At 40.9% G+C, this 288,358-nt stretch overlaps 6 protein-coding genes across 7 annotated transcripts; 3 read left to right on the top strand and 3 right to left on the bottom strand.

Moving 5' to 3' along the window:
- The first annotated feature begins 58,037 nt into the window (after positions 1-58,037).
- Positions 58,038-77,660, top strand: PRLR (prolactin receptor). Of its 2 annotated transcripts, XM_054397268.1 has the most exons (13): positions 58,038-58,107; positions 59,084-59,216; positions 61,260-61,429; positions 62,142-62,308; positions 63,568-63,570; positions 64,950-65,091; positions 67,156-67,288; positions 69,672-69,841; positions 72,582-72,751; positions 73,708-73,852; positions 74,898-74,997; positions 75,946-76,015; positions 76,641-77,660. In XM_054397268.1, the coding sequence occupies exons 1-13, from the start codon at positions 58,038-58,040 to the stop codon at positions 77,658-77,660; spliced, it is 2,493 nt and encodes an 830-aa protein (XP_054253243.1). The 2 variants fall into 2 exon arrangements, with proteins under 2 accessions (XP_054253243.1, XP_054253244.1); XM_054397269.1 differs by lacking the exon at positions 63,568-63,570.
- Positions 77,661-88,408: 10,748 nt separating this feature from the next.
- Positions 88,409-101,096, top strand: AGXT2 (alanine--glyoxylate aminotransferase 2). The gene is made up of 13 exons (XM_054397817.1): positions 88,409-88,459; positions 88,923-89,107; positions 89,296-89,419; positions 90,151-90,245; positions 91,379-91,472; positions 93,113-93,206; positions 94,218-94,318; positions 95,350-95,442; positions 96,267-96,399; positions 97,092-97,180; positions 98,642-98,791; positions 99,146-99,244; positions 100,911-101,096. The coding sequence occupies exons 1-13, from the start codon at positions 88,424-88,426 to the stop codon at positions 101,025-101,027; spliced, it is 1,410 nt and encodes a 469-aa protein (XP_054253792.1). The 5' UTR covers positions 88,409-88,423; the 3' UTR covers positions 101,028-101,096.
- Positions 101,097-102,909: 1,813 nt separating this feature from the next.
- Positions 102,910-117,983, bottom strand: DNAJC21 (DnaJ heat shock protein family (Hsp40) member C21). Its single transcript, XM_054397862.1, has 12 exons — positions 117,887-117,983; positions 117,424-117,517; positions 116,264-116,384; positions 115,233-115,355; positions 111,161-111,465; positions 108,844-108,995; positions 108,403-108,490; positions 108,003-108,161; positions 107,304-107,343; positions 105,609-105,799; positions 104,557-104,629; positions 102,910-103,273 (listed from the first exon to the last, which is right to left on the bottom strand). Exons 1-12 carry the CDS (start codon positions 117,981-117,983, stop codon positions 103,109-103,111), a joined length of 1,608 nt encoding a protein of 535 aa, XP_054253837.1. The 3' UTR covers positions 102,910-103,108.
- A 2,692-nt stretch (positions 117,984-120,675) lies between these two features.
- On the bottom strand, positions 120,676-125,286 carry BRIX1 (biogenesis of ribosomes BRX1). The gene is made up of 10 exons (XM_054397764.1): positions 125,137-125,286; positions 124,113-124,224; positions 123,711-123,754; positions 123,066-123,136; positions 122,646-122,695; positions 122,469-122,542; positions 122,306-122,356; positions 121,940-122,041; positions 121,287-121,415; positions 120,676-120,997 (listed from the first exon to the last, which is right to left on the bottom strand). The coding sequence occupies exons 1-10, from the start codon at positions 125,284-125,286 to the stop codon at positions 120,728-120,730; spliced, it is 1,053 nt and encodes a 350-aa protein (XP_054253739.1). The 3' UTR covers positions 120,676-120,727.
- Positions 125,287-125,413: 127 nt separating this feature from the next.
- RAD1 (RAD1 checkpoint DNA exonuclease) lies at positions 125,414-134,789 on the top strand. The gene is made up of 5 exons (XM_054397765.1): positions 125,414-125,608; positions 129,146-129,254; positions 132,830-133,088; positions 133,427-133,525; positions 134,580-134,789. The coding sequence occupies exons 1-5, from the start codon at positions 125,414-125,416 to the stop codon at positions 134,761-134,763; spliced, it is 846 nt and encodes a 281-aa protein (XP_054253740.1). The 3' UTR covers positions 134,764-134,789.
- Positions 134,790-143,377: 8,588 nt separating this feature from the next.
- Positions 143,378-210,276, bottom strand: RAI14 (retinoic acid induced 14). The gene is given in 18 exon segments (XM_054398230.1): positions 143,378-143,961; positions 144,216-144,281; positions 145,821-145,970; positions 146,744-148,258; positions 148,752-148,870; positions 149,215-149,275; positions 149,945-150,031; positions 150,697-150,783; positions 151,746-151,774; positions 152,454-152,632; positions 154,941-155,047; positions 156,431-156,501; positions 157,032-157,089; positions 159,857-159,921; positions 161,622-161,710; positions 178,353-178,483; positions 210,023-210,115; positions 210,118-210,276. Coding segments are annotated over 18 exon segments (3,144 nt in total). The 3' UTR covers positions 143,378-143,883.
- Positions 210,277-288,358: the final 78,082 nt, after the last annotated feature.

Raw genomic sequence — 288,358 nt, 5'->3', positions numbered from 1 at the left:
GATCTCGTTTACAAATTATTTGTTGAGTTCTCAAGTCATCTACTAATGTTGTGCAATGGAGAACCTCCATCACGTAGCTGTGTGGAAGTGGTGTAAGAAAGCAGAACACATAATTATAATGTCTGTTCATTCTCAGATATTATGAAATTACTCAAAAATATTGTGTGTGTATATATATTTGTGTGTGTGTGTGTGTGTGTGTGTGTGTGTGTATATATATATACACATACATATATATATATATAATCTATGTAAAAGAGAATCACAGAATCACAGAAACATTCAGGTTGGAAAAGATCCTCAGGATCACCAAGTCCAACCAAGAACTCTGCAAGGTTCACCCCTAAACCATATCCCCAAGCACCACATCCAAACAACCTTTAAAACACATCCAGGGTTGGTGACTCAACCACCACCCTGGGCAGCTCATTCAAATACCTGACCACTCTTTCTGTGATTTTTTTTTTCCTAATGTCCAGTTGCAGCTTGAGGCCATTTCCTCTTGTTCTATCACTGATTACCTGTGAGAAGAGACCAGCACCAGCCCCTCTACAGTGTCCTTTCAGGTAGTTGTAGACAGCAAAGAAGCCTCCCCTCAGCCTCCTCTTTTCCAAACAAAACATCCACAGTTCCTTCAGTCACTCTTCATAAGATTTATTCTCCAGGCCCTTCACCAGCTTTGTTGCCCTCCTCTGCACTCACTCCAGCACCTCCACACCTCTCCTGTATTGAGGTGCCCAAAACTGAACACAATAGGTGTGGTCTCACCAGAGCTGAGTACAAAGGGACAATCACCTCCCTACTCCTGCTGGACACAACATTTCTGATACAAGCCAGGATGCCATTGGCTTTCTTGGCTACCTGTCCACATTGCTTGCTCATATTCAGTTGCTTGTCAGTTAGAACCCTCATGTCCCTTTCTGCCAGACAGCTTTCCAGCCACACTTCCCCAAGCCTGTAGTGTTGCTTGGGGTTGTTGTGACCCAAGTGCAGGACCTGGATTGGGCCTCGCTGAAGCTCATCCTATTAATGCTGGCCCATTGATCCAATCTACCCAAGTCCCTCTGTAGAGCCTCCCTACAAGAAGATTGGGAGAAAAAGATGAAGGCATCTCTGCACTGGTCAGAGTAATTTAGAAAATATGCAGAACTTTAGAACAGTTCTAAGACAGATACAGAAATAAAAGGAGAGTAGAATGAAATGCTGAAGTAGTTTCAACTAGGCTAATCTGATACCTGTCTATAGAGAAGCAAGTAAATCTCTTTGAACTTCAGTAAAGTATATCATTTGTTGACACATGGGAAACTATGGGATTGAAAAGTTGGATTTAGAAAGGCTTTGTAGGGTTATACCTCCGCAGATAGCAACACTTGCAATGGAAGTTCTTTTGTAGAGGAGTTAGCTTTGAAATGCCTCAGGGTGAGTGTTGTGTCTGGATCATTAACACTGGTTGTGATCACTTGGACAGAAAATCTAGGAATATGGTGATGAAATTTTGCTGGTTATGCAAAGTGTGCTCTCAATACAGAAGTGCTATACTGGAAGAAGTAGGTGACCTTGAGAACTACAGTAATATAAACAGGATGAAGTTCAGTAGTAGAAAATGCAAATCCAGTGGAATGGAAAGCAGGGACTGAGAGTGAACTAATTGCAAAAATTTCAGAGGCTTATTATCTGGAAGTACAGGCAAAGTACTTGGGCAAGTACAATTCTGGGGCCTTTGGCCTGCCTTAGCTGAATTCTATCTAGCATAATGAAAGGAATATTAATAATGATATCCAAAGTTATAGTGAACACATAAAAATAATTTATGAGCTTCCTCTCATTCATGATTATTAAAGAAACATGAATTATAATGCAAAGAAAGGCTCTATTCTTACTTTCTAGCAGTCTTTCTTACAAGAAGATAGATCAAATATAATGTGTTTATCCTAGCAAAAAGTAGAAGAAAAAAAAACCACAGAATCATAGAATGATTTGGGTTGGAAGAAATGCCCCTATCACAGGGGGCAACCATGAGAGAGAAAATTTTATCTCTACATAAAATGTTGTACAATGGAGCAAGAATGCCAAAAGGGATCTGTAACACTAAGGACAGAGAGGAAAGAAAATGCAAAACTCTTTGAACTATATGAGCCACAAGAACAAGTAGATGGAGAGTAAACTTTAGTGAGAAAATGGAAGACAATTTTTTTCCATTAAAGCAATTAAAGGCTGGATCAGCTCCCAATAAGAACAGTCAGAGCCAAAGAAGTAGCTACTTTGAAAATGTACCTTGATTAGTTCATTAACAGGCTTATGCAATGTGGTTATTCATTACAACAGATGGCTCAGCTGAATCAGGTGGCTCCTTCCAGCCTCTGCTCCCAGTTGTTGTCTCTGTGAGGGTGGACCTGTAGAGAAATCTGGATGACAGATCACTGATATATTACAGATCTACCTTAATTCAGAAATGATTTTTTGAAGACTGAACCACGACACTACTGTCAGCTCTTTGGAATTATCAGTTCAGCTCTTATTTTGATTGCCAGCAGCAGGTATTTTCATTGCACATCTAGGCAGCTGTCAGAGCTCGTTCATGTATGCAAGGATATATTTTCTCATTCCTGAGCTTTTGATGTATAAGAGAAGACTATGAAAGGCTTAATTATACCTTTCTGAAGTTGCTGCTTGTGGTGGGAAAGAAGTGCTTCATGCCAGCTGTGGAGGCCACAGTCCTTTCAAGCACTGCAGTTAAAATGGTTGGACAGCACCAGCAGGACAGGTCTGGCAGGTATTCCCACAGCCATCCTGCCTATGTTTCCTGACACGTGCAAGTGAAGCGAGTTCCTTGAGAAAACACAGGAGGAAAGGGAAAAGACAAAAGGTTATAATCCCACCTTTCAGATGCCTCATCAGAATCACTGTTGCCTGTGTGAGTGATAACTGAGTTTATAAAGCCTTGTTGACTTCTTGCTTAGTTTAATACTGATTACCACACTGGTAACCTTGAAAATGCACTTTTCTTTCTTTGCCCTATTGCTTCTCTTCCATGTATATAACCCTGCTAAAGGTTTTGGGAGCTTTGCTTAGGGAACATGCACATTTAACTGCCAAAGTAAATAAAGAACTATGAAGGAGAACTATTGTGTTTCTGTAGCCCAGCTCTGTACAATGGACATAAGCTTTTCACTTTGTTCTCTATTTTTCTTACCCTATTTTTTTAATGAGGCATCCTGTACCATTCCTGACTCTGTCCAAGAGTGTGGAAATCTGCAATGTGCATTCAAGTAGGAGTAGTAATTACATAAACACTTCTGGTGTTTATGTGCTTCCCACAGACCACTTGGAGCCTTTGTGTAATAATTTTCTTCAGTAAAGAAAACCATATAAGCATTAATTATCAAAATGTAGAGAGATCCTGTAGTTTGGTGTGTTGGGCAGCTTGCCTGGATTTTGCAGAGTGCGGTTTGACATTTCTTGGCATTGGCAAGTTCAGAAAGGGTTGGGCTGGTGAGTGCATTGTGTCTGGATTGGATGGAGTTAACTTTCTCCACAGCAGCCCTCATAGTTCTGTGTTCTGTATTTGTACTAGAAAGGTGTTGATAACACACCAGTGTTTTGGCTACTGCTGAGCAGTCCTCACACAGCATTAAGGCTGCCTCTCTAACATCTCCCTTCCAAAGGCCAGTAGGCCTGGCGTGGGCAAGAGGTTGGTAGAGACAGCCAGAATGACTGAAAAAAGCTGGCCAAATGGCTATTCCATTCCTTATAACATCTGCTCAGCAATAAAACCTAAGACAAAGGAGGAGAGATGGGAGCAGTAATTGCTAAGACATTTGTATTGTGGAGCAGCCCCAACACATACTGAGGACCTACTTCCCAGGAGTGACCACGGAAAAGAATTAATTGCTTTGTTTTCCTTTGCTTCAATGTGCAGCTTGTGCTTTTGTGTTTACTGCTCTACCAATGCTAGTGACTTATTGTGGTGGGTTGGAAATTACTCCTCAGCATAAAATTGACAGACCAGCTCAGTGGAAGCGAATGAAGTTGTACTTACAAACAAAACTACAATCTAGAAATGAAATACAATTAATTTGTACAAAATATCGAATATTTATACATGTGTACAATTTATAAACAGCACAAGAACCCCCATGGGCAAACCAGGGGGCTACCCTGGCAACAGCTTCCCCCTCCCTGCTCCCTTCCCCCCTGTACACAGTAAAGGAGAGAGAAAAGCAGAGAGCTGTTTGTTAATACTCAGTCACAGCACAGCGATATAGCCAAGGTCAGCAAAGCCAGCAGAAGCCAGAGCTAGTATCTACTACAGCCAGGAAGTCAAAAAGAGAGAAAGTTAGTATACACAATGAGCTTTTATGTTTGTTATTTGTCCAATGGTATTACTTAGACCTTATCATTATTTTCCTTTTCACATCCAATAGTGATTTATTTACATTCTACTACTTTCTGTTCATGATCTGTGGAAAATTTTCTAGACACAGCCATACTTATTTAACTAGAAAGCCTGATGAGAACATATATATTTATGCATACTTACTATCCTGACAGTTTTTTGTCAAAGTCATCAGTTTGTACCTCAGCTGGCACATGGAGAAGTGGGAGCATGCATCCAGGAGCACATAGAATGAGGAAAATGAGACCTCTCCACTTCATTGATCCACTCAGCCATACCAAAACACCCCAACTGCAGTCTTAAGCACATGATATGCTGCACAGGAAGAAACGAGGTAGAGACAAAAGTTTGTGATGGGGATAAAGGTATCATACTTTGTGCAAGGGCTCAGCAACACAGTGCCCAAATAAGCCTAGGTAAGCCAGGTAAACCAGGTTCAGCCTTAAACCCAGATGGCCAGACAAGTCCACCAAGATGAGGCAGGCTGAGGATCAAGCCAGGAGCTCAAGTTCAAGGCTCAGGGTCAGTCTGCAGATCAGCGGGGTGCCTGGCCCAGCACAGGCATGGCTGAGACACTGCTGCATTACAGGTCAGGTGAGGTCCAGGTATGAGGCCCTCAGCTTAAAAGGCACTGCAGAGTGAAATGATAGAGAGTTCCTACAGAGGCTTCTCAGAATAGTTTCCTGGAAGAGCTATCTTCAAAGCCAGACACTTACACCATTACTAAAGCCGGCCCTGAGGCCAAGCAACCAAAGTCCCAGCCATGGGGAAAGTAGAAAGGTTCTGTTGAGAGCTCTGGCAGCTTTAGAAAACCATGCATTAGCTCAGACCTAGCACTGCAGTGAAATAGTAAGTGTTTTGATTGGAATGGGAAGTGTGCAAAACTTTTTATCTTCCAGTGCCCACAATATCTGATTTTTATATTCTCCATAGTGTAGTTAGAGAATCAAATAACTCTAAATACCATTTGCTTTCTTCAGAAACCAGAAGACAGTGTATTTGTAGAAGGGTAGACATCTTCTTACAGTTGGATTTACCCAGTGTTTAGGGGCTATAGCATCATTTGTGGTATCTCCTTTCACAGACACTAAGTGGAAAACTCCTATAGATGAGCTATGCTGTGCATTCACAGTAGGAAATCTTGTACTCTGCTTTGTATCAGCTATGAATGGGAAAGCTAGACTATAGGATTCTGGATCTTCCCTTTCATCTATTTGGTCATAAACAAACACACCAGAATTTATAGCAGTTCATATGGGACTGTGCTTATAATTCAGAGTCATAAAAGCTTTTAAAAAATCACATGCATAAAACAAGAAAATACATAGCTTAAAAGAATTACCATTCTGTCCTTCACTTAGCATATACAAGACAATGCCATGGTTAATGAATGATGAATAAGTCATTGCAACATTTAAAGAAAAACCTTGTCTAAAAGCACCTTACATTTAAAGTGCTCTGGCCTTACAAGAAGTTTCTACTTGTCATCATGATACAGTGGAATTATTCTCTTAAGTAAACTGAAATAATATACTTGGTTCTTTGAAATGTCTTTGGATGATCAGAGCTCTCTGCTGATTTTTACATTAAGATTTTCTTATATTTATTCTGCTTTAACATATTAAAATCATATTTGGTCCTCATTAAAAGAGAATGAAGTATTAAAGTCCCACCATCATCACATAGTAAATAATATGTGGCTGTCCATCAGTGGTCTTGACCTAGTCTTGCAGAATATTACGGATGTCGTTCTTCCTTCAAGCTGTCTACTGTATCGTGTTCCATAAAATTGTTCCAGTATTCTGCAATTCAGTCAAGGCTAAATTACGATGGAAGAATAAATACATTGTACCTGAGTCATTCTTAGAAGTCTGGATATGTAGGTGATTCATAATTTTTCACTACAGCTAGAAATCACCTGGTATTTCTATTATATGAGAATGAAATAAACATACATTTTTAAGGAAGAAATATGCTGGAGGTTTTATAATTTTTAAATTACTATTATTTATAAAATACATCTCTCTCTTTTAGTTATATGTAAACAGAAATCATGTATAAATGTGTGGTTCAAAGGAATTCCCTTTTCTGTATACTTTGCTGTGCAAACTTGGATCTCGTTGCTTTAGCTGCTCAGTTCTGCATTACGATTATGTCGCCTGCTAAAGGTAGAAGAGTGGCTGCCTTAACTTGATGAGATAGTTTAAATGAAATGTACTCGGTTATGCTTCTAGAAATGAGGTATTTAGCTCTTCAAATTCACTGTCCTGTCTGTGAGTTTTCAATATATGGGCAAAGGCAGCTTTAGGTATTCTGAGTTTTGTAAGACTCCAGCTTCTGCAAAAATTAAAATTACAAGACCTCTTGAGTGTGGCGGAGATGTGTGCCCTAATTTCCATAGGAATACCTCTAATGAGAGGTACACTAACCTGTAAGGTTTTTCTGCCCTTTCTGCAGTCTCCTCTCAGTTTCTATTCCTGGTCATGTAAATATCAATCTAAGAGTTTTGATACTGTCTTTCATTGTCTGATTCAACTCACTACAGTGATGCAGTAACTTCTTCTCACTTCAGAATACAAAGTCTTCGATTTTGCTTTTATCAGTTAGGATAGAAAACTTCAGGGAAAAAAAACTTTCATAATTTTTATAAACTCTTTCAGATAAAGCTAATGCCTGTGGGGATGTGAAACACCATGATCAAGATCAGATGTGTTCTTTCCAAAAAGACTAAAAAAAAAAAAAAGAGAGAGAGAGACAGACTCTGTATACCAATTGCAGATACATGCTGATTGCCTATCTTTTAAATTCAGAATCAGACTTAGCATGAGTTTGTCAGCAGCAACCCTCTCCGTATCTGCAACTGTTCCTCTTTTCTGTGTATAAGCATGAGGTGTCTCAGTTTCCATTTTTATTGTATCAGAGAGTGATACATAGAGCACTGCTAAACAGTGATCTAAGAAGAATATTATGACTTTAAGAATACTTCACATGCCTAGCCCATGAAGTGCATTTATTAGAAGGGCCACCAGGATGATCAGAGGGCTGGAGCACCTCTCCTGTGAGGACAGACTGAAAGAGTTAGGGCTGTTCAGTCTGGAGAAAAGAAGGCTCTGAGGTGACCTTATTGTGGCCTTCCAGTATCTGAAGGGGGCCTACAAGAAAGCTGGGGAGGGACTTTTTAGGATGTCAGGTACCGATAGGACTAGGGGGAATGGAATAAAGCTGGAAGTGGGGAGATTCAGACTGGACATGAGGAAGAAGTTCTTCACCATGAGAGTGGTGAGAGCCTGGAATGGGTTGTCCAGGGAGGTGGTTGGGGCCCCATCCCTGGAGGTGTTTGCAGCCAGGCTGGATGAGGCTCTGGCCAGCCTGATGTGGTGTGAGGTGTCCCTGCCCATGGCAGGGGGGTTGGAACTAGATGATCCTTGTGGTCCCTTCCAACCCTGACTGATTCTATGATTCTGTGACTGACTTTTAAGAATTTATCACCAGTGTGCATTCATCAAGCTTTACAGGAACTGCAAGAATAATTGTTTTCTAAAGTTAACTTATTTCAACTAACCATTTGAGGATCAAACTTACTTTATAACAATGGACTTCCAGTATTCTGACAGAATGGCATTGTTGTATAATTAAATCTGGGAATAAAATAAGAAAAAAGGAGGACTAAATAAAACCAACCAACCAAGAACAACAATAGAACAACTTTTTTCATTAAGAAATTGGGAGGATGTAGTTGTCAAGCAGTGTTCTCACTGGAACAGTCTCAGGTCCTGAGGAGGTGTCTGAAAGCAGTCAAGGCCTTCTCTGGCTGTAGACAAATGATGGGGTTTAGAAAAAGCAAGTGTGTAAATGGATATTTTAGGATGGGGCAGACCAGGAGATAATGCATTGCTGTAAACAAACTGTCCAGTCACCGCTCATCAAAACTATTGATTCCAGAGGATGGAGATGCTGTCTCAGTTCCTAAGAGGAAAAGCTGAAGCCATGGAAACACTTATTTATCTTGTCCTTGAAATCAGTCTCCTCTAGTACTTGAATACACTGTTTTTGTTAACCTCATAACACTGTCTTTGTTTTGTTAACACTGTTTTGGTTTCCTTAACCCAGGCTGCTGTTTAACAGTTTTGGTATATTTGCTTAATTTTTATTTTATTTGATTCATTTTGGAGGAATGCCTTAAGAATTACACTTACTATTTGCTATCCCAGTAGCTCAGAAATTGAATTTGTTGATTAAATCCTTCTCTATCACAATGTCTTTAGTAATCACTACTGCATATCTTTTCAAAATGTTGTGCCTAATTGTGTATTCCTTGTATTTTGAACCAAATATGTTGTTTTCAAACACACCAGACCAAATCTCTCTCTGCTGCCTGACCTGCCCATATTGATGCTGGCAGGTAATGGTTATTGAGACAAATGCTTCATCATTTGGGACCTAAGCTGCTTAGAGATGCTTAGGCAGCTCCAGAGTTCTGTTCAAACATGTTGGGAGTCTTTAGGCATATCACAGTTTAACTAATTGTATCAAGGTGAGAGCTGAAATCCCCCCCACCGACAATAACCAGGCTAGCTCAATCTGGAAGCAAAGGAAAGCTGTATTTACAAGCAAATCTACAATCTATGATGAAATGCAATGAATATATACAAATATACACTATTCACAACATTTACAGATACATACAATCAACAGAGAAGCATAACCAAGCTCCCTTTGCTTCCCCCAAAGGGGCCTTTCCCAAGGGGCTTCTCTCCCAGGGACCTTCTCCCCCCAGACCCCCTGGCAGAAAGCAGAGAGTTAAGAAGCAGAGAGGCTGTTAACTTAGCTCGCCAAGGTCAGTGTGTTATCTTCAGCCAGAAGAGAAGAAGCAGCAGCAACCAGACAGCCCAGCACATTGCTAACTGCAGACTCTGACTGCCCCAACTTTGTTTTAAGTAGTGGTTCTTAAACATTTCTATCTATCCAATGGAAGTGTTTAGAACAATCAGTATTTTGCTTTCTTACATCCAATAGTGACTTATTTACATTCTTTAGCTTTCTCTGCCCGAACTTTGAGAAGAAAAATTTAAAAAGAGTCTCTAACCATCACACTAATGATCACAGAGCTACTCACTCACTTCCCCCTTTAGTGGGAGGAGGGAGAGAACTGAAAAACCAAGAAAACTCATGAGTGGACAAAAAGACAGTTTAATAGGTAAAGTATAAGGTGTCCTAGAAATCTTGTGTTACTGCTAGCAAGATCAACCTAGTACTTGTCTTGCTTGTACTAGATGTGCTTCATAATCTCAGTGTGTAAGCTTGCTGCATATAGTACCCTACTTACTGCCTTAAATGTCCCCATTTGATTTTTGTTGTGTGAGCTTGCTGTCAACATGTTGATACATGTGAAACAGGAAAAGGACAACATGCAGTCTGTCTGAATACAAGATCAGGCAGTTTTCATATGTCTGTCATTCTGAGAGTATCTCTCAGCAATGCAAAAACTGTGCTGTCCATTTTACAGAGAACATACCAGAACTGTAGAATGGCAACAACACTAACTGTCACACCAGCATCTGCATATAGACTATATCATTCTTCAGGTGCTGGAATATTAGTAATGGAATACTAATTTCAGGTTGTGGAAGTCCATCCTGGAACTCTTTTAGGAATTCAGAATTAGATATTCTGCCTTTTCAAGGCTGTTCCTAGATGTCCATGCTGATCCACAAGTGGGTAGGTATCATTTGGCCAAAAAACACTCTTTAAAAGATTTGGCACTACCTTACTGTTAGCAAAATATGTTCCTGTAACTGTTGCCGTAGCAAACATGCTGAAGACCACCCTCTAGGTGTTCACAGCTTTAGTCACTGATATCCTGATATCACTTCTGCTTTCCATACAGGCAAGATGACCAGCTGGGCCAGAGGTTTAGCTGAGAAATATGTACGCATATCTGGTTTCTGGAAAAATCCTTACGACATTGCATCATACTAACTTTACCCTCTTCAAGACTCTACTTAGAAATATCCAGTGGGATAAGGCTCTAGAAAGATGGGGGTGGGCAAGAGAGCTGGTTAAGACTGAAACATTACCTCCTCCAAGGAAAAAGTATTCCCTGGAAAAAAAAAATCAAGTAAGGGAGGCAGAAGACCTGCATGGATAAGTAAGGAGCTCTTAGAAGAAGTCAAAAAGAAAAAGGAGGTTTACAATATGTGGAAAAAAGTTCTGATCAATTGGGAGGATTATAGAGATATAGGCAGAGAATGTAGAGTTGCATCAAGGAAGTCCAAGACTTTCTTGGAACTGAGTCTTGCTAGGGGGAATGAAAGAGAACAAGAAGAGTTTTTTCAAATGCATCAATGATAAATGGAAGAGCAGGCAAAAGGTGGGCCCACTGCTGAATGAGATGGGAGATACAGTAACTGATGGTACAGAGATGGCAGAGTTGCTGAATGCCTTCTTTGCCTCAGTCTTCACTCCTAAGACCAGCCCTCAGGAACCTCAGTCTCTAGAAGCAAGGGAGCAGAACTGGAGAGATGTGGACATTCCACTGGGCAGTCAGGAGTGGGTTAGAGATCTCTTACACCAACTAAAGACAAACAAATCCATGGGCCCTGATGGGGTGCATCCATGAGTGCTGAGAGAGCTGCTGATACTGTTGCTGAGCCTCTCTCCATCATCTTTGAAAAGTCCTGGAGAACAGGAGAGGTGCCTGATGACTGGGAGAAAGCAAATGTCACTCCGTTTTCAAAGAAGGCAAGAAGGAGGACCCAGGCAACTACAGACCAGTCAGCCTCACCTCCATCCCTGGAAAGATGATGGAGCAGCTCATCCTGAAGGTCATCTCTAACCACATGGAAGACAAGAAGGTTATCAGGAGTAGCCAACATGGATTTACCAAGGGAAGATCCTGCCTGACTAATCTGATAGCCTTCTATGACACCATGACCAAATGGGTAGATGAGGGAAGAGCAGTGGATGTCATATATCTTGACCTTAGTAAAGCTTTTGATACTGTCTCCCATAACATCCTCATAGAAAAGCTCAGGAGATGTGCATAGATCAGGTCAGAGAGGTGGATTGAAAACTGGGCCCACAACAGCGTTCAGAGGTCATCATCAGTGGCACAGAGTCAACTTAGAGGCTTGTGGCCAGTGGTGCTCCCCAAGGATCAGTACTGGGTCCAGTTTTGTTCAGTATCTTTATCAACAACCTGGATGAGGGCATTGAGAGTACCCTCAGCAAGTTCTCTCTGATACAACACTTGCAGGGGGGAGGGTTGGCTGACACCCTGTCAGGTTGTGCAGCCATCCAACGTGACCTGGACAGGCTGGAGAGCTGGGTGCAGGCAAACCTCATGAAGTTTAATAAGGACAAGTGCAGGGTCCTGCATCTGGGGAGGAATAACAACAGGCACCAGTACAAGTTAGGGGCTGCCCTGCTGGAAAGCAGCTCAACTAGTTCTAGTGAACAGCAAGTTCTCCATGGAACAACAATGTGTCCTTGTGGCAAGGAGAGCCAATGGTATCCTAGGGTGCATCAAGAAAGGTGTGTCCAGGAGGTCTAGGAATGTTTTTCTCCCCCTCTACTCTGCTCTGGTGAGACCCCACCTGGAATCCTATGTCCAGTTTTGAGCTCCCCAGTTCAAGAGAGACACAGAACTGCTGGAGAGAAATCAATGGAGAGCCACGAGGATGACTGGGGCACTTGAGTATCTCCCCTACAAAGAGAGACTGAGGACCTGGGGCTGTTTAGTCTTGAGAAGAGAAGACTCAGAGGGGATCTCATCAATGTGTATAAATATCTTAGGGGTGGGTGTCAAGTGGAGGGGGCCAGGCTCTTTTCTGTGCTGCACAATAAAAAGACAAGAAACAACAGGTACAAGCTTGAACATAGAAGATTTCACCTCAATGTGAAGAGAAACTTCTTTACAGTGAGGGTGGCAGAGCATTAGAACAGGCTGCCCAGGGAGGTTGTGTAGTCTCCTTCTCTGGACACGTTCAAAACCCACCTGGATGCATTCCTGTACAGACTACCCTAAGTGATCCTGCTTTGGCAGGGGGATTGGACCCAACAATCTCTGGAGGTCCTTCCAACTTCTGATATGCTGTGATACACTTATAACTTACAAGCTACTTTAAACAATTCATGTTCAGCTTTATGATATGCTTAGTGAAACACTGTGATTCACATATTTCAGGACGTTAGAGTCTGTGATGTTAACATAACCCCAGGGTCTGTGATGTTAACTTGTTCCCCTGCAGAGATACACAGTCAAGACATGAATGTCCTTACCTAAATTCTTACTGCTTGTGTGTCTGCTGCTTATGTGTCTTACTGCTTTGGTGTCATAATGTATGTTCCCCTATTGTGATGACAGCTTCTTATCACATATCTTCTGGGTGCACTATAAGGTGTTGAAGGCCTGCTAGTATTGTCCATAAAATCAAATTAATACAAGGCTGGGTAAAATTATTGGACTTGCAGTCCAGGAAAGGACAGTGAACAGCAATAATCCTTGCAGTTTGTGTCTCTGAGTCCACATCTAAGCTGTTGCCAAGACTGAGACTACTTTGGTTACAAAGTCTGAAGACTGTGAGGAAAAGATCTTAAGTTTCTCAGCACCATGACTGTTCTTGCTTTATCTTTTACCTAGTCTAAATCTAGTCTCTTCACCCCTTGCAAAGTCTTCTTTAATGTTAATATTCATCCCCATATTTTTGTAACTACAGACAACAAAGAGGTTGAGCCAGACAACCAGAACAAATTTTTCTGCCCTTATATCAGAAATTTTAGTGGACATATTTGATGTAGGTGTCAAGGTGTTGGCATGAGGGGACTGCAGAGATGGCCTCTATGTGTCCTTTGTGGGACACAGCTGCTTCCATCTGACTCTACTCTTGAGTCCACTGACTCCACTCCATCTGACTCAACCTGAATCCACTAAGGAACCAGTACAGGACGCAACTGAGCCCACCAGTAAAGCTGCTGGCACCTCTATGAAAGCATATTTAATAAAGGTAAAATGTTGACCAGCAATGTAAAGTGTGAATTGAAAGAAAGAAAGAGAAAGAAAGAAAGAAAGAAAGAAAGAAAGAAAGAAAGAAAGAAAGAAAGAAAGAAAGAAAGAAAGAAAGAAAGAAAGAAAGAAAGAAAGAAAGAAAGAAAGAAAGAGAGAAAGAAAGAAAGAGAGAGAGAAAGAGAGAAAGAAAGAAAGAAGGAAAGAAAGAAAGAAAGAAAGAAAGAAAGAAAGAAAGAAAGAAAGAAAGAAAGAAAGAAAGAAAGAGAAAGAGAGAAAGAGAAAGAAAGAAAGAGAGAAAGAAAGAAAGAAGGAAATAAAGAAAGAAAGAAAGAAAGAAAGAAAGAAAGAAAGAAAGAAAGAAAGAAAGAAAGAGAGAAAGAAAGAAAGAGAGAGAGAAAGAGAGAAAGAAAGAAAGAAGGAAAGAAAGAAAGAAAGAAAGAAAGAAAGAAAGAAAGAAAGAAAGAAAGAAAGAAAGAAAGAAAGAGAAAGAGAGAAAGAGAAAGAGAGAAAGAGAGAAAGAAAGAAAGAAGGAAAGAAAGAAAGAAAGAAAGAAAGAAAGAAAGAAAGAAAGAAAGAAAGAAAGAGAGAAAGAAAGAAAGAGAGAGAGAAAGAGAGAAAGAAAGAAAGAAGGAAAGAAAGAAAGAAAGAAAGAAAGAAAGAAAGAAAGAAAGAAAGAAAGAAAGAAAGAAAGAAAGAAAGAAAGAAAGAAAGAAAGAAAGAAAGAAAGAAAGAAAGAAAGAAAGAAAGAAAGAAGGAAAGAAAGAAAGAAGGAAAGAAAGAAAGAAGGAAAGAAAGAAAGAAAGAAAGAAAGAAAGAAAGAAAGAAAGAAAGAAAGAAAGAAAGAAAGAAAGAAAGAAAGAAAGAAAGAAAGAAAGAAAGAAAGAAAGAAAGAAAGAAAGAAAGAAAGAAAGAAAGAAAGAAAGAAGGAAAGAAAGAAAGAAGGAAAGAAAGAAAGAAGGAAGGAAAGAAAGAAAGAAAAAAAGAAAGAAAGAAAGAAAGAAAGAAAGAAAGAAAGAAAGAAAGAAAGAAAGAAAGAAAGAAAGAAAGAAAGAAGGAAAGAAAGAAAGAAAGAAAGAAAGAAAGAAAGAAAGAAAGAAAGAAAGAAAGAAAGAAAGAAAGAAAGAAAGAAAGAAAGAAAGAAAGAAAGAAAGAAAGAAAGAAAGAAAGAAAGAAAGAAAGAAAGAAAGAAAGAAAGAAAGAAAGAAAGAAAGAAAGAAAGAAAGAAAGAAAGAAAGAAAGAAAGAAAGAAAGAAAGAAAGAAAGAAAGAAAGAAAGAAAGAAAGAAAGAAGTGAGAAACAACAGTGTGAGCACCAGGTTTGGAGAAGAAGGGAGGAGGTGCTGCAGGCATCAGAGCAGGTATTCCCTTGCAGCTTGTGGAAGTTACCACAGTGAGGCAGATATTCACACTGTAGCCAGGATGGTATTTCCTGAATGAACTGCAGCCTGTAGAGTAGCCCACAAAAGAGCAAGCTCTTCTCACAGGAACTGTGTCCCGTGGAGGATCCACACACAAGCAAATTATTTTCCTGAAGGACTACAGCCTGTGGGGATGACCCACACTGGAGCAATTTTGGAGGGACTGCAGCCCAAGGGAAGAACACGTGCTGAAGCCGAGGAGTAATATAGGGAAAAAGTGTGAGAAGGAAGTAACAGCAGAAGACGAACTACTGTGTACTGACCATAATCTCCAACTCCCCAATTCACTCTAGACCAGTTTCTTGGTGGGGATTGAAGGAGTCAGGAATGAAGAAGTTGAGCCTAAGAAAAAGGATTGTGTGGAAAAGATGGTGTTTTAATTTTGTCTTTGCTTCTTCTCAGTGGATTTGACACCCATGCTTAGATAAAAATGTATGAGCTCATAAAATGCTCTGCCCAAGGCACACTGTAATGGGGCACACAAGACATTTTGCTGTACTGGAATGGGATTTTACCTCCAATAACTTCTGCCAGTATGACCTTCCCTCTTCTTTTTCCATAAGATTTCCTTTTTTACCACCCCAACTTTTCCTGCATGTTGTGTTGCTTTTATATCAAGGGCAAACGAACAGCTTCCATAAAAGCAGTCACTCTATTGAGACCAGAGAATGACATCCATATTTCTATTTTTCCAGACCTTATGTTCTGTAACCCAGTTCTGTGGTCCTGTACCGTCCTCTTCTGCTACTTCTATCATGTACAACTGGTGCTGCCCTATCTTCAATAGGACACTGCAGGACTGCCTTTAATTTGTCTCACAAAGCAGGGCTAACTTTGTACTCTTCAGAGATATACTTGCAGGAATCCCACAGGATAAGACTCTGGAGGGTAAAGGAGCCCAGGAAAGTTGGTCAGTTTTTAAATGCTACTTCCTCCAAGCCCAAGATAGGTGTGTTCCCTTGAGTAAAAAAATCAGGTAGATGTGCCAGGAGACCTGCATGGATGAGCAAGGAGCTTCTGAAGGAAATCTCATGGAAGAAAGAAGTTTACTGTTCATGGAAGAATGGACTTGTCACTTGGGAGAACTATAGGGCATGTAGGAAGGCAACGAGGAAGGCCAAAGCCCTCTTAGAACTAAAATTAGCAAAGGAAGTAAAAGAGCACGGGCTTCTTCAAATATAACAGTAGGGAAAGGAAGAATAGGGAAAGTGTGGGCTCACTGCTGAGTGAGGAGGCAGCCCTGATAACTGAGGATGCAGAGAAGGTAGGGCTGCTGAATGCCTGCTTTGCTTCAGTCTTTACTCCTAAGACCAGCTCCTGGATGAAGGAGAGAAAGTCTGGAGGAGGAAAGACTTTTCACTAATCAGTGAAGTCTGGGTTAGGGATCAGTTACATAAATTTAATATTCACAAGTCCGTGGGCCCTGATGAGATGCACCCAAGAGTGTTAAGAGAGCTGGGTGGTGGTGTTGCTCTACTACTCTCCATCACTTTTACAAAATCCTGGCAGACAGAAAAGGTGCCTGAGGTCTGGAGGAAAGCCAATGCCACTCCAGTCTTCAAAAAGGGCAAGAAAGAGGTTCCAGGGAACTACAGACCAGTAAGCCTCACCTCCATCCCTGGAAAAGTGATAGAGCAGCTCATTCTGGAGGCCATCTATAGGCACTTGGAAGAAACAAAGATGATCAGGAGCAGTCAGCATGGATTTACCAAGGGGAAATCATGATTGACTAATCTGATAGCCTTCAATGATGCCATCACTGAATGGGCAGATGCAGGGAAACCAGTGGATGTAGTCTACCTTGACCTTAGTAAGGCTTTTGACACTGTCTCCCATAATATCCTTGTGAGTAAGTGTGGGATAGAAGAACAGACAGTGAGAGGGATTAGGAACTGGTTACACAATAGAGTGCAAAGAGTGGTGGTCAATGGTGCCAAGTCCAGCTGGAGAGCTGTAACTAGTGGAGTCCCCCAGGGATCAGTGCTGGGTCCAGTCCTGTTCAACATCTTTATCAAAGACATTGATGAGGGGACAGACAGACAGACAGTGTCTGCTCAGCAAGTTTGCTGACGATAGCAAACTGGGAGGCTAGGCTGATACAGCTGAAGGCCATGTGGCCATTCAGTGAGACCCGGCCAGATTGGAGAGCTGGGCACAGAGGTTCAACAAGGATAACTGCATCTGGAAAGCAATAATAAACTGCACCAGTACAGGTTAGGAGGTGATCTGCTGGAGAGAGCCCGGTGGAGAAGGACCTGGGACTGCTGGTGGACAACAAGTTATCCATGGGTCAGCAACGTGCCCTTGTGGCCAAGAAGGCCAATGGGATCTTGGGGTGTATTGAGTGCATCCAGCAGGTCTAGGGAGGTTCTCCTCCCCCTCTACTCTGCCCTGGTGAAGCCCCACCCAGAATATTGCATCCAGTTCTGGGTCCCCCAGTTCAAGAGGGACAGGGATCTACTTGAGAGAGTCCAACGGAGGGCTACAAGGACTGGAGCATGTGCCTTATGAGGAAAGGCTGATAGCCCTGGGGTTTTTTAATCTGGAGCAGAGAAGACTGAGAGGGGATCTAATAAATGGGTATAAATATGTGAGGGCTGGGTGTCAAGAAGGAAGGGACAGCCACTTCTCACTTGCACCCTGTGACAGGACAAGGGACAATGGATGTAAACTACAACACAAGAAGTTCCACCTCAACATGAAGAGGAACTTCTTTACTGTAAGGGTCACAGAACACTGGAACAGGCTTCCCAGAGAGGTTGCAGAGTCCGCTTCTCTGGAGACTTTCAAGACCTGTCTGGATGCGTTCCTGTACAAACTGCACTAGATTATATGGTCCTGCTCTGGCAGGGGAGTTGGACCCAGTGATCTCTAGAGGTCCCTCCCAACCCCTAACATCCTGTGATCCTGTGATGCACTCATGCAAAGCCAGGACTCCCTTTGCTGGGCAATATGATAATAGTGTTTGAGTGAAGAGATTACGTCTGCAGCCTGGAATGCCTTACAAGAAAAGATGGCATGATATGACAAGGTCCCTGGCCTCCATCTAAAATAATCCTTTGGAAAAAGCATGGGGCAAGGCTGCCAGTCCTTGTTGATCTAATCATCCTCCTCTATTTGGCCAGAGCATCTCTAACAGACTTGCATGTGTATACTTGCTAGCACACGTGGTTTTCCATAGTGGCTCAAAGCACATTCAGCAAGCATTGCAATGGTGATTTCACTGTAAGAGCATGACTAGGCATGGCATCGAGCCTCTGTCCTGATTCAGGACTGTGCTTCATCCTTTGTCACATTCTTAGTGACTCCTTACAGAGCCACGGTCTGCTTCACTGTCTTGGGATCTTTGCCCTCTTTATTAGGTAATAATGTTACAGACTCACTGAAGGCTAAATTTTGACAGAGATCCTTCCAGAGGGAAAGGAGTTTCTTTATGGTCCAAGTAACAGGCTGGGTGGAAGCCAGTAAACTGAATAGCATCGATATTCCTTGCCAGAGGGAGGGAAGGGTATCCCAGCTGGATGGATTTATGTAGTTGGTGTAGCAGCTCCAGCCACACGGTCCACTCGCAGGAGAGGGCTGGCGGCGGAGTCGAGGCTGCCGTCCGGCTCAGCGCCGAGTCCATGGCAGAGCGAAGAGGAGCCGAACCGAACGGAGTCACACTAAGAGGCGCCGCAGCGAAGCTTCGCCAGGCGCCGACAGACACTGGCCCGACCCGGAGACGAGCCCGCGGCGCCCCGGGCCGGCCCGCTCAGGGCTGAGCTCCCAGAGAGCGGTCGGTCAGTCTGCCTGTGCTGGGAAAGCGGCGGAGGGACCCCCTCTTTACAACGGGAGTTCACTTCCCCGTGTGCAGGAAGGTGGTGGGTGGGAGGGAACTGAGGGATGGAGGTCTCCAGGAGGTAGGCGTGACCTTCGGTGGCTTTAAGCCCAAAAAGAGTTAAAAATCAAACAAACAGTGTTATTTGTGGTCACTCCCTGCAACGCCCACTTATAAAATGCTGATACTTTTCAAGACAGGCTGGTTGACATGAGGAACTCGGAAGTTGTTAAAAAGCAGCAAAATTTGTTTCTATAGGAAATGTCATGCCAGAAATTTCTTTGATTTAGCCTTTCAGACATGTGACTGAGAAGTGAAAAAAATTGTTCAGTGGGATTGTTTGGTCTGGAGAGGTTGAGAGGAGACCTTGTTGCTCTCTGAGCTACCTGAGGGGAGGTTGTTTTGAGGTGGGTGTTGGTCTCTTCTCCCAGGTGACTAGCAGTGCAACAGGAGGAAATGGCCTCAGGTTGCACCAACAGAGGTTTAGATTGGATATTAGGGAAAGTGTCTTTACTGAAAGAGTAGTCAGGCATTGGAATAGGCTGCCCAGGCAGGTGATAGAATTTAAAGGCCATGATGGTGTTGGGTTGACAGTTGGACTTGTTCCTAGCGGTCTTTTCTAACTCAATGATTCTGTTGATTCTGTAATTGTATCTCACTGTTTCTGAATTGTAAACCTGGATAGGGAAGTTTTTGTTGTAACAGTGGTGTGTCATGGTAAAAGGATACCAAAAGCTGTGTGAGTAAAATTTTGCCAGTACCCTCTGAGGAGAAATCTACAGTGTCTCCTGATGGCCCTTTTTATTTTTCTTCATCACATTGTGGTGATGAATTAATGCACAGTTACAGACTCTCTAATTATCTCAAAAGTGAGGACTTCTAGCAATTCTGGCTCCCTACTCCTCTTCCAGTAGTCGTTGGTGTCATATTTGTGGTAGTCATAGTTTCTTTACTTTTGTCTTGCATTTGTTTCCAGTCCATTTGTAGCATGTAGACAGTGATGTCCATGTAGTAGGTGGCATTTTTGAAAACTCATTCCTACCTGCAAAAATGTCTTAAATAAAATAAGGACTGTCTGGACTCATGTTGCCTCTACCTCCAGCCAGCCCTGAATGTTCTTTGCACCATGTTCTCCATTATGCAGGAGGGTACTTTGGGAAGTAAACACTGGGCACTCAAGGGAGTTCAGTGTTTGGTGTTCTCAGGGAGTGTCTTGACCATGCAGAAACTTGCTTCTCTTCTGAATGTGATGGCCAGAAACCTTCTGGTACTTCAGATGTAGAAAAAGGCTGGGCATCCTCCATTGCTTACAGAATTTATCCATTTGCTGGCAGTACAAAATGTTCCCTTTTTACATAATTATGAAACTCTCTTGTGTTTATACATAAGCAAAGAATTACATCCTTTTTGACAATGAGCAGCAGGCCTATCCACTCTATAGACTGTTTTACTGCTCCTCTTTTCTTCTTTTTTTCTTAAATCAAAACCTTATCCAGTCCTTCTGTAAGCTTCCATTTTAGCCTGACAGGCCTAGGCCATTAATCTTTCCTCTGTGGTCTGGAAACCATCCCCAGACTCATTCCCAGATGTTTTGTTCACTTTCTTATCCAAAACGTGCACCCTGTTGGTGAATCTAAGATTTTAACCCAATCATGGGTACTTTTCTGAAGAGTGCCATTATAAGCTGCATGTTTTCCAGGCCACTTGCAAACTCACCACATAAATAACTTCAATAAATCATGAAGTTCACCAATCTGAGTTTTACAAATTTGTCTGCTGAATTTCTCTATTACCATCACTACAATCACATAAACATATACTGATTTTGTTTTCATATTAGTTTTTTTATCTGCAGGAAGCAGCAGAGTTAATTAGATTGTATTGGAAATCCAAGACTATTTTTAATGAAGGGATATGTTTTTGCTGAGGACACCCATGGGTGAAGGTCATGGCCTCCACTTTGAAAACCTTTCAAGCTTTCATTCAAACAGTAGCTGTTTTGCTATGTGAAACATGGGGTCTACAAGATTCTACATGCCATGATGTGGGCCACAAGTATTTACTTCTTAGAAATCTGAAGTTAAAAGTCTAGGTTGTTTGTCCATGGTCTAGAAGCATGTTCTTGTGGCACCTGGACCTTGGGAAGTGCTGATATCATGTGCTAAAAAAAAGGAAGGCTCTTTCAGTTTTAAATACTTAACTCTTATTTGTGCTGCAAATTACTTTGATTTACTTCCATGGACCTTCAGAACAATGAAAGCTATTTTAGAGTGCTTTCAGACATCTTTGTCTCCATCACAATTCTGCTTCTTGGTTAATGGCTTTTAGAAAGCAATACATTCTAAGTAATGTGTAAATGATACATGACATGCTATTCCATCCTTTGGTTGCTGTAGCAACATCACACTAAACTATGCTTTAGTCAATAGTCCAGGCCAGTAACCGTCTTGTTTCTAAAGCATGGTTTACACATTATGATGACAATTAGAAACAAATGCTCAAACATATAATTGACTATATAAGCAGTTCCAGTGGAAGAATGTACATGAGAGAGCATGACATTGATTTTTGTTTAGAATCAAATCTGTATGTTAAGCTTCATACGTAAATCTTTCAAATCTCCCTGACTTCCTCTTTATCCATGCAAGTACATGTACCACTTTTTATATGTATGGAATAAGGGAAAAACATGCTTCAAAGGCAGATAAAACCCGAGAACTAGAAGTTTTTTGTGATGACCTGTGTACCTCTGTCCTGTCCCTGTGATACTCAGTCATATGCTTTTGCTCTGTTTGCCATGATCTTTTTGTGTCTGCATATAATGTGATGACAAAGATTTTAGGAAAATCAAGTGGAGAAATTGTATCTGAAAAACATCCTCCCCATGAGAAATAACATGAGTTATTAAGGAGGAAATTGTGAGGAAATTGAAAATAAAACTTGAATGCTTAAGCAAGTTCTAGGTAAGGGGTAATGTCTTTTAAATTTTAGTATGAGTTTAATTTAAACACTTCTTATGTTTTAACACTATATGTAAAAAAAAAAAAAAAGGCAAACAGTTGTGCCATACAAAACATATAATTAAAAATAAAATAATGTAGAAAATATTTTACTATGCCTAAACAAGCTCCTTAAACAAACAAAAAAGTACAAGCAGGCCAAGAACAGCTCAGAGTAAGCATGACAAATCTTGTTCCTGAGAAGTCTACTTGCAAAGTGGGTAGTCTGCAGCCCATCACTAGTGGCACTGATATGTTTACAGGGCCACAGGGCTACAGTTGAAGACCTTAAGAGAAGAATGGAATTGAATTTAAGATACAATTTGATCTACAGTTTTGCTTTCAGCTTTGTATTTTTCTACAGTCCTTCTTAGCCAATAAGGCATTAGAGTAACCACAACAACCTGTTAGCTATTTCTCATTTTTGCCTTGTTGATTTGCTTTATCATGTGATGAACAAAGGTGTTTGCTTTTCTCTAAAGGAACTCAAATTGGTGAGAGCAGACAGACAAATGTTTTATGACTGAGCAGAGCCTTGGTGCTTTTGTGGAGTCACAGCAGCAAAAGAAAATACTTTGTTCATACCTCATGCCAGTAGCATTTATTGTAAATGCACTTTACCATAGTAGTGAATGCAAATCTGCAGACTTAGTTTCCTGGATGTATAAATCATTAACAGAACAGTATGTGTGGTTAGCAGTCAGCTTATGTTTTAAGCAGTGCTTACTTTTGTCTACTGCATGTGGTTACAGCAAAGCATATTACTAGTAAAGGTTCAGATTCAGCAGTACCTCATCTCTAGCAGCAATAATGACACCTGGAATTTTCTATTATATACATAATATAATAAAAATACTCCTTTTTCTTATAGACAAATCCAGCTACTGGAAAACAGCTCCTGCATGAAACCTGCTTTCCATGCTTCACCCTCTTATGGAGTCAGTCCACTCAGCCCTTTATTTCCTTAAAAGAGAATTTAAGCAGCTTTTTCTGACCTCTCTAACTGTGAGTCTGCTCTTTCCCTCTTTTGTGCTATCATCTGTCAATGTTCTGTGCCTGTTCTAACAAATGTATTCCGGTCAATGTAAACTTTGCTTTTCCTCTTTCCTTGCACAGTATAAAAAACATTTTGTACAATCATAGAATGGTTTGGGTTAAAGATCATCTAGTTCCAGCCCCTCTGCCATGGGCTGGGATACCTTCCACTAGATCAGGTTGCTCAAAGACCCATCCAGCCACGTCCTGAACACTTCCAGGGAGAAGCCATTTGAAGGACAAGTTACTACTTTTATATGGCTGGGCCAGGCAGTGCAGGTTTGAATTTATAATCTGAGTTTTATGATAATCAGATTTACTTCTTTCACAGAGGTTTTTATGGAAGAATAAGCCTCCCTGTTCTTGGATTCTGAGAGTACTTCTATTTACACTAATTTCTTCTAGAACTTCTAAATTTCTTCTTAATTTGTGATTTTCTGCTTGATTCTTCTGAGCTTGTAAGGCATTGGCCATAGAATGCATCTTAATATGATATTTGAACCATGTTATGTAAAAATGCTGTGTTATACTAATTATTTTTATTGGTAACTTGTTTATTAATATTTTGTAGTGCAAAAGTAGTTTGTATTAGTTCATTTTAATCCTCAAAAATCCTCTGACTATACACCATCTTAGAGATAGACTGAAACAAAGGTAGTAAAGCAAATATTTCTTAAATAAAGGTTACACCTTTTCTTGATCTTTCTTGTTTTTAAGCAGAAAGAACATACAATATTTGCCTTACAAGATCTGATGGTAAAATAAACTTCCAAGTTTTATTTTCAGCTGTATTCAATATATTTTACTGACAATGCCTCCATAGAAAATGGAAATAACCATAATTTACATACAGTTTATGAAGTGTGAAAGACATTATGAGTATAGTGTGAAATTTAGCAGGGGAAATTATAAGTTGTTCTGACAGGGCTGGTTTTTGTTGTTTGTTTTAATTGGAATCACATCAGTGGAGTCAAAGAGAAGAGGGAAGTGATTATTTTTATCTTCAAATAATTTTATTAAGTAAAGGCCAATACTACTACTGAAGTGCTTCTGCAATATCATATTAGAATCTTTCTGAGCTCATTTCCAGATCGTTCCAACATAAAGAGTTTATTAATTTAAAGGTTTTATTTAAAATAAGGGTGTTACATTTCCTGTGATCTAGAATATGTTCTGAGTCAGAGTGGAACGTTTTTAGTTTTTCTCAGGTGTTCACGAGCTACTTCTATTATATATGGATGAAACATGAGAAAAAAGGCTTTGCAGTCTGTTATAAGTAAAAGATTCCATCATCAGCACAACTTAAAAGTCTTATACCACCCTCTATAAGCACAGCCAAACAAACAAACCACCAACAATGGGGGATGGGGGGGAGGAAGCATATGAGAATCTCAAAACATTCTTGTATTTTCTGTTGCTGAGTAAGGGCAAGATTGTGCTCTTATCATACCCCTCCCTGAGGAAGTAGCTTCAGCCTTTTGCTACAGTAAAGAGAATAGTGTATGTACTCTTCACGGTCAGAGGTCAGTATCTTGAGCCTTAGGGACTAAGAAAAATGAGCTGATAATTATTGATTGACATAATTGCATTCACTTCCACGGACTTAAACATAAACATCTATTGTCTAGTGATCTTGTTTAACAGGCAAACAATCTTTCTCGATGGGCTGCATTCTCCTAAGGCAAGTCAGTTTAATGAAATGCTCATGCTACCAAGTACACTGTCTCTTACTCTACAGCTATAGGTTTAAATGAGCACTGACAGAATGGTGGCATTGAAAGGAATAGACTAAACCTGGGAACATGCAGCTTTTATGAAAATGCAAATAAAAAAATTAATTCCCACCTATACTAATCATTCTCGACTGAACCAATAGGCAGCTGCATCAACCTAAGCTCTTACTATCTGTGCCAGTTTCCAGAAGTATTTTTTCCATAAGTATGAAATGTCCTTGAGCCATTTCTTTTGCACACAAAGTTTGAGTAGGTGTTGTCTTAGCAGTGATGTGGCATTTTTTGTGCCCACTTATTCTTGTGTATTGGAATGCTCATTCCAAACTAGCTATGGAAGGCTGGACATGAGCAAAGTGCACTTGTAGCCCAGAAGGCAAATCTCTTCCTGGGCTGCATCAAAACTTGTGTAGCCAGCAGATCCAGAGAGGTGATTCTGACACTTTGCTCTGGTGAGACCTCATCTGGAGTGCTGTGTATAGGTCTGGAGCCCTCAATATAAGAAGGACATGGACCTGATGGAGCAGCTCCAGAGGAGGGCCATGAGAATGATCAAGGGGTTGGAGCACCTCTGCTATGAGGACAGATTGAAGGAGCTGAGGTTTTTCAGCCTGGAGACGAGGAAGCTCCAGGAGGACCTAATAGCAGCCTTCTAGGACCTGAAGGGGGCCTACAAAAAGGATGGGAAGAGTCTGTTTACAAACGCCTGAAGTGACAGGACAAAGGGCAATGTCTTCAAACTAGAGAAGAGTAGACTTAAGTTAGATGTTAGGAACAGGTTCTTTACTATGAGGAACAGGTTGCCCAGGGAGGTGGTTGAGGCCCCTTCCCTGGAGATATTCAAGGTGAGGCTCAACAAGGCCCTGGGCAGCCTGGTCTAGTTGGGGGTGTCCCTGCTGACTGCAGGGAGGTCGGACTAGATGACCTTTGGAGGTCCCTTCCGGCCCAAACCATTCTATGATTCTATGTTATACTTGTCAAAATGTAAAGGTCTTTTCTGAGCCTATAATGAAATCCCTAATTTCAAGATTGTTTAATTATCAACTATTTCTGCTGAGAGTACAAGAGCCCACAGGCTAATTCACATTCTATATTGAAATCCTGGTATTGTTGACTTCTATCTCCCTACTGAAATCAAAGTTTATTTACATCAAAGCAGGCTTCTAACTACATTCGTATACACAACATATGTGTGATGGTTTGAAACTGTCTCTTTAATTTTTCTTCTCAAATTTCAAGCAGAGAAAGTGAAAGAGTGTAAATAAGTCACTATTGGGTATAAGAAAGCAAAAATACGACTGACACAATATGAAGAGAGGGAAGATCCAAATGCACAATGTAACAAGGATAATAATTTTTATAATACAACTTAGTGATTATCTCACACATATCTGTTTTTAATATTTTGACTTTTTTTCAGATTTGTTCACTACCATGCTTGACAGTTCTATGGGAACTGATACGATTTCTTCTGTTTCATATAATTCATCCCAGAAAAATTAAATAGCTTTTTTAATGTAGAACGGGTGCATTTTTCTTTACCTTTGATTGTTGGTACTTACAATGTGACTGAAAACTGCCTTTTTTGTTTTACGCTGCTTTCTTTTCCTTCTAAGAGGCAGAAAAGTCCACAGACATCTTAGAATGAATATATGCAGTTACCGCATTCAAAGAGCAGCCAAAAATTCAGATAAGTGCTCCAAGAAAGTAGAAGTTTTGCATTACAACCAGAGAGAACATTAGAACTATAAACAGAAAGGAAAATATGGGTCTGCATTTCCCTGATGGCAGTCTTCCAGTAGCTGCAGGGAAGTTACAGAGATAAGGGGAGGCTCTTGCTGCAGTGCATGGTAGGAGAACAAAAGACAATAGGCATATACTGAAAGAAGAGAGGTTCTGCCTGAATATGGGGTAGTATTTGTTTACCCTGGGAACAGTTAAGCAGTGGAAAATGTTGCTCCAGACAGGTTGTGCAGTAGCCATCCCTGGAGATTTTCAGGCTGGGAATGGATAAGCCTAAAGCAGCTTGGCCTCGTCTCATAGGTGACTGCTTTGAGTAGAGGATGGGTTTACAGATTCCCCCAAGTTCCCTTCAAACCTAGATTGTAGTTTGATTCTGTGATTCTTTGCTGTTCTACTTCACATTAGTAAGCCACATGAAATTTAAGTGACCCTGCTGGGTCTTTCTGGTGCTTGTCATTTTTGGTTTTAATTAACTTCTCACAGCCTGCTTCCATACATACATATTGTCTCTTTCTGTGCATAGGGTTTCCTGAATCTAATAGTTCCTTTCCATGTGTCCCACATAGTTACCTGTGCTTTTCTAACTCTTCACTAGCAGTGTCCCCAGTAAGAAGCAAAGCCTGTAGTTTTTAGTCTTGGCAATAAGGTTTACCTGCCACATTATCTTGGTGCAATTAACGTATGCAAGAAGAACATGTGGACACTGTGCTTCCTAGCCATAACACTTGAAGGGTTGTTTACTACATAGCAGGTAGCTGCAGCTGCAGCATTTCATGGGGTTATAAACATGTTGTATTTGCTTTTCCACATTCCTAATTTAAATAGCTGTTCTATGCCTAGAGGTAAGGTCAACTAACTTTTTAAACTTTCTGACTCATGTTCAGACAAATAGCATTGATTTGTTCTTAGAGATTGTTTTTAGAACATTTTTTTAAATGGAAAGTTAAACAAATATATACTTTTGCATGTCTGATTCAACACAGATAGTTGGCTAATTTCAGTCTCCAAGCTCTCCTAAGCAAACTATTTCATATGCAGCTTGTGAAATATCAATTAAATTGCTGAGTAATTGATTTCTATTTAAAAATAATTGCAAAAGACAATTTGCTTTGTCCCTTTTCCCTTACAACTGTCTTCTCTTCCTCTGCCTCCCCTACCTGCATGTGTGTGTGTAGACACACACACACCCCCCAGAACACAGGAGCTTTCCTCTGTCTTCTATCATTCTCCTGACTACTACTATTCTTTCTCTGCAGGGCTTTACTCTTGATGCCTTTTCATTCTTCCTCCACATATTAGTCTACATCTCGTCTGAACTGACAATTCTATCTGTCTTCTCTGTGGTGATTACCCAGGAATCTACATCTCCAAACACTTTATTTTGCCTTTTGTCCAAACAAAAACTTTGGCCTGTTTCTCTGACATTTCTTAGTGAATTTGTCTCCAGCAGAGCAAGCTAGACAGGGCTTGAAGACAGTTCCTGATCAATCACCCAAATCCTTTATTTCTCACATTCTTCCTTAACTACTGTAAAAGTCCAGTCACCCAGACAGTTAAGTAGCAAATCATTTTTCACATCTAAATTCAGATCCATACTGTCTTGAACATTCCTTTGCATTGCTATTCTAAAATATACAGCCGCCACTGTGCAATAAACAGAAAATTTGGCCAAGGAGCAAACAAACCTCATTCTTTCCCAATCAAGTACCCTAAACACTAACCTGTGGTCATTCTGTCCTGGTTATGTTTTTGCTATTCCTATAACTCCTGCATTCACATCCAGAATGGAAACAAGAAGGGTAGAGAATGGTTTTAGCCCATAATACTCTATGCTATAAGAAATAAGAGATTTGTGATTGATTTTCCCTAGGATGAGATTATAATTTAACTTGTGCCTCCTGGTTTCTAGGCAAATGACCAAATAGGTGTATTTTTATTCAAGTGACGTAATATTTTTCTAAAACCTTGTGCCCTGTTTGCTCAGGTGGCAACCCATAAAAAAACGAACTACATGTTCACAGTGAACAGAAACACTGTTACAGACTTGACAGAAAAATAAAAGTGCTCTAAAATTACAAAATAATCAAAGGAGATTTTAATATGTGAAACTGTTCTTGGTTTATTAAGGCAGTGAGGTTATCTAAACTCGCATTCTCTCAGCTCCATTCCTTCCAATATTGTATTACCCTGTATTAAGGAAGATATTATTTCATTTATAAACTATATGGCAAATAATAATAAAATATTAACAACTTTTTATTAATATGAAAATTGCTAAAAACTTATTAAATTGGTTCAATGTATGGTTAGAATATTTACAATGGGAATGTAGAGTATTTAGGCACCTGTAACAATCCTAACAATTCTATGCCAACCGGTAGGAACATCAGAAAGAGAGAACCCCTGGGAGCGAACTGGTGCTCAACCACAGCGGGGGGAGACTCAGCAAGAACTGTTAAGCCAAAGAGGCAATGAATTAATTACTCACAGCTGGTTTCACCCAAGTGGGAAGTGCTGCTGCTGTGTATTGGCTGTTGAGGCTTTGGGGCACTCTTGGACGGTGCTGGCACAGAAGGTTGCCAGCAAGAAGGCCACATGGTCCCGGGGCTGGTTTGGTTTCAGCGGACAGTGGGTGGGTTTTGACGCGTTCTTCATGACAGACACTTGCTTTGTCCTGGGTAAACTGAGGCACAGCAAAATTCTGGTTGCAAGGGGAAGCAGGCTTGGCTCCAGCTCTTAAGCTCATGGCTTCTCTAGCTTGCTGTGTTGGAGGCTCATGGCTTTATCCCAGGCTCTGGACTGGGCAGTCAAGGCAGGGCAACTTCAAGCAAGATAGGTCCAAGCAGCTTTCAGCAAGACAACTCAAGCAAGACTTAAACAAGGCTTAAGCAAGGCAAGACTTCTAGAAATCAGCCTGTATATATATCTTGCCCAAGATTCAATTGGTCCAATAGGGCAGCTGAAGCCAGCACATAGCTACCCAATGAAAAGGGGTTCTGCCAGGCTGTGGCCATAAAAGGCAGAAACATAGACCTGGTCAGGGAGGAGCAGTGGCCAGTACAAGTGCTCTTACCCCAGAAGCACACTTGTTTACCAGACATGGATGGTCCTGTCCCCTTTGTTCCTTTTCCCACATTACCTTGACTTTCTGCAGGAAGGAGGGGGGAGAGGGGGACCATGTCCAGACATATCAGGGCTGTCTGGGTTTCATGCTGTGTTTGTTTAGCCCTACCATGACACACTGTTGCCCAGTATAAATCATATTTAAAAGAGTCCCAAAAATAGAGAGAGCATTTTTCTGAAAATTGCCAAATGAAAATGGAAAAGAAAGACCTTAATTAGCATTTCTTCTCATCTCCTGGCTTGAGAAGAAGGATGGTACATAAATCACTACAAAAATCAGGATGAGTATTCTCTTCCTCTGTGCTGCCATAGCCATAGCTGACACAGAGCCCATCTCCTCAGTTTACAGTGTCCTTAGTGCATCTGGTTTGCATGACAATGTTTTGCTAGTGACAAGGCTACAGGTTTGGCTTCTGTGAGAAGATGCCAGAAGATTCTTCTATGTCCAATAGAATCAATACAAGTCCCTATGCAGCACTGGCCAAGGCTGAGCCTATCAGCAATGGGAGCAGCACCTCTGGGATAACATATTTAAGAAGGGAAAAATAAACACTGCATAGTGCAATTGCAGTTGGTAGGAGAGGGTGAGAATATGTGATACAAACAACTCTGCAGATACCAAGGTCAGTGAAGAACGAGGGAGGTAGTTACTCCAGTTGCCAAAGCAAGAGATTCCCTTGCAACCCATGAATGTTAATGGTAGAGCAGATATCCACCTGCAGCCCATGGAGGTTAACAGTGGAGCAGATACCCACCTGCAGGTCATGGACGAGCTCATGCTGATAGATGCACCCAAAGGAATCTGAGAGCCAGTGGGAATCCCATGCTGGAGCAGGCTCCTGGAAGAACCTGTGAACCCATGGAGAGAGATGAGCCTATGCTGGAGGAGGTTTGCTGGTAAGACTTATGACCCCATGGGGGACTCACCGTTCAACAGTCTGTTCCTGAAGGAATACACGCTATGGAAGAAACCCACCCTGGAGCAATTCATGAACTGTGACCCACGGGAAAGACTCCTATTGGAGGAGTTTGTGGAGAACTATCTCTCCTGGGAGAGGGGCTCTACCCTAGAGCAGAGCAAGAGTGTGAGGAGGAGGAAGGTGTGGCAGAGACAGCATATGATGAGCTCACCCGAACCCCTATTTGCCATCCTCTGCAGGGGAGAAGGCAGAGAAATCAGGAGTGAAAGTAAGACCAGGAAGAAGGGAGAAGTGGGGGGGGGAATGTTTTAAAATTTAGTTCTTATTTCTCATTACCCTACTCTAACGTGATTAGTAATAAATTAAATTTCCCCAGGTCTAGTCTATTTTGCCTGTGACAATAACAGGTGAGTGATCTGTCCCTGTCCTTTTCTTGACCCACAGCTCTTTTGTTATATTTCCTGTCCAGTTGAGGAGGAGAGTAATAGAGCAGTTCTGGTGGGCACCTGGCTTCTAGTCAAGTGCAACCTGCCCTAGTCAGTTACTCCATAATCTGCTACTACTTTTGTCATATAAGGAAGAGACTTTGGTGGGTTTTAATGTCAATCATAGCTGTATAAATAAAGCTGCTCTGAGCTTTTTGTAAAGTGAGAATCATTAAAATGTTCTGGGATGTAATTTCAGTGCAATCACTGAAAATGTCACTCAAATAGAAATGCCAGGCATATAGTTCTTGTTAGGGGTTACTAACCTGCATGCTAATTGAGGGAGAGAACAAAAATATCAAGAGATGACAAAGCTTTTATTTTCCATGCAGTTAGCCAAACACAACAGATGAACTTTCTGAAGAATGACAATTTGTTCCCAGTTTGAGAATTTATATGACTTATTCAATGGTTTGGCTGTAAAGTCAAAAATCAAGTGGTTTGCAAAGGAACTCAGTCATTGGCTGCTGTGTTTGTTATGAACACAGTTCCTCTAAAAAAAGAATTAGATTTTGACTAATGGAAAAATATCATATAAAAGAAAATAGGAAAAGATTCAGGATTAGAACCAGAATTTCCTGAACCTCAGTGCCAATTCTTATACATATTCACCAGTGGAAAATGAGCATAGCAAAGCTCCAACGTGAGGTTCTTCTCAGAGCTGGCCTCACAATCTCTCCCTTTCTCAATGAATGGAATTAGTTATGTATTTTAACTTCGTTTTTCTAGTGCTGTCCTGAAGGACTACGCAGTCTTAAGCTTAAAGCACCTGGAGTGCTGTGTCCTGTTTAGGGCTCCTTAGTAGTAAAAAAGTACATTGGCCTACCAAAGTGAATCCAGCAATAGTCCACTAAGACAATTAAGGGACTCTCTGATGAGGAGAGGCTGAGAAAGCTGTCCCTCTTCAGCAGAAGAGAAGGCTCAAAGGAGTCTCATTAATGATTGTCCATTTTGCAGGTGGCCAAGAGATGTCCAAGACACCAGACACTAAGCTATTGGCAGGGATGGGAGCTGAACATTGGTTCTAATTCTCCCTCTTCATCAGCAGAACATACATCTGTTTTCTGATAGTTACTTTGACTACCCCACCTCTCATATGATACCTGGAAGACTATGATTTTCTGCTTTGAATATTTTTTTACATCTTATCTACAGATTTGTGCTCCATAACACATGCTTTCACTGAGGAAAGTAAAAATAGTATCTATCAGGTCTTACACAGCAGCAGCAAGTCTCTGAACTGATAGCCTGGTTTTAAGCTCTTGAACCAGTGGAGGTTTCTACCAAATTCACTTGCAGACAGCCTGCAGAAATGCCTCTGCATTTTAACAACTTGTCTTTGTATTTCTGCAATGTTTTGCAGAAAAAGAAAATTATATTACTGGTAGTAGCAGTGCTTCCTGCTCATTGTTTACCTATTCAGTTGATGTATGTAGCCTATAATCTAGAGTGACTGTGCTAATATGGTAACAAAACCATCAACTCTTTCCTATCATTTTAAGTTTATAGTAATGAACTGATTACATATAATATTTAATTCACTGAGTGAGAAAAATTCATCAATTCAGTGAAATACAATTTACTTCATATCCGAGCATATACTAGTGAATTTAATTTCTTAGCAAAACTAACCTCAAGGAACTGATACTAAGCCTTCCAGCTTCTTGCAGGAAAATGCTTGCTTTCTAAAGAATATGAGAAAAAATGGTGTCAAATTAGGAATCACTCAATAAAATTTGTGAATAATTCATATCCATTTAGTGTTGCAAGACTCAATATTATGTATTTTATATGTAGCAATAATTTTTTAGGCACTGTATTGAAAAAAAAACAACAACTCAGGTGTTATGGTACAGATTCACAGATTGCACTGGGCTGGAAGGGACTCTCAAAGGTCATCTTGACCAACCTCACTGCAGTGAGCAGGGACACCTCCAACTAGGTCAGGCTGCCCAGGGCCACACCTAGTTTGATCTTGAACATCTCCAGGAACAGGGTCTCAAACCACATCCCTGGGCAACCTATTCCAGTATTTTACCACTGTCATTGTGAAGAACTTCTTCCTTATGTCCAACCTAAATCTACCCTGCTCCAGTTTTTAAAACCATTGTCCCTTGTCTTATCACTGTAAGTCCTTCTAAACAGTTGTTCCCCAGCCTTGCTCTGAGTTCCCTTCAGATATTGAAATGTAGCTATAAGGTCTCCATGGAGTCTTCTCTTCTCCAGGCTGAACAACCCCAGTTCTTTCAGCATGTCTTCATAGGAAAGGTGTTCCAGCTCTCTGATCATTTTCGTGGTCCTCCTCTGGACCTGTGCCAGTGGGTCCAAGCCTCTCTTGTGTCAGGAGCCCCATTGTTGGACACAGTACTCCAAGTGAAGTCTTACCAGAGCAGAGTGGCAGAATCACATCTCTCAGCCTGCTGGCCACACTTCTTTTGATGCTGCCCAGGATGCAATTAGGATACTTAGGTTTAATGATAAACCTAAATAAACCAGCATGTAATTCTCATTAAATTAATCACAGAGAAGACTGAGAAATCTCAGAAAGTAAGCGTAGATCAGTAGGACTCTTGAAGGAATAAAGACATTCATGCAGACAGCATAACAGAGGACTAAGGTCATGCACTTGATTGCTGAAACTGTGAAGTATGAACATACTGTTCCTAGAAATTATGTTTGGTACTAACACCACAAAAAAGATGTCTGGCCTATGAATTTCTCATCAGAGTGAGTGAATTTTAACAGGTGAAATTATCAGGTGTTGAGAATGGAAATAAAACGTAGTACTAATGATAAGAAAATCCATCAGATGCAAAAACAGGATAGTAAATTATTTCTGAAACACTAGTACTCTTAACAGCCTTTTCATTACCATGTAAAGGATCTTAAGATTGCTTTTCTCTTGCACCTGCTATTTGTAGTTGCCCCATGAATACATCATTGGCATATAAGAGAGCTTTAATATTATACTCCAAGAAAATATTCATGTATACCTAGTCTCACAAATGTATCTGCTCAGAATGTGAATGTCCTGTAAAAGGAATCACAGCATTTGTATATGTTTTTGAATGTTGTGAGTTAACTGGATGAAAGGTATGGTCTTCTGCACCACTGGAGGAAGAATGTACCTGAAATCCCTATTAAAAAAACCTGTCCCCTTGATTTGGTTTTTGTATCAAAACCAAAATGACCAGTGCGAAGTGACTAAATGTCACTGTATATATTTCACCTTCCAGCAACTGGAGCATTGCCTGTATGGGCATGTCTGTATAGGATAACAACTTTCTGACTGCACTTACAGCTTCTTTTGAAGGGCAGTAACATATTCATGGAAGAGGTTAGTGGTTGTATGTTCAGATCTATACACCTGTGACTTTCAGTCTCTGTGATTCTGGATGCCTGTCCTGAGTAGCCCACACTGTTGTCTGGAACAGAGAAGTGAGGTTTGCATTGGCACGCTGCTGTATTAGCTGTGGCCATCTGAATCACTTCAGGAAAATTGCTGAGGTGACTTTTCAACATAGGGTGCCCTTAGTGTATGTTATTCAACAGTATTTAACTGTAAGGAAGGATTGATTTGTATTATTGAACAGATAGTTATTTTTGTACCAGTAGGCAGACTTCATAGAGGGTAGCTATGTAAACGAAAAGTAAGATAGCAGATGTTTAAATGTTGGTAGTGCTCTGAAAGTAAAGTAAAAACCAGTTTGATGAAGTCTGAGATTGGGGGTGGGGGGGGCGGGGCAGGCAGAAAAATGGTATTTATAACTCAATAGGTTTCTAAGACTCACTTGGTCTACTTATTTCTCAAATGTATATTTGCATCTGAAGATTTCCAAAATACCTATCCATAGTGTCTGCAACTAATTTGCCCTCTTAAAGTTCTATTGCTGTTTGTGCTACCTTGAAAGATCACCTCAAGACAACCCTCAAAACCTGTCCTACATCCAGATAGCAATTTTGCAGGCTGAGTCCCCTACAATGTCTGAGCTGTGCCTGGAACAAAATTCCAGGGAGCAGTAAGGAAAGGTGATCCTTTACCTTCTTTACCCACTTTGTTGGCTGGTTTTCAGTTTCTGTGTGCTACCTTGGTGTGTGTGATAGTGACAGCCACTCAAGACTATTTGATTGGCAGCCATATCATCAGATGTGTAACCATTCTTTTCTTCTTCATTCTGAAAGATGAACAAATTACAAGTGGAAGAAGACCTTAAGGGAGACAAATATCTGACTCAAAGTTCCTACCATGCTCAGTTAACCAAGCTGTCTGAATTACATTTGAAAGTCTGGTGCTAGTATCTATTAAACAGTGTCTTCAGCATAGTGTCAATGAGGCAATTCAAGGATTAAATTTAAAAAGTAAAACCTGGTTGTGTTACTCTTCAATGTTTTTTCCATTTAAATTACATAAACTACACTGCTACCTAGGACGTGCAGCCAATAAGACCACAAAAGGCATCACTGAAAAGGCAACTTGAAAAAAGATGCAGGTAACAATAATGACTGGTGTCGTCCAAGTTTCAACAAAAATTACTTTTATATCAAGTGAAAAGGTCAGGCTTTATGTAAGCAAGGATTTAAAAGCCTATGTTGTTATTACCTAAAGTGAAACCCACAGTTACAGCATTTTTTCCTCCTACTATTTCATAAATGTCAGCCTGATGTTTTTTATTTCAGGGATTGTGAAAGAAATCGTGGATTAAATGCAAAATTAATGTTCTTGCCATTGGGAATATAATAGGCTAACTGGGTACCTGCAAAGAATTACTAGTTATAGTGGATTGTAATGGAGTATCAACCAAAATGGATTAATATTAATTGTAGAGCCTGATAGTTGATTTCTAGTGATCTAAATTACCATGCTTAAAACTATTTCAGGTGTAATTTTGGTAGTTATATTAGTTTGCTGCAATTCATCATGAAGTCCACCATATGGAGGGCAAGCATTAAAGTTCTTGATGCTTATGCCTTTTCTTTCGTTCCTTGTAAACACCAAATAATTCTAAAGGAAATGTCATTGACATTTCAGATTTATTGCTTTCACATTTGTTTTGACATTTTTGTGAGATAGCCTTTCATAGAATCACAAAATGGTTTGGGTTGAAAGGGACCCTAAAGATCTAGTTCCAACCACCCTGTCACAGGCAAGGCCACTTCCTACTAGTCCAGGTTGCTGAAAGCCTCATCCAACCTGACTTTAAACACTTCCAGGGTTGTAGTCTCCACTATGTCTCTGAGGTACCTGTGGCAGTGCCTCACCACCCTCATGGTGAAGAATTTCTTCCTAATGTCTAATCTAAATCTAGCTTCTTCCAGTTGGAAGCCATTACCCCTCATCCTATCACTATGTTACCCCCTCCAGCTATGCTGTAGGCCCCCTTCAAGAACTGGGAGTCTGCAATAAGGTGTCCCCAGTGTCTTCTTTTCCCCAGACTGAACAACCCTAACTCTCTCAGCCTATCTTCATAGGAGAGGTGCTCCAGCCCTCTGCTCAGCAGTTCCATGTCCTTCTTGTGTTGAGGGCACCAGAATGGGACAAAGTACTCCATTTGGGGTCTCACAAGAAAATTGCAGAATCACAGAATCAAGCAAGTTGGAAGAGACCTCCAAGATCATCGAGTCCAACTGATCACCCAAGCCTAACTAATCAACTAGACCATGACACTAAGTGCCTTATCCAGTCTTTCCTTAAACACCTCCAGGAACATCGACCCCACCCATGGGACCCTCTGGGCAGCCCATTCCAATGGGCAATCACTCTTTCTGTGAAGAACTTCTTTCTGAGGTCAAGCCTAAACTTCACTCTACATGGCTTGAGACTGTGTCCTCTTGTTCTGTTACTGGTTACAGCAAACCCCCACCTGGCTACAACCACCCTTTTGTAGGTGTAGATGACAATGAGGTCTCCCCTGAGCCTCCTCTTCTCCAGGCTAATCAACCCCAGCTCCCTCAGCCACTCCTCATAGGGCTTGTGTTCTAGGCCCCTCACCAGCTTTGTTGCCCTTCTCTGGACATGCTCAAGCATCTCAGCATCTTTCTTAAACAGAGGGGTCCAGAACGGGACACAGGACTCAAGGTGTGGCCTAACCAGTGCTGAGTTCAGGGGCAGAATGACTTCCCTGCTCCTGCTGGCCACACTATGCCTGATCCAGGCCAGGATGCCATTGGCCTTCTTGGCCACCTGGGCACACTGCTGGCTCATGTTCAGCCTCCTGTCAACCAGTATCCCCAGGTCTCTTTCTGCCTGGTGGCTCTCCAGCCACTCTGTCCCCAGCCTGTAGTGCTGCATGGGATTGATATGGCCAAAGTTCAGCATCCAGCATTTAGAAGAGTAGAGGTGGAGAATCCCCTGCCTTAATCTGCTGGGCGCACTTCTTGTAATGCAACCCAGGATGTGGTTGGATGTCTGGGTGCAAGTGTGCATTGCCTACTCATGTTGAGCGTTTAATCAACCAGTACTCTCAAGTCCTTCACCTCAGCACTGCTCTCTGTCCATTCTCGGCCAAGTCTCTATTTGTGTTTGGAATTGCCCCAGCCCAGGTGCAGGACCCTGCACTTGGTTTTGTTGAACTTCATGAGGTTCATATGGGCCCACTTTTCAAGCTTGCCCATGTCCCTCTGAATGGCATCCCTTCCCTCCAGTGCATCAACTGTACCGCTCAGCTTGGTGGTGTTGGCAAACTGACTGAGAGTGCACTTGATCCCACAGTCCATGTCACCAACAAGGATGTTAAACAACAACAGTCGCAGTGCCAACCCCTGAGGAACTCCACTTACCACTTGTCTCCACTTAGACATCAACCTATTGACCATAACTCTTTGAATGGGTCAGTTGAATTGTGCAAATAAAGAAAGGTTACAGGAATAGTGTCACTGCCAGGGCTTTGTCTGCTTAGGCCATTGGAATGACTTTGAGAAAGATGGTCTCCTGGTGGCTGATGGGATTGAGCTCTATAAGAAGGGGAAGAGCATTTTTGGCTGAAGGCTTGCCAAATTAGTGAAGAGTGCTTTAAACTAAAGTTTCCAGGGAAAAGGCTCCTCAATCAACCCCATCACTGCCATTTTGAGGCCAGTGCCATCAGCAGATGCCTAAAACCTGGAGAAAGATTGCAGGCCATCAGGAGAGCACCTGAAGTGCAGGACAAAGGAATTCCAGCAAGATAGTCAGTTTCAACATGGGCTCAATTTAAACATCCCTGTGCTAATTCATGGAGTATGGGGAACAAATAGGAGGAGCTAAAGACATGTGCATGCCTCTAAGGCTGTGATGTTATTGACATCACTGCAACCTGGTGGGACAGCTTCTGTGACTGGAGTGTTGAGCTAGAGGGTTTGAAGCTCTTTAGGAACAACCATCATGGGGGACAAGAAGGGAGTGTCACCCGTCCTATCAGTCACCAGCTGGAATCTGTGCAACTCCACCTGGAAATGAGAGCTTGTGAGTCAGACTTAGGCAAGGCAGGGACAGGCAGTATTATAGTGGGGTCTGCTACAGGTCACCTGAGCAGGAAGAGAGAGAAGGAAGCCCTCTCTAGGCAGGTAGGGACTTTTTACAAAGGCATGTAGTGATAGGGCAAGGGGTAATATCTTCCAGCTGGAAGAAGCTAGATTTACATTAGACGTTAGGAAGAAATTCTTCACCATGAGGGTGATGAGACACTGCCACAGATAGCCCAGGGACATTGTAGTGACTCAGCCATGGAAATGATCAAAGCCAGTTCATCTTTGTCTACCTGCAGTTATTGAAACCTTTGAATTCTGGTCAGAGTTTTCTTTTAGGTGAAAATCAGGTGGTTTTGCTTGCAAGCTGTTCTGAACTGACCAACATTTCACTGTCGTACTTTCCCCTTTGAGCCCTAAACTGAATGGCAGTAGTCATCTGAAGCATCTTAATGCAGAGGACTCCAGCACTGATTCTCCTGTCCCAAGGTGAAGCTATTAATTAGTATCATAAAGCTTACAAAACTTGGTAAGTGTCATATACACCACAGGTCCAATCTGAGACTGATTGAAAAGAAGGAAAAATTTCACAGCCACTGAATCTATACAAGAAACACTGTGTAAAGAATGTTTACTGAGAAAACCAAGTGTAGCTGCATGCATTAATACCTGCATAACCAAAGGTTCTTCATTTCACCAAGTAACAGGAACACACTGGAAAAAATGTATTAAAATAGATTTTGCTCTAATACAGAATATTTTTTTTATTCCTTTAAATCTTTTCTTCTCCAAATTCCGTTTAGTAGCTATTTCTTTATAATTTAACCAAGAAGTATTCAAACTCTACAAACAAGTAGATTGAACTGCAATATTCATGTTAAATATAATTCTACATATTTGGTATTATAGCAGAGCTAAGGGAGGGGTATACTTATGTCTTTAGTTTGTTAAAACTAAACTTTATCCATAGCCCAAACCCTATTATTTCATATTTAGTTCATATTTATTTGTGAAATTGTTTGTTTGCCTTTGCTGCACAGCAAAGATTTCTCTATTTTCAAAATTACTTTCTTCATGTGCTTCTTGATGAGTCTTACTTACTTGGTCAGCAATGCAAATATTACCTGTTAGAAGCACATTCATCAATAGGGGACACGATAATGTCCTTGCAGTTTCTAAGGAATGGAGCAAGTTAGTTAATGAATGAATACATTAATATATTTACCCTTAACCCCCAGAGATGGCAGTGTAAACTCTTTATTCTGTAAACTAGTACATAAAAGTCTCACGGTCTGTAACCTCAGTGTCATTTCCTTGTGCTGCAAAACAAATGAAAAATCCAAAACACAATTCACCATGACTGAGAATCTCCAAGGAAAAGCAGCCTGGAACAAAGCCTAGGGGTAGATCTGTATTCAGTTTATACATTCACAGTGAAGAAAATAGAAGGGAAATTTGTACTTACTATCAAAGGGTGAATTCAGTTCCTTCAGAATGCCTATTGCAGCTTTTAGGAGCTTCAGTATTTTTCCACTGCAAACTGTAATTAAATAAAGATACATTTGCTGGAAGATAAGCCTTTATATGGAACTTAACAGGGCCATGATACAGCAGTATTGATACTATTACTGGTCTGGCATGTAGAAGTACAGAGTAGTTTGAGTATTTGATTTTCTGTATTGGGACACTCCTTATAAGTCATTTGTGTGGGTTTTACTTACATTAGGAATTAGTGCCATCTATGGAAACACCTGTGAACTAAAAGAATTAATCTGTTTATAAAATGTGTTAAACACTACTCAACTCAGGAAGGTACCCAAGGAGATCTACAAAATGCCACCCATTAGAACTGGGCATGATAAAGACACTTCTCTGCATATCCACATACTTCTGTATTAAAGGGAGTATAATGTTTTAGGTTAGAAGTGCCAAAAAAGATTGTTTCTTTTAAGACGAGGAAAGTGAAGGTTGAACTTTAAATGTTGTTTTATTCACATTGCTGTCAGCAATTTTTCTCAACTAATTTCAAGAAAATATTTCTCCCTCAGTTTTAGATTACCAGGATAACATTGTTTCATTCCTCTAGCTAACCACTTGATCTGTACATGTCGTTAGTGGTAGCATTTAGCATCTAACCAGCTACAAAGTTCTTTTCTCAACAACAACCTTGAATCCCAGGGAGTACATTTGAGAAATGTTCATGTTCACAAATAATAGGATATTGAGAGTTTATATCAGTTTGATTGGAGCAGTAACTTTTGGTGATTGTGTTCTTTTACAGAATAACTCTACAGTCACTTAAGCAATTCAAGTATAAACATACAATACATACTTAGAAAAAAAAGGACAAAGCAGCAGCTGCTTTTACTAACTCATACTGCAGACCTCCTGAAAAAGAAAATTCTGAAACAGAAAACAATTATTTGTTCAATGTTTTTTTTCTGCTCTTATTGATATTGCCACTCATACTGAGCATATCTTATTACCTGACTGTGACATGCCTTGTACAAGAATATTTATTCCCCTGCAGCCAGGTTATGTTTGTTACAGTCTTAAAACAATGATAAAGCTTTGAAGAGAGACTCTAGACACACAGACTCAGACAAAATGGGCTGTCTCAGTGAAAGGGAATAGACAAACTGTGCTAGGTCTCATGGGTTTAGCCAGCTGGATCTGTGGATGAGTATTCAATACCATGCTGACATCATGCCTGCTTTAAGATGGAAGTGCTGGCTGGAGCGAAGTATCATGGGGCTTGGAGTTCAGATTGTAACATGAGAGGCTTCCTGTCTCTGGCTCCTGCTTCTGGTTTCCAGTTTTGGGGGTTTGGACTTCTCCACTGGGCAGGCTGCACTCTAAGGGGGTGTGTGGGGTCATTTTATCACTCGCTTCTGCTTCTCTTTCTAATTTTGCTGTGCTTTTCTGTGAACTAGACTATGGTAATTGTACATTGTATCATCTCATTAAACTCTCTGTCTCAACCCAGGGCTTTTTTCATTACTTTCCTTCTGGATTTTTTTTTTTTTTTTTTTTTGGGGGGGTGGGGCGGGAAGGGGGTGCAGGGGATTGGGAGGGGTTGCTTGTGAGAGCAGGCTGTGTTAAACTGGTACATAGGGTCTCAGCTTTCTTTAGCATTATCCTACTCATCCTTGCAGGCACTAGGATCCAAAAGGTGCTTTATCTGACTCGTTATCTTTCCCTTTTCTGTCTCATTTCTCATTGTCTCTTTCCTGCAGAATCACTCCATCAACCTTTCACCCTTTTCTCTATCACTGTGTTCCCTTTACTAACTTCTTAGTCTGTTCCCTTTCTTCCTGTTAAGTTTTTGTCATTTTAGTGTCTCTGCAAAAAAATGCCTCATCTCTAAATCTTCCCCAAGAGATGTGAAGATAGTAAGACATTTTGTGCTACTGCTTTGCTCATTTGAATGTCATGTATAATTAAATATTATCAGAAATTTTTCATTACAACATGGTTTTACTGAATTTAAAAAAAATATAATAAAGCCACAATTATTTGCTTAGATTTCAGAAAATATTCTACTGGAAAATTTCAAACCACAGAATCATAAAATCACAGAATCACAGAATGTTGGAAGGGGCCTCAAAAGATCACCTAGTCCAACCCTGTGGCAGAGCAGGATCACCTAGAGTAGGTCACACAGGAACATATCCAGGCAGGTTTTTAATGTCTCCAGAGAAGGAGACTCCACAATTTCTCTGAGCAGCCAGTTCCATTGTTCTGTCCCCCTCACAGTGAAAAGGTTTTTACTTATGTTTACGTGGAACCTCCTATGCCAAACCTTGCATCAATTGCCTCTTCTCCTATCATTGGACATCACTGAAAAGAGTCTGGCTCTGTCCTCCCAACACTCACCCTCACACATTTAGAAACATTAATGAGTTCGCCCCTAAGTCTCCTCTTCTGAAAGCTAAAGAGACCCAGCCCCCTCAGTGTTTTATCCTAAGGGAGATGTTCAACTCCATCACCTGCACTGGTGTGATGGTTTTACAACTGTTTTTTTTAAATTTTTCTTCACAAAGTTCAAGTAGAGAGAGCGAAAGAATGTAAATAAGTCACTATTGGGTGTAAGAAGGCAAAATAATGATTATTCTAAACACTTCCATTGGAGAGGTAGAAATGTTTAAGAATCTCCACTCAAAACAAGGTTGTTGAGTTGGGGCAGTCTGAGTCTGGGACTCGGCTTGCTTGCTGGGCTTCTGTCTGGCTGCTTCTTCTTTTCTAGCCAAAGATAACACACTGACCATGACAAACTGCATCTAACAGCCTCTCTGCTTCTTGACTCTCTGCCTTCTGCCAGGGGAGTCTGGGGGGATTCCTTCTAGTTGGGGAGAGGCCCCTTGGGGAAAGGCCCCTTGGGGGAAGCAAAGGGGGCTTGGTTGTGCTTTTCTGTTGATTGTACATATTCGTAAATGTTATGAATAGTGTATATTTGTGCATATTCATTGCATTTCATCATAGATTGTAGATTTGCTTGTAAATACAGCTTTCGTTTGCTTCCAGACTGAGCTAGGCTGTTTGTTGTCAGTGTGGGGGGATTTCAGCTCTCACACTGTTACAATTTATTATTTTGGCACTGCAACGCGAGGCAATTGCTTGTGTGATTTATTTTTGCTCAGATTAGGAAGCAAAATGAAGCTAGTTTGGATTGTTCAGCATTTAATTTATTCTTGTCTGACCATGGTGGTCTATAAATGGGCCATTTCTGCCATGAGAGATAAGATCATGAGATATGTGGCATATAAACTATTTCTTTGGGGTAAGAACAAGTTACTGAAAGTTATTGAGTTTTGTTCTGGTTTTATCAGACTAGGGAGTTATGGTAACTCAACTACAAATCTGCCAGCAGAAGCCTTTGAGTTTGCTATTCCTCTTGCAGAAGGTTATGTGAACCAATGGAACCCTAAACTGATTTTTATGCTAAGCTTGAATCTGGTGTTTGTTGTAATAATCATATGGCTACTGGTAGCACTGTATCAAGAAAGACATGGGGCTACTTGCTCTAGCAGCTTGCACAGGCGTAAAAAGAAACATAGAAAAGCTCAGAGAAATTTGGAATAAGGTTCTAATTCTGATTACAGTGTCCAGGAGATCACAGTTAAGTGCAGGGAAGAGAAGGCTTGTGAGAAAGCTGCTGATAGCCTTGGCTCAGAACAGTAGCAGCAGCTGCAGGATCTCTGCCAGCAGCTCCAGGAACTTTGCCAGGATCTCAGATAAAAGCCATGGCTACTCAGGCAGGTGCCATTTACAAGGCACAGTCTCTTCCTCCCTCTGCTGCCGAGATGGAAGCAGCAGCGGCTGCGGGGTCCCAAAGAGTACCTGCTGTCTCTGCACAGAATCACTGTGCTCCTGCTGACTCAGCTACGAATGTGAAAGCTAAATGAGTGAATTTGGTTTCTACTGTCACCAGAAACCACAAAGGAGCCACAGGAGGAGATGCAGGTGCTGCAGGAAAGGGTGCAGAAGGTGCAGAAAGAGGTCAGGATCCTTCTGTTCAGGGTCTCTCTGTTAAGAAAGATCCTTCTGATGAGGAAAAGAAGGTTAGCCTTAAAAGTCTGGCAGTCTTCTTGAGACCACGCATGGATGATGGAGATGTAGGACAGGATATGGGCCCTGGTAAATTAGCAACTGCTGGAAGTGCCTCTGAACTCCAGGAAATTGCATGGAGGATTGCAAGAGTATGGGGACAGTGAGCTCAAGATGGTGATGATGATGATGATGATGATGATGACGATGATGACATAAAGTCAGCTAATGCACCCAGACAGGAAATTAGACATGTGAGGAAGGATTACATCAGAGGAGACACTGAGCCAATTCTGTCTTAGCTTGGCAGGCGTTTTGATATGGGAGCCCCAGCCTTGGTGGTAGGCGACAAGTCGGCCTCCCGGTTGGGTATGCTCTCGAAAGATACAGGCATAGACAGGCACCTAGGCAAGTGCATTTGTAAAGTTTCTCTGTAAGTACACCTCCTACTGGCAGTCCTTATGAGGTACCCCAGCAGAGATGATTTACCATGGAACCCTAAGCCTTGGAACATGATAGATGAGGGAATCATGCGTCTGAGAGAGTTTGCTGTGAGAGAAGTAATGTATGGAGATCATAAGACTCTGAATCCTGATGAAATTCCTGTGGGAACAGGCTTTGCCAAAAAGCTTATTAAGCTTGCTCCTCCTAATTATGCTACCATTCTGGCAAGCAGGACTGTGGCAAGAAATTATGATGGAGTGCCCCCTACTGTTGGCCATTTCACTGACCAAATGAGGCAATTGGAGGACAGTCTTGCACGTACTTCTTTGGTTTCAGCCATTGAAACTCTGTCTGGAAAGATGGAGAATTACATGAAAGAGCTGAAGGAGGAATTTAAAACCTCCATATCCAACTTGATGAAAGGGGGATGATGCTGATTCCTGTTCCTCCAGATGAATACAAGTTTCAGCTGTCAGGAACAGACGTCCTCCAAGAAGGCCATTCCAGAATAGGTCAAACCAAAACAGACAGCAGAGGCAATCACGTGGCAGTATCTGGATAACTCTGCGTGACCAGTTTGGTGAGAACATGAACAGATGGGATGGTCAACCAACTTCTGATCTTTTCAAGAGGTTATGGGAGCTGCAGAGGGGCAGATCCCGAGGTAGCAATACCAGGAGGGTAGCTGTCACTTCCTCAGTTTCCCAGAACAACTCTGATAGCTCCAACAGTGATCCTAATTCTGGTGCTGGACATTGTGCCGGCTGTACATGTGGAGGTAATCCCCACCATTAGGGGTGCCCTGCCTTCCGCCAGGGGGAGGTAAGGGATAATGGAGATAACAGAATCTATTGGGATGTGTACATCCAGTGGCCTGGCACTTCAAAATTTCAGAAGTACAGGGCCTTGGTTGACACAGGAGCTCAGTGCACTATAATACCATCGAATTATCAAGGGGGAGAATCTATAACTATTCAGGGAGTCACTGGTGGATCTCAAGAGTTGGTTAAGATAGAGGTTGACATAAGTTTAACTGGGAAACAGTGGAAGAAACACACTATTGTAACAGGTCCTAATGTACCTTGTATTTTGGGAATTGATTTTCTGAGACAAGGGTGTTTCAAAGACCTAAGGGTTCAAACGGGCTTTTGGAATAGTAACTGTAGAATTGATGAAGGAAAATTGAAGTTGTCTGTTAGACCTGAGCTTTCAGATGAATCTGCAGTTGTGGGACAACATGAGATAGAGGATGTAAAGCTGCTGGTTGCTTCTCAAACTGTGCATCACAGACAATACAGAACCAACCGTGACTCTTTGGTGCCCATTCAAAACTTGATTCTTCAGTTGGAGAGTCAGAAGGTCATCAGCAAAACTCATTCACCTTTCAACAGTCCAATCTGGCCTGTGAGAAAGCAGAATGGAGAGTGGCGTCTGACAGTTGATTTCCGTGCCTTGAATGAAGTAACTCCACCCATGAGTGCAGCTGTACTACCCATGATGGAACTCCAATATGAGCTGGAATCCAAGTAGGCCAAATGGTATGCTACCATAGACATTGCCAATGCTTTCTTCTCTATTCCCATAGCAGAGGAATGCAGGCCTCAGTTTGCCTTCACCTGGAAAGGCATTCAATACACATTTAATCATTTGCCCCAGGGGTGGATTCACAGTTCAACCGTCTGCCATGCAGTGATCCGTGATGCTTTGGAGAAAGGTGGAGCTCCAGAACACATTCAGTTCATCGATGACATCATCGTCTGGGGTGAAACTGCTGAAGAAGTCTTCGAGAAAGGTAACAAAATCATTGACATTCTCTTGCAAGCCAGTTTGGCTATCAAGTGAGACAAGGTGAAAGGACCTTCCAGAGAAATCCAGTTTCTGGGAGTGCGGTTCAAGATGGTCGCCGTCACATTCCAATGGATGTGATAAACAGAGTCTCCACCATGGCAAATCCCATCAATAAGAAATAAACTCTATGGCATAGTGGGATTTTGGAGACTGCACATTCCTGGATACAGTCAGATTGTGAAACCTCTCTATGATGTGACTTGAAAGAGTTTCCAGTGTGGTCTTGACCAACAAGCAGCCTTTGACTAGATAAAGCAAGTAGTAGTCCAAGCAATGGGTCTGGGACCTGTCCAAACTGGTCCAGACATTAAGAACATTCTGTACACGGCCGCGAGTGACAATGGTCCAACCTGGTGCTTATGGCAAAGAGCTCCAGGGGAGACACGAGGACGTCCTCTTGGTTTCTGGGGTCATGGCTATAGAGGTTCAGAAGCAAACTACACTCCAATAGAGAAAGAGATTTAACTGCTTATGAAGGAGTAAAAACTGCTTCTGAAGTGATTGGAACTGAGTCACAGCTTCGTCTAGCTCCTAGATTGCCAGTTCTGAATTGGATGTTCAAAGGTAAAGATTCTTCACCACATCATGCAAGAGATGCTACCTGGTCTAAGTGGATGACTCTGATAACACAGAGAGCTCGAATGGGAAATCTCGAAAGGCCTGGTTTGGTGGTGATCACAAACTGGCCAGAAGGCACAAGCTGGAGGCAAAACCTCCAGAGGAGGGAGTGACTTGTGCTGAGGAAGCTCCTCCTTACAGTGATCTGTCTGATGATGAAAAGAGTTATGCTTTGTTCACAGACGGTTCCTGTGGTCCTGTTGGAAACAAGCGAAGATGGAAGTACGCAGTATGGAGCCCAACACACAGAGTTGCAGAGGCAAGAGATGGAGAAGAAGAATCCAGTCAATTTGCAGAGGTAAAAGCTGTCCAGTTAGCTCTTGACGTTGCTGAACATGAGAGATGGCCAAAGCTTTATCTCTACACCAACTCATGAATGGTAGCCAATGCCTTGTGGGGTTGGCTGAAAGACTGGAAAAGGAATGGCTGGCAGAGGAAAGGAAAGCCAATCTGGGCTGCAGATCTGTGGCAAGACATTGCTGCTCGCATTGAGAGAATCCCAGTGAAAGTGAGGCACATTGATGCTCACATTCCTAAGAGCAAAGCTACTGAGGAACAACAACACAACCATCAGGCAGATCTAGCTGCAAGAGTTTCCCAAGTGGACACAAACTCTGATCTTGATCCTGACTGGAAACACCGAGGTGAGCTGTTCTTAGCTTGGCGGTCCCATGACTCGTCAGGACATCAAGGCAGAGATGCAACCTTCTGATGGGCTTGTGACAGATCCATTGATGTTTCTATTGATGCTATCATGCAAGTCATCCATGACTGTGACATTTGTGCTGCTATTAAGCAGGCAAAGAGAATCAAGTCCTTATGGTTTGGTGACCGATGGTCCAAGTATGGTGAAGCCTGGCAGATTGACTACATCACTCTACCTCGTTCTCGATCTGGTAAGCAGTATGTGCTGACTATGGTAGAGGCGAGCACTGGATGGCTGGAAACTTATCCAGTTCCTCATGCAACTGCACGTAACACCATTCTTGGTCTGGAGAGACAAATCCTGTGGAGACGCGGAACTCCAGAGAGGATTGAGTCGGACAATGGAACTCATTTCAAGAACAATCTTGTAAAGAATTGGGCCAAAGAGCACGGCATCGAGTGGATATTCCACATTCCCTACTATGCACCAGCTGCAGGGAAGATCGAACGCTACGACGGTTTGCTGAAAACCACTCTCAAAGCCATGGGGGTGGATCATTGAAAAACTGGGAGAAACATTTAGCACAAGCAACCTGGTTGGTGAATAGTAGAGGTTCAGTGAATTGAGCTGGACCTGCCCAATCAGATTAGTTGCAAAAGAAAGAAGGTGATAGAGTTCCTGTTATCAGAGAAAAGAATCTGTTAGGCAAAACTGTTTGGGTATTTTCTCCTGTCCGAGGGGTGGTTTCTGCTGAAGGTCCTGGGCACACCTATTGGGTGATGCAAGAGAATGGTGAAATTCAGTGTACTCCACAAAGGAATCTAACTTTGGCTGAGAGAGGTTAAATTTAAAGTGTTGTGCAGATACGACATCGCACCCAAGAGGAGAATCTATAAGATCTACAGTGCACGAACCCTAAGAACCCTGAGAGCCCTGAGTCACCTGAGAGTTCCCGTTCCTTTCTTCGCTCCATCTGCAAGGAAACAGCTGCTGTTTGCTGTTTTTTCCTGTGATTCGAACCTTTTGAGTCATCTACATCTGTGATAGCTGGAATGGACTATGATCTTCATTCACTCATTGTTGTAGATATTGTCTTAGATTAGATGGATAGTAGTAGCAGCAAATGGAATTATTTAGAAGGGGTGGATTGTGATGGTTTTACAACTTTTTTTTTTTTCTGCACAAAGATCAAATAGAGAGAGCAAAAGAATGTAAATAAGTCACTATTGGGTGTAAGAAGGCAAAATAATGATTATTCTAAACACTTCCATTGGAGAGGTAGAAATGTTTAAGAATCTCCACTCAAAACAAGGTTGTTGAGTTGGGGCAGTCTGAGTCTGGGACTCGGCTTGCTTGCTGGGCTTCTGTCTGGCTGCTTCTTCTTTTCTAGCCAAAGATAACACACTGACCTTGACAAACTGCATCTAACAGCCTCTCTGCTTCTTGACTCTCTGCCTTCTGCCAGGGGAGTCTGGGGGGATTCCTTCTAGTTGGGGAGAGGCCCCTTGGGGAAAGGCCCCTTGGGGGAAGCAAAGGGGGCTTGGTTGTGCTTTTCTGTTGATTGTACATATTTGTAAATGTTGTGAATAGTGTATATTTGTACATATTCATTGCAATTCATCATAGATTGTAGATTTGCTTGTAAATACAGCTTTCATTTGCTTCCAGATTGAGTTAACCTGGTTATTGGGGGGATTTCAGCTCTCACACTGTTACAACTGGACACAAAGTAGACAACAGAAAAAGTAGAGGAAAGTTTATTTTAATTCAGTAATCATACCCATATATTTCTCTTAGAACTAGGATTATTTTAAAATGTTAAATAATTGGATAAATTTTAAAACGTACCTGTGAAGTGTTCTAGGTATACAAGATGGTTTGTCTTTTGGGAGAATTCTTTTATTTGGCTGATCTTGAGTCAAGCAGTATTCGCAGCATGCATACAGTCAAGCAGATATCTGTCCTCTCTAAAACAGAGAGCACTTACTGAACTCCATCTTTACACTACATTTCACCTTATGCAATGGTTGGGTAACCTCACTGCAAGCATAATTTCTGCCATATTCAGTTGTATGCCATTTTATATATGCAGCTAAAAAAAGAAACGTTTTATCATCCTTGGTTAAATCCAATCCTCTGTAATGGCATAATGCCAAATAAATTCATCTTATTTTTATAGTTCTAATTATCTTTACTGAAATGGAACCATCCAAAAGAATACCTTGGAAACCAAATAATGCGGCTTTTCACCTGGTCTCCAGGTGACACATCACTAATAATGTTAGCTGTAAAAATAGTCTACTTTATTTCCAATTGTTTAAAGAGATAAGATCTTGTAAGAAGTAGTATAATGAAGCTAGTAATTTCAAAATTAGAATTTTAATGTATAAAGAGTGCTCCTTGCTCTGGCAGGTAAGTTGCCCACTGAAGCTCATCTAAATTACTTCTTCACAGCATGGTGTGTTCGTATGGGATGACAAAGAACAGTTAGTTAAACATATTGGCTTTTCTTGGTAAGACATTTAATTTCAGTCTGTTAGAGGCATCTGAGTCATGTAGCACCACAGATGCATATCCTCAGGTTTTGCCAGCAAAGCTAAGCTTCTTCTGGTAAGTGGGGCACATGGACACAACAAACTCACAGAAAGGCTACACACATTAACAAAGATGCAAGGCATACATCCACACATATATGTGTGTATATGCACAAAAAAAAAAAAAAAAAAAGAGGATTATTCTATAGCTGGTCTTAGATGTTCAATAAATGCAATATATTGCCCCAGATCCTCTGGTCTCCCCAGCTGTGAGGGATTTGCATGTGAGCATGGAGGTCTTCAATCCCATTCTTGACTGGCTAACCCATCTAAAAGGTCACTAGCATCCCAATGTGCTCACTCAGAACAGAGCACACCCAGACATAAGAGAGTTAGAAACAATTTTAATGAGAATGTAGGGTAGACTGGTGATCAGGCACAATTCTCAGTTAGATATGCCACTGGTTTACATTTAACTAAGCCTTTTATTCCCTTTTCCATCTTATTTCCCATGCTTGTCTCTCTCTAGTCCACTTTGATCCCTTCCTTTTCTTCCCAAACTCTTTCCCCCATAACAAGTGCTATACCTCCTTCAGTCTATGAGACATATGGGGCAGGGGATTTGTTTTGTTGGCTCCTTCTAGTGTGTTCTATGCAAGGGACAATGGTGTGATTGTGCTTTGGTAGTATTAGGTATAGCAACCTCCCTGCACCCCATTTTCACTGGTTAGTCTGCTAGAGCTCTGATCAGACAAAAGCTCTTTGTCTGATCCTATCACAGGCCTTTCTGAAGATTAGCCTTTAATTGCATAGCCTATCACAGTCTATTGGTAAATGTAAACTGCATGCTAAATTGATGCAAAATGTTGTGCTTTACTGAAAGAAAGAAAGAGTGTACAGTAACAAGCTATTTTAGCACAGTCGCTATTGCTTTCCCTGTTGAAGTATGCTGAGTTACAGTGACAGTATCTGAATCACATAATACAAAGAGTGAGGTTTTTTGTGGGTTTTTTGTTTGTGTTCACTTTTGAGTTTTGGTTTTTGGCTGTTTGGTTTGTTTTTTGTGGGTTTTTTTGCACTTTATGACTTAGGAAAAGTGGTATGTCCAGTAATACACTAACGTTGGAACTTTTTTCTCTTGCTGATTATCAAGTGATCTGACGTTCTTCAAAGAGAGGAACAAAAATCTTCCTCACACACATGAATCCTTTAGGTAGGAAACTGAACTTTGTATTTCACCATTATGCTGTATATAATATTTTTAATTATTACAGCAAGATCATGACTGCGTAGCTGGGCCTGGTATCTGGCAGAGTTCAACCTCCATCACATTTCAAGAGCAATTTTCAAGTTCTAATGTGAATGCTAATTTTTGAAACTCAAATTTTACTGTTGGCAGCTTATGTTTTTCTTGTCTGTAAAAGGCTGCTGTAAAAGTAATAATCCTGAAATTATGGCTAAACTACAGACCACCAGGGAAGAAAAAAGAATATTTAGGAGCTGTGAGACTGGGGGGGAAGATTGTTATTGTTAGATAAATAATGTTTTGTTGGAAAAACAGAGGCAGTGGATGTGGTATTCATGAAAGGAAAGAGAAAAATCTAGTAAGAAATGATCAGGTTTTAGCCTTTGTTACATATCTAAGTCTGAGCAAGGCACTTGATCATTCTCTATCTTGGTTCCCCATCAGTAAGTAGGGATAACAGTGTTTTCTTCTTGTTGTCTTGACTTTTCAGGCCAGTTTAGATGTTGAGAGTTTCAAAAAGAGCTCCACGATCAATCCTATAAAATCAACAGGAGTCAAGTGCATAAATACTTGGATGGAGAAATGTCTAAACTATTTGCAAGAATCTAGGGTTTCATGATTTTTCTTTTTCAAAAATGAGTGAAGTCTTTCAGACTGAGGAGTTCACCTCTGTGGGTGAGAGAAGTTATCTGTTCATCATATCTTGACTGCTAATTAAAGGAAGGTCTATAAAGAGTCATTAGAAAAAAAGGTTGTTTAAGAGAGAAAATATCTTATATAGGCTTTTCAGGTGAAATCTAAATGAACTTGTATGTGCTTCCAGTTAATGTAACACAGAAATATGAAGTACTTGTTCCTAAAACAATAATTCAATGTCTAGGTTCCCTTACATAGCCAACATCAGGAGCTAAGCATCCTTACAAAGCACTCTACAAAATCTATGTGCCAAAAGAAGTCACCTGGAATAGCCACAAGAAATTCAGATCACCTCCCCATCTCTTCTGGAGGCTAAACATTTCTATGAAGGCGGTACCAGGTACTTACGGGTTCAGAGTTTGTAGACTTCCAATTAGGACTCGTTCAGAAAGAGAAAGCAAGGACACACAGCACATCCACAGCTTTTAATCTGCATTATAATTCCAACTATCACTGTCATTCTGCAACACATCCAGTGACAGATGTGTCCAAGATTGGAATAGGGACAGGTATCAGGGTTGGCATTAGAGAACTCAGCATAGCAAGGCAGACGCATGGAACGTGCACAGTCTAGATGAATACATGGCTAGTAGGGTTCTGGATGGTCTAACAGACTGTCGCATTCTTGCTTTATTCTGCCCTTTATTTGTACTTGGTTTCATATGCCTGTAGTTCAGCCTTTCCAATGGTAAGAACTACAGTGTTTTGACACTCCTTAAACCGCCTCCCCCCAGGCCTGAAGTGGAACATTGTTTATCATCGTAATTAGTGAGAATATGAATACAGTTCTGTACAAATTGGTAAAGTACTTTTTGGCTTTAGATTTCTTAAGTAGCACAGGCACAGCTTGGGGTGGACTGCCAGTGCATGCTATACAGTTGTTCTCTGTCCTGCAAGCCTGAAAACACTGCAAACAAAAATTTTTTCCATCTGTGCAGAACCAAGTAAAGGCTTCTCTGTCAGTCTCAAGAAATCCATCAGCATAGCCAAGACATCAGACAAGGAAGTTTTTCTCTCAGCCTTGCGCTCCACAACACCTGATTTCAGTATTAGCATTTAACTTCAAGCTCCATCTAGTAGCATCGCAAGCACAGTTTTCAAACCTACAATTTCATAATATTACTAATTGCTAAATAGGGTTATTTTACAGGAATCTCTAGCACTTCTGTGCATTCTAAAACTGCAGTAATCATTTCCATTTCCACCAAGGCACACCATATTGTGGACTGCAATGTGCAGCTGTTGAATACCATGGCGACAGTTGTGCTTAAAGGGAAAAATTCAACTCTAGCATCATAATGTAATAATCTCATTGAAATTAGGTCAAAGCCTTCATAATGAAGCATATGATCTTTTAATTTTGGGTTATTCAATCCTTAATTTTGCATAATATTCTGGCAAACCAGTGTCCACTGTGTCCCTTATAGAAGAATGCATTTATTTCTAAAAGTAAGGCTTTCCCTTTTCTGAAAACATTTTCAAGAGAGACACTTTTTACATAGTTATTACAAAGTGGACATTATTCTTTCTATTAAAGCAAGTATTTAAAGAAACAAAACAAAACAAACAAACAAACAAACAAAAAAAAAAAAAAACAAAAAAACCAAGACATCTCTCCAGAAGCCTTATAAATGATACTTGAACCACAAACACCAAGTGCCAGGCAACCATGGAAACAGGCACTGGAATAAATGGAATATAGTTAATATGGCTGGAGCCTTCTGGCCACTGCTGTGCTGCTGCATACATTCTTTCAGAAGTACAATACAAATATCAGAATGAGGCTTTGCTTAAGATGCTTATAAGCATGATCTTCAAATAAACAGAGGTTCTGATAGCTGTCTTAACAGAAAATATTCTGAAAGCATTAAATCATTAATGTAAAATAGAACATTCAGTCATCTCATACTTCTGCACAGTTTTCTAACTTCAATAACTCAACTCAAACACTGTCCTGGAAAGCATACATTGATTCATGAAGTCCACTCCTCAGCTATCAGAAACAATGTCATATATATTACACAATTACACATATATATTACTGGGAAAAGTAAATGAGATTTTTGTGTTTGGAAGCCTATTCCAGAAACTCACTGCTGTGATGGTAACAATTTTCTTGAATATTTGGAGCTCATTATGGCCATTTATTCCTACATTTGCTAGAGATTACACAGTCTTATTTTCCCTCTTTTGATGTTAATCTACCATGTCTGTAGAAGACAAACACCCTTGCATTTAGTAAAAAGCCAGTTCTTTATCAGACAGCCTGTGCGCCCCTTCCTCATCAATGTAGCTGTGGTCTGAATCTCTGCCAAATAAGTTAACCTGAGGGGTTTTTCCCAAGGTGTAGGTGACCAGAATTGTACATAGATTTTGGTCTGTGCAACTAAAGGTCCCTATTTATCCCTGTATCTCTCCTGTTCTTTTTCATAGACAAATACTGCAAAAGAAAATTACCTGGGTTTAAATCAATTTCATCCTATTTCCATTAATTTGGTTCCTTAGTTCTTTGGTTTCCAAAATTAACAAATTTTCTTTGCAGAGTGCCCTAATACAGCCTTTTCTTTACAATGCCTCATTTACAGAATCATAGAGTCAGTCAGGGTTGGAAGGGACCACAAGGATCACATAGGTCCAACACCCTTGCCATGGGCAGGGACACCTCACACCACATCAGGCTGGCCAGAGCCTCATCCAGCCTGGCCTTAAACACCTCCAGGGATGGGGCCTCAACCACCTCCCTGGACAACCCATTCAAGGCTCTCACCACTCTCATGGGGAAGAACTTCTTCCTCACATCCAGCCTGAATCTCCCCACTTCCAGCTTTATTCCATTCCCCCTAGTCCTGTCACTACCTGATAGCCTAAAAAGTCCCTCCCCAGCTTTCTTGTAGGCCCCCTTCAGAAACTGGAAGGCCACAATAAGGTCACCTCAGAGCCTTCTCTTCTCCAGACTGAACAGCCCCAACTCTTTCAGTCTGTCCTCACAGGAGAGGTGCTCCAGCCCTCTGATCATCCTGGTGGCCCTTCTCTGGACACGTTCCAGCATGTCCATATCCCTCTTGTAATAGGGGCTCCAGAACTGGATGCAATACTCCAGGTGGGGTCTCACCAGAGCTGAGTAGAGGGGGAGAATCACCTCCCTTGACCTGCTGGCCACACTTCTCTTGATGCAACCCAGGATCTGGTTGGCTTTCTGGGCTGCAAGTGCACATTGACAGCTCGTGTTGAGCTTCTTGTCCACCAGCACCCCCAAGTCCCTCTCCTCAGGGCTGCTTTCCAGCCAGTCACTGCCCAGCCTGGATTTGTGCTTGGGATTTCCTCGACCCAGACGCAGGACCTTGCACTTGGTCTTGTTGAACCTCATGAGGTTGGCTTGTGCCCACCTCTCCATCCTGTCAAGGTCCCTCCCTTCCCTCCAGCATGTCTGCTGCACCACACAGCTTGGTGTCATCAGCAAAGCTGCTGAGGGTGCACTCAATGCCACTGTCCATGGCACCAACAAAGATGTTGAACAAGACTGGTCCCAGGACTGATCCCTGAGGGACTCCACTTGTCACTGGCCTCCACTGGGACATGGAGCCATTGACAGCCACTCTTTGGGTGAGGCCATCAAGCCAGTTCTTTATCCATCTCGTGGCCCACCCATCAAACCCATGTGTCACCAGTTTGGAGTCCAGGATGTGGTGTGGGACTGTGCTGGTTTGAGGCCAGAGAGATCCTCTCTTGCCCCAAGAGGGACAAAAGAATGACACTCACACAAACGGATTGGAGAGTGATGGAAAGTTTACATGGAAAAGCAATTGGTGAAACTATAAAAAACTATAAAGCATGGTGACAAGAACAACCCAAAGCATACAGAGTCCCTTACATAATACCCAGAGGCTTCCCAGCTCTTATCTTCTCCCCACCTGAGGGTATACCCAAACCCCCAGGGCTCTTTCTTCCCCCTCCCCATTTCTAGGCCAGTCTCAGCCTGGCCAGGTCCGAGACTGCCCCCCACACTCCTTTCTCCTCCTGGCATTAGGCCTAGACAGGCCTGAGAGGCCTTGAGATACTCCCCCACCATTACCCGATGAGAGAGCATCTCCCATGGGGGCAGAGAGGGAAGAAAGAGGCAGGGAATGACTTTGCAGATGGATTTACAGGGTGCAGGATTTATGGGTAGAAATACGCTGTTTCCTGTGTCCACCTCATTGGGTTGGAGACTGGAGACACGGAGGTGTAGCTGATGTGGCAGTAACAGCAGGCACCCAGCCTGAACTGCCACAGAGACAGTGTCAAGGGCGTTGCTCAGGTCCCAGTAAATGCTATCAGTTGCTGGCCCCTCATCTATTAATGTTGTGACCTGTTCATAGAAGGCCACCAGGTTTGTCAGGCACCATATTGAAAAATTTCATTCTTTTACTTACTGTAATCAGTTTCTCTAACCTGTTAATTCTTCACACAGAAAATGTATGTCTGTAAAAGTGAAAAAATTAACCATGGCACCCATTAAGTCTTATTTTGAAAATGTTGTATTTTGCAAATGTTCAAACTACTGTTAGGAATAATGAAATAAGTGGTATTATATACATACATGTAATAGTTACTTTTTATAGGTCACTATTTCACCTTTGCTTGAAACAAAAATGTGCTGCTTTCTCACCTGAGCTCAATGATCTCTGCCCCACATTATGTAACACGAAGTGTTCAGCCCATTTCTGAAGTTAAACACTAGTGTTTGTGCCTGCCATTTCTTTACAGTCATAAATTTTATTTACACAAAGCTGAAATTTACTTTTAAATGCTTTTCCCTCCACCGACTATATGCACAGATTGGTTTAAGTTACTTCAACAGCCTGTAGTTCAGTTACAGGTGTGAATCATGATGTTCAGAAGTAATATATAGAAATGCAGCCAGCTCTTCTCCACATTGTCCACAGTAAACATGTTTTAGACTCAGTTAAATTAGCTGATAGTTCATTTGCCTTTACACTTGAAAACATTTATATGCTGAGAAATGATAGTTTCTTGATACAGAAAATTAATTTGGTATTGAAAATTACATCATCTGATAAACCACAAAGAATTTTTCCTCAGCAAAGAGACAGCTTGTTCCCACGCTATACTACACTGAATGGGTTTCAAGCATAGAGACACCTGTCAGATGTGCTTGGTAGGAGTGGAAAGCTGAGGTAAGGAGTTTCCTATATTTAGATAGCAAACTGTTCTTATTTAACTTCAAGGTGTGGGGTTGGCTACTGATAATCTAGTAGCTGACTCCAGTCACCCTCTCCAAGCAAGAAGCATATTGGTGGGAGAAGCAGTTTTGCTTTAAGTCATTGTTGTCTTCGGGCTAAACCAACAGGTTTAGCAGCTACTGGGACGCTCTATCACCCAGAGGTGTAATCTGAATTCTGAGGACATCTAGTGGCCTTTGTCCACTACAGGAAAGCGGTCTTCACAGTGGGTGGCTTCTCACTTGCGTCTTTGTGTTTTAGCAAAGTTCTGCAACACGGCTTCTGGCCTTTACAGGTTGAAGAAAGAGCGAAAATTGCCTCCCATATTGCATTTTCACTTAATAAATTGTGAAGTTATGATACTTTTTCTTGGTTTCTTCTTTCTGGTCTTTGCATCTCCACTTTAGTGCACAATCAAATGAAGTAAAAGCAATTACTTAAACACACAGAAAGTGTAGCATTCTTCAGCTCAGGTGATCTCGAATTCAACATTGTCAGTCTCACATATTCTGAAGTCATGAGATTGGCTCAAAACTCATAAACTTTTAAATATATGTTGGATATTTTCTCTTTGCCTTATGTTTTCAGAACTTTCAGAGGTCAAATATGTTGAACTCTTCTTTGTATCAACAGGGATAAAAGTAATCTTTTTCACTTTGTTTTGGTTACTAAAAGGCTGATAGAATAGATAGATAGATAGATAGATAGATAGATAGATAGATAGATAGATAGATAGTAGATAGATAGATAGAAAGGCTTTTAGACTCAACAAGTCTAAAAGTTAGAGCTTTAAGAAAAGCACCCAATATCCCAAGATGCCAAATAAATGTGCAAGGTTTCTTAATAGTATGGAATTGTAATCCTAGCATTGCTAACCATTCAGAGACCTTCAGGAAGACCTACTTTCTACTCTGTGAGTCAGGTTTTCTCCTTCTGGAGTGGACCTGTAGGTGTTTCTTTATCTTTTTGAGAAATAACAAGAATTCATTAGCCACAATTCAAAAAGGACTTTGGTCAAGCCAAGTGATATGTACTATATGTTACGTATTGTTACTTACAATTTCCTTATGGTGTATTTTTCAGTGCTCTCTTGATCTGATATTTCCTTCTGAGAAGCAGACATCATGAAGCAGAAATTGCCATCATCAGTTGGAATTATTTTGCTACTTGTTCTGACCGCATTGGGACTCACTGGTAAGTACAAGATTTCCCAGAGCATATTTTATTCCTTAAAACACATTCTTTAGAAAAGTCTGAGGCTTTACCTAATCTATCCTGACCACCACTGCAGCCTGTACATATTTAAATTACTTTCTTCTAAAGTTTTGGAGATTCTGGAAACGGCTTAAGTCCTCTTTTTCTCTTTAAAGTACTAACAGAATGATTATATGGTGGTGATAATGAAAGGCACTCACTGTACTCATTCCACACTTGTCACATTGGGAATCAGCAACATATGAATAGTAACATTATTAGAGATAATGGCATGGAACTTCAGTGAAACAAAAGCAAGCTTAGGCTGAAAAGCCACACATTTTGCATGTCAAAATATATGTGGAAGTCAAAATGTTGGTAGAAATTAATAACAAGAAGTCTCAACAGAAAATATTCTTACATGCATTGGGATTGTTAAAGAATATCCAAATAATTAACAAATACATTCAGATCGTCAATAACAAAATATTCCATCCAGACCCTTGATTCCTTCTTATTATTACTTGTCTTACCTAGAGTTTACCACAAATGTGTGCAAATAGTCAAATTTTGGTTCTATTGCAAAGTTTAAGGTGAAATTTAATTTTAAGATGACTTGACAATAAAAATTTAGATATTTCAGGAAAAGACAAAAGGTCATATATTTGCCTCAAGCATCTTCATTTAATTTGGAGAGAACTGTACACTTTTTAAGTAAAAATGAAATTTTCATTTGAAAAAGAGAAGTAAAGTAATTTTAGTAGCTATTTCAGAAGTTTGAGGTAAAAGATATTTACTTTTCTGCAAGTTTTCATCCTTTTTCCAGGCAGATTTATTTACTGAATTCAGTGTATAGCTTCAAATAGTTTTACTGTCCTCAGAAAAGCATTCCTTGCTGAATTTATCATTAAACAATAACCACATAAAAACATTGTCCAACTCTAATATAACTAGCTGGATTTCTGCACTTCCCTAGGTCAGTCATACCCTGGAAAACCTAAGATAATAAGATGTCATTCTCTAGAAAAGGAAACCTTTTCATGTTGGTGGAAGCCTGGCTCAGAAGGAGGACTTCCTACCAATTACACCCTGTTCTACAGCAAGGACAGGTAACAAGCAGTGCATATGTATTCTGTAAGTGATCAAGTGATGATTATGACAGAATGAGAGAATTACAACATTAATTTATCAAAGTGTTTTTATGAATCCTTGTTAAACCTCAAATTTAGAGCTAGATGAGATGAATGGCTTTCAATACTTGGAACAGAACATGACCAGCCTTTCCGTACTGAAACTCAACTAAAATCCCACTGGTCTAACTAAAGACACGTCAAAAGAGCTGTAGTTTGTCAATCCTATCAGAAGGCACAAAGCTTTTAGCTGAATGTGTGTGAATGGTGTGCTTCTCTGAGAAAGGGAGCATCAAGGCACCACAGGGCTGTAGGGGCCTTCCTGGAGCAACAGGGCAAAGCCTTCATCCAGGGCCATTCCCACTACCCCAACCAGTAAGCAGGGCAGGTCGGGGACAACATAGCTCTGGGCATCAGCACCTCCTTTAACATCAGCCTGTGGGATGGGGCTAGTTAGGGGCAGGCCATGACTCGCAAGGGCAGCATTGTGGAGATCAGGAGACCAGCCGTGCTGCGGCAGGATGAAAACGGGAACCAGGCAGTACATGTGGAGGCCCCAGGAAAGCTGGAAGGGGCCTCCCTCCCTGCCCTCAGAACCCTGCCAACAAGCTTGTCTGGTACCAGGAACAGCGAAGCTCCATATGGAGTAAATCTACAAAAAGTCTTTGCTTCCCTTTCTGCATTTGTAGCCAACCTTATGATTTCCATAACAGAGTAAAAATCAGATGTGGGTATTACATCTCAAAATTCAGTGGTGTGGTAAATTCTGTGACTCACTCTTCTTGTTTAAAATGTGTGTATGTTTATCAGCTTTGCTTAACCTGTGCTTCTTCGTATAACTGCCCTTTCTTCCCGAAAACAAGGTGTCTGAGTAGGTCCAAGCAAGCAGGGAGGCTCAGAGATTAAATTTCTGTGAATATATCCAGTGAGGTTCAGAATAGATAAGGTAAAGCCTCAGACTTCCCTGCTTCAATTAATCTCCGAATCATTTGGTATTAACTGATCAAGAAAGATGCAGCTTTTAGTGAAGTTAATACACTCAACAATGATCTGAGAGCATTTATTTTATGAAAGGTCAGTTGTCTCAATCTTGATCAACATAGAAATTTTAATGAACATTTTGAGTCATACCTATCACAGCCCAGAAGAGTCCTGCTTAAGGACGGATAGGAGTGCTTATCTGTATCTGCTGAAGACCAGGCACTGCCAAGCACTTCAGATCAGGGCCATGGTTATAGCTCCTTGTCTCTAGGATACAGTCCCCCTAGTCCCATGTTTTCTTTGTGAAATGGGACCAAACTTCCTGGAAACTAAGAGATCTTGTTATTAGCAGTGCATAGAGCATAAAAGGGGGACTGAAGTGCATCCTTGAACCATGTTGGCTGGTGCTTTAGGTTTGTGCCATTCTTCACACCTGCAATCTCTTCTGAGTGGATCACTCCAGCTTTAACTGAGCACAAAACAATCCCTCTCCTAAAGAAACTGAAGAGTTTATAATGGTAATAGGTTAGACGTAATTAATTAGTTGGACATTTTTTGTTGAGACAGTTGTGATGATGGTCATGGTAAAAAACAGATAAATTAACATCTTGCTGAAAACAAAATGCTCCTCTGCCATAGGGCCTATCAGGTTACTTCCAAGGGGAAATATGTAAAGATCTTTAGTTACTTTCATTCTTTAGTCAGTGGAGTTAATTTGCCTTTTAACTTGCTTTTAAACATTTTTTTTTAATTGCCTGGTGCTACCTCTGGAAACGTCTCTTTTCATTCTTTTGTTGATGTATTTCCTATGTATAAGGAAGGGATAAAAGCATTCATCCTGAAGAGCTGCACTAAAAGTGGCAATGAAGCATTTATGGTAACAGCATTTGATACTCACTAAAATGATTTCCAGAGGTGGGATTATATACAGGTTTAAAATTAAACATTTTAAATTTCTTGCTGCACCTAGGCCGTTACTAGAGTATTATGTGCTTTGCTTCATTTCTTAAGATTTTAACTTTTAAAATCATTTTATTTCAGTGAAGAAAAAATCTATGAATGTCCAGACTACCAAACATCAGGCCCCAATTCCTGCTACTTCGATAAAAACCACACTAATCCCTGGACAATTTATAATATCACTGTAACGGCAATGAATGAGATTGGAAGTAACAGCTCAGAACCTCAGTATGTGGATATGACCTCCATAGGTAAAAAGGGAAGAATTAAATGGAAAGCAAACTAATTGGGCATGTGTTTTTTAATCTCAGAGCAAGTAGTGGTGAAAGATTTCTTTCCTTACGATGTGGGACTTGCTATGACTTTTTACTTACGGATTAATTACATACTTTATTGTCACTTCAGCTTTGGCTGAAAAAATGGTTCCAGTTTCTATTTATCTCCAGTATTTCAATTGGATTCAATAATACTTTTATAGGTTTCTAGCACTTCAGGTTATAAAGCTTTCAAATTAAATTAAAATACCTAAATTTTCCAAATGCAAACTTATTTCTGGCTACTGGCAGTGCAGAACTGGGAGAATAAAAATAATTGCTTAAACACTCTCTGGGCTTTTTGTAGTATTTCATATTTTTAACTCCATTCTCCTTTCTGCATACAGATAATCTATATTGCAATATATGGCATTTTAATTTTGCAAGAATAATAAAATTCTGAGTTGTATTTCCTTAGACTAACAAATCCAGAGTAAAGTCTGAGATTTGCTGATATCACAGCTAATCTATTTTCTGTCAGTAGCCAGTTAAACATTGTTAAGGAGAAAGAACAAACAATCTCTTGTACTATTCTGTTACAGAACTGCTGAATGATCTGAAATTAGTGTGATGAAATACAAAGCCATAAAAGAGGTGACTTATTTGAGAAAAAAATAAATTGTTAATGGCAAACTTTTCATTTATACAGTTCAACCAGATGCTCCTGTGAATCTCTCTCTAGAAACAAAAACATCTACTGGCATAATATACCTTTGGGCAAAATGGTCTCCACCTCCATTAGTTGATGTCAACTCTAATTCACATGTATATCACTATGAGCTACGAATAAAACCCGAGGAAAAGGAAGAATGGGAGGTAATGGGAAAATATATTTATTGTATAAATGCTCTTTTTGGTGATTTCTCTTGTCTGAATTTAACTGGTATTATAAAAATGTTAGTTTCTGTATTGATAGAAATTTAATTCAACAAAATGGTGTGCAGAGACAGTGAGAATTAAGGTAGTTGTATAATTGTCCTAATGTAATATACTAAAAAAATCTGTTTAGTCCACTGATATAATATTTAATTTTAATTTTTGTCAGTGTGTCTGTTCCCAAGTGACACTGTAAAAGATTGCTCAGTTCATACAGTTTAACTCTGATCAGTACCAAATAATTTTTTTGACTCATTAAGATGTAATGAACAGTCAAGGTCAGTATCAGAAATACAACAGATAAATCATGATACTGATCACTTTAAACTGTTACTTGACACTTACAGATTTATAAATATACTTTTGTAATTAATCCCAGAAATATGCTATATACAGATGTTACTATCTTCCTGGAAGAATAGGTTATAAGCACACCCCACGCACTCAGAACTCCAAACTCCCCTGTTTACACTCACTTAGGGAAGGGACATAGATGCTTTAACTTAGTGTGAACCTATGTCCCTTCTTACAGTCTGTGAGAAAGCACTCACAGAGTCACTTGCATACATCCAGGTGTGGATACCTGCCCACTGTAGCCCGCACTGTTCAGAGCACAACCACTCTGTTCTGCCTGGGCAAAGGTCATCATGCTAGAAGAGCAGCTTATGATAGCATCAAACTAAGTTTCAGCTGCTGCTGAAGTTTCCAGTCTCCTCCCACCACTATTACAAATGTTCATGGTTCTTTAATACCATGTTTCAAGATGATCCTTTCTATTTCAAAAGGCTCTCAGTTATTCCCTAATTACCATTTAATTGGGCTGAGAGTCATCATCATCACCCTTTTCAACATTGGGCAAATTTCTCTGTCAGAAAATTGGGGTGTGCTACTCACACATACTATAACCATTGACATTCCCATTTTACTAGGAGTGGGCCACAATAATCCCACAGCTGAGATACCACAATAAAATATTCTCAAAGTAATGGTCAGATGACCTCAGTGCTACCTAAACTGTTGATACCTTAATGAGGGATAAAGCTATGTCTTGAAAGACTTCTGAAGAGAGATTCAAAGCGCCAGAGGACAGCATTTAATAATTAAAACTAGCCACTAAGAAGCATCACACAGCTTATCTGTGAGTTGAACTACCTAGAGTGCTTCTTGTATTGTGGATCTGGCCGAGTCCTGACTTACAGGAAGTCTGCAATTATATATGGTTATGTGACACCCATTTATAACAAAGGCTGTAAGGAAAACCCCAGAAACTATAGACCTGTCAGTCTGACCTTGGTGCAGGGAAATGTCATGGAGTAGAGCACCTTGAGGGTCATCACATGGTACCTCCAGGACAAGCAGAGTATCAGACCCAGTCAGCATGGGTTTTCAGATGACCAAGCTGTGTGGATGTGTTCATCTGCTAGAGAGAAGGGAAGCTTTACATTGGGATCTGGACAGGTTAGATCGATGAGCCAAAGTTAATTGTATGAGGTGTTCGCCAGGGCTCAGTATTGGAGCCAATTCTGTTTAACATCTTTATTAATGACCTTGATGAGGGGATTGAGTGCTCCCACAGTAAGTTTGCAGGTGACACCAAGCCGTATGGGAGTGTCAGTCTGCTGGAGGTGAGGAAGGTTCTGCAGAGAGATCTGGACAGGCTGGATCAATGGGCTGAGGACAAATGGCCAAGTGCCAGGTCCTGCACTTCAGTCTTAAAAACCCCATGCAAAGTCACAGGTTTGGGGAAGAGTGGCTTGAAAGTTGCTTGGCAGAGAGTGAACTGAGGGTACTGGTTGACAGTTGACTGAATAGGAGCCAGCAGTGTGCCCTGGTGGCCAGAAGAGCCCATAGCACCCTGGCTTGTGTTGCAAATAGTGTGGCCAACAGGACCAGGGAAGTGATTGTTGCCATCTATTTGGTACTGCTAGTACCATCATCTCGAGTACTATGTTCAGTTTTTGGCCCCTCACTACAAGAAGGATATTGAGGTGATGGAGCATGTCCAGAAAAAAGCTTGGGGTTGTTCAGCACGGAGAAGAGGAGGTTGAGGGTGGAGGCTGAGGGCAGACCTTACCACTCTCTACAACTACCTGAAAGGAGGTTGCAGCAAGATGGGGGGCAGCCTCTTCTCTCAGGTAAAGAGTGATTGGAAAAGAGAAAATGTACTTAACTTGCACAAGGGAAAGTTTAGATATTAGGAAAAAATTCTTTACCAAAAGGGTTATTGGGCACTGAAACAGGCTGCCCAGGGACAAGGTGGAGTCACTAGATGTCTGGATGAAGTGCTTAGGGACACGATCTAACAGTTGTGCACAGGAAGATGTTAGGTTGGCTTCAAAGATCTGAAGGTCTTTTCTGAACCAGGTGATTCTATGATTCTCAAGTATCGGAATCTCAGTGTCACTGAAATGAGTTTTGCTGTTAAGTTGCTACCTTTGTTTCCTTGTAATTCACATCTTGTAAAACACCTGACTGAAACACCTTTCTTTCAGAAGTCAGATATACAAGCCTACTACTGCATAGTTTATTTGCTAAAATGGCTCAATTCTTTATTATTTTTCCAGTGCATTTTCTTTTCCAGACAATACCTGTTGGAGTGCAGACACAGTACAAAGTGACTAAGCTGAAAGCTGGGGTGAAGTATGCTGTTCAGGTCCGCTGCAAGTCAGACCTTGGAGAATGGAGCAAGTGGAGCTCTGAAAGATGCATTCAGATCCCAAATGGTGAGTTGATGATTACTGTTCTGATTAACAGTCTTTAAATTTCAGCCAGTTTATTGTTGTGAAAGGTGCCTAAATTGCAGCCCTGAAAACCTGATTGTCACACAGATACTTCCCAGTGCTGGAGGAACAACTTAGCACATCTTACTATACTTTGTGTGCAATTGCCTAGTTAATCTTGTTGATCTACTCAGGATCCTCCAGGGTTGGACTCAATGACCTTTGAAGGTCCCTTCCAACTCCTAACATCCCATGATCCTGTGAAAACGGTTATGACAAACAGGCTGGGATTTACTAGGAAGCCACTTCTGACACAGGCATGTCTAAATCATTCATTGTTCCTGGTCTTCTATTTAAAAATCACGTTGATTTCATCTGTAACTGTAGGTAATGTTAATGAGGAATCACTCATTATTAGTAACTGGGCTGAAGGCGCTGCCATGGCTAACAGAGCATAACACTTGCAGCATAATTATCTGCATTTTTTGTGGGCTAAGTAGGCACATTAAACAAGCATGTTGTCTGACACTTTAACCAGGTCATCTTGAATCTTCTTCTGTCACTAATTGTATTAGTCACTATTTGACAAGGAGATTGTTGTACTACTGATAATAGAAAAATACTCTTTAAATGTTCCATTTTCAGGTCTGCCCTAGGCAATTAGTATTTGGAAAATCAATGTCTCTAGCCTAAATAGTAGAAAATATATATTATTGATGTAGTAGGACAATATTTTGCCACAAATACATAACTGCAAAAGTTTCAATCACATCAGGGTTTTGACTAGCATCATCTAATCAAAAATTAAGCATTTTCCTCTGCCCTAATCCAAATGCTTCCTTGAGTCTATAGAAACACCATCAGGAATCCAAATAATTATAAATTGCTTGGCAGCAATCAAGCAAGTAGCCTAAATTCTAAGCATAACGTCACTTTGCAAGGCAACATGAGAGTTGTTCCTTTGTAGCTTTTAAGCTTATGTAGAAAGTAGATGGGTAGCAGAGTATATTTTAAATAATTTTATAGAACCATGTAGCACTACAAGTCAGGAGCTGACCTGTTAGAAGTCAACTCTATGTGAAAAGACATGGGAGACCTGGTGAACAACAGGATGACCATAAGCTAGCGATGTGGCCTCGTGCCCAAGAAGGCCAATAGTATCCTGGGATGCATCAAGAAGAGTGTGGCCAGCAGGTGGAGTGAGGTTCTTCTGCCCCTCTATTCTGCCCTGGTGAGGCCTCATCTGCAGTAGTGTGCCCAGATGTGGGCTCCCCAGTTCAAGAAGGTCAGGGAACTGCTTGAGAGGGTACAGCAAAGGGCTACAAAGATGATTAGGGGACTAGAAAATCTGTCTTATTCATAAAGACTAACAGAATTGGGGCGTTTTAGCATAGAGAAGAGAAGATTGAAGGACCATGTTATCAGTGCAGATACTTAGAGGGTGGGTGTCAAGAGGATGGAGCCAGTCTTTTTTCAGTAGTACCTTGTGACAGGACAAGAGGTAATTGGCACGGACTTGAATATAGGAAATTCCATCTAAATATGAGGAGGAACTTCTTGATGTTGAGAGTGGTACAGCACTGGAAGAGGCTGCCCAGATAGGTGGTGGAATCTCCTCTGGAGTGAATCAAAGACCACCTGGATGCCATCCTGTGCAGACTACTCTAGGAGGGGAGGGTACACTAGATGATCTCCAGAGGTCCCTTCCAACCCCTATCATTCTGTGATTCTGTAAACCTTCTATGAGAGCAACTGAGCATCCCTTATGAGATTTGGAGTCAGAGAAAAGCCACAGCCTGGGAATTAAAACTGTAGCACAGCTACAGTGGGAAAGGATTTTGAACCCAGGTCAATAGTAACAGTAAAAGTAACAGGCTGCTGCCCTAACCACTGAACCATGCTTCCTTTCCTATACTACTACGAAGGAAAACTTTCTCTTTCCTTGCAGGAAAAAAAGAACAAAACCAAACAAAACCAAACCACAAACTTCCTGTGCTCTGCTCAACATTCAGGTTTAACCTAATGAATTAAACTTAACTAATTAATTCATTTACTTTTCTCCTACAGGACAGTCACCTCCTGAAAAGCCTACAATAATAAAATGCCGTTCTCCAGAAAAGGAAACATTTACTTGTTGGTGGAAACCTGGTTTAGATGGCGGACATCCCACTAACTACACATTGCTTTACAGCAAAGAAGGGTAATAAACTCAGTATTCAGTGTTTTGCATTTAAGAGATGTAATTTTCTATAGCACAGGGTTTTGTCCAAGTGACATATTTTGAAATAGCTCTAGCAGCACCATATTTAAGGTTGAAATAGGTTATCTTTAGCATGTCAGATTTTTCAAATTTATGTTAATTCCTCCGCCCTGAAAGATGAACTGCCTTGAAAGTAATCACAGCACAGCAATTACATAATACTATGCAATATAAATTGACAGTCCTGTAGCCCTTTGATCATGCAGCCCCAGAAATAAAACCTTCTAAATTTACCAGATATTAAATTTTTCATCTTCTGATAATGCTTATTTTGCACAAGTATTTATAGGTCATGAATACCTCCTGGCTTCTGCAAGAATCTTATATTCTGAAAGTGTAAACATTAATCTTAAAGGTGTAGTCAATATTTTGTTTGGGTCCTCTGAAGTATGTTTGGGTCCTCTGAAGTATTTTTGGGCCACCTAGAATTTCTCAGCCTGACCTAACTGGATGCTAAACTCTGTACTTGTGAGCTGACAGCCAGGTCTTAGTGGAAAAAGACATATAGTGGTTCAAAGAGCAAGGGCAAAGAGTGAGATACACAACCACAACTTTCTGTTTTGTTATTGTGCATCTCAGAGGAGCATGGACACAAGTACTACATACTCAGTTTCCTCTCCTATCCCTTCTCACTTTGAAAAACTTGGGAATGTATTTGGGAGACAGGTGCAAAGTAGATTTTTTTGAGAAACAATTGATGAAAGGCCAAAATAAATTCTGAAAGCATATTAGTGCAATATGTGGAACTTATGTAAGTGTCCAAATAGAATCATAGAATCAGTCAGGGTTGGGAGGGACCACAAGGATCATCGAGTTCCAACCCCCCTGCCACGGGCAGGGACACCTCACACTACATCAGGCTGGCCAGAGCCTCATCCAGCCTGGCCTTAAACACCTCCAGGGATGGGGCCTCAACCACCTCCCTGGACAACCCATTCCAGGCTCTCACTACTCTCATGGGGAAGAACTTCTTCCTCATGTCCAGCCTGAATCTCCCCACTTCCAGCTTTATTCCATTCCCCCTAGCCCTGTCACTACCTGATAGCCTAAAAAGTCCCTCCCCAGCTTTCTTGTAGGTCCCCTTCAGAAACTGGAAGGCCACAATAAGGTCACCTTGGAACCTTCTCTTCTCCAGACTGAACAGCCCCAACTCTTTCAGTCTCTCCTCATAGCAGAGGTGCTCCAGCCCTCTGATCATCCTGGTGGCCCTTTTCTGGACACGTTCCAGCATGTCCATATCCCTCTTGTAATAGGGGCTCCAGAACTGGATGCAGTACTCCAGGTGGGATCTCAGCAGAGCTGAGTAGAGGGGGAGAATCACCTCCCTTGACCTGCCGGCCACACTTCTCTGGATGCAGCCCAGGATCTGGTTGGCTTTCTGGGCTGCAAGTGCACATTGACAGCTCATGTTGAGCTTCTCGTCCACCAGCACCCCCAAGTCCCTCTCCTCAGGGCTGCTCTCCAGCCAGTCACTGCCCATCCTGCATTTATGCTTGGGATTGCCTTGACCCAGATGCAGGACCCTGCACTTGGTCTTGTTGAACCTCATGAGGTTGGCTTGTGCCCACCTCTCCAGCCTGTCCAGGTCCCTCTGGAAAAATTACAAAAGCTTGTGTCGAGGGCTGATTCTCAATAGATCACAGCCAGGGAGCTGCTCTGCTACGTTCGAAACCCTGACCCAGAATCAGGTCGCCTACGAAAGATTTAGCACCGGGTGCCCCACGATCATGTGGTACGAAACGGAGGAGAGGCAGCACCACATCTGTCCACCCCTCCAGTCCCCAGCAACGAGCAGCTTTCCCCACCGGGCGCCGCCCCACGCGCTGTCGGCGCTGCGGTATCGCTGCGTCTAGGCGGGATTCTGACTTAGAGGCGTTCAGTCATAAGCCCGCAGATGGTAGCCTCGCGCCAGTGGCTCCTCAGCCAAGCGCACGCACCAGGGGTCTGAACCTGCGGTTCCTCTCGTACTGAGCAGGATTACTATTGCAACAACACATCATCAGTAGGGTAAAACTAACCTGTCTCACGACGGTCTAACAAACATTGAAAACACTCAGTTTTTAATAGATGGGTTAGAAAGCCTTAGCAATCACTTCCTCTACCTCTCTGGAAACTATAAGTGCTATGCAGTGGACAATGGCATTTGAAAAAAACTTCACTCTACTAGCTCACTGCTGCATCTATAACTGCCTAAATCCTTCAGGTTTTGCAGTCTGTTTTGTGGCGAAATGCTTAGCACAGTCTCTGGAATCCTGAAATGCCAGTAATCAAAGTCAGGTGTTTTGGTCTGTGTAACCCAATCACGGTGATTCTTTCATTTCAGAGAAGAACAAATTTATGAATGCCCAGATTACAGAACTGCAGGACCCAATTCATGCTACTTTGATAAAAAGCACACGTCTTTCTGGACCATATACAATATTACTGTGAAGGCAACTAATGAAATGGGAAGTAATATCTCTGATCCTCATTATGTGGATGTTACTTACATAGGTAAGAGACTAAAAGTCACAAATAATTCAAAATTATGGGGTTTGACAAAAGAATTTTAATTCCAGGTCTTCTCATAGATAGTATTATATCATGGTGGAAAATTTGTATGAAAAAAATAAGGTCTTATCTGATGTAAAAATAAATCAATATTCATCCCTTTACCATTTTATTCTCAAAGGAAGCCTGACAATGCTAAAAGCTTTAAAACTGCAAACAGATAACCAGTTATTTGTTTTCCAAATAGGAAACATCATCCTGCTAAAATATTTTTCCACTCTACTAGCAAGAGAAATCAGATTGATCTTTTAACTGCTTGTAACTACTAACTAATACTTCAATTTGATCACCTAAAAGTAGTTTCCAGACCCAAGAGAAGCTAAACTAATGGTTTATAACAGTGAATTGATAATCCCTTTTCTCAGACTTTTTCCTCTGTAGACAAAGTATTTAGTTGTTGTTGTTGTTTGGTTTGTTTTTTTTTCCAAAGAGAATGGAATATTCTCACCAATAATCATTTTGTTGTCAAGGATCTGGCTGCCAGAAGTCTGGAAACTAGAAAAGACCTGCTGAAGAGAAGAGTAGATTTTACTTCTGTGTCCTGACTTAATCATAGAATTATAGAATGGTTTGGGTTGGAAGGGGACCTTAAAGATCATCTAGTTTCCACTACCCACTCCCCCCCCCCCCGCCAGCCATGGACAGGGACATGTTCCACTAGACCAGGCTGCTCAAGGCCCTGTCCAACCCAGCTTTGAACACTTCCAAGGAGGGGGATCCACAGCCTCCCTGGGCAGCCTGTTCCAGTGTCTCACCACCCTCACTGTAAAGAATTTCTTCCTAATATCCAGTCTAAATCTGCCCTCTTCCAGTTTTAATCCATTCCCCCTTGTCCTATCATTACAAGCTCTTTATGAAGTCCCTCTCCAGCTTTCTTGTTCACCACCTTCAGGTACTGTAAGGCTGCTATTAGGTTACCTGGAGCCTTCTCCTCTCCAGTCTGAACAGACCCAGCTAGTGCATCCTGTCCCCAGAAGGGAGGTGCTTCAGACCTTTGATCGTCTTCACAGTACTCCTCTGGATCCTCTCCAGCAATTCAATGTCCTCATGTTGGGAGCCCTAGAACTGGATGCTCAGTAGTGTCCTCCAGGTGGGGTCTCACAAGACCAGAGTACAGGGAGGGAATCACTTCCCTTGTCCTGCTGGTCACACTTCTTTTGATGCAGCCCAGGACATGGTCACCCTTCTGTGCTGCAAATGCACATTGCTGGCCCATGTTGAGTTTTTCACCAGCTGACACACCCTTCTCCTCAAGACTGCTGTCAAGCCACTTCTCACCCAGCCTATATTTGTGCTTGGGATTGACCTGACCGAGGTGTACAACCTCACACTTGGCCTTGTTGAACTTCATGAGTTTGGCTTGGGCCTACTTCTCCAACCTGTCGCAAGTCCCTCTGGATGGCATTCTTTCCCTCCAGCATGTCAAGTGGAACACACAGCTTGGTGTCATCCACAGACTTGCTGAGGGTGCACTCAGTCCCACTGTCCATATCACCAAGAAAGAGGTTAAACAGTGCTGGTCCCAGTACTGACCACTGAGGGAGACCACTCATAACTGGTCTCCATTTGGATGTTGAGCTGTTGGTTTCAACTGAGTGCATCCACCCAGCTAATTCCACCCTTCAAATCCCTGTTTTTCTAATTTAATGACCAGCATGTCATGCAGGACAGCGTCAAATGCTGTACACAAGTGTATGTGGATGGTATCAGTTGCTCTTCCCTTACCCAGTGATGCTGTAACTTAATCATAAAAGCCCACCAAATTCACCAGGTATGATTTGCCCCTGGTGAAGCCATATTGGCTACCATCACTCACCTTTTCTTCATTTGCTCTATGCCTTAGCAAAACTTTCAGGAGGATCTACTCCATGATCTTGTCAGGCACAGAGGTGAGACTGACTGGCCTATAGTTTCTGGGGTCTTCCCTTTTTTCCCTTTTTTGAGGACGGGGGTTATGTTTCCCCAGTCAGGAGGACCTTCACCAGAATGCCATGACATTTTAACTATGATGAAGCTTTGCATCAGACAGTAGTGAAATACATCTATGACATGCAGGAACTACACCTCTGAACTAAGGAAGCTATATCAAGACTATCATAAACTTGCATTCTATTTTGGTTTATTTTTGAGTTGTAAACTGAGCTTTACTATTATTGGTTTATTTTTAAATGCCCTTAAGTATTCATGTATGGATTTTGCTGCTGTGTTTTCTGAATGTAAAGATGGCAGGGGCTAGGGGAAGGCAAGTTTAATCAGCTACATCTGTGTTTTTAGAATTCTTAAATATATATGCCAACTTTAATAAGATTATAATAAAACAACTTTCATCACAGAGCATTAAAGATGTTACCTTTGAAACATAGCTCTCAGTAACAGCAACCATAAATGGAATTGTAAGAAAAAATTATTTCTAATGATAAATTATTAAGACAAATGAGCTCAATATATTTGCTGTTCTTTGGGTTTGGTTGGGTTTTTTGGGTTGTTTTTGTTTTTTTTTTTTTAATTCATTAATCCAGGCTTACTTTATAATGAAAATCTTGATCCCTGTATTCCAGCGCCAATTCTGAATTGCTAGGCACAATGGAGGTGATGACTTACCATTCACACTATTGTTTACTTCTTCTGAAGATGTAAAGGAAAATAATTTAGATTCTTACTGTCATTTCCTTTATTTTAACAGTACAGCCAGATCCTCCTGTGAATGTAACTCTGGAATTAAAAAAAACAGTAAATAGAAAGCCATATTTGGTCTTGACATGGTCTCCACCACCACTAGCTGATGTCAGATCTGGATGGCTTACCCTTGAATATGAGCTGCGACTAAAACCTGAAGAAGGAGAGGAATGGGAGGTAAGGACGTTGCAAGATTTTCCTAGACTGTATCTTCTGACCAATTATATTTTGTCACCCAGGTCCCACACCTGAATATGATGAAGTAGGCACACTCAACAGCTCTTTTTTCTAAAGAGCTTGTGTGATCTATGATTTCCTATGGAATACACTATTGCTGTGTGATAACAGGTGATAAAGTACTTTTTAAAATTGTGGTCATTATATATTATTCCTATTTGCATTACAGATGAAATTGTTCATTCTTATTTAATTGGGTTCCTTTTGTGATAATTTATTCTTCACCACAAGTACTTCTTAAGTAGCAGAAAGCTCAGTGATATTACATAAAATCGTTTAAATTTGTACACATAGCCATTAAGTGATCATTTTCATGGCCATATCATCATCATCATCATCATCATCATTGTCCATAACCACGATCTGTAACTCAGATAACTGGGTGGCAAATTAAAGACTCCATCTATTGGTATTCAGCTGCATGCCTTTCTGGTCTGCTGCAATACTTCCCAGCCATTTTTGTATCTCCTCTGCCCCTCCTCCTACCACTGCACTTACCAACCGTCTGGCCAAGGTGCAACCAACTCTACATTCCTTCTTTTCTCTCTGCATTTTCTTCCCCAATCTGTTTTTCTTCCCTTTTTCTTCTCTGACTATTGCAGTTCCCACCATTACCACAGTTCCTCCCTATCTGCCATACACTCATGATGTGATTTTGTAGGAGCTTAGTTTGCACAGTATACTAGAGTCAGATCTCTTTCCCACTGAATTATATTAGAAAACTGAACTATAGAAATAAATGTTCCGTTATTCCATGTCTGCATAGCAATTACTAGGAAGCTATGCAGGTACTTTCTATATTCCCAATTTGGTTATCAAGACTTAAACCTACCTGTGACTTTCATAGAAAAATGTCTCCATTTATATTCATTTTATGATTTTGATTTAATGTCCAGGCTATTTTTGTTGGACAGCAAACACAATACAAAATGTTTAGTTTGAATCCTGGAAAGAAGTACATTGTACAGATTCACTGCAAACCAGACCACCATGGATCATGGAGTGAATGGAGCTCAGAAAAGTATATTCAGATCCCTACTGGTGAGTGACCAGGCGCTCCTTTGGTAATTGTTATTACATGGAAGTCCATGTAATGCTTTTATTTAGCTCCTTGTGGCACCTGTGACGATTGACACCCCATACATTCCCTAAGACAGGTAAGAATATCATTGCCAAGCTAACTGCATTCTCAGCGTTCCCACACCTGAGTAGCTTTCCGTTTCATTACTTTTTGGAGTTAAGAAGATGAAGCAGTTTATTTACTTATTTAAACCATGTCCTTCCTGTTACTGTCATTTTTGTTTTTCATGATGGTAGGTTTTAATTAAAAGAATGCCAGTAATGGCATTAAAACTGCTACACAGACAACAGTCAAATGGTAACAGCTCTTCATTACTCTTTACATGGAATGAATTTGAAATATATTCTTAAATGTAAAAAGTGTCATGCTACAATAGAAATCCTTAATAATAATAGAATCATAGAATTGTCAGGGTTGGAACAGACCTCAAGGATCATCCAGATCTAATCCCCCTGCCATGGGCAGGTACACATCCCACTAGATCAGGCTGTCCAGGGCGACGTCCAGCCTGGCCTTAAAAACATCCAGGGATGAGGCTTCCACCACCTCCCTGGGCAACTTGTTCCAGTGTCTCACCACCCTTACGGTGAAGAACTTCTTCCTAACGTCTAATCTAAATCTCCCCTCCTCTAGCTTGGATCAATTCCCCCTCACCAGCTTTCCTGTAGGCCCCCTTCAGATACTCGAAGGCCACAGTAAGGTCTCCTCAAAGGCTTCTCTTCTCCAAACTGAACAACCCCAACTCTCTCAGCCTCTCTTCATATATCTTTTTTCCAATAGTTTATGTCCTGCACAGTGCCATTAATATAAAATATATTTATTGTAAAATATTCCAATAATTACTGAGATTCATCTATGCTATTAAAGGCCTCTAGGTTCAATACCAAAGTGGGCAGTTTAGACCAATTTTCAAAATAAAAGTAATCTGAGACTTTTTTTTTTTTTTGCATGCTGACTACACATATGCTAGATGTGTGTCCTTAAATAATTCTGTTTGTTTCCTAGACTTCAGAGTAAAAGATATGGTTGTGTGGATCATCGTTGGTGTCTTAACGTCTCTTATATGTTTAATCATGAGCTGGACAATGGTTTTGAAAGGGTACAGGTAAGTCACCAATTTCACAATTGCATAGAGTTGAAAATCTCAGCAAACTTTTCAAACATAGATTCTAACATCTGATTCAATTTCCTATTGATTTTGTGTTCTCTTATAAACTTTAAGTTAGAGATACTTGACTTTAAATTCACAACTGATAAAGAGGTATTTCTGGGTTTTAGGGAAACCAGGCTAAATTCTCACTTTGTAAAGTCATGTCTCTATTAGATCTGACCACCTTGGTTAGCCATTTAAGTGTCCAAGCAAACATTATTTGGAGTATCTCTACTCCTATAGAAGACATGTTTTTTGGGTTTGCCCTAATTTCCTAAGGGAAACAAGGTTATATTATGAGATTGCCTTTCTGCTCACCTGTCTGTCAAATTCCCCAAATAATTTATTAGAACACTGGCTAATTTCAGTCAAACCTGAAAGTGAAAGGTGTTGCCAAGACTGTAACTTTTTTGTAAGTCGTGCAAAAAATACTGGCTGAGTAGAAGAAAGAGGTAGAAACTGTTGATGGAAAAGCCATCAGAAGTCATTCATCGTACAGTTTAGCAGTAGTCAGCTAATAATCGCATATGTAGATACAGGCTCATTAATCCTCCTGAACTGTGCCCCACCTAGCTGATTCTTGGCCAGTGATGAAGTTAGCGATACTAGTGAACTGGAGTATAAGGGGAAGAGGACAATAAATGGCCATTAGCAGTGTCACTTTCCCAGTTGAGTAACTTTTGTACTGTTCTCTTTCTTACATGTCCATCCAAGGGTAACTTACGAACTGCAACTGGATTTGTAAAATACTTGGCTTGAGAGTGAGACAGCAGAGGTCCAACAAGGACCTCTCATATGGGAGAAGCATTTAAAATGTGACTCACATCCTGAGGAAATGGTAAACACATAGAAAGATATTGGACCATACTTATAACTTCTGTGTTTATTCTGTTTTTTTTTCAGAATGATAGCCTTCATCCTACCACCAGTTCCTGGACCAAAGATAAAAGGCATAGACACACATCTGTTAGAGGTGAGTACCACAGAAGAATTCACCATTACTTGCTTTTCCAAATTAGGTACCAGAAAACACAAACACCATAATGATTTTTTAGCCAGATTCAATTAATTTAATCAATTAAAATAAGTGACAGTTTCAGGCTGATTGTGTGGAGGGTATGTGTGAGACAGTCTTGCCTTGCATTACTGGTAGGGTACTTTGGAGAAGACAGTCTGTGACCACAGCTGTTCCCTGAGACACCACAAGAGCTAATACTTGTGTGATCATCCCAGCAGTTCTTACGCACATTGCTCTCCACAGTTTCTTGGCATGCCAAGGAGACACAATTTGGCTTTTTATCAGTGTGCTCCATTTTTTTCTTGTTAAACCCATGAGACCCATAAATACTAAAAGCACCTTTGGCCTTCCATTTTGGAAACATAAATTCTGGGATTGTCTCCCCACTGAGGGAACTCAATAATTATTTCTTATTCTTCCTCTATTTTCTGCAGCAGTAGAAATCAAGCTAGTTTAAGTCTAGTGACATAACTATGAAAAGTATTTGTTTATTAAATGTGTAGATTGTTCACAATTATTCTAGTCATGTAAACCTTAAGGTTAACTGTCAAAAAATATATCTTATTTATTATGCCCTTAGAGAGGAAAATCCGAAGAATTATTGAGTGCTCTTGGTTGCCATGATTTCCCTCCAACATCAGACTGTGAGGAACTACTGATAGAGTATCTGAAGGTAGAGGACAGTGAGGATCAGCAACTTATGCCAAGCCATGACAATGGTCATCCCAATAAAAATGCAAAAATGTTACCCAAAGAAAGAGACAATGACTCAGGCCGAGGGAGCTGTGACAGTCCCTCTCTGCTTTCTGAGAAGTGCAGGGAATCTCATGCCCTTCCATCAATACTTCAAACAAAAGATGTAAGAAATGGTCAAGAAAATAAAGGAGGAAAAAGGACCTGGCAAACTCAATGTATAGCCTCAGAAAAGAAAATACTCCTTTTTGACAATGAGACTACAAAATCATCCACATGGCCTGCAGCTCTATTACCTAGTAATCAGCCTGCTGTATTTGCCTACCACAGTACTGTAGATGCACATAAGATAACACTGAGTACCACAAATGTGAACATTGCACCAATTTTGATGGGAAATGAAGAAAAGCATGGGTCACAATGTGCTATCACTGAAACTGTCCACAATGATGTGGAAAAGCAAAGAGAGAATTTACATTCCAAAACAGACCAAGCTACAGTGCAAATCAAACAAAACAGATCTGATGGCAAGTTACCTTTTTTGAATCCTGAACTAATGGATTATGTAGAAGTTCACAAAGTCAGACAGGATGAGGAGCCAGCACTATTACTGAAACATAAAGAAAACAGTGGAAAGACTGAAAAATACACTGTTCCAGGACCAAGCAAAGAATACACCAAAGTCTCAACAGTTATGGAGCATAATATTCTAGTATTAATGCCAGATTCACGCCTCCAGCACACATGTACATCTCAAGAACCTGCAATGGAAATATTTCAGAACCTCCAGCAAGGTGAAGCTGAGAAAAATATGAGCTACTGTCAGACAGTTCTAAGGGAGTGCAAAAGAGACAACAGTGGGTCAGACTACATGGACCCATCTTCCTTTATGCCCCCCTTTAAATAACCAGTAGTTACAGTACATACTTACTACCTATGTACCATAAAACAAAACCAGAGAGTAAATAGTTCCATTAAAAAACCTAGCCTCCTAAGTGTATTATACAATGAATAAAGTAAACTGTGGGTTGAGGTGACAATCATGGAAGCAAACCTTGAATCATTAACAAGTTTCTGACACAGGGAAATGAGGAAATGGATATTATCTGCCATGAAAAACACACTGTAAACTCATTACTCAGCTCTGTGGATCTTCTCTTAGTTGATTAATCCTGAGGGAATGCTGCAGATTCAACAAAGATGAAAATGGATATGGCTCAATCAGTACACTACAGTGATCTGAGCAGTTCCTAAATCAGATAAATTATTGCAAAACAGCATTCTGATCTACAATGTATTTTCTTCGAAGTGTATTATGAAAATAGATTGTTTCCTTTATATTTTTTCTCAATCCTTAAGAAAAAATCTGTTATATATATGACAAATAATATATAAAAGAGAATATATTCAACAAACTACAGTAAAATAAATTCTTCTAAATGTATTTTTGCTTTGATTCAATGTGACAGAACTTTGCATTCCACTGATATCTTAGTCCAGTCAAACCAAACATGAAAAAATAGGACAATATTTGATATACTGCCTTACTGTATAGGATATAGAATTCTACTTTAATACAGACCCATATGTTTAACAATGTATTTTTAAAGGCTATTTTTCTAACACCAAAAAAAAAAAAAAAGGGCAAAACAAAATATTTTTTAATTTCCCAATGCTATTTAGCTACTTAGGAACTTTTCTGTTTCCTTCTGCTTAGAGAGTGGTAACAAGTAAAGCTAACATTTCTATACAAATAATAAACTTTATACTAATTAAGAATATGAAGTAATTTTTAAACTATATTTCTAATATATTGCAGATGTATTACTATTTGAATTGTAAATTATTTATTTCACATGTTTTTTATCAACTGTAATTATAAAATTAAAATAGAATCTAGGTTTTCAGAGCAAAGCTTCTTTCCCACTGATGCCAGTCATGAATGGAATGGTGTTCAGCATCTTCAGGCATTGCACTTTTTGCTAAACCTGCAAGGAAAGTCTGAAGTTAGATTTCTCATAATTAATTTAATCCATCCCCCAAAGACAGATTACGAGGCATAATGCTAGAGCTCAGATGAAACAGTGGTGAAAAGGAGGAAAGGAGTCCATGTCCTTGGGCTGAACAGATGTTCCCAGAACCACAGTGGAAACAGTGAGGATTCCTCATATCCCATGTACTGAAAGGGCTCTGAACTTTCTGTGGTACTTCCTCGCTTGAAACAAAAGTTCAGTTTACTCAAGGACAAGGTGACCAAGTGATGACTGACTAAAACTAGGCCAAATATTTAGCCTGTATCACTAGCTTCAGGGGAAACTGGAAGCATAAGGTAAGGGAAAGTGTACTGTTCATGTGTGACAAGAGTCCATTTACTATAAGAGCTCTCTTCTGTTCTTGTCATTCCTGAACGGCTTAACATTTCTCCACTTTTTCCTGATTTTATGCAATGAGCAGCCTTTCTGCCACATCAGTTAATCTGCTGCAGAGCCAGCCAAAAGAGACTTTCAGATTTTGAAGGTATGGCAAATTATATTCTCACCATCTTACTTTCACGCCATGGAACTGCTCAAGTGCGGATCAGTAGAGCTGTCTATCCCTCCTGCTGGCAGGACTTTAGTCTTTAATTATCTGTGTGTCTGTAGACATGGTTAATATATACTGTAACATCTGCTTTAGGCATCAAATTTAGAGCGTGTGTCCTATATATATAGGCAATGTACTGCCCACTTCCAGAGGCTGATGGGAGCAGTCTGGATGCTCTGCTGAATGTGTAGGGAGGTATCTTAGATTCTTAATTTATCCACTTATTTAACACTTGAAGACATCAAGTGGCTACTCCAGAGAGCAACCAAATATTAAAAATTTTAGTTATAGTTAACAAGGCAATTTTACTGTAGTCTTTATAGTATATTTTATGGATTTACTAGAGATGTGAAACGTACTACAAAGAAATCATCCTCCTATCAGTCAAAACTGGAATGTTTTGCAGGGCAGCAGCTTGTCTGTGTGTATTCTCTTTCTGACAGTGCTTCATTTTCACGTCAGTTTTGTGACTGAATCTGACAGAGCTGATCCAGATTAGACACATAGCCTTTCTTTACACAGATAGCCATATCTGAGCCAAGCTGTTTTTTTCTACTCTAATGCTGTGCATAAAGACATACTGCTACACCCCTTTCGTGATGCATCTGGTGATGCGAAGGTGGTATAGAATTTTAGCAAGCCACAGCCTAAAGATTTCCCTTTATAGTGGATTTCTTATGGCAAAACATAGGTGACTGTATACAGAGAGATAAACCAAAGAAAGCATGGGATAAGGTGCCAGCAGCAGGCTGTTGCTTTCATATTGGTTACATTGGACCTGCGGCAAAAAGTCACAACTCCAAGAAGATTTGAAGTGTATGATTCATCCTGCCTACGTGCAGGTATTTCTGTATGTACCTCTAGTAATCCACACAGAAAGAGAACTGAGTGGAAGAGTTTCTATGGTTTGCCATAAATAGGTACCGATTATGCAAAAAACGTAGCTGTAGCCTAAGTTGCATTGTGAGATGTAGATTCTCTGCCACCTTTGCTGCTGAATGCCTCAATATGCCAAATCACCACGACTTTCTGTGAAAAGGGAAATTCAGACAGAGTGGAAAGGTGCATTTTGCTCATTGCTCTGAGACAGCTAGCTCTTTTAGGGATTTGCTAGCTAAATAAAATTTGAAGACAATTTTTGTAAATATATTTCCTTCTTTAATCTAAACAAATGTGAAAGTTGATTACTTTTCCCTTGAATTTTCTTTTATTATTCAAAACACCTTGTTACTCCCAAGGTGGGATCAACAACTTCTGAAAGTGGCCTTTAAAACCTGAAAGCACAGTAAGAAGAGAATAAACCACTGTTCTGTAAAATCAGAATAACCCTCAGTTAAGTGTGTGGGCCTTTGGATGTCCAAACACTTCATTATTTATGTTTGTAAAAGTATTTTTACTTGCAGTTCTTTAAGAAACATTTTCTATATTAGGAGACAGATGACATTTTGCCACAGCTGTATACAGCCTATTGCTGTAAAATTGTGTCATACCAGTGGGGAATAACAGACTCGTGACACAGAATTTACCCCAGAAACAGGGATTAGCCCTCCAGCTCTTGCACCATTAGTTAAATTTCTCATTTGGAATAATTAGTAGAAAAGCCTGAACAATGTTTCCAATGTCAAATTTATGCATGTGTCATTTAAAGTGTGAATTCCTTTTTGACAGCATAAAACCCCTAAAAGGAAGTGTAAAGGCTCTTCAGAAGTAATCAATTTTATAAAATTAATAATTTGAATATAAATATTTATAATTAATTACCTTTCCTTTGGACTCAGATTAATTTTATTAACAGTTTTTCTTCAGTACTGACATATATGACTCATTATTTTCAATTTTCTAATCAGGCATTTTTATTTAGCAAAACCATACCTGATGTACAATTTTAAGTGTAGTATTCCTGAGTTTTAAAGAAATATGATTTATTGAAGTGGGACATGTTCTCCCAAAACTCACTGTCACATGAAATACAGGCTCAAAGAATGGTCTTGATGATACTATGTAACTGTAAAGATTATTTTACAAAAATACAGTAAACTGACTCTATATAATACTAGTAAGATGATATATGTGTTTATGGAACAAACTGTAAAACAAATATATAATGATATTTAATTTATGTTAAAGCAGTGGATTCTGTGGTATATCTGTTTATATGTCTATGTTGAAATGGCTGAAAAATATACAATTGCTTTAAATGTCATTTAAGTATTTAGAGTGCAGTAACAGCAGGTGTTCAAAATGAATTATCAGAATTCTTTTGTGATCTCTGAGGCATTGTATATCTGGGGTTCACATCATAAAGCCTGTAAACATTTTCCATAATTTGTCATTAACTCAAAGCAATTTGAAGGTGTTGTGCAAAGAAACCAAAGTCATCAAAGCTAGCTGATAGATAACACACATCTTCTTACAAAGCCATAAAGCCAAATGAAATGACAAAGTGTTATAAGATCAGGCATCATACTGTCAAAGAATTGCTACCTCAGATTTTTTTTTCTCTCCCTTCAAAAAAAGGCAGACAAAGCATTTTACTTTGTGTGTGAAATTGTTCTATCAAGATTTTAGAAGTCTGACTTCTAATGTTCAAAATATTTTTGCTAATTAACAGCTTGTTGTGGAATCATCATTTGTGTTGCACTGGTAGGAGGAGGATGGGATATTTTAGATGTGTAGCAAAAGGAAATGTTTTTAACATGAAAGAATAACAGCGGCATTTCCATCTCGTTGTGAAAGCCATATGGCCCAGCTTGGCAGCCCAGCATGAGACCCTTTCATGGGCTGAAAAATTTTGTACCACTCTCTGTGCTCCCAGCTTACTAGGACTCAGTGAGCTGAGTTGTCAGAGATGCTCTGATTATGGCTTTCAGCAGTGGAACTAAGCTTTTATCAGTACTTGCTATTTAGAAATACTTGTTTTCAGCTGAATTCCTGAGAAGTAAATCTTCAAACTCTGTCCCTAAATGTGAGAAAATGGAGACTAGCCCTGCTCTCAACTATCTCAAACCCTCACCCTAAATTCAGACTCCAGTTCCTATAGAGGTGGACATATGGTCTGAATTGCATTAATTGGAACAATCTTGTGACCCTGCCTTGAAAAACATTTTGAAACACTAATTTCTTAATCTTTCCTGTGTATTTCAAGCAGGAGATTGAAGATAAACGGAATACAGAAATACATAATATATGGGGATAGAAAGGGAAGTTAACGGGGAGAAGGACATGGTTGCTGCATGTGGCAGAATGGAAGAGGAATACAGTCACTATAGGATGGTACACAGGGGGATAATTAGAGAAATCAGAGGGGGCAAACAAGCATTTTGACCACAGTTGAAAGAGAGGGAGGGAGAACAAAAAATGGAAGTAAATGTATCAAAAGAACTGACAGGAATGATAAATGAGATTTGGGGGGGGGGAAGAGAGAGAAAATACTTCTATAATAAAAGAGGGAATATGCACAACTATCTGAGATAGTCCACAAAAGTAGCAAAGCCTTATTAAATGCTAAAGAGTTGGCATACTACAGATCAGCTATTCTATAGGAGCAGAAAAGGTCCTACACATGAGAAGCGGTCATACATGCTGCAGCCTTTTCTTCCATGTACCTGACATTGGTCCTGGGCAAAGAGAATACTTGAAGAGCTACATCTCTGATCTGCTGTTGCATTCCTACATTCCTTAGGAATTTACCCAGAGAAACGAAGTGTACCACACTGTTTTTAAAAGCAACCTTCAATTTTTCAGATATATCTATAGATGGTGTATTTATCCGTTTACATTTTCTCACACATATGCCTATCATTCTTAAGCATTCTTTTATTTTTTCTTTTTCTAAAGATAAGACCTAGAAGTTCCAAGAGAGAAAAAAAAACAAAAACAAAAACAAAAACAAAAAAGGGGATATTACTCTTTGTATTTCTAGGCATTGCTTAGTTTGTACCTGTTAAAAGGTACAGTATTAATGCTTTCCTTAATCTGAAAGTTCCTGTCTTGGTGATGAATTTGAAAATTACTAAGTCAGGCTTAAAATATATCTCTCCCATTTAAGGTAATTTTTAAAGAAAGACTATTATATCTCTGAAAAGTAACTAAGAAAAATAGCTGTATTAGTTGTGTGGCCTCTTGCAGTGCTGATGAGTACAACACTCAAGTGCTGGTGTGTGCAACACAGATATAAGAAAATACTTTCTTATGTATCTTCCTCTTCTGTTTTTGAAAGGTTTAATGTTCTGTTCTACTTTGTGATGCTGCTTACCTTGGAGCTTGTCTTTTATTTAACTTTAATTTCAGACAGTGCTGCTTTGGGGTCTCTTTTAGTGAGCTACTGAGTATCTTCACCTCATTTTGACATCAGTAAAAGTGTAAAAGACTTCACTTTGTTTTCTACAAAGACTGCAATGGTCAGTTTTACAGACATGTAGCACTGAGTAGAATTTTTACAGGATGCTGGAAATCTTTGTAGGAGTCACTTGTAGAAAATATCTCTTCAATAGGGCAGAAAACTATATATGGCTAGGAAGAGTCAGATTTTTCTACATGTGAAATACATGCAGAAATATAATGATCTCAAATCATATATTTTTTAATAATCATAATGCTGTAGAACACTTTTGATTCTCATCTCTGTGTCCTTCATTCCAAAAGGAAGAGGAAACTACTGCTCAGCTTATATTCAGAAAGAACATCTGGGCTACTTTAGTGTTGTTTATTTTTCAGCTTTGAAAGTAATTTTTTTTATTCTGACTACAAATAGCATTCATCATCTGGAATAACACAACCATCAGTTCAATATATGCATTATATCACTCAGAGATACTCAGCATGATCTGGGCTTCTGAAATCTTTATATTGTGCTTCATATATTTTTTGTTAGTAATTTAGTAAAATATAGCAATACTGAGGGTGCTGTTCAGAAAAAGCACTGCCCAGGAAAAGCATGTCAGCAAGCATTAACTAATGGTAATTGTTCAAATTTCTGCCATGCTGTTAAGTGCACATAAAAGTTTCTGAACTTCCTTGCCTTTAGTTGTGCCAGGAGGTCTCTCAAAGAAACATATTTATAAATTAAATTGCATGTTCTGAATCATATGGAGAATAAACAGTATACTTTCTATCAGAGAAAGAGATGATCCAATGTTAAAGCAAAGTTATTTCCATTTGCATAAAACATTTCATTGCTAGCCTTGCAATAAAAGCGAGGCATTTTTTCATTACACTTTCAGGATTTGTATACAATCTGGAATCCAAGTTATAATCATGTCATTACTGTAGCAACAGAATGACTTGAAGCACAATTATTCTACGAACCAGATCAAAATGTTTTGTAAATGTCTAACATGTAAGAAATTATTGAAAGTAGATTTCATATGCAGCATTTACATTGGTTGGAGAATACTGGTATTAAAAATAGTTGCTCAGGAATTCTTCGCTGTTTCTAAGTGTATCTGAAGGAAAATGCTTTAAAATGTATTTTTAAAGTTCTTAATATTGAAAATGCTGGCTTTAATAAAATCTGTTAGTGACTTCACTTGTAAGATCAGTATTGTTCTGAAGTCTGTAGCTTTCTGATGGACTTTTCAAACTTTTGTCATTGTAAAATCTCTTTGCAATGGTGTTCGCATTTCAATTTAATAAAAGTTCTTAAATAAAATTCACGGATTCTAGCTTTCTTCATGAAATATAACAATTCCAGTATATCACACATAAAAAAAGAAAAAGTGAGGCATCCAGCACAGTCTGTAAGACAGGCTGCTACAGCTCTGCATGTTCTTCCCCATGATAGCTGTTTAACCCACTTTGCGTACACTGAGCAATTGAAGCGGTTAACACAAATGGCTCATACACCACGTCATGACTTTCATACTTACACTTCTTTACAGCTTTTTGTGTTGATGACAACTATTGCTAAAATTCAGGGATTTCAACTCAACAAAACTTTGAGGGTTGAGAACTTAGGAGTACTCAGATATGTAAGCACAACCTTGGTTAGCAGAAATTAAAAATCTCTGACCCATTGTAGCAAGATCAAGTAGATTTCCTGCAAAACTGGGGCTGCCCTTCAGAATACCCTTAGGAATGGTTAGGGTCCCCAAAATCATCATGCACTATCTTTTACTGGCAATTCTGTCTAATACCAGTGTATGCCAATTAATATACTAGGGACAGCCATCACAACTCTTGTTTCTTGTAGTGTTATGAGGAACTGGAAGGTAAGTGGAGGAAGGGAACAGAAAACTTTCTTTTTTCCTCATCCTTGTAGCAGGTTGTGCTGAAATGGGTCATTAATTATTCCTCCCACAGTGTCCTCTATGTGAAACCTTTTAAGTAAACGCCTAGGTTATAGTGACACTTTTAGGGTTGAATATACTGCATTTATCTTCTAAGGAGGAGCATTGATCAGGGACTTTACTGTACAAAGCTGGTGACTGTACAAACAATGCATGCCTTGCTAGGAACTATAGCTATGGAGAAGAGCAGAGAGAGAGATGCCTAGCTTGTGCTGGAAATTCCCACCAAAGTGGAATAAAAGACTGCAAGAAGACAGGAAGGACATCAAGACCTAAAGAAACAAAAATTTCTTGTCATCAGAAGCAATATCATCAAACTGTGAAGATGTAAAACCATTGCAACATATGTTTCTAATGAGTGAACTTTACCTATTAACATATCATTATAATACTACAGCACACATTCCCTTGTGCTATGAAGCCCCTTGCCTCACCCCTCTCATAGCACGCACTACTTATAGATATTGTTGCTTTAATTGAAGGTAAAGAAGCTGTAAACCAATCAAAAAGTAGAACAAAAATAAATATGCATTGGTAGGAGGAGTAATTAATCAGACCAGTAATTAATCAGGTCAAACTTTGTAATTAGGTGGGGTTTGCTTTGTGGAATACCAGCTAGCACCCAGCTTTGCACAGGTCTGAGATGAGTGAGAGCACCCCTGTTCTGTGTGCATATTGGCTGCTGTGCACTGGCCTAGTGACCTCACTTTTGGGATACCTTGGTGTCGCCAGTCTGCCTAGGCCAAGCACAGCTTGGCACGCTCAGCCCTGGGGCGCTCTGGGGCGCTGCTGTGAGAGTGGCCTGCGCCGGCACAAAGCACCGGTGCTCGGTACGGGTATGCCGCACGCCCTCGCGAAAAACTTCTTTGATTACTGCACATTCAGAAAGAGACTCGAGATGGGACAGAAGTTGATTACACCCGGACTAAGGTGCCGACCGTCGGACAACGGCAGCCGCTGCTCCACACCCTTGGAGCCGGCAGCCTCTGCCCGCTAGGCCGCGGACACAGCCTCTCTCCCGCGGGGGCGGGAGGCGGGGCAGGGCCCGGCGGCATCCCGCCGACGCTGTCCCGGTACTGGTGGACATGGAGCGGGTCAGCGGGCTGTCGCTCTGCGCGTGCAGCCGCCGGCTCGGCAGCGGTAAGGGACGGGCGCGGCAACGGGAGGCTGCTCTGCTCTGCCGCGGCCGCCCGAGTCCCTGAGGGACGGGGCAGCCGCGGTTGCCCGAGCGGGCGCTGCGGTGGTCCGTGGGAGGGTCTCTGTCTCCCCGCAGTGAGGGCTGTGCGCCCTGGGGATGCCTGGCGGTGAGTCTTTGTGTCCCCGGCATGACCGCTCGCGTGGGGTTTTTTGATCGCAGCGCCGTGTTGGTACGTGGCAGGTAAAGAAGCACTTCTCAGTGTAGCTATAGCTTCCTGTGAAAGGCAGACCTTCTGTAACCTATGGGGTTTAATTAATATTTTTGAGACCGGGCTCTTGTATGTAATCAGTTCATCAGTGTTGTCAGTGGTTACAGGGGAAGTGACAGTGTATGTACTTTATCTCAGGAAACTTTCTTAATTCATTTACATTTTAGAGTGTTTTTGAAATTGTTTTAAAAGACATTTAAAAATAAATGTGTTGTTCTCAGCAAATAATGTTAGGGATGTAGAAAAAAGAGTGTATTTAAGTGATAACTTTTTTGATACCTACTTAATTACATTCCCAGATAAAGAAAAGGTATGACAGTATGATATTAGAATTTTGGAAAGAGGTCAGAAGATGGCATTGCGAGTTGGCAGTCCCCTGAGCACACCTTGTCAGTCTCACCTAGGGCTTATGCCCACTACCCAGGAGCCCTCTTTCAGCTCAGCCTTGAGCCTTCAATCTCAACCTCAGCCATGCCATGAGTATAGTCTTGCCACTCATCCAGCCTCTGGCACTCTCTTGGATGGACCTTGGACCCATGTTATAGCCTTTTCTCCAGCCCTGTCTCTGGCCCCATTTGCTGCTGCTACTAACTGGACCCCATGGGTGAACTCTGAACTCAGCTCATCTCCTCCACTTACCTGAGATGCTGTGAAGGAGCTGTATATTACCCACTGGTTCATCCATCTGGCAAATAGTGTCTGCATTTTCAGAATTAACTGTGGAGGTCTGTTGAAACTGTACCCTGGTACCTGTCAGCATGGCCTGTGCTGCCATCACCCAGGGTCCTGGCTCACACCCTTGTAGAGAATCCTGCTCTTGCTGCTGCCAGATAAGAATTTGTGCTAGAAATGTATGTTGGTGTTTTTTAAGTGTTTTTCTGTCAAATAAAAGTCTGGGTGAAGCTGAAGAATTAGGAGCTAATAAAGTAGCTTTTGAAAAAAGTAATAATAGAATCATAGACTTGTTAGGGTTGGAAGGGACCTCAAGGATCATCTAGTTTCAACCCCCCTGCCCTGGGCAGGGACACCTCACACTAGATCCAGGTTGCTCAGAGCCACATCCAGCCTGGCCTTAAAAGCCTCAAGGGATGGGGCTTCTACCACCTCCCTGGGGAGCCTCTTTCAGTGTCTCACCACCCTCATGGTGAAGAATATTATCTATTTTGCCTTTACTAAGATGTTACTTATTTTTTTTCCCCTGAAGAAAGTCTCTCAGACAAATAAAAAAAGTACCCCAAAACCTCCTTTGACCATGGCTTGTGTGTTCTCTGAGCAAGTTTACTGAGAAACTCTTTCAGATGTGTACTTTGGTAAGTGTTTGATAATTCTCTTACTATTTTGTAGTTGCCTTTAGGCAGCAGAAATGGAAAAGCTCTGTCTCCACACAAGCAAAAATGCCTCCTTGCAATTTTGTACCTGAAAAATATGAAGTAAGTTACGCATACTGTGCTGGACGTAAGTAAGACTACATCACTAGATTTGAGTGATAGATTCATCTGCTATAGATTGTGCATTAAATATGGTTATAAAATTTTCTTATTTGGGCAATAAACAATTGTATTGCAACTGTAGGTGTATCTCTGTGACAGTTCTGTAATTTATGGCTAAATTGTTTATTTGAAAAAGTTTAGGGATGAGGTAAGTGTGGAACAGCAATCTTACAGTCGGGCTCAATGGTCTCAAGGGTCCATTTCAATCTACATGATCCTGTGATTTCAAAAGATGAGTCTTACAGGTTTGTAGAACGCTCTGTGTGTTCAGAACTTGTTAAGATGTTAGGTCTGTGAACAATTTCTGTAGGCAGCTTTGTAATCTGTGTGATCCGCTACAGCTCCATTAGTCTGGATCCTTAGAAAGCATAAATGGATACTGAGTTTTTTTTATCCCACCCAGTCTTACCCATATGAACGTATGCAGAAGATTCGTGAACAAAATATTTCTCCTTCACTGCGAATGTATTACAAGAAACCATTGCTGCTGCATCAGGGCCATATGCAGTGGTTGTTTGATTATGAAGGACGGAGATACCTTGATCTCTTTGCTGGAATTGTCACTGTCAGTGTTGGACACTGTCACCCGTAAGTGTGTTACTATTTGATTTATGATACGAAATACAGAAAGGGACACCTGCGTTGTTTTTGTTGTTTCGTAATCTGTGGCACTGTGAACTTAAAACCAGGATATATTCATTCACCAAATTGCCAGGTCAATGACCGCTACATTTCGAAGAATTGAATCCCTTTGTCTGTTCTTGTGCTACACGCAGGAAGGTAACTATGGCTACCAAGAAACAGCTTGATCGCCTGTGGCACACCAGTAATATCTTCATGCACCCGTCAGTCCATGAGTACGCTGAAAAGCTCACTGCTCTTCTTCCACATCCACTTAAGGTACTTTGCTTCTGACAGAAGCAGGTGCTGGTGAAGGAAGTGCCTCTTTGAAAGAAATATTTAATATAAAAATATGTTTTAAATGAGAGCCTTATGGGCTTATATGGAGACTACAGACTGTCAGATAAAGAGAGCCTTTACTTTAGACCCAGATGCAGGTACACATGATATCCCTAGCTCATGTTCTGTTTGTTCTCTCCCTCCAGTTGTCACTGTGAAAGGGCATTGCCAGCTTAAAAATTACTGAAGATTCTAAGATGATAACTAGTGTTATGTGTAGCCAGCCTTAATTTGATGACAATTCACAGTGAAAAGTATTTGGCAGTATTTAGTGTAGCAAGTATTACTGACACTTAAATAAATAAACTGCGTAAGTGCCATGTTCCATGGTTGTGTCTATATATGCCACTGCTAATATCTAGCATGTAGGGACACTACAGCTCTGCTTAACTGTGTGAAGGTTATTTCTGTTCAGTAAGTCATGCTCAGTTTGACCCAGACGCCTTTGAGTTACAGTTCCATCTTTGGAAAACCTGAAAACTCCAAACTCTTAAAGATTTTTCTGCACTCTTCCAAAGTAGATCAGATAGTTCTGTATTGCATGAACAACATTAAGTTTGTTGTAGAAAAGTCATCTTGTAGTGGTGATAGGTTACAGCTCATAATGACATTGCCTGATGCTGAACACAATGGTGGTGATCACTCTACTGATCCTAAGTGTTCTCCTGTAGGTGGTTTATCTAACCAACAGTGGATCAGAAGCCAATGATTTGGCTATGTTCATGGCAAGGCTATATACTCGTAACTTCGATATCATTGCTTTCAGGTAATGGATCTTTACAAACTCATTTGTGTGTGTGATCAATCTCAATATGCCTAAACCAATAAATAATAAAAAACACTTTAACCCCAGATCTGCTGAGGAGAACAGTAAACAATTGTTCTGTTTCACAAAGAAGGGTAAAACAAGAGTTGGAAGATTTGGTATAGTATATTGGGACTAGTTGCATACAAAACACAACCTGCGATTTTTGCTTTTGTTACTCAGAAAAGGGTCTAGTCTCAGTGTTCACAGTGTGTTTTGTATACAGGGCTAGAGCAGGCTCCAGCAATTGCTACCTTTTTCCTTCACTCCACCCCTGCAGAGCCTCACTTTGTTAGGGTGCAAAGGTACTTGTGGAATAGTGGTGCAGTGAACTGCAGCAGGGAACAGTTCTGGCTGAAAGCTGGTTGAAAGATTTACTTTTTTTTTTCTGAATATCATTTTGTTTGTTTTACCACTTTATTTTTCTGCCAGATCCCTGAACCACAGTTCACTGCATGGGTACACAAACAGCCCTTCTGGCTTAATGACAGAGGTGGTGCTGGGGTGAGTGCTCTAGAAGCACCAGTGTAAGCAGTTCTCTTTACTGTGTATGCCAAGTGACCTCAAATACTAGAATAAAAGGCCTTGTTATGAAGAGCTGTATTTTTCTGGTTTTGCTTCAGCAGAACATTGGGTACCCACCTTGCTTGTGTATCCTCATTAATGAACTTTTGATTTTTATATAACACTGGCAGGAATCCACTGCATAGTTTAATGATTGGCAGCATCTGTTGGAGAGAGCAGCAGTTCCCAAGATTCAAAGAAGAGAGATGTTTGCTCTGTAGGGCTCAGGTGCTACAGCAAAGCTTTGTGAGGCACTCTCTGAATTGTTAGTTCAAATCGTTGTTCTCTTCTTGCAAACATTTCCTCACAATTTTAATATTTGAAATTTCAGGAAACTAGTGCAGATGGGTATTCAGGGATCTTCTAAAACCAGAGCGAGAAATGGCAGTAGGAATTTTTTCATTTTGAGTGTAACAATTCACATTTTCCCCAATAATTTGTAGCTCAGAAGTATGCCTTCTCAGAACTAATATTGCTACAGTCTCTTCTTGGAAATGAATGATGTTCATGTGCTTTTTTTGTTTGCACAGAGGAGCATACCATGGAGGCAGCCCTTACACACTGGGAGTGACATCTGTTGGTCTTTATAAGCATGGAGTTGCCAATGGCTTTGGCTGTGCAACAGTGAGATTCTGTATTTTTTTTTTCAATAATCTGAGTAACCAAGAGTTTATTAGAATATTTCAGCAATTAGTACATTTGCTATCCTCAAAATGCTTTTGTGGTCACTAATTAAACTGCAGTGTAGCTCTTCTTGCTGGGCAGGCACAAGAGCCAGAGTCCCCTTTCTTACACCATATTGTTATTTATGCTAGTTTGGAGTCGATATCACTGTAACACAAGTGGTTCATCCATTCTTGGTTGCATGGAAGTCACTGTAGGGTGAAAATAATGTTCAGACCTCCTTTTCACAAATTTGTTTTGGCAAATCCAGGTAAAGCTACTGTTGGCTAGGCTAAGTAGATACTCATCTGTATTCTGAAACAAACTGCTATGATGTTTCTAATTTCAACAGGACCGGAGACTTAAGCTAAAGAGATCCACTGGAGATAAATGGCAGTCAGTTACCTCTCTTCCCTTGAGCACATGGCAGTTACTTTCTGTCTACCAGAAGATAGCATTGACTCCTCTGATCAGAGAAGACTGCTTTTAAAGTAGACTTCCAGCCTGTCTCAGTAAATGAGTTCCCAGAAGTCATGTAGTATTTTGTCAGCAGTTATCATTAGAAGGCTGGAGTTCCCGATTTCCAGCTCTGCCTGCCTTTCTGTATTTTGCAGATCTTTTTCATAGAATCGTTTCAGTTTGAAAAGACCTTTAATATCGAGTCCAACCATTATCTGACTACCAAGTCTGCTGCTAAACCGTGTCCTCTAGCATCACATCTCTGCATCTTTTAAACACCTTCAGGGATGGAGATTCAACCACCTCCCTGGAGAGCCTATTACAGTGTTTGATAACCTTACAGTGAAGAAGTGTCTTCTAATACCCAATCTAAACCTCCACTGGTGCAATTTGAGGCCATTTCCTCTTGTCCTATGACTATGGAGAACAGACCAACATAAGGCCTCTCCTCAGTGTTCTTTTCTCCAGACTAAACACTCCTCTGACCTGTGCTCCAAACCCTTCACCAGCTTTGTTGCCCATCTCTGGACCCGCTCTAGCACCTCAGTGTCTTGTAGTGAAATAACCTGAATTCAGGACTCAATGTGCAGCCTCAGCAGTACTGAGTAGAGGGAGAAAATCACTTTCCTGGTCCTGCTTGTCACACTATTCTGAATACAGACTGGGATGCTATTGGCGTTTTTGGCCATGTGAGCACACTGCTGGCTCATGTTCAGCTTGCTGTACAGCTTTCCAGCCATTCTACCCCAAGCCTGTAGAATTGCATGAGGTTGTGACCCATGTGTAGGATCCAACACGTGGCTTTACTGAATGTCATACAATTGGCTATGGCCCATCAATCCAGCCTGCCAGATTCTTCTGCAGAGCCTTCCTTGTCTCCATCAGATTAATGCTTCCAAATAGCTTAGTGTCATCTGCAAAGTTACTGAGCGTGCACTAAATTCCCTTGTCCAGATCATTGACAAAGTTAGAGAACTGGCCCCAAAACTGAGCCCCTAGGGAACATCACTTATGGCCAGCTGCCTTGGATTTAACTCCCTTCAGCACCACTCTTTGGGCCTGGCCATCCAGCCATTTTTTTTACATTGCATCCCATTGAAAGCTGCCGTCAAATCTGTAGCTATTTATTTTCTGCTTGACAGACAATGTTACCAGATGTTTTTCGTGGCCCATGGGGAGGCAGTCATTGCAGAGATTCTCCAGTACAAACTGTTCGAAAATGCAGATGTTCTGAAGGTTGGTCAATAATAAAAATTGTCAGGGTTTTATATGAGAGAATATTAGAAGTTCGTGGGAATAGGTTATATTTACCTCCTCAGTAAAGTTATACCTCTGCTTGGGCTTTGAAGGGAAGCAAAAAAATACTGCAAAGAACCTCAGGCACCTGATGCCCAACTGAGAAAAATTTTGAGCATGTGACACCTTATTATCTTATTTCTTCTTAAAATCCCAGCTTTTGTTTCCGGTGTGATGATCAGCTCTGGAAGCTGTGACACTGTTTAGCACATTTGGAAGAACAGAACTGTTGATTGGTGTTTCCTGCTGTTTCTGAAGTTTTTGTTTTGGCATAACAAGAAAAGTAAAGACGACTTGAAGCCAGCAGTTAGGCAAGAAGTCATACATGAGGCAAAATATTCCATAGGAGCACAATGTGAAAGCTCCTCTACTGCTCTGCTGTTAACAATTACAGTATTTTTCCCTGCTGTTTCAAGGGGCATTCTTTAGTATTTTAATTCACATGCATACATTAACAGAATGTGTTCTTTTTAGTTTTCCCCTCTCTAATGAATGGGAGTATTAGCTATACTGATTTCTCTATTCTTTATTTCAGTACCAACTGATAAGCAGCTCTGTTCTCCAGAATCCTCATACCTGCACTAACCTATCAGTGCCTTATGTCTTACACTAATGTTTGCTAACCCCCCCAGAAAGTGTCTGCTTATTCCTTCTGTTGATGCCTACATCACAAACACTCTTTCTAGCTTGTAGCTTACTGGCCTGTATAATGGTAGCACTGTATCATCTGGCAGCTTTGCCTTGCTGTTTTGGCACTCTACTTAGAGTATAAATGGTTTAAGAGAAAACGAGGGACTCTCTCCTTTGATACTGAAATACACAGTAAGGTGCTGAGGGATGATATTTACCATATAGCCAGATAATACCTATTAGACCTATAATTCCATGTTTTGAAACTAGCTTTGTGTCATTTTAAGTAAATTCACTTTAAACTATTTCCTCCGTAAACAGGTGTATGCCATGCGAACACCCAGTACATTGAACAGCTGAAAGATACTCTGAATACCTCAGTGCCAAAGACAATTGCTGGATTTATAGCTGAGCCAATTCAAGTAAGCAGTTTGTCATTTCTCAGTTGTGATAGCACAAGTAGCGTGAAGTACTCAAACCTGATATTCTTTAATGACATCCCATAGACTTCTGCCTTAAACACCTTAAGTATTTGAAAGAATGGATGCACTGTCTTAACATTTCTGGTTTTGTCATTGATGTCAGTAGAACTGGAATTTTCATGAAGTAAAATTAAATAAATAATCATGATTAAACACACACACTTCTGCATTTAAATAGCAAGTGTAATACACAGTACTACTTATTTTCTAGTTCCATCTTTCAAATTTCACACTGCTTTGCTTTTTACTATTTCTGTCAACTTCAACTCAAACCCCCTTCCACCTTTTTCTACCCATGTTGTCCACTGTATTTTTAGCAGGTGTCAGCAAGTGGTTGCCACAGGATTCATTTTCTTGGTGCTTCCCGCTAGTTTCAGAATTGCTGTATACATGGTGCTTAAATAGAAAAAACCTATCCTGGGAATAGGAAAGGCAAGAAGAAAAAAAAAAAGTTAAAATTGTACCACATAAAGCTGTTACCTGTTTTTGTTGTCTTCTAAGCCTTTACATACATAAGTCTAAGAATCCAGGTGTAGGGTGGAATTTCTGATCCAGATGAAAGCTGGCAAGATGAAGAGAAATGGAGGAAGCAATGTTTAAAACAAATATTAACAAAATCTCAAGGATGTGAATTCTCTGGTTAACTTTGTCATCAATTTCTGGGTTTCTCTGTGAGTCAGTTTTTAAGGTGCTTGTTTTGGCAATTTGATTGACTCTGTCTTACAATGATAGTTACAGGATGGCCTCACAAATGTTTATACCAGCACAACCAATGGAACAGCAGCCTGCCCTGTGGAATGGGAATGAGTGACCTAAGCAGGAACTTTTGGAAGCAGTTTTCACTGCTGAAGGCAGAAACTTGAAACAACGTTCTTCTCATTACTTGAGGGCTGCTTGTATTTTTATTTATTGTAGGATAGTCACACAGCAGAACTCCTGTGTCCTTGTCTTTTTTTTTTTTTCCTTGGCAGGGTGTTAATGGAACTGTTCAGTACCCAAGAAGTTTCTTAAAGGAAGCTTATCAGCTAATACGGGAAAGAGGAGGTGTTTGTATTTCAGATGAAGTGAGTTGGTTTTGGTGGTTGTTTTTTTTTTAACATATGAGATACACAGTTTGGAGTACCTCTGAAAGTCATCTTAAAAGAATGAAGGCAAATTAGAAGCCTGGAAATAATCTAAATGAAATGCTATTCACTTCATAGTGTAAGTTTAACATGGTACATATTTGGAAGCATAGCACCCTCTTAATTTTTGCTGCTTTTATTCTGCTATGTGGTATTCTGATTTTAGACACAGCTAATGTTAGTAGCAGTCTTCAGTTCTTACCTTTTGGGAGCAGTACCTTCACATAAATGTGCAGCCAATTTAATGCCAGGTGTGGTAGAAGTTTTTTCATAAGGCTTCCTCTATGAATGGTGTTGGCATACATAAGGATCTAGAAGGAAGGTGATTTCTGTACCTCTACAAATACATTTTATGAATAGAATTATGTAGCTAAAGCTATTTTGAAATAGCAACCACCACCACAGTGATGGTGGTAGCTACGTCAAACAATGTAGTAGTAGGAATGAGCAATTGTAGGATTGTTTTTGAAATGTGGTAAGCAACTGCATTTCCTCTCCAGTTTGCAATGGAAGCTGCAGCTGATTTGTACATCTTACCATGCCTATGGCATTGTGGTGTTACCTCTTTCAAATGTAAAAAAATAGTCCAATTACAGTAAATAGTATTTTGTGCAAACCATCTGAGTTAGGATCCTGATACAAGTAGACACCAGATGTAGCTGCAGTTTAATTGAAATCAGTAACAGCAGAAAGACAAGAAAAAGAAAGCATATTGTAAAAAGTGAGAAAGTGATGGGGCTTTCTCTGGACTTTTCTTTTGAAAGGTACAGACGGGATTTGGACGGACAGGCAGCCATTTCTGGGGATTTCAAACACATGGTGTCGTCCCTGACATTGTTACTATGGCGAAAGGAATTGGTAATGGCTTTCCTATGGCAGCTGTTGTTACAACCAAAGGTATAAGTGTTCTGTTCTGATAAGATTTAAAACAGAGCAATTGCAAAATATACTATACAATAATTACTTAGTGAAGAGATGCGTGTTCAAACAGCTGAGCTTTATTATTAAATGTCTCAGTCTGCTTTTTGACAAATGAATTGGATTGTCATTACTCTTTACACTTGTTTTACCATGTGCTGTCCTCTACCAGAGCAGAGCTTTATTTAAATGAGGTTAGTTGAATCCTTTGAATCAGGGATGACCTTATGAGTCATTCAGATTCTGGAAATCCTCACTGAATTTACTATTTTCAATGTATATCAATGTATATCAATGTACTGGGAGTATCTAAGTATACTGGCAGTATCAGTTAGCCAGCTGCTTGACTCATAAAAAAGACTGGCTTAATCTAGTGAAAAAAAATTTGTAGATGTCAGTTTAAGGGGACAGCTGACAGCATGTGTTACAAGGGCGACTTTCTCTTTGAAAGTCTGGGTTTCACAACTTCTAGACACTAGAGTTTTTGGAAATAGTTATCTTTTGCACAACCTACATGCAGGAAAAACACACTATGTTCCTATTGTGTTAACTCCAGCAGAACGGGGGTTGAAGTGCAGCACGTTTAACTTAGCAGTTAAGTTAAAGCAGGTAATTACTGTTACCAGACAAAGCAACTGTAAGAGTAACCAGTGTTGTTTTTTTTCTTTCAGAGATTTCAAGTTGCCTGGCTCAAAACCTTCACTTTAATACATTTGGAGGAAACGCTGTGGCCTGCGTAGTTGGAGCTGCAGTTCTTGATGTAGGGACAACATTATATAAATTTATCAATTTTTTTGTTGTTGCAAAAGATGAAAAATGCTTACATTTGTTCTTACTATAAAGTTATATTATGGGTAATTGTCTAAATAAATGTATAAAATGCATGAACACATGCATGTGTTATGAATACATGGCCAATGTGCTGTGTGTGTTTGAAAAACATCCTGATTAGCTTCCTTGCAAAAGTCAATCCCTCTAGCAAGAATAGGAGTATTCCAGTTAGGTTTTCAGAATCATCTTTCTTTGTCTCCCTTACATTCTTTACTATGTTAATGAAAATGTAGAAAATCACTTTCTGAAAGCTGACGCTTTCATGGAACTATGCAAATTCTCAGCTAAACTAAATGTCTTCTCTGTCACACATGCTTAACAGATTTAACTCCACAGCTTTTACCTTTTACCTAAAAAGCCTTCACTGCTAGACAGCTGGATGTATTTAAGGTCAGAATTCCTTTAGAAAAAAAGACAATAGAGAAATCTGCAACATATTTCACTTACTATCTACCAGAAAATCAGTCAGTGGGCACTAGGTTGCTGTTTAATTTGTCCTGTCTGCAGACCATTTATCCTTGACTCTCAGTTCATTACAGCAGACACTGTTTCTATTCAAGTTACTTTCCCTGAGTGATTTTTTTTATATTTTTAAAGCTATAAGATAGTTGATCATGTAAATAAAAATATTTTGAAAAGCAGTTTACAAATAGGAAAGCACAAATTCATGTCTTGGGACTTTTTTGTCTCAAGAGGTAACTTGGAGTCTGAATTTGAAATAAGTCCAAGGAGGCTGTCAAGAGTCAGGAAGAATAAAATGGAGTTGAAAAAAAGGAATTTAAAAAGAAGAAGCACACACTTCAACCACTGTAATTGTAATTTTTGTTGTTTGGGTTTGTTTTTTTTTATGTACATTTTCTTAATGCAGACAGGAAGTTCAGAAAATAGTTTGTGCTTGTCAGTGCTGATAGCTGGCTGTTTGTCAGAACTTTAAGGAGATTTGGATAAGGAACAAGAACAAAAACAAAAAAAAAAGGATTGTGACTATAAAAGAATGGTGATGTTTGATCTTGTACACTCAGATAGTCCCCTAAAAGGCTGCCTAGTACATATAGGTATGCTTTTGTCAAATTACATTCTTCTCATGACACTGTGAAAAAAGTTTCTTTTTCAAAAGTAATCTTTTGAAAATAATCATGCTGTCCAGGTATGATGACATGAATTCTGGGATTATGTTTATGGAATAATAAGTAGCATATGAAAAATGCCACAGCAACATCAGTTTCTGTTCTGATGCCACTAGAGGATTTTAACAGAAGAAAATTGTAAGGACTGCAGTAGTTAAGAAACATAGTCTGCAAGTAAGTGAGGTAAATGTGTGTCTTCAAACTAAATGGGGATTAACCAACTCTATCGGAAGCTTTTCCTGCAACACTGTCATTTTAACCAGGCTATTGAAGAAGATGGTCTACAAAAAAACAGTGAGGATGTGGGAACATACATGCTACTGGAGCTGTCTAAACTACGGGATAAATTTGAGATTGTTGGAGATGTCCGTGGCAAGGGACTTATGATTGGAGTAGAAATGGTGAGAGATAAGGTTAGTGATTTATTGTTGTTTTCATTTTACAGTGACATCGAAAGTGTTACCATGTTTTGTTTCAGTTCAACTACTAGAAAGATTTTTATATTAAAAAACTACTGAAATTAGAAAACTTTGCTCTGGCTAAAAATGAACTGGAACAATCCAGCATTTAAAATATTTCACAAGCTTTGAGTGAACAGTGACTCGTGTAACTTAATTGCATAAACTCATCTCAAAAAGCAGACAAATTATGCCCCTAATTTTTTTATAGAGGGGTGGGAGTGAGATCTTAAAGAGACTGGAATATGCATCTTATTCATGGAACTAATTTAGAATATCTAAGTGAATTTTAATTTTTATTTGCCTTAGGAAAGTCGCCACCCTCTTCCTGCTGAAGAAATGAGTCAGATCTGGGAGGACTGTAAAGACATGGGGGTTCTGATTGGCAGAGGAGGACTCTACAGTCAGGTACTGAACCTCTGCTTATACATAAATACTATTTTCTGTACTCATTATCTACATCTTATTTCCCCAAGCTAAATTAACTTCAGTTTAGTAAATAAACTAGGAAACATATGCCCTTATGAACTGTCTTAGCTTATATTGTACTGTCTTGCTTATATTGTAAATCAACCAAGAGCCGTTTGAGTCTTTTCAAGCATGCTGAACCAGCTCTAAGCTTGGAGTTTTCCTTTACAGGAGTAAATTCCCCTAGAAAGTAACGTACTGTCGTCTGTATAAAGTAGGAGAAAACAATATTCAGGCCTGCTAAATCTTTGCTGCTATTCTGGTTATCACCTGACCTGTTCATGCAGAACAAGTTTGTTTTTGCTAGTTCTGCCTGGAGAGCTGTTAACATTTCACCTGTATGGTAATTAAAAAAAAAATAATTGTTCATAGCAAGTTCAGCAACACAGCTCAAATAGGCATCAGCCCATACCAGTTGAAGAGGCACAATGCTGTACACAGGGCACTGTGCCACCAACTTCTTAGAGCGTAAGAGCTAAAAGCAGAGAATTGCCTCTGGACTGGTCAGGCAAGGCCAGTGAAGCCCTTTTACACAGAGGAAGCAACTCCTATTTTGAGACACGTGCAGGATGATGAACAGGATGTGGCATCTGTCACTTCATGAGTTCTTCTACAAGTCACTGACCAAAGCATAGCTAAGAATCTCAGGATGTAGTAAAATCTGATCCTATCTCACAAGAGTGCTGTTTATCAGTGCTACCTTCAGCTGGAGCTGTGGGTTGGAAAGACCATTGTTCCTCCTCTTGCTGCATAAAGTCCTGTGATACAACAGAAATCACAGTTTTAAGTTTCTCATGAGTTAAATACTCTTGAAAACACTGTTACAGATCATGCGTTCAGACTTCCGAAACCTGCATTCTTGACACATTAAACTGTGCATATATCCCTCCCAATCAACACAAATTCATACTATAGTACCCTAACTGAAAGTTACAATTTAGTGATTGTTTCATAATACATTCTCTTCAAAGTGTTAAAAAATGCCTGCAAGAGCAGATCAGCTGGCACAGTCCAATAGGCTACCACTCTTAGAAGATACTGCTTTTCCCTGTGTCAAACCTGCCAGGAAAGAAAATACATCTATGTCTCTCTTCTCTTTTAGCACAAACCCATCTAAGGTTTTATACAATCTCGGGGTAACAGCTACAGCCAGGACCCCACTCTAGTCAGGTCTCTTCTGGAGTCAGTTGCTTTGTTACAACAGTGGAGTGGAGATCTCACAGAATCACAGAATTAACCAGGTTAGAAAAGACCTTCACGATTATCAACTCCAACCTGTCACCCAACATCTAATTGACTAAACCATGGCACTAAGTGCCTCATCCAGTCTTTAAACACTTCCAGTGACGGTGACTCTACCACCTCCCTGGGCAGCCCATTCCAATGGCCAATTTGGATGTAGAAAAGTCAAAAATTGCCTTACTTCAGAGTGCATTAATAAGTAGCCTCAATCTTTGTTCTGCTGTTCTCCTATAATACTATTTTTCAAACTTTTGGTTAGATTTTTATTTCTTTGTGTGAAGAAGGTGAGTGCTGACCTAGATAGGCTGCTAGAAACTGTATTCTTTGCACATCATTTTAAAGATTCTTTCCTCTCTCTTCCCAGACATTTAGAATTAAACCTCCTATGTGCATTACTAAAAAGGATGCCGAATTTGCCGTGGAAGTATTTCATACTGCTCTACAGAGACACATGGAAAGAACAGCTGCAAAACAGACTTGATCTGTTGCTTTATATAAGGCACACATGGAACCCCTGATACTTAGCAGCCAGACTCAGCACTAATCTACACGGGAGAAGAGAATCAGTCTGAAGATTAAATGTTTGTTCAGTACAGTAAAAGCAGTCTAACAGATCCAGAGTTTGATAAATGTATTAGTTTATTAGAATATGCTCTAATCTGCTTTGTAAAGATACAGTTCTGTTCTACAGTGGTGGTGTGTAGTATCTGCACACCTATCCTAGCATTAAACACTGATATGATTGCCTGGCTATCAGATGAAGAGGAAGACATACATTCATCTTTCATATCAAAACCGGTAAATTTTAGAAAAAAGAAACAAGTTATATGGGGAAGTACATTCTTCAGACTTCATAGCATCCATGGAGCCCTTGGGAGTGGTAGCAGCAGTGCAGTGGTGTGCCTTCTGCTGCCATGGATCCGTTCCTTTGCGCCACACCATTTACTCCCAATTCTTACAGATGGTTTTCCACAGCAGCACCACACACTCCTGAACTGCTGAGTGTAAGCATGTGGTGTGGCAGCATGGACTGGAACCAATGCAAGGGTAATCCCCAGCTGCCTTCTGAAATAATCACTGCTGCTGCACCCACCCACACTACCACACTCTTGCCATTTATAACCAATACATGCCAGCATTTTTAAAACACAAAAATGATAAATATTTGGGTTTATTTAAATAAGGAAGAGGGGGAAAAAAAAGTCAGAAAGTGGTACCACAGGGTTCAGTCTGTGAGATCTCACAGTCTCTGGCTGAGAACGACCCTCGCCAGGACTTAACTGGAGGTTTCAAACTGTTTACCTGTACTACAAATTTACACTGTAATTAGAGCATGGCCAAAACCCCCAAAAATAAGAAAAAAACCCACCACCACAAAAAAACCCCCAAACAAACCCATAAAGTTGGAAAGCAAAAGCTTCAAACACTGACTGGTGATTTAAGATGCCACGTTTCTTACTTCTCACTTCTAGTGTTTTAGCTCATTATTTCCTTCAGTTTCCAAGAGCAACAAAAAAAGGCATTGTGGACAGTCAGCAAGAACTGTACATTTATGATTTTAACATCTGAATGATTCCTTGATCCCAACAATGGTACTGTGTGCCAGCCTGCTGGGAAAGAAGAGTATTCTGCCATTTTGTGTGATTACTTGAAACTTTACAAGAACTTGGTTAATGCAGGAACAGTGCTTCTGGAAAATTTTCACTATCAGGGGATTCCTGAACAACGTAACAGCCCTTGCTGAGCATTGCCTTCTCCAATGCATTGACATTTCCTGTGCAAAATCCACTTCCATTCCAAAATCAGGTGTTTGTATGTTTTTTTCCTTCTTTTAGGTGGTACTCGGGACTGAGTGAATTACAGATTTAAGCAGAGGTGCAATACCAATTCCCACGCTGTTTTTCAATACAAAACAGAACATAATTCTATTTGTGTCACTTGCTCATTTCTCCTTTCACTTATTCTGGCAAGGCTCTTCTCCTGGAATTCTTCTTCCCACACCTGGTATGCAGGTAGACATACTAAATGAACAGTTAAAAAATTATTCATGGGCAGCATTTATCATCTTACTTGTCCCCTGCTGTCTGCTGTTTTATGTAATCAAGTAATTTGGAAAGGCCCTTGGAGATGGCAGAAGAAAAGCCTGTGTATTTTAATGTCTTGGTGATGTTTCATCTTTGACAGATGATCAAAGAAGCACAGGCTCTTCTGTGGGATACACTCACCTTGAGCTAAACCTTCTCAAAAAAAAAAAAAAGCCACACATATTAAAATAATTTATTCTTTCCTCTGTGTAAGTATTTTATCCATGCAAGTTTCTAAAGGAATGCAAGGGGAGTAGCTTTAAATTGCTATTTCCCCATCCCCAGTATGAAAGCTGCTGAGTCATTAAAGGCTGATAAAATGCAGATTCCTTCACAAGATAGCATTCCTTTTGTTGCATCTTCTTTTTCTCCCCAAATATACAACTTGCCTTCTCTGTTTAATTCAGAACACAGGCGATGTGCTCCTTTCAGTTTGGTGAGAGTTTTCATGTATGACTCTGAAGGCTGTCACAAAGTTCTATCTGTTTTTACGTTTCTCTTTTTTGGTTTTAGTGTTTACAGCTCCATCTAGAGATGGTGGTTGTGTTGCTTTTGCATGTCCGGTGGCTTTCAGGTGTTCAAACAGTTTATTTCGAGATGGAAATGCACAGTTGCAGGTTACACAGTGGATAGGAACTTCATTCTACAATGAAGAAAGAAACCGAAATGCTTGACATTCATATGGAATATGTAATAAAGGTTATACACCAGTTTATTGTATGCAGTTTCTCTTAAGACACTGAAACATGACCAGGCTGTTTGTTTCAATCACAGATACTCCATTACTAGTTAACAATTAAACATGTACCTACATAAAAACAGTAACAACTTCTTGAAATTTCAAAGAATACTAAGTAGAAGCAAGAATAAGAATAGAAGCCTTGAAAATCTAATTCAAGATAAAGAATACTTTTGATCTCATCTGACTATACACACAATACTTTGGGATCTGAGAGTTAGTGAATTTAGTATGTCTTAGCTGCAGTTATTGTAAGACTTTGCTCTTAGAAACAGCAATATCAGGAAAGAAACAAATTCTACTGCTGGTCACCTGCATGATGACAACAGTCATCAGTTGTTTAATTTATTTGGTTTGAACTGCCCTGGATACAGAGCTTTAGGAATTCTCTTTTGTGGCAGTTTAGGCTGGGTGCCCCCTGCCACTGCTGCATGAAATACACCTCTGGTGCCCTGGGTGCCCACCCAATAGGGGTGGACACAGGAAACGGCGTATTTCTACCCATAAATCCTGTGCCCTATAAGGCCATCTGCAGAGTCATTCTCTTCCTCTTTCTTCCCTCTCTGCTCCCATGGGAGATGTCCTCTCTTATCAGGTAATGCCGGGGGAGTATCCTCAAGGCCTCTAAGGCCTGTCTAGGCCTAATGCCAGGAGGAGAATGGAGGAGGGGGCAGTCTCAGACCTGGCCAGCCTGAGACTTGCCTAGCAGGGGGAGAAACGAAAGGGCAGAAAGAGCCCTGGGGGTTTGGGTTTACCCTCAGGTGGGGAGAAGGGAAGGATTGGGAAGCTTTGGGAATTCTGTGAGGGGTTCTGTATGCTTTTGGGATATTCTTGGCACTATCCTTTGTAGTCTTTTGTAGTTTCACCAACGGCTTTTCCATTTAAACTTTCCATCACTCTCCAATCCGTTTGTGTGAGTCTCATTCTTTTGTCCCTTTCGGGGCAAGAGAGGATCTGTCTGGCCTCAAACCAGCACAAACTAAAATTCAGTCCTACTCTGTGAGGACAAGAGCTGATGTTCCAGTCTCCTATCCCTGTGATTTTATTAGAAGCAGAAATGCCTGTAGTATTAAAAAAATAAGCAAAAAACTGAAACAGAGTTTGTGGACTGGAGGTGACCAAACAACCAGACCTGCTTGTAGTAACAGGACCTCCAGCTTTTAAACAGTGTAAGTTAATTGACATACCGTTGCAGGGTGCTCTGAAGATGCTTTGGCAGACTTCTTTGCATCCTTGGCTTTTTTCCCTTTAGGCTTAGTACTGGTGACAGACAAAGAAACCAAGGTTAGAGCACAGGAACATTGAAAGAGCTTCTGATAGTTTTCAACAATGAATGTCTCCACTGCTCTCCCTTGTCCTTTCATCGTACAACATAATGCAAGTATAATGCAAGTACAATGCAGATCAAGAGAGGTGATTCTGCCCATCTGCTCTGGTGAGACCTCACCTGGAGTACTAACTCAGGAGATAGTACTCAATATAAGGAGGACATGGACCTCATGGAGAAGGTCCAGAGGAGGACCACAAAAACTACCAGGTTGGCTGCAGTAGCCCTCCTATGAAGAAACACTGAGGGAGCTGGGGTTGTTTAACCTGGACAAGAGAGGGCTCTGGGGCAACCTTACAGTGACCTTCCAGTACCTGATGGGGGCCCACCAAGAAAGGCCTGCAAGAAAGCTGAGGAGGGACTATTTACAAAGGCATGCAGCACTAGTACAAGGGTCAATGGTTTTCTAACTAGAGAAGGGTAAATTACAAAGTTCTTTATTATGAGGGTGGTGGAACACTGAGACAGGCTGTCCATGGAGGTGGTGGAGGCCCCACCCCTGGAGATATTCTTAGTTCAGGCTTGATGGGCCTCTGAGCAACCTGATTGGTTGTTGGGGATGTTCCTTCTTACTACAGAGCGGTTGGACTAGATGACCTCTCAAGGGCCCTTTCCAACCCACTGCATTCTATGAATGATTCTACTTTCGGTGAAAACTAAAGACATTTGATTTTTTTGTGATCAGGTGTGGACCTCACAATTCAGAGAGATGATCAACCAGCCACGTGGCACAGATCTGCAGTCAAATGCCACTTCCAAAGTAGATCCTAACACTCCTTGTTTGGTACCATATTTATTTAACTCTGATTTAGAGTAGTCGCCAGCTCACACTGCTGAGTAAATCTAGACTGTTTGACAGCACCAAACACAGCACAGAATGACAGAGTGACTGCAGTACTGCAATCAGCACACCTTTTCACTTCATTTTTTGCTTCATTCACTTGGCCAACATCTTCTGTAGCACTTGCGTCCTCTGACATAGCACAACTTTGGCCATCATTTACCAACTCTGCTGCTGAGCCACTGTCCTTGTCCACACTGGGCACTTCCTTTTGTTCCACTGTTTCTTCATCAGCACTTTTATCAAGAGAATCCTCAGAAGTCTGTCCAAACAGAAGAAATACAAGTAAACTACTTTAAATTCATTAGTGATTACATTTGTAATATTATACTCCTTTATACAAAACATGGATGGGTTGGGAGAACAGAAAGCCATGGACCCTCTTAATTTTACTGTGTGCTTTCAGTTAGATTTTAACAGGTAAAACCTTAATTCCCTGTTTTGAAAGATAAGGCCACCAGTGATGAAGGGAAGAAACACCAATAAAACAGCCTCTAAAATTGCAAAAGAGGGAAGACAGAAGACAGAGTAGACTTAATACATCCAGCATGGCAACAGATCAAATCCTGAGCATACCTGAAGCTGAACAGCTCAGCTCCCAGCAGCATAATAACAAATTTGACCCAACACTACATAAACATAATTCTATCACTTCTAGTACCTCCTGCAAAGTCTCAGTTACCTGACTAATCAACCTTCAGGAAAAAACAAACAAAAAACAGTGATCTCCTTTACTCCATAAAGCTTGACCTGTAGAGGATGGAGGTTACATTTCTAGAAGAATCTTTGCACAAGATTCCAGCTATGCTATGATAACAGTGACACCTTCTGCCTGGGCTGCAGAAGACGTCATTGTCAAACTGATGATACAGACACAGTGCCTATATGCAACCTATACAGTGAGAAGACAACCTGATTTCAAACTGAGGAGGCAAGAGTTCAACAGGAGCCTGACAGCCTGAATGGAAACAAGACGGTCAAGGCAATACTGAATTGAACTATGCAATACCAGCCACAGTGAAGCAAAAAAATTCAGCTGCTTGAAAGTCTCAGAGAAGTTTCTTGACAGCGAATGGTAATTACAAAGTAGGAGAGGGAAAAGAAGGTGAACACGTAAGGATACTAGAGGAGTTAGGCTGGAAAAAACAGAAGAGCATCTTCAGAAAGGTTGGAAGAGGCAGCACCTTGGTACAGGTAGCTCACTGGGTCAAGGCTAGGGCTGAGGTAGTAAACAGAGAACATACAAGACTGGAGAAGGATCAGCCTTGAGGAAGGCAGACAGAAGAATCTGCTCACTATGGCTGCCACTTAAGCCCTAAACAGCTTACAGTTCCTGAAATTTGTCCTGCTGCTGTCACCACAGGCCTGTTGTATCTGGCCCAGACTCATGTCCCAGAGTACAACAGATTCACAGTACTCATGCTTACAGTTCAAGTGAAAGGTTAAGAAGCAATACATTATACCAACCAAAGCAGAAAATGACCATCAAAGAACTGGATCAATTCCTTGCATTCTCCCACTGCCAGTTTCCCTGTTTTCCTTACTGTTTTAGAGCCAGCATCACATTTATTAGGATCTACACAAAGTCTATGAGATTATTATAATAAAACATGGTCATAATTACAATTACTTTTCAGTCTAGGAAGAATTAAAAAGATCTGAAAACAGTCTTTGAGGCCTTATTGTTAGTGACAGAAAAGAGTTAAGTTAGGACATAGCAAAATTGGGTTATAAAGTTCCCTGAATATCATTATGTGACTACATACCATCATTGTTTTCTGTTTCTTCCTCTGCTTCTTTGAGAGTCTGTAATGACAGGAATTGAAAATTTTAAATTTTCTTTTCGAGACAAAAAAAAGACCAAAATTTCTTAAAAGTTACAAAGTTGTATTTTTGTTTATCGTCTAACTTGATACCTTGATATCCTCATAGGCACAACAGCCACAAACAGCCAAACAAATCTGGCTGAAATGGAAACTACAGTTCTCCTAAAATACTCATTGCAGTTAGCAAAGCGCTTGTTCTGCAAGATACTAGGTGAGATAGCTGGTGTCACACTTTGGACAGTCAAAAAACACAAAGCTGTGCAACCTACTTCATCCATGCCCATTTTAAGCACACTGACAAAAAGTACCAAAAAAAAAAAAAAAAAAAAAAAAAAAAAAAAAAAAAAAAAAAATCAATAAACACTGACCCTGCGCAAGTTACCCTTTGAAAAATAACAATCACTACTCTTCCTTAACTTCTAGCTCTAAGAAGGAGAGGAAATGTGAGAGTATTACCCTACAGCATTTGAACTCACTCATGCTAATACATTTTATCAGAACTCTGATGCTAAGAAATATTTTATATTGCACAATAGTGTGAGTCACAACACAATTGTAAATCAACACAAGCTCCTCCTGAGAGCCTTCAAGACTTACTAAATCATTAGTCACACTAAAATTAAAAACAATTTGAAGTACTTCTGCTTGGGCATCTCTTGTGTTTCTTCCTCCTCTTTGGTATACTTTCCATCTGTATCATCCGTAGACACAGGAAATTTCCTTTCCTCTTGTTCCAGCTGCTGTCGTAACAGTGCAACCATCTCTCGATGCTTCTTTGATTTTTCATGATTCTTCATGCTGTGGGGAACATCAGATCATTGCTGCAGGTAGCTCTGAGCAAGTACTGTTGTATTTACATATAAATCAATAACAGGTGCATTATCCATCACTATTAAGTATGGAAAATTCTGCCCTGACAATGTCTCTACTGGAAAGACGACACTGACCATAATGCGAAGTTAGAAAGTCTTTAGAACACATTTTTAGTAAGCTTAAGCCCAAGACCCCCACCCCCAACTCCCCAATGACAAGCACTTACGCTTTCTCAGTTTTTAACAATTTGTCACAAGCAGGGCAGTACAGACCATCAACAAATTCAGCTTCTTCATTCTCATCATTCAGTTTGTCTGAAGAGATCAGTGGGGATCAGAGAGACAAAGTCAGATGAGCAATTTTTGAGCAAGCTGCTCTTAAAGACCCAGAAAATAGTCACAACACTGACATGCAACTTCTTTGGTGCTACAGACCTATCAAGAGGATGGCACCAAATCATACATTAGTTTAAATTTACAGCTGTAGCTTGATGCCTTCGCCATGTTTGATGGAAAACACCAGAAAGGACCAGATTAGGCTGGCACCCTTCAGCTGGAGGCAGGGAGTTTGATTAATATTCAGAACTGTGCATCTGGGGCTCTAAGTGCAATAAGCCAATACTAAAGCTGCAATGACTCAATAGAGAACACCCCTTGATATCCCATACCTTCAATGCCTTTCATCTCCTGTTCATCTACTTCATTTTCTTCATCTGATCCATCTCCAAATTCTTTTTCGTACTGTGCCTCCATCTCTTGCAACTCTCTCTCCAGATCTGACATAGTCATCCAGCTCTGCTCTTTATACTGCTCAGCAAGCCTTTAAGTTAAGAGTAATACAGTAACTTCTACATTGCTGCCATGACAGGAGAACTACAGAAACAGTACTACTTGAAAGGAAGCTTGTTCTCCTCTGGTACCTTATGAGGAATGTCTTGAACATAACAATTGTTTGTAGGCCCTGAAAATCAAAGCAGTTAACTCCAAGAAAAGGGGTATTAACATAGGTGGGTCTTGCTTGAATTTCAGGCAGAAAATGCTATGCAAGTGCAGTCAGTATCAAGCTGACAGCATGAAAGTCAGCTCAATCCTCAACGCAGTACAGCTGCTTTTACCTGTTTCAAGATCCACACCCACCAACGGTACAGGACCATGAAAGCCACAGTAACCTTATGCCTTGACTCTGCACTGTGGGAATGTTTTTAAATGTGGCCCAAGCTATCAATCAGTGAACCACAGTACAGATGAATTTTGCTCCAGTTCACTTCTGGACTCATGAGTTATCAAGCCATTTGTTAGTAAATGCATAACTCTGTTCCACTCTTCCTTTAAGAAAAAAAAAAATTGCAAATTACATATTCCATATATATGAATTATTATTATATAATTTTAATCAATATACAGTTATCTTGCAAATGCCCTTTTTAAATTAGGAATTTCATCTCCTTCCTCCCATTTTCAGGCAGAAAGTTCTTCCAGTTGGAAGAATAAATGGTGGTTACACTTGGGAGATCACATCTTCCTTCTACTTATTTTGGGGAAAAGTGAAAGCATTAAAAATGCATTTAGTTCAATTAAAAGGTCTTTCCTGAAAAGTTGAAAGGAAACGCAAAACTTAATTAATTTCTCACACTTTCTTTTTAGGAGGTATAGTTCAAAGCAGATAAAGCTGACATAAGTCCAGGTTCTCATAGTCCTATTCTCCCTCATTCCAAAACACTTTCTTTTTCTTTAAAGGAATAATGACAATTATTAAATCTTATTTCCCCAGGTAACTAAAATTTTGCACACTGGATTCTGCGGTACTACAGTTACCTGCAGCACACACAGACAACTATTTCCTGGTTATCTTAGATCATCATACATCATAGAATCAACCAGGTTGGAAGAGCCCTCCAAGATCATCCAGTCCAACCAATCACCCAGCCCTAAGCAATCAACTTGACCATGGCACTAAGTGCCTCATCCAGTCTTTTCTTGAACATCTCCAGTGATGGCAACTCCACCACCTCCCTGGGCAGCCCATTCCAATGGGCAATCACTCTCTCTGTGAAGAACTTTCTCCTCACCTCCAGCCTATACCTCCCCTGGCACAGCTTGAGACTGTGTCCCCTTGTTCTGCTGCTGGTTGCCTGGGAGAAGAGACCAACCCCCACCTGGCTACAGCCTCCCTTCAGGTAGTTGTAGACAGCAATGAGGTCACCCCTGAGCCTCCTCTTCTCCAGGCTAAACAGTCCCAGCTCCCTCAGCCTCTCCTCATAGGGTTTGTGTTCCAGGCCCCTCATCAGCCTCGCTGCCCTTCTCTGGACACATTCCAGTACCTCAACATCTCTCTTGAACTGAGGAGCCCAGAACTGGACACAGTACTCAAGGTGTGGCCTGACCAGAGCTGAGTAGAGGGGAAGAATAACCTCCCTTGTCCTGCTGGCTACACTATTCCTGATACAGGCAAGGATGCCATTGGCTCTCCTGGCCACCTGGGCACACTGCTGGCTCATGTTCAGCCTACACTCAACCAGCACCCCCAGGTCCCTCTCTGTCTGGCTGCTCTCCAGACACTCTGTCTCCAGCCTATAGCACTGCCTTGTTGTGGCCAAAGTGTAGAACCCTGCAGCCTTGTTAAATCTCATCCCACTGGCCTCTGCCCACCCATCCAGCCTGTCCAGGTCCCTCTGCAGGGCCCTCCTACCCTCCAACAGATCAACACCTGCTCCTAGCTTCGTGTCATCTGCAGACGTACTGATGATGGACTCAATTCCTTCATCCACATCATCAATAAAGATATTGAATAGGATGGGGCCCAGCATCAGCACAATGCAGAGACACTCAAGTTTAAAAAAAAAAAAAAACAAAACTCAGACTTGAGACTAATGCATAAAATTCTAGAGAACGTTTGAAAGAGATAGTGGAACTATTATTAGACTTTATATGGTATCGTCAGGGATACTTTCTCCAAGTTTAAAAGAAAATATTTGTTCTACATACTTGGCTTGTTTAAGCTTCTGCTGCCTCCGAAATTCCTCTGCTTTCCTAGTTTTTTCTGCGTTTTGTTCTTCTACAAGTTTCCTGTGTGCCTGCACTCTTCTGTCCCTTTTACGAATGAAGGCTACTAGCTGGCGGATCAGTTCGTTCCTCTCTTTCCTCGCTTTATCTCTTGTTTTCTTGTTCTCTTTTTCCATAGCTCTCTTCTCCCAGCGGTTAGAGGCTTGTCGCGTGTCGTATTCTTCTTTCCAAGCAAAGTTTTTCTGAGTACAGAAACTCTGCCAATATGCATAGAAAGGGTGGACTACCTGTAAGAAAAAAGAAAATAACAACTACAGAAGTCACTTCTCTGGAGGGATTTAAAAGAAAAAAAAAAAAATTCAGGACTTCCGTAGCATTTTTTTCTCTTCCAGACCACAGAATACCGAACGCTCCTTAAAATTACAAACCATGCCAAATCTCATCTAAACTATTCCAAACAGCAACTCATAAAAAATACCTATCTGGATGCATTCCTAGCTGACCTACACTAGATTATAGGGTTATATGGTCCTGCTCTGGCAGGGGCAGTTGGACTTGATGACCTCCAGAGGTCCTTTCCAACCCCTAACATCCTGTGATCCTGTAATATCCCGCTGCACGACTTGATTATGTTGAAACTAGTACCCAGTTACTTAGATGTGCTGTATTTTTCCTGCCAAACTGAAGAGCACAGATATGCAGCCTGCAAGCAGGCATCTGCACATATTGCCTGAGAACCACCACCTACATTATACCAAAGGGGAGCCACACATTTCCAGCAGCAGCCAATGACCAGCACAAAGACAGCAGTAAAACACACATATATAACATTATTTCTTCCCTGTATAGTCTCTCTTGCTTCCGGTGCAAGGCAGAAATTAATAGCCCTTGATTGATTTTTCTTTCATTAATTTCTTATTTTTCTATTTCTCGTCTTTATTTTATTAACCAATATATTGTCAATACGTTGGCAATATGTTGGCATATACAGCAGCACAGAGCTGTGACTTGCACAGATGAACAAGGGGCTACATAAAGATGAATTTACTCCTGTTTTGCTAGCAAAGTATATGTCTGCACATTAATATGATGCCCTCTAGCTCTCACATTAAAAGAAGCAGTAAATTATCTTTTCTTCTTCTCTTTTACTATTAATAAGCAAATACTAGATTAATAGAATGGCATAATAATATTTTCTTTTGATTCATTTTATTACACTCTAAATAATTATTAATCTTCTGCACTCTGTATATTCAAGATACAAGATATGCCTGAGCTCCCTTATTACTTCCCCCACTAAGCTGCCTTTTTACTACTTAATCCTACATGCACTGCTGTTTGTACTTTGGAATACCTCAGAGAAATAATTTAACCTAACAGTTTAATACCTCTCATTCTAGTTACTCTTCCTTCTTCTGCCACTGGTATTCACATGGTCTGCAACAATCAACACCTCCACACTACCTTCTAATGGCGTACCTACATGCAAAGGGTCATGACTCTGACTTCCAGCAGGCACTACAGTTTTTCTCTGCTACCACAAAACACACATCTCATAATAACCAATAAATATGCATATTTAATCCAATAACCTAAGTGAGATTAGACTCCCTGTCCCAGAATTCTCCTTCAGAAGAGGGTATCTTCCATGCAAAACGATGCATAGCCATCAAGTGATGACAGGAATCATCCTCCCCTTCACCATTTGCATGAGCTAAAACTTTCCTCCTCAGCAGCAGCTATCTGAAATACAAGCACATCTCTGACTTTCTCCAGAAGACAGTACAGCAGCACTTGCTGAACTCCCAGATGGATTTGGTTTGCCTACTTATACTTGAAGCTGATCACTCTTGTTTCTGTATCTAACTGACCTAGGAGTCTTCTCTTCCCATGGAGCCTTGCGAAGTCACAGACTCAAAGACATCTTCCCTGGCTGCCAAGCTGCATTCACATCACAGATTTTGAAGGCTCTGTACAGTTTTGTAGCTCCCTTCTAAAACTTTTTTTTTTTTCCACAATAATCCCACAATATCATAGTATCACAGAATGCTAGGGGTTGAAAGAGACCTCGAAAGACCATCTAGTCCAACCTCCCTGGCCAGAGCAGGATTACCTAGAGCAGGTCACACAGGAATGCATCCAGGCAGGTTTTGAATGTCTCCAAAGAAGACTCTACAATCTCTCTGGGCAGCCTGTTCCAGTGTTCTGTCACCCTCACCGTGAAAAAGTTTTGCCTTATGTTCATGTGGAGTCTCCTGTGCTCCATCTTGCACCTGATGCCCCTTGTTTTACCATTGGACATCACTGACAAGAGCCTGTCTCCATTCTCCTGACTCTTGCCCTTTACATATTCACAAACATTAAGGAGGTCATGCTTCAGTCTCCTCCTCTCCAGTTCCTGCAGCCTTTCCTCAAGCCACTCCACCATGTTTGTGGCTCTGTGCTGGACTCTTTCAAGCAGTTCCCTGTCCTTCTTGCACTGAGGGGCCCAGAACTGGACACACTATTCCAGATGCAGTCTCAACAGGACAGAGCAGATGGGGAGGAGAACCTCTCTCAATCTACTAAACACACCTTTTCTAATACACCCCAGGATACCATTGGGCTTCCTGGCCACAACAGCACATTGCTGGGTCATGGTCATTCTTCTGTCCACCAGGACCCCCAGGTCCCCTTCACCTGTGCTGCTCTCTGGTCAGTATTCAACCTATACTGATTCATGAGGTTGTTCTTTCCCAAATGCAAGACTCTATACACTTGCCCTTGTTGTATTCCATTAAATTTCTCCTCATCCAACTCTCCAGCTTGCCTAGGTCTCGTTGAACGGCAGCACAGCTTTCAAGTATGTCAGCCACTCCACCCAGTTCTGTGTCATCAGCAAACTTGCTGACAGTGCACTCTGTTCCCTCACCCAGGTTGTTGATGAATGTATTGAATAGTACTGGTCCCAGTACTGATCCCTGGCCACTCCACTAGGTAAAGCCCTCCAATGAGACTCTTTTCCATTGACCACAACTCTCTGACTTGTTTCCTTCAATCAGTTCACAATCCACCTTACTTCCTGATCATCCAAACACAAAAGGATGCTGTGAGAGATGATGTCTAATGCTTTCCTGAGATCAAGACAAACCACATTGGTGCCAGTCTCTTCTCACAGGTCATTAGTGATAGAACATGAGGGAATGGCCTAAAGCTACGACTGGGTAGGTTTAGACTTGACATTAGGAAGAAGTTTTTCATAGAAAGAGTGGTCAGGCATTGGAATGAGCTGCCCAGGGAGGTGGTTGAGTCACCAACCCTGGAGGCATTTAAAGATCATTTGGATGTGGTGCTTGGGGATATGATTTAGGGGTGAACCTTTTAGAGTAGGGTTATCAGTTGGACTTGGTGATCCTGAGTGTCTTTTCCAACCTGAATGTTTCTGTGATTCTGTGAAATAGTTGGCAAACCAGATGACAAGAATACAAGTGACCCCCACATATTTTGTTTTCTTGCTTTGCAAACTAAATTTTACTAGAGAATAATTGTAGATGATGAGTATTGGAGCTCACATTGCAGACCAACCACATCTACCATTCCCTAAAGGCTGTATTATGCAGTAAGTGCTATGCAGTTTTCCTAAATAAGACAGTGTTATTTAAAAAGTAAATTATCTCAGTGGCTCTTTTTGGAATATAAGTTAAATTAAACCCATGGTAAACTATTCACATCAGGGAGCAAAGAAAACATCTGTTTTGTAGGCCTTGTACTACACTTAGTTTTCATTGCCACAACTAGTTGTTAGCCCTGCAAAGCATTTGTCTGACAACTTACCCTAAAAGCCTGGTTAATAACACAGTCCAACAGGAAATAACAATTTTAATTCACCTGAATATTATGAATCAGAGCACAAGCACCTCCTTCTAGTAATGGTCTACAGTAATAGAAATGACAGCAGACACCTGGCTTTGTATTCACCTCGGAGATCAGCAGAGGCCCTTCCTTTCACTTCAGTGTGAGACATGGCAACGACCGAATTGTGTTACTTTCAGTTCAGTTTCACACTTGCTCTTACCGTATCATAGTCACTATGGGAACAGCCAAACATAGGGAATTCTTCAATATCTTCCTGGGTCATATATTCCACCTCTTCTTTTGCAATCTTTTCAAAAACTTGTCGATAGACTGTAAAGAATCCCTGAAATTAAAAAAAAAAAAAAACAACAACAATAAAAAAATAAACAAAACCATTCTTACTCATGTTGCATGGCTCAATAACAGATGCACAAATGCTCAGCTAGTGTACTGTATTGTAGAGAACTACTACAATTCTGCAACAGCAACTCAAAATCAGAGCAATGGCCTTGTAAGCCAGACCCTCTTGTTTATTTAAATTCCCATTCTCTCTCATTCCTTTTATTTGTCTCTATCATGTAGCCTCTGTCCCACACCAGGGACCTATATTCAAATCTAAATTAAAAACAAAACAAAATAGAAGACATTCCAACATGCCAAAGATATCAGTAACTTTCTGGTTGCACAGCATCAACTTTTGAGGAAGTTGCAAATATCTCTTTTTAAATTAAGATGTTACTAACTTAATCCTAGTAAGGTAATACAAAGATGCATAAAAATTTTCTCCAGATGAGGTTTTTTCCATTCATGTGGAGTATTTTAGGTTATGATGAGAATCTTAAAATCCAACAAGCATTCAATTATGGGTAGCAAACTTTCCCCAAGGATGGCTGTGGCATTGCCTTTTCTTATTCCCCCCCCCCCTCCCCCCCCCCCCCGTCTGAAGCATTCTAGCTGGTTAAAGATAATTCTGAAAAATCAGAGGGTATTGCAAAGCACTGGAATGCTTCACTACATAACATAAATGAAAGATGCACACAGTCAGTAGTTGTATATCTAGACACCAAGACTAAGTAACTGTTGGACAATAAGCAGGAATTGAAGCTTTCCTGTTTAGTTTTAGAGAAATTCATGTAAGCATTATTACTACCTGTGCTCAACTACTCCACACAGAGATTTTCAGCACAGAGTAAATGTCAACACCTTTCATGAAATTTAAACTGACTCATGAAAGATGAATTAATTCCTTACGTTTTCATCATCTCCATATCCAGAGTAACAGCTGACAGTGAAGTAGCGCAGCAGATCTAAAGTATCATCTTGGTAGTCTCCATCAACGCCTTTCAGCAGAGCCTCCCTGTGGTTATCGTACCTAACGAAAATGCACAGTACCGAGGATAGAGAGACACAGAACATTCCTCATGCTGGTGAGTTTACACAGTATACACTATCACCTTAATGTATAGCTTAGCCCAATGTTTAGAATTTGTGTCTCATACCCAAAGTCATCACGGAGAAAAGAGACAAGCTCACTAAATATTCTCTCTTGACCTTTAGTTTACTTTATCTGCAATACCTATAGCAGCACTTTCTTAACAGGGATCTAGCTAACACATTTGAACGAGATGCTTCAATTAACTTTCAGAAATGGGCAAGACGTTATTTAAATCATGCACACATATTGTACACACACAAAAACCAACACCCAAATCACATATTAGCATTTGAAAGGGAAAAACAGTACTTCAGTTTCAAGAAGAACAAACAGTACAGGTGTATTTGCTACATAACCTGGTAGGTGCTTCATCCCATTAAATAAAACAAGCTACACAGACTAAAGTAGCAATCTCTTAAAAAGAGATGCCTGTGCATCTCTGTGGAGTTGTTACAGAATCATAGAACCATTAAGGTTGAAAAAGACCTCTAAGATCATCAAGTACAACTGTCAACCCAACACCACCACACCCACTAAACCCCTGTCCTGACACGACACAGAAATACACATATGTCATCAAGGCTTACCACCTGCAGCAATCAACAGCAATACTGAACACCTGCATGCTGGCTCTTCCCCCCTGAGAGGTACTTGTACATACTAACGTGCAACTGCCCTCCCGCTCTGGGAAGAAGGAGCAGAGGCCAATACCGGCCATGTCCCCAGAGCATGTCCGCTTAGCCCTCAGCTCAGCACTGCCTCTCCAAACACTGCAAGTAAGGTGCAGGTGCCCAGCTGTGCAGCCCGAGAGACTACACACTGGCTCCCAACCGTTTCAGCAGCCTGAAGCAAAGTGGCCAGTCTTGACACAGAGGCCCGTGCTAACTTGCAGCAATGCCCAGAGAAAAACGAAATCCTGGCTGAGATGGAATTTAAAAAGCCTCTTCCAGGCCTTGATCAGATTAATACTGCTCACCAGGCTCTTTCCTGGGGGTCACTGAGAACGTCGTACGCTGCCTGGATTAATTTGAACTGCGCTGCTGCTTCCTCTGTGTTCTCTAGGTTTTTATCTGCAAGACAATTTAATGAAATTGTAAACGATTCAACACCGACGAGGAGCATCCGCGACCGCCACTTCAGACACGGAACGCCAAGCGGCGAGCACTACCGATGGCACCGCCTCAATCACCGGCACGCTGCGGGGACGCTGCCTCCCGGCGGCGCTTCCCGCAGTCTCTCCCAACAGACTCGGCGCGGCCCAGTCGGTTGCGGTACCGACACCACCGGAGAAGAATGGCCCGCAGCCGCCTATGAGGAAAAGGCGCTTCTCTCCCCTACAGACAGGACCCCGCGGAGCCAAGCAGGGCAGCGGCAGGCCGGGTCCTCCCTCAGGCTTCCTGCAGGGCCCGACACGCGGAGAGCGGGCGCGGCAGCCGTACCCGGGTGCCAGCGCAGTGCCAGCCGGCGGTATGCCCGCTTCAGCTCCTCCTCGCTGGCCTCGCGCTTCACCCCCAGCACCTCGTAGTGACACTTCATGGCGGCGGCGCCGCAGCTCCTCGTGGAGGAAAGCGCCGGCCGGCGGCGCGGCCACGGCAGAGGCGGAGCCCACCGCGGTGCAACCGTCCAGCGCCCAGGCCGCCACCAGCCCCCCGCCAGGAGGAGCTACGCGGCAGGAGGCGGGACGCGCTCCGCCGGGTGCAACTGCCACCGCCTCCGGAAGCCTGTAGCCTGCATGGAGATTGCGCCTGCGTCCTCTGGTAGCTGTCGCGAAAACACCGGGAAGCTGCTCTCTCCAAGCGTACAGCCGGGTCTTGGTTTTGTCATCATCCGGTGTTAATTAACCCAATGTCGTGTGCTAGGACCTCTGCGCATGCTCCGGAGGTCAGAGGTGCAGCCAGCGAAGCTCCCTCGTCTCAGGTTATTCGTGTTACCTTTGATTTTTGGTTTGGGGTTTTTTTTGCTTGTTTTGCTTCGTTTTGTTTTGTTTTGGTTTTGACAGTTACACTCCTTAGAGAACTCAGGTTTGGCGAGAGCCACCGTTTTTTTGCTGGATTAGATGTACACCAGTTGGCACTGCATGAACCGAATTTTGGGTTAGACAGCAAGACCTGAGGAATTGTGTTGATGGCAAGTTGAATATATATCAACAGTCTGCCCCAGGCAGCCAGAAAGCCCGGGTGTGGCCTAGAGTGCTTTGAGCACAGCCAAGGGAGATGACTGTCCCACTTTATACTGCACTGGTGCAGCTCCAATACTGTGTGCGGGTTTGGGTGCCTTAGTGTAAGGACATCAAACTATTCGAGTGTGCCCAGAGCAGGATGACCAAAATATTGAAAGTTCTCAAGGGCAAGACTTATAACGAACAGCTTAAGTAATTTGGCTTGTTCAGCCTGGAAAAGAGAGGGGTGCTTTCATGGCAGTCTACGCCATTCTTGAGGCAGGTGGGAAGCAGTGAAGGGTGTGCTGCAGCTCTCATCTGTCTTGAGATCGGTGAGAGAGGACACAAGGAAATGAAATGAAGCTGCATCAGGGCAAGTTCTGGTTGGACATTAGGAAAAGGTTCTTCACTGAGAGGAAGAACCTTTTTCCCTGGAACAAGCTTCCCAGGGAAGCTGTCATGGCACTAAGCCTGTCAGAGTTCAAGGAGCATCTGGATGATCTTAGTCATATGATTTAGACATATGGCTTAGTTTTATGAGGAACCTGGAGTTGGACCTCTCATTCTACGACTACATGAACTGAATAGATGCTTATATTCACCAGTCTTTCTTTCCAATCAGGTAACACACAGACCAGACTACCTCATTAGACATGACACTGAATTTATCCTGCTCTGCTGGGTGGGATACATTGCACTTAACAAGGTCAGCATCCTCTTGGGCCAGCTGTGTCTGTTCAGGACCAAGACACCAGAGGCTGAAACTAACAGGGGAACCAAACAAGAACAGGGCATAAGCAATGACCTTGAAATGCATGGAAGCTGGGAGAGCAGGCAGGAAGACAGCACTAGAATCAATGGAAGAACCAGGTCATGAGGTCTGGGACTGGAAAGCAGATTAAAAGAAAGGTAATGAAACAGACCCAGAGGTCTCTTAACTATTTGCACTACATAGAAATTCTCACCAAATTATGCTTCAAGTTTTTCAGTCAGGCTGGAGGCTGATGCCATTAGCATTTGAGAATGGTTGCATGCACCTTTCCCAGACAGTAACTACCTATAAATTTCTTGAAAATACAGCCCCAGATTAAAGCTAACCTCATGCTGCAGCTCTGAGGTAATATTAACTGTGAAGGGAGCAGGTGAGACCTACAGTGAACCAAACTTTGGACCTTCTGCTGCTCATCTTTGTGTAGTTAACACTACTGCATTTAAAGCGGAGGCAGTATCCATGAGCAAAATTAAGAACTTTGGTTGCAATGATGTGTGAGCCATAGTGGAAGCTTATCTGGCAGTCTTAAATGGAAAAATCTTATTTTAAATAGAAATATCAGTGTGTTTGAAAAATAAGACCTAATAACAACCAATTGAACCAAGAGGACAGCATGTTCAGAAAAAAAATTAAAGTTTCATGAATTTCTAAGTATATAAAGGCAAGGAATTCTGTGTTTAAGCACTGTTGCTGTAACAGCAACACAGGCAATTCCATTTCTAGCTACTATAGGTGTATGGTTTTGATGCCCTTTCAGGCATAGCACGTACCTCTTGCCTTTAGGAAATTTGCAGTTAATTTAGTATTAGGGGTCCATTTCAACTCCATAGCTATGTTTCAGGTACTGAGAACCTGACTATGTACAGGTGCTACTGCAGGCAAAATTAGGGTTTTTAAGGCAGCTAAGAGCCATATTTGTTTGCATTTCCTAGAGACTATGAAGATTAAAAAAAATTACACCACTCCCCATGATAGAATTTCCATAAAGTTAAAACAGGATATTCTTCTCTCAGACTAGGAAAGCGAACTTTTGAATTCCTCTTCATGACATGCACCGATGACTACCTAGTTAGTTTTATTCATTGTACATGTTACAGTGAGTTGCTTTCCAGAGGTACTCAAGCGGTCAGTTCTCAAAATCAGAAATATTTGGAGTGTCTCATTCCTCCTTTCCTGCAGCCATGTTTTTCAAAACCCACCACCCTCCCAAGAGAGAATAACAATAGAAGAGTACAAACTCAATAAAGAAATGGATATTTTTACTTAAAACTGACATCCATTTAGTTTTGCCTGTAAAAATGAGTATTTACAATATTATGTCAATATAGCTGGTTTCATCACTTGTAACATTTATGCTGATGCTTCAGTTCTGAAAGGCTTTTTTTGCTTCTTCCTCTGAATTTTGCGCAGCTTCTTTTTATCTTTAACAATTGGCTTTGACTCTGGTTTCACAAGCTGTATTTCTACTGGCTTTTCTTCAGCTGGAGTTTGAAAGACCACTTCAGTAGGATCTTCTCCAATAAGCACCTTACTCCCCTTTTTCTTAACCTTTTGTACCTCCTTCACTTGCTGTTTCTCTCTAAGCTTAGCTGCCACAGACAATCTCAGCAGCCTTCGATGCTGTGAAAACAAATTACATCAGGTTTCAAATAAACAAGAAGGAAGAATTAGGTATTAAAAAATAAAAAAAGGTAATTTCTCTGCTTAATTCTCAAAATCTTCAGTGCAATGGCCTATTTTCAGTGACAGGAATTTATGCATTCATTCCATTTTTACCAAAATTGCTCTGTTCTCAAATTCTACGAGGGATCCCAAGGGAAGGCATATATGATTCTCCTACACAGACAGAATACAAGATCAGTTTTCAAATCGGATGCTAAATAAAGAAGACAAAGACAAAGCTGCTTACCGTATTTGGAGACTGGTAATGGGGATTTTCATACAGAGTTGGTCCTCCAAAGCTGCCTTGGAAGATTTTTATGAGGTTCAGGACAAAACGAGGCCCAATTTCTACTAGAGATGCGTCTTCTTCTATTATCTGCAACAAAGAGAACACTTCTTCCAGCCCCATGAATTGAAACTAATGACCTTGTAAGCACCTGGCATACACCAATTTAACTAAATTTAAATCCAAGAGTAGATGCCACTGAAGCTAATAAGCTAGACTTGTATAAAAATTCCATATATAAAGCAATTCTTCTAGCTAAAATCAAGCATTTAGAGAGTACTAGGTATCTGTGAATGCCTCCTTTAGAACGTAAGCACCACCACACTTAGGTCAAAGCAGCAATTAGAGAACCAAAGAGAAACAAAGCTTAGGCTTTCACTAGTACCCCTAACCGAGACAACCATCAGAGAATCACACAGGTTGAAGTACACAAAACTTAAACCAACTCTCTCCAGAGATACAGAAGGTAAGTAATTTTAGGAACCACAATTACTTTGGGCAAGCACTAGTGTTGGCATATTCTGACAACAATGATTCTTCTCATTTTATTGCAATTAATGGATTTGATAGTATGTTCCTTCAGAGCACCTCGAGAAGCTCGAGAGACAACTAACCTGGTAATTCCGAAACCAGATCCTCTCGTCCGTGACAGTGAAGGTGAAAACATGATCTACAAAAGGCTGGCTCTTGGGGTGATACTGTGGTGTACCAAATATCTGTAATAAAAGGCAGCATTTCTATACATCTGTAACTTAAAGGCCATTTAAAATTAATTTATTGAAGATCCCAATCCCAGGTTACACTCAAAACTGAGAACATGCGTCCAACTGATTTTAAGCATGACTAATTCTTTGAAGAATTTTTGCAAGTTTAGAAGTGTGGAACTGCTTAAAAAAAAAAAAACTCAGATTTTAAAATATGTTGCCAAAAAATTAATTCAAATGACAAAGAAACACTGAACTGAAGAAATACAGACTGACCTGAATAAACAGTTCTTTCAGGAGGGCATAATGTGGCTCCTTATCAAATACCTACAAAGAAAAAAATGTAATCTTACATTCAAGCTTAATATAATAGTCATGCCAAAAAACCCCAACCCAAACCAAACAAAAACATGTTCAGTGAAGTAAAACCTATACTTACTGGATCAAAAGACAGAAGGGGCCGTGAGCCTCTTAAGCAGTTTCCTGTCATCTTCAGTTCAGCCAGTGTGTGAACTACAGTGATTTTTGTTTTTTTAAAAAAAGATCACTTTAGTGCTTACAGAAAATTCCATAGACAAGAAAGCAGGAGTCCAAACAATAATGTCAACCAACTTACCATTCTGCACTAAGAATTTAGCTGATGGTCCCTGTGGTGTATTTGAAAGCCTACAGATGACAGGTAGTGGGAAAGAGAGAAAAGAATGTTAACACTAGTCAGAAAGCATGATAGATTTCCACAGTACACCAATCAGTTATTTCTGCCTTGAGTCATTTCAGTTGTTTTTATGACACTGAGAAATACTTAATGCACTTAGAAATACTTGCTCTCTAAGCAATTTTGTAAAATGCTTTTGTAAACAGTCTACAAAAGCTGGTCATGCATTGTAAACTTGCACTACTCACAGAAGTAAGAGACAGCACAGATTTCACCAAGTGACACTATTTCATGCATTCTCACTACTACAGTAAAAAACTTCAGCTACACTGGGAGTGTTTTTATCCTAAAAACATGGAAAAAGCCATAACATTTCCTTACCACATATAGAGATCCTGTTTCTTTTTGGCTTCAAAAAAAATGCACTTATTGCAGTTTTTCATTTCACACACCTATGCAAGACACATCAAATTATTTGTTTATAAAATTCTGAAGATGTTTTTAAAAAAAACAACAACTTTCCACATTATTCTCTGTATTGTATCTTCCACCCTCCAAAACACATGTTCGAAAGCAAAGGTCTCAGTGTACTACACCTACTGATCCCCAAGCTTAAGCTGAAGCACTTGTTTTGATGAAAAATCTCACATATTTATTACCAGGAGTTATAGTGTCACTGAAGGTACAAGCAAGCTCGTAAGCTCTTGAGGATATAAACAAGAGAGCAAGAACTGTGACACTAGGATACTAGTTTCTGAGCTACCACTGCCCTACTACCTTGTCTTTATTCTACAGAGAAAGACATGTTCAGTTGTAATTCTCCATTAGGAAAGATTTCATTGACTTTATTAATCACTACTGCGCTTCCTGTTTCAACACAAGTATCTTCTGACTATCAGTAGTCAGGAGTCATACAACTCCTGTATGTAACTAGAATTGAGATTCTTTAAACTTGGTTGCCCTTTTCTCTTGCACATTTAATTTCCACAAAAAATAAGAAAGAAGTACTAATTAAGTCCTAGTTACCTCATTAATAACAGCCAATTGGTCTTTGCGGTCCATTTTAGTATCTGGGAGACAAGAAAAGCGTTTAGGAGACCGGAAACCAATTTAACAAAAGACATGCTTTTAACAGTCCTTTTGCAAAACTTTTACTAGTTATAAATGAAAGATTAAGAAAAACTATTAAGTTGTTTCAGCCATATTACACAATAAATAAACATAGCAAAGTACCAAGTGCACTTACACCCAATAGTGACTTATTTACACTCTTTCACTTTCTCTGTTCTGAACTTTGCAAGAAAAATTAAAAAGACAGTTTCAAACCATCACAGTAATATACCACATTTTGAAAATGAAGAGATTGTTACAAGTTCTTCAGTTAAAACTGTTCTGAAAATCTAAGTTAGGGATGTTATCTAACTCTACCTGCTTTAGAGTGAGGCATCAGCATCCTTAAGTCTTGCATTAAATGCCTAGTTCTGAAATTAATTCCGCGAGAAGAGAATATAAGCACTCGCTTCTTGTTTTTCCATTTACCCTAGAAAAAGACAAAAAAGTTAATCAAGTTTCTAGCCTTAAAAATGACTACAGCGTAGCAACAACTAAAGTTTGTAAGAACATTTGTTATTATTTGCTCATTCATACAGAATCGTTCCCTCAGCAAGTGATGGCTTCACTACAGAATACAGGGGTGTAAGTTTTTACATAAAAATTGACATCAATCCTGCTTCAGTAAGTCCCTAGAACACATACATACAAATTAAGAAAACCATAGACAACATTTCTTTACCACAGACAGCCCTCCAGCTCTGCAAAATGAGCTGAGCCACAATTTCAGAGCACTACTTAGCTTCTCCTACAGACAAGCATATGACAGACCTCAGACTTCAACTTACTAATTTTAAGCAAACTACAACACAATTATTGAAGCCTTCTCAGGATGATTATTCCTGAAACAGGCATAATTTCCATGTAACCTTTGTATATAACAGAATTATTAACTCTTTAAAATACCCTTGAGGCTAAGGCAACATAGCTTATTTACGTAACTCTTCGTGTACTTTCACAAAAATAATCTATTCATGGCATTCTACGCTCATTTGTGCTGCGTTTATTATTACTAAATAGCCTCTCTGTCATCGCTTAGCACCTGGGTTTCACCCTACAGCCCGAGTTCTGATTCCTCAACCCCGGGAACAGCAGAAGACGCCACAGTCGGCCCCAGGAACTGGGATTCCGCAAGCAGCGGGCTACGCCGGCTGCCGAGGGTACAGTAGCGGGTCACCCGTACTCACTACAGGCATGGGCGACGGAACCTCTCTCTAACGCCTGATCCGGGGACGGACACGAGGCACTGGACAAGCGCCAGCCCGGGCAGGGAACAGAGCGGGGACACCCGGCACAGCGCGGCCTTGCCCGCTCCGCCCTGAGCAGCGGGGTTTCTGCGTACCTGGGAAACCGGCGGCGGGATGCTGTATTCCTCTGGACCCGCTCCGTCCAGGCTTGGCTTCGCATCCACGCCAGGCCCGCTCGGAGCCTTCTTAGCTCGCTTCTTTGGCCTCGCGGCCGGGCCATCACGCTTCCTTTTGGCCGCCGCCATTTTTGCCGCCACACGCCGCGGCCAGCCGCTCGCACTTCCGGCCCTATTGCACTTCTGCCTCCTCCCACTTCCGCCGCCGGTCTTCCGCCCGCTCCGGAAACGCCGAGCGCGCGGCGCGGTGGTTGCAATGCCGTTCTCTACGCAGCTGCCTGCCAGCGGCGAGCCATACGTGCTGGTTGTCAGCTTGGACAATGCACGGCACCTCTCCAGCCTCCTTAGAGCCGTCCACTTCCAGGACCACGCCACTTGCTTCGCCACGGCCAACGGCCTCAGGGTGACGGTGGAGGACGCCAAATGCATCCAGGCCAACGCTTTCATCCAGGTGCGTGCTGCGGCCCTGCCGGGGTCCCTGGCCGGAGGCTGGTGACGGGGCGGGCCTTTTCGGCTAAGCGTTAAGCGTGACGAGGGGCTGGTACCGCTGTCAGAGATCTTAGGAGGGTCCCCGTTGCATGGTAGAGGAGGTATACAGCAAGTTTACCCGCGGACATAGGGAAAACTTCGCGGAAATACCGGTGGGAGATGACGCGAAGGAAGTGCTGTGATGAGGCTGTTGTCATTTGTGCTATTGAAAGGTCTTGCTTAGTGCCTGCTTTGTCCATGCCTGCTTGTTTGTGTGATAATCTCGCAACGTAATTTAATGTGTTGGCATCAGCTAAGCCTACTGCTACTTGCATGAGCATGTTCAAAAAAGCATCTGTCAGGCTTTAATTTTTTCAATTCTATTTCATCCTAAAGCAGAAAAGGTGAATTTGAGTGAACTTGAAATGAGAGTGTCAATTCACTGATGTTTATCTACAGTATCTGCTAGGCTAAGCTTCCATCCACAGGCAGGAGTATGTGTTTCTGAAATAAACTGGAGCAGTGGTCTGCCCCTTTCACTCTCTGATTCTGCCTGCTCTGAACTCTATCCAGAAAAGATGCTTGCGAGATTATGCATAGGCAGAGGATCTCAGCTACATTGAACTGTCCCTATAGGCGGCTTTAAATAGCAATCTAGATGATTCCTTCTTAGAATCATAGAATAGAATCATAGAATCAATCAGGGTTGAAAGGGACCACAAGGATCATCTAGTTCCAACCCCCCTGCCATGGGCAGGGACACCTCACACTAGATCAGGCTGCCCAGACCCTCATCCAGCCTGGCCTTAAACACCTCCAGGGATGGGGCCTCAACCACCTCTCTGGATAACCCATTCCAGGCTCTCACCACTCTCATAGTGAAGAACTTCTTCCTCACATCCAGCCTGAATCTCCCCACTTCCAGCTTTATTCCATTCCCCCTAGTCCTATCACTACCTGATAGCCTAAAAAGTCCCTCCCCAGCTTTCTTGTAGGCCCCCTTCAGATACTGGAAGGCCACAAGAAGGTCACCTCAGAGCCTTCTCTTCTCCAGACTGAACAGCCCCAACTCTTTCAGTCTCTCCTCATAGCAGAGGTGCTCCAGCCCTCTGATCATCCTGGTGGCCCTTCTCTGGACACATTCCCGCATGTCCATATCCCTCTTGTAATAGGGACTCCAGAACTGGACGCAGTACTCCAGGTGGGGTCTCACCAGAGCAGAGTAGAGGGGGAGAATCACCTCCCTTGACCTGCTGGCCACATTTCTCTTGATGCAGCCCAGGATCTGGTTGGCTTTCTGGGCTGCAAGTGCACACTGACAGCTCATGTTGAGCTTCTCATCCACCAGCACCCCCAAGTCCCTCTCCTCAGGGCTGCTTTCCAGCCAGTCACTGCCCAGCCTGGATTTGTGCTTGGGATTGCCTCGACCCAGATGCAGGACCCTGCACTTGGTCTTGTTGAATCTTATGAGGTTGGCTTGTGCCCACCTCTCCAGCCTGTCCAGGTCCCTCTGGATGCCATCCCTTCCCTCCAGTGTGTCTGCTGCACCACACAGCTTGGTGTCATCAGCAAACTTGCTGAGGGTGCACTCAGTGCCACTGTCCATGGCACCAACAAAGATGTTGAACAAGACTGGTCCCAGGACTGAGCCCTGAGGGACTCTGCTTGTCATTGGCCTCCACTGGGACATAGAGCCATTGACAGCCACTCTTTGGGTGAGGCCACCAAGCCAGTTCTTTATCCATCTTGTGGTCCACCCATCAAACCCATGTGTCACCAGTTTGGAGACCAGGATGTGGTGTGGGACAGTGTCGAAGGCTTTGCTCAAGTCCAGGTAAATGACATCAGTTGCTCATCTATGAAGGTTGTGACCTGCTCATAGAAGGCCACCAGGTTTGTCAGGCAGGATTTCCCCTTGGTGAAGCCATGCTGGCTGTACCCAGTCACCTCTTCACTATTCTTCTGTCTCAGTAGTGCCTCCAGGAGAATCTGCTCCATGATCTTACCAGGCACAGAGGTGAGACTGACTGGCCTGTAGTTCCCTGGTTCTTCCTTCTTCCCCTTTTTGAAAATGGGAGTAATGTTTCCCCTTTTCCAGTCTGTGGGGACTTCCCCAGACTGCCAGGACTTTTGGAATATAATAGAGAGGGGTTTAGCAACCTCATCTGCCAGTTCTCTCAGTACCCGTGGGTGTATCCTGTCGGGTCCCATGGACTTGAACACTTTCAGGTTCTTCAGGTGATCACGAACCTGATCTTCACTTATGATGGGCAGTTCTTCCTTCTGGTTCTTGCCATTAGCTTCCATGACTATTCCAGGAGTGTGGCTGGAGGCCCTTGCAGTGAAGACTGAGGTGAAGAAGTCCTTGAGAACCTCAGCCTTTTCCAGGTCACTTGTGACCATTTCACCTGTTTCCTTTCTGAGGGGGCCCACACCCTCCCTAGTCTTCTTTTTACCATGAATATACCTGTAGAAATTCCTAGTGTTCCCTTTAACCTCCCTGGCTAGATTCAATTCTTGCATTAATACAAGATCAAAAGCAGCCTTGCTCACTTTCCTGCTACCTCTAGTGGCTGTGACTACCAACAGTGTGCATTTACAGTCTGGAAAGCCACCCATTTCTTATCTTCATCAAAAGAAGCATGGTCAGCAGTTTGAGGAGGGGATTCTGTTCCCTGACTGTGCTCTAGTGAAAGCCTACCTGGAGTACTGCTTCCAGCTGTGGAGCTATTAGTGCAAGGAAGGCATGGACCTGTTGGAGCAGGTCCAGAGTAGGGCCACCAAAATAAATCTGAGGAGTGGAGCACCTCTCGTTGTACAACAGACTGAGAGTGTTGGAGTTGTTTTCTCCCTGGAGAAGAGAAGACTCTGGGGAGGCCTTATTGCAGCCTTTCAGTACTTGAAATGAGCCTGTAAAAAAGATGGGGCCAGCTTTTTTTTTTTAAGCAGGCGCTCTTGTGATAGGACAAGATGTAATGGTTTCAACCTAAAAGGGGTAGATGTAGACTACATAAAAAAAATGTTTCACGGTGAGAGTGGTGAAACACTGGATGAAAGAGGTTGTGCAGAGAAGTGTTAGATGCCCCATCTGTCCCTGGAAATATTCAGGATCAGGTTGGACAGGACTCTGAGCAACCTGATACAGGCAAAAATGCACCTTCTCACTGTAGGGTGGGTGTTTGGACTAGACGATCTTTAAAGATGTCTTCCAGCACAATCCATTCTGTGATTCTAGATCCTTGAGTCTTTCCAGCTCCAGAGTGGGCAGCTTTAGGATTTGTACCTAGTTTTTAAACTATAAAGGAGAAAATTTTACATTTTAATGCTTATGCCATTTTACTTTGTTTTAGCTGCAACCTGTTTTATTTTACTGATTATGAGGATGAAGACCCATTTTTGTTTAATCGATATGCTGTGACATGGAAGCATGACTTTGTACTGCATTGATCTCTGCAAGTGAAAGTGCTGTAAAATAATTGCAGAAAGTCCCTTCTTTTCATGTCTTCCATTTCTTTTACAGGCAGAAATTTTTCAGGAATTTACTGTTGAGGAGGAATCAGTGACATTCCGGATCAATTTGTCTGTTCTTCTCGACTGCTTGACCATTTTTGGTACTGGTTCTTTGCCAGGTATGGTGCATGGTCACATGTATATGTTGTAATTGATACGATTTACGGTCAAATTTATAACCTGGAAATCTGATAAAATATGGATATGATTTATTAGATATCAAAACTTATTTTTCTGAGCTAATTTGATCCAGGTTCGTTTGCCCGGTCGATGATAGGTTGATTACACACGATAGGACGTTAATGAACAGTGGAATAACAAGTCTAGAAAAGCTGGAAACTTGGAATACAGAGGAACAGACTGGAAGCTCTCATAATGCAAAAACAAACAGCTGTACCACCTCGGGAGGCAGGACAGACCCTCCCGGCCTGGCTGTGGAGTTAAACCACAGAGAAACAGTCTGTGAACTTTAGAAACAACCAAGTAAATTATCTTTAGTTACTCACGAACCACTGAGCTTCTAGTCATCCAAGACCTTTGTCAAATGAAGAGATACAGGGAGCTGTAACTCGTAGTCCAGAGGGCAAGGATAATCCAAAGACGAATCCCAAAGTGGAGGAAGTGAGGGAAGAGAGAGAGCATGCTGCTGTGGTGTGGCTCAGAGCTGAACACATAGCAGGTAATCAGGCTGAAGGCAGGCACGAAGTGGGTGCTTGTCACCACCTTGAATCCTGCTAAGGAACCAGGTGTGGGCTTTCGAATCATCCCCTATAAACTCCCCTTTTGGAAACTGAAGGGCCCAGTGGCAGATTACCTTTCCAAATATCAGCTCAAAGTGCTGCATGGCAGGCAAACTGCACACACCTTCTCGACTAGCCTCTGACATGTGCAGTTGTCTACGTGAAATGTGAGGCACAGGGTCCAGCTTCCATCCCCCCAGGCAGCCTCAGCGACACCTGCCTATTGGCTCCTCGACCTCAACCTGGGCTGCTGCAACAGGGAGGGAGAAGAAAGGGCAGTGGCCAAACGGTGTAGCTGGTTCATTAATGCCTCTTCCAGGACAGTAATCACATGGCTTTAGAGATTTCCAGTCTTGGCAGAACTTCTGACTTCCTCACCCTAAATGTTTCTGAGCATGGCAGCTATCACTCTCTAGAAAGATTCATCCTTTTTACTTAAGCTAATAGAAATGTGTGCTCTGATAACCACTGATGGAGGGGAGAAAGTTGTTGGTGAATGTGAGCCTAGCCAGTGTGAAAGGGACCACTACAGCAGGAGAGGCTCAAAGTGGCTTATTCAGTTTGGAAGATGGAATAAAGGTCTGTGTGATGCTATTGGGGTCATAGAATTGTAGAATGGTCGGGATTAGAAGGGACCTCCAAGGGTCATCCTCCAAAGGATGGAAAACAATAAGCAGGGGTGTCCTCAACTAGATCAGGTTGCCTAGAGCCCTGCAAGCCTCACCCTGAATATGAGCCTTACTCTGATTATCTCATAGTGTAACCCAAACTAATAGCTAACCACCACACAGCTACTTGGTCACTACTCTCTCTTCTCAGTGGGGTGAAGGGCATAATCAGTGAAAAAGAAGTAAAACCCATGGGTTGAGATAAAGAGTTTAGTAAATAAAATAAACCAAAGTGTAATAAAAAAAAAATATCAATTATATTAATTGTAATGAAAAGGAATATAACAAAACGAAAGAGAAACAAAATCCAAGAAAAGACCAGTGAGGCACAGCACAGTTGCTCACCACTCACTGATCAATGTGCAAGCAGTGATCAGCCCCTCCCAGTCATCGTGCCCCATAAGGCAGGACATCCTGTGGTATGGAGTATCCCTTTAGTTAGTTCAGGTCAGCTGTCCTGGCCATGCTCCTTTGCAGCTTCTTGTGCACCTGCTTGTTGGCAGGGTGTGGGAAACTGAAAAGTCATGTAAATTTCTGTAATCTTGATGAGAAAACACATCAAGTATTTTATTCAGGTGTCTCTGGCGAGTTGTGTGATGTTTAAACTGAAACCAGTGCTGAGCACTAGGACTGATGCATGTCAGGGCTGCCTTATCTGTCAGTATGTTTTCAGTTCAGGGTTGGGATCATCTACATCACACAAATGCTGATTTGTTCCAAAGTATCCTTCTGTGCAAAACCTGGGCACAGCTGACCCATCAGTCCCTCTGCAGCCCATTCAGGTTAGTCACTGTGGATGTAGAGAGTGCCAGGGTTCCCTCTGCTGGGCAGTGTGCTTCACAATGTCAGAAGCTTTTAAGTGTCCGGCTGTGCAGGCTGCATGTACTCACAACATAAAAGACTACTGCTGGGGCAAGCTGGAAAAGCAGAAAAGCTGTCAGTGCACCTTCAGGCCACAGGGGATCTACACTGGGCTTTCAGGGGAATCAGGATGATAAATTGCAGTGAACTGTAGCAGAAATCAGCATGATGAGAGACAGTGGGACCTTCTGTTCCTTCTCCAGGATACACCTGTATCTACTTTATGACTATTATCTCCAGTTTGCAGATAAGGTACTGTGAAATGATACTTACCTAAGGTCTCTGTGTCTGGATTGGGTACCACTTCAGGTGCTGTAACAGCACTTCAGAGCTTCCTTACCAAGTGTGTCAATTAAAAAAATCAAATAGACTGTATTATTGATCCTGTCTGTAGTCTTTTCAATGACAGTGGTACATGGGAACCAAAAAAAAACAGGTCCTTGAGAATATTTTTTCTGTAAGTAATGTTTCAGATTTCGATGTTTTTTTACTTGGTGATGGTTCACAATATTTTCACAAGCAAAAATAACTAAATGTTAGTATGACTGTGTGAGTGCTGCAGGTTGCACTAGGTACTCAAGTGGAGTAGAGTGAAGGACAGGTTTTTGGGGCAGTACTAGTATTGCAGCTTTGGGTTGAACTTGACATTCCTTTACTGTTTCAATTGTGACTTTCACCTAAAGATCTAAATCATAGGATGTTTTGGGTTGGAAGAGACCTTCAAATATAATCTAATCCAATGCTCCCTGCAGTGAGCTCAGAAATCCTCAGCTAATCAGGTTGGTCACAACCCCATCCAGACCAACCTTGAATGTTTCCAGGGATGGGGCATCTACCACCTCTCTGATGAACAACCCCAGCATTCCCAGCCTGTTGTCATAGGAGACACATTCCATCCTTCTAATAATTTTGTGGTTCTCCTCTGGTCCTGCTATAACAGGTCTGTGTCTTTCTTGTGCTGTAAATCAACTATACTAAACATCCCTCTTGATTTTGGGAAACCAAACGTTCAGATTATGATTACCTAGCAAAAGAAGAATGTGGCCATAAAGAAAGCTAAGCTGCAGTTTGGGTTACACAAATAAAAAAAGAGTAGTAAAGAAACATGAGTGAGCTAGAGAGAGCCTCAGGACCAGGGAGGATTTCCAAATTCCACTAGATTCTTCTAGCATATCCAGCTTCATTGTCACAGCTTAGTGTTACCTGAGTTGGGTTTGATAATTTCATTTACCTGCGTAACCATTAGCACTTCATAGGATGTTGGAGAGGCTGCACTATGTGCTATGTCATCGTATTGGAGGCTGCACCAAACATGCTAAATCCAGTTGATCTGTGGCCTATCTACCAGTAAAATGTGAATTTTCTAAAGGGATCACATGTGTTAACTAGCCCTCTGAAGAATGTATATTTCATTCTTTTTTTCAGGAACATCAACAGCCCTCAGGATGTGTTATCGTGGTTATGGTTATCCCTTGATGCTGTTCTTGGAAGAAGGAGGAGTAGTGACAGTGTGCAAAATCAACACTCAAGAACCTGATGAATTGTTAGACTTTGACTTCTGTAGTACAAAGGTTGTTAATAAAATTATCCTGCAGTCAGAGGGGCTGCGGGAGGCATTTGCTGAACTGGATATGACCAGTGAAGTTCTGCAGATTACCATGTCTCCAGATAAACCCTACTTCAGGTACTGAAAACTGTGCTTTCAACTGAAATGCTCATACTTGGCCTCCATTGTTAAGGACTGGAAATTTTCAGGGTGAAGAGGGGGGAGCTCTGTTAGAATACTGTGTTATTTCATGAAGAATTGTAGCATGTGTAGCAAATCACAATATGTAATCTAGTTAAGATATTGACAGCCTTATAAATGTGATACTCGTGTGGACAGTTTAGTATTTTTAGTTAGGTATAGCAAAACAGGAGTATTTTGTGAAACAGGTGTTGAGATACGTAAGATGACTGATTCTGATGAGTTTTCAGAGAGCTATAATCAGGTGTTTTGAGATGGTGCCTTTTATTTTCCAGATTATCTACTTTTGGAAATGCAGGGAGTGCACATCTGGACTATCCTAAGGACTCTGATTTGATGGAAGCATTCCACTGTAACCAGACCCAGACAAACAGGTTAGGAAGTCTGTGATCAGTTCCCTCTGTGGCAGGTCTGGAAAGTTTAAAAAAAACATTGTTTGCATTACTGCAACATTCATCTTACTAATGTGGAGGGAAAAAATACTTTCCATCTGATAGAAGTCTGTGTCTCTGATCAAAAAGTAAGTGCTCATAGTCCCTATCCAATATTCTCACCAGGAAAAAGATCAAATTAGCATGTTGCTAGTTGTTTTTAGTTACTCTGTGGGAGTAATCACAAAATTGTTTTGGCCAAACAATCAACCTGACTTCACCATGAACATCAAACTGTGACCCAAAGTGCCATGTCTAAATGTTTTCTGAGCACTTGCAGTGATGGTGATTCAACCACCTCCCTGGGCAGCCTGTCCAGTGCCTCACCTGTGTATCTAAACCTCTCCTGGCACAGCTTGAGGACATTTCCTCTTGTCCTATCACTTGTTACTGTGGAGAAGAGACCGACACCCACCTCACTACAACCTCTCTTCAGGTAGTTGTAGAAAGTAGTGAGGTCTCCCTTCAGCCTTCTTTTGTCTGGAGTAAGAAATCCAAATCCTCTCAGCTACTCCTGCTAAGACTTGTTCTCCAGACCTTCACCAGCTTCATTGCCCTTTTCTGGACACGCTCCAGTACCTCAGTGTCCTTCTTTCGCTAAGGGCCCCAGCAAAACTGAAGTCAGTATTCAAGGTACAGCCTCAGCAGTGCTGAGTACAGGGGCATAATCACTTGCCTACTCCTGCTATTGCTGGAACAGGCCAGGATGCTGTTTGCCTTCTTTGCTGCCTGAGCACAGTGATGGCTTATGTTCAGTTCACTGTGACCCAAGTGCAGGACGTGGCACTTGGCTTTGTTGAACCTCATGCAGCTGACCTTGGCCTATTGATCCAGCCTGTCCAGAGCCCTCTGCAGAGCCTTCCTGCCCTCCAGCAGATCAACATTCCAACCCAATTTAGTGTCACCTGCAAATTTACTGAGGGTGCACTCATCCAGTGTTTCAGCTCCTCTCCACAAATGTATTTTTTTTCAGATTACTTTTGTTTTCCCCTTGCAGGTACAAGATTTCTTTGCTTAAACCATCTACAAAGGCACTGGCTTTATCTTGTAAAGTGTCCATTCGAACAGATGCTCAAGGATTTCTTTCACTGCAGTATATGATCAGAAATGAAGATGGACAGATCTGTTTTGTGGAATACTACTGTTGCCCCGATGAAGATATCACTGAAGCAGAACTGTAGGTGTATGTTTTGGCATCTACATTATATTTATAGATCTATAAAATATTATATTTTTTTATAAAACTGGGTAAAAGCTGTAAAGATTAATAACTTGATATTTGGGGGTTTTTGCTTTTTTAAACTCTGGAATTTGAAATATGAAGACTTCCTTTTTATTTCCTTGCAAATATTTCTTATCCTTGACTCAAAAAAGCTGAAGCTGAAAGAGCAAAGAGGGCAGCTGATCTCTTCAGCCACTGATTACAGCACAGTTGTTAAAGTCATGTTTCTGTAGTACATTGCTGCTATTTACAGTGTTCTCCAAAAGGTTTTGTTTGTGTTTTGTTCTTTGGCTCGTTCTGAGCAATTGTGCAAGACAAAAATGTGAATACTAGTTGTATGTTAGCCAGTTAAATTTCAGTGATTTAAAAATAAACCCAAGTCTGTCATGAAAGAGGGCAATATTTTCGAACTTGAGCCTTAATAGCAGCAGGTGGTTTCTTTCTGGGAAATGCTGGCATGTTTTACTGGTGAACCCACTAGACTCCTCCTCATTTTGTTTATTCTTACTATAATTCAACTTCTTGGAATTTATTCTGGAACCAATTTACTCTTTTGTCTGTAGTACGGGTGTTTGTAAATTAAGATAGAATCCAGGGTTTACTTACTCATTACTCCTAACTGCTCTGCTATGTTGCTGTTTTGTATCTAGTAACTTATTCTGAAACGTTTCTGTACATACGTGTCCCCATTACCACTGTGCTACTCTTTACTAATGCTGATGAGAATCATATGAGAGAAAAGGTTTGTATTTGAAACTGGTTGTGAAATTTGTTTATCTTTGAAATAGCCTTTTTCAGCAATGGGAGGGACCCCTAAAAACTGAATAAAGGTAGGTCTGCTGGTGTCCCATGGAGTGGTCTGTTTGTATCACTACTTAACGTGGACCTGACCTCTTACTGAAAAGGGACTGTGGTTTCTGGAGTTGGCTGTGCTTAGGTCAGAAGTTGCGCTTGCCTTTTCATATCTCTCTGTTACAATCAACCTGCTGAAAACAGGAGGTCCACCAAACCAGGTGGGTGTTGAACCAAATGCAGAGATTTGCAAATCATACTGCAAGAGACTGAAATCTTCCTACGTTGCTGCCATGGGCTGTTATCCAAGAGTCAGAGATCTGTGGGTACCATCTACAGCTTCAGATTGTAGTCAGGTTTTGTTGTTTGTCAGAAGATGAGGTTCTGCTTTGCAGATGTGGAGAACAGTATGTTCATACATTGCCAAGCTGATTGCTCCACAACTCAACAGAATCCAAGTCCTTTGGACTTATTTTAAGATGCTTTTGTTGATTATTTTTCACCTCTTACTTATGCCAACAAGAGTATTCTTTCAGAGTACTTGGTGTCAGAAGTTCACTTCTGTTGTCTTCCATGCAGATCATCCATTTCTTGCAATAAATTTTACATGTGAAAAACAATTACAAATCTTTAAAGTGCAGGAGTGGTAAAGATAGATAATGATAGTCTAAATTACTTACTTTACCCTAAATTACCTTAAATTACTTACTTTACTTTTTTTATTTCCCCCTCCCAAACTGAAGTATTCAATGTAGGTGAATTTTCCTTTAGCTTACTGTCTCTGTTTCTTCAGTGCAAAAAAATTAATATGGTCTCATTGGGAATTACTGTTTTCACTGATTACTGAATGTTGAGAATGTTTTACATGATGGGATGAAAATGAATGAACGCATCACTAATGTGAACTGTTTTAGGGTATCAGTTCTTTGTGTTGTGTTCAAGGACATTATTGTGGCTTAACATTTGTACTTCTATGTAATTTCCTACAGCTGCACTATATGACTTCTTAAAATAGTACTTTGTAGTAATTTCTTTTATAATATCCCAACAGTGATTGTGGCAATAATATCCTAAAAAGTTAGAACACCACAGAATACCAGAAAACGACTTGCATTTCATAAATAATGGCAATGACAGACATGCATGATTGGTGCAAGACTTAATGTGTGTGCCTCAACTGGACTCAGTCAAGCCCTAAATTCAGAAAGGTGCAGAGGAGCCTGTGCATGTTCTAAGTGGACAAAAACATGGGAGGTTTCAGCTACAGACTCCTTGCAGTAAGGTAAGGAGTAGATTTAGAATCCACCTACGATCAGTTGTATTACATCTCTGCCTTCAGACACACTGAAATAGAAAGGGTGAGGAGGAGAATGACTGTAAGGCCACTGCATCTTTTTTACTTGGTAAGCTGCTTAAAGACTTAATTATATTTGCTTGAAGTTGCTCAAGATTTTATTAGGCACCACACATTGCATGAGAGTCAGAACTCAAGTGACAGTAACTTTAGTACATTTTATCTCTTGTACTTGACAAGTCTTTCTCCCCTTGCAGACATATCACTGAACAGGCTTGTGCTGACTCAGATTTTGCTTTCTCATAACATGATACATGAGCATTCTCAGTGCCATTGGTCTTTTCACTGTGGATGGGGATGTTTTGGAGAATATACCAAGTGCTGATATTCTCTCAGGTACTGAAGTGATGAATTGTAGGATGGTTTGAGTGGGAAGGGACCTTAAACATCATCTAGTTGCAACCCCCCTGCCATGGGCAGGGACACCTCCCACTAGACCAGGTTGCTCAAGGCCTCATCCAGCCTGGCTTTGAACATCCCACTGGTGGGGGGCATCCATGACATTCCTGGGCAACCTGTTCCAGTGTCACACCACCCTCACTATAAAGAAGTTCACTCCCTGAACTGTCTTCCAGCTGCAAGGGAGGCTCAGAAGCTTGCTTGGTTGGTTGGTTGGTTTGGGTATTTTTGTTTGGTTGGTTAGTTTTCTGTTGGTTTGGGTTTTGGTTTTTGTTTTTTCCCTTGTTGGTTTGGTTTGGGTTTTTTGAGTCTGGAAAATGAAGCTTAGTCTACCTCCCCTCTTGCTTCCCAGCCTCTTTTTTGGGAGATGGCTCCTGGTGGGCAGCAAAGTTCACAGTAAGGCAAATATATGCAAACATTTTTGGACATGGCTTCTGAGTGTGCAGTGGGGTCCAGGACTGATGCTGCTTTAGGACAGAGGAAGCAACACTGAAGCAACAGCTTTCCCATACAAACACGTTTGTATTTTGATGCAGGGGATAATTCTTTCCTGAGAGTGTGGTGGTAGGCCATGACACATGGCCCAGTACAAATCCAGACAGCCTCAAGGTGTCTAGACAGGTTCTTTCTCTCCCCTCCTTCCCACCACAATAACAGGGCAACGTGGGAAAAGGAACGCTTTCCCTTGGGTGGCTACCTGTTAGCTTTAGTGCCCCATTGGGCCAAGTGACCTCTGGCATTTTGTGTATATACAAGTGGCAAGGGAGCCTAGGGGCTTTGCTCAGATCTGCCTTGCTGTTGCCTGCTCAAGCCTCGCTCACATCTGCTGAAGCCTCGCCTCACTTCAAGCCTTGTCGTCTCGAGTGTCCTGCCTTGCTTCCAGCATCTGGTCCAGAGCCCTGGGATAAAGCCTGAGCCTCGAATTGGATTACAAACTGACAGTTTCTGGAGCCTGTCAGCAGAGAGAGCAAGCTAGGGACCATCTCCAAACTCTAATCCTTGTGAGTAAATCCTGGCCTCATATCTTCCTAAGGGTTAGTGGTTGGCCTTTGGTTTATAAGTGAGTGGAATTATTTGTGGCATAGCTTTTTCCAGTCTCTGAACTCTCTAAATTGTGTCAAAATTGCCATTAAGCATCATGGAAGAATTCACGACCGAATAGAACCTGTAAATAATTCTATCAGTTTTGTACACAGTTTTGGAGTGGGGTCTTTGGGAAAATAAAAATAACTATATTTTATAATGCCTGCCTCGTTAATTTAACACAAACTAATACAGAGGGCCACGAAGCTGCAGCATCACTCCCATGCAGAGTTAACAGCACACCATGAGCATGCAGAGTGGAGCATGGAAGGCAGGAGACGGCTGCTCATCAGGATACAGGAACGTGGGCTCCAGCCCCAAGCTTCTTGCAGGGGATGAGGTCACTGAGATGTGCTGTTTCCAATTTCCAGCTGCTGGTAGGAAGCCCCATTACCAGCTGTCTGAGCATTTCAGGCTGTTGGAAAAAATGCACAAGGAGGGCCAGCACCGTGAATCTGGACAGACCAGCACACAAGCAGGCTTCTAAAATAACAGACTGAAAAAAATGATGAATAAATACCTGTGTTAAACTCATCAAATAAGAGTCTGTCAGGGCAGTCAGGATTGTAAACAGTGACAGATGCATTGCCATGAACTGATTCAGGAACTACATGTTTTATCACAAATCAGACTCTCCTGAAGCCACCAGTGTGGCTGGGAACTGGCATCTGCAGGACTGAAATCATAAACCTCTACTGCTTGTGCAAAGGAGCAAAGCCAACACTATCAGTGGAATCTTACACTGGTGATATCTCACACCAGGATCCCATCACTGGGTCCAATCAGACAGAGGCCATCATTTCTCCAAGAAGATACTTTGTCTCATGCTGTTGTAACCTAGGGAACCCAACAGCAGCTGCTTGTAGGACTGTTATTGAGATATAAAAATTGTATCTTGGGTTTCTTCAAATAAGTAGGAAGTTACTAAATCACAGATTGTAATTTGCTTCAGTTGCAGTTCACCACTGTATATAAATTCTTAGACAAAGGCATTATGGAAATGACTATTAACATGAGAACTAATTTGTTACTGTTCTGACAAAAACACAAAGTATGGCTTTAGTCTGCCCTTATTATCTCCATGACTTATTTTCAAAAGGATCAGTAAGGGTCTGAATAGAGGGGAAGGGGAAAGGGATGAAGAGCATTTGGAAACTTTGCTTCTATGAAACATTTTGCTGAGAGTTGGCTTGTACCTCCAGTAAACAGTGTCTGCAGAACTAAACAGTTCTAGGTGGTTTCAGGGTACTCAAACTCTTGGAACTGTGGCTTGACATTAAATTCAGAGCACTTTTGGTGCTCTCTGTGGCAGACCCAAACCACAAGGAATGGAAGATTTAAACCACTGATCTGTCCTAAGCCTTGCACCCATTTCTATTTATTTAAACAAAAAACTTGCTGGGTTATGCTTGCACCAGCAGAACATTTTCTGGGTTACATCATGTCTGCCTATGCTGCTTCTCTGAAACCTCAACAGCTAACTCCTCCAAGAGCTTTTCCACGAGTACACCCAACATGCAGCACCATGACCCCAGTGTGCAGCTGTTTTTCAGCCTGGATGCAGAGGCCTCCTCCAGCAATGGGCTGAGAACCCGTCCTTCTGAGCCAAAGCCAGAAGAGGCTGCCTCTGCTCCAGGACCTGCCCCATGCTGAGGCCTGACCACACTGCTTGAGCCAGCAATTCTTCCCTGCAGCACACAAGTCTCATGTGTTTAAGAAAAGACTGAGTCAACCTTTTGTGTCTGTCTCTTGCCTGGATGAATGCTCACATCAGTGTACAGAAAGCCCCAGGATGCTTTGGGTTGCCAAAGTCATAGCTTCCCTGGGGTCAGGTCAGATGATCAAAGGCTCCATTACCATGAAGCAGCTTGCCTTTTGTGGCCCACATGGACCTCCAGCCTCTTTGCTTATCCCCCTCCCTCCGGCACTCTAGGATAGTACCCTAGACTGCCAAAGCCCTGCAGAGAGCAGCTTTTATGGTCTAAATGCAATATACATACAGCAACAGTAATTTGCTTAGTTCTGCAACATTCAGAGCAGCGAAACCATGCACCACCTCCTTCCTTCTCCTGGCCAGCCAGCCAGCCACTGCTCAGGAAAATTCACATCATGTGAAGAGAGTTTTAAAACTAAATCGCAGTCGCGCATAGTGATGAGGCATCTGTCAAGTGATTTCCAGCCAGCTATTCCACTGGCCCTCTCTTGGCCACTTCTCTTAGGGCACTGTGTTGTAAGTTTACTACAGCATGCAGCAGCATGGCTCTCCCTTGGCTGTTGCTGTCTTGGGGTGACATAGAGCAAGCACATTGTCATATATTTGACCCAAAGAGTGGTGGAAGAGAAACCAGCAGACCTTCCTGCTGTCACTAAGCCTCCTGCTCAGCCAGCATGGAGAAATACTATCTTACCTGGTACCAAGAAAGCCAAAAACAAACCATCTGGAAACTCCAAAATGTCTGAGGAAGTTCTTTGTGTGGAGTGATCATGCTAAGGGATAGAGAAACACAGTTTGAAAATTTGTGGGACTTCTCAACAATCTGTATTGCTGCTATAAGGTAGTTTCAAAGTTTGTTAGAATGGGAAACCTTAGTTGGAGTGGGAAACCTGTACTACTACTAGCAGTACGTACACCTGAGAAATGGCTCCAAACTTACCTGTCAATAGAAGGCATAATCTGAAAAACTGTCTGCAGCAGCTTTGGAGTGGATTCTATTCTATCTGACAGACCCAGAAAGTTAACAACCAAGTCACAATTTCAGGTAGGAAAACCTCATCCATCTGACTTACCTGCACTACATTAAAACAGTGTAGTGAGATTTCCCTCAATACAATAAGTACTTGGGGATGCTGGTGGATGAGAAGCTCAACATGAGCTGTCAACGTGCACTTGCAGCCCAGAAAGCCAACCAGATCCTGGGCTGCATCAAGAGAAGTGTGGCCAGCAGGTCAAGGGAGGTGATGCTCCCCCTCTACTCAGCTCTGGTGAGACCCCACCTGGAGTACTGCATCCAGTTCTGGAGCCCCTACTACAAGAAAGATCTGGAGGGGCTGGAACATGTCCAGAAAAGGTCCATGAGCATGATCAGAGGGCTGGAGCACCTCTCCTATGGAGACAGACAGAGAGTTAGGGCTGTTCAGTCTGGAGACGAGAAGGCTATGAGGAGATCTTATTGTGGCCTTCCAGTGTCTTAAGGGGGCCTACAAGAAAGCTGGTGAGGGACTTTTTAGGATGTCAGATAGTGATAGGACTAGGGGAATGGAGCAAATCTAGAAGTAGGTAGATTCAGATTGGACATCAAGAAGTTCTTCACCATGAGGGTGGTGAGACACTGGAACAGGTTGCCCAGGAAGGTGGTAAAAGCCCCATCCCTGGAGGTTTTTAAGGCCAGGCTGGATGGGGCTCTGAGCAACCTGATCTAGTGTGAGGTGTCCCTGCCCATGGCAAGGGGTTTGGAACTAGATGATTCTTGAGGTCCCAATCAGCCCTGACAATTCTATGATTCTGTGAAATGAAGACACAAAAAGAGCAAATGCGAAAAAAAATTGGAAATAGTTTATTTGCTGCATAAGGAAACTTCTTGTAAATTACATATAAAGAAACTTGCTATGCTGTAGTATATAATTTTCAATATTCCACAAAGATAACTGTAATAAATATACAAACCAAAACAAAGTAGAAGACTAAATCCATCAGGCAACCTACAAAATGGTTCATCAAGTTTTATACTTTGCAGCATTAGCATGCTTAAAATCTTGTTGTTCATTATGAAGTGCTGCAGCAAAATTCTTTTCACATTTCTTTGGAGCATTTTAAAAACCATCTAACTATAAAATACTGTTCAAAATTAGCTGGCATTAGTCAAACCACCCAAGGAAAGTGACACCAAGGTCTAACTGATGTTTTTAAAATCCATTTTAGTTTTGCTAGGGTTAGGGTTTATCTGATGTAAGCACACTACAAATTCAGTCAGCTTGAGGCACTGCTGACTCTTGTCATATTATGACTATATAAACTTCATGGATTATACAGCTCTGGAAGATTTCTCTATTAGAGACATACCAACTAACAAGAAAAAATAATACCATAGTGAAGCTGCAAGCTAGTTAGAATGGTTGTACCCTCAAGTGAAGTGTGTACTTAGAATCATTTTTCCGTATTTTCATACTATACCACATCAGACATTTTTACATGACTTTAAATGTACAAGTGCTGACAAAGGCTTTACTGATGCCCCTAGCCTCTAGAAACAACACATAGGAATTTTTGCTGTTGTCCACCTATCATGTCTACATTTTTTTCCACAGCAGATGAATATTGTTTTACACTTCACTGCTCTTGACCACATTGACAGTCAGGTCTGTGTTATGCTGTACAGATCTTTTACAAACTGAAAACACTTCACTCTGCTTCACTACTACTGAATACTTGGGGGTATAAAAAGAAACTTTCTAAAACACGATTACCTAGAAATATTTGTTAACAAGCTTAATGCAAATACGTAGAAAAAATGGTCTAGTTACAAAAAATTCATCAGAAGGCCAATAAAAATATACTGAGGAGATCTTTATAAAAGTGAGGTTAGGAAGTATGAGGCATTGACATTCACTGTAAACATCCTGTGTTCACTAGAATCCCTTGTCTAAAGTATATGTTCTGGTTTTGTTCCTGAGCTTCATGGCCAACACTTGCATAGACAGCTAAACCTATCATAAAGGGTTGTTTATACAGAGGTTTCTGTACTGTTTTGTACAGAACTTCACGAAATCAATGATTTTTGCCTTTTGAAATAGTTTCACTACACTATCAGGCAATTCAAGGAAACTATGAAGCATGGTATGATTTTTGTGTACTCAGTGCATTGGATGGTTTGCGACAGCTACCTCATGGTGCATTATTCTTAAATAATAAGCTACACTAACAAGTGTAGTTGTTTGATGTCCTGGCTTAGTATAAATACCTATTTCTGCTCACTGCTGCAAGGCTCACTTCTGCTCTGCCAAAGACTGCATATGGCAAAATGTCAGGAATCTGAGTGCTACAACATCAAACAACTAAGTTTATCCCCATTAATAAGATGCAGCTTATAAACAGTATAGAAGACATAGATAATTTCACCTTTACCCAGGCAACGTAAGTGCTTTCTTCTAAGTTAACCTCCCTCTACTGAAGGAAGCTAGAAGGTACTTTCAGGGTAAAGAGGGCATGGAGTAGCCTAAGTAAAAAGTCTGAAGAACATATTTGCATTTTGGATAGGAAAATCAGGCATGTGTTTAGCTGCTGCACATGCAAAAATACACATGGGTAGAGACAGACAAACAAATCCACCTCACAAACAGCACAATAACACAAAAGCAGCAAATTTGCGATTTTAAATCTTACATTAAGGCAAATCTAGATCGACATCCATAACAGGAATAATGAAAATGGAGAGTTTTACTTGGCTTTTTTGTTTACTTTTTCTGTGATTGGCTTTTACACATTGATAGGATTTGTTTGAGCACTTTCTGGACATCTTCATCCATTTGACCCTAGACAAAGGAAGAAAGAAAAAAAATTGACTGAATTCAAGCATCTACTCTTTTAAAGATTTACAAACTGTTTCTCAGGAATAGTAATTAGGTAATTTCCCCCAAACAAATCAGTGCTTAAATTTATGCATGAATAGCCACACTTTTTGGGTAGGATGCCTTGGATAAAACATGCAAAGTTCTCACTAGATCTGCACAAGAAACATCTTTCATTGAAATACTACAACTGTGTAACTGATAACATGCAACAATACCTGCACAGCATATAGCAGATGCATCCTATAAACTGAGACAATCTCCTGATGTTGTTTCTTTGTCTCCTGCAAAACAGTTAAGCAGAAAGTCACAAACTGTTGAATTCAGAACTCCTCAATTAGATTTAGAGAGGTCTAGGTGGGGAATTATGAACCATAGTCTTATGCATGCATGGAAAATCATCTCAGACAGTACTGCACCACTATCCATCCAAAACATAATTTGCTTGTAAGTGTGGTCCACAGAAACACTGTAATTCTACCTCTCCCATTAAAAAAAAAAGGCTGGTAAGGTGACATCAAAGTAAAGTTCAAAAAAGTGCTGCGCTGCAAAATTGTGGAATAAGCACAACTCCCGCCTGAGCTTATCAGCAAGCAGAATTGAGGAAAGCCAACAGTATACTGACATATCAACCCTCAGCTGCAACTCAGCTCTTTCCTGAAGTCAGTGACCTATCTGTCACAGCTAATGCCTTCCCAGGGAAGAGGAGATGGTTACAAAGCTCTTAACCCAATAAATCCTCACTTAATTACTACACATTCCAACAAGTTTGATCACAGACCACCACATTTCAGAAGCCATCTTTCCAAAACAAGGTGAAGCTATTAGGAAAGCTAGCCTACAAGAAGGGAAAAAATGCTTGTGCCTTGTTTCCAATCCTAATATGCAGGGTATCTTTGCACCTTACACTACTCTGCAGGTCATTGAGCAGTGGGAGATCAATTGTGATTCTGAACTTTGTGGACTGAGGCAGGCAACAGTTTACACTGATAGGATGCAGTCTTTAACTGTCTGCCTACATATTTCTCCACAGTGTAAGAGGATTGTTTTGGCCCATACTGACTCTTCTTTCTGCTGGAGAAGGCAGGAAAACATATACCAGGTAAGCCATTTAGCACATCACACTTGAAATTCTCCTTTCAGAGTCACTCAACTCTCAACAAAGGCTTGTGGTGGGCAGTACCTTCTCTTCCCACTCAGCAATGAATTTGTGTGTTTCTTTTGGCACAAAAGCTCTTGGAAATAGCAATTATGACTCAACCCAAACTAGAAGACTACCCTTTTCATGCACAAGTAAATGCAGTAATAATTAAAGAAAAAAAAAAAGAATTAAGCAATTCAGAACTTCAGAGAATAAACTGTGCTCCCTATAAACAGATTTACTTGATTTGAAACTTCAGTGACAGTTTTCTTCCAGAAAGTCAAACTTATTTTAGCTAAAAAAAAAAAAAAAACAGTAAGCTTTGGCTGATGAATATTCTTGAGAAAACACACCAAGCCACCGCACACGGTCTGTATTTTTCACAAATCAGGGTCTCTGCAGCAGGTCTGGTCATTACATTCCACTGCAAGTACAGAAACTTTGTTCTGAGGAAATACACTGGGGAAAAAGGTTTTCACTCAGAGTATTTCTAAAGAGTAGCTCATAATTTGCAGATGCTAAATGTTTGAAAGAAATAGAGACATAATAGAATTTCTGGATACAAATTAATTTCCTTGTATTCATTGACTGTGCTCCACTTTACATAAGGCAGAGCAGAGAAAGACAAGCATTATCTTCAGTGAACTAGGAATAATGTTGGCTTTACAATTATCACACTTACAGTCAGTTGGTTTTGCAACTGCTTCACTTGTTGTTGTAAGGCCTCCAGCTGTTGGCTTTGTCTTTTGGGAGCACCAGTTGAGTAGGAAAGCTGAGAAAGGCTGTTCAATGCTTCTTTTAATTTGCTAACTTCCTTGGACATTTCATTGATCTAAGGAGGCAAAAAATTATGTTTTCACTAAAAGCCACATAATGTAGTGTATTCTTGTGGGTCTCATCTTGGGGTTATTTGTGACTTTAAATTTAAGTGGGGAAAAAACGAGATGCAAATAAACTCAACGGACAAAAAGACATCACATAAGTGAAGAGCTACAGTGCTTCTCTATCCCCCCTCCTAGCCCAGACTATTTCAAATGCATTCCTTATTCTGAAAATCAGCAATATTTTACAAACAAGGACTGCATTTACCACATTTACAAATGCTGCTGCTGAACACAAGAGAGAAATGTACTAAACATAGGTCAGCTATTCAGATCCACCAAAATATACAGCTTTTTATATAAAAAAAAAAAAACTGTAGTGACAGATATGGTAGCTACAGAGGGAAAACTTAGCCAAGTCATGCTAAGATTGAGATGATAAAATCAAAATAGTAATTTTTTGCTCCTTTCTGATCTTTTGTTTTCCTGTCTCCTCTGGAATCTCTTGCTGCTATAACTCTCTTTTTGCCTTAAGTTGCCTGAATAGTGTAAATCCAACAAAAGTAGAATTTAAAAGAGGTACATTGAAAGATCATGGATATCTCCACAGGGGAGGGAAACCAACTGTGAAGCTAAACATACTGACAACTTTTGACTTTGCTATCCAAATTTTCGCATGGGCAGTTGTTCCACTCTAACACGTAATATACAATTGTCTGTTAGGTTACTCATGCACCATTCAACACATTTTGCAGTCTGAACTCACATACTACCCCTCACCAACCTTTCTGTCTTTGTCCTCTTCTAGTTTTGATGAGCTTTCAGAATATCTTTTAATTTCTTCTTGAGCTTGGTGGTACTTTTGCTGAAGACCATTCACCTCCCATTCCTTTGCTTGAAGCAGAGTATGCATACTTGCTTTCTCTTCTTTCAAGTGCAAAACTTCCCTTCTCAGTTGCATAGCATCTAAGGACACATTTTCCTTCTCTTGGATCGCATCCTTCAGTTTGGATGACAAAACACTAACTTCACCTTCTAGTGAAGACTGGAGCTTTTCATACATAACCTTGGGTACCATTGCTTCACTAACTGCAGCTTTTTCTTCCAGCAGTTCCTTTTGTAAGTTTCTTACTTGCCTTTCCTTGTTGGCAAGCAGTGCTTTGAGTTCATTTACTTCTTCCTCCATTACCTTTACAGTATTTCTGAGTGCGTTCATCACCTGATGGTGTTCAGTAATTGGCAAAGAGTTTTGTTTCTGAATGTCTAAGAGTTGCTTTAGTTCTTCTGCTTCATCTAATGCTTTTGTGTACTGGGATTTCATTTCTGATAGCTCATTCTCTGCTTTGTATTTCAAAGAATTTGTTACCTGCATCAGCTTCTCATGTTCGTCTCTTGGAATGTAGTCCAAAGCTATATCATCTACAGTTTTTCTCTTCCTGTAGTCTTTAAGCTCTGTTTGTGCTTCTTTGTACAACTGAGACAATTCACTAAGTTGTCTGTTGAGCTCATCTATCATTCTGTGCATTACATCTTTCGTCTCTCCATCTTCAGCACTAGCTTGCAACTGTGTCTGACTTGTCAGCTTGTCCTGTAGCCTTTTAATTTCCTCTTGTCCTTCTTTGTACCTCTCAATCAACAATGCTTTCTCTTGATTAATGTTATCAATAACTGAACAATATGAATTCTTAATTTCCTCACACTCTTCTACAGACAATTTGCTTGTTACATTCTGCTCTCTTTCTTCAAACTTTTTCTGTAGCTCTCTCACTTTCTCTTTTTGTCTTTCACTTTCCTCCAACGCTCTCTTCAATTCTTGCTTAAGAATTTCAACTTCTTCACATGTAACCTTCAGTCTACTCAGATCAGAATTAGTCTCATCACGTTCAGAGGAACTAAGACCCACCTTCATTTGCCTTTGTATGTTCAGAACCTCTTTTACAGCTTCCTCACACTTGTTTTGAGTTTCTTGGAACTTCAGGTTAAGATCAGAACCATTTTCTGAAATGCCTGTATTGTTTAAATGATCTGTTTCTGGGACTCTAGATTGGACCTGAGCTTCTATGTGCTTTCTTTTGGCTTCAGAATTCTCCAATTTCCTCTGTGCATCCTTTAAGTCTTCCTGGAGGTACTTCACTTTTACTTCACTGGGGCCTGTCAACTTTTCTTGAATCTGTGTGGCATTTAATGCAGACTTCAGCTCCTGAGTTGAGAACTCATTTTGTCTATCTGTTGTTTGATCAAACTCTGTTTGGGTTGAATAAGATTTTACTGTTGAATCCACTTCTTTAGGTTTTCTTTCCTGTGAAGGCAGAGACCCAAATTGCACAGTAAAAACAAGTACAAGATCATACTTTTGAAACTAGAGTAAGAAAGGAAATCTTTCTATATCCTACACAGAAAGATAATTAAAACCAAATGAAAGGCAGTTATATTAAAATCAGAACTCAGCTGGTCCCATTTAGTCATCTACAGTGAGAGAAGGCAGTAAGTGCCATGCTCCTCTTAAAGTCTGGGCTGATCTCCATAAGCAAATAATCAAAGCTGTGTAAATTAAAATCCTGCTAACACAACTGTTAACAATATCTTTTAGAATGTGTTTATCATAATAAACAATGTTATTCCATAGTTTATGGGAAAAGTGAGAAGATCAAAACACTGATCCTTTGGGACTGAGTGTTTCCATGATCTTACCACCAAGAAAGCTCATGAAATTATCTTCATAGTACACCTCTTTAAAATGGTAAGCAGCTCTTTGTTCTGCTGGGAGAATAAGAGAGCACTAGAACAGCCACCTGTAATTTGTCCTGCAGCTCCTTATTGTGCAATGTCAAAGAAGCAATTTTTGCTTGCATCAACAGAAGTAGATCTTGCTGGTCAGCTTCAGGACTTACATCCAACAAACTATCAGTACCTTTGGAGGAGAAAAACATATTCAAAAGCTTTCAAAAAGATGAAATGCCAGCTAGTTAGTTATTCCAAGCTCTCAAATTAAGCAATTTGTTCCCACGAATACTACTGAGCAAGAAAACTGTTCCTAAGGATTCTTTCCCCAAAAACATGTTTGCTCACCCATTAGAAGCAGGAGGTTTTGGTGGGGAGCTGCTAATGAAATTAAAAAAACATTACCCCCAATACTGATTCTGTGTCACATTCTAAGCAGAAGGGCACAGAGGATTTCTGACCAGATTTCAACATTGCACACCACCTCAACCATGCAACTGAATATGAAAACAAGGATTAAGTATTGTTGTATACCTGTTGTGCTGTCACTCAGTCTGTCTTTGTTATCTTGGTGCAAGGAGCCGAATTCTTCCTGCTGAAATATCATAAGAAAATGCTTTCACAGAAATCAGCTGTGAAGCTGGACAGTTCACCAAACAGAAGGATAGACAATACAGCTAGTAATGAATAAAGCCTGGCAAATGGGTTTATTTCTAGAGTCCTGTTTACTTGTAGCAAGTAGTAGTGGCCAGTATTTCAAAATCTTATGTACTTTTTAACTTGAATTCCAATTGCCCAATTAGATAGCAATGAAATATGGGCAATGGTCTGACAGATTGTATAGAAGATTGCAGCTGCTGTGATAAATTATAGCAGTATTTTCTAATGTATTAAAAAAAATCCTCTCTACCATAAGGTAAACATCAAACAAAACACAACTCAGTGATTTCCCTGATGTCTTTTGGTGAAAGGGATTCTACATTTCCAGTGCACTACGCCATGATCTTTGCTAGTAGTAGGTAGAGCTCTCACAGCATTAATACTTACTTCCACAACCATATTTATGACTCATTCTACTTACATGTTCAGTAAACAAAGTGATCCACACTTGCTTCATAAATTACATTGAAATAGATTTGGATTATTTCCTGTTCCTAAACTTCAGTGAATTAATTCAGAAGAAGTTATGCAGACAGTTAAATGGATTATTAAGATACTGTACTTTCCTTCCCTAAGCTTCATTTAAGAACAGAAAACTGATAACCTTGCACATTTGATCAGCAAAGAAAGCCTGCCCCTTTCCAGTCATGGAAGTTGAAGTTGATGAGAGTGGACAGGACATATCACTAAGCTGTAAAAGGTTTTATATAAATAGGTTATGCATACATATGCGTACATAAAACTACCTCTCTAACACAGACCCATTACACATACATTAAAGAGCAATTTTTCCTTGCACTAACATAAGTCATAACTCTAGGTTAGTTCAAAAAGCAGATCTAATTGCTCAGTGCTGTTCAGAGTCAGTATTACACGTGCACTGTGGGTGTTACACAGGTGATATTCTGGTTTAACATTAAACCTGTTATACTGCATTTTGATGCTACCTGACTCTACTTAAGTATTTTAGTTTCAAATGTATATGTACGTATAATAATGTGCACATATACATATTATTATATATATATTATATAATATATATATTAAAATATACATAACTATTCACTTAAGGAAGTTGGCAAAACCATAAGACCTTCTTCAACATTAGGTGGAAGAAGCAACTGTACTGTAAAATTTGTGCAGTTGTACCCCAGACCATGCTGTATTTCAAGCAGGTTTGCTTAGTTAACCTAACCAACATGTGCTTTCATGGTAGCATCCGAATGTCACATACAACACTCATGGTAAGACAGGCATTTAAAGCAACAGTGACAAAGAAAATCCAGCTCACATCTTTCACAATGTTCAAATGCTTTTCACCCCCTAAAAGCTTTTCAAAATTGGTCTTTTCTTTACCTGAATAAGACTGACAGGAGGAGGTGGGGCTTTGCGTTTTTTTGGAGTTCCACTTCTTTCTGAACTTAATTTAGAGCCTTGATCATGCTGAAAGTTTCACCAGCCAGAAAAGGTAGGTTTGTTAGTTTGGTTAGTAAAGTCTGAGCAAGTTGTTTTGTAAAAAACAAACAAACAAACAAACAATCCCACATTAATATCAACTTGAGCAGCTCATGCAGTGCCTTTTGCTTGTGTTTTTTTTTTTTCTTCTATCTAAAGGCTACATCTCTACCAACACAAAGATATTAAACATGCCTGACAATAAGAATCTGCCCCCTTGTAATTCATGCTTCAGTTAAGATTTAGTGAAAAAAGCAGAAGCTGACAATAGGTTTAGCACTAGGTATCTTCAACACTTCCATTCATACATAATCCAGTCATGACATTCTTAACTGCTGCTATCTTTCCTCTCCACCAATTTCTGAGACCCTTGAAAAACCCATCTCTCCGTTAAGAAAAGGAAGGAACCAATGCATTGCACCCTCATCTACTTTTCAGCCACCAGCACATCTGCAAGGTCTACTTGCACTCCATGACACTAAATAAAAAACATAAGAAACTAATTTAATTGCCTAAATACTCTGGGTTTCTCACTGGCAGGGGTCTCCAGTAAGATTTAACCAGGGATAACCTTCAACTGTATGTTTAGGAAGCAGGGAACTTTTCTAGATTATCATTCCTACAGTTTAAAGAGATCCAAAAGCCAACCTCTAGTATGACACATGGAAAAAGTGGCACATCTTCCTGACACACATGGACCTCACACACACTCTCCTTCTTTTTCTCACTGAGGGTGCTGGCTGCTGTTACAGAGAGAAGCTAAGTCTAAAAAAAAATGTTGAAACACTTGTCTTAAATAAGCCACAAAACCTTCTCACATTATAGAGTAGTCAATGGCAGTGTTTCTCACTGTGACATTTACTTTTGCTTCTAGACATGCCAATTACTGTTTTTTCTTAAGTTACACATCTACATTGCTTTAGTATTTTTAAAACTAAAAGGACAAGTACCTCCTTTGCTTTTGTTGGTGGCTTTGTATCTGTGAAGCAGAAAAGAAGTGAAATTAGGAACAGTTATCAAAGAAAAAAAAGTTATTTGCCATTCCTAACCCATCTCTCAGGTCTGCTTTCCATACCATAAATACCTCACTGTTTTTTTAATTCCTATTTGAAATCTAAGAGATGTACTTTAATTTCTAAATTTCACTTGATTCATACCTTTTTTCTGACGCTTTTTGGGTTTCAAAGAGGTAAAAATTTGAAGGATTGTGACAATTCTTCTACTGTAGTCTCACACCATTCTTGCACATTACTTCCTGCCTGAGAAATCTGTCTTAGTTCAACCATAAAACTCCATATCTGCATTAGTTCCTTCTCCAACCACTCTGCTGAGGAGCTGTAAGTTCTTCTTACCCTTTCACATCATAAAAAAGGATCTATTCCAAACTACACAAGACTTCATGATGCTGCTATATCAGCTTACCTTTTCATTCTCCAAAACACTTCTTTTTGCCCTGCTCAGTGCTTTACCCCATGCTAAATATCACCATCTATGGCAAAGACCACATTTTCCTGCTTTTGGAAAGCCTCACCCAGAACACCTTGAAGACAGCTCCTGAAACTTTTCAGGCTACCTTATGAAATACATTTGTTCATTGCTAATCATACATGTAGCCATTGCAAGAAGCGACAAACTGCAGATTGGTATCTCTCACATACCCACATCCTGAGATAACTTTGATGATAGGAGATTCTGGATCCCTGTATGCTCGGAGAGCTTGGAGTAATGCAGGGCATTCTGTCCAAAGACATCTACCAAACTGACATCTGCACCTTTCTTAAGCAAGGTTTCCACCATGTTAAGGCTACCAGCCTCACAAGACATCATCAAAGCAGTTCTGGATAAAACAAACAAAACACACACAAAGTAAGTGTCAGGAGTGTACTCTTTAAGCAGCAGCTCATTTTTTTCAGGACAAAAGCCTAACAGTTACTGTGTGATAAAGTCCAAAAGTTTATCAGCATGTGTACTGACAGGTATATGTCTCTGCTGTTTCTCCTTACAAACACCTGCTTGCCCCTCCTCTTCTTCCCTGTGTTTCCCAGATGGACCCTCTGCAAAGACCTGGCATGATTTGCACAGGTCTCCAAACATTACTAGAAATGGGTTCCTGGGGCCAAGGGGAGAGCCATAGACAGAAATGGCTGCAGAACAGATCTCACCAACCACAGTCCAATTGCAGCTCTGCAAGCAGTGGTACAACACAGAAGCACTTATTTCATTGCTGCTCTCCTTCACATGTTGCTTTTCAGTCAAAACAGTCAAATAGATTTCAACCTAAAAGCCAAACAAACCTTGAAGCTCTTCAGTGAGACCGAGGGGTAGGTTTCACCTGAAATTCTGACCTACGCTCTTCTATAGTTTGGATTTTTTTAAGAAGTCCATTAGTGCACAACCAATTGCCTCTCCCACACAGGGCAGGTAGTCAGTGCCAAATTATGGAGTAAAAGTAGTACAGAGAACGAATGTTTCCCTAAAGACTTGTATCTGGTTTTCTCAGTTACTTGAAGGGCCGTAAGAGATGTACATAGTAATTAGAAACACACAGAAAGCCCTACCTCCACGTATGATCTAATGCTGCTTTCCTTCTTGGGCATAATTCTGCCTTCTCAACATGACAACATGCCTAATAAGGTTGCCATACTCACTGGCAAACACATTCCTCAGTGCAGATACGAAACTTAAGTTACTACTATGATAATATTTGCTAAGCGAATTAAACACAGTCCCTATACCAGGTGAGTCTTGGAGAAGTGATGGTTATTACAGTGCTGTGCTAAAATACAGTGCTGACTGGGAACCTGGATAACATCTCCAGTCACAGGGATGTTTTTTATATCACTAAAATAACTCACTTGGTTTGGACAAAATTGGAAATTGGAGCTGTCATTTTCAAAAGATACCCTCTTCCTCTCCCAATGAGGCTTCTCCTTTCCCAGTAAAAACTACTTTTGTGAACACAAGACACAAGAATAATCACTCTCCTTAGCAGAAAGAAAGCAAAAAGTAAAAAGGTATATTCCATGTTACAGAATTTTAAGCTTCTACATGCAGTACTCTCTTAAAAAAGAAAATGCAAAAAAGCAAGCTTGTCCTATGTGTGACAGAAATGCCTTCATCTAATTAAACTAGAACTTCTAACATTGTCTGTTGACTAAACAGGAAGAGAGTGAGGGGAAGGAGGAGGTCCCAGAGTGGGCAGTACTTGAGGTTCAAAGCAGTGATAAGGCCATTGAAATCAACCCAAAGAACAAAGGGGTTTTCTTTAGACAACCTAAAACAAAGAGCATGCTAATAAACTTTGGACTCATAAAAAACAAGTTAGGGGCCAGTCTTATCCTCCCAGGTGCTGCCAAAGAACAGTATAAGCATTGTGTGATGTATAATAATCAAGATTGATATCAGGTGTAAATGCCAAGTCTTCTCAGCATCCAGCTTCACCTTCACAGTTTAATCAACTGTTTACAAAACAGTCTATGATTTCAAAGACTCTTGAACTTCATCAGTATCATCATAACAAGCACATTTTTCACTACAATGATGTTGCTTTTTGAAAATATGATTGTGAGACAGGCATTACCTATAAATGCAACACATCTCTACGTAGCACTTTCTAAGATGACAGCAGCTCTGCTATATAGCCCTGGGTTTGGTGTGGTTTTTTTTTTGTTGTTGTTTTGTTTTTTTGGTTTTTTGGTTTTTTTTTGGTTGGTTGGTTGGTTTTTTTTGCTGCTGTGGCTGCATTATATTAGAAAAAAGAGCCCTCCACAGATATCACTGCCAAGTAACAGTTTTAGGATTCAAGCTGGAGAAATTAATTCATGTCAAGAAACTGAGACATCTACAAAATGTGTGAGTAAGAGCTATCAATCAGATTCTTGTAGGAATTATTAAAAACCCCAGAATTTACTGCTCTGGTAGACTAAGGGAAATCTTACAGGCACATCAAGTTTTATGGGTGCATAGTTTCTTTTTCATCTTTCCCTTTAGGCAGAACTCTCTAACCCTTCTCAACAACCAAGATGTGTTGTATACTACAGAAGGCATTATTTCACCTAACAACAAGTATTCTGGGAAGAATTTGAGAACGAATTTTCCTTTTACAGTCAGCTTCAGGGAAGAATTAACATGTTAACCTGCTGTACCTTCCATTTTTATTCCTGGTATTGACGTCTGCTCCATGGTCCAGAAGATATTTGCAAACTTCCATATGCCCATTTTGTACTGCAAGCAGCAGAGGTATGTTCCCATCCTAGGAATACATTTAAAGAAACTATGAACAACAACCCATTCACTCACACATATCACTCTGCAATGTGAAGGTCAGCTATGACCTTTATTTCTATATAGCACAAACGAGGTGCTACTATCAATAGGTTTTTCTCATTTACCATAAATGCAGCTGGGTTCACCTTAATTCCATTCTTGACCACTGGGGATGCAAAGCATTAGGAGTTGCAATGCTTTTTGCTATTGGTACTCCATTTGTTGTTTGCTTAATACTATAACACAATGCTTTTGTGTTATAACACAGCATCTCTAAGTACCTTCAGAACAAAAATGATCATTTTAACTAAGCTCAAGGCGAAAGTACAACGCTTCACATAATCACAGAATAACTTCTTTAGAAGACAACTTCAAAGGTCATCTGAGGTTTCTCCCCCTTTGCTCTCAATCCAAAGCTAGGCAAACTTCAAGTTACAGTACAGTGCTCAAAGACTTGTCCAGTCAAGTCTTAAACATCTCCCAAGGCAGAGACACCATTAAGTCTCTGGGTACTAGTTTCAGTGTTTGACCACGTTTCATGATAAGATTTTTTTTTTTTCCTAGTACCTAACTGGAATTTCCCAGTTAGGTCCACTGCCCAAATTCTGAGGTTGGGCTGGCTCCCCCTTCACTATGATCAATCATGATGCAGTTAAGGACACTTTTAAAATAGTCCTACAGCCTTTTCTTCTTAAGACTGAGCAAATCTTTTCTGCCTTTAAATGGCATCTGATGAAATTTTAGATCTACTCTGTGACAGATTCCTTTATTAGAAAGATCAGATAGGAAGGAGATAGATGCAAGTCAAAACCAACTAATCAAACCAGTTTAAATACTGTTATGCCTTTTCTTTGTTCCCCTGTCTTTTTGCATGTAATTGCTCTCAGGTCCTTTCCCTCTATCATCAGAGGGGTTTTCTACCAGGCAGTTGCGCCATTTCCAAAAACAGTCCTGGCTGTTTTCAGTGTTTATAGTGTAGTTGTTTACTACATAATAGTGATTGTAATACTCCTAAGCCTTTAGACTACATCAAGTATAAATTTTTTCCCTTCAGGCTTCTTATCTTTGGTTGGGCTTTGTGAGCATTGCACAGCAACTGGCCACATAATGGTCCTTTTTCAAAGGCTACCACAGAAGATAAAAAGACTTCTAATTATCTTCTGAATGTACCAGAATTGAGTCTAGTTACTTGTATCAATGCCTCCATTTAATGAGAATCAACCCCGCCACTACTGTATGAGATTGTGAAGCATTTCCCCACCTCTGCTATGGCATACTGCAAAACAAACTTCCCCCATCAGAGAAATAAAAAAAAAAAAAATCAGCAGCAAAAAAATCTGAAGTACAGAAAGAAAGAAGAGGTACCTACCAAATCTTTCACATTAATTGGACATTTGTATTCACACAGAAGCTGAACTGCCTGAAGACAACCACATGTGGCTAAAAAAATAAAAAATAGACAAGCATAGAAGTTCATTAAATTCCATATTAAAAACTTGCTTCCTGTGCTTTGATGTGCATGATAGTGGGCTCCCAGAAAAAAACCTAAATTATATTTCTCTGTTTTAGGAAAGAAGGACAGAAAGACTAAAGGGTGAACAGCAAGTTCAGAAATACAAAACAGAACAGAAATGCAGAAATACAAGCAATATTCATAGTCCAAATTAGCAGGAGAAGATACAGGCTTGTGTGTCTTTAGGTTGATTTTAATGTTAATCTTTAATCTGAAGTATTCAAATAGCTCCACACTTGCAAGCTAAGCTTGTTAACTGTAATTCACTGAAATCCAATATTCACAGTATTTCTCTAAAACAGAAAAAAATAAAGGAGAAAAATACCTCAAATTTGTAAACCATCAGATGGAGTCACTAGATTTATGTAACATTAGATAAAAATTTCCATCAGGCTGAAGAACTAGGAATATCAAGCATGACAAAAGACATAGTACAAGCTTTAAACAAAGAAGTTACCTGCAAAATGTAAAGCTGTTTTCCCAGAATTGTCAGTGCTGTCCACTGGACATTTACTCTGCACATTTCAATAAGGAGAAATGAATAAATACAGTTTAGAGGAACACCAAGAAAATAAAACATGATGGATGACAAGGACAGAGTGATGAGCAACTTTCGGAAAAGTTTTATGAGCTACTCCAGGAAAGAATACTAAAGAAAGGCACAGCTTTCCTCTATACCAATCTAGCCTCTACTTTCTTTATACCACCTTATACTGAAGCCATGGGAAAAACTCATGGTGAGAGAGATACCTCTACAAAAAATGTTCTAGCTTTGGAATAATTTAAATCAGGAAATAAAAAAAGGAAATAAACCTTCTCCCTTGCCTCAGAAAGGCTTTGTATTTTTTTACATTACAGTAAGAGCTAAAGCAACCATGATTACGGAATCAGTTATGTTGGAAAAGACCTTCATGATCATCAACCATAAACTTAACACAGTCAATCCATCATGACACCATGTCTCTAACCATTACATCTTTTAAATACTCCCAAGTATGGTGACTCCATGACTTCGCGGGCAGCCTGTTCCAAGGTTTTATAACAATTTAGGTGAAGAAATTTTTTCTACTATCCAATCTAAACCTTCCCTGGTGCAACCTCTTGTTTTGTTTATTAGCTAGGAAAAGAGATCAACACCCACATCACCTTAATTTCCTTTCAGGTAGCTGTAGAGAGCAATAAAATCTCCCCTCAAACTCATTTTCTCCAGAATAAACAGCCCAAGTTCCCTCAGTTCCTTCTCATGGGACTTGTTCTCTAAAACTTTCATCAGTTTCATTGCTATTCTTTGGACACAAGAAGATATGTCTCTGAAACATTGAGCTTCTGAAACTTTCAAATATAGTGCTGCCTCCAACACCCCTATGGTTTTCTAGGAAAGCAGGTTCACATAGACTACTACATTCTGTAACAAAAATGTCAAGACTCTGTGTAAAATAATTATTTAGCCTTTTTAATTCAACTCCAGCAAGTGGAGACATTCCTCACACAGTTTTCATCATGACGTTGCTCCACAGAAGTACAAAAGCAATCAAAAAACTTTTGCATTTACAAACATATTTTAAAACCTGCATATGTAATAATCAGAATCCAACAACAGCACCCTGTGGTTGTAGCTGGTAAACGAATAGGCAGCAGACACTTGGTATTAAACACACACCTTAGTGGATGAGGGATTGTGCCGTTGCATGCAATACTTCCAGCGACCGCTTGATGTCACTGCTCATACTGTAAATGCGTTTACGGTAGAAGCCCTATAGACAATGAAGTCTGGAAGACGGTAACCTCACTGGTTAATGATAACCCTTTGGTTAATGATAACCCTTCTGCAGGTGTGGATGAATAGGGGAGTCAGCTTGCAAAAAGCACGGAAGTGGGAATGAGCTAAATTGGATTCAGTATTGTCAGAGACATTGGCAGGAGTCAGTCACGGGACAACTGGAAAGCCTGAGGGAAGGATGTGGACCTGATGGAGTGGGTCCAGGGGATGGTCATGAACATAATCAAGGAGCTGGAACACCTCTTCTATGAGGACAGGCTGAGGGAACGGGATTTGTTCAGCCTGGTGAAGAGAAGACTTCAGGGAGACCTAATAGCAGCCTTCCAGTACCTGAAGGGGACCTACAAGATGGCTGGAAAGGGACTGTTTACAAAGGACTGTAGTGATAGGACCAGGGGCAATGGTTTTAGATTAGAGAAGAGTAGATTTAGGTTGGACATTAGGAGGACGTTCTTTACTATGAGGGTGGTGGAACACTGGAACAGTAGAGGCCCCATTCTTGGAGATATTCAAGGTCAGGCTTGAAAAGGCTTTGAGCAACTTGATCTAACGGAAGATGACCCTGCTGACTGCAGGGAGGTTGGACTAGATGACCTTCAGAGGTCCCTTCCAACCCAAACCATTCTATGATTCTTTGATTCTATGGAAAAATAATTTAGAGGTTGGGATACAGCATCCATACTCTTTCTGTACCACTGTGCTCAAGTGGAATTATAATTCATGATTTCATCTGTAATTTGAGCCACAGTCTTACTGAAGTTAACTTCAAACTCCTAAAAATGTGTCCCATTCCTCTGATCGCCTCCACAAAAACTCAGCTGGCTTTCTCAAATGGAGCCAAGATGGACAGTGTTTCTTGTTCTTCACAAATGCACATCTCAAGCCTCAACACCATCTTCTCTTTGCCTTCACTTTTGTTTTTCTTACTTTATTTCCTCATTCTCTCTACTCCCTTTATAGCCCCATGCTGTCTATTACCTCCTTCCACTGAGGATTTGAGTATTTCCATATTTCAGCATCTGAAATATGGCTTTGGCTTCTTCTGGCTTTGATTTTAAAATTTGTCAGGTATTTGCATGGGAATGACAAACAGAAAGCATTCCAGTGGAACAGTATCAAAATTCCCCCATAAGTGAAAAAAGAAATCTTTTCCTTTACACCTCTTAAACCATCTATTTCCAAACCACCCAATCACACAGACAAAACACAGGAAGCTAGGAAGAAGCTGCAACCTCCTTCAAACCCAACCCTGCTATGTCAGATCAGCAGGTCAGGTCCAGGTTTGTGGACCACTCAGAGGAGACACTACACTGTTTCCTATCATCCATTCACAGTGCCTAAAACGTCTTTAATCACAAGCACCTCTCTTGATTGCAAGGAGATAGGACAACAGTGTACAAGTGCTGATGGATATATTTAGCAGGAAATGTGTCAATATGTAATGGAACCAATCTAAAGGAATAAAAGGAAACTTAGAATACAAAATTAAGTATTTACTTTACCTGAAGTAACCTCTTAATGCAATCCAGGTGACTGTTCTTTGCGGCAAGATGTAAAGCACTGTGTCCTAAATGAATAAAAAGTAGAGCAAATTAAGTACTGAATCATGCCAAAGCACGGGAATAAACTTTTTTTTAAAGACAAAGGCAACATTTTTAATTATCCACCTTGTTCCTATCATGACACATGAAAAGTAAGGATAGAGAAAATAAGATAAAAATCTGCATCAAGCAGAGTATATTTATGACAGGCTGTTGTTCAGGCAGGTTAAGAGAATAATCTTAATGTGTAGTTTCATGTAAAGGAATGACACAAATGTTGTGTCAGATTATACCTTGGCAGGAGTAAGTCTAAGATTGTGCAGTTCTGTTTTGTTTCTTAAAAAAAACAATTTTCCAGTATTACTCAGCCTCCTCTGCAGAGATGTCTGTCAAGTGTCTGCATGATTTCTTCCATTTGGCCATGAAGCAGAAGCCCAGCACCAAGAGCAAAACCAGCCAAATTCACGAGCTACTACTGCAATGGATTTGCATGCAGAAGAGGAATCAGAACAAAAGCCTGCTTCTCTTTGCATCTCACAGATTCCCTTTTTGGCTAATTTATTCAGCATCTGGGAGCTCATATTTAGCTATGTAATATGGTGATTTACTGACTGGATCTATGGTAACAGATTGCAGTGTCTCCTTTAGTTTCGTGTTGCAGAGCATCTGAAGAATTAAAGGGGCTATGACAGCAAAAGAATAAATTATCCATATAACTAAGAAAAAAAGGAGCTAAGATTTATTCTCAATGCGGGCAGCAGAACCTCACTGTAAATGATCTATTACAGACAAGGCTTTGCTTAATGAATGCTGGGTTGACGTTCTAAGGTGAGAGACCAGGCAACCTCTTATTCAAATAACTAATGAACTCCTGGGTCAAAACAAATAGTGGTCTGTATCACATACATGTTTTCTCTTATGTATAGACTGAATGCTTCTTCCAGTATCACAGACAGTTTCTTAAAGAGGCAAACCATTTCCGTGTATGACAGAAATTCCCTGAGGCTGCAATCAGTGGCCAAATCAGAACTCATGAGCCCAACACAGATCACTACTGGAAAGACTGAATACTGACAGCTCATTAAGATGACTTGGCTAGCCAGAGAAAATGCTGGGCACAAATGCCACAGATATGTCAACTGAAATCTATTAAGAAGAGTTTACCAATTTCAAATTCAACTCCCATCATTCTCCCAGTGAAATGAGTAGCAATTAAAGTATAGACTCCTGAGGGTTGTGACAGCATACTTTATATCTCTCAGCTCTCTGTTTTGGCTTGTGTCAGTCCTTTTCAGTTTATCATAACCCTGAAGAAATGTCTTACTGCAAGTCCTGTACAGTTAATGGGTCAATAGCCTGGATACACAGAAAAGCAACACCAAAGATCTTGATTTAACCTATGAAAAAAAAACTCAAATGAAGTTAATAAAAAGAGTTTGGAGAGTTTTTTTTTTTTTTAAGAAGTTAAAAATAAATAGTATTTTAAAAATTAAAAATCAAGCAAGCAATATGCATCTGGAGTCTACTATAAACGCTGAGGTTTACAGTATTAGGGCAAAAGTTTTTAAGGGCTTTAGAATACGAATTATTCATGCAGAAAAGCAAGTATGCCTAAACCTGCAAAGTGTAACAACTGCTTCTGCTATACAGTGTGTGTGGAGACGCAGTGTTGCCAAACCTGTAGCTGCAATAGGCAAATTGAGTGTGTAGGTTCACAGAGGCATACCTGCACCATCTTGGGCTGTCACATCTGCCCCATGTGTCATCATGATCCTGAGGCACTCTGCATGCCCTTTTGTAGCTGCCAGGTGAAAACTGGAAGAGAGCAATTGCATGTCACTTTTCTTTTATAAGACCTCCTTTCCCTTTCATTCACAACCCAGGTACTGGCAAGTCCTCCCTTTTCTGTCACTTAGATCTTCTGGCATCCCTCCACTGCCTCCCAAGAAGATAATAGCTCTGAAAGTGAAAAGGCACATCAGAAAGTTTTTGTAGTCATACTTTCACACAGGCTGCTGTTTCATTAACCCATGCCATATGCTTTAATGTGTAACTAGTACCACCCAGTTTCTAAACTAATGTCTCTAGTGATGTAATATATCCCCACAGAATGTCTCTACTTGGGAAATTAATGAAGAAAATATTCACAATGACTGACTTTGCTCTAGTCATTCTATTGAATCCTGTTTTCCCCTTTTCAGTGGACAAATTTTAGACACTCTAAAAGGTAATTAACCTTCTAAGTTAAACAAAATCAAGCTGTGCTCCTGCACTGTCCTTTACAGAGTTCATCTTTCCTTTGGGAGGTGGGGGGAACTCTTGTTGTTTGTGAGTATCACCTGGAGAAATCAAAGCTACTGCACATCTGTGAGACTACAGTAAAGATGTATTTTTTTTTTCAACTTTTGCTTTACCTGCTTGTTTGAACAGTGGAAAACATACCATGGCAGGATGCATTTTACAAGATCAATTACCAAAGATGTAATTACAGAACAAATCAAAGACATTGACTGAATTCAAGCCTTTTTACACCTGAAGGTTCACGTTTGACATCCTTGGCACCGCAAGATTTACAGAAGCAGTCTTACACAGAGGCTGCTGGCTCAATTTTGATGGGAAGGAAAAACAGAGGAAAAGCTTCTGAAAACAAAAGTTTACATCCTCCTGGTGATTGTTGTGCCAGCATCAGTGTGTCTCAAGATATGAGCACAGCGAAGGCAGACATATTGCTTCCCCATGGGTCCTACCAGTGTTAGCTTGATCTATAGAGCTGTTTTCCAGTGGGAGTAATGTAAAACACAAATTCAAGAAAAACGTTTCCAGTTACTATTAAATTGCATGTGAAAAGTTGAAATCTTAATCAGCATACACCAAACTGAAAAAGTCAGCATTTCTGGGATGTTTTCTAGTGTCTTTTAAAGAAGAAATTAATTTTAAACGTCACGCACCCCTGTGTTAAAAGAATTTTGCTCTGGAATATAAAACATCACAATCCCACAGTCATACCAACTACTGTATTTAAGAGTTTACATTTGGATAAACTGCTTCCTTTAAATGTTAAAACAAACACAGAAAGTTCAGCTTGCTAACCAGGGAAACTGGAAAAAACAGGCAGGAATGCAACAGATATTTCTGACATGTATATGCATTGCAAAACTGTTTCTCTTAGCCATAGACTTCTCTTTGGAGCCTTCTTGGAAACTGAGTTGAAAAAACACCTACAGACAAGATCTGCCAAAGGGCATATTAATCAAAACAGGAGAGCTCCTGGAACAGAATTCTCTATCAAATACAGCAACTACCTCACTTCCTACAATGAATCCGTCCACAGTGGCTGCTGCTGATTGCAAATGGCAGACAGGCAGCACTTAAGCTTTGAGCCATTCTCTGCAAACATAAAAAATCCTGTGCGCTCATTCTCACGCTTACTACTGCCATAAACAAATTGAAGAGTTAACACTTCCAAGAGCACGAGAAGTACTGCTGCTGGCTGTTCTCTGGTCACTTAGAATCAAAACTTCATGTACTTGGTGACTAACATAAAGTTGTATAAACATTCTTCTTTTGAAGAAGTCTCTCAGACTCTGGGAAAACAGCTAGGGGAGGAACACAAAACGAGTCTGAAATTCCAACACCTCTAATTTAGCCAGCACAACATACCAACAAATACTGAAACACATTCAGATATATTTGTGCAGACACAAAACACAATCCAAGTCACTTAAATATTAGGAAAGCCGTAAAGCATGCACTTGGCTCACTTACATTTGACAATACTCGTATTAAATACTTGAAGAATAATAACATGGTTGAATCTTGGACACAGAAGTTTTATGGACAGACTGTGTAGGACAGTACCAAACGCAACATGAATGCACAAAGTGCAAAATAAGTTTTATGGAGAGAAGAAAAACGTAACCCCTTTCAGCCTACGCCTCTTTGAACGCATCAGTCCCACCAATATAAATAATGCCCACGGCAGTTCTCAACAAGTTGTCACACATTCAGGTGCTTTGTTTCATATGGCCAAAAATATCTTCAGGTATGAAAGGCTTGATTAAAAACATTGCTTCTCCCAAGATGATGTAGTGAAAAGAGACATCATCTATCTGTAAGCAGTGCCTATAGTGTGAAAGGTGAGAGAACATTTAGGAAGGATGTAAAGATCTAAGGAGAAAAAAATATAAAACTGACATGCAGAGTCCCATGAAAAGAGAGAACAGTAAGGTTTAACTCTCAGTCATTTATACAGCCACCTAACTGAATAACATTGGGCTGCTAGGGCTCCCTTCCAGTTGTTTGTTGTGTGTCCCCTTCCTGTGTCCTTTTACTGCTACCATCTCACAGCCCAGTAGTCAATGTTTTTTCTTAATAATCTAAAAGCAATGGGGAGGTGAATGGGAGACATGGTTAGTTAGCTGCTGGTTTGGTCAAATTGAGCTGGCTTACCAGGAAGGCATGCCTGCTCAAGACACACAGAAGAATTACTCTAGAGTGAGATGAACCTATACACTTGTATTTAAGTCTGAGCATTAGAAAGCACTGGGCAAAACCTTCCACTTCAGAACTAATACTACTGACTTTAAAGCTAATAGTTCTTGCTTCTTTTTGGGTTTTGTTTTTGTTTTAAAACAATCAAACAAACCAGAACAAAACAAGAACGACTCTTAAACAACAGAATACTTTAGTAGGAGATAATGAGGGCTCCTGTGTAGCAAGAGAGGCTATTGAAACAAAGAAGCTTGTAGACATTCATTTCAGTACAGAATAATTCTTTACAAGCTAGATGAACTTTCCCGAAATATTTAAGACAAAAGCTGCAGGTTTCCAAACACTGGAGTTCTCACCATCTGGAAGCATTAAACAGTGGTGCATTTTACTTGCATCTTTCACCAATAAACTTCCCTTGATGTGAAAGCGAACAACTTTTCCTCCCACTTCCTGGTTGTGCAATGACTTAGGCAAACAAAAATAAACATGTAAGGCTTGATTTGGAGCAAGGGCCACACTGAGAGTTAGATTCTTATTCAGCCTAAAATCCCATTGCAACATAACTTCATTTTCCCTTCACAATAGACAAGCCTGTTACTACTACTTAGAGCCACATCTTGATATCCCAGACTGAGCTGATTTGAGATAATTTTTTATTGCTGTAAAACATTTCTATTCTTCCTGAGGGGTGGGATGGTCTCCTATAACTGTTTCCAGACCCTTCAGTGCATCAGAGGAGCAGCTCCCCTTCTCAGTGGTTTTCTCATTGGGTTCAGAAATGAAGCAACAGTCAGTGTTTGAGATCCATCTCTACAGCAGCTGACAGAGGTCAGTTGGTTTACACCACTTTTTCCTACTGAGAAATGTACAGGCCTCATAACTACTCAGTCTTTAACAAGGTACAGCAAAGAATACTGTTCTTTGTGAGGAATGCAATGCCTGGTTGAGTAAACAGGCCTTGAGAGTACCAGTGAACACACAGCAAAATTTAACCACATTCAAGGTCAACTGAAGAACAGCTACAGTCCTGTCAGGACCTCACATTTCCAGACCATAAACAATACTTAACATCTTCAGGTGCACTGATAGAGAGATGCTTTTATGAATGTTTTGTGACTGAACACAGTGGATAGTTATGTCTGACATCCCTGAACTAGTTTTAAACATCAGATTTCTTACAAGTAGGAGATGTCAGCTGACAAAGCACTGTCTGAAACAAGTCCAGCCCTTACTCAGGACAAAGGACCTTTTCCACGTTTCAGTTATAAAATCAAGCCAGCAAGAGAACGGAGGCTTCTCCAATCAGTGTCTGACAGTCACATAAAACTGGGCTCTGCTAAAACGCTGAGAATGAGCTGTTCCAGAAATTACTCAAATGCCAGACCGTAACTCAAACAGAAAAGGGCTGTGACTTTTACTACTTGGCTTAGATATTCATTTCACCACAGGTAGAATACCAGAATTAATTCACATTGAGAGGTTAGACTTGTAAAAATGGAGCTAACTGAGCTTACTAAGGTGGTGTTAGCAGTAAGACATAGGTCTGCCACATCCAAGTTCCCTGCTTAACTATGTCAATGGCTACATTCTGCTGAGCACAATCCTCTTACTGAATGTTATTCTGACAGGTAGCTAAAAACAACTGGATGGTCCATATATCTAGGAAACAGAAGTAGAGTGTGACATATAAAATAATTAAGACATAACAATAATTAATACAATTAATTAAGACAGCAACCTTCTAATTAGGAAATTTTCACCCCTGCAAATAAAAATTGGGAGGAGGGAAAAAAACCCACAACTAACAAAAAGCAGAAAACTTAGTCAGGGAACTCCATGTCCATTTGGCAAGGTCACGCTTCAGAGGTTTTTTTAGGGGCGTAATTAGTATTCTCCCAAACACGTATTATTTCCAGGGCTTCAAAGCAGTCCGACACCTTACTTATCAAAATCCCAGGCAAATAAATAACATGGTTGAATTATGGATGCTAAGCAAATAGTGTGTTTGCTATTTTCTATTATGACAAATACAGAGCAAAGTTAAATTTATATGCAAGCATTTAAACTATTGCTCGCTGCCGTTTTAATGAGTGCTCTGAAAATCTTTTAAGTGAAGAATGTTTGAAAGACACTATGAACTCACATACAGTCATTGTCAAGGTTTATTATGAGTAAAAACATCCTTCTCCAGAGCAGATCATTCTTCATTTTCTAATGTATGTCAACTCTTTGTTGACTTTTAAAGTCTAACTTGTCTTCCAACAGTTTGATATGATTTACAGTTTTCCAACTGACCAATACATTCATACAAACAAACAAGCCTGATAAAGATACAGAGCTGCTTGGAGACTTCATAAAGCTGACTAAAAAAAAAAAAAAAAAAAATATAGACATTTAAAATATTCAATCTTCACTGCTACCAGATCAGACAGACAAGCAATTAATGAGCTATGTTAAGTCAGAGAAAGGTCCACAGATAAACTGGTTGACTTTCTGCACTGACTCAAGCTTTTACACATTTTTGAGGCAGCACCTATTGCAGTGTCTATTATCCTCTAAAGCCTCGATTCCCACTTTAATAACAAAAGCAAAAATAAATACATTAGGTGATATCTGGCATTAGATGGTTTTCTACCCCAGGCTGAGTGGCACCACTAATAGAGAACCTAAGAAAGGACAGACTGTGAGTACCACTGAAACAGCATATTCTGTAAGTGAAGGAAGTGCCTGCTGCCATTCATGAGGAAATCCAGTGTAGTCGCCTCTTGCATGTAGTGTGAAGACTAGAAATTAAGAAAAATACAGTTTACTTCTCTGTGAATGGTTTGAGATTTTATCAGCATAAAAACAGTGATGAGACTAAGCCTTTTAAACAGAACAATTTTTGGACACATCCTGAATCTAATAAAAATAAAATTATCATCTTCAGTCTTAAAAGATTGGGAAAGTCAGTCCCAGAATGTTCCTAAAACTGAAGGTGCTTTCTGCCTTCCTCTTCCAGGCCAGACAAGGCTCTCAGAAAAGTTAACAACCATCTCTTCCAGCAAGGATCACACTACTGTGAATACTATGAGTAGTGTATACCTGATTCTGCTTCTTCCTTTTGCCAGCACAGGTAGGTAGGTAGGTAGGTACCTGTGTGGCTGGTGAGTTGATAAGGGGAACAAAACCAGCTGAAAAGCAAAGCTGTTTTCCGCTGTTTGATCACACAGTAACAAGTGTATGCACCCTGGCAGTTCAAAGGAAAGAATAGGATGTAGAATTTTGCCTTAAACCTAAAAAGCTAAGATTAAACCTGTGAAAGCCACAGAACCTCTATCCTTCCCTGACTGCATTATTAAGAGACATCTACTCATTTGAGAATGTATGTCGTAGGCACAGACTGTCAATTAATTATAGGGGAAATACCCAGATGTCTGGCAAGTTGAACTACCTTAAAGGAAGAGCAGACATTTACAGGTAACATTATCAATCCTTACTAGTTCTTTAGGGGTTTTGTTGTATGTTGGTTTTTTGTTTGTTGGTTGTAGGTTTTTTAATTTGTTTTTAATAAAAACAAAACAAGCTACAAATATAAGATTCACACCACACCCATTTAATCTCATGCTAAGAGTAAGTGTAATAGCAATGCTTTTTAATTAAATGCTGGCAGTCCATGTCATGATCCTGTCACGTTCAAGAGAGCAAAAATTAGCTCGGGAAATAGTTACAGGAAATACCTTTTGTTTTCAAGCCGGAACTGGCACCGCTACAAAGTAAGAAAATTGAGTATTCTGAGTTTTAAGGTATTTAATTGATGAGTTGCTAATAACATCCTCTAGAGTGCAAGCAGGTTAAGGTTCAAAGAAGCTGACAAGGTATGACAGGTATGGAATTATTAGAGCTGAGGGAGATTTCTCCCCTCTCTCTGCCTTAGCATCAGCCACTGCAAAGTGAAGCACGCACACAGCTTGTGTACTTCTGTCTTCTATTTACACATGAGATGGCATCTGACCTCCCCCAATACAAATAATACCCTTTGGCAAAAATCTTATCTGCCACTTCTGTGTTAGCACATGTTCTGGAACAGCTTTCAGAAAACAAAACAAACTAAAAACCCAAAGACGTTTTCCATATAAAGTTTCCAGCTTTGCCTGACAGCATAGAAAGTCTTGTTTCAATCATACACACCTCAAAGTACAGGACATTCATAAAAGACAAACCCACTGAGCGGCTGTTTTCTTAATAGGAAAGAAGCAATTGCATCATGCAACACAGGAGCTGGCACGCTACAGAAACCTGATTTTAGCCTTCCAGCTCAGCAAAAATATCCACCCAGCTGCTCTTCAGAGAGGTTTCTGGGAACCCCTGAAGCTTCCTAATTTTCATTCTCAGGTTGTGTTCCAGCAGTTCCATTTTCATACACAGTTTTCTTTGGCAAACTTTGTTACCACATCAACACAAACTCCCACTTCAAGTCTGAAATGTACAGACTTTTCTTCCATGTCCCACTTGTAAACATAAAGTGCTCACAACTTAGATTAATCAGATGAAGTCTCTTGCAGAGTGTCCGTTTTTTAAGTCCCTCAATAACTAACGTCAGCAAATTGCAATAGAGATTCTGCCAAGGGCAAGCTTCAGGACACTCCTAGGTGCTGACAGAAAACCTGCAGTTGTGTAATACTTTTATTTTTGGTATTGTAGGGTAGGAAAATGGACAAAGTACAATAAACAATTAAGCCTCAAAAAGCTTGAGGAGTCTAGGAATAAGAGCAATGTTGCCTGTACCTCTAAAGCCAAATTCAGAGAGACGGAGAAAGTCGGAGGAGTAGGGAAAATTCCTTCTGACAGTTTTGTTTAGAAACCCCACATCTAAAGACAAAAGGAGTGTACAGTTAGCTTCTCAATATATATGCATTTTGCAAAAACATCTTTTTACTATAGGGTGAAGTCCCTGAGGATGCCATGGATATGCTCAGATCAACGTAACTTCCCTCCTCAGTTACGCAAAACCATCTAGCCATCTCCTGTGTTTTCTTGCAAGGCCAGAATACAGTTCAAAGTTAAATTAAGCACAACAACGAGAGCAATGACTAGTATTCCCTCATGACCTTCATCCTCACCACAACCCACTTGGTATTACTGCCTACAGGCTGGAAAACGCTAATAACCACCTTAGTACATGAAAAGTCATGAAATTAGAGCAAGGAAATCCCAAACTATGTTAGCATAACAATAGGCTAGGAACAGAGTGAAAAGGCTGAGAATTGAATAAGAGTTAATCTAAAGAAAATATTTTTGCTGCCTGAAAACCCAGCAAGACTTAAGAATGGCATATACTGCCCCAAGAACCAAAGAGCATGGATATCTTTATGCAACATGAGGGATATTGATGAAGTATAGCTCAGGGTTATGTGCTATGTTTGAAGTTTCTGTGCCTTTTACACTTGTAATACTTCAGAACTCTTCAGATTTAAAGAAACAGAATTACGTGCTTTATTGTTTTGTTCAGTTTTTATTAAGCTGCATAAAGTGAGTTTATATGTGCAATAACATATACTTGCAATAATTAATCTTCTAGTTACACATTCTTCAAAGACCACTGGTTAAGATGACCTCTTAGAATTTGTTTTAATAAACTCTTTAAATTATTATAGCAATGTGTTTTAATTTGCACTTCAGAATAACTATATTACTAAAGCTTTTAAGATTCCACATCGCTGAACAGAAGTAGGAACTAGAACCCATATGCAGAAAAGACAGCTTCAGAACATTCCTACATTTTCCAGTTAGCATTTTTCTAACAGAATGCACCTATAAAGCAGGTAGAAGAAAATGCAGAGTGATATGTAAGTCCAGTGAATAGGCAGCAATTGGCATAGTCTAATCGCCTGAGACTTCATTTTGAAGGTAAAAAAACAAACAAACAAACAAACAAAACAACAAAAAAATCAAACATTTGCAGATTGCTCTGTTTCGGCTGTTCATTCAATTTCCCTTCTTAGCTTAGACTACATTTTTGAGCCAGAAACAGCCAGTTGGTGTAATTAAAACCTACACATATGCTCATTTGGTTAAGTCTTTGAAAAGCGTGTAAAACAACTGCAGTCCATTATGCAGGCATCTGAAAAACAACTCCAGCCTTAGCCCTGTTCTCCCCAGCCTCAGGGTGCCTGGTTCTGTCCCAGCCTGTGAGAGACACACTTCCCTCATGCCCCCATGCCAGCTCAGGTAAGATGAAGTCAAGGAGAAGCCACAGCTGTTTTATAGAAAATTGCTTCAAAAACACATATGGGAGAACCTGCATGCTAAGAACTAAAAAAAAGGGCTCATGAAATCTCCAAGACTAACTGAGAGGTCACGTACTCAAAACCAGCAAAAGCAGTCTACATAGTTTCTGTCAGGAGCAAGGAGCAAACCGCTATAGTGAATTCTACTCTGTAGATTCCATTTAAAAACCTGCACAATTGTCAATGCAGTAATGTTGATATGCAACACAGATATTTTAATGTATTGTCAAATTACAAAACCAAAGTTAAGTACTTTGCCTCTATGATGGAGATAAGAGCATTTCCTCTCATTATACGTTTAACAAATGGGCTCATACTGAACAAAAAGTTAATTACCTCCTAACAGAGGACAGCTTTGCCCAACCATGCTCAGGTGTTTCATTAACATTTCTGTGTTAGTCTAAAGTAGGAAGGAATTTTTCAGGAAACTTAAGATCCATATCCTAGTTGAACTGTATTCATAACAACACTGCTGGGGAGAGGGGTAGCAAAAAGGAATAATCAAGATTTGAACCTGGAAAGAACTTCAGGTAAGTTTTGGAGAGACAAAAGCTTTTACATCACAATCACCCAGAGAAATGCACATGGAACTTTGGAATGAGGACCCAGTGTTAGCCATCTGTTGGCTAGAGATGAAACACAGGTGGAGATTACTGCAGTCCTCCTTATTTTGCCTATGCTCTGAAACCTAGACCTTAATGTGACCATTTGGACCATCACAAATTAAGTATCACTATAAAAGTAAAGAAAACATTGGGGGTTTTTTGACAGATATAATGTAAGGTCATTGGAACATCAATTAACTCTATTCCTGGAGAGGTGAAAAATCCTCACACTAGTATCCTAGTATATTTTTCTACTTAAGTGTTTAAGCAATTTCAAGGGATGACACAGAGTCTATACAAACGAAAGCTCTTCTAGAGCCTAATGTTAGACTGAGGACCCACAGCATATGCACAAGAAGAGAATGTAGAGACTGCCTGAATTTCAGAGATCTACTAGAGAATATATAGCAATTTGTAATAAAAGAGAGGAACTGGGCTCACCTGACTTCTCCAGTTTTGAAGATCAGCTGTTTAAAATAATTTCCTATGGTTTTCTTTCTCAGTAGAAACAATACAGTGACTGTACTAAGTCTGCATTCTTCCAGCAGCTTCCTTCAGGATAAATTTTATTATGTACAAGGAAAGAATCTCTTTCAAAGGTAATTAATACCTAATTTACTTTTGGAACAATGATATTCTTCAAGCCACTTGCCCTGTGTTCTTGTACAATAAGATCAAAAAAGAAGAACAAATAAACACTATGTACATGATAAACAAAGGAGTTGAGACTGGAATATGCTCCAAAACGTATTTTTGGCTAGACCTCCAAGGCATGAGCATTCTGGTTCAAATGAAAAAAAATATAAATCATTTTTACTGCTACTGACCTTGTTTTTATAGAAGTTCTTTAAAAGCACATTTTTGGAGGTTTCTAAAGCTTTTTATAACATTGTTAAACTTATTTTATTAAGCAACAGTCTATTCATCTGCAGATAACAGAAAAATACAATGACTTATTGTTTTATTTAATAGCCATAAGCATTTAATTCTAGGTCAGTACCTTGCAGAAACATGCAAACATGGCAGTGATGGACTGGCACACAGGCAAAATAACTTTACAACAAGCAAGTGCTGCCATTTATACATTATGAATACTTTCAAAAATTCTCCCCTCTGCACTCTCCATCGATAATAGCAGCAGCCTCTTTTAAATAACAGACTATCTCAACACTTGCTTCCGTGGAAAGTGCAGTAGATGAGTAAATCCCATCTGTTCCTGAAAAGGTTCTCCTTGGAAACCTCTTTTTTGTTAGTTTAAGTGGAAATTAAATGATCAAATTCCAAACTGGAAAGGACTGTTTTGTTGCTTAAGGAAACTGGACTGAAAAAGCCCCCAAACTATCTGGCAGAATAAGACTACAATGACAGAGTCAGATTTCCAGATAGGTTTTATTAAAAGTGTACTTGGCAATAGTTTGTGCTGTGGAAGCGGGACCAACAATGGGGCTGTATCAACTTTTGCCAAAGATGGATTTGCTCCATGGCCTTAAAACTGATTTCTTGTTTATAGAAAGGACTGAGTCAGACACAGGGAGGTGGTATGGAAAGTCAATCAAGTCTTAAAAAACTAATTTCATTGCTCTGATGATTTTTATAAAGAAGTGTTGCTGAAGAGCTACACCTCCTGATGAAAATCTGTAAATACTACCTCCAAGAAATTTTCTGGTACCCAGACCTCATTAATTTAAATATCTCTATTTTATTGTATGTGGGCAAGCTGTTAAAAGAAAAAAACAAAACAAAAAAAAAAAAGGACCTGTGGGGGCAAGGGCAAAAGAGGACACATATGAAATTTAGGTGGTTATGTCCAAGCCTGAACCAGAGCTTTAGTACATCATAGTAGGACTCAGTGGCATGATGCATTTAATACTCAACAAGACAAAAAACAGACAATCATGAGTTCTGGTCTCCGTTCCTCTCACTTCAAGCATTTTATATTAATAAGTCATTTGATTAGAAAATAAAAATTCAGAAGTACCCGTCTAAGCATAAGTGGTCTCCCCCCTCTCTTTAAAATAATGTACAGTACTACTACAACAAAAATAAGGATCTGGGCAGTACTGAGAATTCTGTGTGTGGGGTTATTAACAGGAATGAAAAAGAAAAGATCTTAAAACATGTCAGATCTTAAGGGAATGGAAAATGACATAACTAACAAACCTGTACTGCAACATGTTATAGTTTCTCCTTTATTGTTTTCAGGCACATTCCAAAGTCGTTAATCATATTATGCACATTGTTATGTAACTGAATCCATCATGTTCTTCTGGTTAGTCACTTTCAGCCTAATTATGTAAACAAATGCATCAATATATACTTGCAGGGATCAATAGACCACTCATCCAAAGAGCTCCCTTCCCACATCGCGCTGCAGATCACTTTCTAAAATATAACCAGTGAAATCTGAGCATGGTGGTGGCCAGTTGTCCCGGAAAGACCTCTCCAGATTGTTATTTCCCAGCATGTGAGTCTCCCATGTTACAGATGAGGCAGCTGAAAAAAACAGCATCATGCTTCCACAGGACTCTAAACAAACCTCAGTTCTGGGCAGCAGCAAGATCTATGCCTCCGAACAGAGCCTCTGAGACAGGCCACAACAGCTGTGTTAGGCACCCAGAACCACACTGCAAACACAGGAGGAACAAGCCTGCCTATACGGAAATGATGGCTGTACTTCATTTTGCACACACTAAAAAAATACTCTGAAGTGGGAAAAATGCAAACAAGACACTGCTCATTATTAATATGCCATACTGAAGAACATTTCTGGATCATGACACTCTTTGGCAGATATGTCTCTCCAGATCAGTGTCACTGCACACCTGTCAGTCTCTATATTCCAAAACTACAACAGAAATAACCTAAGCAGGTCTGCTAAGTTTCCCAAAGCACTAAAATCAGAATGAGACCTTAACATGTTGTATTTCTGTATCAGAGCAATGCTACCATTATTTTTTCTTTTGCAAGCTTTCTTTTAAATGAATACACAGAAATAAAAAACAAAAAAAAAAGAAGTAAATGACAATTAAATGAGCATATAGAACAAGCAGAAGCAGAGATCATCATAGCATTAATTTGTGTTTGATCCAAGCAACTAAAAGAAGTATTTTTATTTGCGTTACTAATAACAGTATCATTAAGACATGGTCATTGACTTCTTCATAGTTGCAAATACAGAGGAAAAATGGGGATTCAAGTTGTGCATCTCTGTAAAGGTGGTATCTTTGCACCAAATCCCTAGTTACAATGATCCATATTCTTGGAGTTAAGGGGCTTGTACATACTCATTGATAATTTCAGTTTTGGTTGGTTCCTTAGAAAAATTCATAGGAGCAAATTATATACAAAACTTGCAAACTAGGTATTACATTGGTGTGCAATGTAAGAATCTAACTCTGAAGTTATGTTGATTGTAAAAACATCAGATGCTAAACATAGCTGTAATTCAGAATACTCAAAGGAAGTCATGCTTTGATTAAGTTCCAAAAGAAAAACACATGTACAAGTCTTTTAAAGATGAAAACCATATTAAAGTATGAAGAAAGCCCACTTGAAGTAATTAAAGGACTTGGACTTCTGCAGTGAGAAGCTGCAGTCACTGCCATCATTCAGTTTCCTCAGATGCAGAACAGAAATAGAACAGATGTAGGAAACTGAAACAGACCAAGCAAGAAGCAGAGCCTGAATCAATAAATGTAGTCCAGAAGTAATTCATTAGAACATACTATTTGGTGTAAGCTGCCACAACTGGCCCTCCCAAAACTAGAAACTTATTTTCTTTTCTCTCCATATACCCAGACTTTTAGGAAGGCTTTGGTTTTGTCACAGGATGTCTATTTCTCATGTATACATTTAATCATCTTTGTCTGCCAAAAGAAATAAAGTTTGCATATAGCAATTTCTTGGCTGCAATTCTCTTACTGTAATCTTTTTATCTTCCACAATTTAGAATGCTCACAGAACAAGAGGAAGAAGACAAAAATGCTATACATGAGATGTATTGAGACTATATGTCATGAATTTAGCCAGTGTGGATGAGTATTCAATACCATGTTGACGTCATACCAGCATTAAAATGAAAGTGCTGGCTGGAGTGAAGTATCATGGGTCTTGGAGTTCAGATTGTAACATGAGATGCTTCTCATTTCCAGTTGCTGCTTCCAGTTTCCAGTTTTGGGGGGTTGGTCTTCTCTGCTGGGCTGGCTGTGGGCTTGAGAAGCAGAAGAACCATTTTATCACAGGCTTCTGCTTTTGCTGTGCTTTTCAGTTGAACAGGCCATGGTAATTGTACACTATATCATCTCACTGAACTCTTATCTCAACCCAGAGCTTTTTGTACTACTTTCCCTCCTGATCCGTGGGCAGTGGGGGTTACTTGTTACAGCAGGCTGTAACCAGGACAGTCTGTTTTGGCACCCCAACCTGCAGGCAAAAGGATTGAGATAAAGAGAAGCAAGATGCTGAGAGGATTCAATTAAGAATGTTGTGCAAGTTTTCTTCCTGTAGCATATTCGCTATGGTGATGCGTTTGCCTTCTGGGGGCAGCTGGTGTCAATGTGCTGGGGCTCATCCCTGGTTACGCTACATAAAACCTTATCCATGTACTCCATGTGCTCTTTCTGGTGGTGTTTATCACCTCAGGGAAACGGCTTACAGCTTTGGTGTTCCTGTGCTGGTTACTGGTAAATTATGGTACGGTTATTCCACTAGCCACTGGTCATCTCACCCAAATGATAGACCAAGTCTTGACCAGAGCAATGCAGATCTTTCCCAAGAATACCACCTGGAGATCTGACCCAAGGCTGGATAACTGTGAGTGGTAGAGTGTGTAAGAGAGTATGGACAAGCACCTAAGACTGTGGTTACTTCTGATTTCTTGGAATTTCACCCCTGGACAAGTGCAAAACCCTGACAAACTGGTAAAATATTGAGGAAAAGTCTGTTGTCAGTCTGGAAGTTCCTGTGAGACAGAAATCACAGCAATGTGTCGGAGCCTGGCCCATGCCTATCAAGCCCTTTTCAGGACTGTTCAGAGCACTCAGGGGCAAGATAAGGTCTCTGGACCTACAGGCAGACCAGCAGGCACCATGACTACTCAGACCCCAACAGCAGGCATGGCAGCTGCACCAGGGAACTAGCCTGTGCCAGTATCAGTCACCCCTGTGCAGAAAAAGAAATACACAAGAAAAGCAGCTCACGTGGCAAAGGATGAGGATGAACCAGGGTCATCAGGGCAACAAGAAGAAGAGCCAGAGGTGGTCACTCAGACTTTATCCCTTGCCTTGAAAGATGGCCGAGAACAAAGAGTGGATGAAACAGCTACCAGGCTCTGGCAATATGAGGAATGTCTCTCTTCCTCTGTACAGGCTTGTGTTTCAGCTGTGAAAGAACTGTCACACAAAGTCACACAAATCCAAGAAAATATGTCCTTTTCCCTACTTGTATGGTCCCATGTTTCAGCCATGAGGAGCAAGCACCTCTGGGAGGTACACACCACAGCATATCCTGTGGTTTTGCTTACATGACTGTGGGGAGGTCATGAGGAAGTGGGATGGAATACCCACTTCAGTCCTAGCTCCATGAGTCTGTGAATTACAAGGAAATTCTCCCCAGAAAAATGCTGCCTCAATTTCCAGTGAGCCAAAGAGCACAATAACTGATACTGCTTCTGATCCTCCTGAAGGGACTCCCAAAGCATCTTCACAAGACACAAGTGATTCCAATTAGGATTAGAGAGGTTCTGCCCAAACCAGATGGAGAAGAGGAACAATTGGATTTACTGGACTGTATGGATCCAACAGCTTGGCAAGTTGAACTCACAAGAATATACAGCATTAGTAGATATAGGCGTACAGCATACTCTGATGCCATCCAAACCATGACAAATGGAATCCATCTGTATTTCTGATGTGACATGGGATCCCAACAGCTGGATGTATTGGAAGCCACAGTTTGATTTCACTTGGAGGGGTGAAAGTCACTGGAATCAACCACCCCAGGGGTGGAAACACAACCCTACTACTTTGGCTGATTGTGGTTGATCCAGACTGTACTGGAACAGGGTGGAGCTTGAGAGCATCTCCAGTGAGAAATCTTCTCTGTACCACAAGGCAATCTCATTTTGAGTGAGAATGGACCATGACTAATGTGTGCTGTGCATTGTTTGACTTTAATTGCTGCTGGGCATGATGTAGATGGTATCGAATAAGGGGTGGAGAATGTCATGTGTTCAGCCAACTGAATCTGTGGATGAGTATTCAACACCATGCTGCCATCATGCCAGCTTTAAAATTAAAGTGCTGGTCAGAGCAAAGGATCATGGGGCTTGGAGTTTGGATTTTAGCATGAGGCTACCTGTTTCCAGTTACTGCTTCCAGTTTCCAGTTTTGGGAAATTGGTCTTTTCCACTAGGTTGGCTGTGGAAATGGGTCAGGGAACCATTTATTGCTGGCTTCTGATGCTGCTTCTGCTTTTGCTGTGCTTTTCTGAGAAACAGGCTAAGGTACATTGTATCATCTCACTAAACTCCTTATCTCAAGGATGTGTGTGTCTTTGTGTGTGAGACAGAAGGTTGTCTTAGGACACCGCAAAAGGAATTTCATTCACACAAAACTTCTACTGCCAAACTTCAATCGAAACAAGGAACAGTTGCAAGCATCACTAGCATCTGCAAGATTTTAAACTCAGTCATAATAGTTTCAGTTCAAAGTAAGTAACCCATTAGAAGGTAAGATAAATTGTCTTTCTATGTCATTGATGTAATGTCCATGGGGAAAAATAGCCCCAAATATTAATGTCTTTTGGAGTGTGCAGTCTTGCAGGGTGCTGTGAAATTTCTGAGTGCCAAAATACCCTGTCACAAGATGTCCCAATGAAGTAATCCTGCTTCAAGTTACCTCAATGTGTTTGTGATTCTGAAATGGCATTGTAAATGCAGAAATACAAACAAACTTCCAGAAAGGAGATTTCCAGAATGCACTGTGTTTCAGATGAAGGAAGAAACTTCTTTGTCAGGATGGTCACTGATTCTTAATTCATGTAAGTGATATACACATCTATGGTTGTTTTTTCACAAGTTTAAGTTGTACTTACGCAGTTTTTCCCTCACTGTCTTGTTTGGTGGCACTGGCTCCCTTTTTACCCAGCAATGAAGCCACTTTCTCAAGATCGCCATTCTCCACTGCCTGCAGCAGCCGATCATCATTCTTACTCCACTCATTGGTCTGGAGTGAAATAAAAAGGAAAAAAAAAGAAAAAAAGGAAGAGAGAAATATTAATACTACCACAGGCTCTTGTAAATGATCCTTCACATATTTATCACCACTGAAACTCAAAATAAAAGCCCAACCCAAAGAAATGGCACAGACATAGCCACACAAAAGTAATTTGCAAGCTGTGCCACACAGGTTCCCATGGACTCAATAGCTTAAACCAGGGCCTAAAAGTAATCAATGAAGATGACCTCTAAAACAGAAACGCTGTAGAAGAGTGAAAAAAATCCACTGGTTCTTACTGTATTTGTTTGTCTAGTCCTGGTTTCTGTTTTGGAGCTGGCCCCACTGGACCTTCATCACTTTCATTATGAGGATAAGCAATGAGGTGCCTTAGCTGATTCATGGCCACCCTACCAACACAGGACAGCCAAATTTTTCCGTATCTAAAGCTTTTCCCAGCTCACACTTCATAGGTTAAGAGCAGGTTAAGAGACTGCCCTTTGCAGACTATAACTAGCTTTACTGAGCTTTAATCTCCCATGTTTGCCTCTAAGCCAATCAACCACCAACCACGCAGACAGCACATCCCTAGTACTACTGAAAGAAAAGACAATCACTCTGCATTTGTATCTCTCAAAACTTAATCCACTAAGCATTTTTGCTCCTTCTCATCAGTAAAAGGAACTTAATTCCTGAGGTCATGGATTTTCCCTCCCACTCTGAACGCTCAGGACATGGCCTATTTCCACTACCAGAACTTCAAGGTAGATCTAGCAAGACACTAAGAAAACAGAGGATAGTAAACCTCCTATATCCCACACGACCACAGCAAAACAAACTCTGGAAAAGAAGTTCCAACCACGTCTTCCAGTCTGGGCTGACACAAGGTTCAGTCTTTAGGAAGAACAATATGGTGCAATTAAAGGCTGCATTTAGATTAGTCTCAGCACTCTTCTATGCTCAGCAGAGTTATCTTCAATAGACTGCAGCTTGGTTTTTGACATCAGTCAGCTCATGTCCCTTCATTATCACTCAGTTTCTATACAACTTTCAGAATGATGAAATTCATATTAATATGCTCCTTGAAAAACACTCATCTTAAAAATCACACTTTGATGTTTTTCTGTCTGGACTTGAGAAAAAGCGTGCCAGGTGCACACCAGTAAGAACTAATTCCACAGACTGTGCACACCATGAAAACCAGAACAGGAGGGAAGTGATCCAGGTAACTATTTTTTTTTTCAAATAAATTTAAAAAAATATAGAGTGCAGCCTGAGCAGGAAGGCAGACAGGGGGTGAAAACACACCACCTGGAAACAAGAGTATGAATGGCAGCACAGTCAAAGGAAGTAGCACGGAGAAGATAAAGAGCATTGCAGTTTGTTATGGCAGTGGTATGACTGGTGGGTATAAATGCACACCAACTAAGTTATATTCTTTATCCTTATAATTTTGGAATTATCTCCTGTAGACTCTAGAGCATTAACCACATAAGAAGAAAAAAACCCAAAAAATTTCCCCTAGCAATATTTAGACTCAATGATGAATGGCCAGCCAAGCAGCAGGCTCAACCTAAAATGAAACTCATTACATACTCTTCATTTGGGGAATTTCATACTTTAAAGGAAGCCCATTACTAAAAGTAGGTGTTTAAAGAATGATTTTACTTGCAAATAAAATCCTTTAAAGTTAACAGTGTTTGACATCATATTATGCGTTTTGTTTTAGAGTCTGTCCTGTTTCTGTGGTTTTTATTGTTCTGTCATATAAGAAAGTTAAAATACAGGACATTTGATGTATCATCCTTACCCACAGATTACCCAGATGACTAAAAAGCTTTGGTAGCACAAATTCCCCCTTTGAGAAGCTGCTGTGATAACTGTATCTGTCTAGAATTACACTGTCATTAATATCCCAGACCCAAGAGAAACTAACACAGCTGTGTCCCAAATTACCCCACAGTACTTGTCTAGTGGGGAAGCTGCACTTAGGAGGCATACAAATACAGAATGGGGAAAGCTGGAGTGTTTTGAATGTGATCCTGATGCTGCAAAATGATGCCATGTTCATGGTAACACTAAAACATTTTATGACATATACCATTAGTCCCTTACAAGAACAAAGACTTTAATTTTTAATATAGTTTGCCCTTCTGGTAAGAAAAAACACACTCACAGACAAACACAATTACAGAAAGACTTAACAATGCTTCATTTAAAAATTGTTTCCTACTTATCTGTACAGCAAAACAGATTCACTCATATTTAACAGCTAAACAGAACAAACTTGGGACAGTCCCTCACAAGGACCCTGAAAACACTCAGTTCTCTCAAATCCACCCTCATGGACAAGGAAAAGCTGGTACTTCTTTTTCCTTCTTGGAGGAACTGGTAGAGGGTGAAGTCTAGGATAGGAAGACCCTAATGGTAGTCACTTTAGACCCCTCTTTTCAGTTCCACGTCCAAGTAGTGTCTCTGCTAAACACTGCCTCAGAGTTGTTAAAGAAATGAGTAAGTTTAGAGAATAACACATACACCATCTGTTCACATTAGCAATTGCATGTTTTCAGATTTACTTACTGATGCTTTACACTACTGTACCAGCCATTTTGTTTTGCTCCTGGAGAACAAAAGGATACATAATGGTAACTCGTTGTTTGGAGTTCTGTTGACATATATTGATGACTAACTGCTTGTCGGCTGTATTTCTATGTTTGTTTTGGTAGATACCTCTTCTGGAGCTTTCCCTTGTCACAACAATCAGGCTAAGGAAGTTGCTAGCATTCTACTGAAAGAAGTAATCCGTATGTTTCAAAACCCTGAAGTCCCATCCTCTGACAAATGGCCTCATGTATGACAGAGGAAGTCCAGGGAGTACCCAAATTACATTGGTTTAAATGGGATCTGTGGCCCTTGGAAGCCACATTCTAGTGGGAAATCAGAAAGGATGAACCAAACCATTAATAGACAAATTGCTAAATTACACCAGGAAACTCATTTTACATGGGTAGGTGTATCCATTGCCTTGATGAGGATTAGGACTACTCCCTGAGCTATAAGAAAGGGTAAAGCCATTTGAAATTCCATATGGAACACTTTATCCATTCAATAGCACTGTAACATGAAGCGATCAGACATTAATGGGGAAGAAACATTGAAAAATTATTTGCTGTCCCTTTCCTGAATTCGTCATTTTTACCTGAAAAAAAACAAGACCCACTACCTTTCAGGCACTCCAGTGCATAATTTTCATTCAGATCAAGCCTACTTTCAGGCCAAGAAAGACAAATCACTACCACATGCACAGCAGCCAAAGTGGAAGGAACTGACTCCTGAATGCAGTACACATGGGTCAGGAAAGCACCAGGACAGTGGACCGCTGAATAAATCAATGAACTCAAATTAAAATTTTCCAAGACTTAATGAACTGTACCTGTGATTCAGGGTACACATACTGTGAATTAGATTGCCTCAAACACCAGTTGTATTTTGCAGTATGATAACAGTGACACTCCCAATTGTAATATGCATTTTTAAGAATACTAATTTATTTAGAAGATATCAAGATTATAAGAAAACTATTATCCTTTTGCTTAATAATGAAAATGTACAAACAGGGCTTTTCAGGGCAGGCAATCAAAAACTCATGGGAAGAGAATTTACACTTTAAATTAATACAAAAAATTATGAAGGTAGCTAACAAAACAAACTGTTGGGTCTGTATACACTTTCCAGAAATTTTCAGCATCCAAAGTGTGGAGTGTGCAGAGTCCTGAACACTACTTGCTGTGTTTATATAAATCAAAGCAGTAGAACAGCTACTGGTCTTAAAATTTGGAAACAAACTAAAATCTTGCATGAGATTCAAAGGGATAATACCACATAGGGATATTCAGAGGTTTGTTATTGGCTCACCTCATGGAGGCATGATTTCAGTCACTGACTGAAGAAAGTAGTAGGAGTGATGATTGCAGGACTATCAATATTAGTATGTATGCAAGTAATTATGCAATGTATATGGAAGTGCTGCTCTGCCTTGGGAAATCAAACTTGTGGAAAATGAGAGAACTGGTTGCTTGGAATTCAGCTGACCTGTATTGGTGATTAAGTGCTTCAAGCCTGGCTGACCACAAGAAGGTCTGAGAAAAAGCAGGGTGTGTTAGATGGTTGAAGGTTACACTGTCACTGAGATAATTATCCCTAGAACAACATTTAGAGGGCGTATACCCTTGAATATCAGTATTATTTCAAAAAGACACCAAAGTCCCCTAAACTGGTGTCCTGAGCCTCACTATAATGTGAAAACCCACACCTCCTAGCTAAAAAGGCTCACTACCCAAATAAGCCCCTTACCCTCTGAGCATGCATAGTGAAATTACAAGTAGCTGTATCTTTAAGACGAAGCAAGAAAGAAACTAATCAATGGCTAGTTAGCAGGAGGTGACATGAGGTGTGGCTAATACATTTTACTGCACACATATCTGTTGCAAATTTCAATGGGTACGCTCACTTTGTGCAATTACTGCATCACACAGTTTTCTGTGCAGAACTGGAATAAAGTAAGTCTCTCAATGGAGTGTCAGCTGGTCTTTGTATGCTGAGTAGAGAATCCAGATTTGGGACAAACCACAATTTCCCTTCATTGTTGTGCAGCAGGTCTATGCTTACTTACAAACTAATATAGCTATATTCTATATAAAATGTTTAAAAGCCACCATGCTGCACTTCATTGAAGCAATAGATTCCATTCTAGAGCATCAATAAATGTGTCCCTACTGCAGATGAAATATATCTAAGCTCTCTCAAAATTATACACATTAAAATATAATTCAAGTTATAGAAATCTATTTACAGACCTCATTTTATTTTCAGAATTAAATCAGGGTAATTCTGTCCACACAAACAAAACAACTATGTACACATTAACTTTTGGTCCAGTGTTCCTGATAGGCTTGAACTGTTTTTTTTTTGGTTTTGTTTTGGTTTTTTTTTTTTTTTTTTTTTTTTAATTTTCCCAGCTTGTTCAAAACAGCATAATTGTACAGTGCATTCCAAAAGTTAAAGGTAGAGCAAATAAAATAAAACTCATGAAATGGACTCTCAAAACCAGCCATTCCAATAGGAATTGTAGCCCTACTACCCATTCTCTAAATGAATAAAAAAAAAAAAAAAAGAAAATCTAGACCAAAAGAGAACACATGACACACAGGAAGCCTGTACCCAGGACTTGGCAAACAAGTAGGAAGCACCTAAGGCAGTAGGGCTATCACAATGTGTCGTGTAATCAAAAACGGTACAGCCACTGCTGCCCAGAGCAGATGAGAGAACACAGAGGCAGGAACTGTTGCATTACATACAATTTCTGAATCTCTTGTGATATTAGTCTGGTTTTGACCCTGCAAGTCACACTTATCACCAAGTATCCACCAAAGACTTGGGAGGTAAATTCTGCAGGAATGATGCAAAATACAGGTACTCCCAGTTAATAACTGTTCAATAGAGAAGCCACCTTGAACTGCTATTTATCATGCAGCACTAGCATTTGCTTCTCTGGGAAAATACGCTTATGAGAGATGCTCTCTTTTGCAAAGACTACTTCAAGCACTGAGATGGCCAGTGTAACTGGAGATCTTAACTTCATAAGCCTTGCTGCATCAAGCTTCCTCCACCACAACCTCACAAATCATCCCATTCTACTTATCCAGGCTACTCAAACACTTCCATAAGGCTTCTTCTTCACTGCCTCACTGCCACATCCTGCCTCCTCTATCACAACGATGCCCACTGATTCAACTTTCACATTTCATCAGAGCAGCACAGCACCATCTACCAAACAGGCACCATCCATCAACAGCCCATAGGAAGTTTCAGTACTTGTACTACTACAGTCCTAGGTAGTGTAAATGGATGCTTGCTTTCATGTCGGAGATGCCTAGACTTAAAACTCTCAGCAAAGCCCTGCAGGAGACATCAAACTAGAAAAGTTAACACAGAGTAGCAGTACAGTCACCAAAGCAACAAAAACAGACTCAAGCAGCTAAGCAGATACTTTTCATCATCCATAAAACTCACACTTTATCAGTTTTTTGCTTGTTGTATGTTGAGTGTTGCAAGCATGTGTTAGCCAACTGATTGGTACAGCATGACACATAACGCTATACATGTAGCATGCAAATAAAAAAAACTGAGCAGCAAAGTGCAAAGGTAAATGCACACATATGAATCTGATCCTGGAAAGGATTCCATGTGTGTTTTCTTTACACCTTCATTTTTCAGACAGGAAATGTTACTGTATGGCCTCATTCAAAAGCACCTCTCAAGGTAGTGTCTAGTCAAGGTCATTGGAGTGAGGCAAAGAACAGGAGAGAACAGATTGACTTGATTTACACCATTTCATGATTAGTTGATTAAAAGGAGCATGATACTCAAATCAAAAGCAGAGTTCTTACAATACCATCAATGACCACCAGCAAGATAGGTTGAACTCTCAGAACTCCAGCTCCATCAGCCACAGATATGCACTTTGGCAGTGGGTCCTGACATAATTGTACTGAGAGTTGTCAACCCTCTGTCTCCTCTAGGCTTCCTCTAGGCACAGGTTAACTCCAGTGAAAACCTACAGATAATTCTATTGCTGCAAGATACTAATAAAATAGTTACCATGCTTTCAGGGCTGCAACTACCAAGTAAAAATCCTTCATCACTGGGCTCACACACAGTTGTTCACATGCAAACAGACTGTTTAGAGAACAATTTATATCAAAGCCTATTTTTTAAAGTTTGCACTACCTATTTAACACATCGTTTTCTCTGTCACATTTTCCTTTCCAGAGGAGAAGCTTAGGCATTAAAATCTGTATTTAAAAGAGGTACCTGGTTCTTTTTTTGATCGCCTTTACATCATGATATTAAGCCTCAGTTGCCTTTGAGACCACAGGTAAAAGCCATGCAAGAATTAACACAAAACAAGAGATGGTAGTTCTGCTTAGCACTTGTACACAGTGTTTCTCATGTGCAAGGACCTGAGCAAACATTAACTGGACAACAACTTTGTTACTTTATCTTTGGCATGCAGCCTACAGGAGATGATTTAAGTGACCTTGCATTGTTGCAAACCTACTGGAGACAGAGTTATGTTATCTCCACTGAAATCAGAACTGCAGGGAAGCTGAGTAGCAAATTGAAATTCCTGATAATTTCAAACTCAGCAACTCACTGTCTGAAAAGGAAAGGAACACTTAAAGACTGGCGTCATAAACAATTGCATGGCAGAGACACTGAACACCTCTGCATCACAAGGTCATCCAGTGAAGTCGGCATGTGTTGGACTTCCCAAGAAAGCCTTAAAAACAAACAATCCTATTGTAGGGCATGCATTCACTAGACAAAACATCCCTGAGAATTGAAACAACAGACAGCAGCTTTTCTTGAAAGAATGGCTTATCTGAAAACATTACAACCTATGAGTCAGTGGTACAGGGGTAAGTAATCTACACCTTTCTCTGCTCTCCATTCTCAATTTAGAGATTGTATTTGCCAGGAGCAAACGCGTGGTGAGAATGGAAACCTCCCTTGCTTAGAGGTAGGATGTTGAGTTTACCAGCAACAGCTTATCCAATTCTGTGGCAGGGGCTCCTAGGATATTCAGAACTTAGTAAATGCCAGAAGCTGCTGCTCCCAGTTCTTTCAGTTGCTCTGGCCAAAGCTCTTTCCTCTCAAAGTCTACACGTACATATCACGAGTAGTATTTTGAGCTGAACTCTTGTAATGCACTCCACTGAGACCAGAACTCTGAAAGCCATGCCAAAAGATCCTACTAACGTTACCACAAGTAAGGTCTTGACCATGGCTTTGAAAAGTAATTCATAATGGTATTATCTGAAGGTCACTAAGGCAACAACAGAAATAGTCTCTTTCAGCTTCATTTAGCCACCTATATTTCCTATACTGCCAGCTAATAACGCTATATTTACAAAACATTTGCAGCTCACAAAGCCTACACAAGCATTTCTTTAAAGGTGGAAACAGCAGCAGCAATATAAGTAAACTGTGGACATTTTACAACCACAAGTGTTAATCCATTTATCTCTTCTTTTTTCTTGAGGTACCATGCCCCATTGGGGAAACTGTCCACACAGTGTACAAGCTCTGACACTGGAGACTATATGTCTCAGACCATGAATTCCATGTGAATTGGCAATAAAAAGCACCATGGGGAAGGCAGGAAGCACTTGGAGAGAATGAACAAGGAATGGCAACAAAAGACTAACACAGATTGCCAGTAAACCTTGATAATTACATATTCATTGGATAGCTTCTGTAGAGAAAGAAATTATTATTATTGAAGAAAACCATTTTTTCATGCTGAACCCCAGAATAATGCAACTGAAAAAAATCACTCAGCAGGGCACTTCCATCAGCCAGTGAGGCTGTCCTGAAACTTCCCTGGCAGAAAGGGACTACAGGCTGTGAAATGAAAGGGTCTTTCACCAGCAGAGAAGAGGAAAGATAACCTGACTGAAATGGTCATCTGAGGCTGCAAGCTGGAGGAAGCTGTTGAAAAGCAACAATTCTGTGAAAAAAGCTCATGTGGTCTTTGCTTAAAAAACGACTGAAATTTGCAGCAGGTTGTGAGCTGTGTTCCAAGATCACTCAAGAGGGAAATTAAACTGGAAAGAAATGCATTTAAGAGTTTGCTGGTTTGCTGAGATATTTTTGGTTTACTTTTCATTATTTGTTGGGGGTTTTGTTTTCACAAACCTGTGTTTGGCTTCGCAACTTCAGTCAAGCTTTAAATGCAGAGCAGCCATAAGGTCAGCATAGGAAATCTGTACAGTTAATAAAGCACAGATAAGAAGCCTCTTCATAATTCAACTCCATTTCTGTAGTAATAATAAAGTGAAGAGGCAGAACCCCAGAGCCTGTAAGGGAGGCCATGGGAGTATGACACAGTGCATTTGGACCAAGGAATACAACTGGCCCACATCTTGTGAGCTTAAAGGCTGGTGGTGGACTTTTGTGGGAGTTGCAAGATAGACAGCTCACACATGCTGCTCGTTTCACTTCCTAGTAAAGGCCACAACTTTTCCTTCAGATGCTACTTTTAAGCCTTTTAACAGATAAAAGAAATCAATCTCTGCCTCTGAGGAACAACGAGATTTCCCTACTACCTACAACTAGGCAGTAGTGAGATTTCCTAACTAGGTATTTAAGCATTGCTGATATTTGCACATAACCAGTTTCATTCCAATGGAGATAAAGTGATGAGCAAAAAGCTGAGAATATGCAAGGCATTAGAACCAAGAAAAAAGAAAAAAAGAAAAACTACATCTAAGTCATTAGTAACATAAAGCCAGAGCAATGACAGTAAGTCCAGCCACTGTTCATTGTTTATCACCTCACGCATCACCAATACAGTGACTGGCGATGTATCTTTACTTTCAGATACCAAAGGATAAATGTGGTGTGGTTACTGCTGCAATGGATCATTCTCAGTTAGACAGAAGAAAGTAAAGCCAAGAAATAATTGTATATTTGCATAAATGAAGCAATGTTTATCTTAACTCTGGAAAAAAAAAAAGACTAAACCAAAACAACAACAAAAAAACACAAGCGACTTTTTAAAAATAAAAGAAAAAGCTAGAACAATCCTGTTTGCAGTGACCACCTCACATTGTTCTGCCTTTTCCCACAGTTCCAAAGTTTTGAGCTACAATGAACTCAGATCACAGTTATTCTCATCTTGAAATTACTCAGTTACTAACACCAAAATCACAGAATCATAGAATGGCCTAGGCTGGAAGAGATCTTAGAGATCATTTAATCCAACCTCCCTGCCATGGGCAGGGATGCCTCTCAACTAGACCAGGTTACTCAAGGCCCTACTCAACCTGGCCTTGAACATCTCCAGGGAGGGGATATCCACAACCTCTCTGGACAATCGATTTCACAGTCTTGCCACTCTCGTAGGGAAGCATTTCCTCCTAAGATCCAATCTAAACCTATTCTCCTTCAATTTAAATCCATTTCCCCTTGTCCTGTTGGTGGACATGCTTGTCTCTCCCCAGCCTTCCGGTAGGTTCCCTTCAGGTAAATGGAAGGCAGTTTTAAAGTCTTCTCTTCTCCATGCTGAACAATCCCAGTTCCCTTAGTCTATCCTCACAGCAGAGCTGTTCCAGCCCCCTGAATCATCTTTGTGGCTCTCCTTTGGACTTGTTCCAACAGAATCTATGTCTCTCTTATGGTGGGGACAGGCAACAGACCCCTGTTTACTGCTGGACATATGGCAGCTCTTTTCCTCAAAAGAAATAAAATAAAATCTGAGAGGTGTCAAAACACAGACTTAAAAAAACCCAAACCCAAAACAAAATAAAACCCACCACACTTTTTAAATGGTTAGCCAAGGACCGCCAAGAATCCTTACACTTAAAAATAAAAATATGTAAATAAGAAACTCATCATCACCATGAGATGCATAAGGAAGATTGTTTTCTAACAAAGTTTTAACAATGGAGAACTATTGAAACAACAGATTTTATCTATGTATCAAGGTCAAATAGGTCTCACATAAGGTCTTTCAAGTTTTCTGTATTTCCGCTGCACAGCAGCTTCCAAGTTAGTTGGGGAAAACAGAAATCATGAGATTTAAAGTGAAAAGTGGCTGGACAACCTAATCTCACCTTTTCTCTGCTAAGTATATTTCTGTGGTATGCTGTACGATACAGGGACAATGCCACATATACAAGCAAAATTTGTTTATTTAGCTATTGTGTTGACTCTCTTGCATTCCTCAATACTGTGTTAGACGATATGGTCTGTGAAGATCAGAGTGTGTCTAATGACCAGGGCATATGTCTGAACTCTCTGGTTAGAGACAGTGACAGGAACATCCTGTTAGCTTTCAGCTTTCTTGGTGCAATGTTTTTTTTTACTCAGCACCACTTATTTATTTGTATGAATATCTGAGCTGACTACATTTACCTAGACTTTTAGTAACATCCTCCAGTTTCTGTAGACCGGTAAATTTAGTCAGAGAACACAGGTACTTCATGGCTCTTCTTACCTGCACACGGACAAAAAGGAATCTGTCATGCTGGAACCCATTCAACTGCAACATTACCTCACTTTCCAGGACTGGCACTTTAGACCCAGGGCTCCATCTTTCTTCCTGCCTACTGCTAAACCTCTCCAAATGTTGCTTATCTTGTCACTTCTGCATAGTAAGCTGGTTTTCATTAATTTTAGAGCTACTGCCCTTTTTCCTTCCCCATTAATGTACAAAGGGGAACAGAGATACAAAGGCTAATTATGAAGTCTTCAGACTAGGAAAAAAAGTAAACACCAAGAATTATTGCACACAGTCCACAATAACTGATCAATTGAACAACTGATCATACTGAACAACTGATCAGTATGACTACTGCTAAGATGTATTCCTAAGGTGCCAGCCACCATGTCACCTTGGTTTTGTATTACAAATATCTACATGATATCACAGCTCACAATGAAAGCCATTTCCTTTTTCCTCCTACTACCAAATCTAAAGTAGATTACTTGACAAAGCTCCACCATCTCAATATTCTCCACAAGCAATAGAAAACAGATAGCTGTTTATAAAAGCACTTACACACTATTTTTATACATCATATAATACCATTGCAGGAAGCAATACAATTTCAAAATTCCTAACAAAATATGTATTAAAATATCAAAACTATTTAGAGTAGAAAAACAGTCTATTTATAGTTGAATTTGTCATTCTTGTAAAGGACACATCCACTGTTACAGGGTTACAGACTTCTATTCTGAAAGCCACGACAAAGCCAAAAAAAACACAGTGCATGCATAGGAATAAATCCCTATTCCAAGAAATTATTTTGTTTGGAGCCTTCAGGGGCTCAACTCAATCTCCAAAAGTACTTCATGACTACAAAATAAGGCAAAAAAGTCTCACTATCTGTCTAATCTTCATGAGGCCATTGACTGATGTTTATGCCATAGATTGACCTCCAGATCTAGTATTTATCAGCTTCCAAAATCAAATATTGAAACAGCAAGCTAAGCTTAGCTGTTTTCACTTCCATGGGTGCAATGAAGGATAACACAAGAGTCATACAAAACTTATACCTAAGATACATTCCCAGTTGGACTTAAGAAATGGGGAAAGCAAGAAATTGTTTTACATGAAAATGAAATCCACTTCAGCAGCCAGTGAAGCACATTTGAGATTTCACCACTACATCTTCCCACATTGTTTATCCTTTGCATCTCATGCACTGAGAATCAGACAAGTCTTTTATGCGTCAGACTCTCTGTATGCAGAACATCAACTGCCCACATGTGGCAGGCCTTAAGTAAAAGGAGAGAAAGAGCAGGCAGGAACTCATCACTCCAATTCCTTCCCTTAGACTTCAGCCACAGCTGCATTTCTCTACAGGGATGAACGATAACACGCACAGCGCTTACATAGATTTTATGTTCTCTAAGCATGGACGGCCTCACCTTCCATCAGATCAGGGCCATGATGGCTCATCATCCTCCAGGCAGCCTGTGGAAACTTGGTGTTATGGGTTTTAACTGGATCTTTCAACAAGAGAGTACAGTCCTCCAAAGGGACTAGATGGTCCAGAGGTGGACACTGGAAAGTGTAATCTTCTGTTATTTCATCCCATCATGACTGCATCTCACCCATATAAATAGACAGCACCTTTATTCCGCCCCTTTTCCTCTCTCTCTCTCTTCTCCCAGTGCACCAAGCTGGTATCTCTCTGGTATTTCCATGGGAGCTGAGGCTTTTGGCCTTGAGCAGCCTGGATAATTTTTACTGCATCATCTGAGCCTGGGTAGGGAGGTATGGGGCAGGGCAGGCATTGAGGTCTGGGGTTTTGGCCTAGTTGTGGGGGGAGATTTTGGATGATGTTGGTCTAGTGAGGTTTTGGAAAGCCCAGGATGGAGAACTGAGCCAAGGCTGAATATGGATTTGTATATTTTCTATTTTTGTATATAGTTGTGAACAGTATTTCCATTTAAATTTCCAATTCTTTCCATTCCTACATGGAGTGTTTTCTTTGACTCCTCTGAGGAGGGGTAAAAGAGCTTCTGGCCATTCTAAAACCCTGACACTTGGTTTCAGCTGCTCCAAGCTAATGCTGGGGTTTATTAATTCTTGCCTGTTGGAATAGTGATTGAGCTATGTGTTACATGGCACAACCACCCCAGCTCACTATTAATGGACCAGTCTACACATTCATGTCTGAATATTCTTATTATGTGTGATTTTCTACAAAGCTACAAGCTATTTCTACAGTGCTCATGCTGATTTGGGCACCCTGAACTCACCAAAATAAATGGTAGAATTATTCACACAAGATGACAGAGGTCACAGACAACTTTTTTTTTTTCCTGCCCCCCCCCCCCCCCCAGTTTAAAATTCATTACTTCTAGGTTGGATTATATTTGCATGCCACAATCAAATCACTCTTATCAGAGAAGGAGGCAAACATTGCTTTGGATTGCCTAGCTTACATTTTGATTTCTTCACAAGAGTTGTGCACATTTTCTGTAACAAGAGAGCTCAGCACCTCAACAACCTAGGGATTTTCATCTTCCCAGTACAAAATCACTGCAAATTAAAATCTGAGAATGAAAATATGCACAAAGCACAAAACCCTGACAGCAACACAGTGCCCAGAGTCTCTCTGGAGACAGAGGGCACAATCCCATGCAAAGTAAGTGGGCCTGCTATGCTGCCAGCCCCTTCTCATCATCAAAAACATCTGCATATTCTCTTTGTCAGGTCCATGAGAGATGCCTAGTAATAATACAAATCTTGTAAAATGTTTCCCCAAAGCCACCCTCTCTCTTTGATGTTCACGAGTACAGTGACCTGACAAATGGCCCAGTCGCACTTGCCACCACATCCCGTTTGCATAAATTTCAAAGGATCAGAATGTTCACCAGGCCTATGGCTGGATTCTGTGGAGTGCATCTAATGCAACAACTATGAGTGAGTAATTGCTGAATTCAGACTGTTCCCAGGAGAAAACGGCCAGTGTGCAGCGAGGTAATTCTCATCCTTTTCAAAACATCATTTTCAGTGATTTCTGAGACAGGGTAGAGTGACAGAGAGAGAGCAGGGATTTGTAACAGGTTTTAAAGTCTCCAAGGAAGAAGAGATAATGCCTAAGATCTTTGTGACCCGTGACAAAAATGCAAAGAGTATGTGTTTATTGATTTTTTTGGGTTATTTTAGGAATCCAAGTCACATATCTTTGGGGTTCCCTTCAATCTCCTGCGATACAAAATAACATAAACGTCCTTTTTTTTGCATCCTGTAACAGCATCCTTAACAATAGAGTTAACAACTGCAAAGCATTATATAAATAATAAGATGAAAATGGGGGGTTGGAACAAGATGATCCTTGAGGTCCCTTCTAACCCTGACAATTCTGTGATTCTGTGAAAATGGGGTAGTTTTCACTGCCAGAAACAGCAGAGGGTTTCCAAATCTTATGGGTTAAAAAAACCCAATAAATTTAACAGTCTTTAGAACAAGCTAGTATAATCCTTCCAAAACTAAAGAGAACAGATGACTCAACCATATGGACAAGTTCCATTACAAGATATAGAATTATGTCTTGTAATCATAAAATATGATGTAAAGTAGTCTGGTCCCAGGAGAAGGAAAGGCATTAGACATATGTGACATGCACAGGCATTCCCTAAATCCATCTGGCTAGCTATTTAGAAAAAGTACTATACAAATAAGCAGGGTTTTTTAGAAGTCTCCAAGATAAATATTCTTAAGCCTTCTCTTGGAAAAGAAATGAGTATTGCTCTTTAAAATTTACTTTAATGCATCAACCATTATTGTTAAAAACACTGCTCAGTTAAATAGGTATAGCAAACTACATGTTACATCTTTCCACAGCAGTGTAGCTTTGAAAAGTTTGCCTTTATGAACTTTGAAAGCAATCTGTGGTTTATTAATACTTCATGACTAACACAAAAGCGCTAGAAAAAAAATGTAAAGGACTATTTGCAAATCAAAAGAAGATTCTTTTTTAAAAATACCTAGGGAAGAGACAAAAAATACACATCCAGTAGGAATAGACATCAAGTAAGAATACACATATAATAAGTTGCAAAATATTATTTTCTGCATTAAGATCGAATGAACAAAAAAAAACCAAAAACAAACAAAACAAACCAAAAAACCCCACACAAAACCAACCAAACCTGCTGAGAAGAAAAATGGAGCCACCAACTGTAACAGGTAAAATACTCTTCATTAATTTCCCAAATGCACAACAGAAGTCAGTCATCTATACCTCAGTTTCTTGGATCACTTGATCCAAGATTTCACATGATCACTTGAAATTAATGGCAACCATTCACTACACTGTTATCACTCGGGTCCTCATTTTATTCAGGGTGCCATTTAAGAAGGTACGCATAGATGCCTTAACTAAGCATGTAATGTCTAACAGTTCTGCTAAAAACAAACTCCACCTTTTATTACAGGTAGTTTAAATCAAGTCAGCCTAGAAAAACAAGACTGACTCCAGCAGAAAAAGTAAGGAAAAATTACAAGCAGCAATAGCTTTCATTTCTCAGAGTGACAAAACCAGCAAGTGAAAATGACTAAGGAGATACAATTACTCCGAAGCCTTTCTAGAACAACCATATTACAATTCCCCACTATGTAGTAATATCTTGCTCGCAACAAAGTCCTGACAGCCACTTAAAGACCATACACTGAGTATCCTTTTCAAGAAGAATGTGCACACTTAACACGTAAGTTTAGAGAAGCAGCAGAAACTAAGAAGCCAAGTGACTAAACAAGCGAGCTGCTCGACTCTTAGTCCAATCCCTATGAAATCGAAGTGTTATGAGTCATCAGATAAGACATAAAGAAGAAAACAGAATAGATATGGACTGCACACCAACTGCATATGTAAGCTGTTCACCAATACCAGTATTGGTCTCTTTTTCTACAATGGCATTACAGCTGGAAAGTCAGAAGTGCAAACCAGCATCTGTATGAAGAATGAGTAGACTAGCGTGCCTCTGCCCCAAAACAAAGGCAAGTTAAAAGGAACACAGTGTTGAGAAAAAACAGTAATATGGGGAGGTGGATGTGTCATACCCAGCACAGTGAGGGATCACTATGTGAAAGTGGAACCGTCTCAAAACCAAACAAAATAAACTCAACAGCAACTTTGTGGGACTCCTTTTAAAGGATGTTGCAGACGAAGCAAGTTTACATGGGTTCAAGGAGGGCTGATTGTATATTAGGTACAAAGTTTGACTACAGATTTGGAAGACACATTCATCCAAACCACAAGGAATTAGTTTCCATGCTCAGAAAACTGCTTGAGCTGACAACAGTAAGCAGTTAGAGAAGTATTACACAGAAGCATCACACTTGCTCAAGTAATTGCTTTTCTCTAGATACAGACTCACAGGCACTACTGGAAACAAACGACAATAGAGCCTCAATCTGAAGCAGAAACCACTGTCGTGTTCTTAACAGAAATCTGTTCAGAATCGTCCCATTTTTCACCACAACTTCTTTTTCCTCTGCTGCTCTACAGGACAAATCTGCAGATGTGTGTGGAGGACAACTTCTTGACACAGCTGGTGAGGGAGACAACTAAAGAAGGCATCCTGCTGGACCTGCTGTTTGTGAAATGAGGACTTGTGAGTGATGTGACAACTGGAGGCCATCTTGGGAATGGTGATCATGAAATTGCAAGAGTTCTTGGAGAAGTTGGAAGAGCCAGTAGAATTGCCATCTTCCAACAGGCAGACTTTGGACTGTTTGAGAGACTGGTTTACAGATTTCCTTGGGAGGCAGTCCAGAATGGCCAAGGTATCCAGAAAGGCTGGGCATCGTTCAAGAAGGAAGTCTCAAAGGCACAGGAACAGACCATCCCCATGTGCCAAAAGACAAGGAGGCAAAGAAGGCTGGCCTGGCTGAATGGAAAGATCTGGTTGCAACTCAGGGAATAAAGGAGAGTTTAATGTCTTTGAAAAAAAGAGGCAGATCACTTAGGAGTACTAAAAGGTGTTGTGAGGCTATGCTGGGAGAAAATTAGAAGGGCCAAAGTCCAACTGGAAATTAGCCTGTCTTCAAAGAACAAGAAATGCTTCTACAAATATATTAGCAACAAAAGGAGGAATGAGGAGAATCTCTGTCCTTTGTTGGATGCAGGAGGAAACTTAGAAGTCAAGGGTGAGAAAAAGGCTGAGGTACTCAATACCTTCTTTGCCCCAGTCTTTAGCAGTAGAAGTTGTTCACTGGACACCCAGCCCTCTGAGCTGGAAGATAGGGATGGGAAGCAGAATGAAGCCCCTATAACCCAAGAGGAGATAGATAGCAACTTGCTGTGCCACTTAGATGTAAACAAGTCTATCAGGTCACACTAGAAACACTGCCCTAAAGTAGCAGTTACACATGATGACACTGCTTTTCTTCAGTAGTGAGAAGCAACATAGAAAGTAAAAAAACCAACAAAAAAGAACTGCTACACTTCATCTGTGCTTCAGTTCAACAAGCATACCTCTAAGAAAGGAACCCTGTGCTCAAGCAACATGTATGCTGTAGGTCCCTGGTGATCTCTTAGCTTGCTCTCAAGTATCCAAAGACAATTAAGAAAAGCAATAATCTTGAATTTAGCAGGCCAGCTCTGTGTCACAAGCCCAGCATTCTTTAGATGACTGTAGAACAAAAATGGTTTAAACACACCAGATTTAGCTATGTTGCCTTAATTGCTCAGGAAGAAAGACAGAATACTTTTGATTGTTTGGTTTTCTCATACCTCAGTCATCGATTCCTATAATCTTCTATGAAGAGCTTTTAATGTTAACTTGAGTCAGGGGTTGAGGTCTAAATTGAGGGCTACAGTTATGCTTTAATTCAGGGTTTGAATAAAAACCTAATGATGGGTAAAGATGGGTCGCTCTGACAAAGGCTGAGAACATTACTGTGCAAGGATACAACTTCAGTGGACTATCCTCTCTAACATTATGTATCATTTGTACCACACACATCCCACTATAGAAGTATTGAAATATTTGTTGAACCAGTCATTTTGAAAGTTAAATGTCTTGTTTATGTATTTAAATATGGATTTGGAAAAAAGCTCTCAAGGCCTTGACCTGCATGCCAGCAAAACAAGTATTTAAGTTGTTTGTTTGTTTTTTAAATTGTTGAAGATTCAATGTACCACAGAATTATAACACAGTTTGAGTTGGAATAGACTTTAATGATCATCGACTTCCACCTCCCCTGTCACAAGCAGGAACATATTTCACTAGACCACATTGCTCAAAGCCTCATCCAACCTGGCCTTGAACACTTCTGGGGACAGAGCATTTACAACTTCCCTGGGCAACTTGTTCCAACATTCCACCACTTTTAAAGTGAAGAATTTCTTCTTAATACCTAATCTAAACCTAGCCTCCTTCTGTTTAAAACTGCTGCCCTTTGTTCTACCACTACACTCCTTGATAAAAGAGTCCCTCTTCATCTTTCCTGCAGGGTCCCTTTAAGAACTGGGAGGCTGGTATAAGGTCTCCCTGAAGCCTTCTCTTAGTAAGGGTAAAAAACTTAACTGTCTCAGCCTGTCTTCATAGGGGAGATGCCCCTATAGTGGGAGAGAGCTCCCTGATCATTCTGTGACCCTCCTCTGGGTCTGATCAAGCAGGTCCATATTTCTCTCGTGCTGAGGACTCCAGAGCTACACACAGTGCTTCAGGTGAGATTTTAACACAGAAGAGCAGAGCAGGAGAATCATTTCCCTCCACTGACTGGCCACAATTAATTTATCACTGCACTTACAAATAAACAAAGCAAAAGGTTAAAAAAAACCCAGAAATTAACCCATCAAAACAAAACCAACTCTACATAGTATTTCACAACAGCCCTGCAGTTACCACTGAGAAACCAAATTTTAAAGATTTTGGCTTGGTATGCTCTTTGAATGAGAAGACACTGACAAAACTAACTCCTATTACTTTTCCAGAAAAGGTTACAGAGAACATACTGCTATTAAAATATAGGAGTGATATACTGTAGTGACTACTGAAATTAGAGAAGTGTGAACAGACAAACCCTTCATAACCTCACCACAGAACATCCCTACCCGCTTGTGAAAAAGAATCAGACTGCTCTTCAGCATCTCCAAAGAACTCTACAAAGCTGAATGATTACGCATTGGAAAATGTTTCCTTAGGAGTGAGGAAAGTCTTGGCATGCACACTGCAACGTCACTGTAAATTAAACCTCTTGTGCTGCAGCTGTCCAAGGCTTTGTACTCAGTCCCTGACACAACACGTTGCCTCAGGCTGCTTGCTGAATGCCTGCCCAGCCACTGAACTGGTTCACTATGCTCCCCTTTGTAAAACTAGGCTGCTATGCTTACTACAGGCTGGCCACCTTCAATGCCACATTCTTTTAGAGCAATGCTGTCAATGACACAAGACATCAAACACCAGGCCAAGGCTTCAAGATTGTTGGAAGGTTACCTGCAGGCTCCACAGCATGTGAAAAAGAGTTGGGAGGCTTTTATGCTCTCTAGTTTTTCACAACAGAAATAAAAACAAAGCATCAATATCAGGTATACATGAGAGGGAGGAGAATTCCACTATTCCAATTCAGGTTTGCTTGGGGAGGGAGGAGTTTTGGGGGCTAGTTAGAGTTTTTTTAATGAAAGCAGCCAACATTTTGGCAAATTAAAATAATTCAGAGAATATTACATTATTTGGAAATAAATTAAAAGTTTTAAATTAATATTGAGCTTCATGGGTAGCTAGCCACTTCCTTAGCTTTGTTTTATTTTAGAATGCGTCATTCTTTTATTTCTATGCCTATCCAAAAAATTTTCCAAACACTTAATGTCAAACAGGAAAAGTGAAGTGGAAAGTGGATGACGGCCAGTCTAACTAAGCTTTATCTACGGACTCCATACATCCTGACATACTACCCATGCTCTGAGTTGCTGCAAGTACTACAACCAGTCATGCCACTGCTGTTTTAAGAAACATCACATTTTGCAAAGAGAAATGACAGAATTTCAATGTGAAGTCCAAAATAACATACCATGTTTTTTATGATCCATACATTGTTTGCAAAAAATAAATGAACGGGCAATTTAAAAAAAAAAATCCATGCATATCAGTGGACCTCAAAAAATTAAGATACAGTGGTACAACATTATAATTATTTTTAAGCTATCAGAAAATATTATGTTTAGAAAGCATTTTTTCATTCTGACAAAAAAAGAAACAGTAATTTAAGACTTCAGGTTTCTTCATGTATTCCACTGGCTGCACAGCCACTTCCCACCAGTGTGAGTCAACATTGGGTTTTAGTCGTCTGAAGATATCACTGGGGAGGCAAGCAGAGCAGGATTTATTCTCAACTCCATGAGTTGAGCATGCTTCAACATGTGATCTCTTATGACCCTGGGAGCTTGGGAATGAACTCTAAACCTCTTTCAGAGAGGTGTCTCATATGGATGAGCTCTGAATAAAACACTGGTCAACAAGTAGAGCGCTAATTACTTGTGCCTAATAAAAAATGATGTGTCTCTTGCTACTGGAACAAGGCAGCCACTACCATCACCTATTTTAGACAGAGCTATTGAGTTATGCCAGGAAAATTCTGGTTACCTTGGAGACCACTCTAGACAGCTCTAGCAGAACTCACAAGATATATTTTACCAAAATGTATCTCTCTGTTGGATACATTCAGTTCATTCCTATGTGCTTGAGAAGAACACAAAGACAGAAAAGAAAACAACTATCAAAATAGCTAGCACTTGAACTGCCTTTCCTGCATTGCTAGAATTTCAACATGAAAGAGAAGATAATTGTGTCCAGATTCTAGTACATACAGGATTATTGACAATATGGTGCAACAGACATTTTTGGGAGGGGGGGGAGGAGGGGGTCAGGGGGAGGGGATTGTTTGGTTTTGGTTTGGTTTGATTAGGGATTGTACAGATAACAAGTATGTATCATACTGAAAACACTTACCTAAGTAGGCTTTGTCCCCAGTAAAAGTAGAAAACACACCAATCATGTCATTGGTTTAATACAGTCTTTGTTAGGAACACATGTTGTAACAAATGTCCACGCTTTCTTTGAAAGAACTGCAGATGCATCTTGAAATTGCTGCTTCTAAAATAAACCTGAAATCATTTGTATATGATAAATACCCTATAGGCTCCTGCAATAAACAGAGTCACACAAGAACTGAAAAAGGAGCTCAATGTATCTATGATGATGCACAATATTCAAGAATTCTTTTGTTCTATTTCTGAAGACAGCACAAAAGGGCATTTCTTACACCAACAGCTGGGGGGTAGAAAAGGGGGGGGCGGGGGCAAAGAATTCATTCAAAGAGTACAGTTATAACTGATTTGCATGGTTAAAGCATTCTAGTTTCCTTAACTGTTTATGTGAGAGGACAAAGCATGTTATCATGGAGACACATTCCACAATCAGCTAGACGTAGCTATATTATCTTGTATTTAACTGTACTCACAAAATCATGGAACGGTAGAGGTTGGAAAGGACCTCTGGGGATCACCTAGTTTAAACTACCTGCTAAAGCAAGTTCACCTAGATCAGGTTGCACAAGAATGTGTCCAGGTGGGTTTTGAAAGGCTTCAGTGAAAGATTCCGCAACCTCTCTGGGCAGCCTACTGGTGCATTCCAGGATACCGCTGGTCTTCTTGGTTAACTCATTGTCCACCAGGACTATCAGAGGCAGATCAAAACCCCTGACCTGTACTGGTGCATGGGGTTATTCATCAGGTGTAGCACTCCATGAGGCTGCCCTCTGCCCAGCTCTCCATCCTGTACAGAACTCAAGGAATGGCAGCTCAGCATTCCGGCGTGTCAGCCACTCCACCTGGTTCTAGGAGGAGTCAGTGCCCTTGACAAGTTGTGGCACACCCAGCACACTCTTGGATCTTAGCTCCCAGTATCTTAACTCCCAGGAGCTACGATTCCATACAGTTGGGTCAGCCACATGTTGAGTTCAAAAAGGTAAAAAGATTACCTTTTTTCAAAACATTCACTTCACAGTCACTTTATGAACACAGATTTTTTTTTAAAAAAAATCAATGAAATTAAACAAAAAAATAAAAAGCACACACTTCCACATGTATTTTGAAACTGCTACAGTAGCAGTTTGCTGAGCACAAATTTCAACCAGTATTAAGGCACATGCATCCCTGTATATCTCAGGGATGATCAATAAACTAGAGTAACAAGGTCAACAGAAGCTACAGACTGGTCAGGACAAGGAAAGCATCATTTGTTTAGAATTCACTGCATTGATTTTACAATTTCCTCCTATTTCAGCATTTCTGCTGAATAGAAACACTAATTCAAGTTTTTCTTACTGCATCTGTTCAGCTCACCTGCTCACAGATCATAAGATGTCTGCATTTTTTCTTTTTTAAGGCAAAGCAATTTGTATCATCAAATTCTGTCAGAAGTTAATTCCTGCATAAATCAGGCTGTAAGAAAACAAGACCTCTCCACTGCCTTGCTTTAATTCCACATAGTGTTGCCAAACATGACTTCTAGATCCTTTCAACAGAGATGAGTTCCCAATTATGTTGTTGTTCATAATAGCCTCCTGCTTCCTAAGACTGCCTGAGGATGTACAAGGAGTGATACATGCCATCTCTAGTGCTCTAATGACACATAGCATTATTCCAGCATTATTCATCATGATGGATGTGCTTTACAAAAAGCTCCCTGTTCTTCAGGGAAGTCAAGTAGATGTTTCTAGATTCTATTCTACAATAGTCAATCCATTACCACAGTTTAAACTCTTTAGTTATTCACACCCAAGTTCTCCCTCAAACTCTCCACCCTTAAGTTTTGTCAGAAGCACTTTTAGCAGCTACCTCTTAGCCTGCTCAATTGCTGTGCTGCAACTAGATTGCACCAGCAAGAACCTCATATCCACTAGACAAAGGACTCAGCTTCTGCTTGGAAGGGAGCCAGATGATTAGTGAGCAATACAGAACAGGAGCCAAAATTAACCAGGGCAAATACATGCACAAAAGTTGCAAACATGCTTTAAAAGGTGTGAAGAATTTTAGTGCTTTCAATGGAAAGGACTGACTGCAGAAGGCTCCCCTTCCTCTAAAATGGCTAAACAAGACAGTCAGTTATCTTTGCCTGTTATAAAAAACTTACTGACCTATTTTTAACCCTTAGACAACGGTGTATTTCCCCCCCCATCCCCATCTACATACTGTGAAGTTGGGGGAAAACATAAGATGGCTTTCAATTCATGACTCACATTCCAAAAGAAGCATTGAGTTCTTCTCGAGATAAAAATAATTCTAAAATTCTTTCTGGTTTTAATTTCTTTTAGTGAGAATGTTCTAACGAGCACAGGGTTGGGAAAGGAGCATAATTCCCTTCATATTTTCTGAGTTAGCCTTCTGTTCCCCCCAAACTTTCACCTCCTTGCAGAAGTTCATGCCTGTTGAAAATTAGAATGTCTGCATTGCAGGATGGGCCATTATAATTCAACACATGCTGCTTTCATGGAGAAAAAAATATGGGTTTGGAATAGCTCTGTTATAGGTCAGGAATGTAAAGCAGAGTTCATATTTCAGATTAAAATGGGAACCAGAGCTCTTTTTTGCAAATACAATGCAGCTTTCCTGTAATGAAGGAAAAAGAACTCTGCAGAATAAGTTCTTCGCAACGTCCTGTATCAGGTATTTAAGAGGTCACTGATTGCTTGTGTTTCGCAAAAGGTAGCATTGCAAAGTTCTGTTTTTACCACTGAATGCAAGTTGTAAAAATTTGCCTCAGAGCATACTTTTCTACTCCAGCCTTTGTACTGCCACAGATGACTCAATGAGCAATCATGTGCTCTGTATTATTCCAGAGAGCATCCCAGGCTCCCACAAAACAACTGCACTATTGAAACACCGCAAGTAGAAACAGTACAGCACAAATGAGATGGTATCACAACTATGTATTATGTTCCTCAAAGCTATGTAGACTGTGGTTTGATGCATTTTGCTACATGTCCCAACACTTCTTAAAGAAGAGCACAAAATCCCTTTGCACCTAGTCCCACAAACTGTTTTGGTTTGTCTTCTCTAAGCAGTCTTTTCTCCCTCCTTTTTTTTTTTTTTTTTTTTAAACACTGTGACTGGTCTCTTCTCCCAGGCAATCAGTGGCAGAACAAGAGGACACAGTCTCAAGCTGCACCAGGGGAAGTTTAGGCTCAAGGCAAGAAGGTGGGCCTGAAGGTGTTCAAAAAAGGTTTGGATGTGGCACTCAGAGCCATGGTTTAGTTGTCATGAGGTGTTAGGTATTAGGTAATAGCTTGGACTCGATGATCTCTGAGGTCTTTTCCAAGCTGGTTGGTTCTGTGATTCATATGTTTGCTTAAGAGAAGAAGACTATGAAAGTCACTACATCTGTACAATATCAATGTCAGCACCCTGTAGTGGAGCATCTTGCTTGCTGGTCTTTTCAGAAGATGGATGGGAAGCCAGGGAAAGGGAAGAAGACTACAAAGAGTTCATTCCCTCAGGCCATTCAACAGAATGTGTTACTGAATTTGTTCATTCCTCACTTGTATTTGTCTAAGATGCAGGAATCTGTCAGACACACCTCAACTGTTCACTAGATTACAGAATCTTGTTCAGATAAGATGGGAAACGCTCCCGGAAAACTCAAGAAGAATGCTCTATGTATCTACCACAGAGGACATGGACATTTTGCACATAAGCTCTCTAATCACCACCTGTCTTTAGACAAAGTCTCTTGAGACAGAGAATCTCAATACATTACACCCATAAAACCTCTGCTGCTCCGGTGAGTTGGAAAAGACAGCAGCTCAGACAGACTAGACATCAGTCAGACAGTATCCCTGGAATCCACCTAGGCTGATGCATATGTAAGACACTTGCAACTGCAGACTTTAAAAGTCAGTAATTTCCATCTCCAAATGGTGAAGCATGAAATTTTACCTCATACAACCAAAGAGGATTACGATAATGAAAAAACACCCTATTCTAACTCTTTCATTTCATGATTGAATCAATGGTGTAAAAGTAGCAAGAAACAGGATGCATGAGGTACCTTCTAAGTTCTCAAAACAATGACAGTGACAGAATATGACTGTACCCTATGGGCAGAAGTTATGCTCATCAACCTGTATGACATCAGGTAGAAACACAATTGTGCAATGTAGCAGGAGTTTGAGACCTCTTTATTTTACAAGAAATTCTGCAGTTAGGTGCATATTAGAATTCATATTATCCTAACATTTCAGGGCCCCAGTCATGGTACCATGGCATAAAGCAGTAGAAAAAACAATCTACCCTTGATTATTCTCAAATTGCAACTGTAGCCAGATGCTTGCTGAAATACAGACTCTAGAACAGCCATGTTTAAGTTGCTTTATTAAACAAGTTCAATGCAAAATGACTGAATTTCAGAGTTCATCTATGTTACAGAGGAATCGGATCTCTCTAGACACTTACTTAACATGGGCAGAAACCATATCCCTATTCTTGAATACAAATGGTCAGCTTTAAAAACTGATCCCAGCTGGTAGCTTTCTGTTAGCACTACCAGTATTCACCACCAAGTGTAGAAAAACATTGCCCTTGGTAAGGCTAGTTTCAGCAAACTCAGCAATAGAGGTTTGAGGGTCCTGCTCTTGTTCCAGAATTATTTCTTTGGAAATAGCTTTCAATTTGCTTCAGCGAGTTCCTTTCACTCCCTGATCTACCAAGATGTTTATGCAATCATTCTATACCAGTACACCTACTCCACAATTACTGAAAGTTTAGGAAGCAGTCTCCAAGTCAAATAAGCTCCTGCAAGTTTCACGAACAACAGTGATTATGTCACCAAGAACGACAGAGTGCTTCCACCAAAGACTGCAGCACGAGCTCTGCTGGTTTGTTTGATCTGTCAAATGCCAAACTAACTGCACTACCTGCTTTAGCAGTTTGGAACAGTCCCAACAGACACTGCTTGATGCCTGGCAGGCACATGGGGGACATAGGTGAGAGCTGCTTCTACACATGTCAGAGAAAGAGCTGAAAGGGCAGACACTGAGGGCCAAAGCAGGAAAACCACAGGTGCCATGATGAAGTGGAAAGGGAATACAAAACCATCAAGCAAGGAAGCCAGGCTTCAGTAGTTCTGCTGCTCACAAAGGACCTTAGGAAATCTAAGAAATCTAAACTAAGCAATCCCAAGAAACATTGCAAAATGCTCACATGATGTTTCATAAAATGGTCACTTTATTTTCCTACAGCTTTTACAGAATATGTATCCATGTTAGTAAAAAGTCTACCTGATTTATGTTGCAAAGAAAGAAGGTTTAGTTCACGGCATCAAGGCAAAAAGTAAAGGTAAAAGGATTGTGTTTGGGCCTCTTAACACCAACTGCAGCAACTCCATATACCATCATCTTGCATACATAAACAATAGTTAATAAGTCCCTTAAAAACACTCTCTCTATTGGGTTACTGAAGATAGAACACTACACAGTTAATCACATTGTTTTCCACTACTGGAAATAAGATCCTCTCTATCATTCTCATCAGACAGAAATGTTTTCCCCAACAACTGTAGTGCATGGCAGGTCTGGCAAGCTTACACTGAAAGACTGGGACAGTTGAGCACTAAGTAAGAGAACATGAATTAACGTCAACTGCTGATTTTCCCCGCCACTAGGCTTTCTTGTAACAAAGACTAAGAACGTTGTAATTAACTTTGCTAGTGAAATGCTATGTTCTAAAGTTGGCCTAATTAGATGCAATATAATTCTTGCCAGAAACAGATAATGTGTGTCTTTCATCAGCTGGGGAGATTGGAATTTTTTAATATTCGGCAAGTCTGCAGAGCACGAATTCTGTTTACCCACAGCTACACAACAAGCATGGTGTCTCTTTTAGGTATGACCAACTGTATTTAGTACTTCATGAGAAAAGAATTGTAGCTTTCATTTAAGATTTTTTTTAAGACAAGAACCCCTCAAACTGTAAAGGCAAGAAAGGAGAATAAAATTAACACCAGTAAGCCTAGCAAGATCCTGATCCAATACTAGCTTTCTGGAGTACAGATATGTAACAAGCTTGTGGGGGGAAATCAAAGGGATATGGAAAGAAGGAAGAAGGCACAGCTTAGCAATGATGCTTTTCATTATAGTAGTAAAAAACCCTAAGATCTGTTGGTAAGCACAATGCCTCAAGGACTGTATGAAAAAGCCACATGAAGAAATGCCCAAAAAATCCTCAAAGCAACCATAAGACAGTGGAGGTCCAGGCTGATGGTAACTCTCTCCCAAGTTAGTCTTCTGAAGTTACTTTAGCTTGAAATACTTTGGAACTCCACCCACTATCAGCTAAAGAGAAAACAAGAAACAAAACATGGGTGATTCATGTCAGTGCAAGCCCCTATTTTTCTGTTTCAAATGGAACTCAGGCTTCAATAGACAGATTTTCTTTTCTTTTCTTTTCTTTTTTTTTTTTTTTTTTGGCTTGTTTGTTTGCCTGCCACTGCAGAGAAGTTCTTGATTGGAAGGAAACCAAACAATCTCAAATGTCCCAATACTCTTCCCACAAAGTGAGCATCAAGTGACTTTCCCACCTCTGGAGCATGCAAGCAGTGTTAAAGATCCACCTAAGGTCTCAAGCTGACTTTGTCAGAGTAGTCCTTCTGTACAAAGAAAAACAGTAGGCAGTTTCCTTTTTTTAATGGCTTTCCCTGCCAAAACAGCCCAGGAACAAATAGAAAACTGAAGGGCAGTGCAGGGAGAGGAAGGGGTGTAATAGTAGAAGTTTGTTAAATCTGAGTCTCCCTTTACAAACCAAAGTGGCAACAATTCACACATTTGATAAGGATTAATTGAATGGAAAACCAATTAAGTCCAGAATTGTGAATGTCAGAGTGCAGAAGACCCTCTAATTTCATTAAGAGGTCCTGCCCACATGCCTAATGAGTTACAGTATTCAACAACCAAGGTTTTGATGTCATGTAGTAGGCACTGAGTTCTAATTGTAGATTCTTAGCATACTACGATGCCTTCCCCCAACCTTTCAATGTTAATTATTGCTATAAGTGTTGGATTTCACAACCACAGCTCCTAGTCCTCTTTAATAATTACTGTTGTGCAAATATTTCTGACTTTTGTAGACACTGTTAGAAAAGATCATCTAAGATAGGCAGCGCAAAGCTGCTGAATTCTGCAAAGCTAGATCACAGAGTTCAAAAGCTACAGAAATTACAACTGCATCTTCTGAATAAGACTGAAGCCAAACATTAGTCAGTTTTAACTCCTGAAAGTATACCAAAAGTACTGGTCAGCTTATCTAGCTTTGTCATACTTCAGACATCTTGGGTTGATACTGAAGTTTGAAAGAGCACAGGATTACATCTAATGTGACTATTTAAGGATATTTTAAGATAAAGAGTAGGTTAGTTTTGGAACTTACACTTATGTGTATGTGTCTGAAATGACTCATGAAGAGATGAGACTATAAAAAAAGTTTCACATCACACACACGCTGTATAGGAATGGTGTATTTTTGGTGTAGCCTTGCATGTTCGCTCTGGCAAACACAGCAAATAATTGCAAGATTTGTCCTATTAACCAGCCAACAGGTACAACCATCATGTTCACCACTACTAGCAGTCACTTTGGGTATGAAAAGATTTGTGAGCTTTTAGACAAGAAGCCAGGTGTTAAGACAGTGTTCATTACCTCTGGTAAAAGCCTTAGAAAGAGGGACTTCTCTCATGTATGAATAACATGAAGTTCAAGATCACAAGGAGATACTCCTTTGTGCTTCTTAACTGGATATTCAAGATGACCAGTAAAACCAGCAGGGAGATATAAACACAGTTTTAAATATTTCAGTGAGTATATTGTATAGAAACACTTCAAAGAAATGGGGGAGGGAGGGTTGTTAATTTTTATTTGGTTTTAATAGTTTGTAAGGGCATGGATTTAGCAGTATCTATGTTTAGCTGGTTTTGTGTTTTGTTTTGGTTTTTTTTTCATATTTGTAGACTGCAGCAGGAGACTTGGAAGGAAAGAAACAGGCTGCTTTGAAGAAAAACATTGCTAGAAACAGAAAAATTAAAATTCATGGAATAAAGTGAATAAATCATGATTTTACTGCAGAAATTCAAATAGCAAATTCCTGAAAACAGTGGTAATGCCTGGAAACAGCGATGAATATTCTTGTCATATTAAACTGTCATCATTTCTAGTGTTACTAAGGTAGCACTCCCACCACTTCTAACAGATTAGAGATGCATATAGCAGGATTTTGTTTTCCACATACCTACTCTGTATATAGTTCTATTTAAAATCCAGTCAGTTTTCTTGTTTAAACTCCAGGCAAAGTAACTTGGATGATGAAACTTAAGAGCACATTGAAACCTTCTCCTATTCTCAAAGCAGAAATGCTTGCAGCAGTAGAAGCATGGAGTGTGAAATAAAGCTGGTTAAAAGAAGACAAGGGAATTGGGGGCTTCTTGGCATTCCTTTAAACCATTTCCTGTTCACCCTAGTGGAGTGTAATATAGCCCTAAGAAAATACATCTGACCTCATTCTTTTCAGCTGCATTAAAAAAAGTTTTTCAAGCAATTTAAATATCAGATTGCACATTCATAAATTATAGGGGGGAAAGATTATGCATATTATTGCCTTTGTCTTCCACCAAGACAAGCTGTTGGCTTTTTTTTTTTTTTTTTGTGTAATTAAAATGAGAGCTTTGGTTTTCCCTGGGAGACGAGGTCAACAGACTAGGTCATTTCCTGTCTGCAGCAATGCTATGTGCTTATGCAGACATGAGTTTTGTGACAAACAACTGATTTATTTCAAAGAGGGGGTCATTACAATCATGGCATATAGCAAGACCACATTCTTTCCTACTCGATTTGCTCAATCACTATGGATTACTCAAACAGACTCAAAAAGAAGATGCATTTCAGCTGCATTCATTCAAAGTCATGCACACAAGAAAATAGGGAAGGAAAAGGCATGTTATTCTATGTCAGATTATGATCATGCATAGACAAAAACTGGGAGTAATCATACTGAAAACAACTGAGCTATTAAAGCGTAAAGAATCTGGTCCTACAAGGTCCTGTGCATCTTTTCTCCAGGCACATACTCTTCTACTTCTCAGAAGAGATCACTGAAGCAGACTACCATCAGGGCAATTTATGGTTTCCATATTACAAACCACCCCTCTGTGTTTGTTGTATGCACATGGAATCAAAAAAATTTCTACATTCCTAAAACTGAAGCTACTAAGCACTACATAAGTAATGTAGAGACTAATGGTGGAAAAAAACCCAAACCAACAAACAAACAAAAAACTACTCCCTAAAAAAACCCAGAAAAGAACATTAGAGTTAAACCTGGAAGCATTATTAGTATTAAAACCAGAAGCATACATCTAAGAAAATTAATATGTCATTAAACCTATGAGACTTACCCAAGAGATGGAAGAAGAGAATGAGTGCAAGACTTGTTATTGCAGATGAACAGGAAGAAATCTATCATTAAGTAATATTGTCTGTAATTTCTACATAGTAGGCTCTTTTCTGTTACCTTCTAGACAGATACAACCTAAGTCACCATTGTAGGAAATATGCAACTTAGCATCTTGAGAAGAGATTATAAAGTGACTTAACCCTAAAAGTATCAGGATGTATTAGGAAAAAAACACAAACACACACAAAAAAAATATAAACCAAACAATAACAACAAAAGAACACACACACACCAAAAAAAAAAAACAAAACACCAGATTATAAATTCAAATTACAGGCATGGAAACTGTCTTGGAAGGACTGGAGGAAAATACACCACAGAAGAACAATTACAGTCTTATATATCACAAGAAAAGCAGTAAAAAAAAGCCAAATACATTTCAGCTACATGTTCACTTACTAAATTTCCCTTCCTAGTCCCCAAAGAATACTTACTTAATATTCTTCCACTTCATACCAGAAAATCTCATATTGGAATTGGTACCTTCCCTCTCAACACCACACAGCTACAAAGTAGATACTGTAAGTTTACAGGCTGTTAACAGCAGCTATAGTTGCTTATTTGCCCAATACTGTGCAATGACATAGTGAATGAGAAGAGCCTGGAAACAAACTTCTATGGCCAGAGCTTAGCCCACTGTTCCTCCAGGGGAAGTTTGATGCTCTCCTACCTACTGTGTAATGACCGAGCAAGCATCCACAATTAAAAATGAGAAAAAAAACACATCATACATTACCCCAAAGTCCTAATCAACTAATAGAAACTGATGGTCACTCTTCCAACAGGCCTGAAGCTTCTTTCACACACTGTTCGTGTTTGCCACATCCCTTTCATGGTATCACAGAGTTTAGTATGCAGTATAACAAATTACTTTCTCCCTCAAATGTTCATCTAAGGAAAGCAATACTACTCTAAAACAAAACAAAAAAATCTAGTCTTCATCTGGCCTCATACATCTTACCATCTTCTGAGTAAATGGAGATAGCTGAAGTGCAGCACAAGAGGAAATTTTCAAGAATTTTTTGCTGACATTAATCTGAGTTGGTCCTCACAAATACATGGATAACACAACCTTCCTCTTGAGAGCACAACACACTAAATAACCAGCACAGCAAACCAGTTGAAGCAAGACCTGGCTTGTGAACAAGGAACCTTCACTAGCAACAACAAAACCAAAACACCGTGAGCAAGTTTACAAGCAAATAACATATGCATTAAGAAGTGGTATTCACTGCTAGAAAAAAACTCCTGCCCAACACAAAGCCTAAGGCAGCCTCTTGCCATACAGCACTTCACTTGCATAGTCCTGTTTGCAACACCTATTCCAACATAACGGCAAAGTTGCACATCTGCTGCATGACACAATGACAGTCATGAGACAAGCGTGGCCACCAGTCAAGGGAGGCATTTCTGCCCCTCTGCTCCACTCTGGTGAGACCCCACCTGCTCCAGTGTGTCCAGTACTGAGGTCCTCAGCACAGGAAAGAGGTGGACCCAGAAACATTCAAGGGCATTCCTGGAAACATTCAAGGGCAGGCTGGATGGGGCTCTGAGCAAGCTGATCTAACCGAAAATGTATCAGATCGTTGTAGAGACTTTGGACTAGATGACTCTGAAGGCCCCTTCCAACCCAAACCACTGTATAATTCTATGACACTTCAAAGGCCTTTTAAGAATAAACTTCCAAGTCAAGTACACATATGCAGATTAAATAGCTTCTATACCTGTATTCATAAATCATTGTCTTCACCAAATTCCCTCATCTCTCATTAGAAGGGTTGTATGCAGATCTGTAACTTTGAATCTGATTGCATTCCTACATGGTGTCTTTCCCCATTTTATGCATGTTGACAAGAAGCCAACAAAGGCAAAACAACCAAAGACACAAATCTGGCAGAGCACTATCTTCTCTTCACTGATCTACCACATACCTTTTTCTAATGACTCATAAAGTGCTTGCACACGATGCAGCTTCCTCTCCTCTCTAAATCCAGCAATCTGTCTGCACCTGGGATGTGCAGTAAAATTGCTCACAAGCAATGCATTGAATAAGACTCCATAACCTCACATTCTTGCTCACTGGAGCAGGCTCCCCAGGAGGGTCGTTGGACTCTCCTTCTCTGGAGACTTTCAAAACCCACCTGGGTGGATTCCTGTGTGGACTACCCTAACTGATCCTGCTCTGGCAGGGGGGTTGGACCTGATGATCTCTTGAGGTCCCTTCCAACCTCTGATATACTGTGATACTTCCTGGAAGATCCCTGAGGTTACCTGAATCTCAAGTGGTGCGTTTCACTTAGACATCCTATACATATATCAGTTACAGATATAAAATATACATCAAAAGTGCAAGGTCATTGAGGAACTGCCATTGCTCTTACTGAGCAGAATCACATCATATCATAAGCAATCACCCTCCTAAAGCAAAAAAAAAAAAAAAAAAAAAAAGACACACACAACAGAAACCAACACACTCTATATCCTAAAAAGAAGCTACTGTTGGACAACCTGCCTGCCTGAGGATCCTCAATAGGCTCTTGTATTTCTATGCTAGACTGAGGGGAAATCCATGCCTTACTGGAACCCAGCCATACAGTCCTGTGGAGACAGCATTTTGGTTGGGTTCTTGATTCAAAGTTCAATCAAGCAGACTGAAGTCTTTCTTCTGACTTCAAAGGATACTGTTTCAGCCTCTAGATAAGCAGACAGGTTACAAAAGTTCCCAAGATTCCTGAGAGGGTTCCACCACACATAGTAAAGAAGCAAAGATGAAAGGAAAGAGGTATGCACCTGTGAACAGAGCAGAACAGGTATGTCAAACATGCATATACATTGCTAACCACATTATTTGCAAAGTTATTAAGAACACCTTGGCTTCTATCATCAAGTCAATGCAAGTGTCTGGGCAGTTAGCTACTTCATCTAAGACACACACATACAGCAAATCAGGGGAATGAGACTCCTCAGACAGCTGCAGAGCAGTGAATTTAGCTTGAGTTTCAGATTATGTTGTATTGTCTCTTCTCAAAACCCAAACAATACAAAGTAGAACTACTGTTAGGCACTATATCATAACACCACTGAAAGAGGCTCCTACCTCAGCATACTTCAAGGTGAAGCATGAAGCCCATGCAACAAGCAAAATACAGAAAGAGAAGAGTACCTGTGGTAAGAATACATGTGAATATAAGCTACAAGTCTAAGATGAAGTCATCTTGCAGCTGTAGTTAGAAGACATTCAACTACAAGGGCTTTCACCAGTGCAAAGTTAGCAGCATTTTTAAAAGCTTAAGGCTGACTGTTTAGGTCTAGAACTATGAAAAACAGATCATTAAATAGCTTCAAGTCAGAATTACAACACAAGTCCAGGCAGCTATACTACTAACATAAGGGCAAGAATACCATAGCTTGTCCTGGATCTAAGCCTCAACTTTTTTCAGGGAACTAACAGCCTAGAATGGGATACTTCCAATTTTTTAAGATTGTTTTGTGTCTTTCAACATAACCACAAGCTTCTTACATGACGTGTTTCAAGATACTGATTTTTATACAAAACCACTGAATAGTCAAGTTTGGAAACAGGGTTTCCATCTCCCCTGCTCAAAGGAAGGTCAACTATAGCAGGCTCCTCAGAGCCTTGTCAGTCAGTATTTGACTGTTTACAAAATTACAGTCAAATGTGAAAGTCTGTAAATTCTTAGCCTTGCATCAATTCCCAGTAAAGGGACACATGTGAAAGTCTGTAGTATTTCAAAAGTTCATTAGAGTAGGATCATATGTTAAAACTTTAATAGTTGTTCATGGAACACTTGTAGCACTGACCTACAGCACACATACAAACTGTCCCAACAGTAAGACAGACACTGGTATTACAGCTTTTCCCACTAACAAAAAGAAAATGTTAGCTTTCAGTATTCTATTCATCCCTGCTTTGTGCTTTTCTCTACAAAGATTTATTTTTCAAACACTCCTCTAATCACTGTAGCGAACACGAAGTGGCAAAGCCCAAACAAATACCACCCATTAATCTCTTCTTGCCCCACAAATCTGCCTTCATGCAACTTAAAGCATCTCCTCACAGCTGTGTTGAACAGAGCAGCTCTCTCATGCAGGAAGGCCTCATCATCATTATTCCTTCAACCAGGCTGCCCCGTGCAGTGCTTCAGTCATCTCACCTTTGACTAACAAAAGGCACCTTCAATGAAGTACTGGAAGTTCAGTAGTCTCAACTCTCCTGAAATGCTGGGAAGAATGGCTACTGACACCTTCATTCTCCTCTAGCTCAAGCTTCACAGATCTTCAGATTGTGCTTGGCATGAACCTCAAGGAGATGCAAGCGTGATAAGCACGGGAGCAGAAAAGGGCCTGACATGTTCTTAATGCTGTGTATCTGAATGGACTACATGCAATCAGAATAACTTATTGAAGAATAAGAGTAGAAAATATTGCTGAAATAAGGCAAATAATACATCTATTTCAGGTGATTAACTCCTTAATCTTTGCTGTCTTGCTCATTACCATTCACAGACTTGCAAAAATATAAGCATAGGATAAAAAGGCTCAAATCGGCAATAAAATAATACGTGTGGGTGTTATATTCTTTAGATTATCCTACATAGCCTATTCATAGCAAACTGCTTTTTGTTCTTGGTAAAGACAAGACAGCATTCTTCAGACAAAGACAGGATGATTCATTAAATCCTCTCCTTTGCATTAGTTTTCAACTGACAACATTGACAGCTGGTTGGAAATATTTTTTTAATCAGATTAGACATGAGTTGTGCCAAAAAAAGAGACAGGATATGCTGTACCATGGTAACAACACTTGGACTGCCCATTCATCATATATTTAGTTAATTTTACTTTACATTTAAATCTTACTAAAGATAAACAAATAAATGAAAAAAATGCAGTTGTTTTTCTCTAACTCTTCCAAATTCAGGCCTTTGAACTTTTGTGCTCTGTTTAAATGGACCAAAAAAAAAAAAAAAAAAACCAACAGTTTTCACACAAAGATTTCTTTCTTGTTACTTATATGTTTTAGAATATTGACTTCTTTTCCAGTTTGTATATGCTAATTTCCCTTTACTCTTCCTACCCACTACCACTTTATGATGTTTAATTTTGTTATTTGATTTAGTAATGAACTGTCAACAAACTGGCCAGCTTCACATTGTGGTTTTCCAGCAGTTATCTATTACAATTTTGTATATTGCTGCCCATAAAACTACAGGGTTTAATTCCATTTAAAACAACTTTTGTAATGCTAGGGTTTCTCTTCATCTATGACTCTATGATATGTAAAACATTTGCAAAGATGAAGAGAAACCCTACCATTACAAAAATTAATATTCCTTTTAATGGAGGAGCACTTGAGGATGGCCAAAATAGCCATTTTGGCACAATTAAAACACAGATGAACAGTGTTCAGCTTGCTTGTCCTGGAACTCTGAGACAGAGAGACACCAAGGACTTACCTATAACGTTAACACACAACTTGGGCTGTCAGGGCAGACCAGCACCCAGGGCCAGCCAGTGACTAATCAATGTTTCCACACGCACAAGCCTCCAGTCCTTCCTTTAGTTCTAGATGGGTGAGCAAGCAAGAAGCCTGGGGATAACAAAGCTCACAGACCTGGGCAGGCAGCACCTGGGAAAAGGTCCTCAGTCTGTATGTACAGAAGAATTATTAGCCCAGCATCATTCTGTGTTGGTAAGAACACCACTTTAAGGACAATAATGGGAGATTTATTCCTCATCTAATCTATGGCACAAGCAAGGGTGGAGGTGAAAGTCAAAAGGAAAGCAGTGCAGAAATCGTGTCATTTCCTTAGGGCAGTGGTTCTGGGACAAGCATAGACGTGAAAAGCAGAGCCCAGATGAGCACAACATGCTATCAACAGGACAGAGAAACTGCAAGCTGCTGAGTGAGGGCAGCACTGCAGGTCTGACCTGAAATTCATTCATCCCTAAAGCTTCTTCCAACTTCAAACACAGGATTTAATAGCATTGTACTTGCTGTGCAACTATACTGTAAGACTTGCTGATTTGGACTGCAATTGTCCATGATCAACCTAATCTCTGGATAAACACTGCACACTTAACAGATGTGGGACTAGAATTAGACAAAGGAATCATGCATTTACAACTAACAAAGGCGTACTATTACAGACTGACTAAGATTGGCTGGGAACCCAACCAAAAATGTTCTCTGCTGTACTCCAGACTACAATCCTGTTTTAGAAAATAACTATGTGTTTATTCAAAATAAGTTAACTCCAAACCAGGTTCCTCTGCTCTTATTCCACAAACCACAGCACAGTTCTCATTTAATCTATTCCATTTTCCTTCTGTCAGGACCATTTGGAGTTGCTGCATGTTGTTTCCAGAATATATGCAAGTTAGCTTCAAACACACTGCTAATGCTATGTACTTTCCCATTCTAGAGACAGCTGATCAGCAGGCATCCCATAAGAGCCCAGTTATTCCTTCTCACAGAACAGTTACCAAAATATTAACACTGGTCCTCCAGCTTTAACTGTCCCCCCCCCCCCCACCCCCCCCCTCCCTTTCTTCCTCCTTTCCCCTACCCTTCTCTATCAGTTTTTCCTTGCCTTCTCCATTACACTTTCCTTTCATCATTAAAAGAGGCTATGTATGGATCGGTATTGGCCCTCCTCAGAAGGCTCAAGTGCACTAGAATTACACTTGTCTGATGAAGGTAATCTTAGATCTACTCTGAGAACATTCCTGTTGTCAATAAAGAAGAAAAGACATTACTTGATGGCAAGAGGTTCCTGATGAACTGACTGCAACAAGCAGCAGGTCTTACTCCACGTACTGTAGGACTCAGAACACACTTAAGTCCTTTCCTGCGCAAAGCATTTAAGTCTGGAACAGCAAGCTGACTAGCACAGAACTTTACAATGTCCAGAACTGGGTGCATGAAGCCAAATAGCTCCAGAGCAGAAAATGGAGTAAAAGGCAGAGTCCCTTGACTCCAGACAAAGTGAGGGAGAAGCAAGCCATGGCACTTGTTTCAAGCAGAAGAGAATGCTAACTCTTCCTTTCCCAAGAAGAGGTGTTTGAGAACAATCTGTACATTCCAGTACTGTGCTGCAGAATCAAAAATTATTGAAATACACAGTAAACTTAGGAAAAGCTACATGTGTTTCCATCTGATTTAATTCAACATCCAATAACATAAGGATACCTAAAAGAACCCAAGCCTCAGTAGTTTGTTTTCTAAATAATTGGGTAAAATGGTCAGACAACATTGCTATTTTCCTTTATAGCCACATGCATTTGGTTTTGTTTGGGGGTTTTGTTGTTGTTTTGTTGTTGTTACTTTTTTTTGTTTTGTTTGTTTTTCTTGGTCACAATTACCCTGAAACAAACTAGTACATGTACAGAGTGGATAGCGTGATTTTCAATAATTCCATGCTTCTTTTTAGGTTAATTGTAGCTTTCAGTGGCTAAAAGAATTTAAGTGCTGTTTAAAACGGATCCTGCTTTATTATTTCCAAAGTTGCCCCACCCAAGTTTTATTCTCCCACACATTCAGCCCAGAGCATGTGGGAACACAGTGATTTCCAAGGAATGCATCCCAACAATCTTTCCGTTCCAGACCCCCACACAGCTTTTTATACTTTAAAAACTGTTGAATCTGAGTGTACAACTTCGAACACTGGGAATTAAGAAGTGCCAAGTCTTAATTAGCATTGTGTCTAGATTAAGACTCAGATTTCACACGACAACACACCTAACTGCCTCATCATCTTCAGATTTATGGAACAACTACACTAAAGGCCAAAAAGCAGAATATTTCCTAAGAAGTGCCAACTTTTCAACCCCTGCATGATAGTACAACAAATAGGCATTTCCAGAAATACCAGAAGTCAGAGCTTGCAATTAGCATTGGGTAATCCCAAACTGTCTTGGCTCCGCTTCTGACACTGCTTTTTCTGCTGAACTGCACAGTCAATTTTAAAAGACACTGCTATTTCAATTATTCAGTATTTAAGATATTTGGAAAGGAATTCCAATTCTAATCATCACCTTGTCCAGTCAACAAGCCAACAATCAGAAGAAAATTGGTCCCTTGTAAAATCGCAAGAAGTGTTTTTCAGCAGATCTTCAGTGCTCACAGGTATTAAAACCTCCAGTTTTCATCTAGATGTATTAAGAGTGTGTAAAAATTCCTCCCCCACATAATATGCTTTTCCTAGATTAAGCAAGAACATAGTTAAAAACATATTTACCTAAACAGATCATTTAGGTTCCTACATCTTAGTATCAAAGAGACAAGTAATTAACTGTGTGTAGGTGCTTAAAAATGTTGACGAGCATCTTGCTGTATTTAAGAAGCACAAAACCCCCATATTCAGACAGGCTTAATACTTGTGCACATTTGAAAATCCACTCAGGCCTCATCTGCCTGTTTAAGATTATAGATGCTTTTGAAGTCAGGCCACAAACTAACTAGTTACTACAGAAAACAATTCCATCTCAAGTATTAATGAGGCCTAATAAAATATCAGTAGCACTATTTTTGTTTTAATTAGACTATTTCAAACTTGGATTTTCCAAACCAAAACAGCAAAGAACTTCTGTCTTACTGAGTAGAGGTGTTGATTCACTGTCACATGAATAAACAACAGTCTATTAAATAAACTGAAGTTCTAAAGTGATAGTGCCTGGCATTACCACTCTTGCAACAAATAAAATGGTCATCCTTTTAGGCTGTCACCTTCTAGGTGTAACTAATAGATTTCACATTGATAATGAGGAACAAGATGAAGAATAAGTGCAGAAAATACAGCTTCTCAGGTAGATGGGACTACTTGCTTTGTCAAGACATAAGTGAGATTTCTCCTGTTTTGTCTACAGACACTTGGAAGGGTGCACAACCACTACCTAAGTTTCCAGTCTCAGTATTTGCTCCCACACAGACACCCTTTTCATAGACCTCATTCTTGGACTCCAAATTCAAATGGAAAGTCACCCCCAGGAAGCACTTCACAGGGACTGAGTGTATCAAAGAAAAGAGATTCTCCAGTTAATTGAGCTGTCTGCACACAAAAAGTGAATCAGATGAGGTACAGAGGAGCTGAGCAGCAACAGCATGAAGTCACTCTCTGGTCTAACATAAGTCATGGTCCCAACTCTCAGCTGTGGACTACATTAATTCTGTTTAATATCAGAATTAACAGCCTTATTTATTGTGCATGTTCCTGTAACTTCTTTGCTGCTATGCCAGTTTCCATGCTTTTTAGACCAATAGTTTCAGGGTATGATGTGACTACGCAGCTAAGCCAAGCAACAGCTGCAGAAAGCAATGTCTTTCTGCTCCGTCTGCTTTCACCGTTGGACTGGCTCCACAGTGAGATAGAGCAGAGAGTCAACCTGCTCTGGGGAGCTGAAATGCATCCCACAAAGTAGTTTTTTATCACTTTATGTTCCTAAACTGGCTCACTGCAGAGTCAGCCTCAAAACCAGGAGGGCAGAAAGAAGAGAAAGCTGGGACGTCTTCTTTGCAAGCTGCAAGACTGATCACAGAATCACAGAACAGTCTGGGTTGGAAGGCTCCTCCAAAGGTCATCCAGTCCAACACCCTCTGCAGTCAGCAGGGGCATCCTCAACTAGATCAGGTTGCCCAGAGCCCTGTCCAGCTTCACCTTGAATATCTCCAGGGATGGGGCACCTAATGGGCCCCCTGATGTAGCTAACAGCACCAAAGCAAAGCCTCACAGCAGAGATCCAGAGATGTATGCATGAATATCAGCAGTTGTGCCCACTCCCAAACAACCAATAGAGCTTGAATGATTCACATGTGTTCTCCATTCCAGCACACAGTTTTATGTTACCAGCCTTACTGCTGGATAAGTGTTTGTGTAACTCCTGTTTCTCACACACACCTTGAGAACTTATTCCTACTCCTTGCCCACTTCCTGTTTGTTTTGTTTCTTTGTTTTGGTTTGTTTGTTTGTTTGTTTTAATCCTAAGAGCTAGAGTAATGGGAAGGGTACTATACACTTCCTCCAAGATACCTTCAGTTCTGCAAAAGAAGGCATTAAAGATTTCCTCCAGAAAGAAACTCAGGAGAGGTGGTGTGTGAAAGAGTCCCTCCGTCCCTGCTGACTTCACCCTTATTACCAGTTCAAAAGCAGTTACCACATCTTATAAATTGGGATACAAATAAGACTAATTCCAATTAAAACCACCTCCTCTTCCTCCTCCTCATGAATTATACCTATGGGCAACTTCTGGAATCTAAATAGAATGATGATTTTCCTTGCTCACCTTGCACAAAATATAGAACAGGTCCTGTTGGCTGTTTTGAATTTTGCCATTAAGGTTTGGCTTCAAAACAGAGGAAGCCAGCCTGTAAACGATTTTGACTGCTGTGCTCTTAGAGCTGTATATCTAAATTTTAGGTATCTAAAAAAATCCTTTGTGGTCAACTTTGTTTCCAGCATGTAGACAGCAGTAGTATCAAAACAGCAGTGACTTTGAGACTCACACTTAGTTTTGGGGAGATACATGATCAAGTTATCAAGGACAGATAAGTAAGGAACAAGTGAACCAGTGCAGTTTATAACAGTGGGTGGACTACTGCTACAGCAAGATTTAGCTGCATCACACTTGTCACCTACCCTTTGCTCTAGAGCAGAAGCCCAGCCAACTAGTATAAAAGTGTGAATTAAATCATCGTAACATACAGGCACACCTAACTTCCATAATAGCAAGTGTGTTCATATACTAGCCAAGGGGTTGTTCTCATTACTCAAGCAGATGCCTATAAAAAGTTTTATTAGTGCAGGTGAACTCAAAATAGCAATTGCTGCTACTCATTGCAACAGGAGCAACAATGTCTAACCACAAAAGTCTAGCAGTTCTAAACTGAATGATTTATTCAGTTAGATGGGATACCAGAGACTTGTGATATTAATTTGTGCCACTGGCCAATTCAGTTTGTTGACTAGCAAAAGCCAAACACTACTTAAGTAGTTGAAAGTGTTTCCCTCTGTTGCCAAAGGTTGGTTCACATACTTAGCCCACCTCTAGAGGTAGCCTTTTGAGAAAAAGCTCTTGCTAAACTGAACCGGGAAAGCATTCTGCAATGCTGCCACTAGACAGACAACAGAGCAGCTGCACCAAAAGCTAAACTGTAGCTTAAATGACTTTCCAAGAAGGAACCAGCACATCTGCAGACTACACCACAACAGTATCTATACAGATATTGAAGTGTATTACAAGCTGGCTAAAGAGGCCACTCTCACAGCACACCATGAGATCTCCTTTACATCAAAGTATGGCCTGTATTACTCATGAGTGCTGTGTGCAATTTTATTCCTGAACATCAAAACTTCTGAAGAGGCTCCATTTTGAACCTTTAAGCATCTTCACCAAACATAGCTGACATAGCTGCTCCAGGATCCTGTGCAAGTCTTACCATGACAAGCAACAATATATATTTATTTCAAAGCAGCACACAAATTTAGGATGAAGGATGGAACATAACGTTCTTAATAGATCATGGAGATTTGTTGTGTGTACCACAGAAAATCCAGAAAGTCAGCTAAATACAAAGCCAATTGTTCCACTGACTGCTCACTGCACTATCAAACAAGCATTAACATTAGTATTATAACAAAAAAGCTGGAATGAATAGTGGCAGGAAAAGAAAATTAAGAACAGGACTGGATTACAGCAATTCCACTGCTCCAAAGGAAGTATGCTTACTATGCAAATTGAAGCTTGGGGCTCTACTGATACTACTACTAGCAAGTGGTAATATACGATGTACAGACTAATGTAGTTCTGAAGAGTCTCCTGTAAGACCTTCATATTTATGTCTGTTATTCTCACTGCTCAAGCCTCATATCCACCCCTACTCTTGCACTAGAACTCATAAGCCATAGCTGCCACAGCTGGTTCCTGTATCATTGCTGACAAAGAAATCTTGCCTCAGACTGAGGAGATGTTTTGTTAAGTGCTCAAACACTACACTGATAAGAATGGTATTATGTTTAGACAGAAATATGACTGGGCAGTTAAGTCTTTACTAGGCTTAATCCTATACCTAGAACAAAGTTTCAGTCTGGGCAACAGCACAGTCTAACAGAAGTTTCTGCAGACCTCGGACATGTGTGCATGATTCCGTTACTGGGGGCAAGGTAGGGAAATCCTGTTAGTTTGTATCACGAAACAGCAACAGCCTACTCCCTATTGCACTCAGCTGTTGCTTTTGTGCTTCAGAGAAGGCTTTCCTCTCTGTAATTCATTAACATACAGCCTTATCAAGGTGGGAGTAAAGAACTTGTTTCCAGCATGGAAACCAGTAGTCAAACTGCACAGAAATACTTACGTCACTCTTCCTGAACTTTGCTTTTAAGCTCTTCATGGTGATCACATTCAACCTTCTGAACCTTTGAGGAGCTTTATATCCTTCTTCAGTATCTGTAAGGAAAATAAGCAATAAATAAATAAGATTCCTACTTGACATTCAGTTCACTGGTACCCAAGTCTGAACTGAATTTGCATACCTTTATCACCCTTTTGAGGATTTAGCCCTCAAGCTCTGAAAAAGACTAATAGCCAGATTTCTGTTTCTCCAAACTTAAAACCAAGCCTAAGTGTGACCACAGAGGAATAGAGCAAATAATTTACAAAAACTTGAGTGTGTATCATGCTATACTAACTACCTCTTGACATAATGAGATCACCAACATGTTCATATATGTAACAGTTTTCTCTGCCCATTGCCTATTTCATTTTTATCATCAGGGTGGCAATTTGTAAACGGGAAAAGGAGTAACAAGTGTGCAAAGTCATTCATTAAGAATTCACCATCCTACAATCCTGAGTCCACACTGGGTAGCAGAAGTAACACCACTATTGTACATACAAGTCTAAACACTAATCAAACTCAAAATGATGCTTAAACCATGCATGACACACTAGGACAGCTCAACACAACACAGGTAGAATCATCTGAACAAGAATAGAGGTTATCACTGGAAGAATTGTTTACTATTCTTCCTTACAAAATCCATGTATTCTTGGAGTCATAACTGTTCCTGATTTGGCAGTGCACCATCACAGTCATTTTCTCCCTTCCTCCTTTCAAAGTGAAAAGAAAAAAAAAAGCAGCAGCTGGACATACATATACAATTACCATTACAGATAAGCTGCAAGCTCTCATAGGGCACCAGGGAGCCAGTGCCTAGAGCAAAGTTTTCTATAAAAACTTTTAATATAACCACATACTATTAATTGCTAATCTAATGGTGAACAGCACCTTAAAGTAAGATAGCAAAGTACTTTTTCCTAGAACACGACAGAAAAAACTTAATGAAAGGGAAATATACATCTGGATGGGGCAGAGCCATCTATGCAAAAATATTCTCAATTTCAATTTTCACAGTATGCTTACTGGAACAGCCAGTTATTCTCATCTGCAAGTTTTAACTGCTATACAAATTTTTTCTGAAGGAACAGTTTAAAGTAAAGGATGTTCAGCTGTATAAACTTCCTCCCTCCACCCTAGGAAAAAATGAGAGAAATATTATGAATCTAGTCAGATAAATAAATAACTAAATGAGTCCTGAAGCATAAATTCAAATAGGTCATGCATGGTCACTAATGTTTCACATCACTCTTCAGAAACAGTAGATTACAGATCGATAAGTAAATTTAGATTCAATTGCTTCATAAAAAAAGTCTCATTATTATGAAGCAAGTTGCTATGTTCTACATAATCACTCTCCTATGAGTGCAGCTACACAATCTACTCTTTGCTTCCACAGAATACAGCACATTTAGGAACAGCATCTAGTGCTAGGCAAACGACATTTAGTTCAACCCCTTATTTATCTGACAGCCACTTAAGACAAACACAACAAACAAACAAAACAATCTCATATACTACTTACAGACAAATACATTTCCCACAGAACATAAACCTCCTGTAAGTAATCTGGATGGGGTAATTTCATAGGCTGTTAAAATATCATTAAATCCAATTAAATTACTCTAATTAAACAGTCATTTTGAAGTCCTATCGGATTCCTGATTGCTTTCAAGTATATGAATGAGGGGTTTCATTCAAGGTTCTTGCTCTTCATCTCAAGGAGAATGTATTTGTGGCATTTCGTTTAATACTTAGCATACAAAGGGGGGAAAAAAAAGGCAGAAACTTTTCACTCCCTCACTTAAGTGACAGTTTATTAGTTTTATTCCTGGGCTGACTGGAGTATATGTAAAATAGCAGGGGGGTGTGAGGGGGGTTGTTTTGTTTTTTAATATAAAAAGCACGTTTAGAACAATCAAAAAGAAGGAATTATTTTAAGTTTTTGTGAGAAAAGTGTATCACTGTTTCCACTACATCTACTCAGACTTTAGAGAAAAGTGTTTAAATTGCTCAACAGCTGTCAGCTGAATGGAAAGGAGCCTGAACCTCAGCAAGAGCCAAATAATCTCTTAAATCATTCTCAAACACTAAGAATGATGAGCACAGCAAGGACCAGAAATGCCAGGGTACAGACAAGACAAATACCATTGTACTTATCTAGCCCTCTCTTCATACCACACAAACAAACACAAAAAAAAAAAAAAAAAAAGGAAAAAAATGGAGGACAAAACCCAAAACTGTTTTTAAAACTCTGGGGAAAACAAAACAAACCGCAATTTAACAGAATTTTAAAAGCTAAGGACATCACACACTATCCCACAAAATCCAAAACTCAATGGACCTTTTTATTCTAAAACATAAAGGTATTTGACAAAGAAAAGTGTTTCATTAGTTAAGAAAATATAAATCAATCTTGCGCATTAGGAACTAAAAACAAGAAGTCTTGCCTCACAGATTCCAAAGAATTGTCTGCTATAGGCTGTCTTTCCCCTCCCCATCCTTTCAGCATTTTTGGCTCCCATGATTTGTTATAGCTCCCATAGAAGATAAAGTACTCAACTGCAGGGCTATGAGGGAGATAACTCCATGTAAGTATATGCGCAAAACAGCTAAACAGCTGCAAAGCTGGACTCTCATCCATGAGGAACCTATAATACACTCTAATTAACAAGCTTTGCAAGCACTCCTAACATGCTACTCTAGCCCCTTTTGAGAAAGAGTAGCAGAGGTGAGCCACATTTCTATTAGAAGCCAACTTATTTTTTCCCCACAGGATACTTCACCTCTTGTAGAAGTACATTTTATACATTGAACGTGCAACTCAAGTCAGCATAATTAAAAAGTCATGCACAGCACACAAAACCAGCATGCCAGTTTTACTGTGTCACATCTGTATTTTCTCCAGAAGAGATAGTTAAACACAAACATTGAGTACAGCTTGTGCATCATAATGGTGATAATCTTTCAGCTGCAGTGATAAAAAAATGGTGAAATGGTGAGAGTTGCCTCTCCTTGGCACTGTTTAAAAGAGGAAGTTACCTCTCAAAGGATGCAATTATTGGAATTTATGCAAAAAAAGTCAGCATCCTGATTCAGCAGGGCTTTATGACCACTGCTCATTTGCCAGAGGGGGAATAATGGAAGCACTATCAATATAGTCCTGTTTTACAAGACAGGGAATGACTAGTTGAAATTCACCAGGGAGCATCAATGCACTTCAAAACAGTATTTCTGAATGAATCACAGGTATTAACAAGAAGCAATCTCTACTAACAGTGGCATTTTTCTCCTTTCAGAACAAACGTGATAGTAAATATTGAGCATTGTCATTTTTAGCTGCAGCAAGTTAGCAGTAGAGAAGTGCTTAACTCAAGGGATCCTCAGCAGTTGATGCTGATCACATGCTTTTAATTATTAGCTCCAAAGTTAAGTGTCTAGCCCTCTATCTCATCTTTCTTCAGCTCAGTATTAAAAAATAGCTTTCAGAATACAAAACACTGAAAACATTGGTGGTAAACCTGTTTAGTTAAAACAGACACAGCAAAATCATGGTAATCTTCAGCCCAAATAATTTCACTGAAACTGTGTTTTAATACACAATGCAATCTCAGATTCTGACTGCATTAGGGGTGAAGGGACCCTCAAAGGTCATCTTGTCCAACCTCCCTGCAGTGACCAGGGGCACCTCCAACTAGATCAGAGCCACATCAAGGCTGATCTTGAGTGTAGCCAGGGATGGGGCCTCAACCATATACCTGGGCAACCTGTTTCAGTATTTTACCAGTCTCATTGTATAGACCTTCCTCCTTGCATCCAACCTAAATCTGCCCTGCTCCAGTTTAAAATTGTTGCCCCTCGTCCTACTGCTACAAGCCCTTCTAAACAGTCCGTCCCCCAGACTCCCTGTAGGGCCCCTTTGGATACTGAAATGTAGCTGTAAGTCTTCCCAGAGCCTTCTCTCCTCCAGGCTGAAGAGCCCAAATTCTTTCAGCCTGTCTTTGTATGAGAGGTGGCCCTCCTCTGGACCCACTCCAGCAGGTCCATGTCTCTCTTGTGCTGGGAGTCCCACAGCTGGACACAGCACTCCAAGTGAGGTCTCAACAGAGCAAAGTAGAGCAGAATCACCTCTCTTGTTCTGCTGGCCACTCTTCTTTTGATGAAGCCCAGGGTGCTGTTTGCCTACAAGTGCACCTTTTTGGCTCATGTCCAGCTTCTCATCCACCAGTTAACCCAAGCCCTTTTCTACATGGCTGCTCTCAATTTCACCATCCTCCTGAACATGTATTGATATAGAGGATGGCTGCAGGACCTTAAATGTTTAGGTTTAAACATAGGAAACATATTAGAATAATCTTCCCCACTGATCGACAGTGAGATTCACGCAAACCACAGTAAATAACAAAATCAGAGTAAGGTCTTTCAAGCAATGTTACAATTAACTCCTTGAATGGTCAAAAATCCAGTGATGCAACAGTAAAAGAGCTTAGTTTTACTAAGTATAACTGCAAGTTTATAGTAAAACTGTGCACTATGCACATTGTTCATTACAATGACATTTATCCTTTACTGATTAGTGCTGAATTAATTTAGGTGTCAAAAATCTTGCACCTCTTTCAGAACACCCTAAAAAGCCTCATTCTCGGACAGCACTCTTCTGCAGCAAAGCATAAATCATGTCATCAACTAATTTCCCCTTCCCATCTCAAAAATACTTAAAAAAAAAAAAAGGAGATTTAACCTTCTGAAGTCATAGAAAAGAACTAGAAACTCCACACAAGTTCTAGCAATGTGAAGAGAAAAAAATTTAAGAGTCTGGAAGAATACTGTTGTCGTCACACACTTATACCTCCTCTGGGTGAATAAACCTGCACTCACCACAAAAAAATAAGGGGTCACAAAAGTGTGTTCTCCCAAACCACATTACCACCATTTATTCTCTGGACAATCACTTTCTAAATCACAAACCTTACTCTGACCCAGAAGCACAAGCCTTTGTGGCAGCCATCCCTGCAGAGCAGCCAGAGGCATCTATACCACTAGCATCTCTTCTGCTGCCCACCTTCAGTACCCAATTTCTCACATGACTCATGTGCCTGAGCTCCCCTGACCTACTATACAATACCAAGAACAAGCCCAAACTTGAGCTTTTCTTTAGCTTTGCCAAAGCCACAGGCATTAGCCATTGCCTAGCCTCCCTGGTTGTTCAGACATAGATGTAACAAGACCATGTTGTCCTAAAAATATCTATCCAACACTTAAACTCTACCACTTTCTCATTTTCATCCATCCAGCGTATTTTTCTCTCTCTCAGGCCAAAGCAGAGAAGCATATACAATGTTACTAAAAGAAATGGGAATACTTTCCCCACTATCAGCACAGCTCATTTTTCCATCCTGAGTAACCCATCCTCCTATCACAGGAAAAGTCACATGGAACAGAATTATTTTAAACTTCACGTCACCTATAAAGACAAATAATTCTTGGCTTGCTTAACTGCTATCATTGACTAATGAAAACAATGAAAAATGCATTGAGAAGCCTAAGCACTACAGAAGAGTGGGAGTGATTTATATAGAGTTAATCCCACACTAAACAGAATCAGACATCAGAGATAGCAAGGGCCTTCAGTTACTTAGTACAACCCCTCTATCTGTTCACAAATCTCTGGCAAAGATGTGCTGAACTGTACAAATTTAAGCATTTGAGCCCAAAGTTAAAGCCCCATAGATATTGCATCACTAACAAATACACTACTATTGTTCCCTCCTCCTGAACTTTTTGCACCAACTCTCTACTCCTACACTTCCTTTCAATATTCAAAATTTGCAAACATTAAACCTCATTTTTAATGTGTTCAGGTGAAGCAGTACCAGACTCTCTGGATATTACATAATCAACACTAAGCATGACTGTCAACGTGAGGATATGTTAAACACCATTTTCACAATCAGTTCTAGAAAACTTGCACCAACAAGACCTTAGACACAGCAAATTATAGGAGAATATTAGAGAAAAATCATAATGTGATATTGCTCTGATTCGTTTACTTGGCATAGTAGACAGAACTCCAGGCAAAATCCTAGGTCAATTGAAGTCCAAGCAAATTTGTCATTCACTCATTACATATAACTTTTATTACTCCAGTTCCTTTGCAGTGCCATGTCAACACACATTCAGCTCACTGAGAAGCACAGTAAAAAAGACAAGACCTGCTGCACAAACTAAGACATACTGGTGTCTTTCTCTACTTTCAATTTCTCCATCTCTGAAACAAAAGGCCATTCCTTGTGTGCCCCTCAATATTGAGACCATGTTCTCTGGTTCGATCTTACATAGAATATACTGCAGTTCCAAAGATTTTTTTCATGTTCCATGTTTAATCCAACAGGGCTAGATTGGAATTTAAACATCCAGCTACAACTAGAAAATTATAAGAGTCCCCCTGTGAAATGCCAATTCTTAAAAGAAACCTACATGGTAACAACAGCTAGTACTTCTTTACACTTAATTTCCTTCCTAATATTCTGTTATCAACCATTCAATTAGATGCATTTAATAATGGACAAACATAACCATCTGTACAAATGCAACATTAAGAGACAAATCCATGATTTTATGGATTAATATTCTGAAATAGCTTAAGGCAGAAGAGTCATCCATTAAGGCAGGAATTAGGAAGATGGGAGTATCAATTTTATTTACCCAAGACAACTGCCAAGTCCCATTCCCATAAACTCTGCCCTTACGCATTTGAAAGGTCTTGAAATGGTATCTCATGGAAAACTATAGTCTAGAAATACATCAGACATTGTAATAGCATTTTCAACATTATCCTAAAACAGGCAGAGATTTGGGGGTGTTTCCACCCTTCAATAAAAAGGACTAGCAATTCAGGCATCTTCCATTCTGGAACACTATCAATGCTAATTAGCAGAATATCAGCAAGATTAACAGCTCCACCTTGGTGATAATCAGGTGATTGCAACCTGATTTCATTTGGGTTATTGAAACATATTTAATACCTGCAGTGCTGGATGCTATACAAATACCGGAGAATATCTAGCATTTAAGATACTTCTCTCAGCCTCCAACTACCTATGAATCTCTACATCTCCTTTAGAGTTATCACGTTGTTGTCTCAGGCAAGTCCTTGTGAACAAGTTCCTCAGTATGTCAAACTCCTCAAGGACATTTCAGCATGTCCCAGTGCCCTCAGGAATCCAGATATTTGCAATAACTAACAGAAGCTCCCTGCCTTTCATCAGTTATGAGGAAAGAATTGGAACATTCTCAGCTACTGAAGTTACAGGGTTACAAAGTCACAGAGAGACCAGCATATAAATTTTCTTTTTTCTATTTTAATGGCTGAACACACTTGACTCTCCACTTTATCCATCCCCTCTAAAGATTCACGTAAAAACCTCCAAGCAAAATCAAAAGGAGACTATGAAGCTATGGAAAATGCATGTAAGTTATTACAGCATCTATTCAAAATATAAGATCTGCCTACAGAGCAAGGACTTTAGTCAAGACCTCACAGTTCTCAGACAAACACACCAACTATTAGGCCCAAGGCTCTCTTGTCCACAGGTCTGAAGTTCAGCACACCAATCACCACCATCACCTCCATGTGTAACTGCCCATCCTGTTCTGGATCTCAACGCAATGGAAGGATACTTTCTTTCACTGCTACATACTTCCACTCCAGTAGTCCTCATCAAGTATCTGGATTGGTAGCTAGTACAAGTGGCAGGGGAGATCTTCTGCTGTCATGTTTGTTTCCAGCAGTTCGACAGTGATAAGCTCTGCTCCAATGTACTACCTGATTTACACCTATTTGCACTACTTTCATACCTAGCAGTAGATCATTAGGTGACCCTCAAAATTTAAGGAGCAGAAAGGACTGACAGCTCCAAGAACAAGTCCCACACTACCTCAAATGCAGAGCTATCAATGGTGTGCTTTCACAGGCCCCTAGATAGCAAATCATAGGAACAAAGGCAGGAAAATAGGCTTCTCAGACACGCAGGAAGTATGCACACAGCAGAAGAGGCAGTTACTTAAATCTATAACCCCAGAAGATGTTATGAATTGCTATGCTTCCACATCAGGATTTTCAGTAGTCTCTGCCACTAAGCAAAGAATTCAAGCTTTGCATTGGTTTGTTCTAGTTTCGCTTGTTATTTCTCTCCAGTTATTTCAAGCATTATCCCTGTGTAAAAAGAAGTAGCCCACAATCAGCTCTCAAAAGGAATGTGATTAGGGTATTGTTGCAGTAGGATTTAGAAATTGCCAACATCACACACAAGAACTTAGCTTTCATCTTTCTCCAGGCACTGTTTCTCCCTCAGAAGAGGCACAGACTCCTTATCAGAGAGAGAAGTAACATTGTAGGGAACACAGAAAAAGAAGAAATTAAAAAAAAAAAAAAAAAAAAAGGCGGCAATGAGGTAAGTGAGTGAACTTTCATGTGAACTGCTTACATCATGAGACCAGAAGCCTTCCATCTATTCTCTTCTTCATTTGACTTTATCCATCTCTTGATTTGCGCAAGGCGAGAGAACAAGGTAGCATTTTATTGTTTCGCTAGCAGATGCACCCTTTGAAAAGGGAAGAGAATTACATGGGGCAAATACCTGCTACTGCATGCTGACTTAGTGGCAATGAGCTTGGCTTCAACTCAAGAGAACCCTGAGTTCATATTAAGCCCAGTTCTACTCAAATGCTGTTTTGCTCTGGTTCGTATGGCTGTTACACAATTCTTATACTAGTAAACAAAATCCCATTGACAGCTTTTGATGAGCATCCAAAGACAAGAGCCAAGTAGGTCACTGACAGGTATTTCATAAATTAATTTACTCTTAATGTAAGGCATCAGAGGGTCTCTCTAAAATAATGTAAGGACAGTTTCTGGCATTTGACTTTTTTCTGGTGGTGGTGGTCTTTAAATAACACACACGTGTCTGCAGCCCATTGGTGAAAGGCAAGAGACTACAGCTTCTAACAAACTAGCGCTGACTTCATTAGACTGCAAGCGTTTTGTATCAGTTCTGCATGTTGACATTTACTACAGGAACAAATAGGAAAATTTGTTACGGTCCTGCAATGCTGATAAAGCAGAATTTAACCGGTCTTTTCACAGGGAGAAACTTAGTATCACAGGTGGCAACAGCAGTGCTGCAGTGCTGCCAAACACTGTGCAAGAGAAAGCGAAATCTTTTGCGTACTCCGTTGGAAGTTCGATGCACAGGTTCTTGGTTATGGTTGATGCGATTCCTAAAGCACACGACTTAATTTTTTTGAAGTTATAAAACCCCCTGATGCTTCTAGCTCTCGTCGCCAAAAGAAGGCGTAGCTCTGTGTGTGCCCGCGGGGCAGGAAGAGACGCTACTGGCAGCGGTGCCCGGGGACTCGGCGCAGCCCGGCCACGCCGCCGCGCCCCGCGGAGTCCGGCTGCCAGCCCTCCTTTCTCCGAGCTCCCCCCAACCCCAAGGCGAGAAACTGCCCTCACGCGAGCACTTAAGACTACGTTGTCCCCGGGGCCACTTGTTTTATCGGAGTGGGGCAATCTGAGAATCCCCTCCCTAGGGAAGGATTTAACTCCTGCCCGATTCTCCCAAGAGAGCGGGTAAGGATGGCGGTGCGGCTGCTCAACGGGCTCAGCCCCACCCGTGCTGTCACGGACCGGGAGATCCCCTCCCCGAGGCGGCGAGGCCGGCCCCCGCGGCTCCCCTCGGGCTGAGGGACTCACGGAGACCCACGAACGGGCGGACTGGTGTGCAGGGGGAGTGAGGAGGTTGAAACAGCGCCGGCCTAACCGCACCGGGGTACCACCGCTCAACCCCGCAGGCAGATGTCACCCCCCGTCAAGCACCGAGGGGAGAGACAAAAAAAAAAAAAATCACGTAAATATAAACAAAGTAAATACAGCCAAACAGGCTAGCGGCAACGGCTCATAGGCTGCGCCCCCGCGGTGCTCTCCGCTCCCTCACACAAGGAAAACAGGGCTCTCCGGCAGCGGCGGCGTAAGACAAGGGAAAAGTTTCCGCCTATTACACCCAGCAAAGGGTTTGTCCACTCTCGCTCCCCCGGCGGGGGAAGCTCCCGGCGACAAGAGCGGTAGCAGCCCCCCGCGGTCGGCGGCGTAGGCGGAGGCAGGTGGGCGCCGCAGACAAAGCTCCTATTCACAGCGTCCGCCGCCGTGCCTGCTCGCAACCTCCCCCATGCTGCCTACACGCCGCGCTCACCTCGTGGACGAACCGCGTCCCGCTACGATCGCTGCCTCCGCCGCCAAGAGCCGCGCATCGAAGCCGTACCGCTGATGAAGGGCGGAGCGGCGCCGCCGCGCGCCCCGGGACACTCGGGCGCTCCACACGGATAGGGCGGGATGGGGGCGTGACATCACTCCGTGGCCACGTGATCGCGGGGCTCCGGCCCCCCGCGGGGAACGGGAGGGGCGGGCAGGGGGAAAGGGGGAGAGGAGGCCCCCTTCCACCCTCCTCTTGCTCCTCGCGGAGGAGGGTCACATGGCGGCGCGAGGTTCCCGCCTTGAGGGGCTGAGTGCTGAGGGAAAGGGATGGCCCGAGGGATTCCTCAGGCCGGGCCACAAAAACGGTCAGAGGGCTGGAGCACCTCTGCCATGGCGTTAGGCTGACAGAGTTGGGGGTGTTCAGCCTGAAGAAGAGATGGCTGCGGGGAGACCTTACTGCAGCCTTTCTGTACTTAAAGGGGGCCTCTGAGAGAGATGGGGATAAACTTTTTAGCAGGGCCTGTTGCAATAGTACAAGAGGTGTAATGGTTGTAAAAGAGGGTATATTCGCAACAGATAAAAGACGACGTTTTTTGCCATGAGGATGATGAAGCACTAGCACAGGTTGCCCAGAGAGGTGGTAGAAGCCTCATCCCTGGACGTGTTCCAGATCAGGTTAGACAGAGCTTTGAGCAACCTGATCCAGTTAAAGATGTTCCTGCTTACTGCAGAGGGGTGGAACTAGATAACCTGTAAACGTCCCTTCAAACATGAAACGTTCTATGGTTCTATTACGTTGGTGGGTGATGCTTCAAGGAGCACACCCTGCTCACCCAAGGCCCACTGTGTGTGAAAAGGGTACATCAGAAGGTAGGTGCCAAGCCCAGAATGCCTTCTGGTCTCCTCAGGAGAAAGGTGAGTGGACAGAAAATGTAACAAGTTCTTCAAAGAGTGCAAGTGCTTCAGCACATGAGAGAAGTCCTGTGCTTCACTTCTTTCCAGTGCTTCTCCATGCATTGAATTCCCCTTTCTCAGACCCCCAGGCAAGAAGGACTACTTCAGAAAGAGAAGAGGGGCACTTCTTGTTTAATGTCCAAAGTAACAACCAGTCTATCGTTTGATTACACAGGACCCTAGCAGTTAGAAAATCACAAGCGGGCTTTATACCTGTGCCAAGTACTGCTTTACTGGATGTTCCCCAGAAGTTTCTTTTCTATGTAGGCCAGAATCCTCTAAGATGAACCTCCAAAGCACCCGTTCTCAAGTCTCCTGGCAAGCTGATGCAAACCACTTTGATGTCTCACCAAAGAGATCCTGTGCAAGGAACTCTGTGAATAATTCATCTACCGATTGTCCTTCAAGTGAGTTGGTGGTCTCTGCCTACCATCCCACCACAAGAGTCCTGCCACAATTCCTAGTCGTTTTCCCATCATGTCATGCCCGTATATTGGTCCCAGTTACCACAACCCATGTTCCCTGTCACAGAAGGTCTCCCTTAATCTCTGTGATCGCTCTTATCTTCTCTGTGCTCAACCATATCCACACCTTTTAAAGTGGCAAACAGTACAGGGAGGAAATGAGCACTTCAGAATGTAAGGTCATTACTGCAGTAGTGGCAAGTATTGTTATTAAACAAATACACTTGATTATCTCAAGAAGCATACTTTCCTCTGCTAATCTACAGTCCTTACCTCCGCCAATTTGTTTGGCTTGTGTTTTGCCTCTGAGAACAGTCATCCTTGTGCCAGCACTATTTCCTCTCCTGTTTTTCTTATGGAAAAGATGCACACCAATGTTAATCTAGTATTGTTAATGCTGAGAATTTACCTTGCACAAAACTAATAAAAACAGAAAAATTAAGCTCAGCAGCTAGAAAATGTGTAACTGTTAAACGATTATTTTTAATTCCAGCAATTTTTAAAAACTTAATATCTGCATGCAATATGATTAGAAAATCTCCTGCCTGTTTTTCCAGCACCAGCAAAATTCCATGTAATCATGAAAAAAACATGAAAATTAGTTAATATGCAAGCACAGCCTCTTACATTTTGAGAAGTCTGACCATGCTGAATTTTTATTTCTATTCTCAATGCCAGCATGTCACAAAGATGGGGGCTCACCCCATGCAACACTACAGGCTTGGGGAAGTGTGGCTGGAAAGCTGTCTAGCAGAAAGGGAGGTTCTAATCAACAAGTGAGTGACTATGAGCCAGCAGGGTGCTCACTTGGCTAAGAAAGCTAATGGCATGCTTTGTATTAGAAATACTGGGGTCAGCAGGAGTAGGGAGGTCATTGTCCTCGGCACTGGTAAGGCCACACCTAGGGTATTGTGTCCAGGTTTGTGCACCTCAATAAATGAGAGATTTGGAGGTGCTGGAGTGAGTGCAGAGGAGGGCAACGAAGCTGGTGAAGGGCCTGGAGAATAAATCTTATGAAGAGCTACTGAAGGAGCTGGGACCGTCTAGTTTGAAGAAGAGGAGGCTAAGAGGAGACCTCATCACTCTCTACAACTATCTGAAAAGACCTTATAGAGGGGTCGATACTGGTCTCTTCTCACAGGTGACTAGCGATAGAATAGGAGTGAATGCCTCAAGCTGTAACAGCGTAGCTTTAGACTGGACATTAGGAAAAAAATTTTCACAGACAGAGTAGTCAGACATTGGAATGGGCTGCCCGCGGAGGTGATTGAGTCACCAACCCTGGATGTGTTTAAAGCTCATTTGGATGTGGTGCTTGGGGATGTGGTTGAGGGGTGAAGTTTCTAGAGTAGGGTTAATGGTTGGACTTGATGATCCCAAGGGTCTTTTCCAGCCTAAGTGATTCTGTGATTCTCTTTGGGACATTTGCATGTGATGGTTGCATATAATGGCACAAGAATAATAAATAGTACATTTTGGATTACAGTATTATTAAATATTTAGTTCTTGAGAACTAATACCATATTTACTAGTTCACATAGATTTGGGGCCAAGAAAAAGACTTTGGGCTTTGTAGTAGCAGCTAACTGTCTGGCAGAACCTGACTGCCCTCTAGATTAGTCTCCTTGCATCGAACATTCTGCTTTAATCTTTTCTAAGCCCCCTTTTATCTCCCTCTCCAAAGGCAGAGATTCATGCAAAACACTCCCATGTAATTTTGTGGCTGAGGTCTCTGAAGACGGAGAACAAGACTAGGAGTCAGGAGATCTCAAATTTATTCCTAATTTTGCCTTCAGTGAGCTCTAGGACTCTGAATAGTCATGTTTTTCCACCTTCTACTGTCAATCTATGAGGTGAGAACAACTCTTTGAGAGTTTTATTAAATACTCAGTAGTGAGCTAACAGTAAGATGGAGAGAATAATCTGCAAGACGCAAAAGGTGGAACACAAGTATCTTCTCTCATAATCTAAGTATAAGCACATTGGCAGTGTGATGTCCTTATGATGCCCTCTCCTCCTTTGTACAACAGGCGTGAGGCAAAGGTGATAAAGAAAAAGAATATCCTCTTCTCCTCAGTCTCCTGAAAAATCTGGGGGGTTGTGGGCAGTTTTGACTTTGAATGTCTGCTAAAAATGAGGATGTAGGGAAACCACCCATGCATTCCTAGCTACTTCTCCAGAAGAGAAAGGCCTGAAAGTGGCGTAAATATGTCTTCAGTCACACCTTATCACTCAGTCGCATTATGGTGACAGGCATCTGCTGATTAGCTCACTTGACATTGTTAACTTTTTTTCTGATGCTTCTGTCTAGATGATACATTTTTTTGTTGTTGCTTCCAGCTACTACCTTCTGCAGAACACAAAGCACTGGTTACATCTCCACTTAAAAATTATTCACTCCTGAGCTGGCTGATCACTGCTATCCTTCAAGCTGCTTAAACCTGTTCTGCGAGCTGTAAGTTCCACATTTGTTCTTCCCTCGTTGGACTTGTTCTGTTCTGGTTATTTCAGATCTGAATAGAGTTTGTTTTGCTAATCCTGGTTGTTAGGTTTTGATGAAGGGCGATTTAAAGAAAGTTTGAGCTGATTTGAAAACATGATTTTGTTCCCAGGCTGTTCTTCACCTACAGTGAAAAAAAAATAATTTCACCCTTTGTGTCAGATGACCCCCCCATAAATGCAGGTATCTCTGTGGTAACAAGTAGGAGAGTTAAAAACTGTCCTTTATGTCCTCTCCCATTTTTAATAACTGGTTAACAAAGAAAGGAGGTACTTGATGTCTCTTCATAATATGGTACATATGTTATTTTTCAGAAAGTGCTGTTGGGAACTTTTCTCCTTTATTCTTTCTGTGCTGTTTGTGTAGCAACAGCAGTGGGCCTGACAAGATCAGCATAGGAAGCTGCTTAGACAGGGCTCTTAACTGAGACAAAACCAAGAGAGAAAGGAAAGCGTACTTTGGGATTTCTTTTACTTTGAATTGATCTTTTAGTGGCTGAAGGAAAAATCCAGTAATAGTTTCAGAGAATAGTCTGGACTATTTCAACTTTCATTTGCTAGGTAGATATTGCCTCTGCTTCCACCAAACTTTCTTTTTCCTCATGGTTTTTACATCTATGCTGTCCTCTTCACACCTTTCTGCATGAAATCCCAAGTCTATAATGTGTTTGACCTGTTCAATGTCACCAGGTGACATGTCCTGGAAAGCTTCAGAGAAATTTGTTTCTTTCACTCTTGTGATTCTTCCTACACCACAGGGCCCTGCTTTGCCATGGCTGCAAGAGGAAATACAAGGCTGAGTTGCCCCTCACTTGGGCCCTGCGAATCTGAATATTCTTCTTCAGCCATAGGAGCAGAAATCAGGAGCCAAAAGAAAAGGCCTGGCTGTCTGTGTCACTGTTTTGGGGTTGTTGTTGTGTGTCACTTCAGGGGTTTTGCAGCAGGACCTTGGGGAACCTGCCTTGAAAAGCTACCTTAGCTGGCTAGTACTGAATGGATCAATTCTTGTTAGGAAAGAGCATACTCCTCCAGAAATGAGCTTATTCTTCTGTCCCTATGACAGGAAGAACAGTATCTGCCTCTGGATGTGTTTTTCATTTTAGTTTGTAGCCACTGGGATATACAAAAGGAATTAATGCAATCCTTCTTAACTACAAAGAGTAAAAATCCTCCTTTTTTCCTCTTTCACTTTCTCACATTATTATGGAAATCTGTGCTTGCTTGTTAGTGCCTTTGATATGACTGTGCTTTCTTTAGGTTTAACTAGAAGAAAGAAATAATTTCTTGGCTTTTTCACCAATACCTAGTATAAAATAAATTGTGCGTCTTCACTGTGGGGACTGCAGCTTGGAGCTGCAAGGCTGGATGATCTGATGCAGCCTTCCCACAGAGACTCATCCTCAAAACGATTCCATAACATACTTCATTCTTAAATTATTTTCAAAGTCTATGGAAAGAAGAGGATTCCTGCAGTCCTTATACAAAAAGGTAGTGCCTGAAATGGTAGCGTATCTACCATTTTTAATTAGATTTAAATAATTTTAATTTAATTAATTTAAATTTTAGAGAAGAGTAGATTTAAATTGGATGTTACCATGAGGGTGGTGGAACACTGAAACAGGTTGCCCAGAGAGGTACTTGAGGCCTCATGCATGGAGATACTCAAGGTCAGGCTTTACAAGGCTCTGAGCAACCTGATCTGTGGAGGGTGTTCTTGCTGACTGCAGGGTGGTTGGACTAGATGACCTTCGGAGGTCCCTTCCTACCCAAACCATTCCATAATTCCCTCTGCTTGGTCTCACAGAAACAGCTGAGGACCGAGGTTGCTTGTGAGAAAACCCTTTGCTTCCCAGGTGCTGCACAATTTAGAAGTTTCCCTGCAAGCTTAAGGATCAAGACTTCTCCAAAGCCTTATGGGAACACCTGTGTGAAGCCAGCAGACTACCAGAGGCCAGGCAGGGCGCACCTTGCAGAGAGCTAACTTCCACCCCTCTGCAAGTATAAAGGACTCTTTGAAGGCACACTGCCGAAAGTCCTGAAAAGTTAGTTGCCCAGGAACAACCAAGAAGAAGATTGTACTAATCTGATGTTCACTAGGGAGTAAAAAACTCAAGTATTCAGTTACACTGAAGAGCACCTTGATTATGTTGTAAGAGCAGAAAAGTCAAAGCAGTTCCCACAGGAAGAAGCAGTTACATGCTTTATTTACTCTGTACCATGCAAGGGGTGGCTTTGTCTCTACTTTTGCTCTAAGATTGCAATTCTGTTCAGAATTTGTAAATCAATTTCCTCATCCCATTCAAACCAAGGAAAACCACATTCCTGCATATTTTATATGACTATTTGCATTACAGAGAAACCAAGCACCTTGCAAATGGCATTTCAAACTGCCCTTTTTTTTTTTTTTTCTTTGCTGCTTACAAGATTTCTTAATGTACTTGGCATCTGAAAGCTGAAACTTTTCAGTTCTGTCCCACGCTGTATTCCCATGACACAATTTCTGCTGCCGATTCTGTTGTGGAGGTGAAAAATCCCATATGCATTTTATCTTTGTTGTCGCCCTTCCAGATTTTGGAAAAGAAGTTTCCTTACATCTCCAGAAATATCAAATCTCACTATGTCAGTCATCTGTGGGGTTTTTTGGTGGTGGTTTTGGTTTTTTTTAATGCTTCCTCTGACACAGAGAATTTAAGACCACATTTTCTTTCTTCTATAGTCTTCCTTTATTTTAAAGCTTTAAGATCTTTCAATTTTTCTTTATTAAAAATATTTTAAATCCATGATAGCTTTTCTCTCTACCACTATAAACAAACTAACTATTTTTGTCTGATTCATATTTGCATGCAAAGCACCATTCCTCTGCTAGGGTTGGTGTAAACGAGCATCAGACCTTCATTTTTACTTCTCAGAGATGGCTACAGCATTTATCCTGGATCACAAGAGAAAAATATCAAAGAGTTGGAAAGTGGGATGGGATCCAAAGTTAAGACTCTGCTATTCAGTGTGGCGACCTTGGAGATTTCTGCACTTTGCACAAGGACAGATATAAATCTTATGTAATCCTGCTCCAGGATAAGGACTGCTCCTTGCATAAGGACTTCTACAAATGAAGCGCCTAATTACCACCAAATATGTATCAAACGGATGAGTAAGACTAAATCTTTGATGTGCCATACTCTTTCTTGGAGATTATGACAAACCAAAACATTACAGAGGAAAGTGGTTGTTTGTAGAAGATTCAAAATAGGTAGCTAAAGACTGAGTGTCGTGAAGTGATGAGATGTGGGTTTGGCATGATTAAGATTTAAAAAAAAAAAAAAAAAGACCAAAGTCACGTTCTCCAGAGGAGTGAATCAGTATAAATTCATTCCACTTAGTAGAAATAATTCATGTGTTTTTTTAGTGACTTTTTAAAAATTATTTTTTCCTGTCTGGTAGAATTTTTCCAACATGGAATACCTGTGCAACGCCAAAAACATCCTGCATTCTCACAGTTTTACACTGTGCACTTGCTCTTTTTCTTGAATGATCAGTTGAGACATTTTGTTGCCTACAGCCAAAGTAGCCTCAATCCATCTGTTTAGCAGTTTCCTCTATCCTTGAGGGAAGAAATAATTCTGTTGTTGTTGAACATCATGCAGGATCATAAGTGTGAGGATTTTGTTGAATGGTCATTAGTCACTTCTTCATCCCACACTCTCACCTTCATGACCATTTGTGGGTTCATGTGTCTGTGACTGAGTTGAGGCCAGGTCTCACTCTTCCCTCCTAGTCAGAGCATTACACCTAACAGAAGTCCCAACATACTCTCACCACAAGCCCATCTGCTGCTTCTCGACTACATGGAGCATACCACAAGCTTTTATTTTCTAGGAACTGTTAGGACTTGTTCTTCTGCCTCTCCTGCCCTTCCAGGTGGGGAGCTGGGGCAGACAGATAGGTCTGGCTATCACCAACACTGTCCCATAGAAGAGATTCCATCTGGTAAGGAGGAGAGGAGGGTTTTGTCACCTAGGTGTGAAGATACTCATGCAGTAACCATTTTCTTCACAATTGGTGAGAATTTGGGAGCTGAAGGAATGCAAAAAGACTCAACAAAATGAATGATCATGACAGTGGGGTGAGGCCAGCAACTCACTACAATCCTGTAGCCTTTCCAGAGTGCAGCTCTGCAGATAGTCAGCTATGCAGATAGTGGGATACAAGAGATGCCCAGCAATGTGCTCCACGTGCATGTCAGTGTAAAAACACCATGTGGTGGCTGTGCTGGTCTGATGTCAGGTTGGATGTGCTCAGATTTAAGGCTGATCACATTTGTGCTGAGAGCTGCCTAGCCATGCACAAATTAACTAACAATTACTCTGAAACCATAGGCTGCTTTAACTGATGGTATGCAGATTTCCTAGAAGTAAGGCTCTTACCTCTGTTAACTTCCATTTGGGATCAGCAACATCTTGGAATGTCTTACTATTGTCTTTCAATGAAGTACATATTCCAATTTTCTCATACCAGTTCTTCCAGTTTCAAACTTTTCCTGAGTTTGAACTGCTGTCCAAGAAATGAAAATAGGGCACCTTTTTTGCCAGAGGACCAACTTATGCAGAAAGGTCTGATCTTGCAAAGGATTCAGGTGGCACATGACCTCAGGAAATATGGAACTTTGGAACCTGTTAGCTTTTGCCTTGGGCACAGGAGCAGGCAATGATGGTCTGCAAGATCCTGGCTAACAGTCTGGTGCTGCTTTCATTTGCTTTAGATTTCAAGTTTAATAAAGATCATTAAATAGAAAAAAACGAACATTTGTTTCTAGTCAGTTGCTAGTTACTGCCTTCTGTTGCTCTGAAAGGAAAAATACAACTACTGAGAAACAGTGAAACACTTTATTAATCAACTTTTAAGTTCATTTGAAAATAAAAGCCAAGAAACTATAGCCTGAGGTTGAAATTAGTGCTGGAAGGAATGGAACCATTTGCAATAAAACATAGTAATAAAGCACAGAACATAGCTAAGACAGAATTGTTTCCTTGGGTACTTTCTGGTTTTACATTCCAGTTTTAAAACACAAATCTGTTTTGCAAATAAACAGTATATATATTTTAGCAGTAGTAGGATGTTGTCAATTCCATTTTAGGTAGTTGAATAACAGAAGTACACATACAATTGGATACTGAAAGTCAAGACAGATGGATACAGCAAACATTCTTTTTTTCTATGAGCATTAGGCAGTTGGTGCTTGTTGGAATGAAGTAAATACCAAGTACCTTAAAATAATTTTACTGCCTTTTCTCAGCATTTGTTTCTGCAACCATTTGTGAAACCAAGAGGTTTTTGTTTAGAAAATTTAAAAAAAAGGAAGAGTCTCAGGGACATTTGTGCATATGAAGGCTTATGGAATGACTTGTAAACCATTTTCTGTCATTTTACCAAAGAGGACTAGAGCACCATCCTCCTATCAAATATGCTAAATTTTACCTTCTAATCTCTACAACAGTTTTCTCTATAAAGCTGTTTCTGAGGATAGCCACATAACTGAACCAGTTTGCTAAATGGTATATATTAAAAATCATTAATTGTCATTATTTTAAATTAAAATGCTAAAGCATTTGCATTTGGACATATTTGTATTTTATATAATCAGCTTGGTCCATGTCCATTCTCTATCCAGAATTTAATTCCTGCTAGGCAAAGGTCTTAACCTCTACTATTCTGACTTTTGGAGCAGGTTTCATATATCTCTTTTTGTTTCATTAAATATCCAACAAGTTAGATCACTTAAGAGTTCATTAAATCACCCTTAAATCCAGCCAGAATTCTGTGAATGTTTTGCTCCACTTCTCTGGATGTTGTAAGTCCAGTTTGTATGTGAACTAGTATACAGAATGAAATTGCAGTCATGTTCACAACAATTGTATCTGTAACATGTATTCTTCAACGACTGCAATGAGATGCTCACAGAAGGAAATCTCCAGTACCAACTTTATCCTTCATCATGTTCAGTGCTTTAAAAGACTGGTTTTCAGCACTGCATATTTTTAAAGCAGCGGATAGGTCCATTTGCTTTGAGAGTCCTTGCTAATGTAATTCATGTAATGAGAAATTCCCTCAAGAACGGCAGCCTTGCCTTTGAGTTTAATTTTCATTTCTATTTCTGACAGAGCTTTCATGCAGCCTTTGAACTTTCCTTCACTTCTCTTTCTCAGCATCATTCCTTCCCAAGACTCTGATGTCAGTTCCAGGAACCTGACCATCCCACCTGCCTTCCTGCAGAATATATCAAGTCAGAGCTTTTTTCATCAGTGAGGAATAAAAATCATTATACAATCATTACGAGAGCTGAGTGAGAGACATCTTCCAAGCCAGGATGGTAACAGTTGTTTGGAGCTTAGGCTACACTACATTCATTTGGGAGTTATTCCTTCAGACAATGTTGAGTCTTGTCCTCTGAACAAAACATCCCTAACACAGAGGGGTCACTCAAAAAGTGCATATAGTTGATTTAGACCCACAGATCTCCCCCTAAAGGAGTTGGAGCATCTTTAACAGGCATATGGGATGGAGCTTCCAAATCTAATTCATATACACTGAAGATGTTCTACAGGTCAAACCAACACAAGAGATTCACTTTCAAGACACACCAAACAGAAATGTTAACATATACACAGTCAAACCTTCCTGACTTATTTTTGGTTTGTTTACTTTAACTTGATTTGGGAACCAGAACCAAGAATGTCCCTTTATCTTGATATATGATAGGAAGTACCTGTCCAAATCCTCTCTCTGCATGTGAGGAGATAGAATTGCATGATATGTATCTATGTATGAAAGCTGTATCAAATTAAATTGAATCCTCACCATGCTAGTAGCCTTTAAATCTCAGTTAAATTCGTGATAGAATGAGATTGCCATTGGTAGTTAGCAGAATTTAATCTACAAAGTAACATGTATTGCCTTATACAAAGTCAATGGCATCCAAAAAATGGTATCTAAAGAAGCACTAGCTTCACTATCCCAGAAGATTAGCAAAAAATATGATGTTCCTCATAAAATGTGTAACTGAGATAGTAAGATAATTTTTAATATATATTTTAATGCTTAATTATGTTACAATTAATTCCTGAAATCAACATGAAAAATTATATGACTTCTCAGTCTTTATGCCTTTTTTTTTTTTTAACTTTTTCCTCTTCTGGATAGTTAGATAACTGTCTTTTCCTTTTCACTTTATTGTCAATTTGTTCTCAGTCTCAGAGTAAGAACATTAGCACAGAGTTCTGCTTTGTGAAAAATTACAAATCTTAATTTTGTGCCTGTTTAACACAATAGATTGTCTTCTCATTTACATTTATAAGGATGATTTATGTTGTTTATTACAAGTAAAATTCCTTTAAAGTGAATCAAATTACACTTTCACTGTTTTACTTGCCTGAGTGTGAATAAGAACCTATCCATTTGCTCTATTCTTTCCTTCAGCTTACATTAAGTAGGTATTTGGTCTTGAAACCACATGTACTTGCATTTACATGGTTATAGCTCCTATCTCATTATTGAAACTACTTATGGGAGTGTTAACAAAAGCTGAGTAAGCACTGAATCATAAGATCATGACTATCCTTTACCAGCATTCCAGCCATACCAGTTTAGATAGATGGCATATAGAACTGCTTCTTTTCATTGGTTGCAGATTTTTGGTTCTTGTTACTGAGAACTACAGAATACAGGCTTAGAATTTGCAGTCTCTAACACAAAATGAAATTAAGCAAAAACCCTAATAATTCAAAATCTGGGTGTACCATTAACACAGAGCTAACTTATCTGATTATGTGCTTGCTCTTTGGGTTACATTGCACCACTAAAGACCAGCCCTAAACTGGTTAAGGACACAGCTAAGCCAGCCACATCTTTGCTCACAAATGTCATATGACTGGTTAGCAAAAGGGAATTATGCTTCTAAATTGTACTGTCAAAAATAATTCTTTTTACTATATATCCCATCAACTAATAATAATTGTAGGGTATTCAGTCTAGAGATGCAGAAGTGGTTTATTGCTGCTTCCTGGTCCTTGAAATTCTCAAAAGGCAAGTATTCTTTTACAGAATTCAAATGAAAAAACACAGATGGCCAGTGTTGTTAACTGTACTAAAAGCAGTTAGGGGCCAGTTGTGGAAACAGTTACTTACCCAGATCACTTCTTCTCACGCAAATAGTTCTATTAAAATAACACAATACAGATATAAGAAAGACATGGCATACATGCATGCCAAACTTAGCTTAAAAAACATAGCAGTTTGTGTATCATGTCTAGTTGAAAGTATTTCAACATAGTGATATTTTCAATCTTTTTTTCATGAAAATATATCAGTCTAAGCTTTTCCTGTTCTTGCTACAAAAGTGATCAGAAGATATGTAAAACAGAGCAAGCGCTTCTCATCAGCTCTCCAGGTAAGTGGCAGGTGGAGACTCTATAGATCAATTAATCAATAAGATCAATTTATGTTTAATTTAAATTTTAATCAGTAGGAACATATCCTAAGATGTTATTGCTCTGAGATGAGACCCATAGGGGAAAAAAAAGAATATATAATGGATATTAAATCCTTCTATTGAATATTGGGACAGTGCTTATTAAACTAGAAATTCAGTGTATAAGATTCTTTCAAAGACGATGTCCTCAGGGCATTCAGGAAATTTTTACTTTCATCCAGCCCAGATATTAAACATCATTTATGCTGACTGTTACTTTCCCTGATCAGCAGACAGTTCAGGCTCCATAGCCATGCACCTAAAGAAATGCCTTGTATTCAAAACGTTCACATACTACATGTGTACATTTTTAAGAAGACCCTGTATCCATCATTTTTTTTGAAACATTTCCATTAGTAATGACAATAATTAAAGAAATATGTTCCTCTGGTTCTTTCTCCTTCCTTTCACTCTCCCCTACATCTTTTCTCTTTTACTCTCAAGCCTGTTTGCTCTTTCTTTGTCTGGATTTTTTCCTTTACATCTCCCCAATATCTCCTTACTCTCTTTCATAACCTGTGTTTTCTTTTGCTGGCGTGGTTCACTCCCCTCTGTTTGCTTCTTTCTCACACTCTTAGTTTAACACTCTGTCACTCTCTTCCCAATTTTTCTCTTCCTCCATCAGTCCTTTCTTCCCAGGTATTGTGTCAGAGAAGGCATCTTCAGTGCTGAGATTCAGTTTTTCTAAGACTGCTTGATCATGGATTCATCTTTTTAAAGATGAATTTTTTATTAATATATCTAGATTTATACCCAAGCTTGAGTATCTCTACAGCAAGGATTGTTACATTGTAAAGCAGATAATCAGAAAGAAAAAAAAAAAAGAAAGAAATCTTCTATCAATCTGATTACTTGTCCAAACTATCACTGCTCAAAACTTACTACTGTCATGGAGTCCTGACCTCTCTGCATCTCCTATTTAATTACCTAGGAAGGCAGAAAGACACTTGAGTATGCCCTGAAGGTCACATGAAGTGAGCAAAATCCTAAAGCAGATGATAAATTCCTGCCATCTATCAGGCCAAAGTAGGCATGATTTCCAAATCTGAACAGAACATAGTGTGTGACTGGGCTTCCCCACCAGCTCATCAGGTAGCTATAGCTGACTTCATGTATACCTGAAGTTTTAGTTGATTATGCATTTGGAACTCAGCTGCATTCATATTAAATCTTCTTTGCATTGCTCTGCCCATGAAAGGGGATCTCTGAATAGCTGTAGATTACATCAGTACCTCAGATTGATGCAGTGGGGCACTAGAGGAAAGTGTTTGCCGGTCCTTGGACAAGATCAGGAAGGAATTTTTTCAAGAGCAGATGGATACTTTCCAGGAGATGAGCTTCAGCTGGGTAAAAAAATAACAGACCAAAATTCTGGCATACAGGCTACACCTGTTATGACATTGAATGCTTACAGTAGTCTCTTATAATGATAAAAATCCATCCACCTTTATCCTTTTTTTCTAATGATATATACATATATTTTTGTTTATTTGCAAACAACTCTAAAATATACACCATTCCTGCTACAGCGAAGAATAAAGATACAGTAATGTTCATTACTTGGTTTACTTATTTCTTCTGAACAGGATTCATATGGAAAACCATGAATAAGCATTTTAATTGGAAGGAAGAATGTCAGTCTGAGCATGATAGCCTGATTACATATTTATAAACTCCAGTACTTCCAAAGCAGATTTTGAACAGACACTTCATGTTCATCCCTGGGTCACTGATAAAATCATTGCTGTTCAGGTGCTGTTTAACTTAGTTCTGTGAGGTACAGCTCCTGCTCCTCTCCATTCCTCTGAGATCATCTCACCACCCTGGCCTCCATTCTCTCTGTGGAGTGAGGATCTGGGATACAGGAATATTTGTGTGCTTAAGGTCTGAATGCTCTATAAATGTTTTTAAAAGCAATAACAGATATACACGAGTAACAACAGACAACCCTGGCAAACCTCTTTTACTGCTATAAAGACATCATTCAAATGTGGTTTCTTTCTCTATCAGCTGAAAGAAGTTCCTTAGAAACTTTGGTCTAGACTGGTATTTCCTAAACTTTTTATCCAGGGTAGATAAGCAAAATGAGTATGATACTATCTACACTAGAAAATTCTCCTGCACAGTGTCAAATAAAAGTTCCTTCCGTGGCTGTTACACAGTTTTGCAGATTGCTAGTGGCCTGGGAGGAGGAGAAGAGGTTGAGGGAGTATGTTTGGAAATCCATAAGCTAATGATAACCCTGATCTGGATCAGTTATGAAAACACAAAGGTCATACTCTAGTAAAACTTCCACGATGAACTGAAAAAGTATTCTGCCTTTGAAAAGCAAGGAGGGGTTTAGATAGATCATTTCCATAAACACTGCAAAAATGCGTACAGTGTAGCCTCCCAAGCAATTGTATCGGTTCAAACGGAGAAGCTGTGAGTCCACGTCTTGGGGTGGAGTGTGCAACAGGGACTCTTTATGTTGGTCACTGAGGAAAAATAACAAAAATGTGTAGCTCTGCACTAAAACTTGATCTCTGTGTGTATTTTAGTGCTGAGTGTATGCTGCATTATGAAAACAGCATAATAAGCATGAGCTTTAAATGAAAACTTGTACCACAGATTTTGGGACAAAGGAAGAGGGTGGAAGAGAAGGATGACAATGCATAGTTGTGTTAATATTTTCAAACGTCCTAAATTTTTAAGCAAGTCAGAAAATTCAGAAAGTGTGCTGCAAATAATTTTCTTTCGTGTGCATTCATGAACAGATATTTATCATAACCTGTTTGTGTATATAACTGTACCAAATTAACACTGAGGATATATTGTAAGGTGGGTGTGGGAGAGTGTTTTCTTTGTGTGAAAGAATAAATAATACTCTTTTGAATACAAATGACATTTCAGCTCATAAGTGTCCATGGAACACTGATTCAGCATTTCTTTCTTTCTTTCTTTCTTTCTTTCTTTCTTTCTTTCTTTCTTTCTTTCTTTCTTTCTTTCTTTCTTTCTTTCTTTCTTTCTTTCTTTCTTTCTTTCTTTCTTTCTTTCTTTCTTTCTTTCTTTCTTTCTTTCTTTCTTTCTTTCTTTCTTTCTTTCTTTCTTTCTTTCTTTCTTTCTTTCTTTCTTTCTTTCTTTCTTTCTTTCTTTCTTTCTTTCTTTCTTTCTCTTTCTTTCTTTCTTTCCTTGTTCTGTGTTCCAAATGGTCCTTCTTGATGGCTTTTCTTTGTGGCTTTTTGTCCCTTCTTTGTGTACTTTTCTTACACATGGTCAGATTTCTTTTTTTTTTCTAGCTTCTTTGATTTCTCTCATTCCCTCTTGCTAGAGGTGTTCTTAAAATAACAATATAAACACATAAAGACAGTTAGATCCACCTAACCATACATTCTTACAATTTTTTCACAACCTTCACTTCCATTCCTTTGGGCTGTATGTGACTTTACAGAACACCCTATAGCCACCTGCTGCCTACCAGTGAGTGTGCTCCAAAGAGCTCACGGCCAAGCTGCCTGCTGGGAATGGTAGACTCTCAGTCCCAACATCTGCATAAGGGCAAGCACCATCTGCAACAAACCTTTGTTAACCCAGGCTGAAGCCATGAAAACAGTGAAGAAAAACAAAATAATTTGGTCCAATGCTCACGTCTGTGCTTTGTCAAGGTTAGTTTTCTAATACAATTAACCTTACGTTGAGGAAGCCCAGTTGCTTGGGAGTTGTTTTCAGGGTGTGGCTAGTTGCTATTTTTTCCCCGTACATCCTGATCCTTACATCCACTGTGGATGCAAAGTGACTGAATGAGGGCCTCTCAGAAGTTAGATTGTAAAGGACACTGTCTTTTGGATGTGAATCTGCAACAGACACAGACTCATCCATAAATCCGTGGATTCTGATGGGATGCACTCACAAGTGCTAAGGGAGCTGATGAAATCATTGCTAGCGCTATGCTCTGTTGTCATGGGGAACAGCGGAGGTGCCTGAGAACTGGAAGAACAAAAATGTCACTCCAGTCTCCAAAAAGGGCAAGAAAGAGAACCCAGGTAACTATAGACCAGTCAGCCTGACCTGATAGAGCAACTTATCCTCAGCACTGTCTCTAGGCATATCAAGGACAAGAGGGTCATTAGGAGCAGTCAATGTGGTTTACCAAGAGGAAGTCATGTTTGACCAATCTGATAGACTTTTATGAGGACATAACCAGATGAATAGATGATGCTAGTGCAGAGGATGTGGTTTATCTTGATCTCAGGAAAGCATCTGACACCGTCTCGCAGAGCATCCCCATGTGTCTAGATGATCAGAAAGTGAGGTGGATTGTAAACTGATTGAAGGAAAGAAGTCAGAGAGTTGTGGTCAGTGGGACAGAGTCTAGTTTGAGGCCTTTGTCTAGTGGGGTTCCTCAGGGGTCAGTACTGGGACCAGTGCTATTCAATATATTCATCAACGACCTGGATGAGGGAACAGAGGGTATTACCAAAGTAGGAGGAGTAGCTGACACACCTGAAGGCTGTGCTGCCATTCAGTGAGATCTGGACAGGCTGGAGAGCTGGGCAAGGAGAAATTTTATGGAATACAAGAATGAGCATAGAGTCAACAGTATAGGTTGAGGCCTGACCTGTTGGAGAGCAGCACAGGGGAAAGGGACCTAGGGATTCTGGTGAACAGAAGGATGACCATGAGCCAGCAATGTGCTACCAGGAAGGTGGCATTCTGGAGTGTATTAGAAGGGGTGTGGTTAGTAGGTCAAAAGAAGTTCTCTTCCACCTCTACTCAGGCCTGGTGAGGCCACATCGGGCATATTGTGTCTAGTTCTGGGCCCCTCAGTTCAAGAAGGACAGGGAACTGCTTGAAAGAGTCCAGCACAGAACCACAAAGATAATGAAGGGAGTGGAGCATCTCCCTTATGAAGAAAGGTTGAAGGAGCTGGGTCCCTTTAGCTTGGAGAAGAGGAGACTGAGAGGTGACTGCATTCATCAACATTTCAAATACATAAAGGGTGAGTGTCAGGAGGATGAAGCTAGGCTCTTTTCAGTGATGTCCAATAACAGGGCAAGGGGCAGCAGGTGCAAGCTGGAGCATAGGAGATTCCAGGTAACCATAAGGCAAAACTTTTTCAAGGTGCCAGAGCACTGGAATAGGCTGCCCAGAGAGGTTGTGGAGTCTCCTTTTCTGGAGGCATTCAAAACCTACCCGGACACATTCCCATGTGATCTGCTCTAGGTGATCCTCCTGTGGCAGGGGAGTTGGAGTGGATGATCTTTTGAGGACCCTTCTAACCCCTAACATTCTGTGATTATTCGATTCTGTGATCCATTCATTACAGACTTGTCACAGTGACTAGTTTTTGGCTTCGGTTTTTGTTTGTTTGTTTCCTTGTATTGTTTTGGTTTGTTTTGTCTTCTCTTAAGCATACTCCTGCAATGTATACTTAATGAGATAAAAAGTTTTTAGTCAATTTTTACCAGTTTGTGTTCAATAATTGCCTGAGAAAATACCCTTGAGCATAGCCAGTGTCTGTAGATTCCCAAACTGACTACTGAGCTAGAGCTGATCTACTACCTACAGTCAGCACTTAGACAAAGGGTTTGCAAAATTGAGAAATGGAGAGAAGAAAATGGATTTCAAATACTAAATAAAACAGCAGACATGACATTTCTACTGAATGTAGTGCCATGAAAAGGGAAAATACTATGCAGCAAATTATTAAAAATAAAGGAAGGTCATTCTTCTTGGTTTTGTGGGCTGATGCTCATCCCTGTCACCAGCCATAAAGTAGTTCTCACAGGCTAGCTTCTAGAGCTTACCTGTGAGCACTTTGCAAGAGAGTTCTCAAGACAAATTAGTATATCCTCATTGTACATACTAGTTTTTAAACATCTTTCCTTGATGTTCTAGAAAAAACAATTTAGAAAGCCTGTCTATTCAATACAATCACAGGCTCCATAGAAAGAAATTCATGACACATTGAAATCAGTCTGCCTGTGGTACTCCTTTCCCATCGCAGACAGCACATTAAATTCTGATTTAGTTCCACAGACATGCCACGGGAAACTACTTTTAGAGTCCTTATAAGTTCCAGTGTCCTCATATTACAAGAAACGTAAAAGACCAGAAGTCTGCCTCTCCTACCCAGCCATGAGGGAGATGGATGAAAGTGGAATTCTCTGTCTGTAGTTTCTATTAAAATCAGATATTCATGTGTCTGCCTGATGAGAGGAGGGAATTGTTGGTCTTCCGCTACAGATCTTGCCCTTTATCAGTCCCTTTTCCCTTTTCCTACAGTCCCTGAGACTCTGCATTTTGTCATGCCTGCCCACAAGGTGATCAATAATGTACCAGCCTTACACAGATTTAATTCATCCTTGCCGCAAATAACAGCAACATTGATAGAGAAGGAGGCTTCTCTGGAAGCAGCATAACTGTTTTCAGCCCCTCACTGTCAGCTGGGAAATACACAAGTTTTTTGGGTTATGGAAACCTATACTCAGCTGCTAGTGAGTATTTAAAAGCTGTGTATCTTGATACCTGGGAGGAAAGCCATAAAGAAGTCGGATGACGCTCTGCGTCTTGTGACTGCTGACAATCAAGAGTGCTTGACTTGTGAAAATCATAATGTTTTTGCCTCACCTTTACTCTGGACAGACAGGGACATGCAACACATAAACTGTGTGCTGGAAAACTCCCAAATTCTTAAGGTAATAGGCAAGTTAGCCTCAAGCAATATCAGATTAATCTGTCCCAAATAAAATAGAAATGAAAGCCACAGAGCTTGACTGTGTTTTCAAATGGAACTTTAGCTGCCAGACATCTAATTATGTTTACACATTTCTCTGCCCAAAATGCAAGTCATGGTACACTGGTGAAACAGGAAACCTTCACATTCCACAGTGTCCAGACATCACAGAAACAACTGTGGAAAGTTCACACAGCAGGTCAGCTTATCCTGCATTGCTTCAGTCAAGCACCATGCAGTTATGGACTGGGAAACTCATCATCAGTGTAGCCCTCGCAGGACTGCACACATGCCAGAAAGTGTGGTAAAATCCTGCTTAAGGCTGTATGGGTGTGCAAGTGAGATGCTGTTTGAAACCATTCACCATTTAGTATGAAGGTACTCACTATTAGTTGAGAATATTACAGTTAGATAATTCTTGCTTAAGAAGCTTTCCAGTTGTCAGATATCCTTTATTAGAGATACAGTACTGTTCTAAGTTTGCCCCAGTTCCTTGACAAAGTAATACTCAAAAATTATAGAAATGGCTCCAAATTCCTAGTGTGGTAAATAAAAACCTTCAAGGTAAAATAAATAAGATTACTTTGCTTTCAAGGCATGACCGCAGGCCCATTTATATTCCAGCCGTTGTTACTTTGAACAAATCCACCAAATAGAGGGTTTCAATTAGGGAGGAGCCAGAACAAGAAATCTAAATCCTCACCAGAATTCTCACCAACACTCTGGTTTTAGATCTTTTAAAATTATTTTCAAAGTGTTTCAGCTGGGCCACTTTCTATAAAAAGGACCAGACCTAAACCCTTGATCTGGACGTATTGAAACTGCAAAGGGATTCTGTTTCAGGTCTCAACAACATAGCTTGATTTTGCAAAGAGCTGAAACCAACTTTATCATTCTAAAATAGTGATTTTGGGTGACTCCATTTTGGAGTGTTGGAGAAAATTATGGGTCCTGATACTTTCAATGTGGGTACATGAAATATTTTCAACATCCAGTTGTTTTAGATATACCTCAAGTGACTCATCACTGTTTAAATACTTTTTCCTCCTCAGAACTGTTTCATAATGGCTAGGACCAACTTGGGATTCATTTTTTCCCCCCAAGCAGCTAATGGATTTAATAACAAAAGGGTGGTGATTCTATATATAATACCTCACCTGACATACTTGGAATTATTTTGAAATCTAATTTAATGTGTAAAACTCTGTATTTCCACTTTACAGCTTTGCCAGCAATACGGTCTGTATCATCTACTTAGAGATGGCCACTGATGTTTTAACTCTCAATATGTCCTAAGTAAACCCTGTAAGCATGTAGTCATCCCCACATTGTGGCACCACAAGTGAGTACATCCTGAGCAAAGGCTTGTAATCCATAGGGAATCCTGGAAATAACGTAGCTTTCTACCATTTTAGGTAAAATGTTACTTTAGCCCACAGCAGCACCACAGCAAGCTGCTTAAGGTGAAGTTAATGTCCTTCTGCTGAGCTCCTAACAATTAAGTGTGGAGAAAGACAAATTTTCTTCTGATTTGCACCTTCTGAACGAGAACTCTAATAACAAGGAAACTACCCCTGCATGGATGGTAACAGAACTTGAAGCCCAAAGTTAAGCCCATCTTAAAGTTAAAACAGTTTCGGTACTTAATATTGATTGTGCTGTCAATTACATTTCAAGCTATATACCTTGTCCATAAAACTCTGTTCCAGCCTCTCAGCAGAGCAGTCTATACTTGCTTCCAACCATCCTTAAAATAGCACTGCACCAACAATTTTGCTGCAGTGTTTACTGGCCTTTCTGTGTTAATGGCTGTGCTTTTTATATGAACACAAAGCATACGTTTTTCATTTCCTTAGAACAGTAGGAAATCTTTTTGCAGAAACTGCTGCCTAAGCAAATTGTAAGTCTATAATACTTCCATTGAGAGACCTTACTTTCTCAGTGTTGAATGCTTTTGGTAATGCGTGATGAAGTCCAGAAAGATGGAGTGAAAATTGTTCTTGAGACCACAGAAGCTTTTTTGATTTTTCTGGTGAGGCCCATGTTTAGGTCACTTAAGTATATGTTTGCTTTGTGCTTCCTTTTTTCCCTTCCTAAATTATAGAACCATAGAATCATGGAATCATGCATATTGGAAAAAGACCTTTATAATCATTGAGTTACAGGGATTTAGAAGAGGTAGAGATTTCTTTCTGAAGATCATGGTCTAAATGAGAGCAGTGTAACTGTCATAGGACTTATGTTACACTTTCCCTTACTGGAGAAACATAGTCACATCTGGATTGTAGCTGCATCAGCAGTCTAGAACTGCTTCAGTGTCTGTATGGGGATCATTGCTGGTCCATGCAGGTTCAAGTCATCCTTGTCTTGTGAGAACCTGGTTGGGTAAGAGACAGGGGAAGTGAAGAGATATACAAATCCGCATTCACCAAAATGATTCATCTCACTTTAACTCCACACAAAACTCTTTCCTCTGAGGATGAAATAAATCTCTTGGGTCCAACCACAGTCGAGCAAAGTGTCCAAAGTTTAAAGCAGTCTGTTGTAAAATCTGTATTACTGACCCAAATACATGGACTGAGAGCCTGATTTGTGTATGCATGCTGTTTAAGAAGTTCTTGGCTTTTTTATATATATACTGTAGACCTATATCAACTGAATCTCACATCACTAGTCAGATTTTTAGTAACTGCTGAGAATTTCATATAGTCATTTAATCACAAAACAACTTTTGCAGGCATTGGAATTGTGTGTCTATGTCCTAGCAAATTTGAAAACTATGTAGTTGTGTGCCTGTGAACTGGTAAGGACCAGATCCTAAAGTATGAGGCCTGTGACTATATTTATATACAGTCACAATTTTCTCTAACTTGTTTGCCATGACCTCTACTTCCTATTTCACTCAGCTTGAAGGAATCAAGGGACAGTCCTTGTATTTTATGAAGCTAAACAGATGTCACAGTGCAAACACCCAAGACAGGGACGGTACACAGCATTCTATTTGCATTAGTTGTTTCAAGGAAAAAAATATGAAACAAAACAAAACAAAACAAACAAAAAAAACCCCAAAAACCCCAACTCAAGCCAAAAAAAAAAAAAAAAACAACAAACAAAACCCAAACCAAAACCACAACCAAACAGAAAGCAACAACAAAAACCCAACACCAAACCTAAGAGTCCTCCTTGGAGCACTACAAGCTGCAAAGGAATGTAGAGATAAAGACAGGGTAAGTTTACTCAGGAAAAAATGGGTATTGGCTTTGCATTATATGGCTGGAAACAGGGTTGAGATAGGTAAATAAAAGAGAAAATCTCTGGCCTGCTCTGTGCTGCAGATGCTGGGGCATACACGCTGGCATCCCTTGCCTCAGCAATCAGACATCCAACGAGACCCAGATTTCTTTTCTGTCCACCCTGTTACAGACCTCTAGCTATACTGGCACTTTCATGACCATGGAAAGGCTCTATGGCTAATCAGGATTATGATACTCAAGTCCTGTAGGGATCCTGGCTCCCATCCTCTCTGTCCTTCCAAGTTAAAAAAAGGCAACAGTTTAATGTTTTTCTCCAACTTCTCCTTCTTCAGGCAGCTCATATACGTCCTTCTTAGCTACGCTGTGATCACATTTCTCTGTGTATTCACTGTCAAACACTTCTATCTTGATTAGTGGTATTGCTTTGTTACTGAGACCTCACACCAGTGAAGCAGGTCACATTACTGGGCTTGTTGACTAAGCAGAGTCTGTCCTTGCTTGCTGACTTCCCTCCAGCACAGGTAAAGACATCACTGCAAAAGTCTCATCTGACTGAGTTCATTACTCAGCACTGGAACTGGAAAGACAAAATAGGAAAGGTTTAAGGCAGGAGCTGGTTGATTAGAGCTGAAGAGAAGGCATCTCTGCATTAAGGCCTGGATGGGCTGATGAATAAAGGTAAGTAGTGGTCCTTCGTTGGATTTGTCACTAGTTGTGAAGAGAAAGGAAAAGATTAATTAACTAAGCTGGGAAGGGGCTGATCCCAAGGAACTGCAAAGGTTTAGGGCTGATGCTAGTAGGGACAGTCAGGGTGGCTCTGTGCTGACACTGTGGCAGAGTTTGTCCCTGGAGCATCCAGAGACGGTGTTTTGGATGTCAGGAGATGATTCATTGGGCTGTGTTTCAGAGATGGTGCTGACTAGGGGAAGCAAGTAACTCAGCAGTGTTTCAGTCTGACTGTGTACATGTGGCATGTGAATCCATTTCTTTAACCTTCTCACTTGCTAAGAGTCATTAGGCAGCTAGTCAGTCAGTCAGATTTCCTGTATCTTTTGGTCTCCTGGTTGGATGTCATTGCCTCTTTATTCAGACCACAAGTTAAAGGAAAAGAGGGAAACTAGAGGAGAATGGTAAAAGTGGAAATACTGTGTGTGCAGGAAGCAGAGAAACAAGCAGTTTTTACTTGAGCATCCACAAAGATTTTGAGCCAGTGTTAGATTTTTTAGCAGTGCCTCCATTCAAGAGTTATGTGCTCTGCACAATGTATTTAAATATGTTTTCCAGATCTGCCCCTTGAAAATGCTTGAATCATGCTGTGACAGCAAACAACACTTCCTTTGTTAGGGATGAAAGTAACAGTGATGAATAAATCAGTCACTTCGTCAGAATCTGCAACTGCAATTCAAGTTTGTCTCTTCCAGAACTCTCCGACATGCCATCGGTGTAGCTTCTCTTCCTCCAGCTCCACTCACCAGACACAATCCTCTAAACGCTATTCTCCCTCAGTTTCACTGCTTCATCCTCTCCTGGTCCTCCTCACACCTCCTTGATCTTCCACTCTTGTTATGTGGGTTCCTGTCCTGCTTCAAAGAGACTGATCTTCACATTGGCTGATATTCACTCCTTTTCCTTCTTACCTGCAGATCAACCCATCTATTTCTGAGCCAAACTTTGCAGATGCTTTCCCCAACAGCTACACCTGCCTAACCGGTTCGTACCCAAGCTCCTGGTTGTGTCATCCTCACATCTCCCTCTTACTCATGCTAAAACAACTGTTTATGGTGCCACATGTGATGCTACATGTTGGAGCAGGTCACTGAACTCCTCTGTACTAAAAGTGTATATGATGAAGGAGAAAAAGACATTGCCCATTACAGTTTGCTTCAGATCTCCTCAGGCTGCTGCGTGGGAATAACACGGGGGTGGTGATGGGAGAGAAACGAGTCCTGGGAGCACTTGAAAACTGCAGTTTTAAGCTGGCTTCCTTCAGACAAGCCTGTTGTTCTGGACATCTGCCTGAGCGGGTATGACGAGTGGAAACAGACTTGCCTTGCCTGTACTTGGGGCTGCTTGGAAGCTGTGTGATTGGATTTGTGTGGCCCAGAGTCCAAACTAATGAGCTCCATTAAAGACGGGTTATACCGAACCAGCTTCAAACCACCGTCCCCTGTGCTTCATCTGTTCTTCTTACCACTGATGGGGACAGAACTGAATTCCTTTCTCTCCAGCTCTTTTCCTTGCACAATGCACAGCACCACAGGGGCTCCAAATCAACTGTGTCCAGCATATTTTTCCTGCAATTTTGCGTGCATTCCTTGGATGTTAGCCTCATGGACTCAACGCAATTTGTGCATGCAGATGCCTACAGCAGTATTACCTAGAAGATCCTGCTGGCTGCTTCACTTCTTCTTCTATGGAAAAGCTTTTGGCTTTTAATAGGGATTAAAATAATAGCATTATATAGAAACAAAGTTGGAAATATCTGGGATATACCCAACAAAGAAAAACAATACTGAAAGAGATTTTTTCTGGATGAACTTTTAGCCCCACCTAAGGAATATAATAGAAAATTCTACACGTATTATGAAATGCTACTGACTTCTGTGAAATTCACTTGACCCCTTCCATAAGATTTCTCAGCTGCATCTGATTAGTACTCTCATTCTGATGGACAGAGTTTTCTGAGGATACTCATTCTTTATTAGACTTTCTGTCACTGTTCTAATGGCAAAATTAAATAGAAACTTTAAAAACCTCATCTGATTGGCACACTGGTAAGAAAACATCCAGAGTTAAAGACTAAAAGGTTGCTTTGCTATGAGGTCTGGAATTCTGGGGCATGCCAACAAAGTTGCCAGCTGGCTATAATAGAAGAAAAATGAGCAGAGCATCTGCAAGATATTTACAGTAAGAGTAGAGGGAGGAGAAGAGCAGCCTTCAGAGTTTATCAGTGGTATGCAGAGGTCAAAACATTTATCAAACCAATCTGATGTGAAAAACCCTAATGAGAATGGGATTTTGAATATTCTGAGCAAGTCCTGAGCTGATGAGTTGCATCTTACTAAGCGCACTTTGGTTCCCTTGGGAACTGAACGGGGGGGAAGAGAAGGGGCACTGGAAGGAAGGAGGAGGAGGCTAAAGGAAGACAATTCCCATGTATAAGGGTGTATGGCAATGGTGTGGAATCACTGGATATTTGCCTGTGCACAGCCAAGGCCTTGGCTTGGGACACCTGGGACACCTTACCCATTATGCCCATTTTCCTTGCTCTGAATAGATTTCATTATCCCTGTTTAGAATGCAGAAGATATTTCTTCCAGACAGTAGTATACATACATAACAAAGTGAAAACGCAGAGGAAGCTGACCTCTGGTAACTCCTATCCCACACAGGAGAGTGGAGGAGAAAGGAAAAATCCCCACAATCATACCCATTTTCCTGTATGATTCCCTGCTGAGAAAGCCCAGGCTCTTGTCATAGAATCATAGAATCAGTCAGGGTTGGAAGGGACCACAAGGATCGTCTAGTTCCAACCCCCCTGCCATGGCCAGGGACACCTCCCTCTGTCATTGTCCTTCACCATCCTGCACCTCCCAGTCCTGCTGTTTTGCAACATGTATGGCTCTGCCTCATTAACTATGATGCTCTTCCCAGTCCAGCTCTGTAGGCTGGTTTGGCTTCCCAGAAGTGTAAGGCTGGTCATTTCTGACTCACCTCTCCAGCCTGAGACTGCTGAAACTGACAGGGGATTTCCAGGAATGGGGAAGTTTTCCAGCCTTTGCTGCCACAGCTAAAGCCTAAGGGGCTTTCAGACATTGAGGACTCTTATTTCCAATCCTGACTCAGAAGGAAGGCTAAAGTGGGTGGATGTTTTAGCCTGACTCTCCCCCAGGGTTGAAGTGTGATCTTTAAATCCCTTAAGCAAGTTTTGTCTTCCCACTTTTCTGCTCTTATTTCTTGTAGAGTAGAGAGTAGAGCAGATCAGTTCAGGGTCTTAGCTCTCCTCACAACAGAAAGCATGCAGCTCCTGATGTCCTCTCTAGGACAGAGAGTTAGGGCTCTTCTGGAGAGGACATTTCAAATTTCATTGCCAGGAAAGTTCACTCCATCCTTTTCTCTGTTGTCTCTCTGAGCACTCTTCATGCAGTGTCTCAGTGATACTTAGTATGATTAGCCAAAAGTGAGGTGCTCAGTCTGGCAAGGGTGACTGGGAAGGATCGGTGTGAGAAACAATGATGTTTGCAGTTACTGGGCAAAACAAAGAAGTGTGCTTACTGTGGAGCTACTCAGCCTTTCCTCAGAGCCTTTTTCAGCCCACCCCTTCAGGGTAAGCTATGAGGCAGCAAGACTGCAGCAGCAATCTCCCACCACAACCATTCCTCAGAGATGACTTCTCAAGAGAAGGGATCCAGTCCTGAAGGTCCAAAACTTTGTTTGCTGGTTTGTGCGTGATGGTTGGGATGACTCATCTGAAGCAAATGTAGCATAGAACCAGTTTAAGCAAGAGCCTTTGGCTTTTTTCTTCCACGACTTGCCTGAGGACATTCTTAGCTGTTGGTTGTTCAGAAGGAGATGAGTGAAAGCACATTCTAGACATCAGCTATAAACAACAGCAACTGGTTTCAGGCATAGGACTACCAAGGAACAGTGACAAGTCCTCTCTCCTCACACTGTGCCTACACTGCTTGCAGCTGCAGAGTACATTACAGATGTTTTCTGGCTGCTCTCAAAGAAGTCAGTTAACTCTTACTAACCAAAACCACAGCAGGACTAGACTGAGTACAGTCTGTTTTCCCTCTCCCTGCCCTGTTTATCTTGACAGACCGTCCTACCCTGAGACTGATACAAAGCTCAGGTAGATGAAACTCCCCTGAGCTCCCTGCCTTAGGTGTTTGAAATCACTTACCTGAAAATCTGTAGTAAGGCACTTGAATTAAATGCATATGATAAAGCTTGTCAAAAGCAGTAGGCCACTTACCTGACCTCCCATAAAAGTTATGTGAGCCTATTCACAGCACCCTGCTGGTAATTTCAGTCCTGCAAAATTAAAACCAAATAGTGGTTGTGAGGTGGTTGTTTTGATTAAAAAGCTACCAACTGCTCAGTGTGTGGCAAGCCTGGGTGGGCAATGGGTGGAGAAGAGCAAAACAAGGTCCTTCATCGCTCCTCAAGCACTCCATGCTAAGCAAGAAATTGCATTGCCCACCTAATCCCCCTAGATAAATGTTTTGAGACAGGAGTGACTATGGAAAGTTTTGAAGCAGGCAGCAGTGACTGGTCTTGTGCAAGGCATTGTAAAGCCTTGAGGGCTGGTATGCAGGACACTTACAGCTCCTTTTCTCCACCTCTGGTAGAGGAGGTTTTGATGGGGAACCTAGTCTGAGAAAACAGTGACAAATAGCCAGTCTGTGGAGAAGGGATTAGGAAGAAAGGGGAGAAAAGAGATGATAATAGGGAAGGAATGTTGCTCTTGGAAGAACATTTTAAAGAGGAAGTAGATCATGTAACAGCTATGGGCAATACCACTTGCATCTTTCATAAAAACAGGGGAAAACAGCACTGTGATTCACTTGTAGCATAATACCACCAGTCTTGGACAAAGAGTCAGTGGGGGTCAAGGCTGGCTGTGCATCTGTGTCTCTGGGACAGTGACAGGCATTCTGCTTGACTTGTGATTTGATTTACCTAGCAAATGAAGACCTAACCCTAGGACTAGCACTCTGCAGTGTACCTTATCGTGGAAGATGGCTTTTTTCCTACATCCCTCTTGAAAATAGGGCATAAACCCACACTGAATCTCCACAGCATGCATACAACCCTGTTCTGCACTATCTTTTTGCAGGGAAGAGGGATGAGTGCTACCAGTCCAGACACCACAGTGGCTAGGCATGAATTCAGCTCTCAGTTAGTGACAGAGTAATGGGACAATGCAGAAAATGGCTGTCAGGCCATACAATGCTACAACATGCTGCATACAGGTGATGTCAGCACCTCTTTGGTATTTATGGGTTTCATTGCATTTGGAATTGCAGTTACTGCTGCATTATATCTTGTTCCTGCATTTGTGTCTCCTGTCTGTGCCTATAACTTAACTATCCCTGTTTCATCTTGGAAGGAACCAAATTACCTTCAAGAACATTGGGCCATTCAGTGCCTTCTCCCATGACATTTCATATTTGTCACAGTATTGCCATTGACCCTGTTCACAAAAGCTTTCTGTGCCTACTAAAAGGAGCCTCAGCTCTGATCTGCTGCTGGCACGCAGGAGCCATGCAAACCTTTCTACTTCCTTCAAGGACAGCACCTCTTGCTCTCTGACGCGGTTCCTTGGGGCACAATGTTTCTTCAAAGCACAAATTCCATCTGGAAAGGATCTGATAGATTGTTGTCTGGCAGGAGTATTTCCTTTAGGTGAAATGCCTTTTTTTAACACTTGGCAGGGACAACAGTTTCCAAAACAACTCTCTGCATGGAAGTGTTAGCAGGGAGTGTTTTTCTGTTCCTTTGCCTCCGGAGTTTCAATAGGGACATACGGAGAGACCTCTCAACAGGAAACACAACTGCTCCTGTGAGCAGCTCCATGGGGGAGTGACTTTGGCTCCTTGGTGCTCCATGAAGAACAGCAAAGTCTGAGCCACCTGTCCTTATGCTGAGAAAAAACCCACTGTCAAATATAAATAAGAAGGCATTCCCAGCACTACAGAAAGGGAACCGTAAGAGCTATTAACTCGCTCGTGTCATTATTCTGCTCTTTTCCTTTCATGGATCCTGTATTCCTTTTCCATGAAGTTTTTCAGTGACCTATTTCGTTGTCAAGCCACAGACTCCAGGGATGCATACAGAGCAACCTGGCATGGGCAAGCCTGTCTTCCTCAGATGTGGGATACTGGGGGGCATCACATCCTGATAGAGCCATGAGAGGAGCAGGCAGCTGAACAGCCACTGCCAAACTTCAGCAACAACCCAGCATGGGATGTGGCCCACAGCAGCTTCACCACACTGGTCTCTCCCCTCACCACAAAGGGTGGCCTGAGTCTCTCCCACATACCACAGCCTGCTTTTCTTTCAAGGCAACCACGAAAGATTTATTTGTCTAAAGAAAGAGGAAGTAAGGATTTTAACTCCTTGCTGCTGTGAGTGGTCAGTGGATTGCTCCCTTATGTAACAACATACTAGGTGGTCTAAGCTTCCCTAGTCAGGGAGTACTGGGACTGTGGGATGCTGTTACTTAACTCTTCCTTTTCTCAGAAGTGATTGAGACCTCCCTCATCACAGAAAGTACTACAGCTGTTCCATAAAGGACTCAGGAGATGGTATGAGGCAGAATGTGGGTACAAACAGACCCATCAACATATTCTGGCAGATGTTAAAGATTTTAACTATTATCATCTCCCCAGTTTGAATACAGCTGTGCTGAAATAGCTGTGTTTTGGTTTGTGCTTTAGATGCTCTCAAGAAGCAGCTCATTGTTGTTTCTTGGAATCTAAGCCTATAGCCACACCGTGTCCTTTGAAGCATTAGTCGCAGGGCTTTTGCTTGCTCTGGGATGTTTCAGTTTCCTTCACAGGTTCCAGGGAATCTGTCACTCTCTACAGGCTTTATCCTTCCACAACTCTGCCACGTTAGCATGTGTTGCATGGAAAATGCAATAAAAGCAAATACTGATGCTGCAGGAAATGTACCTGGCAGTGAGGAGATATTCTTCTGCTCTGCCTTGGTCCAGGAGCTCTGCTCCTCCGTTCCACCACCCTTGTCTTTTCTGGGCTATGACATTTTGCCCTTATAACCATCCTGGTCCATACCTTATCCAGTGAAACTGACTTCATTTTTTAGCAGCTTTGCCCTGAGTTATGCAATACGCCATTACTTATCATTATATAAAACATGCTGAAGTTTTAAGAAGGGGAGAGGAGAGGAGAGGAGAGGAGAGGAGAGGAGAGGAGAGGAGAGGAGAGGAGAGGAGAGGAGAGGAGAGGAGAGGAGAGGAGAGGAGAGGAGAGGAGAGGAGAGGAGAGGAGAGGAGAGGAGAGGAGAGGAGAGGAGAGGAGAGGAGAGGAGAGGAGAGGAGAGGAGAGGAGAGGAGAGGAGAGGAGAGGAGAGGAGAGGAGAGGAGAGGAGAGGAGAGGAGAGGAGAGGAGAGGAGAGGAGAGGAGAGGAGAGGAGAGGAGAGGAGAGGAGAGGAGAGGAGAGGAGAGGAGAGGAGAGGAGAGGAGAGGAGAGGAGAGGAGAGGAGAGGAGAGGAGAGGAGAGGAGAGGAGAGGAGAGGAGAGGAGAGGAGAGGAGAGGAGAGGAGAGGAGAGGAGAGGAGAGGAGAGGAGAGGAGAGGAGAGGAGAGGGGCCCTGGGTTTAGGCATCTTCTCATTTTCCAGCATTTCAGTGGATTTCCTTGTTCAGTTTCTGCAGAAAGCATCTCATGGTGTGTTTGTTTAACAGTGACAGCAAGTGGTGCTGCGAACCACAAAACACATTTTTCTAATCATAAACAATCCTCCATTCTGGTAAATGACTATGGAGCACACATAACTTAGCCTGGATTTTCTTTGGGTACAGCTGCCTGGTGCCCTGTTTATCCCTCTCTGGAATTTCTGCTAATTGTGCTGAAAGCTGAGACCTCTGTTTGCACTATGTATTTCCAAATACTCAAGAATACTTAATATCCTTTTATCAAAAATGAATGATGGAAAAACTTCTATCTCTCTTAGCAAAACCATCGGGCCAGGAAAACTAAAGACCTTTGTGCTTACAGAATGGGATAGCACTCATTTAATTTTAGCCATCTAAAAGCCACAGCATTTTACCTAAGCTATTTGTCTGGTCTCTCTCTATAATCAGTGGAAGGAGATAAGCCTGTCTGGGGATGACTCATTCCATCTATTTCAGGGTGGGGTGATTCACCGCTTTGCAGCTGCCTTTTTCTATCCTTCAACTACAGAAGGAATCAAAACAAATCCTTTGGACCAGAGATACCTAATCTGAAGCAGCTAGAGTTACAGCTAGAATCATCCACTCTTGATAATGCTGCGAAGCAGAGTCAAAGAAGCCTTTCTGCTGCCTGGATTTCGTTCCATGTGGTGAAAGGATACCGTGATAATATAAATAAAAGTGATGCATCTTCATTTAATTTCCACACACACTGCTATGAAGAACCCAGTGGTACCTTTCACCCTGTTTAATTTTGACCTTCTGTATATTCCTCCAAAGGAGTTTTCTAGCAGTTAAATAGGTTGACTGAGTGCAATGATGCCAGCTGTCTCAGCTCACGTCCTGCATGCGCCCACAGTGATGGAAATTGCAGAATTGTTTCAGTTGGAAAAGAGCTTTAAGATTCAATCCAGCCAGTATCTCACTATCACATCCCTTAACATCACATCTTTGAGTCCTTAAACACCTCCAGGTAGGGGGATGCAAACGCCTCCCGAGGAACCAGTTCCAGTGTTTGAAAGGATCTCTACAAGCCACACAGGTGACAGATGGAAGAGCTAAAGGCCATTTCCTCAGTAACTTAGTCCTGGATTGATGGCCTACTTCAGGAGCTGGAAGAACATAATGTATTATATTATGTGTAGAGTAGCTACATATGCAGTTAAGCATTACAGCGTCTTTCCTATGGCTTTGACCTGGAGCTCCTGTGCTCTCTATTCCCTTTTGTGAATGAGAGTTCACTTTGACCTCACTCACAACAGCTGCAAACCAATGTATTTCCAATTTAAATACTAGTCCAATTAAGTTGTGAAAGTGGCCTAGCTCCTCATTATATTGCTGCTGCTTCCTGACTGAGGAAGCATGGCCATGAGGTAAGATATCTTGCCTGGCTCTGTTGACACAGTTTTCACTATGGCTGGCTTGTACCTGCATTGGATATATGTTGAGGCACAAGAAGTTCCAGTCCCTGTGAGCATGTGGTCAGTACTGGCCTTGCAGGAATGTCATGTGAAACTGAAGTGGGGTGGTGTGAAGTAAAAAAAAAAAAAAAAAAAAAAAAAGACAAAAAGGTTGGATAGAGAGGGAAATAGTAGTTTTTTATTAGCAGGCATGTCACATCACTTTGTGATTGCTTTCTTTATGCCTGTGTAGGTGCTTGTGTGATCTTACTATTCTTGTACTTCTGTCACTGACTACAGCTCTTCAAGCAGTGTGTAAATTACAATTAAAAAGTATCCATGCTAACTAGTCCTAGGGCTTGATTTTGTTACCCATATGTACATGGTCCCAGGTCAAGGTCTTTTCTGCAGTATGCCAGTGTCCTGTGTGGTGAGAGATTCTGTTTCAGAATTTTCGATCTGGGATTTTTAACTTTAGGCAATTGCCCAGCTGCCCTCCAGGACAGTTAAGAGATCACTCAAGGTAGCAGTTCAGAATCTCTTCAATGTTTTCCTACAGTCACACAGGGAAGATGTAGAATACCAGTTAGGGGGTAAATGCAAGCTTGTCTCTAAAAGGCAAAATAAATTTCCCCCATCTCACCTGCTATGTCTGACCTTGCTTTCTGCTCTTGTACTGCCAGCTTTCTGTCAACTTGATAGCTGGTTTCATCTTCTATGATAGAGCTGTTGTAACCTTTTGTAAGAGCTCATTCCCTGGCCAAGAATATTTGCTTACCAAGTATTTCTTTATCAGTGCTGGCTGATTTATGGTCTCACAGTTTGCTTCTTTGCCCTCCTTTCCAGTGTGTCCAAGCTGGTGGCATTCTCCGCACCAATACTGTGCTATGCTTAGTTCCTCCTGAGATCCATTCTCCAGGTGGTAGCTGCACAGTCCCATCTCAGCCAGGCAATGCAAATTCAAGTTTTCTCCAGTTCTAATATTGCTTTTAAAAGAGCCATGATGTGAGCTCTGGGATACCTAGGCAAATTCCAGGTGGTAAAAATCTTGCTTTAAAGAAGCAAGTACCGATGACAGGGAATGTTTTTCTTCCTTTTCTATCCTACCAAAAATGGGTACAATTTCTCTGCTATCATCCCATCCTTGTCTGAATTTCAATAGGAGAATGCAGATACCATGAAAATTATTTCATGACAGATCTGTATGAAGGTGTCCTTAAATAATTCATATGAGAATCAGTCTAGGGGAAAACTGTTATTAACATTTCACATGTAGGTGTTGTCAACCCTCAAAAGCTGCTTCCATGAGTCACCTTAGAGTATCTGGGTACTTTGATACAATGGGGGAGGGGGGAAGTGTATCTGCAAAAGAGTTGTCATGGTAACATAAAAATAGCTCAGGAAGCGAAGTTGAAGGGCCAGATAGTCTCTTCCCTTGTTACAAGATAAGATCAAATGTATTTTAACCATTTCCGACAGACATTCTCTAACCTATTTTTAGAAACCTCTTCAACTTCCAAGGCAATTTGCTCCATTACTTCAATTTTTCTAGGAAGATAGCAGTTTCTAGACAGATGATCATTCTTGTTGGCGTCCTTATTTCTCATGCTCTATATCTTTTCTGGAGAACATTTCCATAAGCCAGGCTCAGGTTCTGCAGATAAAGCTTTACTAGTGCCAATCTGAGCTGAACGGTTGTTTTCTGCATCTTATTTATTATGTTGTCAATGTGATGTTTATATTTTTGCATTGCTATGGCACTGCAGGCACGTGGCAGGACTGTAACCTGCTGAAGCTCCCAGAAAGCATTCCTTTTCTGAAACAGAGTGGATGAACTCTTGTGATGTTATTAGGACTCTGTAGTCCTAATAGCATGTTACTAAGGGGGCCTTCCCTTTCCATAACTTTGAAAGCCTTATGTAGCAGACTAATTTGATAGCAGAAACCATGATGAAATTTAGATGCTCCTATTTGGAAAGAAATGGTTTTACCTGGGATAAAAACTCCATGCCTACATATGAGTTCAGGGTCAGCTGCCTGGTGTCTCAGGTGTGCATGGAGGAACAGGTCTATGGCAGTTGGTTCTGTGCAGTCAGAGGTGACTCCTTCCTCTGAGAAGCCACTGTTTCATGTGTTTACCACTGAGCAGAGCTATTGACAAGGTTTTTTTGCAAAATTGTCAATTAAGTTGTGCTAGGAAAGCTGAATCAGGCAGAATCTGCAAGGTGTTTACCACTGAAAAATATTGGGTTTGGCGCATACAATTTTTAGGAGGGAAGGGAGATGGGGACGGGTGGAAATGGTTGTGGGTTTTTTATTTTTGTTCTGTTTTGTTTTAATTCTCTTTAATTCATACACTGAAATTACTTAATTTGGACACTACGTTTTACTTTTCTGGGAAAAGATGAAATTAGATTTCTTTATACCTCTGTACTTTTCTGTACTCAGGCGGCTTCTCAGCTGAACAATATCTCCTGTGATATAATTCCTAAAAAATAACTTTCTCTGTTTATCATGATGGATGATGGTGGTATTTACAGTTTGATAAACTTCTATTTAGGAAACACCCAAATACCAGCTTTGGGTTTAAGGCAAATATTTCAAGGTTCAACTTCTCTTCCAGTGAACAGATGTCTTTTTCCTCCAGAGAAAATGAAACTATATTGTTCTGCTGAAACCAAACCAAACCAAACCAAACCAAAAACCAAAAAGTTGGTGCTTTGAACTGCTCTGCATCTTGCTGTGGACTTGAGAAATGCAAGACAGGTGGGATGCCCCACTGTGCTGGCATTTGTCTGGCATCGAGGAAACTCTCTGAAATGCGCTGATTGAAGATACCTCCAGGCACCCCTTTTTGGAAGCACTGTCCCTGCACAGAGGATGGGGGCCTTTGGATTTGCACCTGGAAGCAGAAATGATTTGGTATCCATGACTGTCCTCTGTTCTACTGACCTGGATTCAGTGCCTTCAGCTCATTGGCACCAACTTGCTCCTCCTTCCCCTCTAGCTATGTTCTGTGCTGTAACTAATTTGCAATAACACTCATTCAGTGTCAAAGGGCTTCAACTACTTAATATGTGAGAGAGGAGAGTACAGAGAGGTAAGAGGCAAACTTGCTGCCAGCCTTTGTTAGCTATGGACGAAGAGTTAAAGCCCCTTGGCCTTTGCCTAGCAGTTACAGGCATATAACCAGTAATTTCAATCTATTTGCTGAACAAAAATTCTGCAGGATCATTGTTGGTTTAGTACTTGAAGAGGCATTTGGCATCATGTGAAGTGGTGGGTAAGTATTTCTAAGGTAGAGACCTAGATACTGTTCAAGACAAAACGTGACTGTCCAGGAGGAAGAAATCTGTAGTAAAACCAGCTCACAGTGACCTGAGAGCATCCTTTCTTTTGATGGTGAAGGGAACACTGCAATCAGCCTCTGTCCAATTTGTTTCTTTCCTTAGGGCAGGTGAGGAAAGACATACAACTGGGGCTGTTTAGTCTTGAGAAGAATAGGCTGTGAGAGGATCTTATTAACATCTATAAATACCTGAGGGGCAGGAGTCAAGATGAAGGTGATGCTCTCTTCACAGAATCACAGAACCATTCAGGTTGGAAAAGACCCTTGGGATCATCAAGTCCAACCAATAACCCTACTCTGCAAGGTTCACCCCTCAACCACATCCCCAAGCACCACATCCAAACGACCTTTAAACACATCCAGGATAGGTGACTCAACCACTTCCCTGGGCAGCACATTCCAATGTCTGACCACACTTTCCGTGAGAAATTTTTTCCTAATGTCCAGTCTAAAGCTACCCAGAGGCCGTATGGTCTCCAGTGATAGAACAAGGAACATGTACAAGCTGCAATACAGGAGGTTCCACCTCAGTATGGGCAGAAACTTCTTTACTGTGAGCACTTCCAGAGAAGCTGCAGAGTCTCCTTCTCTGGAGACTTCCAATACCCACCTGAGTGTGTTCCTGTGCAGCTTGTCCTAGGTGATCCCTGTTTTGGCAAGGACTTTGGAATTAGATGATCTGTAGATGTCCTTTCCAGCCCCAAAAATTCTGTGATTCTGTGGTTCTATGACTTCATATGGTGGGACTGTAAATCCAAGGTACATCAGCCTGTGCTAGATTATCTACAAGGGCCAGGGCAGGGACTTGCACAACCTTTCCCTGCTGTTTCATCATGAGATCACTTCTCACTCTCTCAAGGATTACAGCAGAGTCAGAGAGTAGCATGAAACAGGGACAGTTTTTGCTAGGCCACCTCCTTTTTGAGGGACAATTACTAAACATGAGCTTTACTGTGCTTGTTGCTCCCAGGACACTAACATTTCCTCTCTGAAGAAAACCAAGTGTGGGACTCAGAAGACACAGACACAATAGGCCACAGAGCCACTGCCAGTGTTTGAGGGACACATGCCATGTCCCCTTCTGCAACAGCTCATGAGATGTGCTTCAGAGAAGGAGTTGCTTATCTATGTCCAAAGACTGTTGTATGTCCCCTTGGGCAACTAGACATGTGTCCATCACATCCAGTCTGGGTCACAGGACAGATTGTCAAATCAACAGCCTGGCAGGTGATCAAAGGAGGAGGGATTCATGTCTTTGGCCACACAGTTGCAAATCTAGGGGACTGAGGAAAGGGAGCAGCTGGAAGTGCGTTGCCAGCACAGATCAAATTGGTCCTGAGGAAAGACGGTGGAAGACCTGGACAGGTGACGATATTTTCTGGGACTTACCTTTGAGACAGCCAAATGAGGGCACTCTTGCTGCTTCTATCAGCATCTTCCTCCCTGTCTCCTGTGAGAGACTTGTCTGGCCTGTCTTAGCACCAGTTCTCCCATGCCAGCAAATTTCCATGATATACTTTCTAGTTGCTGTTGGGCAAAAATATAGCAGTGAAATGTTTTCCCAATTTCTACAGAAAAGATAATTATCAGATTCAACCTGATCTCTTTTCCATTCACCAGTAAAGACTGACTTTTTCATAATAGCTAAGAATACCCAAATGAAAGGAGGATAATACATTATGTGCTAGATTAAAGGCAAGATTTCTTAACCTAGAAATATGACTCAGCTATTTGCATACTTGCATCTCTACACACTATAAAGGAACAATGCTCATCACCTTTCTTCCTACAGCTGGTACAGCCAAGACTTTTGAAACTGTCTGCCTAAATCTGTGTCCCCACGCCTGCTGTTCAGCCATCTGAATAAGCTGTCTGATTTTCAGACATTCTGAGCCTTTTACAGTTCCCACGTGATTCTGCTAACAGAAAATCTTGGCCTCCAATCCTTGCTGCTAAATTAAGCAGCACCAGGTCTGGCTGTGATTATTAGAGCTGAGAAAAAGCTCCATTTATGTTTCACTGCATGCCAAGCAGTGCTGGCTGATGTCTCAAGCAGACCTGTGCTAGGTTGCCCTTTCAAGCAGATTTGCACAGCTGTGCTTAAAGCAACACCCTAAAAATGAGGCTCCACATAGAAAAATGCTGTGATAGGACTTCTGTAATGCCAGTATCAATGCAAAGCAGTTCAGAAACTGGTGCAGGTACTAGCAGTAGAAGTGGTGAAACGAGCAATGATAGAAAAGGCTGATAGGATATGCCCATCTGATGAATTTGAGATATTCTGAGAAGTGGAATTGAATTTGCTGAGGTGGACAAAAAAGTCCTGTTTCAACTTATGTTTTTCATTTGTGCACTAAACTGCTTTTGCTTCAAGAGTTTTGAATATTTCAACATTTAAAACTGTGTTTTATATAATACAATACAACAAAAAACCTCTCATTTTGTCAAAACAAAATCTTCATGGGCTTGAGACAAAGCTTCTTTTCATAAAATAAATTCAGAAAGTTTATTCCACCTTCAAATGAACCAACCAGGAAAACTTTATATCTTCCACAGAACAGAATTTTCAACCCCAGACACATGTCAGCAGCTTCTGCAGCTGATGTCTGCTTGGGTCAAAGTGTTAGGAAGGGGCAATAAGATGCCATAGCATTTATCCACCATGAGATAGTGAGCACAAGGTTTAGTTCCTGGAATCATCATGTCATCGTATGAACTACAGAAAATCACTGGAGTCAAGGCAGGCTTTTGTGTTCCCTTTGTATTCTGGAGAATATTTAACTTGCAAACTGACTGTGGAAATATTTAAGTACAAGTTACAGTCAGTCAAAACTTTATATTTCAGAGGGAGTTTTGTATTAATCAGAAATAAAGTATTGAAAAGTTAGACCAATATTTTGCAGATCTGCTTTACTTATATAGAGAGACTCGAATGTCTGAGTCACAAAATGTGATATTGGTAACAACTCTGTTTTTCAGAATCTTCTTGTACTCTTTTTTTAAGGAATATTGTATTGTCACGGTTAATTTGAAGTCATGCAGAATATCTCACCTCCCAGGTGGTTTAGCATGAGCATGGTCAGTAAATTAATGTGACTTTGAACTCACATTTCTCTCTTCCCTCACTTTAGTTCTTTAATGATGACTTTTTGTTGATTCATTGCCTGTGAGTGCAGAGATAACCTCTCCTTTTCCTTGGAGCTCAAATCATCCATGACCACAATACAGCTTGCACGATTCAGCTGTCTGATTATCAGAACTCCCTGAGTTTGTACATTAAACCTTCCATGTCCATCAAGTTTTAGATAATCAACGGGAGAAGCAATTCAGAAATTACGAATTATAGCTCTGGTCCATGAAAGAGATGGTTGATGATGGTTTATCATGCCAGCTTAAAGTTTATGGCACTTCAGGAGCCTGCATCTAAGATGAGAACCTCCAAAAGAAGGTGAGAGAGAGACAAGGGGCAGGCCATCAGGTCTGGGTCCCATGCTTGTCATAAGCCAGTCAGAAACCTCACCCCAGCTGAAGTCATTAAAGCAATTCTGAGATCAGACATATCATGCAAATGTGGGTGTCAATCACCAGTGTTGCAAACCACACTTCCTTGAATGTGTCTAGTGAACCACAACGGGGGGAACCACAGGAACTGATTTTTATGAAACAGCATGTAAAGCTTTGGTTTAGAACTCATGTACCCAGTGGATTTATTATGTAGTTATCCAATGATTTGTAGTGTGTTTATTAGAAAACAAAACAAAAACCCCCAAATCAAACCAACCAAACAAACAAAAAAAAAACCAAACAAAACCACCAACCAACCAACCAACAACAATAACAAAAACCAGCAACAAAAACACCTTTAAATGAAAATGCAGTAATTTTTCATAGCGTAACTCTATCAGGTGTATTACTTCTCTGCAAGTGGGTTCTTTGGAAGCCATACAAAATGTTATTGCTGTCCAGAGCTATCTAATGGGACAGTATGACTGAGCCAGGCAACTCACCTCAGAGGTGTAAGGTGATAGGGGGCAAGAGGCAATGGACACAAACTGGAGCATGAGATAAAAGCAAAAGCTTTTTTATTGTCTAAGTAAACAAATCATGAAACAGAGTCCAGAAATGTAGGGAATATTCATACCTACAGATCTTCAACTCTTGGCTGAAAAAGCGTCTGAGCAATTCACTTGGAGCAAGGTGCTGAACTGGGTGACCTCCACTTGCATGTCCCTCCTGGAATGCTCATTTTTAATGATTTTATGAATGCAACCAGCTGAAGCCCACATGTATTCCTCAAAGAAAAGCAAATTATTAAGGAAAAATTCTCAAGGAAAAAGTCTCTAAAGGTGAAGTTACAGGTAACAGCTAGCATCTCCCACCAAGAGAAGTAAGAGCAGACCTTCATCCCTCGATTCCATCTCTCCTCCCAAACACATCTTGTTCTCTCCCTCGTGTTTGTGTTGATACTTTCTGGGTCTTTCATGGACCACTTCAGCCCACGGCCTGGCAGAGTGCCATCAGGGGTGGCACAGGCTGGCAGAGTGAGGGTGGTCATGGTGCTTGAAGCAAGTTGGATGTGACAAAGCAGGAGCCTTGTTCTTTTAGCTGTGCTGACCTGGTCGATTAGCTCAAGACAACTCACACAACTGCAAAAGAAAAAGCACAGCACTTTCTGTTACAGTATCATATATCACGTAACGACACAACTTCACACTTGTTGGACGAATCTCCATAAGCAAATCACAGCAACAGGAGCGATAAATACCAGGGTGCTTACGATACAGGCACTAGAACGTGTTTTACTCACTAAGCCGGAGGAGCTTTATAGGGGTCTCGGTGATCCTAGACCTGTGGTTGCCATCTAGCGGGCGCTGCTCTTCCTGCAGGCTCAAGTGAGGTCTGCGCCTCCTGGAGCTGGAAAGCGCGTCCCTTCCTTCCTCAATGCTAGATCTTGTCCAATCTCCTCTGTGCTGTGTGTGCCCCACCAGTGTCTGCAGATGGAGCTCTTGCTGTCTCTCCACTGCTCAGCTTAATTGCTGATAACCATCAAAGTCCAGGGCACTTCAGGGCCTGTTTAGACGAGTCCAGAAAAAGATGCTAACTCCTTGTGTCAGGATGCATGACCAAGGTGTTCTCTCGTTACATGACTAAAACTATAGTATTTATCCCCTGCCACATGAGGCTATCTAGAGAGGGAGGTTCTGGGAGGTCTTTTGCCCAAGGACAGTAAACCAAAGCATTTTCTGAGCTGTACACAAAGCTGGGACAATGCTTACACCAAGGAGACCAAGTTACACTCCTCCAGGGTACGAGACTACTTTGCAAACGCCTGCTTTCTCACTTTGCAGATTTGGATGGCTGTCTCCAGAATCACTCCTGTCTGGAAGCAGCAGGATGACTTGGTCTCCAAGACTGCAGCTGTTCCAAAGGATGGATTCTCACAGTGCTGAACGATGTATTTAACCTGAACCAGAGCTCTGTCCTGACAAGAGAGTTGGAAACCACTGGTCAGGTATGGAGGTGGGCTTCCCACCATGTGCGGAGGGGGCAGAAAAGCATGGGCATGGACACAAGGACTGAGTTGACATATCATTACATATCCCCTTTGCAGTACATCTGTGGCATGGCCTGAGAATGAAGCTGATTTATCTTAGTCTGAACCATACAATTAACTGAGCCTGGCTGAGGTCTTTCCTTTAGGGAAGGACACAGTGGTAACAAGCTGTGTAGGAATGCTGTGGAGAGAGGAGAGGTGACCAGAGCTGTGAGAGGCCCTCCCAGGGCTCGACTGTAAGGTATGATCCACACTCAAAAAGCAGCCACGGGCCAGCGGAGCTGTCATCCATCTCTCGGCTCCCAGGCACCACTTGAGGGAGACAGAGCACTGTCCTGTGGCAGTGTCCACAAGACTGTCTTCAGTCCCCATTTTCCGTGCATTTTCTGTCTGCTTGAGATTATTACTGGAAAGATGACATGCTGGCGTGTGCCAGAGCCAATGGGCCCTCGGCATCTTCTGCCAGGACCCTGTGGGGTTGCCTCTGCAGACACTGGGGGCATGAAGCTTTGTTATGGTAGCCTGCACCAACATGAATGTGCTGTAAAGCAGCCAAGAGGCAAAGCCTGTATTGGGGACTGCACTGAATGTGTAAGAGGACAGGAGAAAGAGTTGGCTGTGAAGGGCTTGGACCACTGTAAGGGAAAAGCAGCAAGAGGACCCACCAAGGAGAAGTGTAAGAGACAGTAGGGTGATATGAGGACCGAGAAAAACTGCATTTCCAGAAAAAGGCAGCATCTGAAGAAATCCATTCTTAGTGACCAGCGTTTATTTAAACAGAGCCAGGAGTGACTGTTTTATTCATACACAACATGTGGTTTAGATCTGGGCTTAAAGCAGTGGGTGTCTGGGAGCTGAGTGAATCCAGAAGGCGGCCAGCAGGTGGTGGCATCCGCTCTCGCCTGGTCAAGTCAGTTCAAAAGGGACCATTGGGCAGAGCTGGGACTTACCGAACTTTGTGTGTTTAAGTGTCTAAAGGAAACTGTTCCATCTCCCATTTGAAACGACGGAGAAAGAGAGCCACATGAGGCAATTTACCTCTTCCTGGGATTGATGTCTGAGATATATGGTATAATTAATTCTTTTGATATCTGTCTCTAAAGAAGGCTACAGAAGGAACCTATACATCTCATGTAGATGAGCTGCTTTGTTGCTGGCTTGTGCTGCTCAGACCAAGCATAGGCTTTGGTAGCATCCACCATGCGTCTTTGCCCATTCAACACCAACCTGTTTCTCCTGCATCAAGCATAACCAAACACATCTTACAGCAGGGCACTTGCTAAGGATATCAAGGACTGGGCAATGCACTACTTGCACAGCTTTTCTAGTTTCTGATTTTAATTCACCTGGTTTTATTTTCTAGTCATGAGTTCTTGTAATGTGTTTGTCTCTTGGTGTTTTCTCCCCATGATTTATTTAATGACTACATTGAAATGCCTTCTCAATTTACATTTTAATAAAGAGATGAAGGAAGGGGTACTTAAGGGCATTTTAATAGTTTAATCACTCTTACCTTTAAATTTTTTTTCAAATGTTAAAAAAGACACTGTCAGCAGAACATTTTTTCTGGTTGCAGAACTGTACCCATCAAACTGTGTATGGGATCAAAACTCCCTGCATGTTTGGGTCCAAATTTAGTTTTGTCACATCACACTGGGAGCTTTAGCTAGGCTGTTGAACCACTGTGACTGTTGTGTTGTTTCACTGCCAGAGGTTCTCAGGAAAAACTCCATTGTATATGCCTGATATTTTTGTCTACAGCTTTGTAAATTTGGTTGGGTTGTGACAGAAATACATTTTTACAGGGCACTTACAAAATAAATGCAGCAATATTGGAAATATTACCTCCAATTTTTTTTCTATTTGATGAAATAAAGGCTTTTGGGAAAGATTACTTCTGTGTCTTCTCTATTTTGCTTTGTTTCTGTGTTACATTTGCCTCCCCCTCCTGCCTTTCATCATGACAGGCAGGAAGATACAGATGAATCTGTGTCCCTCAAACATTTGTTTCCTTGTCTTCGTCATGTGGGTTGTATTCTTAATTGAAAATTTTGGACAGTTGGAGTGATTGTATTCTGAAATATGTATGCCACACTATATGAGAAGATTATAGCAAACAGCATGAAGTCTAGCTATTGTGCTATTCTCAGCAGTTATTTTTCTCTTTTTAAAATGTATGCCACTTCTGCTGTAGTGCATTTCTTATGCACTACAAATTGCACAAATTATTTTTGAGATGTTCTTGTGTTTCCTTCAAACTTTATTTTAGATAAAATAAGAAATGCCAGTCCCAGAACAAGAAGTGGGAACTGCTTGGGGACTGAGGGATTTATAGCACTGACTTTTACCAGTGAGTACATCAGTTCTCCTTTTCACAGAATCACAGAATGGTAAGGGTTGAAAGAGACCTCCAGAGATCATCTAGCCCTATCTCCCTGCCACAGTAAGTTCACCTAAGGCAGGTCACACAGGAAAATGTCCAGGTGAGTTTTGAAAGTCTCTAGGCAAGAAGACTCCACAACCTCTCTGGGCAGCCTGCTCCAGTACTCTGTCACCTTCACAGTAAAGTTTTTCCTCACATTGAGGTGGACCTTCCTGTGTTTCAGTTTGTGTCCATTGCCTCTCATCCTCTCACTGTAGAGACCGGCTCCATCCTCTTGATACCTACTCTTAAGGTTTTTGTAAATATAGATCAGGTCCCCTCTCAGCTTTCTCTGCTCCAGGATAAACAGCCCCAAGTCTCTCAGCCTTTTCTCAGAAGAGAGATCTTCCATTCCCTTAATCGTCTTCTTAGCCTTCCGTTGAACTCTCTTCACTACATCCCTGTCTCTGTTGAACTGAGCAGCCCAGGACTGGACAGAATGCTCCACACGAGGCCTCATGAGGGCAGAGGAGAGAGGTAGGAGGGCTTCCCTTGACCTGCTGGTCACACTCTTCTTAATACCCTTCAGGAGACCATAGCCCTCTTGGCCAAAAGGGCACATTGCTCTCTCATGGTCAACTTACTGTCCACCAGGACTCCAAGATCCTTCTCCATGGACTTGTTTTCCAGAAGGTCAGTCCCTAGTATATACTGGTGCTTGGGGTTATTCTTGCCCAGGTGTAGGACTCCAAAATTATACTTGTTGAATTTTATTAGGGTCCTTCTTGGCCAACTCTCCAGCCTGTCCAGATCTCAAGAAATGGCAGCACAGTCTTCTCTTGTGTAGGCCACACCATCCAGTTTCATATTGTCAGCAGACTTGCTGGTACACTCCATCCCCTCACCCAGATTGTTGATGAAGATGTTGAACAAGACTGGACCCAGTATTGGCTCCTGGAGAGCACCACTAAGTACAGGCCTTCAACTGCACTCTGCATTGCTTAACACAACCCTCTGACTTCTGTCATTTGGTCAGTTCTCAGTCCACCTTTGTGCACTTATCTAACCCACACTTACCGAGCTGCAAGGATGTTATGGGAGACAGTGTCAAAGGCCTTGCTGAAGCCACGATAGGCAACATCTGTTGCTCTTCCTTCATCTACCCAGCCAGTCCCCCCATCATAGAAGGTTATGAAATTAGCCAAGCATGATTTCCCCTTCGTGAATCCATGCTGACTACTCCCAGTAACTTTCTTTTCTTCCACGTGCTTAGAGATGACCTCCAGAATGAGGTGCTCCTTTACCTTTCCAGGGATGGAGGTAAGGCTGACTGGTCTGTAGTTTCCCAGGTCCTCCTTCTTGCCCTTTTTGAAGACTGGAGTGACACTGTCTTTCCTTCAGTCCTCAGGCACCTCTGCCATTTTTCATGATTTTTCAAAAATGATGGAGTGGCACAGCAACATCAGTGTTCTCCCTCAGCAGCCATGGGTGTACCTCAGCAGGACCCATGGATTAGTGGGTGTTCAGTTTGCACAATGATCTCTAACCCAGTCCTCACTGACCAAGGCAGAGGCCTCTCTTCTCCAGACTTCCTCCTTACCTCCAGGGTCTGTGATTCCTGAGGGCTGGTGTTATTAGTAAAGAGTGAAGCAAAGAAGATGTTCGGTAACACTGCCACTTCTGCATCCTCTGTCACCAGGGCTTCCTCCTCCTTCAGCAGTGGGCCCACATTTTCCCTGTTCTTCCTTTTACCACTGATATATTTGAAAAAGCTCTACTTGTTCTCTTTTACTTCCTTTGCCAGACTTAATTCCTAGAGAACCCTGGCCTACCTTGTTGCATTCCTACATTCCCTCACAAGTGACCTTTCCTTTTTTTCCACATACTGTGAAGTTCTTTCTTCCATGTGAGTTTTCCAGCAGCTACTTGTTCATCCATGCAGGTCTCTTGACTACTTTACTTGATTTTTTTACTCAAAGGAGTGCACCAACTTTGAGCTTGGAAGAAGTGATGCTTGAACCAGCTTTCATGGGCTCTTCCACCTTGTAGAGTCCTAGCCTAGAAGTAGCCTTCAAGTAAGTCTTTGAAGAGGACAAAGTTAGCTTTCCTGAAGTCCAGGACTGCAGTTCTACTTATTGTCCTGTTTCTTCCTTGTATGATACTGAACTCCACCACCCCATGCTCAAAACATCCAAGGCTGCCCTCTTCTTTTGCCTCCCTAACCAGATCTTCTTTGTTCATTAATACAGGGCCTGGCAATGCACATCTCCTTGTTGGCTCCTTAACCACCTGCATCAGAAAGTTATCATCAGTACTCTGCAGGAACTTTCTGGATTGCATGGCCCTGGTTGTGTGGCCTTTCAGCAAATATGAAACCAAGCTGATTGGCTGTGTTGGTATGCTAGAGGGTAGGGAAGCTTTACAGCAGGATCTGGACAGGTTAGACCAATGGGCCAAGGCTAATTGTATGAACTGCAATTGCTCAGTAAGGCCAGGTGCCAGGTCTGGCACCTGGGTCACAACAACCTATGGTAAGTGGATGTGTGGTTGGAAAGCTGCAGCTTGGAGAGGGACCTGGGGATATTAGTTGATTCATTGAGTATGAGTCAGCAGTGTGCCCAGGTGGCCAAGAAAGCCAATGGCATCCTGGCATGTGCTAGAAACACTGTGGCCAGCAAGAACAGGGAGGTGATCACTCCCCTGTACTCAGCACTGGTGAGGCCACATGTCGACTATTGTGCTCAGTTCTGGGCCACTCATTATAGGAAGAGTATTGAGATGCTGGAGAAGGACATCCAGAGAAGGACAATGAGACTTGTGGAGGGCCTAGAGCACATGTCCTGTGAGGAGCATCTGAGGGAGCTGGGGTTGCTCAGTGTGGAGAAGAGGAGGCTGAGGGGAGACCTCATCACTCTCTATGACTATCTGAAGGGAGTTCGGAGCGGGCCAGCCTCTTCTCCTTCATGACAAGCAACAGGGCTAGAAGACATGGTTACAAGCTGTACCAGGGGAGATTCAGGCTGGATATTAGGAAATATTTCTTCATGGAAAGTGTTACCAAACACTTGAATGGTCTGCCCAGGGCAGTGGTGGAGTCACCGTCCCTGGAGGGTGTGGTGTGGACCTGGTGGCTAAGGGTTTGGTTTAGTATTGACACTTCAGTGATGGGTCAAAGGTAGGACTGGATGATCTTGAAGGTCTCTTCCAACCAAACATATTCTGTGGTTCTGTGATTCTGTCTGTGAAACAGCTGACTCTGCTCTGAGGTCCACACCAACCAGGGAAACTCCAGACCAGCTGGCAGTGTGATGGAGCAACCTTCCTTTAGCTGCAAGGCTGTTTGGCCTAGCCAGGAAGCTGTATGCTCTCCTCTGAGAGTGTCACTTTGGCTCTTTTGGGCCCACGGAAGTTTTCACAACCTCCTTCTTCAGCAGAGCTTGGCTGCCTTGCCTTGCCTTGCTTCTGGAGCTCTTAGTATGGCTGGCAGCTATCCTTTGTGCTGTCAAGCCAGACTTCTCATCATTAGAAAACATTGCTTCGGGCCCCAGAAGAACACCCACAAACTTTCTCAGGGACCTTTTGAAAGGCTGAAGCACTACAAGCCTGCCTTCCTCCAGCTCCAAGCAGCTGACCTTCCCTGCTGAGTGTGAGTGCCACTCACAGTGCCACAGGTTCCCAGAGGCCTCTGTTAAGTAGCTGGTACTGCTCTGTTTGCTGTCTCCCATCTCCTCCTTCCTGAGACAGCCTAGTCATCTGCATTATGTCTTTAAACAAATGATCAGTTATAGAATTGGCAGACTGGGTCATCAGAGAGACGTTTAAAAAGAAGAACAACAAAAAAAGGGAAAAAATATGGGAAGAAAACTCTATAGCTTTCTTTTCAGTCTGGAAGAGTGGAAAGCCGGGAGGGAGCTGTGTACTTTGAAGTGGTTGTGCTCCTCCAACAGTGGTGAAGGCTGATGGGGGTTATATTCCAAAAGCACAGCTTTGCTCATGATGTCAGGATGCACAACTGAACTGTGAGGACAAAGGAAAATGAGGAAAGGGAAGAAAGATTACAGTCAGAACCCCCACCCCACATGCAGACTGTTTGGATGGTTGCTGGTGGTTGGTGAACTGCTTAGGAAATATTGCAATTCCCTTTTTCTAAGAGGGAAACGAAGATGAGAAAATTCATGCAACCATCATAGTTCCTTCAGGCTTCTTCAAATCCTGAGAAAAATTCTAGGTAGTATGGGATCTGTGCTCAAAGCTAGAGGTCCTGCATGTGCCATGAGTGTCTCTGGCTGAGCGTGACATTTGGAGCAATGTAAGACATTTAAACTCTGGGAAATTGGAATGCTCCTGCTGAGAGTCCTCAGATGATGCTTACCAGAGCACAGGATCTTAAATTTCACAGATGTGGCCAGAACCCTTCTAAGGGTTATACATTCAAACTTGTCCTTGAGAGATAACAAGCTGTGTGTGCATCTACATACAGGTCAAACTCAGCAGCTGCTCCTGCAACTCATATCTGTTCACCCCCAGATTCACTGAGAGTCACTCTTGCACCTGCTTCTAGTTCTGGGGCACCTATGACTCCTTTGCTCCCCACTCTGCAGAACAGCCAATGTGGGGACACCCTCTCCTGCTCTGCCCATGGCACTGCTCTTCTCCATGCATGGATTCTATTCCAGCTTCTGCCCCATGCAAGGGGCTCTTCATGCCCCTTGAATTGTTTTCACATGGCTCCAGTTATCCCCACCTCTTATTTTGTCTCTTCGCTGTATGATCATGATGCATTTACCCTTCGCTGTATGATCAAGGTCCATCCTGTATCAGGATCCTAAGGCCTTTTTCCACCTTAAGTTGCCTGTCTTTAACGACTGTAAGTCACAGAAATCCAGGCTTGGCTCATGCTTTAAGACTCTCTGAAATTCAAAGATGGTCATATCCAGGGATTTGGCAGCAAAAGACAGGGCATATTTGTGAAACTTAGATCGCATCTGCAATTTCAGACATGTCCAATCTCAGGGGAGTTGAAGACATTTTCATATTTTGCTCATGCCTGTTTTGAATTAAGACCCTTGAAGAACATCTATGTGAGCATGTGGTAATGCTGGCATATTTGGAGGGGTGCCAGCAAGTCAACGACCATGAGAAAACATTTCCCTTGCCAGAGGCGCCTGATGTGTTGGCCAGGCTGAAACAAGTGGGCCATGGACGGGGCAACCAAAATTGCTTCTCCTTCTGCTCGTTCCAGCTGTTTGCAGGGCCAGGGGACTAAGAGCATCTTACATGTTAATAAACTGTGGTATGCTGGAAAGCTATCAGAATTGTATAATTGAGCTTTACCTCCAAACAAGGACCCAAGTATCATTAATCATCCTAATTGCAGACAGTAACATGATAGACCCAAGGAGAAGACATAAATCTCTGTTCACCAAGAGGAATTTTCTGGAGATGAGAAGGTGTGGGACTCATCTAGACCCAAATACTCAGTACTGATCCATACATTATAGACAGCAGCAGCTATCCTAACACCTCCAAACTAACCATCTGCTGCCAGCCTGTTTGTGCCTGTCACAGTGTAATTTCCTGCTCAGCCAGCATATCGAAGCAGGGGAAGAGTGATTGCAGGTTGCTGAGTTTCCCTCTGAACCTGCCTACCTTCTGCAATATGTATCTGAGCAGCTTCAAATGCTTGCCAGAGGGTGTTGAGTGTCAGTGGCCATGTTGCTGTTACATAAGAGAGCTGCAGGTGGTTTTCTTCTGGCTTAGACCAAGTTTCAGTTAAGACTCTTCTCTGGATATCTTCTCTGAAGAACATCATCTCATACTGAACATGGCAGGGCTCATTGGCTGGGGTCCATGTGAGTTTCCCCACTGCACCTGAAGCAATGAGTGTGTCAGTGTGAGCTGAAATTCCGCCCCCCACCAACAATAACCAGGCTAGCTCAGTCTGGAAGCAAATAAAGCTGTATTTACAAGCAGAATCTACAATCTACGATGAAATGCAATGAGTATGTACAAATATACAAAATTCACAACATTTACAAATATATACAATCAGCAGAAAAGCACAACCGATCTCCCTTTGCTTCCCCCCAAGGGGACCCTCCCAAAGGGGCCTCCCTCTCCCAGGAGCTTTCCCCCCACACTCCCCTTGGACAGAAAGCAGAGTTAGTTAAAGCAGAGAAGTTGTTACCTTAGCTCGTCAAGGTCAGTGTGTGTTATCTTCAGCCAGAAGAGAAGAAGAAACAGCAGCCAGACAGCCCAGCAACTGCCCCCACTGCAGAACGCAGAATGTGCAGAATGCCCACTTTGTTTTGGGTAATAGTTCTTAAACATTTCTATCTATCCAATGGAAGTGTTTAGAACAATCAGTATTTTGCTTTCTTACACCCAATAGTGACTTATTTACACTCTTTCACCTTCTCTGTTTTGAACTTTGCAAGGAAAAATTAAAAAGACAGTTTCAAACCATCACAATGAGTCACCCATACAGCTCCTTTTGATCCCTGACTGCAGAGCTGGTGCTCCCCAAAAGCCCCATGGTGCCTGCTTTACCACTGCTGCCCACCCAGTGCTATTAGCTGGAATCAACACCAGCCCTTTCCTTAGAAGTCAGCTGAAGGTGGCTTGCTTGGCCCTCTTCCTATTCTGCATAGTGGATCCTTTTGCCCCACTACACATTCTCTTTCATGGACTGTACCATCTTCTGCTTTTTTCTCCTTCCAGAAAATCAGGTCATACACCAACCTGGCAGCCTTTGTGGCCTACCCAACACTGACTCTTACTGTGATAAGATTAACCCATGGGTTAATGACCCATAAAGTAAGATACCTACATGCACTGAGTAAAAATGGGGCCTGTGGTGTATAAAATTATGTCTTCTGCTAGCAGTTAACTTGTCTGGAGTGCATTATGTGCCCCATATTTGCATGGATTTTCTGTTATTATTTTGAACATACATGCAAATATCCTGCATTGGCTCCATCTCACCTAATTAGGGAAGCCTTATGATTCATTGTTATTACATTTAGTAGATCTCTGTGACCAGGCTTTAGAACATCAAGATATCAGGGTACAAAACCTCTTTTATAGTCTTCATTGGCAATTTGACTTGTACTGCATTCTTGCCATTTTGAAATGCCCCTTTTCTTGAACACCGCATCTTGTGACACAAAAATTGACTACAGAAAGAGGTTCCTAAACGGACATAATTCATTGATAATACAGTAGTTGTATATTTTATCTATGGATCTCTGGTCTAAGGAGTCTTTGCTATAACCAGGGAGAAACACTACAGGGTATTATTCAGCAGTATTGTGTATGAACAGCACATTGTCTTACAATATTTTCAGAACTTCTCACAAGCAGCAACTGGAATATCCAGAGGAGTGCTCTTAATCAATGGTTCCAAATCCCCTGTTGGCACTGCGTTTCAGCATTGCAGCTATAACCTCTCCAATCCTTGAATGTGTTTCTCATCCAAAGCACACATATTTATACAGAGCCTGGCAAGACTCCAAGGAATCTGTTGTGATTTGTCAAGTGAATATCCTGCATTTGGATATTTTCTGCTTACTTACCTGCACAATGGGCTCCTCTGCTACATGAAGCTCCTTGAAACAGCTCCTTCCTCAGTCCCTCTCACGCTCTCCTCCTGTTTCCTCGTTTATTCTCCTGCACATTGGCATTTCTGGCTGTGTGCCTCCATATTCTCACATGACGTTTTGGGAACAGCAGTTCACATCATCTGCTGAGCCATTCACCTCTCCTTATGCATGTGTGCCATGCTGGAAAAGCAGATCTTCAGTTCACAAAGAAAAGGCTGATTATTCTTCTAGAGTCTTTATGGCACACGGGTAAGCAATTCTGAGGACAGTCAAATTCCTGTCGAATTTGCAAAGTGGATGCTTTAAGCAGCTAAACCCTTTTCTTTCATCATGGTTCTTTTCATAACATACTTATAATCCTTGTATAAATTATATTTCATTTTATACAGCATACTAATTGCTTAACTGACGCTCCAGGAGTAGGTTTCACTAACCAGCCCAGGTAAAACTCTGACTAAATCAGTTCTATGTCCTTTCCCAAAAAAGCTCACTCTAACTATGTAAACCTGCTTCCAGCATTCCTCTCCTTCTCCAGAAAACTTTAAAAACACATGGCTCAGCCATGTGAAATAGTTTTTCTGGGTTTATTTATGCTTCAAAACTGAAGGCCAGCATGGCAGGAGCCATGATGGGCACCAGTGTCTCAGCCATGCACCTCTGGACCCTGAGTAAGACCTCTTCTTCAACACAAGCAGAGACAGCAGCAGGGCTCCCTCCACCTGTTGCAGGGTGAAACACTGGAAAAACACATAGGAGAAACACTTCTTTCAACTTTCAGGATTTCTCCTTCTTACAGATTACATTGCATGTTGTAGTGGGTGAGAGGCAGCACTTGAGGAACCACTGCAGAGCAGGGCATAGGTACTCATGCACGTCAGCCGAGCCTGGGCGAAGAGAGGTCTGTGGTTGCAGACTGAGAGATGTGAAGGAGATGGGAAGAATTTTAAGGAGAGGCTTTCAGTAAGGAAACAAGCCTAGTGGGTTTTAAGAGTAAAAACTTAGCCTCTCAGCTACTTGTAAGGTCAGCAGCAGGTTGGGTGGAACTTCTGTTTGGGAGGCAGCAGCAATTAGGCTTACAGTTAGTAACAATAAACAGAGATGTTTACAGCTGTGCAAGCTCACTGCCCCACTCTGCTCCTGTGTTCAGGTGGGAGCATCTCTGTCAGTATCAATCTGTGTTAGATGTATTTCAGAGTTATCAGTGCAGCCTTATCAATGAGGCACATTTGTTCTTGCTTATATCAAGCTCACGTTCTTCATCTTATCTTCACAGCCATGAGGGCCTGTATTCTCAAAACAGAAGCTCAGAGATGAGCCTGGAGGTCACAACTTCATCTAAAAAGCTGGGCTGCATGTCTAAGCCTAAAGCATTGGTCCATGTGAGGTCATAGGATAGAAAGTAATGCTGTTCTCAGACAGCCTAAATCATGTGAGTCCCTGCCTGTATTTCACTACAAGGTGTCATGGGTTCATCTGAATCAGCTGATGCATATTCAAAACTATGATGCTGTCATGCCAGCGTTATACCAAAAGTGCTGGCCAGAGCAAAGTATCATGGGGCTTTTAGTTTGGATTGTTACATAGAATCATAGCATCATAGAATGGTTGCATTGGACAGGACCACCAAAGGTCCCCTAGTCCATCCCCCTCTGCAGTAAGCCGGGGCATCCTCAACTAGATCAGGATGCCCAGAACCCTGTAACTTTGATTATCTCCAGGAATGGAGCCCCAGCATCCTCCCTGGGCAACCTGTCCCAGTGTTCCACCACCCTCATTGTAAAGAACCTGTTCCTAACATCCAACCTAAATCTACTCTTTATTTTGAAGCCAATGCCCCTCATCCTATCACTGCAGGCTTTTGTCAACAGTCTCTCTCCATCTTTCTCATAGGCCCCCTTCATATACTGGAAGGTCATAATTAGGTCTCCTGAGAGCCTCTTCTTCTCCAGGCTGAAGAACCCCAGCTCCCTCAGCCTGTCCTTGTAGCAGAGGTGGCTCCAACTCCCTGATCATTTTTGTGGCCTTCCTCTGGACCTGCTCCATCAGGTCCATGTCCTTCCTGTATTGAGGGCTCCAGACCTGGATGCAGTTCTCCAGGTGAGGTCTCACCAGAGCAGAGTACCTTTTTCAGGGGCTGCTTACAGTTTCCAGTTTGGGGGTGTGGGTCTTTTCTGCCTTTGCTGGCTGTGAGCTTGGGCAGCAGGGGTCATTTTACAGCTGGCTTGCTTCTGCTGCTTCTATGCTATATACAGCATCCGTACATTATATTACTTCATTAAACTCTCCCTATCTCAACCCACAGGGCTTTTTGTGTGTTTCCCTCACTCTCAAAATGAGAGTGAGTCTTGTTAGAGCAGACTGTCTTGAGCCAGGACAAAGGGGTAACACCAAAATTTTCTATGTTGTAATTTGTATTTCTTGGCCATGACACTGAGATGCTTAGCATCCTCCTTCATGCAGCTGCTCTGTAGTCTTGTAACTCCTGAGCTTGTCTCTGCTGCTGAGACAGCTGTTGAGACATACTGTTTCAAAGGCTGGTGGCAATGGGTCTTGCAGGGGCCTGAAGGTCAGTTTGAACTGGCAGAATAGGTGTCACCTCTGTGGGTTTTTGCAGTGCCCAGACAGCTCCAGGGAGAGAACTGTTTATATCCATCATCCACTCTTCAAGACTATTCAAACTGCTCAAAATTATTTCATGAAACCCTTTTGAAGCTGATTTTATGCTGTAACTGTGTATGCAAGCTGCAGGGGAGGTGCCTTTGCATCTGCATACAGAGATATGTTCTTATTAACGCTTCACTTGAGGAGTGTGGATGAAAGACTGTTGTAGCATTAAAAATATATACAAAGGACCTGGAACACAGCAGATGTGAACTTGCAGGACAAAAATCTTTGCTCTCAGTTCCTTTCTATACCACTTCAGGCACTACAGTGCTATCAGTTTGAGTATTCCTTTTTTTGGCTTTGTTTGGCTGACGGGCTTCTGTATGAAATTGTTGGTCTTACCACACTAGAGCATTGAACATACAGGTAAGAAACAAGTAGCCACTGACTTGGACTCCACAGCACAAGAAAACACTTAGACATGAAACTCAAGCACTGGATTTGTTTTTCTCTTTAAAAAATGCATTCATATCACTTTATAGAATAATTTTTGTATTTTTTTCCAGGACACAAAGAATACGTGGTGAAGTGCATGTTACTGAAGTACTGAAAAGGGTTGTGCTTGGACTAGCATAATAAGTGTCTTTCCATCAGCAAACATGCTAGATATTTGCTTTGGAGAATGTACTGGACTTTGAGATTGTGTTATACAAGCAGGACATTTTGAGATGCCCCTAGCTGAAACCATTTCTGAAATAGCTTTGATTCTGCAGTGCGAAAACCTAGTGTAGTTCTGAAAAACAGAGGAAGAATAAAGAAAGTAATTTTTTATTTCACTGTCCTCTCTAGTTTACTCTGTTTCTGCCTTTTAAAATTTCCTCTTTTCAGTGTTGTCTCACTTTTTTGGTGTGATGACAAAAGAAACCATTCCAATAAAGCAGAAAGTAAACCACCTCTTCTTTTGCTTTGCTTTTTAAAACTTGACATGAAAACTAGTACTTGATGTGAAAAAAATGTTGGTTTTATTCTGTTATTTTATGAAAAGAAACCAAACACGCAAGTGTCTGAAGAGGAGGGGAAGAAGTAATATTTTCCATCAGGCATCCTTAAGGTATCTCAACCATAACACCTATGTCAAATTTTCCAAACACAGCTCTGAAATAAAGGAGAACAGCAGCTGCCAGACTCCCTTGACTCTTTCAGCACCCTACTTCAGTTGCTCAGAACAGAATAATATCTTTTCCTCACCTCATTGTCAAAATTCAGACAAAGAAAATTATTGGTGCTCAGTCTGTACAAGGCAATAGGCAAGGGTTGCAAAGGGGATGTTAAACTACTGGTAGCACTCCTCTTGTGTGTGGTGGGGACTTGGAAGTCCTGCATTCATGTCACACAGTACTAAGGCTGGGCACTGGGGAGCACAGGACCAGTGCAGCATCGTTGCTGTAAGTGCCCTCCTCAGTGTTGCTGCTCTGCCCTGCAGTGTGGATAGCAATAACATCACTCCACTGTCTTGCAAGAATGCACATTCCTTGCCACACAAATAACAATCAAAGCTGAACTGCCAAATAACTTAGGCTGTAAGACCCTCTTTACAGCAGGCCAGTTGAAATAAAATGTCCTCTCTCCAAAGTCTAGGTGAGTGCAGAGGCTGCCCAGCTTGCCTTTACTCCAGCTATTGGCACTGTCTGGACTATGCAGAGAAAGCTTTCGCACCCAAGAGAAAGCTGCAAAACCTAGACAAACAGTAGCATTTCCACCCTAAGCTGAGGATGGGCAAGGATCTCCACATCTGAGAAGGAACTGCAAGATGACAAATAGCAGAAGCCCAAGAATTCCATTGTTCAGATTTCTTCCATGGTTTGCTCATATTTGCTGCTTAGCCCAGACACTCTTTCATATATTGGCTCACACTATACCAAGGGAAATGGAGACAAATTTTCCGCTATTGCTATCTGGGTTCAGCTGCAGTGATGTGAGAGCTGTAGTCCAAGACAGATTCCAGCTGGTACCAGGGCTTTCAGCATGGTGTTATCTAACCCTTCTGGGAGTGTCAGGAAAGCATTTTGGAAATATGCAGTATCTCAACCAACCAAATAATAACGGGTGGTGCTACTTGGGTAAGATGAATCCTGAGAAATACACTCGAGCTGACACTTAGGGATCAGGTGAAACTTAGGAAGTGTTTTCCATTCCTAGTAGTTATAATTTTATGAAGGTCATGCCTACACTGCAAGACTGTGAAATCAGCACTGCTTTTACCAGATTTGAAAAAAAGTTTCATTGACTGTGCATTGTTTTCCTAAAATGAAAAAGCAGCTGTATTTCAGACCTATGTGTCCAACTGATGAGGTTAAATTCTTCCAGTTAAACCCACCCTGAAAATAAACATTTTCCTCCTTATTTCATTTCTGTTGCATATGGTTCATTTCTCCTAATCACTGTCTGGAAAGAGAACAAGCAGCTGTGATTGACAGCACAGAGAGCCACAGATGGTATTGTTCAAGTGAGAGCTAGAGAAATAAGCTTATTCAGTGGCATTACTCTATCTCTTCGAAGTCACTTTTTGTGATGAGCTCTGTCAATACCTTCTAAGTCAAGCACTCAGATACCAACTTAAAAAACCCCAAAACAACAAACAAACAGCAAAATATTTCTAGACTTGTATTCTTTACTAGTATTTCTCCCAAGTTTTAAAGCAGATGGTTTCTTACACAAGCATCAGTAAGGGTGCTGCAGTACAGAACAACGTATTCGCAGTATGAAATTCCCTAGTGATTGCTAGGATTGACAGTACTGCTCACTCTGCAACTACCACAAAACACATATGGGAGGCTAAAAAGCATAGCAAGCTTCACAAGTGCAAAATAAGTTAGGTGTTTGAGTGTACATCCAGAGTAATTATAGGTATTACTTTGAAATAGATGAGCATAAG

The sequence above is a fragment of the Indicator indicator genome, chromosome Z (assembly GCF_027791375.1).
Source record: "Indicator indicator isolate 239-I01 chromosome Z, UM_Iind_1.1, whole genome shotgun sequence".
In the NCBI taxonomy this organism is placed as follows: domain Eukaryota; kingdom Metazoa; phylum Chordata; class Aves; order Piciformes; family Indicatoridae; genus Indicator; species Indicator indicator.
Note: the sequence above shows the minus strand (reverse complement) of the source record. Positions and strands in the feature narration are given on the sequence as shown.

Coding starts and splice junctions, on each gene's coding strand:
- BRIX1 (XM_054397764.1), bottom strand. CDS start 125,286: ATGGCGGCGGCCAAAAGGAAGCGTGATGGCCCGGCCGCGAGGCCAAAG. Junction 124,225..125,136: donor TCCCGCCGCCGGTTTCCCAG/GTACGCAGAAAC, acceptor GTCTTTTTCTAG/GGTAAATGGAAAAACAAGAA. Junction 120,998..121,286: donor ATTACCAGTCTCCAAATACG/GTAAGCAGCTTT, acceptor TTGTTTTCACAG/CATCGAAGGCTGCTGAGATT.
- AGXT2 (XM_054397817.1), top strand. CDS start 88,424: ATGCCTCCTTGCAATTTTGTACCTGAAAAATATGAA. Junction 89,420..90,150: donor TTCTTCCACATCCACTTAAG/GTACTTTGCTTC, acceptor GTTCTCCTGTAG/GTGGTTTATCTAACCAACAG. Junction 90,246..91,378: donor TTCGATATCATTGCTTTCAG/GTAATGGATCTT, acceptor TTGTTTGCACAG/AGGAGCATACCATGGAGGCA.
- DNAJC21 (XM_054397862.1), bottom strand. CDS start 117,983: ATGAAGTGTCACTACGAGGTGCTGGGGGTGAAGCGCGAGGCCAGCGAG. Junction 117,518..117,886: donor GGCACTGCGCTGGCACCCGG/GTACGGCTGCCG, acceptor ATTGTCTTGCAG/ATAAAAACCTAGAGAACACA. Junction 103,274..104,556: donor CTTCAGAGCACCCTGCAACG/GTATGTCAATTA, acceptor TCTTCATTGTAG/AATGAAGTTCCTATCCACTG.
- RAD1 (XM_054397765.1), top strand. CDS start 125,414: ATGCCGTTCTCTACGCAGCTGCCTGCCAGCGGCGAGCCATACGTGCTG. Junction 125,609..129,145: donor AGGCCAACGCTTTCATCCAG/GTGCGTGCTGCG, acceptor TTTCTTTTACAG/GCAGAAATTTTTCAGGAATT. Junction 133,089..133,426: donor CCAGATAAACCCTACTTCAG/GTACTGAAAACT, acceptor TTTATTTTCCAG/ATTATCTACTTTTGGAAATG.
- PRLR (XM_054397268.1), top strand. CDS start 58,038: ATGAAGCAGAAATTGCCATCATCAGTTGGAATTATTTTGCTACTTGTT. Junction 65,092..67,155: donor ATGCATTCAGATCCCAAATG/GTGAGTTGATGA, acceptor TTTCTCCTACAG/GACAGTCACCTCCTGAAAAG. Junction 72,752..73,707: donor AAGAAGGAGAGGAATGGGAG/GTAAGGACGTTG, acceptor TTTAATGTCCAG/GCTATTTTTGTTGGACAGCA.